Source organism: Marmota flaviventris, chromosome X, assembly GCF_047511675.1.
Source record: "Marmota flaviventris isolate mMarFla1 chromosome X, mMarFla1.hap1, whole genome shotgun sequence".
Classification (NCBI taxonomy): Eukaryota; Metazoa; Chordata; class Mammalia; order Rodentia; family Sciuridae; genus Marmota; species Marmota flaviventris.
Genome location: NC_092518.1, coordinates 115149152 through 115437509, shown reverse-complemented (window position 1 = coordinate 115437509; position 288358 = coordinate 115149152). Strand labels below are relative to the sequence as shown.

Here is a 288358-nt window from a genome sequence, read left to right as displayed (position 1 = left end):
TGGAGATTTCACCTGTAAAAAGTTATAAGGCCTTTACTATAATGTTATGTGTTGTATGTATTATATTATGTGTGCACACTTGTGTTTTGTGTTATATGTTTGAATGTATGTATGTCCATATATCATATATGATGAGCGCTCATGATAAAATGGATCCAAATATTTTTTTTTCACATGATTTATATGGTTTAATTTAAATTGGGTAAACAACTGTTGAGGATTGTTTTAATATGTAAACAAAAAAGAAGGTTAACAGATCTGTTTGTTTACTTTCACCTTTCCTTTTCATTATATTTAATAATTCTCTTAAAGATAATGTAAATTGTTAAGAAAATTGTTTTCTTTTAGTGCCTTCTGTAATGTTACATAATTTTTTCTTTAGCCATTATTGCCAGAATTCCTATCTTCATCCCAGTGCCGGTGAAGACAATGTAAATTGTTAAGAAAATTGTTACATAATTTTTTCTTTAGCCATTATTGCTAGAATTCCTATCTTCATCCCAGTGCTGGTGAAGTCAAAGATAAAACCAATCTACAGCTTCTACAATAGCCATCACTGAACTGCTTGCAGAACTTGCCTGGACACATTGTGAGCTCACCTGTATGCATTGTGAACTATCTGTTGGTGCAGCGACTTGTGGTAGTGTTGGGGTATTTTTGCTGATGATGTCACCGGTGGTACAATTTTTCAAAGGAGCCCTCAATTGGCTTAATGTCATGGCATTTTGCATCCTCCTCTACTAGTGATGGTCTAAAATTTGGGGGCCAACAGAGGTGAGGCAAAGAACCTCACCCCCCCACTGGTGCAAAGGCCTATCCACAAGTATAGCTGTATGCTGGACCGGTAGTCAGTGACGGGTATGATCCAATTGCAGTGGTACCAACCTAAGACAGGAGGCTGACGCCTAGAGGTCAGTTCATCCGATGACGGGTAAGGACCATATGTTGAATTGGACTGCCTAACAGACACGGTCCCTAAGCCACATGCTTGTTGTTTAAACAGAGAGGGGGAGATGTTGAGAGCCACAGCTGAAGGGGCCCCAGCAAACTTCCAGCTGCCAGCACCAGCTGCTGGCTGATGATTGGCTCACAGCAGCCCCAGCAACATCTAGCTGATTGGCTCCTCGGCACCAGCAACATCTAGCTGATTGGCTCCTCTGCGGTGATGCTCATTGGACTGTTTCCCTGCCCTTTCAGACCACGGAGCTGCTCATTGGGGGACTTTTTTGGCTCCGCCCACGTGACCCAGCCAATCGGCCTCAAGAGCAGGAGGATTGTGGGAGGTGAGAAGAAGCTTGTGTGGGAGAGGCAGGCTTGTGGAAAGCCGGTGGTGGCAGTTGAGGCTCTGAGGGTTTTTCCTGAGAGGCTGTTTTGTTTGGCGTGTTTGGTTCTAAAAATAAAGTTAGTTTCTTTTGACAAGTGGCTCCTGATTGTGCCCAGCCAGACTGCGGCAAGAAACCAAGTCCAAGGCCCAGTTCTCCCCATCTGATCCATCATGAGCTCTACAAAAAGCCAAGGACCATTTTTGAATGCCAATGGAATGTCAGAGAACAAAACCTCTAAGATGACCCATGTGAAAATAAACTCTACTCCAATAGACCCACTTTAGATCCCCATGCCCCTCCTAACCACTTCTAATTCCAGCCACTCCAAATAAACACCAGCCTAGTCAGCCCTATTGCCAGTCCTATGCTAAGCAGCCAGGACCCCTAGCAGGCTCAGAAAAAAATGAGCTTAGGATTCTTTTCTTTTTTCCTCATGAATATCTCCAGTTAGAGGTCAGCATCTCAAATCTGACTGTTGAATAAGTCTATTTCTTTCCACTGTCCCTGCCATCTTGTTCTGCCCCAGTGAATGGCATTACCATCCTCACTTCAGCCAAAGCATTTTTCTTTATTTGGTAACAGCTTTACTGAGGTAGAATTCATATGTAACACAATTAAACTTTTTATAGTATAGATTTTAATTGTGTTTAATATATAGGCCAAATTTTATAACCATCACCATTATCTAAGTTCAGAATACTTCATCTACTCAAAAGGAAACTCTGTATCCCTTAGTAGTTATTCCCCATTGGCCTCTGCCTCCATCATTTCACAACCACTCATGTGCTTTCTATCTCTATGGATTTGGCTATTCTGAATACTTCATGTAAATGGTGTTATACAACACATGGCCTTTTGTGTGTGGCTTCTGTGACTTAGGCATAACATTTTTAGAGCTCATCCATGTTGTAACATGCATTCAATACTTCATTACTTTTTAAAAATATTTTTAGTTGAAGATGGACACAATACCTTTATTTATGTTTATGTGGTGATGACGATTGAACCCAGAACCTCACACATGCTGGTCGAGCACTCTACTACTGATCCAGAACCCCAGCTTAATACTTCTTCACTCTTTATGGGTGTATAATATTCCATTGTATGAATATAAATTTTGTTTACTCATTTGTCAGTTGATGGACATTTGGATTGTTTCTGCCTTTGACTATTGTGAACAATACACTATGGACATTTGTCCACATGTTTATGTTTGAACATGATTAAATTATCTTGAGTACATGCCTAAGGGAAGAATTTCAAGGTCATTTGGTAATTCTTTTTAACTTATTGAGGACCCACCAAACTGTTTTCTAAGGTGGCTACTCCACTTTACAACTCCACCCACAATATATGAGGGTTCCAGTTTCTCCACATCCCAGCCAACACTTGACTTTCCATTTTTTAATTACATTCACCCTAGTGGGCGTGAAGTAGTACCTCATTGTGGTTTTTATTTGCATTTCCCTAATTACCTACGATGTTGAACATCTTTTCATGTGCTTGTTGGCCATTTGCATATCTTCATTGGAGTTGACTAATTCTTCATGAATCTCCTTTCTTGTTTTCTGGATTTTCTCCTACCACCCTCCTGTTCTCCTACTTTGTTCTCTCCTTCTCCTTGGTTCCTTCATGGGCTCTTTTTGCTCTGCTCACCTCTCAAATTTTATCTTCCTTAGAGTTCTGTTCGCAGTACTGTTTGGTTCTCACTGTACACACTGTCTTCAGGTGATCTCATCTACCACATGGCTTTCTCTCTGTCTCCAAAGTTGGCAACTCCCAGATCATCATCTTCAACCCAGATCTCTTTCCTGGGCTCCAGGCCCATATATCCAGTTGCCTCCCAGATGGTTCCACTTGGGTGTCTCCCAGCACCTCACATACCCAACATGCTCAGGCAGCACTTACCCTATCCCCACAAGTCCAGACCTACTCAGTCACAGAGGCCCCAAACCCTAGAGCCTTCTTCCATTTTTCTAATCAGTCACAACAGACTGTAGATTCTGTTTTGGATGTTTCTGTGTAGAAAATAAGGTCAACAGAAAATTAAAACATTGAATTGTTTTCTGGCCTTATTATTCTAGATAATAAAATACTCAAATGGAGCATGCTTATAAAATATTTTTGATTTTCCTAAGTACTTACCTGCCTGAAATCCACCTCCTAGGTCAGGCATGGAAGTTAGGGACCCAGTTTCTGGGTTCAATTTCACTTCTCCATGCCTACTACCTCTTCCTTGATCCATGCCTTCATTGTCTCTAACCTAGACTACTTTGAGAGCCTCCTAATTGGTCTTCCTGTCTCCAGTCTCCCCTAGTCCTAAAATCTATTCCTTACACCAACAACAAGGTAACCTTCCAGAAGCATGGTACATTATGTTATTTTTATTTTGTGTGTGTGTGTGGTTCTGGGGATTGACTCCAGGGCCTTACATATGCTAGGCAAGCATGAGCTACATCTCCAGCCTATGTTGTACCCACTTTTCAAACTCCTCAATGATTTCTCTTCAATTATACCTATAGGCTACAATCAAAAGTCCCAGGTAAGTACTAAAGACACTTTGTGATCTGGCCTGTACCTACTCTTTCAGACTCATTTCCTGTCCCTCCAGCAGCACTAAACTACTTGCCATGCTGAGAACATGCTAGAGTTTATTACCCTCTGACCCTTTGCTCAAACTCTTGTTCTGTCTGGAATAAGCCAGCCTTCCCTTCTCTTCCTGTCCCATTCCCATAACAACTGACAACTTTTCTTCTATAAGGTCCCATATAAATATCACCTTTGTGAACTTTCATTGAATTTTCCTGAACAGAGGTAGTCATTCAGTTCCATTCAGTTCAGCTAGCATGTGTTCAGCTCCTGTTATATGTCATGCAATGTGGGACACAAGGTTACACTAGTGATCAGGCACACAAGTCCTACTGTGAAACAGCTCACAGTACACTGGGGGGAGGCCAAATTAAGAAAAAATGACAAGATAATATAGTAAATACTGTGATGGGGATTTGTATAAAGGGTAATGGAGACACCTAGGAGGGAATCAATAAACCTGCCTGGAAGAATCAGAAAAAGGTATGTTGAAGAGATGAAATGTGATTTGTATCTCAAAAGAAATTGTGAAATGAGATAGAAGATGCAAAAGAAGGAGAGACCTCCCATACCTGTAATCCCAGCAACTTGGGAAGCCAAGGCAGGAAGATGGCAAGTTTCAGGCTGGCCTCAGCAACTTACAAAGACTCTGTCTCAAAATAAAAGGGAGGGTTGCTGGGGATGTAGCTCAGTGGCAGAGAACCCCTGAGTTCAATCCCCAGTGCAGGGAGCGGGGTGGAGGCGTGCTTCAGAAGGAAAATCCTGAGTCGCATTTGGGACAGGTTCATTTTGAGGGAGCTGGGGACCAGGCAGGAGATGTTGAGGAGGCATTTGGCAACACTAGATGCTATGGTTCAGGAAGGAGTTGTGAGTTGGCAAATTAGGTTTAGATGTGTGCAGGTAACTGGGAGTGGAAGCCCAGGAGTAGGTAGAAGGGAAAGGCGAGAGAGATGACGCCAGCTGACTGCACTGGGTGGTTGTAACCCAGGCTATTCCAGTCTCACCTCACCCTCTCCTGTGTAGCCCAACTACTAGGTTCAGTGCCACTCAATGGCAGGGATTGAAGCTTGTGTCGGCATTTTTCCATCTCCTGCAGCCCCTTGTTTACTGTCTGGCATAGAGTAATCACCCAATATCCACTTGTTCGATAACTGAATAATTATCACTGAGGTGAACTGACCTGGGGTGGGGGTGTGTCAAGTGACTACAACTGTAGGAGAAGAATGCTGGGAACTAATAAGGTGATGATATTAGTGGTTGTTTTTGAAGATGCCATTAAATATCTCTGGTCCTTTGAAATGGGACAGAGAATAGGTTTGAGGGAAAGGGCTCAGTGGAGAGAAGAGGCATCAAGAAGCTGAAGTAAAATTCCCCTCAAAAAGTTTTGCATATGGCTGGGGATGTGGCTCAAGCAGTAACACGCTGGCCTGGCATGCACAGGGCACTGGGTTCAATCCTCAGCACCACATACAAATAAAATAAAGATGTGTGTCCATCGAAAAATGAAAAATAAATATTTAAAAATTCTCTCTCTCTCTCTCTCTAAAAAGTTTTGCATAACCAGGTGTTGTGGTACATGCCTCTTATTCTAGTGACTAAAGAGGTTGAAGCAGGAGGATGGCAAGTTCAAGGCCAGCCTCAGCAACATAGTGAGGCCCTAAGCAACTGAGCAAGACTCTGTCTCAAAATTAAATAAATAAATAAGGGCTGGGGATGTGGCTCAATGGTTGAGCACCCCTGGGTTCAACCCTCAGTACAAAAAAATGTTTTACAAACAACAAGGCCAGCTTTATTACCAAACTCATGTTGGAATCAGTTCTGGTGGCAATCCGTGGGCACTAGAATACAACATGGTTCTGGAAAAGTGTAACAAAATGGGGCTGGGGAATAGCATGCTTATTTCACTGCTAGCCATTAGTGTGCTGATGGAACGAGGCCCAGAGGCCCAGAGGAGCCTCCAGTGCTTTTGTGGTTGACATTTGGTGATTTGGGTCAGAAGATTAAACGAAGATATATTGACTTTGCCCAAGAGTCTCTCAACTTATGTCCAAGCCAATGGACCCCTGGCTTTCATCACAAATGCAGACTTTTGGGGGGGGTGCTGTTTTTTGTGTTTTTTTAAATGTATTTCAAACTAAGCTGTAGACCTGAGTACATGTTTCCCCCAAACACATTAACAGTCATATCATTAGACTGCAATATATTTGTTTATTGTTCTTTCTTTGAGGCAAAATTTACACCCTGGAAATGCACAAATCTTCTATGTACCAGTCAGTGAGCTTAACATGTGCTGAGTATACACACCTGTTAACACAAACTCCTTAGAAAGTGTGGAACTTAAGTTCCTTCTGCTCCCCTTGGCAGACTCATCTGTTGACTGTATTCATAGGTCACCTGATTGAGGAGCTCATACACTTCTGGTTGATGCTGTGGTGCCATTTGGAAATGTAGCAGTCATGACAGTGGGAAAGAGCTAGCGAGAATCTTTGAGCAGAAGCAAATTTGAAATGCTAAAGAGAGCACAATTTCCTTTGTGATGGAAGGAAAGAATGCCAGCTGTCAGAAACTTCAGAGTACAGCAAATATTAGAGGTTGGGGAATAGAAGGAGAGAAAGGGATCTGGGTAATCAGGTTGAAATTCAAGTTATATGGATTCAAGCTTCACTCATTTCCACTTCACTAAACCTAGAATTGGAATAGTTTCAACCAGCTGGGTAAAAGTTGACCTTTGGACTCTCTGTGGGAAAAGCAGGGATGGGCCACCAAGGCTAAGCCTAGGGTGGCACATCTGCAGCCAAGGGTTTCCCAGGACCTTGAGATGTCCTTTCCACCCATCCTCCCACTACTCATTGCTCAAACTAACTGTTGTGATTTGGATGGGAGGTGTCCCCCAAAAGCTGATGTGTGAGACAATGCAAGAAGGTTTAGAGGAGAAATGATTGGATTGTGAGAGCCTTAACTCAATTAGTGCTTTAATCCCCTGATAGGGATTAACTAAGTGGTAACTGAAGACAGGTGAGGTGTGTCTAGAGGAGTTGGGAATTGGGGGTGTGGCTTTGGGGTACATATTTGTATCTGAGAAGTGGAATATTTCTCTCTCGCTCTCTCTCTTTCTCTCTCTCTCTCTCTCTCTTTCTCTCTTTGTCTTTCTCTCTCTCCTTCCTGATTATCATGTGAGCTGCTTTCCATCTACCATACTCTTCCACCATGATGTTCTTCCCTGAGGAATGGAGCCTGCTTTCTATGACTGACACCTCTGAAACCATGAGCCCTGAAATAAACTTTTCCTTCTCTACAATTGTTCTGGTCAGGTCTTTTGGTCACAGTGGCAAAAAACGCTGACTAAAACACTCACCACCTAAGTAACACCTTTACTGGTGAGGCTCTTTAAAAACATATATCAAATCATGAGTTGCAAGCCAGCCTCAGCAACAGCAAGGCACTAAGCAACTCAGTGAGAGCCTGTCTCCAAATAAAATACAAAATAGGGCTGGGGATGTGGCTCAGTGGTCAAGTACCCCTGAGTTCAATCCTGGTACAAAAAAAAAAAAAAGAAAACAAGAAAAAGCCATATATTCAAAATGTGGAGTTTTCACAAAGTCCAAATGTCCTTCCCACCTTGTCTCAGGGATTCAAGGAGGTCTAATGCCAAAAGTGTTACACAGGGCTTCTGTCTTAGAAAAAAACTGCTAGCTGAAATGTGTCTAAGGTCAGTGCTTTATATAGCAAGTAAAGCACTCCCTTCTTTCCTCAGACTCATCCAGTCCCAAACTACACATAAGATGTCCCCACCCAAGCCAACTATTTTAGCAATGCCCTGCTTACAGCGTGAGCTAACCAAGTGGGTCAGATGACACTGTGAAGGGCAGAAGACCGCTCCTTCATGGTGGCTACTGACCCACAAACCAAATGTCAACTATAGGTCACACACAATTATCAAAAGCAACTTCTGTTGGCAATAACTGCTTCTTAAGGAAGGGGAAGGTGTTGGGGCCCTGTTGGTATCTGAAAATAAGCCACATTAGATAATTTTAAAAGTGGACCATAACAAGTTGGATCAACAAATAAGTTTGCTGGCTATTTAAGACAGAGAGAGACAGAGAGAGGTCATGTGAGGCAATAGGAATGGGGATACAGGAAGGAAGGAAAAGGAAAACAGGAGGCAATTGAAAAAGATGGAAAGGAGCCAGGTGTGATGGTGCAAACTGTAATCCCAACAATTTGGGGGGCTGAGGCAGGAGGACCACAAGTTGGAGGCCAGCCTCAGCAACTTTGCAAGACACTGTCTCAAAATAAAATTCAAAAGGGCTGGGGATGTAGCTCAGTGGTAGAACACCCCTGGGTTCAATCCCTACTACCACTAAATTAAATAAACAAACAAATGATGGAGGGGAAAGAGTGGTTAGGTAGCAAGAAAATAAAATGCCAGAAAGGTAAATGGGTGGCAATAAAAAAAATAGAGATGGGAAATTATGAAAAGAGAAAGAAAAAGAAACAAAATCAGAGCATCATCTAGGCTAACCTTCTAGTTTTATTGAGGGGGAAACTGAGGCCTGGAGTGGTGAACTGACTTGACCAAGGTTTTGCTACCATTTAATGCTTGAACTAAGGCTAGAAGACAGGAGTCCAGTCTCCCAGACCCAGGATACATCCATCATAGCACAGGCAGCCTACATTCCAGACTTTCTGGGCAAGTCTAGACATCATCATTTATTCAGGTCTGAAGTTATGATCTATCTGAATTTAGAGAACAAAGCAGAAAGCCCTAAACCCCACCAGTCCAAGTCCAGGCAATTGAGAATGAGAGAGCATAACGGGAACCAGAAGCTTCAAGTCCATGAGGTGCTTAAGAATGAGGGGTGCCTAGAAGGGGCTAGGCCAGAGCCACCAGATTTATCTACACATCTGAAAATAGTCCATGAAATTGCCAGTGGATTCCCTTAGCTACAATGAGGAACCTCAACCACAGGCTGGAGAGCTGTTCCTCCTGAGAGCACATCTGTACATGCACTAACAGTTCCTAGCACAGAGGCAGAAATCAGAAAATGCCAGAGGTTCCTGGGAAAGGCGGGATAAGTCTCCCCTATTCCAGTTGACCCTTGGTACATTCTGGGCTGGGCTCTCCACTCTCACCACCCTGGACAAAGAGAGATCCAGACTAACTTCAGGTTTGCCTTCTTGTCAGGGTCCTTCAAGCCTGATGACTCCAGAAAGTACTTTGTGATTGCCCTAAAGTATTTGGCAATTAATTAAAAAGCCCAGCCTAACCTGTCCCCCTCCTGCAGATGGAAAATTTTTTGACTGAACTTTGCCAGGACTGGATATAATTAGGCACTGAATCAAAAGTTCCTGAAGTCTGCCATATGCGTCCATGTGTAGAATATGCTTTTGATCCACAAATCTGATATAGAAAAGCTGATTATAGTGAAATCACTTAAAAAGACTTCTTCTTAGGAGCCTTTATCTTCTTCAGGGGCAAATCTGGATTCAATTCTCACAGAGCCTCATCAAATCATATGAGCAAGTTTCCTCAGTCTCTTGTTCTGGTCTAAGAACCCTATGGGTCTTCCCAAAGTGTTCAATCCCAACACCTCGGCTTCAAGTCAGATGATCTTTGAAGGCTGTTGGGAATGTGTGCTAAAAGGTAACCTGACAAAGAGAAGGCACTATCAATAAGTACTGAAATGTTCTAGTTGGTAGAAATATCTGAGCACAAGTCTAGTATGATATTTAGCTCAAAATAAAATATCAATAAATATTTGCTGAGTGAGTTCTTGGGCTTCTTTGATATGTACTAGCCCAACATCATTTTGCTAAAGCCCAAAGAGAGGAGGAAGTCACTTGTTTAGGATCACACAGCTGATCAGTGACAAAGTCTCCACTAAGTTGTGGCCTGTTCATGCAAACAAGGTACTTAAAAGTACTGAAAGAGGGGCTGGGGTTGTTGCTTAGTGGTAGAGCGCTTGCCTAGCACATGTGAGGCACTGGGTTCGATTCTCAGCACCACATAAAAATAAAGAAATAATGGACTAGAGTTGTTGCTGAGTGGTAGAATACTTGCCTGGCATATGTGAGGCCCTGGGTTTGATCCTTAGCACCACATATAAGTAAGTACGTAAGTAAGTAAGTAGATAAATAAATAAATAAATAATCGATCCATTGCCAACTTAAAAAAAAATTTAAAAATAAAGAAATAAAATAAAGGGATTGTGTCCATCTACAATTCTTAAAAAAGTACTATAAGATCCTTCTAAAATCAGTCTCTTAGAAGGGGCTGAGGCTGTAGCTCAGTGGTAAAGTGCTTGCCTCCTATGTGTGAGGCACTGGGTTCAATCCTCAGTACTACATAAAAATAAATAAAGATACTGTGTGTTCATGTACAACCAAATAAACATTTAAAAATAAATAAAATCAGTCTCTTAGAATTGCCAAAGTGATCTGTTTATGGGGCACAGTGGTGCCCTCCTAATCCCAGTTATTCAGGAGACTGAGGCAGGAAGATCAGATTGCTTGAGGCCAGGTTGGGCAACATAGCAAGACCTTGTCTGTAAAATGTAAAAGTAAATAAATAAAAAAAAAGTGATCTAACAGTAGAGGAAGGCAGTCAAGGGGAAGAGAGGAGGGAGGAGAAAGGGGAAGCACTGGGGAACAAAATCAATCAAATTATCCTATGTGCATAGGTTTCATCTTCTGGAATATGTCAATATGAATTCCACTTTGATGTATGATTACAATGCATCAATTTAAAATAAGTAAATAGAAAGGAGACCAATAGGGTAGAGAAAGGGAATGACAAGGAGGGAGGAGCGGAGGGAAAGGGGAAGTAGTGGGAACTGAAATGGAACAAATTATATTTCATGCATGTATGATTATATCAAAATGAGACTCACTATTATGTATGATTATACTACACTAATAAAAATATAATAAAAAAGTGATCTCACAGTACCACATGAACAACAACAACAAATATATATATATATATATATATATATATATATATATATATATATATATATATATATATGATTTCCTTGGACCTGACCTCCAATGATAAATAGAAACCTCGGTGCTGCTGCCCACAGGTTTAAGGCCTATTCTCAGGTATGCCACAGAAGCAGCCAAATCATCCTGGTTCCTTCATCAGTTCTCCATGTGACACCATTTCCGCTCATCTTCGCCATTTCCCTCCTCTGGATTCATTGAACTCCCTCTGACAATACCCAGCATAGGTTTCATCTTCTGGAGGGGACTGAGTCCCTCTGACAGATGACCAGGGTGAGTTCCAATATCTGTAGAGAACTGCCCTTGCCAGTGCAAGGGCACTATGGGCTCCTTCCTCAGCATGTTAATAGAATGTGTTAGCTCTTTTAGCCAGTCACATGGCACTGTCCACCCTTATTTAACTTGTGGTCAGCTCAAACTATCAAGGTCTTTTTCACACAAACTGTCATACCCTGTCTCCCACATCTAGTCTTTGTACAACTGAACATTTGTAAACTATACAGACCACTTTGTGTGAATCTAAGTTCTGGTCACTGAAGTAAAATGTCATCAAATTCTTCTAGGCCAGAAAGCCAAGATCTAAATGTTGACCCTTGAATTAAATATTCTTCCTCATTGACTTTTTTCTTAGATGATATAGTTTTATCCAGACAAAAAAATTTAAGTAGGGATCATTCCCATAAATGGCTGGAGCTTAATGCTTTAAAAGCTAGCCTGTGTGTGTTGGGGAACATTGAATGCCAGGCACTAAGTGTTTTATATATATTAGGTCACTCACTTCAATAGAAGGAGTATTGTGATTCCTTGTTTATGGACTAGGAAATTGAGGCTCAAGAGATTCCAGTGTTATTAAGAGGCAGAACCAGGATTTGAACCTAGTTCTGACTAACCCCAAAGGCCATGTTCTTTGCTTCACACTAGTGTTCTTAACCTTGGCTGCACATTAGAATTACCTGGGGAACTTTAAAGCCTCCAATGCCCAGGCTCCATCTCAGGCCAATCAGAGAAGAATCCCTAGAGGTGAGGTCTGGGTAGGTCGGGTTTTAAAAACTCCTCAGGTGATTGTAATCTATAACAGTAAACTACTCCTTTATACCGAGTTATTTATTATATATTATTTATTATACTGTTATATATTATTTATTATACTGAGTTATTTCCTAGGTACATTCATCTGGCATGGATATATTTATATTAGGCTCTCTATATTTTTAGCACTGGTTGCTTCGAAAAGGGAGGCTGAAGTTATTTAAGGGACTAACATCAGACAAATAGTGACAAAGCGACCTCAACTCCTGTTCCCTGTTCTGATGGGGAACGTGAGGGTACCCACCTCTACTCCATTCCAAATTCCACCCCTGGAAGCTTCCACAAGTCCATTTTCCTGAATCATGTGCTCTCCTCCTGATTATCTTTCCTCCTGATTCCTCCTGATTATCTTCACTTCCAAAAGATAGATCTGGCATATATATATATGTATATGAATACACTCTACAAGTGGGCCCTAAACTTTCTTGTATTCCTTTGATTTATTGTGACAGAATTTTGGAGACTTGGTCCTTCTGAGCAGGCTGGAAATGATGGTATCTGAGTAGCTGGCCTAGAGAATTAAGATTCTGCCTAAGTTCCTTCCTCTGTTCCTCTGGCTGGTCCTTATATGAGGGAGCTTCTTGTAAAATGCTTTAAAAATTAAGAACGGACATGACGCAACTGAAAACATAATTTGTGTATTAGCAGGAGGTGCAAATCCCTGAAGAGCCTATTGAAAAAATAAGAAACTCCGAGTCAATGGGAAGTTGTAAAACCTAGCACTGTGAGAACAAAGAGCCCCAACCATATGGAATAGCTTATCAGAGGCAATGTGACAGAGCCCGCATGAGAACAGCACAGGCTCCAGAGGGAGACACCTTAGATCTATTCAGGGAGAAGTCAGGAAGTGTTGGGGATGGTGAAAGAGCTGAAAGACGTGAATAAAGTCAATCCAGCAAATATGGGAAAGTTAGGCTAAATGGCTTTTTCCTGTTCTTAATATCCTTTCTATTTTTCCTGTAGGCAGGGGGTGGGCACTCTGGGTACTTTGTTGATTGCCCATGACTCCCTATCCTTTCTCCAAGGCTGGAATGGATTCCTTTGTCTACAAATACTAGATGTGTGCTTCCCCTCTTCCAAGCAGGAAAGGCTATGTGAATGAAAAGTATGACACTTAAAACCATCTATGGGTGTGGGGCTGTGGCTCAGTGGTAGAGCGCTTGCCTAGCATGTGTGATGCACTGGGTTGGATCCTCAGCACCACATATAAATAAATGACCATCAACAACTAAAAAAACATATATTATAACAAAGAAATCCTCTATGATCTTAGCATAGAATGATTCTTCTCATAGACTTTTTTTGCAGGGACCTTAATGGTAATAATCACTAAGTAAACAGCTTTGCTGGGGCTTTTCCACATATAAGTCAAGTGCTGAGGAGGGTGAGGGTGGCTGATACCTAATATAGTCTAAATACACATGTTCTCTGGGACTATGGAAGCAAAATGGAAACAAAAGTTTTACTTCCTTTCTTCCTTCCTGTCTCTTTTTGCCTTTGAAGGAGTCAGGTAATCCAATTCCCACAGATCTCTATTCTCATTTTGTGCAGGCACACCCACCTAAGAGTCTTGGAAGATAAAATAATGTGTCACCACACTCAAAATGTTTCCTCACATGGAACTCATCTCACGCTTCTTTCTAGCACTGGAGCTGTGCGGCATTTCCATGGGAAGAAAGTCTCAAAATAGCAAGTAATAAATAGAGCCAGGGAGCCTGGTGCAGCTCTGCCCTGTGCCAGCCCTCAGCCCTGCTCCCCTCACAGGGAAGCTGGTGCTTTCCATGCCCGTGCACTTGAGCCATGCTACAGGGTCAGATAATCAATGGAGGTGTCACACCCTGTAATAAACCTGAAAAAGGAAACAAGAGCATAGAGAAAACTCAGGGTTTCAGCTAGGTTTGAGTGGCACATGCCTGTAATCCCAGCAGCTCAGGAGGCTGAGGCAGGATTGCAAGTTCAAAGCCAACCTCAGCAATTTAGCAAGGCCATGAGCAACTTACTGAGACCCTGTCTCAAAATAAAAAATTAAGGGGCTGGAGTTGTAGCTTAGTAGTAGAATGCTTGCCTCGTACATGTGAGGCACTGGATTTGATTCCCAGCACCACATATAAATAAGCAAATAAAAGAAAAGTCCATCAACAACTAAAAACAAATTTTAAAAAAAGTTAAAAAGGCTGTGGATGTGGCTCAGTGGTTAAGCACCCCTGAGTTCAAGAGAGAGAGAGAGAGAGAGAGAGAGAGAGAGAGAGAGAGAGAGACTGAGACTCAAGCTTTGATTGCTCAAGGGATACTGTTAGCTGGCATTGTACAGAGAAGCCTTTCATGTAGGACAGGATCATTAAAGCCCAAGTGCCCTTGGATGGGCAAGGAAGGTGAGAGGCAGAACAGAAGGGGCCCCAGGAACTGTTAAATTAGGGAGGCTCCATCCAGGAGTGACTGGGCTGAGGCAAATGCAATGTTTATTCAGCTTACAGCTTTCGTTTTTCCTAAGTGATTTAAATGAGTTAAAGAAAAAAAATCATTCTACTGGATTGAGTCCATCACTAAATATTTGGGACACACGCTGAAAGGTTAGAAGCAAACTCCTGCAAAGAAATGATTGCTGGAATGAGGGAGTTGGCTACCAGAGGAGGCCTGGGACAAAGGCCAACAATGACCCGAGAGAGAATGGAGAGCAGTGAAATGGTCCATGAAGTTTCTTGGCATTTTCAAGCACTCCTGGAAAGAGAGAAGCTCATCAGCTTCACTGAAGAATCTCCAAACAAATAACTCAACAGTCTCTGTGTTTCCCAGCCTCAGAACTAGGCTGGAAAATGTGACTGAAAGTTAGAAAATGAACATTTCAGGACTGCTGTCTGGGGCTTTCTACTATACTTTGGGATGTTTTCGACACAATTTGCCCCAATCTTCAAGGTTATACAAGTGCCAGGCATTTCCCAAGGAGTATGGTGTTTCCTGGCTCTTCCTGGACCTACGTTCTGCCTCCACCTACATTATTGTATAGGAATGGATTTGAGTCAGTTAGTATATATGCCCCCCAAATAAAACAAGCTGGATGAGGTGGTGCATGTCTATAATCCCAGATACTTGGAAGGCAGAGACCAGAGGATGGCAAGTTCAAAGGCAGCCTCAGCAACTTAGCAAGGCCCTCCTCAAAATAAAAATTTAAAATGGTTGGGTGAAGAGTACATATTAAAACAGTAGCTATCAAAAAATAAAATAAAATAAAATGGTTGGGGGTGTAGCTCAGTATTGGAGTGTTTAGCGTGTGCAAGGTCCTGGGTTTTATCCCCAGCACAAGAAAGAAGAGAGAGAGAGAGAGAGAGAGAGAGAGAGAGAGAGAGAGAGAGAGAGAGAGAGAGAGAAGAAGAAGAAGAAGAAGAAGAAGAAGAAGGAGGAGGAGGAGGAGGAGGAGGAGGAGGAGGAGGAGGAGGAGGAGGAGGAGGAGGGAGAGAGAAGAAAGAATACAAAAGAAAGAAAGGCAAGGGACAAATACAGTCAGCATCTAAAAAGTTTCAAAATCTTGGGCCACTCCTTCACTTCATTACCAAACACCTATCATTCAACTGGGGCCCCAGAATGGCAGGCCAGAAGCAGAAAGAGGTGAGAAAAGGTTCTGGGAATTCTCCTCCTCTAGTCATCAATCAGGGCCCTGAGTGTTGACCCAGGACCCAGCCCTAGAAACCAGGACCAGGAGCACATGGAATAGGTTGGGGCTAGTACAAAAAGGGGAACCAGGAAGTAGGTCCAGGGTAGATCTTGACCCCCATTGCAAGTCAGAGTAGAGGTTAGAAGGTAAATGGAAAGCGAAGCTGAAGAGACTCCAGATAGACTGGTGCCCCTAGACAAGGCTCAGCTTCCAGAGTCCCTACCCATCTCTGTGGATAAAAGAGTATTGTGCAGATAAAAATCTGGTTAGGATGATGACATCACCAACATATATTATATATCCTAGATACTAAAGGGAATATTCCTGCCCACCAGAAAGAGATCACAACTTACTTTGGTTTGGGAAAGAGCAGAACCCCAAAAACATCTAAAACAAGATTAAGAGTGGAGGGGCAGGCTGGGGTAGTAGCTCAGTGGTAGAACACTTGCCTAGGATGTGTTCAATCCTGGGTTCAATCCTCAGCACCACATAAAAATAAATAAAGATATGGTGTCCATTTAAAAATAAAAAGTGTGGAGGGGCAGGCGCAAAGCCTACCCACTAGCCTTCCATACAGCAAAATGAGACATTACACCAGGGTCATTTTTATGGCAAGAGGCTCATGCCATATCTTTAATCCTGAAGGAGCAAGATGAAACACACTTCAATTTCTGTTCCAAATCCATGCTTAAAATTTACTCTAAATGTTTTATGATAAGGGATACAGAGACTTACTTAGCACACTTTCTAAGGATTTCTTCTACTGAAGCAATTTGTAAATGTTGCACAGCATTAGAAGAATAGGCTTTAGTGAAGAAAATAAATTGTGTTTTTAAGTCCCTAATTGCACCATGCTAGCAGGTACTGCTGGAAATTAGCTGATGGGAAGGGAAAGTTGCTTGAATCTTCCAGTCCCACCAAAAGTTTGCTACTTGGGATGGGGAAACCTTTAGGCACAGGGCTTTGGGGTTTCATCTTCAAACCCCCCTAGGGATTCTGCTGCTTTGGGGTTCTGCTGCGTGTGGGCTGAGAATGACTCAGGAAGCTGAGATAGCATGCACAAGGCACTATGCTCCACTCTCTCTAGATCAGCCTCCTACTATGAAAAAGGAGAGCAATGGACTAGAACAGGGCTCAGCAAAACTTTTTCTGTGAAGGGCCAGATAGTAAATAATGTGGATGATGCAGACCACAGATGGCCTCCAGAATATTTTTCTTCTCACTTTTAATGGCCTTCTTGAGATATAATTTGCATACCATACAATTCACCCATTGGAAAGGTACAATTCATTGTTTTTTCTGTATATTTACCAATTTGAAAAACCTTCTGCACAAGCAATTTGATATTTTTTCATCACCACACACCAAACAAGAAAGCAAACTTGTACCCCTTAGCAGTCACTCCCATTTTCCTCCTGTCACCACCTCCCAGCCCTAAGCAACCACTAATCTACTTCCTTTGTCTATATATTTGCCTAATTTGTTCATTTTATACAAATGAAATCAGAAAATATGTGATGTTTTGTGAATGGCTTATTTCATTTAGCATATGTTTTCAAGGTTTATCCATGTGGTAACATGTATCCATCCTTCATTCCTTTTTATGACTGAATAATACTCTATCCCATGGATATGCTATTTTTATTGCCAATTTATTAGTTGAGGACATTTGAGCTAGCATGAATAATGTTGTTATGAACATTTGTATACAAACTTTCATGTGGACCTATGCACTTAATTCTTTTACGGGCACATCTAAAAATGAAATGGCTCAGTCATATAGTAACTCCATGTTTAAACTTTTGTGCAAATGTCAAAAATGTTTTCCAAAAGTGGCTGCACCATTTTCCAATTCTGAGTGTTCTAATATCTCTACCTTCTCACCAGTGCTTATTATCTATCCTTTCTTTATAGCCACCCCTAGTGAGTGTGAAGTAGTATCTCACTGCATTTTGATTTGCATGCTCCTAATAATTCATGGCATTGAGTATCTTTCCATGTGTTTCATGGCCATTTGTTTTGTTTTCTTTGGAGAAATGTCTCCTCTAATCCTTTTCCCACTTTAAAATTGCATTGTCTTTTTATTGTTGAATTATAAGTGTTTTTCATATACTCTGGATATGAATCCTTCATTAAATGTATGATTTGCCAATAAATGGGCTAATGAACTAAACAGATACTTCTCAAAAAAAGAAATACAGATGACCAACAAATATATGAAGAAATGCTCAGTATCATTAGCAATCAGGGAAATGAAAATCAAAACCAAACTGATCTTTCATCTCACTTCAATTAGAATGGCAATCATCATGAACAAAAATAATAATAAATGCTTCTGAGGATGTGGGGGGAAAAGAAATACTTATACACTGCTGGTGGGTTTGTTGATTAGTATAACCACTATGGAAATCAATATGAAGCTCCTTCAAAAGACTGGGAATGAAACCACTATATGACACAGCTATACCATTCCTTGATATTTATCCAAAAGAATTAAAGTCAGCATACTATAACATATAGTCAGCATGTATAGTCATGCATGTATACCAATATATGCATACCCATACTTCTGGCAGCTCAATTTACAATAGCCAAGTTATAAAACCAGTCTAGATAATGGATAAAGAAAATTGGGTACATATGCATAATGGAATTTTATTTAGTCATAAAGAAGAATGAAATTATGTCATTTGGGGCTGGGGATGTGGCTCAAGCGGTAGTGCGCTCGCCTGGCATGCGTGCGGCCCGGGTTCGATCCTCAGCACCACATACAAACAAAGATGTTGTGAGCCGAAAAATAAAAAATTAAAAAATTCTCTCTCTCTCTCTCTCTCTCTCTCTCTCTCTCTCTCTCTCTCTCTCAAAAAAAGAAAAGAAAGAAATTATGTCATTTGCAGGAAAATGGATGGAACTGAAGAACATTAGTTTAAGCAGACTCAAAAAGTTAAGGGTAGCTGGGCAAGGTGGTGCACTCCTGTGCTTCCAGTGGCTTGGGAGGCTGAGGCAGGAGTTTTGCTAGTTCAAAACCAGCCTCAGCAACTTAGCAAGGCCCTAAGCAACTTGGCGAGACCCTGTCTCAGAAAAAAAATTAAGTTAGGGCTAGGGATGGAATTAAGGGTCATGTGTGTTTTCTCTCATATATAGAAACTGGAGAGGGAAAAAGGAAAAATGTGGGAGAATTTTGTAAAACTAGAAAGGAGACCTGTGGAGTAAAAGAAGTGGAAGGGAGGCTGTGGGGGGCAAAGGGAGGCACTGAGGAATTAAATTGACCAAATTATGTGATGTGCATGGATGAATGTCACAACAAATTCAACTATTATGTAAAATTATAATGCACCAATAAATATAATTTTAAAAACATGACTTGCATATATTTTGTACCATGCACTATGGTGCATGCCTATCATTCCAGCCATTTGGAAGGCTGAGACAAGAGAATTGCTTGAGTGCAGGAGATTGAGGCAAGCCTGAACAACATCTGAGATCCTGTGTCAAAAGAAAAATCAAAAACAAAGAAAGAAAGAAAGAAAAATCCTGTAAAAATGTAAAGACCATTCTTCACTCATAGGCCTATAAGACCTAGCCACTGCCTAGATTTGCCCACAGGGTCCTGATCTGATTCATGGGTTTTAAGCTTTTGTTTTAATGATCCTAATGAACATCTCTTGTTTTACCTCCCTAGGAATCACTTTTTCTGGTATGAAAACCTGGAGTTTCTTTGGGAGGGTATCTCCCCCCATCCCCATTTCTTAATGTTTTGGTGGGACTGTCTGTAAAGATTTCTTATCTTTCTCTAGGCCAGAAGTGAACAGCTGAGCTAAGCCAGTGTCTCTCCAGAAAGGTGCCAAGCAAGTAAAAAGACAAACAAGAGAAGACCAGTTCCAGCTGACTTGTCCCAGAAGAACTGGCCTGGTGAGCCTGTGCCTGAATTCCCACAACTGATATCTCCAGAGTTGCCCTGTTCCTGTTCCTTCTGGAACCTTTTCGGTTAGCTTTTCTTTCATCTACTCCCATTTCCTCCTAACAAACTTTACTGACTGTTATTTTTGCTCGTTATCCAAAGTCAATCTCTATTGCTAGCACCTAATAATATAGCCATCAACCCTTTCTCCAAGCAACATCATGCACACAGCCCTGATTTCTAAAACTAATGAAAATTGTATTGCTTTGCTTGAACAAGGATGGGAGCCCAAATACTTGCCTACTATCTCCCTCCCACTGTGATCCTTGAGGCATCTCTATGCCACTGTGGAACAGTTTAAAATTTCTGGGCAAGATGTCCCTTAAGTTGAATTCCAACTTGGGTATGTTAAGATTGAATGAGTCTAAGGTACAGTGGTATATTGTAATCCCAGCAGCTCTATAGGCTGAGGCAGAGGATTGCGAGTTCAAAGCCAGCCTCAGTAGCTTAGCAAGGCCCTAAGCAACTCAGTGAGACCCTGTCTCTAAATAAAATATAAAAAATGACTGGGGATGTTGCTCAGTGGGTAGAGAAATTGGAAAGGAAAGGAAATGTTTGGATTCATCAGTTGTACTAATGGATCTCACAAGAGAGGATAAAATTAGCAATGCAGAAGAAAATCACAGGGCTTTTAAACAAAACCAAGCTGCTGACAGGGGAAACTGAGTGAGCTGGATTTTAATACGAAAGTAAGTAGGTAAAAGCATAAGCTAAAGTTTTCTCTTTAGAGAGAAATAAAGGGAAGAACAAGTAATCCAAAGAAGTAAGTACTTGTTAGTGGAAGAAACTACTACACTATTGCTCAAGTTTGATTTTCTCTTTACTAATTGTTCTATGGAAGCATAATTCATGGCCAGAAATAAAACCTCACATCTGCAGCTGATTGATTTTTGATAATGGTGCCAAGAATGATCCCTTCAACAAGTGGTGCTGGGAAACTGGATATCCACATGCAAAAGAATGAAGTTGGACCTTATCACATACAAAATTGAACTCTAATGGATCAAGTATCTGAATTTAATAGCTAAAACAAACAAACAAAAAAACTCTTAGAGGAAAACATAGAGGAAATCTGCAAAACAATGAAATTACAATGGTTTCTTGAAAATGACACCCAAAATACAGACAGCAGGAGAAAAAATAGATAAATTGAACTTTATCAAAATTTAAAACTTTTGGTGCTGGGGTTGTGGCTCAGTGGTACAGTGCTTGCCTAGCATGTGTGAGGCACTGGGTTTGATCCTCAGTACCACATAAAATATAAATAAATAAAATTTTAAAAATTAAAAATTTTATGTATCAAAGGAGACTGTCAAGAGAGTGAATAAACAACGAACAGATGGGACGAAATATTTCTCAATTGTATTTCTGATAAGGGTGTAACATTCAGTATATAGAAAGAACTCCAGAAGCTCTATAGCAAACTGCCCAATTAAAATGAGTTCAGGACTTTAATATATATTTCTCTAAAGAAAATATACAAATATCTTATAAGTGCCTGAAAAGATGTTCAACATCACACAAGACATTAGGAAAATGCAAATCCAAACCAAAAGAAGATACCATATCGCACCCACTAGGATGGGTGTAATGTTTAAAAGTAAAAATAATAACTATTGGCAGGCACAGTTGCACACCTGTAATCCCAGTAGCTCGGGAGGCAGAGGCAGGGGTGTCACAAGTTCAAAGCCAGCCTCGGAAACTTAGCGAGGCCCTAAGCAACTTAGAAAGACCCTGTCAAAAAATGAAATATAGTAGAGGCTGGGGATGTGGCTCAGCGGTTAAGCACCCCTGGGTTCACTATAATAATAATAATAATAACAACAACAACAATAACTATTGGCATGGATACAGAGAAATTATAACCTCAACACATTGCTGATGGGAAAGTAAAATGATGCAACTCCTATGAAAAATACTTTGGTGGCTCCTCAAATGTTAAGCATAGAATTCCCATATGATAGAATAGAATTCCCATCAATTTCACTGCCAGGTTTATACTCCAAAGATTTGAAAACAAGGGCTTAAACACATATTGGTATACCAACACTAATGGGAACTTTATTTCAAACAGCCCAAATGTGGGAACAATGCAAATGTTCATCAACAGATGAATGAACAAAGAAAATGTGGGGTATCCATACAACAAAACACTATATGAACTTAATAAGGAATGAAGTTCCTTTTTATTTTTAAAATAATTTTTTTAGTTGTAGATGGACACAATATCTTTATTTTATTTATTTATTTTTATGTGGTGCTGGGGATCGAGCCCAGTGCCTCACACTTGCTAGGCAAGCACTCTGCCACTGAGCCACAACCCCAGCCCCTTTTTTATTTTTATTTTTTTTTATTTGCTTAATTTTTTTTGTACCATGGATTGAACCTGGGGGCATTTCACAACTGAGCCATATATCCCCAGCCCTTTTTAATTTTTTGCTTTGAGACAGGGTCTCACTCAGGGCCCCACTTAACTTGTTCAAGCTGGCCTTGAACTTGTGATCCTACTGCCTCAGCCTCCAGAGTCACTGAAATTACAGGTGTTCACCACCATGCCTGGCAGAAATGAAGTTCTAATACATGTGACAGCATGGATGAGCCTTGAAAATATTATGCTAAGTGTAACAAGCCAGATGGCAAAAGTGAAATATTATATGATTCCATTTATATGAAATATCTAGAATAGGCAAATTCCTAGAGACAAAGTAGGTTGGAGGTTACCAGGAGCCAAAGGGAGCTAGGAATGAAATTATTACTTAATAGGTTTAGAGTTTCGGTTTGGGGTGATGAAATATTTTGGAAATGATAACAGTGATTTTTATATAACATTGTAAATGAATTTAACACCACTAAATTTTACACTTAAAATGACAGCATTTATGTTATGTATTTTACCACAATAAAAACTAAGAGGAGAAAAAAGGGAGAAGGAAGAGGAAGGAGAGGAAGAGGAAGTGGAGAAGGAGACTCATCTTTAATCTACACACAGTGAATGTAATGGTGAAGAGTATTTGGGGGGCTAATGAGCAAGTCACTGGATTAACTAGATTAAGAATTTCTGAACAAAGAAAAGAGGAAGGTGAAGCTAATTATGAGTACACTTCAGGAAAACAAGAATTCTATGCATAGGAGAGAGCTGAAGACTCATGGCCTGTCTGGGACCCCTGCTGACCAGTCTAGAAGAAATACTTCAAGTACAACAAAACCAGCATGGGGTACCTCAAGTGCTCCCTAGCTGTGTCTCTGGAGGCCTTACCCTATATTCTTTTAACAGAGGGCCACTGCAAAGCTTAAAAGGTAAAACCACCATTAAGCTGAAACAAGACTCACGAGGCCAGAGCAGTAAAGGCTACTGAGAGCTCTCAGTAACCCTCTCTTTCCTGATCTCAGGAGCAGCACAGGAAAGCACAGGCAGGAGGTATAGTGAGACCACAGAACCGCTGAAGGAACCAAATTCCATGGGCACTCAGGAGGAATCTGAGGCACTCAAATCCTGTGGGAAAGCCACAAGCCCAGGGGTGGACTTCTAGGTGTAAGATAGAATGAAAAGCCTGACATGGTGGCAGGCATCTGTGACCCCAGCTACTCAGGAGCCTGAGGCAGGAGGATGGCTTGAGCCTAGGAGTTCAAGAATATCCTCAGCAATATACCCAGATTCCCATGTCAAAAAAAAAAGTAGGCCTGAGTGACGCTCAGAGCCACATGCCATATACCCTAAGTATGGATTCAGTCTATATATTGGTTAAGCCAGCACCATTGCAGGAGGTATTTTTATGATCACATTTGATACCTGGTTACCCCTCAGGCCCTGACCAACCCTGTGATCTAAGATGGCCTGAACAAAGAAGAATTATGGTTAAATATTTACTTTAATGATTTAATTTGTTTATCAGTGGAAATGTGCATCTTTACATTTGTCTCATGAAGCTAAGTCCCACTATCAGTCAGAGTTCACCACTTAGCTACTCACACCTGCCTGGGCTGGGCTGTCCACATCCTGTGACTAGTTCTTGTAACAGCAGGAAGTATAACAAACCTGGGGACAAACTAACCACTTGAACTAAATCCTCTAGGCCTTCTAACTGGAGTTGTGTTTGCTGAGCCAAATGAGTGCCTGAGTTACTGATCTTTGACCTTCTTCTTCTTTTTATTTATTTATTTATTTTTTTACTTTTTGTACCAGTAATTGAACCCAGGGGTGCTCAACCAGTGAGACACATTCTCAGCACTTTATATATTTGTAATTTTGAGACAGAGTCTCACTAAGTTGCTTAGGGCCTCACTAAGTTGCTGAGGCTGGCTTTGAAATTTCAATCCTCTTGCCTCAGCTTCCCAAGTTGCTGGGATAACAGGAGTGTGCCACCTTCTACCTTGTCTCATTTTATGGACCCCAAGGAGCTACTTCCCATTTACCTCGACCTTTCCTTTTGAGAGAATGGTTCCCATATGCCCACCTTCTTTCAGCCCACTGCTTGTCCTGACCACCAGGACTTGTATAGAACTTGAATTTGGCTTACTGAGCTTCATTCACTGCCCTATGTACATATAGTATCCATGTCTTTCCTCTAGTCATCCACATGCCTCAGAATTCCACCTTCAATGTGACTGAAAATTTCACCTCTCCCAGTCCATTCCATGACCAAGAGACCGACAGTTACCTACAGATCTAGCCCTGGTCAAAGATGCCTTCTTATTTCTAGTGACAATGAAATCAAATTGTGTAGCATCAGTGCTTTTAAATAGAAACTAGATCTCTTAAGCCTTGTTCTAAAAAGCTTAAATTAGAAAGTGATGAGAAAGATCCTGAGAACACATTTAACTTCCATTTACTTTTGGAGGTAAACATGGTTGCAAAACATTCACTGGCAACAGTGATTACTTATCCAATAGAGAGATTCAACCCAAACTTGGGACTCCTATAAAGAAAAGGCACCCCTAAACAGTAGTTGAAAGCATTTGTGATTTGTTTTTTCAAAAATACAACTAGCATGGCCTGGGGCTATGACTCACTGGTAGAGCGCTTGCCTAGCATGTATAAGGCACTGGGTTTGATCTTCAGCACCATATGAAAAATAAATAAATAAAATAAAGGTATTGTGTCCATTACGACTAAAAATTATTTTTTAAAAATACAACTAAGGCTGAGTGTACCTCAGTGATAGAGCGTGTAGTTAGCATGTGTGAGGCCGTGGGTTCAATCCCAGTATCCCCCCCACCACCAAAAAAAATGCCATTGAAGTAATCATAATGGAAAATACAAAATTTTATTGGGCTTCTCTACACTTCTTTTTTAGTTTAATATTTTTTTTGTTTTCAATTTAATGTTGTCTTTAGAATGTTGTAAAACACTGTCATTTCCTCTTACCTAGGGTCTCTACAGATTTTTATAAATCCTTGGCTGGCCACTTAACTACAGGGTCCTACAGATTCCCCATAGTCCCTCCAAGAGCCACCTAGACAATGGGAACAAGAGAGGGAAAAATGTGAGTTCAGAAGTGCTTGAGGTCCATGTTGGGACATTTACTTCAGGCCTTATCTTGGATGTAGAGGCTGAATGATTTAAATTCAAAACTAAATCCAGGCTAAGACTAACAGACACCCAGATTTAGGTTTCAGCGAGTCACAAGAAGGCAACTTAAGTTCAAAGAACAGGCATTTGGCTGTAATTTTTTCTTTTTATAAAGAGCTCTTATGTAGAGAAAGTTAATTTCTGTGACTCATAAACAGAAGATTTCCAAAGCTCCATAAGGTTTCTATGCAATTATGTCAGAATAACTTGATGAGAAAATAAATAATTCCATGCTTCCTGCAAGTGTATCTGTGTATGTAAATGTGCACTCCATAAGAGCAGGGTTCAGAAATAGGGTTGGTTGACAAAGAAAGTAGAGTCCATTTTGATTAATAACTAGAGCATCTCCATATGCATCAGATCTCACAAACTTGACTTTGCCTATGGTTGGCTGCTGGCCACATGGCAAAAAGTGTTTGTGATATTGCCACACACCTAGGAAATAGCAGTTCATTCTTCAGCCCATAGGCACCAAGTTGGGCTCTATGAAATTATGGAAGTAAGCCATCTATGTTTCTAGATGTAGAAAAAGCAATGGACCCTGTGCATCAGGAATAGTTACGAACAGATAGTACCATCTGGGTCCTTATAGTACCATGACAGAAAATGGAGAATCAGAAAGGAAGGCTCAGGCAAATGTCCAGGAAAGTCTTCAGTATTTATACACTATTTCACTTGACTTCTACATGTTGCTACAGCATCACAGGGAAAAAATCCTTTCTGCAAACATGAGAAATGTGACCTCCAAAGATGTTAATTGTACACATTGGTTCAAAGAACACAGTAATTGCCATATCCCTGGCACTTTATTCTTTAAAATTGTTTCTGAAGATGTTGCCAATAACAGTGACCCTGAGAGCTCTGGGTTGACTGCAACCACCCTCCACCCAGCTTAGGCATCCAGCCTGCTCCTTGCCTCTGCTGAAACTCTCCTAGGGCTCCCTAAAGAAAAAGTGCATATGAGAGGGTCCAAGACTTGGGCAACTCAGAGCAGCCAAAGTAGCACAGAGAGATTGGGGTCTGGGGAAGGCAAGCCCAGGAGACAGCAAGGAAGGCGGAAGCCCAGCTTCATCCACTAAAGATGGAACTATACCCAGGACCAGCTCCATCCCTGAGAAGAGAAGTGAAAATGGAGAGCTTCATGCTTTGTAGGGCCCTGCCTCCATAGGCCCCTACCCTTGGTCAATCAAAGATCCATTCAGGCCTTTCCTATTAATTTCAAGTTCATATATCCAACTGTCTTCTCAGTTTTTTCACTTAGATGTCAGATGAGAACCTCAAATTTAACATACCAAAAGCCTAACTTTTGAATTCTGTCTATCTCCTGCCCCAAACCCACCTACAATCTCCTCAAACCCTCTTAATGCAACTCTATTCTTTCATTTGCATATATTAGCATCATCAAAGCATGGACATTACTCTGGCTTCTCATCTTCTCCCAAACCCTACATTCCTTCCATCAGCAAATACTGTAGATTCCACCTGCAAAGTGTATCCAGATTCTGAGCCCTTCATATATCCTCTACCTCTACCACAATGGCCTGAGCCATCACTTTAGCTAGCCTAAATTGGGGCACTAGCCCCCTTGGCTATGTGCCCATGTGAATATGCCACCATGAAACCCATTATTCTCTATAATTAATATGCACTAATAAAAAGTTAAGCTAGGGCTTAGTGCCATGGTGCACACCTGTAATCCCCGTGGCTTGGGAGGCTGAGGCAGGAGGATCATGAGTTCAAAGCCACCCTCAGCAAAAGTGAGGCACTAAGCAACTCAGTGAGATCCTGTCTCAATAAAATACAAAATAGGGCTGGGGATGTGGCTCAGTGGTCGAGTGCCCCTGGGTTCAATTCCCAGTACCAAAACAACAACAACTATAACAACAAAGGTCTAGGGATGTGGCTCAGTAGTTAAGCACCCATGGGTTCAATCCCTGGTACCAAGAAAAAAAAATAGGGTTGGGGATGGAGCTCATTAGCAAAGCGCTTGCCTAGCATACTTGGGGCCCTGGGTTCACCCTCCAGCACCCTCTCATAGCTCCCCATTTCAGTCAGTCAAAGCCAAAGTCCTTACAATGATCCACAAGGCCCCATGTAATGTAGCCTCCTACTGTGCCCTCTTTTTATTCCAGGGGTTAATTACTTCTTTTATTCTTTTCTTTTTTTATTTGCTCTTTTTTAGATATACCTGACAGTAGAGTGTATTTTGACATATTAGACCTACATGAAATATGTATAACCTCCCATTCTTTTTTTTAAATGAGGGCAAAGATGCCAAACTTTATTCTGCTTTTAAGTCACCCATTGGGCTTCAGCAAGCTCAAGTGAAGAGTCAGTGTATTTTAGCAAAGGCAGCCTCTCTAAGTCCCTGTTTTACTGTCCTATTTGAGGTTTTCCTCAAAACCTTATCATAGATTTGTATTCTTTTTATGCTTCTCTGGAGAAGGCTTTGTCCTATGAAACTGCTTCTGTGTGGTTTTTGCATTCTGTACTCTGTTTGACTTGTTTTCTGCCATCCAGATTCTAAAGCACTAATTTATCTGCTAAAGCAGTGATATCAGCCGTCTACTTAAACAAAAGAATGCTTATTGTTTTGTTTTCTGCTCTGTGTTTATTTACTTATATATTTTATTTTTATTTGTTTTAATTAGTTACACAAGACATTACAATGACCTTAACATATCATACATTTGAATTAGATGGGATTAATATCTAATTTTTCTGAGTATACAGGTTGCAGAATCACATTGGTCATGCAGTCATGTATATACACACAGTAATAATAATGTCTGTTTCATTCTACTGTCCTTCCTATCTCTCCAATCCCTCCCCTCCCCTCCCATCACTTCTCTCTACCTAATCTAGGGTAACACTCTTCATTTTTTTTCTCACATCTTCATACATGTATTTTGTATAACAATGAGGGTCTCCTTCCACCATCCATGCAATTCCATTTCTCCCTCCCCTTCCCTCCCACCCCTCTTCCCTATTAACCTCCCATTCTTGTAATTATTTCTTCTTCCCCTTATTTTTATTGGTGCTTTATAATCGTGCATAATGGTGGGATTTGTCGTTACATATTTGTCATCACTGTGCCCTCTTGTTCTGCTTCCTTTCCACCCCAGCCACAAAAACTTCCATATTGTTCCTCAAAAATGCCAGGCATGGGCTGGGGTTATAGCTCAGTGGTAGAGCACTTGCCTGACATGTGTGAGGCACTGGGTTCAATTCTCAGCACCACATAGAAATAAGTAAATAAAATAAATAAATAAATGTCTATCAACGACTAAAAAAATATTCGAAAAATGCCAGGCCCACCCTTACTAAAGTAAAACTTTTGCTTAGGCTCTTTCCTCTCCCTCTAATGCTCTCTCCAACCCCAAACCTGCTTGGCTTGCACCTTCACCTCCTTCAGGCCTCCACTCAAATGATACCTTATTTAAATAACTCTTTGAGTGGGCTGGGGTTGTGGCTCAGTGGTACAGCACTGCTCTGCCACATGTGAAGTACTGGGTTCAATCCTCAGCATCACATAAAATAAGTAAATAAAGTTATTAAAAAGAACTTATTGGGGCTGGAGATGTGGCTCAAGCGGTAGCGCTCGCCTGGCATGCGTGCGGCCCGGGTTGGATCCTCAGCACCACATACAAAGATGTTGTGCACCGAAAACTAAAAAAATAAATAAATATTAAAATTCTCTCTCTCTCTCTCTCTCTCTCTCTCTTAAAAAAAGAACTTATTAAAATGACTCTTTAATTCCCCTACTTAAGTTTTCAACCCTCTCCCCAAGACTCCCTTTCCCTGCTTTAGTTTTCTCAATCATGATTATCATTTAGTTTATTATCTGCCAGAATGAAAGTTCCATGAGGGTGGTGATTGTTGTCTGTTTACTATGACATCACCTGGTTCATGGCCTGGCACAGAGTACACACTCAGTATTAATTTCATGAGTGATAGAACCTGGCCTCTGTTCCCCTCCTCTTCCTGTTCTGTGTCCAGATACTCTTTGGCAAAGCATTTATTCCTCAAGTCTATTTGGGCCTTGGGATGGAAAATATAGGGTTTTCTTCTTTGCAGATGGCATTTCTTGGCTATAGTAACAAGAAATAGGGGCAGGGGAACCCTCAAGGTTAACTCTGTCAAGAAGTTTGGGTTGGGCCAGGCACAATGGCCATGCCTGTAATATCAGTAGTTTGGGAGTGTTATGGTTTGGATGTGAGGTGTCCCCCAAAACCTCACATGAGAGACAATACAAGAAGGTTTAGAGGACAAATGATTGGGTTGTAAGAGTCTGAACCCAGTCAGTGAATTAATTTCCTGATAGGGATTAACTGAGTGGTATCTGAAGGCAGATGGTGTGTGGCTGGAGGAGGTGGGAATTGGGGCGTGGCTTTGGGGTATTTATTTGTATCTGGCCAGTGGAGTCTCTCTCTGCTATCTGATCACCATGTGAGCTGTCTCCTGCTGTTTCCCATCACTCTTTTGTGGTGATGTTCAGCCCTGAGGAATGGAGCCTGCTGCCTATGAACTGAGACCTCTGAAACCGTGAGGCCCCAAATAAACTTTTCCTCCTTTAAAATTGTTCTGGTCACATCTTTTAGTCCCAGCAGTGAAAAAGCTGACTAAAACAGAGAGCCTGAGGCAGGAGGATCATAGGTTCAAAGCCAACTTAGCTGGACCCTGTCTCAAAATAAAAAGGGTGGGGATGTGGCTCAGTGGTTAAGTCGCATTGGCTTCAATGCCTGGTATCAAAAGAAGCAGCAGTAGCAGCAGCAGCAACAGCAGCAGCTTGGATTGAATGGGGTTGGCCACCTCTATTCAAGACAAATTAAAGAAGGAATGAGCCCCCATTCAGTGGTTTCTGGGGTTTGGACAGGACAGTTCTAGACTCAATACTATTGGCCCACCTCTAAATCTTCATTGCTGCCTATTACCATGAGTCTGTACATTACATTAAAAAGAATCCTTTTCTAATTTTTTTTCACTGTTGTAACCCTAGCACCTAGATTAAGTATTTAGAACACAGTAGATGCACAATAAATATTTGTTGGATGAATGAATGAGTGAATGAATGAATGAATGAACCAATGAAATGATCAAGTATACTGAAGTGAACTGGCTATCTGCCCTGCCCACCCCCTAATCATGGCCCTTCCTCTCCCTTTCTCCCCCATCCAGTTGCTTCTCCCTGTCTTGGTTCCCTGAATTCTCTTCTGTGTTCTGCTTCATAGTACACCATTTCTGAGCCTCCTCCCTATTCCTAGTTTCCAACTCAGGCCCCTCCTGGACTTCAGCAGAGGTGGCAGGGGCCTTAAGATATCATTCTTTACTCCTTCTGTAGATGGGTCATATCTTGATTGCTTGAGTGCATATTATATGTCAGGTGCCATACTAAGTGCACTGTACACATTTTATTTAATCCATGAAAAGCAAATGGATAGATGCCTCTAAACAAAACCAGTTACCCTCTATATGCCAGATGATCTATGCCTGCCCTCAAATTGGGCCTCTTCCCTCAGTCCCAGGTGGGAGCTGCTTTCTCTGCCCTTTGCACACTGAGTGTTGAGCTGGTTAACTGTCCTGCCTTGATTTTGTTCTCCACAGGTCCACTCAGTGCTTTCCTGAGAAAGCCCAGAGGTCAACTCACTCCACTCAGTGGAGGGCCCAAGTTCTGACTTCCCAGAATGCCTTGCACTGCACACCTTAGTGGTTATACCCATGGAAGAACTGAGGCCTGGGATTCAGCTGCCAATTATAACTAATTTTCCCAGAACCCAGCCTCTCATATTTTCCTCTGACAACCAGACCCAAGGGGCCTACATCCCTGTATCATGAACGGTCTGTATATTTTGTCTCAAATCAAACATTTAAAGTCTTTGCCTGGGAATGGAGCGAAAAGCATTTTTGGAAATATTCAAAACATGTATCTCTGCTCCTCAATGAGAACCAAAGCTAAGAATGTGACGTTTATAGGACATGTCAGTGGAAAAGATTACTTTTCTTAAAATACATTTGTTAAATGATAGGTAAAACAGCAAACGGATGGGAACCTACAACTGGGAGACATCACAGGAAGAGGGAAATATGATTTTTATTATAAACATATGCATTTTATTATTTCTCCCAGTGAGGATCAGGATTGGGGATCTGCAGCTGTGAAAGGGCAAAAAGAGAGCAGTATTTTTAGACCTGTCACTTTAAAATATACCTTCTCCTGCTTGGCTACAGCATTTCTCTAAACAAGGCCTCTTGGAGCCTGAGCACAGTGAAGATGAATATACATATGAAACAAATGACTAGGAGGCAGCATTTCTTCTTGCCCTCGAAAACACCATCTAAAATAGAGCTTGGCTTCTTACCAGTCTCACTCAGGCCCAGCTCATATCCCAGGCCCAGACAGCTGGGCCACTGTTTTCTGCAGCTTGAACCATGAAAATGATCAGTGACACCCTCGTCCCCTACAGTTCTAATCCTACCAGGTACTAAATCCTGTTGGTACTTTTTCCAGAAGTTTCTCTGTGATTGAGCAAAAACATGAGAAACCTCCTGTGGGCTTCCCACATATTCCTTTCACCTACACCACTTCCCCATAAGGCGAGCAAGAGGATTGGCCCCAGTTTACAAAGAAGGAAACTGAGGCCTCCTACTCAGAAGAAGGTAGTGAAGAGAGAGAAGTGGATCTCGGTGTGTCTGGCCATAAAGCCCTTGCCCACGTCATAGGTTGTACCATACCTGCATTTTCTCAGCCCCAGCCTTGGCCAAGAACTAACCACTGTGTCAGCATCATGAAACCACCCTCGGCCTTACTCCTCCAGTTCCTCCTGCACACAGAGCCACAGATATTTGCCACAGACCCTTCTTTCTTTACATCCCTGCCCTACAGCATCCCTTTGTGTTACCTGTGCACCATAATCCAAAGTCCTCATCCTGGCATTTAACACCCTCCCTGAGCCCACTCTTTTTTTTAAATATCTTTATCTATTTTGTGTGGTGCTGAGGATTGAACCCAGGGCCTCGCATGTGTGAGGTGAGTGCTCTACCGCTGAGCCACAACCCCAGCCCTGAGCCCATTCTTCCCTCCAATATTTCTCAATTACCTTCCCTTACTTCACCTTCACTGACCTGGCCATACTCTTTGCTCTCCAACATCTTTGCTATGCTGGAATCCTCTGCCTGGAATGTCTTTAACGCTCTTCATTTCCTTCCCAAATCTTTACTGGTAACTCCAGAAAGATGTCAACCTTCTCCCCTTGTACAGTCCAGGGCTCAAATTTCTGCCCTGTTACAACATCTTCCAGTTATTTTGTGTCTCTTCCCTTCCCCAACAAATTAATTTACTACTTCCCCCCATGTATCTAGCATTCTATAAGCAAAGAATGGGTGCCCAGTGGTTTCTAGGCTGTTTTCACTGGATTCTATAAAGTGCCATGCTAACGGGGTTTCCCCAAAGAGGAGGACTTATGGGAAGTGACATGAATCTCTCTCTGAAGGCAATTCCTTTGTTCAGAGCAATGATGGCATTTCAACACTCAGTTGGCTGTTCTGACAGCTGATCGGGACTTTCAATCAAGTAATTTGGTCTGTTTGTCCCCTTAAGTCGAGCAGTTTCATGTGCTTTGTGGCATCCAGAACCAAAGACTGGAGCAAGTGGGAGTGACAGGCACTTTATTACTGACATGTCATCGCCTATATGGGACTGCTCTGCCAACAAGGAGGCGATTTCTCCAGCCACTTCACAAATGACCGAATTATGAGTTTACTGAATCTTTTATGCTGCCAGGCTCAACATTTTCGTTTACTTCTCTTGTTACCCTTGGCATGCTTTCCACACTGGGGAAGAACTCTCCCAGGCTTGCACATCCCTTGGGGCTCTAAAATATACCTTGTCTTAAAATTACAGTCTGTTTTGGTCCCTAGGAATCCCTACTCCTACTCCTGCCTACCCACCCTGTTGTGCACTGTTGGGGTCTCAGGTCAGTGGAGAACACTGATGTTCACATTCACATTTTGGCCTTTGTTTGCAAACCATTTTCTAGTAAAATATTGTCATTTTGGGAAACAATTCTGTCAGGAAGTCATTTCAGGCAAAAATCAAATCTACAGCACTCCATACAAATAACAAACAGCCTGCAAAGCCCTTCGGTGGGACTCCAAGAACTGCCATTTGGAAAGGAGGTCAGGAAGTGGAGCGTAAACATCTGGTATTCTAAAGGGCTGCCCTGGGGGGTTGTGTGCAGATGTGAGAAGCCATGGGCTCTGTGGCCTGGCCCCTGAGTATCTTCTTTTTACTTTTTCTCAGGACTCATTGTTGGCCACCAGGACACTGGAAATGCCATTCAAATGGATAGACTATTTATCAAGACCATTTTACTGACTACTTCTCACCTCTATTTTTTAATTACCCAATGTAGTAATTTGTTTACCATTTTTTGGCATAATTGGTGCTAGGAGGTCTTTGACCCTTTAGGTCTTTTTTGAACTCACTTTCAGGATTCGCTCCAGCTCCTTAGCATTTTCCAAGAATGGATTCACATAGTAAGTTTCACACCTTTCTTTCCTGAAACTAGTGAAAAACAGGAACCTTGGTTCCTGGGGAGTCTCAGAAAGAAGATAATGCTAATAACAATGGCTCTTCTCAAACAACTTTCACTGGGAGGCCTCAGCATGTTTTAACAAAAGTCATCTATTTAAAGTCTCCCAACACACCTGCTTCCTGAATAAGAACCATCAGCTAGCTCTCCCTGGATGAAATGTGGTCCCATCTAGAGTAACATTCCCATGCGGAAGCTATAATTGCTGGAGTTGCAAGTTGATGGACAGTTTTTGGTTAGCATCCAAAATTTTGCTGTAATGAGATCTTCATTGGAGGTCCCACTGGATCACAACCTCCCCTATTTTCCCATCTAATTGAAGACGATGCTTCTAGGCCTGAATTCCTTAAGTGTAATCAATGATCTATATGGTACCTTTGCTTTTCTACTGGCTGGTTTAAAATGCAAGAACGGAATTCTGTGCCAATGGCTGGGTGAGGATCCCAGCCACCACAAAAAGCAAATAGAAAGGCCAGAGCAGCGGTGCATGCCTATAATCCCAGCGATTTAAGAGGCTGAGGCAGGAGGATCACATGTTTGAGGCCTCAGCAATTTAGAGAAAGCCGGTCTCAAAATTTAAAATAAAAAGGGCTAGGACTGTACCTCCTTGGTAAACCTCCTCTGGTTCAATCCCCAACATGCCCCCAGAAAAAAGTTCATAGCGTACTATTCAAGTTCCCAAGCAGAAAAAAAAAAAAAAAAGCAGAAAAGACCCAAATGTCTATTAGTAATAAAATACTCATAGTATTAAGAAGGAAAAAAAAAAACTATTTCTAAGTATTTTTAAATTTTTTGTAGTTGTAAATGGACAACATACCTTTATTTATTTATTTATTTTTATATGGTGTTAAGGATCAAATCCAGTGCCTCACACATACTAGGCAAGCACTCTGCCACTGAGATACAGCCCCAACCCCTCTAGGAATTTTTTAGAAAATACTTGTGGATAGGGCTAGGGTTGTGGCTCAGCAGTAGAGTGCTCGCCTAGCACGTGCGAGTTGCTGGATTGATCCTCAGCACCACATAAAAATAAACAAAGAAATTGTGTCCAATGACAACTAAAAAATGTTTTAAAATATGTATGGATAAATTTTATAAATGTTGTGTTGAGCCAGGCATAATCCTAGCAACTAGGGAGGCTGAGGCTGGAGGATCACAGGTTCAAAACCAGATTCAGCAACATACAGAGTCTCTAAGCAATTAAGCAAGAACCTGTCGCTGGGGTTGTGGCTCAGTGGTAGAGCACTTGCCTAGCATGTGAGAGGCACTGGGTTTGATTGTTAGCACCACATACAAAAATAAACAAAATAAAGGCATGCAGTCCCTTTACAGCTACAAAAATTCTTTTAAAAAATAAATAAATGAAAATATAAAGGGGGATAGGGATGTTGCTCAGTGGTTAAGAGCCCCTGGGTTCAATCCCTGGTACCAAAAAAAAAAAAAAAAAAAAACCCAAAAAAAACATGTTGACATTTTGAGTAAAAGAAGCCGAACACAAAATAACTTACACTATAGGATTCCATTCATATAATTAAAGACAGGCAAAATTAATCTATAGTGTTAAATGTCAGATTAGTGACCACCCTTGGAGGGGAGTAGGTGACAGGGAGGGCAAGTTAAGGGGGCTTCTGGGTGGTCATAATGTTCTGTTTCTTGATCTGGATCATGGCTGCAGAGGTGTGTTCAGGTGTAAAAATTCAGCAAGCTGACAAATGATTAGTGAACTTTTTTTATGTGTGTAATACCTCATTAAATAGTTTATGTTAAAGAAGTGAAATTTACATAACATTAACCATCCTTTCAACTTTTGAGATTCCCTCTAATTTTGAAACATTTTAAGTATTTCATTTATGAGTTGCTCCTTAAAATTCCCTCCTCCATTTCACAATTACTCTTTCATCTCTTGCATGGTCTATTGCCAGTATCCAAACTAATGTCTCTACCTCTCATCTAACTTTGTCCCTCCACACTGCATTTATTTTCATTAAACTCCATATCTGAACACATCTTTTATTAATTTGTTTTTGATTCCAGGGATTGAACCCAGGGGTGCTTTACCACAGAGCCACATCCCCAGCCTTTTTTATTTTTATATTTTTATTTGAGACAGGTTCTCACTGAATTGCTTAGGGCCTTGCTAAATTGCTGAGTCTGGCTTGAACTTGCATGCCTCCTGCCTCAGCCTCCTGAGCCACTGGGATTACAGGCACACACTACTATGCCTGGCATTCTGATAACATCTTACTCTTCTACTCAAAATCCTTTAGTGGAGTCAGGCAAGGTGTCATATGCCTGTAATCCCAGTGGCTCAGGAGGCTGAGACAGGAGGATCTTGAGTTCAAAGCCAGCCTCAGCAAAAGTGAAGTACTCAGCAACTCAGGGAGACCCTGTCACTAAATAAAATACAAAACAGGGCTGGGGATGTGGCTCAGTGGTTGAGTGTCCCTGAATTCAATCTCCAGTACCCCCCCGAAAAAAAAATCCTTTACTGGTTCCTCTTCACAAAATAAAGGTCCTAACTTATCAGAAGATGGAGGCCTGAGAGAGGGAGGAGTCAGTGAGGATGATGTCCTGAATGTAACAGGAAAGGCAAGAAAATGAGTAAGCCCTAGAGGGAAATGATGAGCTCAAACAATCTTGAGTTGGAGGTCAGAGGCTGACAAAATTGAATGGAGGATCCAGGTCTAAATATCTAATCAAAACTTCAACAATTAGAACCAATAGTTAGGAAAGGGTTGTGACCTCAGGTCAAACCTATTCAAGGGGAGAGGGATTCTGAAGAACAGATGAATTCTCAAAAGGTAATTTGACTCTGAAGGATGGTCTCCCTAGCTATGGTTGATAACAGCTGAAAAGTCAAATCAATACACAAATATTAGCTGTACTCCATGACCTCAGTGCTCCTCCTCCCTCCTCCAAGTGCATTTAGCACTAATCAGGGCCTGCAGCTGGAGGGGCTCCCCAGCAATCATGGTGGCTCCCAGCATCCTGCAGAGCTTTCTGTGTGGCCTGCCTAGTCCACCACAGACTCAAGAGCTGGGACTTCCTCCTATTAGAGTTTCCAAAAGCCAGGAGTTAGAAGAAGAAACCACAGCTCCATCCCAAACCCTCAGTTCCTCCCCAAGTAGTTAGAGTTGAAAAAAAGATACTGTTCCCTCTATGCTGCTTTGCTGCAAGGGTAGGGAGGGGCTGGAGACCTTTTGTTGACCTCACCCTCAAAGGTGTGTGTAAGACCTCATTAAAGAGGTATTACATCAAAGGTATCAACTCTCAGTACCATCTGCCTTTAGATCTAAGACCTCAATTTTCAATCCGTCTTCAGTAAACTCTCTAATCCTTTATTCTTAAACCCAGAATAGCTCTTTTTCCTTGTTTATTATATAATGCTAAATTGTGGAGTGAGGAAGAGTGAAGCAGGTTACAATATAAAATCTATAGTGTGCTCCTGTTTTACTGTGAAAATGTTTCTTCTAATGTTAATATATGAAAATTTGATCATTTCCAAAAAAAAAGACAAAAACAAAAACCACCTAGAAGAAAGTATACCAAAATGTTACATATACCTTTTAGAGGGGCTGGGGGTGTATTTGAGTGATATAGTGCTTGCCTAGCTTGTGTGAGGTCCTTGGTTCAATCCTCAGTAGTGCAAAAAGAAATCTTTTAAAAATCAGATTAAGGGTGGTTTTATATTCTTTGTTGTATAATTTCTAAATGGCTATATGTACATTTTGTAATAAGTGGTAAGTTCCCAAAGGTCCTTTTGTATGAAATTCAGTATGGATGAATAAGTGGTTAAGACAGTACCTTCCCTGCAATTAACAACTAAAGACTCTAGGGAACACATACAAAGAAAAGAAAGAAACCTGGAGATTCTGGAGCATGAGAGGAAAGAAACAAGCAAATTTGGGATGAGAACTGAAACTGGAAAGAAAGGACTGGCATGGGATAAGTTTCCATTTTTATGACTTTAGCTTAAAGTGCAGGCTGCCACAAGACAGCTAAAATTGTAATAGAAAACCTGTCATGTTTCTGGCCTAAAGAACCAGATATCAGAGACCAGGTTAACAATAGCCATTTAAACTATATTTGGGGAATTCTAGGAAGGAGAAAGGCAAATCAAGAAAGCCCCACACCCTGTGCATAAAGTCTGCTAAGATGTCTATCTAACGCCTTGGTCCTTGAATCTTGGCCTTTGAACCATGCATAACTGGGGTAGGCTACAATCACTTTAGACTTAAGGCTAAAAAATTTGAAGTAAATATGGAGCTAAAGACCATCATAGGTGACTGAGTTTGCAATCTGAGATTGAGCAAGTTAATTGCATCAGAAACAAAAGAAGACCAACACTTCTTATAAGAATATACCAGAATTCAGAGTCTCCACAAACCAGCAAATTACTGTCTATCATACAATCCCAAATTACTTGACATATAGAGAAAAGACAGCAGTTTATTCAATCCTGGTATGATTCAGATATTAGACTTATCAGACAAGGTTTTTAAGGGTGTTATGCCAGACATGGTGCCCCACATCTGTACTCCCAGTGACTTGGGAGACTGAGGCAGGATAATCACAAGTTTACAGCCAGTTTGAGCAACTTAGTGAGGTCCCAAGAAACTGAGCAAGACCCTATCTTAAATTTTTTTAAAAAAAGGCCAAGGATGTAGCTCAGTAGTAAAGTACCACTGGGTTCAATCCCCAGTACAAAAATAAATAAATAAATAACCTGTCACATGCAGTTACTATAGACTCAATCTGAGGCAGTTAGATTCAATCAAATTTATTTTATTAATGCTCATCACACTTCAGACACACATCCTAATTCTAAGTCCTACTGAGTCTACACCCAAGGGTCCCAAACGCTCACCTGTGATGTGTCTTATGTCTGGATCACTGGAACTTGATCCAGGCAGGAGGAGTCTGATGCAGGGGGAACAGTGGCAGAGTTCTGAGTCTCTCTGTCCAGGTCCTGTTAGTCCTGCTGGGCCCCAGAAGTCTAGGTTTTTAAATCTAAGTTCAGTTGTGCTTGCAGCTGATAACTGGGTGAGCTCTGGGGTGTACCTGGTTACACCTTGGGTATAGACTCTTATATCACTAACTTAAGTGGAAGTTCTACAGTTCACATTACATCATGGACACATTGCTTATAGTCATTCACTATTCAATCAATACTCATTCACTAATTAATACAGTCAACTGTCAATAATCCTATAATATTTCTGGTACTCATATCATAACCAAACTCTAGAATTGAAAAATACAGTAGCTAGAGAAAATAAATAAATCACTGAATGGGCTTAAGAGTGGAAAAGGGAAAAGATAACAGAGTGAATATGAAGATAGATCAATAGAAATTCTTCAATCTGAAGAAGAACAAAGATAGGAAAAATAAAACGAATGGAACCTCAAGATTCTGTGGGACAATATTAAAATATTCAACATATGGCTTATTGTCCTAGAATAAGAAGTTGTAATTGTTTGTTTCTTTTTGCAGTGCTGGGGATTGAACCCAAGGCCTTATGCATGCTAGGCTAGGTGGAATGTTAACTCCACCACTGAGCTACATTGCCAGCCCTAAAATTTAAGCAATGTCCAGAAATTTCCAAAATTTTGTGAATGCTGAATAAGATAAAGATGAAGAAATTCTGGGGTTGTGGCTCAGTGGTAGAGCACTTGCCTCGCATATGTGAGGTATTGGGTTCAATCCTCAATACCACATAAAAATAAATAAACAAAATAAAGTTATAAAAAAAGATAAATAGGGCTGGGGTTGTGGCTCAGAGATAGAGTGCTTGCTTGGCACGCATGAGGCACTGGGTTTGATCCTTAGCACCATATAAAAATGAAATAAAGATATTGTGTCCAGGGCTGTGGTTGTGGTTCAGTGGTAGAGCACTTGCCTAGCACGTGTGAGGCCCTGGGTTTGATCCTCAGCACCACATAAAAATAAATAAATAAATAAAATAAAGCTATTGGGTCCAACTACAACTAAAATATAAATTTTAAAAAAAGATATTGTGTCCACCTACAACTAAAAAACAAATATTAAAAAGATGAAGAAATTATGCCTGATATATCACAATCAAGTGAATGAAAACCAAAGATAAAAAATAAATATTCAGCTGGGGATGTAGCTCAGTGGTAGAATCTTTGTGCAAGCCCCTTGGTTTGATCCCTGATACAAAAAAGTAAATCTTGTGCAAGCCCCTTGTTTTGATCCCTGGTACAAAAAAATTTAAAAAATAAATAGAGTTCAGAGAAACAAAATACTTACAGCGGAATAATAATTCAAATGATGATGAGCTTCTTATCAAAAACCATAAAGACCAAAAGACAATGAAACAACACCTTTAAAGTGTTGAAAGACAAACAATTAACCCAGAGTTCTGAAATTATCTTTCAAGACTGAAGGTAAGCTGAGCATGGTGGTACATGCCTGTAATCCCTGGGAGAACTGGTTTAGTCCAAGGCCACTGGAGAACTGTCCTGTCAAAGACATCTTCAAATAAAAGAAAACTTAGAGAACTCTTATCATTAGCCCTGTACTATAATAAATAGAAGATACTTTAGACAGAAGGGAAATAATATCTGGGGGAAATTTTCATATTCAGGGAGGCATAAAGAACATTAGCAATAGCATCCAAGTATCTCCCCTTCTTTACTATAAATATGCTGAAGTTCAAACCAGTGTGGCTGAAGGAGGAGTCTTAGAGCTGGTGCAAAACAAATCCTTTCATAGGTGCCTCAGAGAGTGTCCCTGCCTCATGATGTCTGGTCTGTGCTGGGATGTCTACATTACTATTTTTTTTTTAATTTTTAGTTGCAGATGGACACAATACCTTTATTTTATCTATTTATTTTTATGTGGTGCTGAGGATAGAACTCAGTGTGTCACCGGAACAAGGCAGGTGCTCTACCACTGAGCTACAGCCCCGCCCTCTATGTCACTCCTTAGAGACATTTTTTTTCTAAATTTTTAGTTGTAATTGGACACAATAACTTTATTTTATTTATTTATTTTTATATGGTTCCGAGGATCAAATCTAGCACCTCACACGTGCTAGGTAAGCACTCTCCTACTGAGCCACAACCCCAGCCCCCCCAAGACATTTTTTTTCCTATGAAATTTTACTCTTGTATTTTTCTATATAGAGTACACATGAACTTCTGGACACCCATGAACCTCTAACTATATCTAGGTTTTTGAGTGTAGATTACATATATGTCCACATTAAATATGTTCATTAAGTCTCATTTAATTTGAATGGAAGGAATAAAAATTATGTGATAATATTTGAAAATAAATACACAAGAATACTTTTTAAGATAGTGCTGGAATTCAAAACCCAAGACTTTGAGCATGTTAAGCAAATAATCGACCACTGAGCCATGCCTCCAGCCAATTGTAAAAATAATTTGAAATTACTATGTTGATAGAATTGTGGTTAAAACATTACATCTGCACAATGGTACTGTAAGTTGATTTAACCTTCTTGAGAAGCAAAACATCACTAATAACTAAAAAAGCATCACTTTTAGCAATTTTTAAAAAAATTTTTTTTGGTATCAGGGACTAAACCTCCTGCCTCAGCTTCCTGAGTCACTTGGATTACAGGCATGTGCCACCATGCCTAGTTACTCTTAGTAATTTCGTTCATTGAAAAAAAAAAAAAAACCTAACAAGAAGACCTGTGTATGATGGTATTTGGTTCAGTATTATTCTCAATAGTGTAAGGCTGAAAACAACCATTTCCAATAAGAGGAAAATGATTAAGGAAATGACTTTCCATTAATGGAAAAAAAACACTTTAAGACACTATTGAAATGTATTAATGTGAAAAAATAAGTAACAGAAGACAAAAACATATGTACCCTGAGACTCAGTAACAGAAGCAAATTATAAAATTACATATTTTTCATTATGATGACTATGCACATGTGTATTAATTCATTCGAGAAAACTTACTGAATACTTACTACTTACCAGGTGTTGTGCTAGGTATAGGAGGTATAAAGGTGAAAATTTATGATCTCCTCCCCTCAAGGATTTTCAGTCTAAGGGCAAGAGACTCACACAAACAAAGTGAAAGATGCAATTCACAAAAAAAGCTTTTGGAGGTCAGAAGGGACATTAAAGCCAGCAGAAGAAGTAAATGCAACTTCCTAAGAGGTAAGACATATATGAACAATAACAAAAGGGAAGATGAAGAAATCAGTTGTATTGGAGCAGTGAGATTATAAGTCATTTATTTTTCGTCTTTCACATTTCTTATGTTAGGTATTTTTATAATTTAAAAAAAATTGAAGATGTAAAAATGAAACATATAGCTGGTGGCTGTGGTAAAGCTTTATGTGAAATAAACTGTAAATATTTTGTAAAAAAAAAAAAAATTAGCCTGGCACAGTGGAGCACACCTATAATCCCAGGAACTCAGGAGGCTAAGAAAGGAAGATGGCAAGTTGGAAGCCAGCCTCAACAAGTTAGTGAGATCCTGTCCTAAAATTAAAAAAAAAAAAAAAAGTGCTGGGGATGTAGTTCAATGCCTCTGGGTTCCATCACCAGTACCAAAAATTAAAACTAAATTAAAAGAAAAATGCCAAATGTTCTCTAGAACCCTCCCCACCCTCTTCTCACTTCACTTGGGGATAGCTAGGATGCTCCCCTGAATGGGGAGCAGTATCTCCATCTCCCCATATGACACCACACCTAAAACCATCCTGCCAGGCAGGAAGTGTTTCCCTAGCTCCCACAGGGAAGAGCAGACTTCTGGCCCCCTTTGTGGCCTGGAGGTAGTGGCCAAAAGCTGCAGAGGGACTGGGAGAAGAGCATATTTCATCCACATTGAGGTTAAAGTGAGTACTGGCATCTTCCCTGGGACAAGGCTGCCATTGCAGTCCTGAGCTGAGCCTCACAATCCCTTGCCCTTTCACAGGGGTGAGGTTCAGTACTGGGCAATTCTTTTTAGTGCAGTTCTGGGCCTTAGGCTCTTCCTTTGACCCACAGAGCGATAAGGAGCATCTCAGCACTTGGCCTAGAGCTGCAGAGAAGATTGAGTTTGGGATCTGGAGTAACTCATCCACTCCTTAGTTCCTGTTACCCAATCCTCAAACTAGAAGCATCCTCATCACCTGAGAGCTTGCAGAATCTCAACTGGTTGAAGTGGCCCACTCCTGTAATCCCAGAGACTCAGGAGACTGAGGCAGTAGGATCTCAAGTTTGAGGCCTGCCTTGACAACTTAGTGAGATCCTGTCTCAAATAAAAATTTAAAAAGTGCTGGGGGTGTAGCTCAGTAGTAGAACTAGCTACCCCTGGGTTCAACCCCCAGTACCAAAAACAACTAAGACAACAAAAAGCAGAATCTCAGCCCCACTCCCACACCTACTCTTTCCCTGAATCTGCATTTTAATGAGATCCCCAGGTGATTCATAAGTATATTCAGGTCTGAGAAGCACTTGTTAAAGGCAGAATGGAATGAATCCTACATTTATATCCAAGGACTTGAAACTGCAGTGGTAAATCCCAGTCTTGGTCAGATCACATAAAACAAGACTATTGTGTCTCAAAGCAAGTTTTCTGCAGCCCAGCCTAGCCTTCTAAAGCACCCAAGAGGTGGAGTTTCCAGCTGGGATACAGGAAAGACTTCTCTCTCTAATGAGTATTCATCAACCAAGGACTGCCTGTATTTGTAACCTCTCTTATCTTTTCTACTTGACTGTAAGGTTAAAAGGCCAGGAATCATATTGCATGTGTATGAGTGTATGTATAATGAGAGAAAATGGCATATAATTAATGAGCACAGGCTCTAAAATAGGCAGATCTGCCTCTGGGCCCAGTATTTCCACTAACTTAATATTTGGACTTAGCCAGGCCACATGATCTCTCAAAGTCTCAGTTTTCTCATGTGTGTTACCACTACAGTGAAAACTGACATCCCAGGTGTTGGAGGATGAATGAGTCAAAGTCCAAACTATATATGGTAAATAATACGCATTTGATATATGATCACTGACCACTTTATTTATTTATTTTTGCAGTGCTGGGGATGGAACCCAAGGCTTCCCACTTTCTAGGTCTTTGTTGTACCTCTGAATCAAATCCTGCCCACCTTTCTCTTTGAATCTCCCTGCCCCCTGCCCCCATTGCCTAGCTCCAGGCCAGCACATTTTACTACAGAACTTAGTGAATGCATGCTAGGTGACTGATCATATTAAGGGTCCTAAATGCAGTGTATTGTGGGGGGCGGGTACTGGGGATTGGTCCCAGGGCCTTGTGCATGCTAGGGCATGCTAGGCACTTGCAATACCAGAGCTCCTCCCCCAGCCCCAATCCAATGGGGCATTTTTTTTTAAAAAAATATTTTTTTAGTTATCAATGGACATTTATTTTATTTATTTACATATGGTGCTGAGAATCGAACCCAGGGCCTCACACATGCTAGGCAAGCACTCTACCACTGAGCTACAACCCCAGCCCAGATGGGGCATTTAAAAAAATTATTTATTTTTTACTTGTAGTTGAACACAATACCTTTATTTTATTTATTTATTGTTACATGGTGCTGAGGATTGAACTCAGGGTCTCGCAAGTGCTAGGCGAGTACTCTACCGCTGAGCCACAACCCTAGCCCATCCAATGGGGCATTTTTAATACATCATTCTTACTATTTTCTTACCATGTTTCCAAATACCAAAGCAAATAATCCTTGTTATGGAAATTTAAGGAAAATACATTAATTCCTAAAAATTGGCCATTTTGATGCTAATGTTTGGAGTATTTCCTTTCAGATTTATGTATACATATACATATATGTAATTATTAACAATTATAACACAAAAACTTGATCTCTTAAGAAAATAAGCCAGCTGGGTTTCCTTCCTTGCTGAGTGTTGAGTGTGGGAGTTCTGGAAATTGAGGCCTTGAAACTAGCCAAACTGAGACATTTTCCTGATTCCATGACTATACTCTGTCACTCAAATTTCCAAATGATGGATGCTATACAAGTATACTTTCAAAGACTATGTAAGGGAAGAAAAAGGGAGTGATCCCTTTTCCTGCCCATGATAAAGGGTCATGGCTGACACCCCTATAACAAAGGACAGATTAACAAGGGAAAAGCATAAAAAATTTATTTTATCATAGTTGTATGTGAACAGAGCCTTCAAAATGAGGATCCAGGGCTGAGACTGCAGCTCAGTGGTAGAGCACTTGACTAGCACATGTGAGGCCCTGGGTTCAATTCTCAGCACCACATATAAATAAATAAATACATACATAAATAAAGGTATTGTGTCCAACTACAACTAAAAACATAAATATTTTTTAAAAATGAGGATCTAAAGACACAGGGTGAACTATCCATTTTTCTGCTTTGGTTTGATGAAGCATGGACAGCCATGTAGAAACATGACTGGACAAAAGACTGTAATCTAATGCTAAAGGATGATGGGGAGGACTGGGGTTGTGACTCAGTGGTAGAGTGCTTGCCTAGCATGCATGGGGCTCTGAGTTGGATCCCCAGGGCTGCACCAAAAAGAGAGAGAGAGAAAGAGAGATTGACTGGGAAACCCAGCAAGGCCTGTCTGTTCAGATTCTTCGAGGCGCCTTTGGGCAGCATTCCTTCCTCCAGGTATAGCACAGGACCCCTTCTGGAATGGGGGTCTTATGATCTACCATCAGACAAGGTCGGGGAATTTCTTTATGACTAGCTAGCTCCAAGACAGAAAGGCAGGGCAAGGATAGAGTAATATTTTTAGGTTTTATGGCTGGCTTTGGGGGAAAGGGGTCTAGTTACTATGACCTTCCTTGGGGAAGAGAAATTCTATTAGTTGCCTTGAGGTGGGGTTAGGGGTAGGTGGGAGGTCAGTGTACAAGAGATGATCAGAAAAAAACCAAAGGCCAAATGTTCTCTCTAATGTGTGGATGCTAACACATAATAATGAAAGGGGAGGGGAAGAATAGAAGTTCACTGGATTCAACAAAGGGTAATGATGGGAAGGGAGGGGGAGGGGAGTAGGAAAGACTATAGAATGAAGTGGACATAACTTTCCTTTGTTCCTATATGAATACTCAACCAGTGTAACTCCACATCATGTACAACCACAAGAATGAGATCCTAATTAGGATAAATTATACTCCATGTACGTATAATATGTCAAAATATACTCTACTGGGGCTGGGGTTGTAGCTCAGTGGTAGAGTGGTCATGTACCACACATGAGGCACTGGGTTTGATCCTCAGCACCATATAAAGATGAAATAAATAAAATAAAGGTATTGTGTTCATCCACAACTAAAAAAAAAATAGTTTTTAAGTACACTCTACTATCATGTACATCTAAAAACAATAACAACAACAAAAAGCAATGATCAGAGAAAAACTTTGCTTCCAAGGCTGCTTCAGAGGTCTTCACTCTGGGGTTTTATTTTTTGAGCCCCAACAATTATACGCAGAATAGAAAGTGGTGAAATCAGAACACATGTGAACTGGTGATCAGCACAACCTATATTTCAAATCTATATTTCAAACTCAATGCATTTTTTTAGAGAAATAATGAGGAGTTGAAAAGAGGGCAAAGAAGGCAAAAGTCTGGCTTTGTCTGCCACAAACCCCCTAAGCCTGGTAGAGTTTCCACTTTAATAGGGAGGGAGAAGAGGCACTTGAAATTGAGCACGGGACACATTCTTTCATTGATCTAGGGGAGAATAAAGCATGTTTAGGCAAACAAAGATCCTCACATTTCCACATTCACTATGCTGGTCCTAAGAGGAAATGGATGCTGGGGGTATAGTTCATTGATAGAAAGTATTCTAAGCAGGCTGGGGTTGTGGTTCAGTGGTAGATCACCCCCCTAGCACATGTGAGGTGCTGGGTTTGATCCCCAGCACTACATAAAAAAAAAATAAGCAAAATAAAGGTATTGTGTCTGTCTACAACTAAAAATATTTTTAAAAAGAAAGAAAGAAAGAAAAAGGAAGGAAGGAAGGAAGAAAGAAAGAAACTCTTAGCATGTGCAAGGCCCTGGGTTCAATCCCTCGCCCTGCTCTACCCCCCAAAAAAGGAGGTGGCCTCCCAAATGAGGCAGTGACAAAGCTATAAGACACCAGGACTTCAAGTTGCTGAGGATTTAGAAATCCAAATCTTTGTTGGATCTTGCTAAGCAGACTTCAAGGGCAATTCATCAGACTGAGGCTAAGATTGTGGCTGCCTCCAGCCCTGTCTCCTAAATTATGATGGGGGCCAATAGCCTCTCTGGTCTTTCTCTGCTGGTGATCTGGATAAATGCTGTTTCTCTTTCTATATCCACATCTTGTTCTTGATCCTGAGGATGCTAGGTTTGAAACAGCAAGGCCTGGTTTTAAATCCTCACTTCTACCACTTGTAATGTATGTGAGATGCTGGCTGTGACACTAAACCTCTCTGATTCTGTTTCTACATCTGTAAAAGACAATAGTAAGACTATTCTCCTGGGTTGTTGTAATGATTCATTAAGATAGTCTCCCAAGGGGCAGGGGTTGTGGCTCAGGGGTACATAGCTTGCCTAGCGTGGATGAGGCACAGGGTTTAATCCTCAGCAACACATAAAAATAAATTAAACAAAGGTATTGTGTGTCAGATCAGGAGGGGGAGGCTTTATTGAGATATCACTCCCGGGCGGAACTTGATCAGACCCACAGAGGGGACAGGGGAAGGGTCTGAGGAGAAACTGCATGGAAGCTCGACCAGACTGGATTTTTATGGGGCTTACAGCATGGAGGGAAGGGCTTGGGACAGGAAAAGGTGTTTCTAGGGTCCCTTGCCCCCTTGGAGTTGGTCAGGGGAGTTGGCTGAACTCCAGGATTGGCCAGGGGGTCCTGCTGATTGACAGGCATTAGTCAGGAGATCTGGCTGATTGACAGGCATTTCCACCAGCATCTGATTGATGTTCTTTTCCCTCTTTTCCGGCGCAGGCTGCTTTGTTCTAAGTTGCCACTAAGTCGCCACCACCGACCTAACATTGTGTCCATCTACAACTAAAAAATAAATATATTTTTTTAAAAAACATAGTCTCCCAAAAGTTCCAGAGACAAGAACAAGGAAGGGGTTTGAAAAATAGCCCACAGGGGCTGGGGATGTAGCTCAGTGGTAGAGCTTGTGATTGGCGTGTATGGGCTCCATTTTCCCAGCACTGCAGGTGGGGGAGGGGAAGAGAGGGAGGGAGAAAGAAACAGCAGGCAAGCAGGAGGCACAATAATCTTTCCCCTCGCCCCTATACCTGATACACACTGTGTCATTTCTTTGCTTTCTTTGTTCCTTCTTTCTTTCCGTACTGGGGTTTGAACCCAGAGGTGCTTTACTAGTGAGCTGCTTCCCCAACCCTTCTTATTTTATTGTGAGATAGGGCCTCACCAAGTGGTTGAGGCTGGTCTCAAATTTACCATCCTCCTCCCCCGGCCTCCCTAGTCGCTGAGATTAAAGCTGTGTACCACCACTCCAGTCCTCTGTTTCTTTAACAAATTCAAACTTTGCTTATCTTTCATCACTCTATGCCAAATCCTTGATGCTGATTTCATGTCTACATGTTGAGAGCCACAGCTCTCTGGCATTGCCAGAAGGAGTGGTTGAGAGGTGACACCAGTGAGCCATTAAGAATGATAATTAAGTAAAGCTGTGTATAATTGCTGTGACTGGATGATGCTGAATTGAAACAGGCTGTGTATTCAGTTGTATATGGACCCCTGCTGTCCAGCAGTAGGGCGGCTCCTGCTGCCTCGGGAGCCTACTACTTTTGAGTTCTCACGGGGCCAGACAGAGAGCTAAGAGAGTTCCCAGGGAATGTGCGTGGAGTGCCGGTGGAGTTCTGGCAATAAAGGAGTTCCTGTTTGAACCTACAAGTGCCTCATGGCGGCTCGGTTATTTTGTGCCCAGCCAGACTGTGGCATCTACACCCCAGTCTCTTGCTTTCAGTTAGTCTAGACACTTATTTCTCACACCTGTAGCTGGAATCACATCAACAGGCTGGGCTTCCAATATTAGCCCCTCCCAAACCCATATCCTATTCTGTCCTTTTCGTGAAGGACTTATACTTTGCCATTTCTCCTTTAACATCATTACTGGAACAACCTTACATTTTTATTCTGAAGGTTTTTATTTGTGTGTTTGGTTTTTGGTTTTTTACATTCAAATCCCATTCATTTCAAAAGGCTTCCTTAAAAAATAATAACAGAAAAAAATGAGTAGTCAAATTCAAAGGGACAAACATTGTTCCTTTCACTGTAAATCAAAATATAGTTACCCTGGCTGGGTGTGGCATGCATGCCTGTAGTCCCAGCTACTCTGAAGGCCAAGGCAGGAGGATCACTTGAGCCCAGCAGTTTGAGACCAGCCTGGGCAATATAGTGAAATCCCATCTCAGAAAACAAAAATTTGGGCTGGGGGTGTAGTTCAGTGATTAAGTATGTGCTTAGCATGTGCAAGGCTTTGAATTCAATCCTTGGCATTGGAAAAAAAACAACGTGTGTGGGGTGTGTGTGTGTGTATATATATGTATGTGTGTGTGTTTACATATATGGTTACCCTGGAAAAAATGAACATCTATTTTTTATTTGATTTAATTTATTTATTTATTTTGCAGTATTGGGGATTGAACCCAGGGGCACTCTATCATTGAGCTACATTCCCAGCTCTTTTTATTTTTTTTATTTCAGACAAAATCTTGCTAAATTGTGGAGACTGGCCTCAAACTTGTGATCCTCCTGCTTCACCCTTTCAAGTTGCTGGGATTATGAGAGTGTGCCACCACTCTAAGCAACAAAAAAATATTTATAAAAGCTTGTGCTGGGAAAGATAGAACTAAAGGACATTTTCACCAGGCTGGGGAGATGTGGCTCAGTGGTAGAGCACATGCAAGATGAGGCCCTGGGTTAATCCCCAGCACTGCAAAAACAAAACATAAAAGGCTACTCTTACCCACTGTAGGTAAGAGGTTCCAACTTTTGGAAAGCAGTTAGACATGATTTAGGGAACCATAAACCTATACATACCTGTTTAATCCCATATCTCAATTTCTAGGAGAGGACTTTTAAAAAAATAGTGAGAAATTTGAGTAAAAAGGCTTTATGGTCATATATATTCATTGCCATTTCACTTTTAACAGAGAATCTTTGGGAACCAACTAAAGGACCAACAAGAAGAATTATAAAATAAGCTATACTAAACTCATTAGGTGTAGTCTGCAGCTACTAAAATAATAACTATGGATTCTCTATATAGAAAAGTTTATAATAAACTGGGCACGTTAGTGCACACCTGTAATCCCAGCTACTTAAAGGCTGAGGCAGGAGGATCACAAGTTCAAGGCCAGCCTCAGCAATTTAGCCAAACCCTGTCTCAAAATAAATATGGCTGGTGATGGAGCTTAGTAGTAGAGTGCCCCAGGGTTCAATCCTCAGACACACACACAGCAAGGTACAAAAAAGTGTGTGTGTGTGTGTGTGTGTGTGTGTGTTTACATACTGAGAAAGAACTGAGAAAAAAGTTACCAAAATCCTACCAGCTTCTGTGTTTAAGAGTTGTGAGCATGAATAGGGAGGGTTTTTTTTCCTTTACTTTTCAAAATTTGTGTAATGTGGTTATATTCCTGTTATAAATATATAAAATTAAATATGTTCCTTTTATAAACATATATCTGAAGTCTCCCTGGAATTCAGGAGTTCTGAACAAGGAGTTCATTTCCCAAAGCAGGGCTACCAACTAGTAGCCCTCTACCCATGCCGCATTAGTTAAGCCACCCAGAAACCTCAACTTCCAAAGTGATCCTAGCTTTTATTTATATTTTTGCTATTTTTTTATTATTTACTTAGTTATTTTGCTGAGCGGAAATGAAACCCAGGGCTTTTCACATGCTGAGCAATTGCTCTACCACTGAGTCACATCCCCAGGCTGGGACTCTTGGTTTTGAATACACTAATCCCCAAGCCAGAGAATGGGAAATGGGCAAAGGCTATGGCTGTCAGACCTAGTAAACATATGCTAAATCTGGGGTTTACAGCAAAACACCTGGAGGGGTGGAAATGGGAAACTCAGAGGAATCCTGTCTCCTGGGTGGTGCCCTTGCCTGTGACAGCCTGCAAAGGGAAAGAACTGGCAGTCCCTTTCGCCCTAAACTTTGCTCAGCTGCGGCTTTGGAGGAGGGAAGTTCAAGTAGAGTTAGGGAAGAAAAAGCCCTGTGGATCAGCTTTTTAAGAGATGATGAACTGGGGCAAATACTTCCCAGGAACAAAGTTTTAGTGGCAATTTGGAAAACTGAAAGAGGTAATTCAGGTGTGTGTGTGTTTTGCAGAGATTGAGAATTGGGGATTTCTCTAAGATGTGGACTGGATTTGGCAGATGAAGAAATTGGATCGGGTCCTTGGTTTTTTTCAGAACTTGAAAGGCTAAAAAGAGAAAGCCAGAAAGAAATCAAAATTTTCCTGAGTGTTGCCTATTCATTGCCAGACACTTTAAAACATTGTTCTTTTTTATTTTTTTATATTTTTCAGTTGTAGATGGACACAAGACCTTTGTTTATTTTAGTTTCTTTATGTGGTGTTGGGGATTGAACCCAGTGCCTCACATGTGCTAGGCAAGTATTCTGCCACTGAGACACAACCCCAGCCCCAAACATTGTTCTTTTTAATCCTCAGGGTAACAGAGGCAGGAAGGTATTACTATTCTTGATTTATAGAGGAGGAAACTGAGGCTCAGAGAATAACTATCTACTCTGGCCAGTGGCAGAACCAGGAGGCAGCTCTCAAATTGCCAGACTCCAGAGCCTGTGCCCATTCTCCTAGTCTAGGCCAACCTCTTTCTCTTGAATTTGAAAGGCTGAGTACAGAAAGAGGGTAGTATGAGAAGCCAAGTCCTCCGATCCTCAGCCTGGTGCTTTTTCTACTACCTCACAGGGCCAATCACCCACCTTTGCCCAGAAACCTCTATCTTACCTGCTCCTTCTGTGCAGTTCTCCTTTCTGGAGTAACTCCTGACTGATTGGAAAGCCTAGATTTATGCTTTTCTGAGTTGTTTGTAATTTGGGACTTATTGTTATTAGCATCACTATTATTTTTATTTCACTTGATTGTTGATTTCTGTATTTCCTCTCAAGCTGAGAGTATTTGTTGAAAAACATTATCTGTGAAATAAAGAACATGTAACTGAATACATAAAAGCTGTTTGCCCTGGGGCTTTATGTTTGAAACTGAAGTAGGCACGACCATTGAGTGTATTGTCTGGATGATATCTAATATCACCACTTCAGAGTGTGAGAATGAACCCTTTTATTTTTTTAATATATTTTTTTTAGTTGTAGATGAACCCAATACCTTTATTTTATTTGTTTATTTTTATATGGTGCCAGGGATCAAACCCAGTGCCTCACACATGCTAGGCAAGAACTCTACCACTGAGCCACAACCCTGGCCTGAACCCTTTTCTTAAAAGAAAAAAATAATCAGAAAAGAATATTGACCTTCCTAATGTTTCCCAGCACAAAGAAATCCGTCTACTGTAGATTCCAAGACACACCAGACCAATATGTTGACATGCTGAGCTCAGATTTCATTCCTGAAAATCTGGAACCTTATGCTGTATAAATAACATGCTCTTTTCCTTCATTGGAAGCAAGGGGAGAAACAATTGCTGGCAGATCTCAGAGTTTGCCCTCCCCTAACTGTCCCCACAAGTCCTAACTCACTACCCACAAGTCATGACTCGCATATTTTCATTTGAAGAGTTTTGAAATGTTCTGGAAATCATAGGGGGAAAGAGAACCAAATCCTCCTGAGAAATAGAGTAAGGGGAAAATTTAAAAAAAAGAGAGAGAGAACATACAGGGAAATGTCTTGCATACGTAAGTGTAAGTTTATATTGAAATGTTTAATGAGATTGGATAGTAAGTTTTCTAGCACAGCCTCCTCAGTATGGAAGCACTGCTAGATCTGTCCCTATATTTTAGAAGAACAAGCTATTGACAGAGAAGGTGTGTTCAAGACCTTAGAGGAAATAGGCCAACTTGAACTTCTTGTAACATTCTCATTTTGTTGGTCCAGTCAGCAGATCTAAGTACCATATTTTAATATTGGTAGAACAAATTTTTACCTAAATTCATATCATTTCCTGGTGAAAGCATTCATAAGACCAAAGTTATTATTAGAAGTCATTATAATTTTAAACATGCATAGATATCTTACAATAGCATTGCTTTTGCTACTATTTAAATTACAGTCAAACCCTCTGATGTTTTCCTAGAATATTCAAAAAGCAGGAGAAATGAGAACAGTGGCTAAAACTTATTCTTCTTTACATTTCTCAAATTGCCTAGCACTGTGCTTTGCACCCAGTGTCATTCATATATTTGGATTAAATTAATGGAAATTAGCTTATTGGCTAATTCCTGGGCCATTACTCTTTTTTTTGGGGGGGGGGTCCTGGGGATTGAACCCAGGGGTGCCTAACCACTGAGCAACATCCACAGCCCTTTTTAATATTTTAGTTAGAGACAGAGTCTCACTGAGTTGCTTAGGGCCTCACTAAATTGCTAAGGCTGGCTTTGAACTCATGATCCTCCTTCCTCAGCCTCCTGAGCCACTGGGATTACAGGAATGTGCCGCTGTGCTTAGCTAGGCCATTGCTTTCTGAGAGACAATGGAATGTAGAACTGGGTTGAAGGCTGAGTAACCATGAAATAAGTGACTTCAAGAAGCTAATTGAGAGAAGCCAGGTCCCTGGCACTCCACTGATTTTTTCCAGTCAGACTTATTCCTCTCTAGTCCACCCTGGCCAGTATAACTTCTAGTTTGCTCCCATTGTCAGGATCAAGTCCAAATCTTCCCAGAGATCTCTGTGATCCTTCCTGCTAACCCCATATTCCAGGTGTCCCCCACTCGTGCCAGCCACCACCCTTTATTATATCCACAGAAAACTGTTTGGGGTCTGGGCTTTTCCCACAAAGGACATGAACCACTACTGCACGGCTCCATGCTTTTTTCTGGAACACCCTACTCCCACTCTTTGGCTGGTGAACTTCTGTTCATCTTTTTATTTAGATTTTATGCCTCCTTCAAGAATCTCCCCTTGTTTCTGCAGCCAGAATGCAGCTTTCGTGTGGTTTTTTCCTATTCTCCCATGACACCCTGTACATGTCTGTGCATAACGCTTCCCACATTGGGTTGAAATAAATTGCTTAGATGATTGGGGGTGTGGCTCAGTGCTACAGCATTTGCCTAGCATGTGAGAGGCCCTGGTTTCCATACCCAGCACTGCAAAACAGTTGAAATTTTAAATTCATTGCATATATGCCTGTGCTCTGCTAAAATGTGAACTTCTTGAGGGCAGGGACTGGACTGGGTATTGCTCATTTCTGAATGCATGGTGCCTAGCACAGGGCCTGGCCAGAGTAGCTTAATCCATTAAATGTTTACATCCCCTCAGGGGGTTTAACAGGTGAGACCACAGCATCATGCCAGTAAGGGTTCTCTCTTTTGGTTGAAAAGTGGTCAAAGAGAAAGACTAGGAGAGCTGTAGACTTCTAATTTTCTTTTATTTTACATTTATTTGTTCTAATCAATTATACATGACAGCAGAATGCTCTTCATTGTACACAAATGGAGCACAGTTTTTCACTTCTCTGGTTGTACACCCAATTTCCTTTTAAGGACTATTGTTTTTCATTTTCCAGAAGCATTAGCATAATCATCAAACAAATGCCACTATTGCCTGGGTTTCTACTGGTTGGCCACCACCTCACTCCACTTCCATTCCACCCCATACCACCACTCCCCACTTATAAGGCCAGATTTTTGTGAATATGGTATGTAAGCAACCACAAACTTTGTGATCCTATCAGGCATTTCAAAATCTACCCACATGTCCCACACAATATGCCAAATAGTGACTTCTCATATGGGTCAGTTTTCTTACAGAGTGATAAGGAAAGCTGGGATTCAGAAAGATGAGCCCAGGTCAGTTGCAGCCTTAGAAGAAGTAGGAGTCAGGCTTTCAAGAAATAAAATTTTATTACTTTCAATCATGCAATCACAGTAACAACTAATACATTATTGTCCAAAGAGGTCGGGTTTACCTCTTTAAATGGATATCAGAAAATAATGTTACTATAAGCAAAGGATTCCAAGAAAGTGTTTTAAAGATATTTGGTCTCTTTAATAAGGATAGTGCACTGTCAGCACACTTTTTTTTAATATTTATTTTTTAGTTTTAGGTGGATACAATATCTTTATTTTACTTTTATGTGGTGCTGTGGATATAACCCAGTGCCTCACACATACCAGATGAGTGTGCTACCACTTGAACCACATCCCCAGCCCGAGCACACATTTAATATAATTTCACCTTTGAAACTATTCTCACAGTTGTTTCAAAGAGATTCTGTCTAGTTGAACTTCGTGAAATAATGGAAATATTCTGTACCTGTGCTGTCCAATATGGTAGCCATTGACCACATGTAGCTGCTAAGCACTTGAAATGCAAATGAAGAACTAAATTTTAATAACTTTTGTTTGATTTTAATTAATTTCAATTGAAAGAGCAACATGGAGTTGGTGGTTAGCCAATTGGACAGACCAATTCTAAAATAAATCTCAGCTCAAACCCTAGTCACCTTGCCACTTAGAAAACTTCCTTTTAGCAAAGCAATTTTTAGAAAAATCAATAGAACTGCTTTCCTAAAAAGTTGGGAACTATGGGGAAAAGGAGGGGGAAAAATCCATCATACTTAATCACAGGATTATAACAACAACTGAAGTATGTTGGTACATTTCCCCCCAATTTACTTAATTTGCTCACTAGGATCTTGGGCCTTTGTCAGTCAAAAGGTCTTTTCAAAGCAACAACATAGACCTGTGCTCTTCATTGGGCTTCAGGGTCCCTCAGAGGCAGATGTTTCCTCACGCAGGCTTCAGGATGGTTAAGCTGTGGGCATTCACCATGGTGTCCCATTTGTGATTCACCAGAGGCAAAGGTCCTCTGTGTGTTCCAGTCTTACATGCTTCTAAATTTCCAGAAGCTCTCCTCAGGAGATAAGTTCTGGAATAAGGGAAATGGAAAGCTCTCCAGCAACTCATTGATTACAGATGAAGATCCAAGGCCAGAGCCTGAAAGAGATTGGCTTCCTGGCTTTTTACTCCCTATTCAGTGTTCCTCCTGCTCCATCAGGGAGCCTTTAGGCAGCCTCCCAGTTCCAGTGACCAATGTCCTCAGTCTCCTTCTACTGGTACTGCCACACCAACACAGCTGAGGAGCTGCAGGAGACAGGTATAATGTAATGTACTATCCTGTAATGTAATGTCCTTATTCTCTCCCAGATGTTCTTCCTGTACCATTTGCTCAGCAAAGTAGGAGCCAGTGCTTCATGGCTATACTCAGCCTACCTTCTTTAGGAAGCCCCAGCCAGGTAGCAAGGCCACCATTGCATTTACTCCCCACTTGCCGCCATTACGAAAGGCCCTGGTTGCCTGTGTCCCATTCCCTTGTTTCTGGGCTTTCTGGGAATATCCAAGTAGCAACCTGAACCCAGTTCTTTCCTACACAGGAAAGAAAGTCTTCCACCATTGGAGGTACACAGTGGGAGGGCCACACTCCTCCAGGAGGCTGGCTCTGGTCCTGGGGCCAGTTTGCCCATACTCTCCTGCCCCTTTGGAGGATCTCTCTAGCTGGGGCACACATACACCACTTTCCTGTCGGTGCCCTCCTGATTTCTCTAAAAGAACTAGTTTCCAGTCATTTGGAAGTTGGGACCCTATTGCTACCTGCCAAATCTCCTAACCCCATTTGCTACCAGTAAATTTCAACAACTGCCTGAGTGGGTCTAAACTCCCCTTTGTGCTATAATTAGGCTGGAACAAGGCTCACCCCAGGACAGAAATACTGTAAGGGGCGGGTTATAGACTGCTGCCGGTCCCCACAGTAGGGAAGTAGCGACCTTTTGAATAGGAGGATTAACACATTAGCACATAGATTCTTGCTTCCGGGGAGGGTTGAATTCTAGGATAAGAGCTCCAGCTTGGATGTGAGGCGGGAGGGAAGGGGCAGCCACACACACTAAAAACTTTGTATATTCCTGGGAGATAAATACTAGAAGACCTGACAGGCACCAATCAGAGGAGCAGGTTAGCTCAAGACCCTCCCAGGCTCAATGTGTGCTTGGCAACAACCAGATCCCAGGAATGAGAAGCATCTCCTGGGGTCTCCTTCCCTGTCAGGCAGTGGTGGGTAAGCCAGAGGACATAGGCATTCAAGTTAGAAAAACAGGAGCACCTGGAGAATCAGCTACATCATCTCAGGCAGTGCTTCCTCTTCACTGGGAGGATTAAATGAGATAGCATAAGAAAGCATCTAAAAACAAGTAACAACAAATGGAAACGCCTCATTCTCAAACCTCTCTCTCTCTCTTTCTGTACTTGGGCTCAAACCCAGATTCTAGTGTGTATGGTAGACAAGTGGTCTACCACTGAGCTACATCCCCAGCCCCTGAAAGTCTTATTTTAATTCATTTTGAGTTTATCAGTTATTAGATGAGACAGAGTAGGAGTGGCTGTGGCAGCCAGGCTTGGTGGCACATGCCTGTAATCCAGGTGACTCAGGAGGTTGAGGCAGGAGGATCGCATATTCAAGGCCAACCTCAGGTACTTAGGATAACCTGCCTCAAAAAATAAAAAGGAGGGGCTGAGGTTGTGGCTTAGTGGTAGAGCGTTCACCTAGCACATGTGGAGTGCTGGGTTTGATCATCAGCACACATAAAAATAAAATAAAGGTATTGTGTCCAACTACAACTAAAAATATTTTTTAAAAAGGAATGGGGATGTAGCTCAGTGGTAGGATGCCCCTGGGTTCAATCCCCAGTACTGAAAGGGTAAAAAAAAAAAAAAGTAAAACTTAAAAACCTCTGGAAACCAAAAAGAACCTGAAAATATTAAAATCTGTCTCAAATTGAACAAAAACAGCAGACTCAAGAAAATCACCTGTTCCTATGCAGCTGATTTGGCAGTGGAAGAAGACATCTATCTCAGACCCCTAGACAGCCATACCTCTGTGACTTAGAGATCAGGCAGGGTGTAAAGCCATATGAAAAAAATTGGGATGAAGCCTCCCTTCCCCCATAACAGAATCTGCCTTACACATTAGCACGCAGAAGAGGTCAGTTCATCTTCATAGCTTTTGCTTTCTCTGTTAAGCTTAAGATTGGCAGATGAATCTGGACATGGTGGCACATGCCTGTAATTCCAACTACTGTGGATGCTACAGTGGGGGTTGGAGGCCAGCCTGGGCAGTTTATGGAGACTCGGTCTCAAAATTAAAAATGACACAGGCTGGGAATGTAGCACAGTGGTAGAGCACCCCTGGGTCAACCTCCACTACTGTGTGCACATGTGTGTGCACAAACACTAACACATACACATACACACACAACCAGAGTGGCAGATGAAGTGAGAGGACTAGACACTGAATGTCAATAGGCCTCAATCTCTTTGTCTGTAAACCAGGAATGGATAATAATACCTGTTTTGCCACAGCCCAGTGGGGCTGTGATATCTGAAATTTCTATTGAAATCTTAACATTTGTTGAACACATGATCCAGGAGTGCATGGAGTCTTTGTGGCTCTAAGCCCAGGTTCTGGAAATTTTGCTTTGGGAATTGTAAATAGATGACCCCTCCTCACTGATGTAAAATATTATTATTGAAAGTAGGATTCAAAAGTCCCAAACACAGCTGGGCATGGTGGCCTATGCCTATAATCCCAGCAGCTCAGGAGGCTGAGGCAGGAGGATGGAGAGTTCAAAGCCAGCCTCAGCAAAAGTGAGACACTTAGCAACTCAGGGAGACCCTGTCACTAAACAAAATACAAAATAGGGCTGGGGATGTGGCTCAGTGGTGGAGTGCCCCTGAGTTCAATCCCCAGTAACAACAACAACAAAAAAAGTCTTAAACACTTTCTTTCTAATGAATGCATATTTGAGGGCCAAGATACATTTAAAGTTTAGACAGAACTCAGGAGGACTCTAAAACTGCTTCTTAAAAATGGTTGTGTCTATCAAGTCAGAATGGCTAAAATCTGCTTTGTGACTAGCCACTCTTTCAGGAGAATGATGATTTGTGTGGGGTCAAAGGTTAAGAATGCTAATTTCATGTCTTTTACTCTTACAGTACCTTTAGGGGACTGGAAAGCTAGTGAAAAATGATTTGAAGTTTGTAAACATCTTGTATTTCCTTGCCAAGCTTGCCTGGTGGAAGCTCTCCCTTGGGGACAGGGGAAGGGATTTGCCTAAGAGAATAGCTGAACAGCTGGGCTGCAGGGTCCTCCTGTCACCCGGAAAGCACCTACAACAGAAGTTGTAGGCCAACACCTGGAGTGACTTCCTGAGGGTCAATGCAGCAGCATCCAGGAAGCACTGGGTCTGGAGCCCTGCCCACACCAACCAGGACACCTGCTTGGGGGCCCCTCCTTTGATTTCTAGGGGAAGAAATTCTCATTGTGCCAACAAGGCTTGGAACCAAGTTTAGGGATCTGGGGTCTCATACCTATTTTGAATTATGGGTAGTTAAGGCTTTGGTTTTGCAAATTTGGGCAGGGAAGCAGGATGTGTGGTTAGGAGGAGTAAATCAGAAACTTAAACACCTCCCTGCAAGGAGAGCTCATTACCTTAGCAGGCAGCTTATTCACACTTTAACAAGCTTTAATGGGTTAGAAAGCTCTTTCTGATATAGAGTTGAAATGTGCCTCCTTGTAACTTCTTCCTTTTGTTCTTAGCTTGACCTTTATGAACCTCCTGGATGAAATCTACTCTCTCTTCCTCCAACAGGCTTCAGCAACATTGTTTCTGAACTCCCAGATTTGTCTGAGCGCTTAATATGGTGATATTTAACTTGATTGCATACCTCTCGGTTTTTATGATATTAGGTGGGAAAGAAACTGATCCTAAGCAAGGATATGACTGCCCACCAAGCCACACAGTATCCCTATCTTTCCATTAGGACTCCCTCCTGTCTCCAGGTAGCTCTCCTCTACCTCCTGCAAATGAGGCCACCCTGAATTTCCATTATCTACCAAAAAGCTCTGCTTTGAAACGAATCCTTAGCATACAGAAGCAAATATCATGTCAAAGCCCACAGAGTTCGTGCCTTTGCTGTGGTGGTAGCAGTTGCATCCAAAAGATGTTTTCAGTATTAAATGCAGCTTCAAAGGTCAGGCTTTTCAAAATAGGGCCCCAACCACCTCACCCCCACTCCCTTTGGCTTCTGTCACTTTTTAACAGGCGGTTTACTGTCAAAGGCTCAATTTCACAGAAGGTAATCTGGGCACATGCTGTAGAGGTAATTACATCCAATCTATTGAGGGAGATGACTAAGCCACCCCCTGTGCCACCTCCCCCACCCCCCATCTGCTCACATCCTGGCTTTTCCTACTGAACTGTCCTTGGCATGCTTGGACTTTGTGGTCCCCTTGGCTCTGTCTGTACCAATCAGACACAGTCATCAGTAAATGCCACTTAACACAACTTAAGCTGGGGCTTCTAACAAGCTTGTTGACCAAGTCCCCAAGGTCACACAGTCAGCAACTTCAATTGAGGCCTTGGGTTGTGCTGAGTACCTTTCTAGTTGCTGTGAGAGGGAGAGCGGAAACAAAAGGAATAAAAGCCAGGGCCCTTGTCCCAGTGGGTTTACAGGCCTAATTAGGATCTCCCTGCAGCTCTCAAGGACACTTAAAATACAACATCCAAGTGGGTCTAATCAGGAGGGGAGTGAGCCCAGGAGAGATTCTAAGTTCGTTGAGGGGAGGGCCCTGCCTTTGTGTCTCCTGAGGAAGGGCCTCTCCATGTTGTCTTTAACTTTTGTTGGCACCAATTAGTAGGAACTTTAGGCTGCCCAGTCTCCTCTTTCTCTCTGGTCTCTGGCTGAAGGACTGGATTGATGAATCTGGAGATGCCAATAACTTCAGATGGGAGAATTTTCAAACCCGACTGAGATAACCAAATAGGTCTTTGATGTTGTGCATATCCATTTGGAGCTCAGCCTTCTGTACAGGGACAGGAATGACAAGGTTCTCATATGAGTGTCTTCCCCCTTTACCTCCTGCTTCTTATTAATGATAGAAGTAATAATAGCAGATAATTATTGAATATTCTCTGTGTCAGGCACTTTACCCATAGTATCTCATTTAACACAGCTTTATATAAGTCATCCAATGGTAATGATTCTTTTTAAGTTAAATGAAGACAATTAGGACTCTCAGTTTTATTAAAAAAATTGTAGTTGTAGATGGACAGCATGCCTTTATTTTATCGGCTTTTTTTTTTTTCAGTTTTCAGTGGACACAACATCTTTATTTTATTTTATGTGCTGCTGAGGATCGAACCCAGCACCCCGCACATGCCAGGTGAGCACAGTACCACTTGAGCCACATCCCCAGCCCCTTATTGGCTTATTTTTGTGTGTGGCCCTAAGGATCCAACCCAGTGCCTTGCATGTGCTAGGCAAGTGCTCTGCTACTGAGCTCCAGTCCCAGCCTATCATTTTTTTATGACTATATTTTTTCAAAAACATTTATCAGCAAAAATAAGAAGTCATTCCTCCACTTGATGTGGTAACGATGAAAACTTACCCAGAGTTGTGGGTCCTACTTGTAGCTCTTCTGCAGGTTGATGCAAATGAATCTAAAGAAGGTCATAAGTAAAATCACTAAAGATATGAAAAGTTCTTAATATACAGGTCAGATCCTGCTATAAGAACTGCCATCACAACTGCATGTCTCTATGGCAGATAGCTGGCACAATGCCTACATAGTGTCACATTTACTTAAAGCATTGTTTAGATCAACAGAAATTGAGACAGACCCACCATGCTTTTTCAAATGCTGTTTGGTTTGGTACTGGGGATCAAACTCAGAAGCACTCTACCACTGAGCTACTTCCCCAGCCCTTTTCCTTTATTATTTTTATTTTGAGTCAGGGTCTCACTAAGTTGCCCAGGCTGGCCTTCAATTTGTGATCCTCCTGCCTCAACCTCCCAAGTTGCTGGAATTACAAGCATGCATCACCATGCACTGGGGAAAAAAAAGATTTTTAAGCTGTATAACACATCCGGACAAAGAAATAAAGGGAGCTAATACTTAAATCATCTCCAGACCATGTTTAAGGTACCTTTATTTATTTTTATGTACTAGGGATAAAACCTAGGGCCTTGAACATCCTAGTCAATGGTTCTACCACTGAGTGACTCATTTTTTAGAAAAATTATTTTGAGACAGAGTCTTGCTAAGTTTCTAAGGTGGCCTCCAACTTGTGATTCCCCTACACTAACCTCCATAGTCACTGTGATTATAGGCATGTGTCACCATGCCCAGCTAGTTTAAGGTACCTTCAGTCTTCACAATCACCCTTTGAGAAGGGTCCTATTTTTATTACCATTTTATACCCAGGGAAACTGAAAACTCAAAAACTTAAGTTATGGGGCTGGGGTTGTGGCTCAGTAGTAGAGCGCTTGCCTAACAGGCGTGATTCTCAGCACCATGTTCAAATAAATAAAGGTCCATCAACAACTAAAAAATATTAAAAAAAAAAAAAAAACTTAAGTTACTTTCCCAAGGCCACATAAGAACAAAATGATAGAGCAATGATTCAAACATGAGTTTGTCCAATGAAAGAGCAAGGGATTGTCCAGACTCAGGTCAGCACTGAAATGGCAGCCCTGTCCCAGGGAAGATGCCCAGGCTCACCTTGGCCTCAATGTGGGCAAAGTGTGCTTTTTCTCCAGTCCTTCTGTAGTTTTTGGCCACTACCCCCAGGCCACAAAGAGGGCCAGGAGTCTGCTCCTTCCATGGGAACTGGGGAAACACTTCCTTCCTGGCAGGCTGGGTCAACCCTGGGCTAGATGCCCAGCACAGTCCGTGGCCTCTCCCTCTCTTGACACCTTTAGCCTTGTCTGGGAGGTCTCCTCCTGGACCTGCCTGGTAGCAGGGGATTGGATCTGGAGACTCTCTGAAGCCCATGCCAGTGCATGGGGTCTCGGCTCCAGAAAGTTCCATGGCTCAGGGGGTAGGCATACCCACTGGGACTGGGACAGGACAGGAAGTTGAGTCTGGAGGCAGCTATGCAAGATGGTGCAGCCAGAACAGAGGACACCGTCTGCATTGCTTCTCCTTATGCATAATGGATCATAATTATAATACTTGGAATGTATATTAGGGCCTGCTTTCCAGAAGCTCAAAGCTCAATAGAGTACTTTAGTTTTTTAGTCTCACACACACAGAGGCGCACACATACACTTTAAAGAGCAGGCCAAAAAGTGTTATAAATAAAATTCTAGAACATGAGTGGGAGGAATAAACAGAAAGAGATGAAAATGCACGAACTCCTTGTGGATGGCTTCACTCTGACAAGCCACAGTTGTGCTATTAATCAGAAATGGGGCCAGATATTTTATTGCTTTGCTTAGGCTTTCTCTTCTTGTCAGTACAAGTAAAAGGGCTGTATAGTAAATAGGGCTGGGGGCATGGCTCAGTGGTAGAGTGCTTGCGGAGCATGTGTGAGGCCCTGGGTTCCATCCCCAGAACCACATATATATGTGAAAAGATGGTATGTTGACACCAAATTCACATTTTCATACATGTATTTTGTATAATGATGAGGGTCTCCTTTCACCATCCACATGTATGAAAATGTGAATTTGGTGTCAACATACCTTATATATAATCAGAGATATGATAAATTATGGTATAATGATGTATTAAGAATTGTAATGCAAAAATAAATAAATAAAAAAGATTACTTACAAAAAATGATGGTATAAATGCTGTTGGTTTTCACAATAAGGCTAATAGTAAGAGAAAGAAGATAGTCTTCATTGGCAGAGCAAGGCCATGACCAGATGGGGTGTAAATTGCTGTAATTGCTGTTTATCCTTTCCTTCCAGCCAGATAGGACTCTATGCTGGTGACCTATAGGTTCAGTGTGTGCGCTTCTGCGTTCTCTCTCTCTCTCTCTCTCTCTCTCTCTCTCTACCAGGGATTGAACCCAGGGGCAGTTAACCACTGAGCTACGTCCCCAGACCTTTTTTTTTTTTTTTTTGTACTGGGGATTGAACCCAAGGGCACTCAACCACTGATCCACATCCCCAGCCCTATTTTGTATTTATTTAAAGACAGGGTCTCACTGAGTTGCTTAGCATCTCGCTTTTGCTGAAGCTGGCTTTGAATTCGAGATTCTCCTGTCTCAGCCTCCCAAGCTGCTGGGATTACAGGCATACACACACACACACACACACACACACACACACAGTTGTAGTTGGACATAATACGTTTATTTGTTTATATGTAATGCTGAGGATTGAACCCAGTGTCTTGCATGTGCTAGGTGAGAGCTCTACCGCTGAGCCACAACCCCAGCCCTCCCTCTTCAGACCTTTTTAAAATATTTTAAAATATATAGACAGGGACTCAACAAGTTGCTGAGGCTGGATTTGAACTTGCCATCCTCCTGCCTCAGCCTCCCAAGCCTCTGGGATTACAGGCACGTGCCACCACACCCTGCAGGCTCAGCTCTCTTGCTTCTCTGTTTCCACTCTTTCTTCAAGCTGAAATGTCTCCACTATTCTCCTTTTGCCCATCTCCAAATATTCCTTATCCTTTATGCCTTGGGTTTGGATTTTGTTGTTGTTTTTGTTTGATGCTGGGGATGAACCCAGGGGTGCTCTACCACTGAGCTACATCTCCAGCCCTTTAATTTAAATTTTAAAACAGGATCTTGCTAAGTAGCTGAAGCTGGACTTGAATTTCTGATCCTCCTGCCTTCAGTTTAGGCCTTTGTGTAAGGCATCTGTTTATGTGGCATGTCCTCAACCCCCCATCCACCCCTTTGAGGCTTCTCGGGTGTGAATACCTGCCCTTGCCTGGACCTACCTACAGCAGTGCCAGTGAACTCAACCCTCCTCTGATCACAAAGACCACTTGCTATCAGTATCTAACTCACAGTGCCTGCCTTGCAAGTTAATGTTCAGGTTCTCACCAACTGTGGATGCTCTTGGAGGAAAGGTCGGGACTGTGGTTTATTTTCTGTTCATAATATATGCTCGACATATGACTTTTTTCAAAACTTCAGTAGCAGGGGAGTTGTCCAGGAGGTAGTGCTAGTTTTGATGACTTTCACTGAAGCATCATTTACTAAGTGTCTGTGAACATGAATCATAACTCCTGTGACAATTCCTGTATCAATTCATTCCACTTTTATTTCTTTCTTCCTTTCCCTGTAGATTTTTGGCTTAGAATTTGTGTTGGGCTAAAAGATATTTTTCAGGCCAAGGTGACATTTTCTCTTCTTACTTTGTGGTACTGGTGATTGAACCCAGGGGTGCTCTACCACTGAGCCACATTTTTTGATGTTTATTTTGAGACAGGGTCTTGGTAAATTTCTGAGGCTGGCATTGACCTTGCCATCCTCCTGCCTCAGCCTCCGAGTAGTTGGGATTACAGGCATGCACCACCATGGCCAGCCAAGGCAACATTTTCTAAAATAATACAAGAGCCAACTCCATAGCTCTAGAACAGCTTTCAGCTTTCAAATTCTAGAAGCCAAGAAAAAACACAGAGATGTTGTTAGGAAGTTGAGAGACTTTTTAGTTGGATGCCCACAAATTAGAAATAAAAGAACCCATGGCAAAAGACTGATTCTGGAAGGTTCTTAGAGAATCTGCTAAATAATATTTTTGTCTGCTGTTTGTAAATGTGACTCGCTTTGAAACCATCTGTCATGCAGCCCTTTGGAGAGAACTGAGAAGTATTTAAATCTGTGAAAATGAGTATATTTTTGTATCTACCAAAGCAATGTTTTAATGGGTCCCTGCTGCATGTTGTCCAGCACATTCTTCCAATTGTCAAGTAATGTTGAAATGGAATTCAAAGAGGGGACGTGGCAGGGCACAGAGAGGCTATGGCACAGGTCGTGGTGGAGTGTGTCTCCATGGAATGAACACAGGGGCTGCAAGGCAGGTGGTCGGGCAGTGTTTCTTCAAGGGGGTATGCTGGGGTCAGATTTGGGGCTGCTGTTCCTTCAGTTTAGGGAAGCAGCCATTCTCCAGATGGGGGAAGACAGCTGCTCTTCATTTCCTAGGAAAGAGCTAACTTTGTGCAGCCAGAATTGGGCATCGCTGACAGCTCAGCAATTCAACCTTTATAACGTTTCTGTTTTCATAGCTGCCCTCAGTCCCTATGGGTAATATCACAGGCTTAGCAGTGCCCAAGATGTCTAAATTACTGGTGGCAGCAGGAGCTGTTACAGTAAGAAATTCGAAAATCATGTAAAAAGGCTTCCTCATGTTGCCTGGAGAAGGCAGACTCAGAAAAAACTTCTTTCTCCCAACACCTGTAAGACTAATTACTGCTGTGGCGGCTGTGGGTCACTAATTGTGTCTTGGGGGACATGTCTTCTCTGCCCAGTAAAATTGTAAGTTTCTTGAAGTCCAGGTTAATTAATGTCTAGTGCAAAAATTGAGTGATGGAGCTGGAAGGAACTCTGGAGCTCAAAAATCTGGAAATGAGAAAATTGGGGACAAGAAAGGCATAAGTGACAGAGTTGAACTCAATCAGAAGCTTTTGAACTCAGAGCCCAGTGATTTCTTAACATGTCATTCTCCAAAGTAAGCCACAGATGGACTACTCAAGTACTGCCCCTCAGATGGAAATGGCAAAGGATTTTGTCTTATATTACCCAGACCCATACAATCCAAGTAAAAGAAAGTCAGTACAGCAAAGAACTGAGAATTGGTGCTCAAATACATGTGCACACATGTTCATTGCACTATTATTTATAATAACCAAAAGATAGAAACAGTCTAAATGTTTATTCCTGGATGGCTGCATAAACATAGTGTAGCATATAATACAATGGAATATTATTCAGCCATAAAGAGGAGCAAAGCTTATATATGTTACCTATGGGAGGATCTTAAAAACATTATGCTAGCTGGGTTGGGATGGAGTTCAGTGGTAGATCACTTGCCTAACATGTGTGAGGCCCAGAGTTCCATCCCCAGCAGCACATACAAAGACATATGAAATGGAAATAATTAATAAGTTTTAAATTAGATATAGTTCTCTTGATTACATGAACACAAGCTCCACAATACTGCAGCCATTGATCTGATAACCTAGACGGCTTCTGAGTGACTGACGGGAAGGTAGCAAATATAGCTGGAATGATGGACAAAGGGATAATTTATGTCCAGGGTGGGATGGAGCAGGACAGTGAGAGATTTTATTATGCTACTCAGAATAGCTTCCTGGAGCTAGATAGAGAAGGTAAACAGTAGCCTAAGGTTACAGCACAATGCCAATCACCTCATTCACCTCACACCACCAAAAGAAGGGTAAGTATAGTACTATTAGGTATTTTGAGAGAGAGAGATTGAGAGTGCATTCACAAGACTTTTATGGCAGTATATTGGTATATTTTTTACTATTTTATTATTAGTTGTTAATCTCTTACTGTGCCTTATGTATCAATTATACTTTTGAATTTATGTATAGGAATCAACAGTAAGGGCTGGGGATGTAGCTCAGTGGTTGAGCACTTACCTAGCATACCCAGACCCTGGGTTCCATCCTCAGCACTGCAAAAACAAAACAAAAGAAAACAACAAAAACGAAAACAATACCACCTAGTATGTGTAGAGTGGGGTACTATCCAGTTACACACATCCACTGGGTGACTTGGAATGTGTCCCCCCAACAGGGTATACAGCAAGTATATTGGTTAGAGATAGGCTTTAGAATCAGAACTGGACACAACTCTTGGCTCTGTCAATGGCCATATGGGTGTGCTTGGGCAAGTGATTTAACCATTTCATCCTCAGTTTCTCATCTATGAAATGTGGATGACTCTAAAACCTACTCATGGATTGAATAAAATGTAAAGAGTGCTCAAAAGGTGATACATAGTAGTTTTAGGGAGGTGCATAGGTGACATAGGGTTGGACAACTACCTTTTCCACCCTCCTGAAAGGAGCACTAAATGAGCCAAACCAGTACGGGGCCTTGAAAATGCAACAGCATGCAGTACTCAGCTCAAAGTAGATGACCATCTCAACTTATTATCTGTAGGCAGTATGATAGCCAGGCACCCAGATTCTCCTGACTAGTAAAGAAGGGATAGGCCCCTCAACAGAGTTTATATGTGTCTTTCACTGACTTTCCTCACTAGTTTCTCACCATGTTTTATACTTATCTGATTTCCACCTGGTTCTCTACTATTGGATCTACAGCTGATTATGTCCTTTAGTAGGCTGCCACGATGTCTGTGTTCTAGTCACTTCTTCTTGATTCTCAGCTCTCCCTTCTTGACTTGAATCCATTCACTTTTCCAGCTCTTCAAGCTCCTTAGCTCACTGAGCAGGCGCTGATAACTAAGCCCTTGATTCTAATCATCTTCCATACTCAAGGCCACCCTAGAGCCCCAAGACCATGGCTTTGGAGAGTAGCTGCTTGGTAAATAAATGAAGATAATGCAAAAAGGAAGAAGGTTTTTTTGAGATGAGATATAAGTAAAAGACAGGAAACATCAGATAGGTAAGAAAAAAGCAAGTAGCTGAGCACAGTGGCATACTTCTATAATCCCAGCTACTCAGGAAGGTGAGGCAGGAGGATCACAAGTTTGAGGCCGGCCTCAGCAACTTAGCAAGACCCCGTCTCAAAATAAAAATAGTTGAGGATGTGGTTCAGTGGTAAGGTACTTGTAGCATGTATGATGTTCTGGGTTTAATCCCTAATACTAGAAAAAAAAAGTGGAAGTAAGAAAAATGAGAACTTTTCTTCAACAGGACAATGATATTAATCTAAATTATATATATATATATATATATATATATATATATATATATATATACATGCATATGCATATGAACACATATATGCATATATAGTTTACATATATACCCATACATGTATATAAATATATCATTTTATTTATTTATTTATATTTTTTGAAATGAAACCTTACTCACTATGCCTAGGCTGGTTTTGAACTCCTGAGATCAAGCAATCCTCCTGCTTCAGCCTCTAAAGTAGCTGTGATTATAATCCTTCACCACTGTGCCTGACTCAAATATATAGTTTCAGATGGTAAAACATATATAATTACCATAGAATGCAGAAAAGTCCCCAAATTATCAAATTATATAATCAATAAATTATGTGTTTATGTGCATGTGTAGATGCCACCTCTTGCCCATCTACTAAAAAAAATCATAATATGGTTTGTTATATTTTACCCAATTTAGAATTCCAGTATACCATATATATAGTAATATGAAGATAATGACTTTTTATATATGTATATACCCATGTAACCACAACCTAGATCAAAGATACAGAACACTTTTAGAACCAACCCCAGAAGGTTTTCTGGAATTTCTTTCTTCAAAGTAACTCAAATATCACCTAATAAAAAAAAATTCATTTCTATATATTTGTTAAAGGCAAGCAGACTTATGAACTCACACTAAAGGAAATAAAGGCGGGAGTCAGAAATCAGACTAGATTATTTAACATTGGAAATTTGAGTATGAAAAGAATTTTTTGTGAACACATTTTTTAGTTACCTCCTTCGCTTGGCTCTGGGAAGTCAAAGGAAGAAAAACAGGGATTCTTTGGAGATGGTAAAAAGAAGCGCCCCTTCCTCATTTCTGCCCATTTTTGTGTTTTCTCCTCTCTTTCCTCAAACATGCTGGAATAAGGAACCACATACTCAGAAATACTAAGAAAATGCTGGTTAGAATTATTATCATCAAATGTCAGCCTGGGTGAGGGAAGCTTGCATATGTTAGCAGAGAGGGACATGGGAAAAGCCACCCACCCCCTGCACTGTATTGTACAGCCTGGATTCAGCCTGGATTCAGAAACTGTCTGTCCAGGTTTCATAGTTTCTGTGCTCATTTGAATGTGTTATTGTTATAGCAGCAGTAACAGCAGCAGTTCCGCAGACATTGCCCATCAGTGGTTAGAAAATGACAAATGTCAAACTATGTCTGACCCGCTCTCCAACTCTTTTTATCTGTGGTATCTCTTTGGAATAAAAATGCCTGCTCCCTGCTGGGTCTTCTTAAAAATGCATATTGTCTCTCCATATAAAGCCTGAGGTTGACGGTGCTATGGAAAAAAATAAGAAGAAAAAGAAGAAGAGAAGAAAAAAAAGAAGGAATTCATTCCAACTTCTCAGGTTTGAAGTTCAAGTCCAAAAACATGTCAGATTAAATAGGCTCTTCAGTAAGAACTTTCTCATGTCCATTAAAAACATCTCTGTTGCTTTCTAACTTGAGCTTTGTTTTTGTAGCTCAGCTTCCTGATCCTCAATGCAGAGGAGCAGGTTTCATAAAGTTCAGGGCCAGAGGTGGGGGGAGGGTGCCGTGCCCTTCAGCTCCTTGGAGGCTTGGGAGAGTGAAGCTGACAGCAAATTACTTGTCTTGGGGCCTGGAGCTGTGGCCTACATCTATAATCCCATTGGCTCAGGAGGCTGAGACAGGATGATTGCAAGTTCAAGGCTAGCTTCAGCAACTTAGTGAGACTCTGCTTCAAAATAAATAAAACAAGTCAATACAAAAATGGCTGAGGATGTAGCTCAGTGGCAGAGCACCCCTGGGTTCAATCTACAGTATCAAAAAAAGTATTACTTGTTTAGGATAGAGAATAAAAATGTAATGTGGGGGAGCTGGGGTTGTGGCTCAGTAGTAGAGCACTTGTCCAGCATGTGTGAGGCACTGGGATGGATTCTCAGCACCACATATAAATAAATAAAATAAAGGTCCATCAACAACTAAAAAATACTTTTTAAAAAATGTAATGTGGGTTGCGGTGGAGCTCAGTGGCAGAACACTTGTCCAGCATAAACAAGGTCATGATTTCCATCACCAACATCATACATACAGGCACAAATGCAATGTGCTGTATCACACGTCACCTGATGTCCTTTGAAATCTTGAGCCAAAATGTATCTGAATCCTGGGAGCTCTTTTTTTCTCAGAAAAAATGGCAAGTAGAAGACACCATGTTGGAAAATGCCATTACTGCCACAACTACTCTTGTCAGCCCCTGAGCATGGCCTCTGACAACCTTTCATAGGCTTGAAATTTTGAACAAAAAAAGCAAAGAAAGGTCAAGATTGAGGGGTAATGACTAGATGAATGCCAAAGTCCCTTGCAGATCTTACATTCCAGTTGCTTCTGCTATTGAGTTCCCTGCCTTTTGCCTGTGCAATTTTCTCATCAGCTGGGTGAGATGTGGAAGAGTAATATAAATATGTTGGAAAAATGAGTGTTCCAGAAGTGCCTTCACAATCTAAGTGCCAAACTCACAGTGCGAGTGTTTTATTTAATCAAAATTGAAGAAACAATTTTCTTTCCATGAATGAACCATTTATGTCCAGTGGGCAAATTAGAAAAAGAATTCTCTTCCAATTACATTGAAATGCACATTTGACTTCTAAAGTTGTAGATCAAATTGTATGCAATAAGCTAGAATAATGAATATCTACGGCAAACATTTTGCCATCATATAGAAGTGTATTCACTGAAAAGTGGATTTTTTGTCAATAATTAGAAATGTTAATAGGGTGCTGTGGCACATGCCTGTAATCCCAGCCACTTGGGAGCTGAGGCAGGAGGATTGTAAGTTCAAAGCCAGCCTCAACAACTTAGTGAGGCCCTAAGCAATATAGTATTCTTTAAATAAAATACAAAAAAGGGCTGGGGATGTGGTTCAGTGGTTAAATGCCCCTGGGTTCAAGCCCCACTACAAAAAAAAAAATTAATTAATTAATTAAAATTAAAATTAAAAGGGCTGGGGATGTGGCTAACTAGTTGAGTATCTTAGGTTCAATCCCCAGTACTTCCCCAAAATGTTTCCTATAATTCAGACTATAAATAAAAACTTAGGTGCTAAGAAGACTAACCAATTCTCTTCCTATAGCACCTTTGGTCTTTGTTCTTCTATGAACATGGACATGATATATGATTTTTATGAAAGAGATGAACTTCATGCAACCTTCACCTCAGTTGTAAAGCATGAGAAAATATTGATAGCAGTAGATATGTGGGTATTATCTAAGGATAGTCATGTTACTCTTTGGGCCTCATTTATGTCATCAAGGAAGTGGAGAAAAAAATACCTTCCTGGTAATGAGAATCATGTTATATGAAAGTAACTCAGTTCAAAGTTAGGCTCACTGGCACACACCTATAATCCCAGGGACTCAGGAGGCTGATGTAGGAGGATAGCAAATTTGAAGACAGCCTCAGCAATTCAGTGAGACCCTAAGTAACTTAGTGTGACCCTGTCTGAAAACAAAAAATTAAAAAGGGCAGGGGACGTGGCTCAGTGTTAAAGTGCCTAGGGTTTAATCCCCAGTACCAAATAAAAAAGTAAATCAGATACCTTTCTGTACTACAACTTATATATCAATACAAATTATGGATCAATAAAGATATAATTTATGTATCCCAGTACCCCAATACAAAATTATTAGACCAATATACTATCATACCAAATAGAATTTTAGTGCTGGCAGAGGTGGATCTGAGTAAATTCTAAAGTAGGTAGAATTTATAATAATCATAATAATGATAATGACAACTTCTGTTTATTGAGCCTACTTTTAGGCCCCCTTGAGAGAAGGGATTTTTTTAATTAAAGCATTATAGTTATACTCAGTACTTGGGTTCATTTTGATGAAATCATACATGCATGAAATTTGATTTACTCCATTTCAGTCCCTGTCCCCCCTTCCCTCCTCTCCTCCCTCTCCCTATTCTCCTTCTTCTACTCCTAGTGAATTTCATTTTGCTCATTTATTTATTTATTTTTTATTGCTGCTTTCTACATACACATAAAGGTGAAATTCCCTATGGTATATTTATATACGTTCATAACATGATTTTGTTATATTCATTCTTTATTTCCTCCCATTTCCTGTCTTTTCTCCCTTCTTCTGGATCTCCTTCTCCTCTACTGATCTGCCCTATATCCTTGTTATCTGATCCAGCCCCCAACACACATCTTTCCCTTATTTTGTTCTAGAAGCCTTTTTAAAGAAATCATAAGGGTATCTCCAAAGATTAAAAGAGTGCTGGCCCTCAATGAACAGTTGCTTGTTTGTTTTTTAAATCTTTTTTTTTTCTCTTTTTTTGGTCCTGGGGATTCAACCCAGGGATTCTCTACATTCCTAGTCCCCCACCCTACCTTTTTCTTTAAAAAAAAATTTGTAGTTGTAGATAGACAGAATGCCTTTATTTTATTTATTTATTTTTATGTGGTGCTGAGGATTGAACCCAGTGCCTCACACATGCTAGGCAAGCGCTCTACCACTGAGCTATAGTCCCAGCCGCACCCCGTTTTTTTTTTTTTTTTTTTTGAGACAGGGTCTCACTAAATTGCCCAGACTGGGCTTGAACTTGTGATCCTCCTGCCTCAGCCTCCTGAGTCACTGGGATTACAGGTGTGTGCTAAGTTGCCCAGCAAGAGACACTTGTTGAATAAAAGAAAGAGTAATGGATAAATAAATGAATGCTTTGTACCCTGTAGTGTGCTAAATGCTTTCCCATTACTTTAAGGTATATGTATATTCTACTCCATTCCTGGTGCCAAGGACACAATAATGATAGACAAGTGCTAGGCCAAGAGGAACACCTTTTTTTTTCCCCTGTGATGCTGGGGGTTGAACTCAGGGCCTGGCATATGCAAGGAAAGGGCTCTACTGCTCAGCTACATCCACAGTCCGGAATGCTTTTCATATGTTTTATTTTTAAATACAGTGTAGGTGTGACACAGGAGAAAAAGTGAGGCTCAGGGAGAATAAGTTACTTATCTAAGGTCACACAGAGAGTAAGTAAGTAGCAGAACCAGGATTTATCTCTCAGTATGCCTAACTCCATAGTCTTTTACTCAGTGTGACACTGCCTTTCTTCTTTCTTTGTTTTAATTGCTTTTATTTTTGCCTTCAGACAGAACCCCTGGATGAAGAAATGTTGGGACTTTATCACTTTGTTGAGAAGATTGCAATTACCTGACTTGTGTCTCTTCACTGCATCCAGTGCCTCCCCAAATCATTCTTTCCAAAACACTACTTCAATCTTCTCACTGTCTGCTTATAAAAAATTTTTTGTTGTTGTTGCTGTTGTTCTGTTTTGTGTTTTGGTGCTGGGGATGGAGCCCAGTGTCTCACAGATGCTAAGCACTCACTCCACCACTGAGTTATACCTCCAGCCCTCACTCTCCACTTATAAATCTTCAGTGTTGATAGGATCATGTGCTTTGTGACCCCAGGTTCATGTGCTCCCATTATCTGGCAACTGATTTCATAATAGTCTCCTGGATGAACCTGTATACAGTCAAGATAATGTCTTCATTGGCCTCTAGTAGCCTCTTGTCCCCACCCTCTCTGTCTACCTATGGGACTCCTTCCCATCTTGTATGATCTAAACGAGGTCCACTGTCTTTACCACCCGCCTCGTACTGCTTTCAAAGTTTATTGGGCAAGTTTTGGGTTTAGGGCATAGAGAAAAGTGATTGTCATTGAACTGGAACTTTGATTGCTTCAGTTTAAATTTTGGAATGCATTTTTCCATCCATAATCTGGGGGAAATAATTGTTAGAGTCTGTAAACAAGTCTGGATGGCGCCTGGCAAAATGCCAGAGGGAGTGGTTTGTGAAGTAATGCCATCGAGCCATTAAGTGTGGAGATTCCTTATTGGTTGACTGCGAGCCATTAAGTGTGGAGATTCCTTATTGGTTGACTGATGTATCTAGTTTATGCTAATTAGATAAGCTGTGTGGAATGTATAAATACTGCTCCTGTCCTGCAATAAACGGCTCCCACTCCTGCTGTATCAACGTACACAAGTTGTTCGTCGCCCCCCGGTAGTTTTGCTGCAGCCGGACTGCGGCAAATAATATTTTGCAGATAACAGTATATGAAAGCAATTCCTAAACTCCATATTACTAAATAAATATCAGTTATTATTGTGTGATACTTAAAAATGATGCTGCAGGAAGATTTTGTGACCATTACTGGATGGTTCCATGAAGAGAGTTTTAGATGCTAAGGGACCTGGTAGGTGGTTAGCTTTGCAGTTCAGAGAAGAGGTAATAGAATAATCTTGAGAAGGGTTAATGACCATAGAAGGAAAAGGAGACATAAAGGACCCAGTGATTAATGAAAATTCAACATATCCTGGTGATTAATGAAGAGAAAACAAATGGGACAATTCTGACATTGGGGGAACAGTGGACAACACTGGAACATATTGGACAAGATAGTGATGGGGATCTGGAACTGGTGGCTAAATCTGTAAACATAGATGAGCTCTCTACAGGGGAAAAAAAGTAGGCAAACTTCAGAAGTACAGAAAGAATACTGGAGGGAGATCATGGAATTTTGCAGATAAAAACAGACTACACACTTTAGTTCTTGGGAGGTGGCTGATCCTTTAATAACTGGTACAGTCAGCCCTCCATATTTGTGCATTCCCCATCCAGGAATTCAACCAACCACAGATCAAAAATATTTTTTAAAAAGTCTGTACTAAACTTGTACAGACTTTTTTCTTGTTATTATTCCCTAAGCAGTGTACTATAATAACTATTTACATAGCATTTACATTGTATTAGGTATTATAAGTAATCTCAAGATGATTGAAAGTTTACAGGAGGGGGCTGGAGATATTATTCAATGATAGGCACTTACCTAGCATGGCTTGCCTAGCATGCATGAGACACTGGGTTCCAATCCCCAGCATGGCCCAGAACAAAAACAGAACACCACAACCAAAGGAGAATGTCTGTAGTTTGTATACAAATATTCTGACATTTTAAATCTGTTGTTTTATAGTACTGGGGATTGAACATAGGGCCTTTCACATGCTAGACAAGTGCTCTATCACTGAGCCACATCCCTAGCCCTAGAACCAACCTTTGTCCAGCGCAAGTAGTCAGAAGATACAGCTTGCTTAGTTGCCTGAAAAAGTGAGGTATGGGCAAAAAAGGAAAGCTAGTGGATGAAATCTGTGCTGAAGACATGCTAAGTTTGTCCAGCACAACTTTAAGCATTCTGAAGTAATTGCTAAATTTTAAAAATCAAGAGATTTCAAATACAAATATAGGTTTTTATTCCCCTGGGAAAACGCCCATCTGGTAAACTGGTACCGTTGCAGGCAATAGTTGTGCAAATAAAAATAGAGCCTAAAGGATCTCTTGGAGGCTTGGGGTGGAGGAAACCTCTAAGAAAGTATGGTTTCTGTTGAGGATCAAGTGTGGTAGTCACTTTGAAGAATGCTTTGAAGGCCTAGAAGCAGGAACCACTAACACTGCTTGTAGGACTCCAGGAAAGCTTTCCGGAAGAGGTGACATCTCAGATGAGTCTTGAAGGATGAATATGAAAGAATTGTCTAAGAAATAGAGGGGTATAAAAGAGCATTCCTAGAAGACATAGGGTAAGGGTGCCAGTAACTGTGCCATGATAGATAAGCACATGTTCTTATGTGGCCAAGCCAACAATTTATCCTAATTAAGGAGGGGATGCCATTATCTACTCCCCATGCTCATATTTGACAATCAGGGATCTTCCCCAGTAGGTCAGCAAAAGTGCCCCAAGAGTTGAGAGAGAGAGAGAGAGAGAGAGAGAGAGAGAGAGAGAGAGAGAGAATCTGACTCTTTTTTCTCTTGGCTTTAAGGACAGCCACATGCAAGTGTAATCTTCTTCTTCTTCTTCTCCTTTTTTTTTGGATTGAACCCAGGGCATTGTGCATGCAAGGCAAGCACTCTACCAACTGAGCTATATCTCCAGCTCCTGCAAGTGTGTTCTTTATTCCCTCTGCCCACCAGCAAATGACCCCCTGACTCCATGCCGCACCAGGAGAAATCCCTCACCTGGGAAAACCGAATCTACCATAAGCACATTTTATCTAAGTGAGCCTTTACATATAGTATATTAAACTGTAAACTCCTTTTTGCTTATACATCCTCCCTCCCTCTAAGACTGAGCACTCTGGCGTGTAGTATGTGCTTAATGGACATTTATTAATATGAAGCAGGGACACTTCTGTAGGATCTGGGAAGTTGCACATTTACTGTTGACCCTAAATGAGAATTAGAGCACTGTGCTTTCTGACCAAAAATAGCATGGGATTTAGTCAGAGACCTTAGATTTCAGTCTTAGTTCAGTCAGTCAAGAGCTCTGGGGCTGTAGATGAGTCACATAACCTTGCTTATCTATTTTTTTAAACTCCAAATTTTATTTTTTGGGGGGATACTGGGGATTGAACCAGAGTATACTAAGCACATGCTCTATCAATGAGCTACACCCCCAGCTCCCCCCCAAATACACAAGTTTTCTGAATTACATGGGTGTACCTGGAAAAACTACAAAAAATGGAACAGTAGTCATTTATAAAAAGGAATGAAGTACTGATATATGCTACCACACTGATGAACTTTGGAAGGCATGATAATAAGTGAAAGAAGCCAGACATATTTATGATTTCACTTGTATGGAATGACCAGAATAGGCAAATCCATAGTCAGAAAGCAGATAGGTAATTTCTAGGGACTGGAGGGTACATGGTTTTGTTTTGGGATAATGAAAATGTTCTGAAGCTAGACATGGTGTATGGCTGTACAACATTGATTATATTAAGTGCCACCTTACAATGGCACTTTAAAATGGTTACAATGGCCTGAGAACTCATTCAATCTTGCATTCTACACACAGCCTCCAATCCAGAGAATCTATAAGGAGTAGGTGCCTTTCCACTGAGAAGCCTCATAGGAAGAGAAGAGTTGAGTAGGCAGAGAGGGGAGGCAGACTAAGCGAAGGACACCTGAACAGCTTCCCTTCTGGATGATAGATATTTGTTTCCTTGATTGCCAGTTGTTCACCCTGTTTGTATTTAAATGAAAGGAGGCTTTGAAGTGGGAGCCACCTCTGAACAAGGCTTGGGGTTTCTGGCTCCGATGGTAAAGTTCAGACTTGTTGAGATCTGTTTGTAGTCACAGGTTACTGTTTCTGGTGGAAAAGCCTCAAGTTTTGGTTAATAATAAATTAGGAGGCATAGAGGGAGTAAATTTGAGGGAGGGGCAAGGAATGAGTTCCTCCTGGACTTGATGTGAGAGGCAGTTTTCTAATTTGGCCTTATGGTTTAGGAGAATCCTTTTTCTCTTATAGTCACTGGGTTTTATTTTATTATTAATGTTGGTTGCATCTCAGATCATATTCTCCTTGGTGAAGAACATCTTTAAATAAGTGCATCAATAAAAGTTAAAAGTGCTGGGCTAAGCCCTAGCAATGCCTTGAGGACCTCATGATTATCAGTTTAAGGAAAACTTGGATTATTTGAAAGTTCCTTGAAGATGGCTGGCGACTCAATGATAGTTTAGTTTGTGTATTCAGAAAAATTGCTCTCTTCAGAGTTACATGTTCTGCCAACCCACAGAAATTGGAAGTCCCAGTTACAGACTTCACAATCTGTTTATGCTGATGATCTCCAAGAGTTAACACAATGCAGAGGAGCCTGCAGCGGGCATTCTAAACAACAGCTAAGCTGATATCTACAGCTCCTCATAGCCAACCATGTCAACGTGGTTTACAAACAACAGTGGAGGACTTCTCAACAAACCCTCTGAGGGCGATAATTGTAATGACGGTTCATATCTTCACCCTATGTAATTTTATGGGAATTGAGAGTCTAGCCAAATAATAAGTTCCAGCCCTTTTTATCTGCCCAGTTCCCAGCACACTCCCGAGGTGTCTGAGGCACTTCTCACCCTAACCTCTTAAAGCAGATTGTAACAATAACAACAGTAATGACAAGTTCCCAATCTGCACAGTTCCCTTCATTAAAGGAGCCCTGGGAGCTTCAAAAACACTCATTAATGGAATCTGTCAAAACTTGGAAGGTACTAGCTCATTCCCAGTTTTCTGGTGGCTAAGTGGTGTGAGGGGGAAGAAGGTTTAGGGGGTCTTCTGCTCCATTAGTCCCTGTGACCCTGCAGTCAAGAGTCTTGGGTTCTGGACTCACCTCCCCTAAGTGCTACTATCAAATTGCTTTCTTTTTCTGGGGTTGCAGTTCCCTTACATACACAAGATGGGGTTGGACCTGAAGGTCTCCAAGTTTTCCAGAATTAACCCTGACTTTGTCCCCTTGGCTTGAGGTTCAGGTGTTGGGTGTTTTTCACGCTTCAGGGTTTGATTAGACTTTTTGCCGAACCAGGAGCGGGGTGAGGGTGACATGGGGTGAGGTGAGAGTGAAGAATGCCTGCCAGAGTCAGGGACATGTCAGAGATTCCTGAGCCCTTTTGATGGGAAGCAGGTCTGAGATGGTAAGGTGAGGCTCTAGGGCCATTTCGGATTTCCAGGACCCTCTGGTGGCGGCAGCGAAACAGAGTAACGTGGACGCCTTCCTCCCCCAGCCCAGGAGTTGGACGGCTGCGGGGTGGCAGCGGGGAGGCAGGTATCCCAGCGGGAGGGCTCCTCGCGGCTTTGGCCTGCGGAAGGCTCGTCAGGTGGCCTCGCAAAGAAGGCCTATGGCTCAGAAGTGGGCTTAGGGACAAATCCCAAGCCTCCCGGTTCCCCAGAACTTGGGCCCGTCATCCGGGAGAAATTGGATTTTCCTCTATGGGTGGGGGGCGGCAAGCAGGCTCCCCGCCTCCGAGGAGGAGGGGAGGAGGGAGGAGTCCGACGGGGCGTGTCGCGCGAAGGAGCGCCGCGCGCCCGGTGCGGCCCCCTAGGAAGTGGATTTGGCTGCTCCGGATCCAACCCCGCTTCCAGGTTTTCTCCCGGCCCGGCCCTGCGTGCTCCCGCCTGTCTCCGGCCCCCCCCCCCCCAACGCCGCCCGCCCCCTCCCCCTTAGTGCCGCCCGCTTGGCCAAGTTTGCCGAGCGTCGCTGAGCAAGCCGGCCAGTCAATCAGCAGCAGAGCTGAGAAGGGCACAGCGGTGCGGCCGAGGGCAGAGTGAGCCGAGCTGACTCGAGCTAGGCGAGCGGACCAGCGCCGGGCAGCCCGAGCCGCGCTCAGGAGCGCCAGCCGACGCTGCCCACACCCTCCGCGGTCCTGCGGCGTCTGCCACCTTCCCTTCCTTCTTCGCGCCCCTGTCCCTGCTCCGCCACCCGGTCAGCTTACCCGGTTCCCTGCCCCGCGGAGCCCTCGAGGTCACTAGCCAGTGCCTCCGCTCCCTTGGGCCGCGCACCGTCTCCACACCCTCCTTCTTCTCCTCCTTCTGATCCCCCAGCCAGGAGCCTGGCACCAGGGACCGTTGCCTGACGCGAGGCCCAGCTCTACTTTTCGCCCCGCGTCTCCTCCTCCTGCTCTCCTCCTCCTCTTCCCCTTCACCAACTCTAATTCCTTTGCTCTTTTGCTCCACTTGGGAGCCACCGACTCCGCGCCTCTCGGCCCGCTCCCGCAGCGCCCTTTCCGGTCCCGTCGCATCCAGTTCCAAAGGTGGGGGAGCGTGCCCGTCCCTGCCCGCATCATGGCACGGCTCGGCTTGCCCGCACTTCTTTGCACCCTGGCGGTGTTTAGCGCCGCGCTGCTGGCTGCTGAGCTCAAGTCGAAAAGTTGCTCGGAAGTGCGACGTCTCTATGTGTCCAAAGGCTTCAACAAGAATGATGCCCCGCTCCACGAGATAAACGGTAAGTGGGAACCCCCCGGGGCGGGTGCAGAGGCAGGCACCCTGAGAAAGGGCTGCGGACGCCCTCCCGCGCTGGTGCCCGCGCGGAACCCAGGACCCAGGTAGTGGAGAGGGAGAAATGGGCAGGCGAGAGAAAGTGAGCGAGCCAGCCCCCGCGAAGAAGAATATGCCTCGCGGGTGCGGCGGCCCCCAGGCAATGCGAGTGTAGGGGCGCCGCCAGTTTGCCCAGTGCCACTCCCGCGCACTGCTTCTAACTCCCCTCGCGGTCTTTCCAGTCTTGGGAAGCCACTCTGGCCCTCAGAGTGCGTGTCACCGGCTCTCTCGCCTTTTCCGGGTTGCAGTCTTTACTGGCTCCCCGCTTTGTTGTGTGGGTGACCAGAGGCCGGGTGGGGGTGGGGGTGGGGGAACCTCCTAGAACTTGCAGATGCCGGGGGGGGGGGCGCAAGACGTGGAACTTGGTGTTTCATTGATGTTCTTTTAAAACCCCCTCCCCGCCTCTCTTCCACCGCTGACAAGGATTAGGAGTTTTAGTAGCTGCAAAGGCTTTAGAAGCCGCTTTTAAAAAGCGAGCGACTTTCCCCCCCCGACTCTCTACCCCTCCAAACCCTGACTTTTCCAAACTCTCCTGCTTTCCGGAAGGTGCTGGACAAGAAGGGTATTCCCCCCCCTTTCTTTTTTTTTCTCACCTCATTTTAAGGGTTAATTGCACATTCAATTACAGACCTTTGAAAGGACTGATTACAGGAAACCTGAATCTCAGTTTGGAGATGGTTATGCAAATGAAGACGGCTTAGCCTCTGAAAAAGTTCACCGGATTTCAGCGCTGGGGGCTGCAAGGGTGTTTGTGAAAGCCCTTTTCCGAGCGCTGGGGAGGCAGCGTTCCGGGGGGCGCCCTCGCCCTTCGTCGTGAGGCTGGCGGCGATGCCGGGGTGGGTCCTCTCCCGGTCGCATTCGCACATTCGCAGCAGCCAACTGTTGCGCTCAGCCCTGCGGGCTGCGCTGGGGCTGGTGACGGCAGCGGCGGCGCAGGTAGCCTGTTCGCCCTGGGGGCTCAGAAAGAGCCACGAATCTAGCTGGCTGGTGGCCAGCACATCCTAACAGAGGAGTGAGCGATTCTTGCCCCAGGGGCCGAGCCTCCATTCCGAACCTTTCATGGAAGTGAGCACAGCCCGCCTTAGCCTCGCCTGCTGGTTGCCCGGGTAGGGCAGGCAGGGGGCCGGCAGCCAGCAAAGGAAATACTGTAATTTTAACCAGGCGCTTCCAAAGGCTTAGGAAGACTTGGGGACCATTTTTTGGAAGGGCTATTAATAACCCTGGAGATTAAGTGCAGTCATCAATTACATATAAATTACAAAGGTAATTGAGGGAAGTTGCTGGGCACTTTCGGAGTGTAACCGGCATATGTCTAGAAATAGAACCGAAGAAATTGTTGGAGTAGCCCAGGCGCCCACTGCACCTTGGCAGTTATCAAATAACTAGCACACTACTGATTAAAGACTGTTTGCCCTTCAGCTGCCTATCTTTTTGGGAGCTCAAGTATGTCCTCAGAGCTGCACGATTTTATTGGTTGTAGAGCCCTGAAAAGCCCTCTTTCTTTCCCCTTTTCCTCCCGCCCAGCCAGAAAAAGTGACGTGAACCAGCAGCCACTGAAGCTTGGGGGCTCTGCAGGTCAGACCTGGGATCTTTGTGCCCTGCACAGTTTGGGCCTGGGTGCAGTGGAGATGATTGGCGTGAAGGTTACAGTTGTCATTCCCACGTTTTGAAGGGACAGATGCAGCTATGAACTTAATGGGAAAGTGACAAGTTTTCATCTTCTGCTCATGCAAACAATATAAGCCTTTGAGATAGACTGGAGGCATTCAGGGAGCGGGCTGTGAAATTCCCCTCCCCAGTTTCTCCAACTTTGCTCTGTGCAGTCTAAAAATGGCAGGGCATCTTTCCTAGTCAGCATCTCAGGAAAAAGGAAGCTTGAAAGGTGCTCAGAGACTCCCATGCTCTAGGTGTTCCCTTTGATTGTTATGGTCCCTGTGACACACCTGAAGAGAATTTTTGCATAAATGTCTATCTGAACCCACCACCCCAGATAGGGGAGTTATTAGTGACCAGCAGCAGGAAATGGAAGCTAATGTGCTCACACCCAAAACATTTTATTCTTTTTGTCTTGTCCTTCATCTCCCTCCCAGGGCTGCTGCTTTTATTTCCCCTTTTGAATGACCTACTGGACTGCATTCTCCTGAGGAACAAAGGAAGTGCCTTTTTAGCTGGAATCCTTGGAAGACCACCAAGGACTTTAGCTCATGCAGTGCAATTTCGCACCACTTTCAACAATAACAAAAATGCATGACTGAATGGCTCAAAAATGTGGAGTGTTAGAAGCATTCGTTTGAGTCTAGGACACTGTCACAACACAGACAGACCCAAGTAAATACCTTTAGAAGGCCAGTATAGAAACAGGGGTAATCTTTACCATTGCCTTGGCCTCTCTAGATGCATATATTAGCCTTATCTCCTTTTATTACTAATCTAATTTGGGTCATTTTTGGGGGGATAGTCAATATAGTGACCTGTATTAGGCCTAGGTGTGATATATATATAATATATATATATATATTTTTTCAATGCAAAACATCCAGGACTGCTTTCTAGGCAGAGGTCACAATGTCTGTGTGCCTGGCTCATTGAGTCCAAGTTTAAGGTTTTATTCTCAGTGGTCTTGCACTTGCCTTCTACAGGTTTGAACAGACTTTAAGAATACTCCATGTTGTGAAGGAGCCTCAGTCATAGATCATAATTAGGGTAATCTGATGTGCTCTCAAGGGTGTCAGGGAGTATATCATGCTGACAGGGCTTCTAACTGAGGTCCTGAATTGCCTATTGACTTGACCCCTGTACTTCTCAAACCATGAGGAGCTCAGATGCCAAGACTAAAAGGGATCATTAACAAAAAAGATGCATTTTTGTTCAGCTTTCAATGGCCATATCTTTTTTAGAGTGCCTACTATGTGTAGTATTCTGTGCTCAGCATCATGGAGGCAGCAAGAAGTGAAGGAGGGGCCTCTGCCACCAGGATCTTGCCTGGTAGTAGGGAGATAAGCCATGCACACGCATCACTGAAAGACACCATGGGGTGTGACAAGTGCTATGAGTGATACAGATGAGAAGTGGGGGCTGGGGGTATGCTCAATGGTAAAGCACATGCTTAGTATGTGCGAGGCCCTTGGTTCAATCCCCAGCGACAAGGGAAAAAGATAAGAGGAGGGGCTAGGGCTGTGGCTCAGTGGTAGAGTGCCTGCCTTGCACATGTGAGGCACTGGGTTCGATCCTAAGCTCCCATAAAAATAAATAAACAAATAAATAAAATTTAAAAAGGGATTTTGGATTAGGGTTATCAGTTAGATGATGCTAGTTCATTTGTAGAAAAAAAAGTTTAAAAATCTAACCATTTTATTGTGACTTCCTTCATAATGACAGAGGATAAAGCATTTTTTTTACTAACCTAACCTTTGTTGAAATTATGTTTTTGAGAGAGGAAATTGGTTAGAAATCTTCTTGAGCTTGCCAAAAGTCACTTTTATATTGGTAGTGATTGATACCAAGTAATATTTTGTGCCATTGTTGTGATTTTGGAGTTTTCACTTCCTGTTCCTATTTATGTTCACGAGCTTGCACCTTTGAGTGTGCGTCCGCATATGCATATGCATACGCATACACACATCTCTATATCCCAGAGAAAGTGAGAATCTGTGTGTATGTATACATGCATATACGCTGAAGGGATAGCAATAATTTCTGATATTGATTTGATTATTGTATGTATGTGTCTTCAAGATTTCTACTCCCCCTTCCCCAATTCAAATAGTTGTATTGGATTTTGCATTGAACTTGTTATATCTAGTTCTTTTGGAATCAGTTTTGCGTCCATGTTTCTCTTGAGGAGAGGGTCTAATTGAGCCATAGGACCCTTCACTTTAGAAATTGTTCCATGTGTTATAGAAACTATCTCAACATGCTCAAAAAAGAACTTAGTCAAAGTTCTGGCTTACGCAGCTCAATCTCTAGTTAGAACATACAAATATAAAATGTTTGATTCAGCATAATTACTATTTTCATTTTTTATTTGATTCACATTGGGTTGCATGCAATTTCAGGATTAGCTGGAGACTAGACTGAGGAATTTGAAAAAGGAAGTTTTTTGTTATCTGTACAAGGGAAACAACATCATTGTTAATCTGAGTCAGTTGGAAGTGTGTCTTTCTGGCTCCCCAGTAACATTAACTGTTTTAGCACTGAGGTTTGTTCCCATGTATGTTTATAAAAAAATGCATTTTGGCCTTATGATACAAGCTAGTAGCTGTTGAGGGCTTTCTCTGGGTCTATGCCCCATACTGAAGACCTTACATGACTGTCTCATTTGAAGGCCACAGCCACCATTTTTTTGTGTGTGTGTCAACCTATAACCTTTATTTTTTTCCCTTTCTTTTTTAAATTTTTTTATTGGTTGTTCAAAACATTACAAAGCTCTTGACATATCATATTTCATACATTAGATTCAAGTGGGTTACCACCATTTGAAGTCAGAATTATCATCATCCCCATTTTACAGAAAGGCAAGGAAACTGAAATTCATAGGGATTAAAAATATATTCATAGTCTTCTAGCTAGTGAGTAGCAGAGGTGGGCTTTGAACCCATGTCTTATTTGACATGGAATATAATCTGTGCTATGGTGTATAAATGGTGAGACAAGAAAGTACCTTTTCTACTTATAGAGGGGTGATACAGATGCAAGTTATGGGATGACCTTCAACTGACTGGTAGAAGATCATAACAGCACCATCCTTACACTGTAGTACAGAGGATCCAGACATATCTTCTGCAGGCAAAAATGCCAAACCCAGACATAGACAATGTAGTGTTAAGAGTAGAAGGAATATGAATTGTATTTCATGGGCCATGGGGAGCCAGAGAGGATTTCTGAGGAGGAAAATGTCATAAGTCATTGTTTTAGGTAGATAACTAGTGGCACTTGAAACTGATGAGGCAAGAAATAAAGACGGGGATCTATTAACAGGCTGTTTTAAGTAGTTTTTAACTGGTCTACCTGCCTCCTGTCTTTTGCGTCCCTGTTCCATTCCTAACATTGCCAGCTTAGTATCCTTATGATGCCTCTTTAAATGGAGCCATTCCCTTGGTTTGAGCTCCAGTGGCTCCAGGTATCTCAAGTGATCCTTCTTTCATTGGCTTACTTAGCTTTCTATACCCTCTTCCTCCAAATTCTCTGCTTGAACCTGCTGCATGTTCTGTCTTCTAGTTAACCATGTATGCAGGCATATGTGTGTCTTCTCTCCTCAACCCAAAGCAACCTAAGGGCAGAGATGGCAACCTCTCTGCCCACCAGTTCTAAGTGTGGTAGCTCAGTGCAGTAGTGTTAAACAAATGAGAGGATGACATAGACAGTTTTCTCAGTTTCTCTGTCAGAACTCCAGTGATGTAATGGGATTATATGGCTTTCATGATAGAGTTTGATCCCATGATCTGTTGATCTCCCAGGAATCTCTGGATCTAAACACTTAGGAAATGAAATAAATTTAGAGTAAATCTCCATGATATGTTGGTATAACTGTGACAGCATTTTTATTTTAAGGGAGTGCTTGTCTTTTTTGCTGCTTCATTAATAACTGAGTGCTATGAGAATTTTTCAGAAAGATTCAGGATTCTGTTTTTCTTCATACTCTGAGATAACCTTTTTTAGCAACAATTGAGATGGTTGTGATTAGGCAATTTATAGCACATTTAGGAGAGTATTTTACCACATTAGATTCAGAGTATGGAGCTTATTCAATGCACATCAGATTCCCCCCCAAAAAAAAAAAGTTCTCAGTTTATCATTTTACCAAGTAGAAGAACACAGGCTTAAGAGTATCAGAATATTTTATATAAATAAGCAGACTCACTAAAATACAGGTAAGAACTAGCATTTTCAGTTCCACTTGGTTAAACATCTGTTGCTTGCTATAGAGACATGAAAGTGCAAAAAATTCATGAAGCGATTCCATCCTGGAGGTAATTTGAAATATTATATTTAAGTTCTGATGCATTTAATTTCGCAATCTGGTGGGAGAGAAAAATCAAAGAGATCCATCAGCCAGGTATTCAACTTTTGAAAAAGAAACTCTAACAAATGTTAGAAATTAGGAAAAAAAATTGAATGGAAGAGTTAAAAAAAAAAAAGTCAATAACCTCCAGGAAGCCTGGAAACGATGTAAAAACATCTTATTGGAAGCCCAGATAAATGTGTGCCAGACATCAAAAAGACCAGCTGCTTGGGGGAAGAAAAAAAGAACCCGGCATGACTAACTGGCAGAGCAAAAGAGGCTGCTTCAGGGAAAAAGACATCTTTTACAAAATGGAAAGAGTTTAGGCTGATAGGGAAGTCCACTAGGTATGGTAAGGAAGGTACAAAGTAGAGATTAAGTGGTCTGAAAGAGAATTGGAAGTGAACCTTGTGAGGGGTCTGAAACAAGCTCAATGAAGGTGATGATGATGATGGTTAAAGGATAGGCTGAGTCCAACCTATCAGAGGAAAAGCAGTATGGCTTTTTTTTTTTTTTTTTTTTTTTGTTGTACTAGGGATTAAACCCAGGAGCACTTTACCACTGAACTACATCCTCAGCCTTTTTTTTTTTTTAGTTTTTGATAGACCTTTATTTTATTCATTTATTTATATGTGGTGCTGAGAATCAAACCCAGTGCCTCACACATGCTAGGCAAGCACTCTACCACTGAGCTACAACCCCAGCCCTTGATTTAGTTTTGAGATGTGGTCTTTCTGAATTGCCCAGGCCTGCCTCCAGCTTGTGATCCTCCTGACTCAGCTTCCTGAGTTGCTGAAATTAACAGGTGTATGCTACTGTTCCTGGCACCATATGGCTTCCTTAAGGGGAAACCATGCATGATTAATCTCCTAGAATTCTTTGCAAGGGTAGCATGTAGCCAGGGCTGGGAGTGTAGCTCATTGGTAGAGTGCATGCTTAGCATCCATGAAGCCCTGAGTTTCATGTACACACACACACACACATATACACACACAAAGGAACAGACATAAATATTTTTTTCAAAAATTATGCAGTGGGATTCCAAGACAAAGAATATTTAGGGCTGGGGTTGTGGCTTAGTGGTGGAGCACTTGCCTAGCATGTGCAGGGCCCTGGGTTTGATCCTCAGCACCACATAAAAATAAATAAATAAAATAAGGGCATTGTGTCCAGCCACAACTAAAAATAAAATATTGAAAAAAAAATATTTAGAGTACATTTACTTTGGGATTGGTAGGGGTGTTGGTGTTTGGAGTTATTGAGGGTAGAAAAGTAATTGAGAGAAAGAAGAGCTCTCTTGCAATGAGTAGTTCTAGCCTAGCTCTGTGACACTTAGTTGTTTGATACCTTTGAAATTCTACCCTCTTTGAAAAATGGGATGGCAGAGTGCTAGAATGCTGAATTGGACCAATGGTTCTCAGCCCTGGTTGTTCATTAGAACTACTTGAGTAGCTTTTAAAATATACTCATGCCTGAATACCACTCCACACCAATTATGTCTTACCTTCTGAGAGTGGAGTTAAGTAATGGTATTTTTAAAAAGTTCCTTGGTTGTTCTAATGATTTTGCACAGTTGATAACCATTGTCCTAGATGATGTCTAAGGGTCTTTTCCTCTCTGAGATTCTGAACTTTGCAATGAAATTCATCATAAAGTGTTGGCTCAGGTGAGAGTTTGAATTTTAGACTCTGTGCATGCTTATTTTAATTTTGGCTTACTTGGATTTAAAAGAAGGTCTGTTAAATTTTGGGATAGATATTTTAAAATCAAGATACAAGTACAAACCATAACCATTGATGCTTTGCTGCAGGTAGAGACCTAAGACAAGGACATTGAGAGTACTTTGGAGAGAATTAGAAAGGAATTCAGCTGTGCTGTCATTTATTGATTAAATGTCAGTATGCTAGGTGATATTTCTTCCCTTTCTCTTTATTGGTAAAATAAAAAAAAATCTCTTTATCCCTTACTTTAATGCCCTCTTTGCCATGTGTTTATTCTCTTCAAGTATCTTATCAAGAAATAGAAGTACAGTAAATCCCTAGGCTTCTGCCCGGCACAACCATCCAGAACACAGCTGGGAATGTGGAAGTAAGTTGAAAAGCTAAATGATGGAAACAGCTGTTATAAAACCCATGCATTCTACTTGGAGAAAAGGCCTTCATAAATGTATCATCAGCAAGAGGTGTAAAACAGGATTTAAGCTTTTGAGGAGTTTACATTCAAATTAGGTAGATAGGGTTTATATGGTAGAAGATAAAGCACTTTGGTTATCTGGTTTCCCAATCCATGGCTGATAAGTAGTAAGTGGTATTGGGGGGATGGAGGAGTTACAGGAAGGGATAATTTTAGAGACAGGTGAGAATTGCTATCTGGGTGAAATAAGGGAGGACAGTGTGAAATGGGGTGAGGTGGTGGTGCCCAGAAGTTGCACACAGTACCCCTGAACTTGCTGATTCATCTTGGCAGTGTGAGACCCTTTAGTATGGAGTGAATTCTCAGAGGCATCTTTGTAACCCTTGAGCACTAGTATATTTCAGGGAAGTAGTAAAGAATTATATTTGGTATATTCTGATTTAAAATTTCAGAAAGTATATTTTAGAAAGAGTTCTGTTGGAAATATTCAAAATATAAAAACTACTCTTAAAAGGGGGAAAGTTCAGTTACTTCACACTTTTATCTATTTAGAGTACGAGTTTCCCAACAGTGCTGAATCAATGAGGAGCCATTCTGTGTGTCACTTTGTCTTTTTATTAAAAATATAGGTTTAGGGCTGGGATTGTGGCTCAGCGGTAGAGTGCTCGTCTTGCACAGGCGGGATCTGGGTTTGATCCTCAGCACCACATAAAAATAAAGGCATTGTGTTGTGTCCATCTTCACCTAAAAAATAAAATAAATATTTAAAAAAAAAAAAAAATATATATATATATATATATAGGTTCAAGGGCTGGGGATGCCACTCAGTGGTAGAGTGCTTGCCTAGCATGGCTAATGCCCTGGGTTCTATCCCTAGTACTGACAAAACAAAAATGAAAAAAGTTAAAGTCTGTATATCATTAATTTGGTGGCTTATCCATTTGAAAGCCTTTGATTTATGATTTTGTTCTTCTTTACCTTTCTTTCAAGCCTTCTGGAACACCTAAGTTAGATGAACTGCCTGCTGTGTTCACCTTGGAAAATTCACATTCTGACCTGAAGTCAAAGAGGCAAGAGAGTTGGTTCTTAGTTAGGGGTGACAGGTTTTAAATATTTGAATATTGGTTTCCTTTTTAAACATTTACCAAACTAAGTAAATGTATAATCATAAGAAAAGGAACAGGAGAAGTTAAGGATACTGTCTGACCAGGTGGCAATTTGAGCATTAAAAAAAAAGAAGCAGCCTCTTTGCCTTGTTATACCTAATCTCAGAGAAATCCTTAATTTCTGTCACACTGCATGACAGGTGGCAGGTCCTTCCTTGAGAAATGTTTTTGTGGTTCAAAAACAAGTTCAAGAATTATTTTCTATTTTTGTATTCTAAGAATATAGATTTGTGTTCATCCCTGTTATAGTGTGGATATTGGTATCCCATGCCCCTCCCCCAAATTCATATGTTGAAGTACTTACTTCTGGGCGCTGATGGTATTAGGAGGTCTACTTTGGAAGCTGATTCCTCATGAATGGCATTAGTGACCTTATAAAAGATCCAAGAGCCTTGACCCTTCCAGCATGTGAAGTTACGGTGAAAAGATGACTATCTCTGAACTATGAAGGAGGCCTTCATCAGACACGGGATCTGCCAGCACCATGATCTTGGACTTCCAGGCTCCAGAACTGTGAGAAATACATTTGTGTCATTTATAAGCCACCCAGTCTGTGCTATAATTTTTTTTTTTAAATAGTAGCCCGGACAGACTAAGACAATGCTTTTTAAAGTTAATGAATTTAAGCTATTTATTTTTGAATTTCTAGTACCCTTTGACCTAGATGCCTAAATAAAAAAGAGAAATGGAAAGTATCATTTTGTTCCCCTTAACCTAGAACACAGTGCTTTTTCTTGGCATGCTTGGAGGAGAGAGCTCAGTGTTTCATGTGGTTTGTTTTAAACTGGGTAGAAGTCTGAAATTGGTTTGTTTCAGCTGTTAGGCTGTGCCTGCCCAGGTATTTTAGAAACTTTGCTCCTGCCTCTTCCCTAGGATCCTTGGTCTCAGGTCCTGGTGTCCACTTCATCTTGGTCATTCTTTCCTTGCCAGTCCTTCTCACAGCTACTTTGTCAGCTTGTCTTTTGCAAGCCTCTTAAAGCCTGGCTTCATTCTTAAACATCCAGCCTCTGTCTACAGGAGCTGGCTGCAAGTGGTTTCTTTTGGACTACAGAACTTTTCTTAGTTCACTGAACCCTTAATGTCTGCATCCCAGCAAGCATTAAGCCCTGGAATATTTTTTTCTCCTTAAGTTATTGTTTTTATTCTACCACACATTTGTCTCCATTGAGTTTTCAGTCTGGTGTTTGGTTAGAGATGAAAACAAAGCACTGTGTCCTTGCAAACTGTAGTGTAAAGCATGTGGTTAGCAGTTACTACTTGCAATGGTCCAGTCTGAGTGGGAGTATCATTTTTCTTGGCAGTCACTTCACAGAAAGTCCTGTTTTTTTGGTGCCAGAATAAGCAGTCATTACATTCCTTCCAATTTATAGTCAAATTATTATCTACTATTGTTAAAATTGCCTTAATTATAGAATATTTCCCCATACTAAGATTTTTTTTTTGGTACTGGGGATTGAACTCAGGGGTGTGGTACCACTGAGCTATACCCCCAGACCCCATTTTAAAAAAATTTTGAGACGGGGCCTTACTAAGTTGCTGAAGCTGGCCTTGAACTTGCCATCTGCCAAGACTGGCCTTGAACTTATAGTCTTTCTGCCTTAGCCTCCTGAATAGCTGGAATTATAGGTTAGCCCCATGCTAAGATTTTTTCTTTTTTTGCTACTGGGGATTGAATGTAGGGGTGCTTTACCATTGAGGTACATCTCCAGCACTTTCCATTCTTTATTTTGAGATGGGGGTCTCACTAAGTTGAGGTTGGCCTTGAACTTGGGATCCTCCTATCTCAGCCTTCTGAGTTGCTGGGATTACAGGTGTGGGCCATTGTGCGTAGTCCAAGCTAAGAGTTTTAAAAAGCCAAATAAGATGACTTTTTACCAGAGTACTTTAAAAAATAGTCCTTAAAAGTCACCCACTCACCAGAAGTCAGAAGCTATGGTTAGGATTACAGTTCTTTGTGTTAATGGGGAGATATTTTTTTTAAGGGAAGAAGGAAATTAGTTCCCTTTAAACTGAATTTGAATGAAATGCCCCCAGCTGGCCTATTGGTTAATATTCTGCTTTGTTGTTTACCCAGTTGGGAACTCTCTACCCCCCAGGTCTGATGGGCCTGGAAGCTCTTCTGATGGGAGGTCAATTGATCATTAAGCAGTGTGGCAATCTTAGACAACATTTTTGTGTTCTTTAGGTTCGAGGGCAAAGGAAGAAATGACAACCTTTCAAAAGAAGGGACTGCATCTGTTTTCTTGTTCTGAGCAAAGATTGAGATAGCTGGATGAGATATGTTTCAGCTTAGATGGCCTTTCATAAACTCATGATTGGTTCATGCTCTTGAGGTGTGTCCAGAATTTGCTGTCTTATTGTCTCAGCAACTAGCATCACAATTTCAGTGTCCATTGTCTCTTGCTGGATGCTCACAGTTGCCTCTACTAGTCTCTCTGCACTGTCTCTTAGTGCAGCAGCCATTGTGATCATCTTCTCTTAAACTTAAATCAGATCATATCACATCACTGCCCTTCTCAAAAGGCTCCAGTAGCTCCCCTTGCCACCAAGAGTTCATTCATGCAGCCTTAAAGAATGTGACCAGCTGCTCTCACTGTAGCCATGTTGGTTTCTTTTCCTCCAAGTGTACCAGGTGCAGTTGGGGTCTTTGCACTTTCCATTCCTTTCCTTTCCTTTCCTTCATGCTGGGCTCCAATTTCAGGCTGTAAAACCAAGTATGTTAGGCAAGGGCTCTACCACTGGGATATATTCTCAGCTTATTCACAACACCTTGGACACCGTGCTTCTAGATAGCAGCATGGCTCCCTCCTTCATATTTCAGGGTTTTGATTACCTATCACCTTGGTAGAGAAGCCTTGTTTGTTCCTCTCCCTCACTGCTTTCTTTTCTGGAGTTATCACCATCTAACTTGGGGTCTGAGACTTTGTCTCCTTTATTCATTGCCCTATACTCCATGTCTAGCACATTGTCTGGCACTCAGAAATATTTGTTGAGTTGCATGAATTGAGTACTCCTTGCAAATAGTATGCTCTTAGGAAAAAGCCTGCAGAAGGCATAGTTGATTCCGCAGGACTTGTATGAAACTATATATCTGAAATCCCATCTGTAGAAAGGGGGTGTCTAGGCTGAAGATTCATTCATTCAGAAAATATTGAATGACTGTTCTTTGGTAGGCACCTGGGGTAAAGCAATGAAAAGGGAAGACTTAAGCCAGGCCTCACACTCATGGAGCTCACAGACTAAATGGTGAGATGGATATTGACTCAATAATTCTACAAATCAGTATTTAGTTAGTTGTGATAACTGCTTCTATGGAGAAGCCCTTGGAATTGAGTATGGGGTTGGTGGAAGGGGATCAGGCCAAAGTATAGTTTTTTTCTCAGTGCTGGGGATGGAATCCAGGGCCTCAAATGTGCCAGGCAAATGCTCTACCACTGAGCTACATTCCCTGCTTTTTTATTTTCTTCTTCTCCTTCTCCTTCTTCTTTTTTGGCACAGGGAATTGGACCCAGGGGAGCTTCACCACTGAGCTACATCCCCATCCCTTTTTAAACATTTTCTTTTGAGTAGAGTCTCCCTTAAGTTGCCAAGACTGACCTCAGATTTGTCATACTTCTGCCTCAGCCTGCTGAGTAGCTGGAATTAAAAGTAGATGTCACCACACTGGGCTAAGAATGAATTCCTTTTCTTTTCTTTTTTTTTTTTTTGGTGGTGGTCCTGGGGATTGAACCCAGGGCCTTGTGCATGTGAGGCAAGCACTCTACCAACTGAGCCAGAATGAATTGTCTTGTGGTAGAACCCTTGCACGTGCCAGGCAAGTGCTGTACCACTGAGGTATGCCCCTAGCAGCATAGGAAGCTCTTCTTTTTTCTAGGAGCAGTGCATTTATAGCATCACAAGCCCCTGCCCCTCTAGTGATTGGTCACAGTTCTTGTTTCTGGCAGTGCATCCTGAGGTAGATTCTAAAGTACATGTTAGAGCAATGCAAGGGAGATAAACCTATTTCAAGGCTTATAAGAAGCAGTTTTTTTCTGGTTTTATACTCTGGCCAGTTTTATAGATGTTGGCTTTGCATGGGAACTGGAAAACACAAAAATTAAGTGTTAGGCCACTTTTTACTTTTCTGTTACGGTCTGCAGAGGAACTAGAATATAAAAACTAGAATATAAATATGTGTGTTTTTTTTTTTTTTGGTGAAAGGGCAGCGTCCACTTTCATTACCATAGAAACCACAGAAATACTGATCATTTGAATGGTGAGGTATTAAAAAAGATGCCCTGTGGCCCAGCAATGATTGTTACAGTAGAACTCTGGCTCATGTAAATATGGATGGAATATTTCTTGTCAACTGGTAATAGGATTTCTTTCCTTCTCAAGCCTTTGTTAATGGTGACCCACTGTGCAGATTGCCTCTAGAAGAGATGGGGACCCTGGCCACCAAGAGCGAGTACAGAGACTGGTCAGAGAGATTAGGCTTGCAAACAAATGCAGCCCAAGTGATAAGCATTCCAGCACTTGCTGTAACAGGATGGGAAGGAGCATTCTTTGCCACATGGTCCTGCCATGAGAATAGGACTTTCCCTATTTCAAGAGAGATTGCTTTTCAGAATTTTATTTGACTTTATTATTAACTCCTTTCTTCTTTTGAAGCTGGGGATTGAATCTAGGGCCTCTAGCACTGAGCTATACCCCCAAGTCTGATTTCCAAAATATTAGATGAATATTGTGGGTAAAATATGTTCCTGATTGTTAGTTTGTCCATAAATTCAGTTGTAATGAGGAATTCTTAATCTGAAGCTTATGTACAAACACCAGCTCACATGCCTGGCCCTTTTACATAGGGGTACATGAATACCCTTGAGATCCCTGTATTCCCAGTGTTTCCTGGCTACAAGCAAGGGTTTTTGGCTTTCTGCTCATCCAGATCTTTCCTCTTTGAAAGGTTGCACTGTGTCACAATGGCACAGGTTAGAGCTCCGAGCCCTCCATTTAATGTCATGATGAGACTGTGTAGTAGTAAATTGGATGCACAAGTTTGTCTGGAAGGACTGTCTTGCTTAACTATGAAGATTGAGGTATGTGCTCTTCTAAATATGCATTTAAATATGATTATAGCATATGCCCTATTTATAATACTATAAGCTTGTACATCCACAAGAATGGGGTTCTAATTAGAATAAGATATATTCTATTTTGATATAATTATATCAAAATGGATTCTACTGTCATATAAGTAAAAAAAGCAACAAAAATAACAAACTAAAAAAAAAGAATAAGTTGCTCAGTTGAGAATAAAAGTGTTTTGTTTCTTTGAATTGAACCACTCAGATGGTCTGTAGATTATGAAGCACTCATGAGATGGACTAAGCTGAATTGAGTTACTGATAGGGAAGGAGATTCATGGTATCTGCTTTATTTTTAAGCATACATTTACCACTTTCATCAGTAATCTCTTAGTGTTTCTTTTGGATCCCTGAGATTTTCTTGGTTGCATCTAAGCTCAGGAATGAGATAAAATACAGTAAGATTCTAGAGAGACAAGCATCTCTGCTAGGTGTGCAGTAAAAGGGTTTACTAAGCAAATGAGTCATGTAAATATGACATTCGAAGACGTTTAACACCTAGACTGAGTAAAAGACTATTCCTGTATACCCCAGGAACCATCATTTGAATCAAAACCATTGTGTTCATTACAACAATATCTCTGTTTATTAAAGCAGGTCTCTAAGTTGCTTTGGTTGCAATACTTCCTGGAGCCACTTTGCATTTCTTTAAAAATACTGTATAATTCAGCCCATGTTCCTTCAAATTAGTCAAATTTATAGACAGCTTTTCTGTAATTGACCATATTAACATGAGAGACTAATGGCAATTCTGCTGTTAGGACAGGATATTTGTTTTCTTTCTTGAAGTCCTAGCAGCTGTTGTACCTCATATTTTGCAGAAAGGAAAAACAACTAAAAAATTGAGATGTGTTTTTAATGTGAGGGGAATGCAAGCTGATCATGAAGAATAAAGGGAAATGATTGCATTTGGCACAGTTATTAATTTCAGAAATGTCTTTGAATCTGTGCTATATGCTTGCGTATTATGCCAGTGCTTTGTGGCTTCCTAGGGTGACATTTAAGAAATGTAGATTTGTATTTGGCAAAATGCAGGATCTAAATTGCCTGAAGTTTAATTATTTTTCTTAATTGAACATAAAGGGATTTTTTTCACCATTTTCAACAGTTACTAGATATGTGATCAGAGAGTTGTGTCAAACCTTGAATTTTAATAATACTGTATGTTTAGTAGTATAAGCTCTTGTTGAAGAAAGTATTATCTGAACTGCAGGCAATTTCCAAGGGGGCATTAATTTGTTATTTAAGTATTTAAATTGTGATAGTCATTTCTTGAAGTGAAAGAATATTTTGATTATTACTTTAATTAAAAAAGAATAGCAGGATGTTTTACTATCAGTAAATGTAAAAATGTTGGAGATTTCTTCAAGTACCACAAAGTTAGGTTTCTTGTACTGGACTTGTTCACTGAAGAAGTTGCCTTTGTGCTCATGTTCCTTTTTAAACATTTTATTGTAACCTTGACCTTGCCCTTCTCATCTGCTATCTCTCTCCCCTTCCTTCCCTAATATTTGTTTTCTTTTAATCAGTCAATATTGATCATTTTTTCCATTAAAATAAAACAAGAAGAGACTAACATGATTTCATCAACCTTCTAATTGCTTTACTAATGGAAATCTGTTAGTTCCTCAAACATCAGGGGTGCAGTTTTAAAAGGAATTGGTAACTGATTCTTGAACCATATGTCTTTAATTTTTAAAAATCTGGCAGGGCCTGAAACTTTTTTTAAAAATCACATCATTTTCTTCCAACGCTTAAAAAATTTTAATTGTAACATAAACTCTATATACTTAAAATTATTTTATCCATGTTCAGAATTCCTATAATCATAGCAGGAACTTACTTTTTTTTTAACAGCAGTGATTTAAATAGCAATAGATAACATTTACTGAGCACTCACTCTGCTCTTATTTTGAACACATTATGCGGATTAACCCATTTAATGTAAGGAGAAAATAAAAAGAGGGAGAATGAAGTAGAGAATTTTAAATGGAATAAAACCTTTTAAAACCAAATTTGTTGTAGCAAATAAGCTGTGGGCTTCCAGGTAGCTGAGGTAAAACAGAACACCCAATTGGTTATGCATTTTTTTCTTATCTGATGGAAAGAAGCATAACGGTTCTCCAGGCAAGATATTTTCTTGGTGTTTCTAAATCTAGAAAGAATTTATTATGGTAGGTTCTTTTTATAAAAGATATTAAAAAGAGTAATCATCAGTGTTGTCAACATGATTTCACGTGGCCATTTCTTTTTCTGATCTTCCAAAAAGCCCAAAGAAGCAACATTTTAGAAATTCAGCCAGGCTGTCAGGTCCATGGTGTTGTCTTGAGTCTTTAGACTAAACAATCAAGTTCTTCATGTCTTTACTGGTAGCTGTGTCCTTTGTGTGTATGAATGCATATCTTTTGGTGTCTGAGTCAGAGTTCTCCTCATAAGTAGCTATGAAACGCTGTGATAACTGCAAATATAGCCACCTGCAATGGCCAGAAACCAGAAAGAGTTGCACTCCCGGGAAAGTGAGCATGTGTGCTAAAGCAACTTGAGAGCTTTCATTGTATTTTATTTTTTAGTGCCGGGGATGGCACTCCTGGCTTTGTATGTGCTAGGAAAACACTCTACCACTGAACTATACTCCAGCAAACCCCTTGAGATCTTGGAAGTGAAGTGATTTGGGAAGTCTAGACAGCATCTCCTTTTTCAGCCGTCCCCCCGCCCCCACCACTCTGATTAATAATTCTGCTCTCAGGACTTTGTACCTGGCACTCAGGAGTTGTCACAGTGACATTTGACCTCTAGAGATTATGGTTTATGGTAGGTGAAATACTTTCCAATTGAAGAAATGATATTATAACTACAGTAAAGAGTCAGTTCTGTATTATTTGCATATCATGGTCCAATCCTTTTCACATGCATATGTTTTTAAATGGTTTAAATTGTAGTACACACGACTTGAAATATCTGCTATTTTTATATAGAATTACAAAATGCTTCTGTGGTTCTATACAGGTAAAAATTTCAAATAGCTCAACAATATTCCCTTAAGTCTGTGTATCATGATTTCTTGTATCAGCCACATATGGATGTTAAGTTATTTCTGGTGTTTTGAATGTATGAATGTTTGTGTCTGTGGTTTTTTTGTTTTTGTTTTTGTGGTGCTGGAGATGGAACCCAGGGCCTCGCACATGCTAGGCAGGCACTCTACCACTGAGCCCCAGCTCTAGTCCAGTGTTTGATTTTCTGTTGAAACATAGCAATGATCATCTTCATTTCCGTATGTTTGGCTTCTGTTGAATAACTTCCTTCAATTCAATTTTACAATAAATTTCTTCCTTTTCTACTTTGAGAAGGTGTCAAGGAGGGAAACTTCCCCTTTGTGCCTAAGGCCTAATCTAACCACAGTACATGCTAAGTGTTCAGGGAAGGAAATTTGAAGTTTAACCTAGGGAATTAGCTCCAAGAGTTCAGCAACCCCCATTCCTGCTGCATTTCCCACATTCTCCCTCCTTGAGCTCTTGCCAGGAACCTACATCTACTTTGATTTCTAAAAACCTAGTTCAACAAAATTCCCAGAAAATTCTAAAGCATTGGCTTGTGGGAGGAGGAATAAATTGGAAGACTGGTATACTTGACCATTTTCTGTCTTTTGATTGGAGGAGGGTTTCCCCACATGTCTGTGTGTCTCACTTGTAAAACAAAACAAAAAGAAAAAACAAACAAACAAACAAACAAAACCCTTCCTAAAACATTTGTCATCTGAACAGAACTTCCTAGAAAGCAGTGTCATTGTTTCTTAAAGGAGGGGCTCATCATCACCCTCCACTCTCCCTCCTCTCCGAGTTTTTTACAATGAAATGATTCTATGACTATTAGTTGTGAAATGGCTTAATTCAGCTTCTTATTCTTTATTGAAAATTACTTTGCTCTGCCTAGTGTCTGTCTCTGGTCAAAGGGCGTTTCCTGTGTCATCGGCTTCCACGGTTTGTCTGCTTTGAGCTTTGTGATCGAAAGGGTACAGTCTCGCCTTTTAAATTGTCTGCTTCATCTTTTATCTTTCAACAGGTCCTGGAAAGCAATCATCCAACGGCTTCTTTGCAGCACCAGTTTTTGAAAGATCCGAGGCTTGCTTTATTTTGACAGGTGGCTGGTGAAAGAGGTGCTTAAAGGGTGGGGTAAAGGAGGAGGGGTGGATAAGTGGAAGGAGAGCAAAGAGGTTAGCTGCTTCTCTGGGGCTCTCTCTGACAAATGGGGAGTGATCTTATGCTCTCCTTTGCCTCAGTGGCACCTTTAAAAAAGCAGAGTTTGCCAAGGACGTCTGGATCAAAAGATAGCTATAACCCTTTTAGGACCATTTCTGTGTCTTTTCCTTATAGGCTGGGCACCCCTAATGTGAACAGAATTAGGATGTTCAAGATGCACCTGTGTAGATTAATTTTCTGTAGTGAGCAAGAATGAGAAATCATTCAAAAGCTAGGTGTCCTTATTAGTAAGAGTGGATAAACCAGAGTCCCAGGAGGTCCCAGGGACCCTGGTGTTCAGGGATATCTCCCAATACCCTGCTTTCCTTTAGCCATGTGATCTTTAGTTTATACCACCTCTGGGGATGGCAAATAACTGTTGACTTCCTACTAGATTATGCAGTGCTTCACTTCATTTTAACTGAACATAACTCCTTAACTCTTTTAACCTTAGATTTTAAACTCTAGATTGTCATTCCTAGGGTTAATGTGCCTTTATGATGCTTAAGAGTTACAACCATGTATATATCCCTTTAAATCTTCTGATCAGACTCCCCACACTTGTCATCCCACCCTATCCCCTGGTCCTCCATAATTTCAGCTGCCCTTTGGTGAGCCCTCCATTCAGTTTATTTCTTACTTGATGTCTATAACCCAGAATTATACAGTAATATTCCAGCTGGTTTGCAGAAAAGTAGGAGAGTTTTGCTTTCATCCCATGCCCCCTCCCCCTGTTCATGAAGCAAATTTTGGTATTGTTGACTCTAGTACATTTAACAGATTAAAGCCTGTTAATAATTAAGAACAATATGTAAGGTTCCAATCGATTTAAAGAATTAACTAACATAAACCACTGAAGCTACAGCAATACAGAACTAAAAGGATTTGGGATCCAGGCAGTTCTTTTTCATACCCTTTTTTTTTCTTGCTCTAACCCACTCCTGGCTTTATAAGTGGCCTCTTGGGAGAAAAGGAAGTGCTCAGTAAGGGTAGACACAGGGAGCAGAGAGCAGTCTACATCGCCTTTTTATACTAGAACTGTTGTAACAAAGACTGCTTGGAAAGAGGGCCATCTGCTGAGGCAGAGAAAGCATTCTGTCAGGAAGGAGTGTTTGTTGCAGGGTGTTTTGGGAATCCACTGTAACTTACAGAGCCCTCATATTAGGGAAGGTGTCTCAAGCTCCTAAGTGAAGACCAATGGTGACAAATACCATAATAATAATAATAAAAACAGGATTGGGGTGAGTTTCTAGAAGCTCGACAATACACCTAGGTTTGAATTCTCTTTATTAGCCTCTTCAAAAGTTCTAAGATTATTTTCTAGTTTGGTGTTATCAAATTTCAATATTTACCTTAGACTTCAGGCCAATTTTTTCCTGTTCTCTAAGTAGATATAAACATATAGCATAAGCACATCAACATATTGCTACCAGGCAGGAGAGAGAGAGCCTTGGACTGGGAGTCCAGAAGCTGGGGTGCTAGTTTATACCCAACCACTGACTGGCTGGAGGATGGGCCTTGTTCCGGGTGTTCATGAAATGAAGGCATTGAACCCAGTGATTATGGAGGTCTTTTCCAGCCCTGATGTTCTTTGTCTCACCACAAGTGTGTTGAGAGCTGAGGAGATGATCTGTAAAGATAGGGGAATATGAGTTAAGTCCTCTCCTCATTGCATATGTATTCTTGAATACAATAAAACCTTGAAATGAGCAGTTCTGGGTAAGTGAGCTTTCTGAATGGTTTTTGTCTCCTTCCCTGCTGTCAGCTGTCATTCTGTACTGCTGTTAGCATGCTCGCTTTTAGCAACTCCTGTCCCTCCTTCTTGGCTGCTTCCCTGTGGTCTTTGGAACCGTAACATTAAGCTCATCAAAACTCTCTGCCAAGTGAGTGTACATAAGTTGTGTGGGGAGGACCTTTCGTACAGCTCCAGCCTGTGGATTTGGGCCGATCAGAACCTTTAGGGGCTTATTTTTAGGTTCCAGATAGGTAATGTGTTACTTTATCCTTGTCACAGCCTAGACATTTATATAGTTAATATGGTAATTCATTAAGAAAGACAAAGGTGGATGAGAGGAGGTGAGGAAATGCTTCGATTGGGGAGGAGGCTGATGCAATAGTGTGTACACACACACACACACACACACACATCAGAAAAGGCCTTATTTTGTAGAAGATCAAACAAGCTGTATGAAGTGAACAGCTAGGCTCTGGAGTTTTTTGAGACAGCTGGAGTCAGATCTGTAGCTTGGATTCTAATGAGCGAGCTGGCTTGGGTGTACCTCTCTGCTTGAAGTTGTACTGCCTCAGCCAGCGTGCCTGTCTGCTTGTCTGGCTGGTTCCTGGAGTGTTGTGTATGAACTTCTGAAAGGCCACAGAGACCCTGTCCGCCTTGTCTCAGTGCCTAGTCATAGAATGTGAATTTGAACCCAGATGTTCTTCCTTCAGAAAGTTCAATGTCAAGGCATTAATATTCAGATATGCTCTCTTATTCCAACTTAGCTTTCTGTTGTTCCTTTATGATATACAACTGATAACAGTCATGTTCAGAACAGTCTTTCAGGCCATCAGGCTAATAGCCTGAATCGAGTTCTAGCCACAAGTGTCATTTTGGTTAGTGACTGTGTGTTATGTTTCCCCATCTTTCTACCTGTCCTGTCTTATGTCCCCTTTCCCAACTTCCTATACTTCACATGTAGTCAAACTAGACTACTTATTCCCCAAAAGCAGTTGGGACTGTCTTCTGCTGGGCCTTCATGCATCTGTTCTTCCTAATGCCTAAATTTGCCCCTCCTTACTTCTGCCAATGAAAATTTCTGCTCATCTCTGATAAATGTTTATATCTGTTTTCTCAGAAACCCATGGTTGAAAAATCTCCTTTTCTGCCTGAAAGCATTTTGTTATGAATGAATAAATGTATCAATGAATAGATGTTAAGAGTAGTGGATTGTTCATTTATTTATTCTGTAAGCATTTATTAAACATCTATGTGCCCAGCTAGGTGTTTATTGCTAGAGATCTAAAAATGAATCAGACACAATGTCAGTCTTCAAGGAAGTAATATTTGCTTATATTAAAATTGGCTATTGGTTTTACTGCTTCTGCAGGGATGTAAGCTACTTAAAGTCAATGGTGTCTTGCTTAGGTTTATAATCCCCCATGATGCCTTGCATATAGTACAGGAACTCAATAAATGTTTATCAACTTGATTTGAAAAACTTCCAGTTTCTTTTCCATTAAAAGAAAGGAATCTGTTTCTGGTACCAAAGCCCCATCTTTGGCATAATGCTTTTATTTAACAACAGTGGAGGTGTCAGGCTTTGAAGCACATTCTTCCCTTCATGTCCAGTGGAGGACAGTTAATACTGGTCACTAGCAGGTACTAACTAGAAGGATCTTTTCTTTATGAAGCCTCAAAAGTAAGGACTCCTACCCATTTGTGCTCCTAGGCAAGTGCACATTCCAGCCTACCACCTGTCTTAGGGCTGGGGTTGCTTCAGCAGCATACCTGCAACTCTATGAAAAACATTTGAGGTTGTCCATACCCTACAACAGCCCAGTAGAAGAGTTGTCCTAGGAAGATTAAGGTTTTTATAGTCCAGACAGAGGGGTCAGGGAAAACTGTTTTGCATCATCTAGTTCTTGGGCTTAGATCTGACGTGAAAATAACATAGCTAAGGATGACTTATATTGGGTGTAAATGGATGCTCCATGTCAGAGGCTGGAGAAGTTACTGGGGAACTTAATTCAAGCATGGGGGCCCTTCTGTATCATTGCTGCACTTGAGTTGAAAAAATAAGCCAGGACCTCACAAGTTTGATGTGGCATGTGATGAATAATCAACAGACATTTTGAAGTATGATTATGAAATTAAATCCAGCTCTCATTTACATGAAACCCTGCTTCTAGTACAAATTATAGACTTATTACGTTTAACTGGCAATGCCTGTCCTTTAAGTGCTACATAATTATCCCTAAACCTTTCAGGAAAGAATTTGAGAATAATATTTTAAACCCATAAGCTGTAATTCACTAACAAGGTGGGAATCTCATTTAGTCTTCTGTGTGTGCATGTGTGCTTGCTTCTTTCCAAAAGTTAACCTTTGCTCACCATCACCAGAATCCTTTCCAGTTCTCTACTATTTGCATTCTGACAGGTAAATAAGAAAGAATTAATGCCACTGCAAAATGCTCTGGGACAACTATTTGTAGCATGTAGTTGAAACCTATCCTCTGTCTTTTCATGTAACAGCACTACCAAAGTACAGCCTCTGAGCCCACCCCAAGGATAATTGTCAGCTTTTGTCCATAAAGCCACTTTATGCTTGTGAACCAAGGCTGATGTGCTATGGCCAAGTAAGATTTAGGGGATATATATGAAAAACAGGATCTTGTCAGAGTAAAGCAGATTATAAATCAGTGCAGATTTAAACAGCCTGTTCCCTAGTGGTGCAGCTATTTCTCCTTTATGTAGTGGAGATTCCAACTTCACTGACACTAACATGCCAGGTGGCATGAAATTCTCTGATTTAACCCTCAGAGAAAGGGGCAGGGGCATTGGATGGTGGTTCCTTCAAGTTTTACAACAGAATCTGGTCTCTAATGGCCATGAAAATTAGCTTGGTGTCCAAAAGCACCAGGTGGATTAACATGTGATTTATTTTTTCTAAAATCTAATTCTGCATAAAATTGGCTCTAGTCTCAAGAACATAAACTGAAACGGACTAGAAACCGAGGGTGGGATGGGAGTGCTTTGTACTCAGAGAATAGGTACTTTTACTTCAAGTGTGTCAGAGTGAATTAGGACTATTAGTGCTTTAACAGCACTGTTAGTTATTGAGCTGGTCCTTAAAACAAGGAGGCGAGTAGGGATCTGAATAGACAGATCTCTGACTTAATAGCCACCTCTCAGGTTGTTCTTTAGTCTCTGAAAATATGCACCTGCCTCCCATTTCCATTAATGTCATTAGGAACTGCATATCGCATGTAATACAGGACCATCAGGGTCTTTATTGCAATTCTTTGAAAGGGAATAAAATCATGTCCCTTTCATTCTCTGAAGACATTATGTGTTAAAATTAAGAGCCCTTGTACTTTGCCCAATTACTTTCCAGATAAAGTTCCCTGATAATGTGCCTAGAATAATTTTAATTTAAACAAGCAAATATGTATTCTTTGTTTAAACATTTTTTTCTATTTCATTTGTGCTCTGCTAGAATCATCTGAAAGAACTGCTCAGAGTTTGAAAAAAAGAGTTAAATGGGCTCCAGTACTGTTACTGCTATTTAAGAGACCCCCTTTACACTAAGTGCCCCCCACCACTGGAAAGCTACCAAAAAAAAAGAAATACCAGTGCCCTCAGCAGCGCCTAAATCCCAGTTCTTTCCCCCCTGCTGAATGGGTATTTCACGAATGTTCTTTCACTTTAACATCAGCCTAGTAATACATACACATATGTAATACACCCACAAATCAAACGTTAGTTTTGGCTGCCTCACTGTTTGGTATGGTGATGTGGGATAGCAGAAAGAGCTCAGCAGTTAGATGACCTGCCTTGTAACTAGACAGGAATTCCTTCTTGCATTAAGCTCAGGGCTAGGAACTTTATTTTGATGAATCTTTTATCAGCTTCCCAAGCATCTTGGGGAGTTTTCTTTTTCCTTTTCAGTTTTTTTTTTCTTTTCAAATGTTGGATATTGAACTTGGGGTCTTGTGCAGTGCAAGGTACCCACTCTACCACTGATCTACACCCCCAGCACATCTTCTTAGGATTAGATCACAAATAAAGCTTCTGTTTCTATAACTGTAAAGTAGGATAACACCTTCAAGGGCTATGGTGATGACAAAAGATGATGACAATCCATTTGAAGATGCTTTGTGTGGCATTGCCATTATTATGATAGTTACTTCTTTTCTGATGATAAATACTTTCAAGTAAAAATCAAAACCAAGTTAGCTTGATTATTCAATGGCTCCTGATATTTTATACCAGAATTCTTTGGTGTTTCTGACATTTCTCCTGAGACCATCTAGATGACAAACACTTTTATACCCCTTCTCCCTGTGTGCCCCCTCCACTGATGCCACATAGCCTCAAATATTGCCTTGAAAAGTTTATGACTTGCAAATATCATGGCAGGTCATCCTGTTTGCAACTCCAGGCAACACTGAGTCCTTGAACTAAATGTTCTACTACAAGTCTACTATTACTGTGAGACAGAGGCACGGCACTACTGCACATAAATACCCTCATTTTATTCACTCGCAGCTGGAAAGGTGCAGGGAAATGGTAAGGAGGTAATTCTAGACTTCTGGAGGCATCCGTTGCCTGTATTAAGATGCTTTTTTTATAGTTTTGTGCAAACAGATGCGTGTTAATTTTGAGTCCTTAGTTTTCTGGCCCTGACTAGAGGCCTGTGAGCGTTCTAGTGGGCTTCTGGGGGGATTCTAAGGAACAGTGCTTCCCAGCTGGTTAAACACTGTGCAAAGAGGGCCTCTCCAGTTTTCCATCTTGACAATTCAGCTACTCTTTCTGTTTTGGTAGGATGCAGTAGTAGGTCAGAAAGGGGAATGATGGCTGAGAAGAAATTTGCAGAGGGTGGGTAGGGATAGGTATGCCTGAGATCCAAAAATCTGTGCTAGTACCTTCCTCTTTTTTATTTAATTTTTTTTTTCCATTTTTTGCTGTGTTGGGGATTGAACCCAGGACCTCATGTGTGCTAGGCAAACACTCTGCCACTGTGCTACATTCCCAGCCCAATTTTATTATTTTATTATAATTTTATTTTTTGCAGTGTTCAGGGTCAACCCCAGATCCTCACACATGCCAGGCAAGCAATTCTTCCACTAAGCTACATACCGAGATACTGAAGAAGGTATCAGCACCTGTATACTCTTGGGCTTTTTGTTTGTTTTTCTTTTTTTGTTTTTGTACTTGGGATTGAACTCAGGGGCACTTTATTATTACTTAACTATATCTGCAGCCCTTTTTTATTTTTTGAGACACAGCCTAGGTAAGTTGCTGAGGCTGGCCTTGAGCTTGAGATTCTTCTGCCTCAGCCTCCCAAATTGCTGAGATTATAGACTACAGATGCGCACCACTGTGCCTGGCCTACTCTTGACATGTTTGATGACAGCCTTAGAGACTGATGTCTGCAATTTCAGGGTTCCCACTTGGACTTGTAGTTCTATTAGCCCAGGGCCTGAAGCCTTCTGGAACCACGTCACAGAAACACTTCACATGTACCAAGGTCAGTGTGTGGAGTCTACTTTTGGCTGGTGCTCTCACTCCTACTCAGGTAATTGTGCATTCTGACATAACCTTTCAAACTGAAGATTGAGACATTTATAGCAACCCTAAAGTTCCTTGCATCTTCTGTCTCTTTCCTCTTTCAATGTTTGAACTTGAAGATCCTCAGGGAAAAACATTTTTTTAAAAAGAAATTAATTTACTGCAGGTTTTAACAGCAGGGTATGGCTCCTGTCCTGTCTTTAGCTGAAGGATAAGGCTTTGTTTGACAGAGATCCTTGAGACTTATTAACTTTTGAAAAATCAATAGCACTATTCCTTCCAGGGGAAAAAGAAAAGATCATATGGTTCCTTTTTACAAAGGAGTCAAAATTGTCAGAATTAGTTAGGCCTTTTACATTTTTATCTTGTGCATGACCATTTGCTCTGGGTAGTAGGGATTGTCTAGTTCATTTAAACACATTAAAGTGCACTTCTCTGTTCCTTTTCAGTTCTCTGAAGAAAATTCTCATGTTTCATTGTTATAATAATAAGCATAAATGATTTTGAAAAGGCTTTTGAACTTTAAGAGTTACTCTTAATATATTTTAATACATTTGAATTTTTAGAGTAGTTTTAAGTTCACAGCAAAACTGACCAAAAAGGACAGAGTTCCCATATATTGCCCCCTTCCACCCATCCCACAGGCACATCCTCCTCTACTGTCAACATCTTTCACCAGAGTGGTACATTTATTACAATTGATGAACCCACATTGTCCTCATTTTTTTTTTTTTTTTTTGGCAATACTGAGGATTGAACCTGGGGTATTGTGCCATTGAGCTACATTTCCAGTCCTTCTTAATTTTATTTTTTAAATTTTGAGACAGGTGCTTGCTTACTTGCCCAGGCTTGCCTGGAACTTGCTATCCTCCTGCCTCTGCCTCCCATATAGCTGGGATTACAGGCCTGCACCAGCTTGCCTGGATGTTGACACATCATTATTACCCAAAGTCCATAGTTTACTTGAAAGTTTTTTCTTGGTGATGTATTTTCTGTGGGTTAGGATACATATATGATATATATCTGCCATTATAATATCATACAAAATATTTTCATTGCCTTAAAGATTTTGTGTATTTTTCCTATTTATTCCTCCTTCTACCCTGGCAGCCACTGATCTTTTCACTGCTTTCATAGTTTTTCCTTTTCCAGAATGCCATATTGTTGGAACTATATAGCATATAGCTTTTTTAGATTGGCTTCTTTCACTTAGTAATATTCATTTAAAGTTCTTCTATATCTTGTCATAGTTTGACAGCTCATTTCTTTTGGGTGCCAAATAATATTTCATTTTCTGGATGTACCAGAGTTTACTCATTCATTTATTGAAAGGAGTCTTGGTTTCATCTAAATTTGTGCAGTTATGAACAAAGCTGCCATAAATATTTCTGTGTGAGTTTGTGTGTAGACAGAATTTTTCAGTTCCTTTGGTCAAATACCAAAGAGCATCATTGTTGTGTCATATGTTAGATGCCTTTCAGTAGATGAATGGATAAAGAAACTGTGGTATATATACACAATGGAATATCACTCAGCATTAAAAGAGAATAAAAATATGTGATTTGCAGGTAAATGGATTGAGTTGGAAAATATCATGCTAAGTGAAGTAAGCCAATCCCCCCAAATCAAAGGCCAAATGTTTTCTCTGATATGTGAATGCTAATCCATAAAGTGGGGGTGTGGGGAGAATGGAGGAATTTTGATTGGGCAAAGGGGAGGGAGAGAAGGAGAGGGGGCATAAGGGTAAGATGGTGGAATGAGATGGACATCATTACCCTACGTACACGTATGACTGCACATGTGGTGCTACTCTACATTGTGTACAACCAGAGAAATGAATAGTTGTGCTCCATTTGTGTACAATGAATCAAAATGCATTCTGCTGTCATGTAGAACTAATTAGAACAAATTAAAAAAAAGAAAAGGAGTATTTTTAGTTTTATAAGAAATTGCCAGACTGTCTTCCAACATGGCTATATCATTTTGCATTTCCACCAGCAATGGGAGTTCCTTTTCCCCTACATCCTTGTCAGCATTTGGTGGTGTCAAATTTTAGATTTTGGCCAATTTAATAGGAATGTAGCAGTATCTCTTTAAATTGTAATTATTTAATGACATGAGATGTAGAACAAGTTGTCATGCTTTTTGCCATTTGTTTATCTTCTTTGGTGAAGGTGTATGTTCAGACCTTTTCCTTGTTTCATAATTGGGTTTTTCATTTTCTTACTGGTTTTAATACTTTTCCATCCTATGACAGATGTTAATTTGGTCTCTTAACTTGTAGCTGGGAATTTTGACTTTGCATACATATTCCACTTAAGTGTACAGGGCTTATGCCACATCACGCTTGGTATATGTTCTCCTAGACATGCTAATGAATTCACTTTAATTAACATGATTCTTGTGAAAGAGCATGTAAAATGTTAGAGCTATCAACTAAGGGAGCACATGCAAGTTAACCTACTGAATGTGGAAAAAAAACTTACAAGAAAGTGCAGTAAGTTCAGTTATAACATGCATATTCATTACTAAAAGCTTGGGGCTGAGGTTCAGCTCACTGGAAGAACATGTGCTTAACATGTGCAGAGCTCTGGGTTCTATCCCCCACAACAAAATAAAACAAAACAAAATCTCAAAATGCTGTGCTATACAGAATTTTGCTTATGGTTTTAGAGCTAGGGCACAACACTAAAAAACTTTGCCATTGACACATGAAAAGTAGGGAATTAAGGAAACACAGGAATACAGTTTAGCACATTCTAAGAAATAACATTTATACTATTATAACTGTGGCACTTTACCCTGAAAACATCTGAAGTTTGCTTGTGGATGTGGGTTTTGGAAGTGTTGCGGCTGCTGAATTGTTGTGAAGTGTGGGAAGAAGGTTTATCTGAAATCAGATGGAAAGATGTAACAATAATGTGGATGGGAGTGGCTCATACCACACATGGAACTGAGGGCTTGAAGCCCACAGTCAGCTGGCAATTGTTTGATGTATGTGTTGTGTGAACTCCTCCATTGCTCAGTATAGCTTGTTATAGTTTTTTTGCATTCACCTCCTATTTTTGCCCAAACAACATTATGCATAAGCAAATGTGAAATTCACATTATGCTCAAATTGTTCTCTAATATATCAATTACATTGGAACAAATTCACATTTGCAAAATAAATGTTATAGCATAATGAACTGTAATTAATGTCCTTTGTTGCATTCTTGAGCATATTTTCTTCTCTTCCTTGTAGTAGCTGCTCATGTGTGACCTTTGCAAGTGCTGCTCAGAAGTGTTGGTATTTAGGGTCCACTGATGAGAGCTTCTTTTATCAACAGTCCATCCCTACAGCCTGGGGCTCTTGTGCTGCTTGGGATGGTTGGTTAGCAAGCAAGGAGTAGACTTATGGTTTTATATTGAGGAAGGATTGCTGGGCTGTTAAGAGCTATTGCCTACTCAGAATTGCTGGTGTGGATAGAACATCGGCCAGTACTGAATTGCAAAAGGCTTTCCTGTAGCTAGGCTAACTGGAGCTGGCTACTTGTTTGAACCCTCAAATGGACTCCCTTCATAAAGTAATTAAAAGTATACTGGAAGTAGGTCTTCGTTCCAGTTTTTTGTATGGGTAGCAGGACTGTATTCAGTTGTCTGCATTTCTGTGCAATATGTCCCTTATGAATTACAGGAACCAGCTCTTGTTGGGGAAGCATTCAGTCATGTCAAAGACATGTTTACTAAAGTAAAACAACACCTTAAAGAAGAATTGATTTTCAGCCGGGCGCAGTGGCGCACGCCTACAATCCCAGTGGCTTGGGAGGCTGAGGCAGGAGGATTGAGAGTTCAAAGCCAGCTTCAGCAATTTAGTGAGGCTCTAAACAACTCATTGAGACCTTGTCTCTAAATAAAATAAAAAAATAGGGCTGGGGATATGCCTCAGTGGTCGAGTGCCCCTGAGTTCAATGCCCAGTATAAAAAAAGAAAGAAAAAGAAAAAGAGGAATTGATTCTCAAAAATAGATGTGGGTTTGTGGCTCAGTGGTAGAGCGTTCGCCTAGCATGTGCCCACCCTGGGTTCGATCCTTGGCACCACATAAAAATAAATAAAGGTATTGTGTCCAACTACAATTAAAAAATAAATATTAAAAACTAGATGTGAAATTCGTATTGCATATAAATATATTAAAATGCTGCCCCTCTGTTCTGGGAAATAAATACTTTATTTTCATTTAAATTTTTTTTCTGAGAGAGGCTGGGATTGTAGCTTAGTGGTAAAGCGCTTGTCTTCCATGTGTGAGGCACTGGGTTCAATTCTCAACACCACATATAAAGAAATAAAATAAAGGTCCATCAACAACTAAAGAAATATTTTTAAAAAATTTTGTAAGATTTTTTTCAGTTTGGAGGGAGAGATTCTCCTCAGTGAAAATGCTCTTTTGTATAAATCATTGCCTATTTCCACCCCTCTAAAGATGCTTTGCACTCAGAGTAGCTCCATTAATCATTCTTGTAAAGGTTTGGACTTTCCTATAGATTGGCTGGGATAGATCCTTAGCATTATAACTTCTTGCCACCCAATAGTTTCATCACATTTATGGAACTGCTGTGATAGAATAGAAATGAGATTTGGGAGTTAGGATCTGATGCTTTGAAAGGTTTTTAGAAAGAAAATTTAGGACTCCCCAAACTTCAGGTCCAGTTTTCATAGATGCCTAGTTTTTTTTTTGGGGGGGGGGGTACTGGAGAGTGAACCCAGGGGTGCTTAACAACTGAGCCACATCTCCAGCCCTTTTTATTTTTTTTATTTACTGCCAGCGCACCCCATGTTAATTGTACCAGTGATGCAATTTTTCCCAAGGAGCCGTCAATTGGCTTGGTGTCGTGGCATTTCTGTATCCTCCTCCCTTCTGCTAGTGATGGTCTAAAATTTGGGGGCCAATGGCTTATGCTGGACCGGTAGTCAGTGACGGGTATGATCCAATTACAGTGGTATCAACCTAAGATAGGAGGCTGACGCCTAAAGGTCAGTTTTCCGATGACGGGTAAGAACCATATGTTGAATTGGACAACCTACCAGGCACGGTCCTTAAGCCACATTAACCTCACTCCCCCACTGGCACCAAGGCCAAATTTGGGGGCCAACAGAGGTGAGGCAAAGAACCTCACCCCCCCACTGGTGCATAGACCTATCCACAAGTATGGCTGTATGCTGGACCGGTAGTCAGTGACGGGTATGATTCAATTGCAGTGGTATCAACCTAAGACAGGAGGCTGACGCCTAAAGGTCAGTTTTCCGATGACGGGTAAGGACCATATGTTGAATTGGACAACCTACCAGGCACGGTCCTTAAGCCACATTGCTTGTTGTTTAATTAATCAGAAGGGGGGAGATGCTGGGAGCCATTAGCCAAGTAGGTATGACAATTTCCTTGCCAGCGTACCCCATGTTGCTGACATGTTGCAGCGACATTGAATGTAGGTGACCTTGCTCAAGGACCAAGGCAGATTAGGGTGTTCCCGGTTTTAAGATAATCCTGTTTAGGGCGTTCCCAGTTTAGGTTCCAGGTTTAAGGTTTAAGATTATTCCTGCTGGGAATAGGGCGTATCCTGCTGCCTGAGTTCCCCTTGAGTTCTCACGGGATTCAGACAGTATATTTTGGAGATAGAAGCCCAGTGGTGGTGGATTTGGGCAGAGAACGTGGATTTCCCCAGAACGTGATCGTAGACGGCTGGTGTGAGTTCAGGAATAAAGAGTTGCTGTTTGGGGCTGGGGATGTGGCTCAAGCGGTAGCGCGCTCGCCTGGCATGCGTGCGGCCCGGGTTCGATCCTCAGCACCACATACAAAGATGTTGTGTCCGCCGAAAACTAAAAAATAAATAAATAAATATTTAAAAAAAAAAAAGAGTTGCTGTTTGAATCTACAAGCTGTGTGGTGGCTCGTGATTTTGTGCCCAGCCAGACTGCGGCAATTTACTTTTTTGGTACTGGGGATTGAACTCAGTGACACTTGACCACTGGACCACATCCTCACCCTTATTTTGCATTTTATTTAGAGACAAAGTCTCACTGAGTTGCTTAGCACCTCACTTTTACTGAGGCTGGTTTTGAACTTGCAATACCCCAGCCTCAGCCTCCTGAGCCACTGGGAGATTACAGGCATGTGCCACTGTGCCCAGCCCCTTTGTATTTTTCATTTTGAGACAGGGTCTTGCTAAGTTGCTTTTGGTCTCATTAAGTTTCTGAGACTGGCTTTGAACTTGCAATCCTTCTGCCTCAGCCTTCTGAACTGCTTGCATTACAGGCGTGCACCACTATGCTTGGCAGATGCCTAGATTTTTGTTGTCTGCTATTTTGGACCACTGAGGTATGCAAAAATGTCACTGGTTTAGGTAGAAAATGGGAGATAGTAATGGTTTAGAGAGCAAGGGCCATAGTTGATTTTTGGCTCATAACTATTCCTTTATCTTGAGTACTTCCTATGTGCCAGCACTGATTTTCATGGGTTATTCCCTTTGCCTCTCACAAGACATTTCAGAATGACTCACTCCCATTTTGTTTTCCACATAAGGGAATTGAGACTTCTGTAAGTCACTTGCACTGGGATAATCAGTATGTGATTTGAATCTAGGTCTTTCTTTTTGAAGCTGTTTTTTTGAAGTAAAATTAATATCACAAAAATTTTATCATTTTAACCTGCTTCAAATGTACGATTCAGTGGCATTTAGTACATTCACAGTGTCATACAACCATCAACATTGTGTAGTTCTATTTCAAAATGTAAAGTCCTTTTACCCATTAAGATACTCCTACTTCTCCTCTCCCTTCAACCCGTGGAAACAATGAATCTGTTTTCTGTGTCTCTGGATTTACCTGACTTGGATGTTTTATACAAATGAAATCAATATAGTATATCATCTTTTGTGTTTGATTTCTTTCACTTATCATAATTTTTGGAGGTTTATCCCATTGTTGCTTCTTGGAGCATTTTATTATTTTCGTGGCTAAGTAATATTCTTTTGTATGGACATATCACAATTTTATCATCCATCCATCATTTGATGGACATTTAGGTTATTTCTGTCATTTGGCTATAGTAAATAATTCTGCTATGAACATTTGCGTACACACTTGTGTTTAAACTTGTGTTCAAACACTTATTTTCATATGTCTTGGCCATTTTCCTAGGTATTGAGTTGTTGGATCTGTGGTAATTTGATGTTCAACCTTTTGAGGAAATGCCAAAGTGTTTTCCATGGTAGCTGCACTATTTTACATTCTCACTGTGTGAGATGAACACAGTTCTTTCTGACTCCAGAGGCTCTGCTCATTTTCTTAGGCTACACCATCTCTTTAGTACTCCCTAAGGGCTCCAGCTATCTCCTGCCAAGCCTTACCTCCAGCCAGTAACAGAATCACCTCTCAGGATATCTTATGTTGCAAGGGGAAGTTGTTGGTAATATGACTTTTTGGCTCGGGGAAAGAACAGCTGTTAGAGATTTGTCAATGGACAATCCTCTTCCTCCGCATCAGGTATTGGTTTATGGTGTGGCTCTGCAACTACATTTTGTAGATTCCAATTCTATAAAATGTCCCAAGTAGGCAAGTCCATAGAGACAGCAAGTAGGATCAGGAGCTGCCTAGGATATAGGGAGTAATGGTTAAGGTGTGGGATTTCTTTTTGGGGCAATGAAAATGCCCTAATATTGGTTTCAGTGGTACTTGAAGGACTCTAAATACACTACAAACTTTTGCATGCTACACTTGAAATGGATGAATTGTATGGCATGTGAATTATATCCCACTAAAGCATAAGAAATTATAGACTCTAGAACTTTGCTGCCATTTACTAGATCTGAACTTAGACAAGTTTCTTAATGAATGTGTTCCAGTGTTCTTATGTATGAGAAATGGGGAGGGTGGTACATCAAAATTTAATTCTTTACCTATCTCGTGGAGTTGTGATTATTAAGCAGCTACTACAGATAATATAGTGCTTGGCATGTTGCCTGGCACATAACAAATGCTCAATGCATGTTGCTGACTATTACTGTTAGCATCATGCATTTATTTTGGGGTACTGGGAGTTGAACCCAGGGCCCTGCACATATAAGGCAGGCACTCTACCACTGAGCTATGTCCTCAGAGCATAAAATACTTTTTGAAGTTTCAATTGATAGATGGTGTTTGTAATAGGGCAACGAAGAAAGAAATAGGTAGAATTTTCCTTGAATTTTAAATTCTACTTCAACCCTGCTGCCAAGGGAAATGAGCAATACAGGATAATGTAATTAGGCAATAATTTGGATAGTAATAAGAGATGAGGTCTTATGGGAGGGGGGTGTTGGGTACACCTAAAAGCTAGAAAAAGAATATCGGGGCTGATGTGGGAAAGGAAATTGTAGTAAAAAGGCTGCTGTGCCCTCACAACAGATGTTGGGAGGTCTTGGGCTCTGGGCTCTAGGGCTTCTGACTCTCTTGAAATTCTCTCTAGTTCCTTTGGAGGTCATGATCCTATAGATGGTAGAACCCTGGTACATATTAACTTCCTTGGGTGTGTTTTTCTCTCTTTTCCATATCCAGGGGCTTGAGGATGGGTGCTTATGCTATGAGCTGGGAGCCTGTGACTTTGAGACTTGGCCCTTTTCGGTTCTATCTGCACCTATCTACAGTTCCTCAAGCCCCTGGAGATGGAAAAGAACAGCTTTCTGTGGGAAATGAAGGAAAGATCTGGGACAGGGTGGAAGATGGATGTCTATGAGATTAATTCATTAGTGAAGGAGAAAGAACAAAACACTGAGCTGCTCAGTTTGTCCAGTTGCTTTTGGGTTGAAGGCCCTTCTAGAAGAACAGCCCCACTGTTGCCTGTGTCTATAGTTACAGACTCTGGACAGTGAATATCTGCCCACTGCCTCCCAGGCAGTGTCCCCTGTGAGGGGAAAACAGAAACAAAACCAACTTCCTCTCTTCAGGTCCTTGAGGAGACCAAATCCAAAACAAACACATGAAGGGACTAAGGGACACTTCCAGAGAACAGGTGCTTGAGTACAAGTGGTTGAGTCTACAAACCAAGCATGAAAAGTACCCAGGCAATGTGGTTCATGGTTGCTTTTCATAGAATGCTTTACTGCTGTTTCCATGCCTTCTTTCAATAACTTGCTGTAGTGCATGGACTGATTCTGTTTAACAGCTGCCCTGAGTTACCAGCATGTTAAGTCATTCATCTTCAAGAGAATCCTCAATATTAATTTCTGCTTCTGCAAGGATGTTTATGTTAGATTCCATCAAGGAGGTGGAAATGCTAATATCAGCTGAAACTCTTGTAAGCATATGGACACATGAACATATGTGGGTCTATGTGGCCTGGACAATCTATGTCAAATAGGAAGATTAATTGCCAGAAGTTCAATGGGTGTGAAATGCCTTTGGAAAGGACTGGGGTACAGACCCTGTGGCCCTAGGGCTTTTTCCTGGGTGGTAGGAAAGAACTTGGGGTGGGTCATATCTCCTTCCCTCCCCCACCCTTCCCCCTGCCCTTGTCAGCCCACTCTCTGTCCATCAGTTGCAGGGCTGCTGGCCTGAGTACACGGGCTCTTCTTGGCTTTGAGCCAGTGGCGAGCTGGGAGCCTGTGACTTTGAGACTTGGCCCTTTTCAGTTCTCTTTGTTCAGAAAAAAGTTTCATCCTGGCTCTCTTCAGTGGCTGCCGAGGATTAGGAGAACCCCGGGGAGATTTGGCTATAGGACAGCTCTCAAAGCTGTGCTGGGAAATTTGAAGAGAGCCCGTTTCTCTCTGTCTGATTTCAAGTTACATTCTTCTCTCTCTTCCTAAATGAGTTTTACTGTTACAAACCCTACGGCACAATCCCTTAGTGTGTTTTTGTGATGCTGCAGCTATGGGGAGGGGGATTAGACTAGTATCTAGAGCAATAAAATATTTTTAAGGACCATTGAAATGAACAATATGAAGGAAAGTTTAAATCTAGATTCTTGCTTTGAATAGTTGCATCAATTTGAGCCACTATTTGCTTTCCTGGGTGCATTTCTCATTCTTAAAAAAAGAAAAAAGGGCCTGGGGTTGTGGCTCAGTGGTAAAAGCACTTGCCTGGCATGTGTGGAGCACTGGTTTAGATTTTCAGCAATACATATAAATAAGTGAATAAATTAAAGGTCTATCAACAACTAAAAATATATATTAAAAAAAGGAAAAAAAAAAGAGCCTGTTTTTCAGTAGCCGGAAAGAAAAGGAAAGAAGGTGGCTTGGCTCTTCTAAGCACAGCCTGAGAACAGAATTACCGAATGACCAAAGGCCATGGTATTCCCAAGTACAAGCAGTTCATTTTAAAAAAATGTGTGACTATTTGTAGTTTTCCATCATTAAGAAATGGAAATTACCTCAGTTGTGAAGTGGTTCTCCATTTAAGGTTTCTTTTTTTTGTTTTTTATGTGTGTGTCAATGTGTTTTTTTCTAAATCTTTAAAAAGTACTCTATTTCATGATTATGAATAAATTGACTTTTACAATTTCACTGCATTACAATAGATGGGCAGATTTTTGAATTTTCCATAAACTACCCTCTGGTATAAATTTGCACAAATACCTTTATCCATCTTGTTACCATGTTTTTTTCTTTTTGTACTTGGGAGAACTTTATTGTGAAGTGCTTCCATTAGAATTATTTCCCGGAGGACACATTAAGAAATCTAAAAGCTGTAAACTACTACATGTACACATACCAGGGTTTGGGGCTTCAGTTTCTATAATCCCACAATACATAAATGTTGGCAAAATTTCAATGATGGTATTAATCCTGTGAGATACTTTGTCATGCATGATAGATGATATTTATAAATTGAGGTCTGAAAATGGTCAAAAGCTTTGAGGATACTTTATTCCATATGTAGAAGTGGAAAAGTTTATATTGCTTGTTTTAGTCTATATTGGCCAACCAGGCAGCAAAAAAAATACAGTCTCATAATAGACTGAAATAATTTCATAACAAACCTGAAGGTTCCTGGGGAGTTTCTCCAGTCTAAACCAACAAGGTTCATCGAAGGTTTGCCAAGGTCTTAAAACCCTATGTATATTTGAAGGTCTCGTATGCAATACTAGTCCATTTAAATGTCATCCACATACCTGCAGAAGAACTGCAGAGTAAATTTCTGTATTGTGGATTCAGAATGGAGTATGATAGCCCACCTAGAAGAAGCTCCTAGTTCTTTAAGGGCTCCATTTAATTAATTAGAGAGGATTTGGGCATAATTGAGAATCATATTGCATCTGAAGACTGGGAAGTGGAAGCCCAAGAAAGGTCACTAATTTGTTCTCAAGGTCATAGAGTCAGATTGATTCACCAGGCCTTGTTTCCTTTCAACATGTGTAACAGGCTGTAGGTTGCTGTTACCCTCCCTTCACCCCCTGTTGAAAACTTGGAAGTTTTTTTTAAAGGTTTCCATAGTGAAACCTTTAAACACAAAGAAGTTCTTGGTTCACCCTGGCCATGTTCTTTGTGATTTTTCACAGTTCCCTTTTCTTACCCCACCTACTTTCCACCTTTAGCCTGTTTCTCTGACTGGGCTTCTCCCTTCTGTTTCTTTTCATTTTTGCTACCTTTCTCTAGAACTTTCCTTCTTAGTGTCTGTGAGCCTTAGAATAGTGTGTGGTATTCTAGGGATAAGCAGATTACTCTTTGGTATAAAGAGTAGGGTTTATTTTGTTCTTCTGGCAGCAATAAGAGGGTTTTGTTTTGTTTTTTTAAAATCCTTCCACACGTTGTCAAATACTCACAGCTATAGCTTTATTGAGATATCATTCATATGCTGTAAAAATTGCCTTGTTAAAGTGTACATTTCAGTGGTTTTAGTATATTCAGAATTGTGCAACCATCACCAAATATATTTTAGAACCTTTTTGTCATTCTAGAAGGCAATCCTGTACCCTTTAGCAGTCACTCCTCATTTCCTTCTCCCTTGCAACCCTTGGCAACAACCACTAATCTTCTTTATCTCCACAGACTGATGTTCTGGGGGCCCAGTCCATCATCACTTTCTCATGATAAAAGGAGTCACACAGCTGCTCATTTTGCTCACCTGACCTATTTGATATATATATTTGCCCATTTTCCTCCATTAGCTTGATGTGTTACTCATTGCATTAGAATCTAATGCAGGACTGAAATGGGGTTACAGTGCACTTTGATTCTTATTCTAGAGATTCCAGAAAAGGATGATGGACAAGCTATAAGTGAACTCCTTTCCAATGTCTGACTTTCCACAACCCCATTTTTGTTAGACAATTGCCCACCCTTTGCCTGTGAGCCCTGGAAAAACCACAGGGCAGGAATTAAGTACACTAAGCACTGAACCCAATGCTTGCCTGTCCTATAGACCGTTAAAGTGTTCACTGAATGGTGAATTTATGCACTAATATTTTTTTTTAAATTTAAACATTTTTTAGTTGTAGGTGGACACATAGATAGATAAAATAAAGCTATCTATCTATCTATCTATCTATCTACATGTGTTGCTGAGGATAGAGCCCAGTGCCTCACATGTACTAGGAAAGTGATCTCCCACTCGGCTACACCCTCAGCCCCTTATGCACTAATATTAATGATGAAATTACCCTGTCCTTTGACACCATTAACTAATTGAGCTTATTTATGCTTGTGTGTGTGTGTGTTTAATGCTCCAAGTGTAGAATCGTTTTAAAAAGACCAAGTAAAGGTGATTCCACAATAAATTCTTGGTGTGTCCCAATTTATATTCTCAGCTGAGATCGATACTTTTCTGCCCACCTTTTGTGTCTTGTCAGGAGATAGCAATGCTAGTTTCTTTAAATTAAAAGAAGAAAAAAATAGAAGGGTTAGAGAACCTTTTTTATTCTTCCTTCCTAATGCTACAGAAAACAGTATTCTGAATTGCTGCTTTGATTTTTTCCCCCTCTTGAATTCTGTGTGTGTGTGTGTGTGTGTGTGTATGTGTGTATGTTTGTGTATGTGTGTGTATACTCATGTGCTAGGGCTGGAACCCAGGTCCTTGAGCATGTTAAGCATGTACTGTACTACTGAGCAGTACCCCCAGCCTTAGCTCTTTAATTTATCAGAAGATGAGCATTTGGTAAGGAGTGCATTTACTTGTAATCCACTACACTCCTATTGTGCAGTCAGAAAATCAGTTCAAGTAAAGAGATGTTATCTCAAATCCTTCCAATTGCCATAACAGTGAGCCTGGTAAAGAAGTTGTGAAAGTGTCATTAAAGTGTTAATGGAGATACTCAAGGAGTTCAGGACATTTTCAGGCACCGAACATGTTTACATCCCTCTGGGATCAGCAAAAATTCAAAAGTGAAACCTGTAGGGTCAGTTGGCTTTAATGTTGCCCAACAATAGGACATTAAAAGCCACACACTAAGGAGCAGAATATTGAAAATTGCTTTGAACTTTCAAAGCTTACTATCTACAATATCCTAGCAATTTTCAAAAAGCAGTAAGCAAGAAGTGCAACAGTTCATAAGACATGTGCTTGCTCTTATGCAAACGCCTAAAATGCTCTTAATTTGTACCAGAGACCTTATCAAAGGGATTTGCAAAACTTCCAGTTTGGCGATTATGAGTATTAGTTGAGCTTAACCTCTGAGTCACAGGGTGGTGAGTGGCGAATTGTCATTTCATTTGACTGCAGCCACCAAGGCAAGTGGACCTTGTATGCAGACAGAGGGGGAAGTGGAAAAAGAATTGATATGAAAAGGGAGGGAGTTTTAGAGGACTCTTCCTTTTGGAGCTGGCATGACTCTCCCTCCACTTACTGTTCCTACTGTAATCAATGCATCAATCCCATCAGTGAAAACTGGCTTCAGCTTAGACTTCGGATTATCACTGCTCCCAACTGCAGGCTCCATTTAGCCATAAAACAATTAGAAATTAGAAATTAGGCCACCCCCTTATTAATGATTTTTAATGGTGCAGAAGACAAAGTCCTTGTTAGGAGAATGAGTAACACATTTCTGAGTGTCCACAACCTTTAAGTTAAAACCCCATTTTTGTAGAAATAGGATCTGTTTCTTGAGAAGAAGCTTTTAAATAGATTGTAAAAAAACATGGTGGCAGCAGTGTTTTAGAAGATGCAATGTATTTATCTTTGTAAACACAACAGTCTGCAACCAGGAATTTAAAAATAATGCCGTCTTCCTCAGGGAAGGTGAAGGGATAGTGTTTTCTTTATCAGAAAATGGAGACCACAGCTTTTTTTTTTTTTCTAAAAGATGTGGCAATAAAGTAAAAATCTCTTACTATATTTTGGCCTATAGGAATTTACTTTTTTTTTTTGAGATGTGAAAGAGAACACATTCCCCTAATGCCATGTGTCTCTTGGTTTTCAATCATTCCCAGAAAACGGAAGACACAGGAAGAGTTCTGAAGGAGTATATGAGTAGTTCTTATTGAACTAGAGACTGCATTTTTTTTGTACCAGGTATTGAACCCAGGAGTGCTCAACCACTGAGCCACATCCCCAGCCACTTTAAAAAAAAAATTAATTGTAGATGGACACAATTCTTATGTGGTGCTGAAGGTCAAACCCAGTGCTCCATGGCAAGCGCTCTACCACTGAGCCACAACCCCAGCCCTCCCCAGCCACTTGTGTGTGTGTGTATTTTTTTAATTTTGAGACAGGGTCTTACTAAGTTGCCTAGAGCCTTGTTAAGTAGCTGAGGCTGGCTTTGAAATTGCAACCCTCCTGCCTCAACCTCCTAAACCACTGGGATTACAGGTGTGTGCCACTGCACCTGGCCAGAGACTGCAGATTTGGTATTTTCTCTGAGTCCTGGCTGTTGGGAGAGTCTTGAAGTTGGTTGGCTTTGGAGGTCCTTGGCCACAAGTAGATACAGATGAATCTAGAGAGTGCATTCCAAGTGTTAAGCTTTAGGGCGTGTCAGAGGATTTATCTTTCTAGAAAGCAAATGCCAGCATGTTGTGATTACCCTTAATTTATACCCTTGGGGACTCCTTACAAAACAAATACTTTTTGAAATTTAAGAGAAACATGCGGGTATCGCATTTTGAAATTTAAGAGAAACATGCGGGTATCACAAAACCTCTTTCAAGCTGCTGACCCAGGATCTGGGTAGGGAGGCTTGCTGTCTGTGCTGAATGTTGAAGGAATGAATATCCTCCTTTACCATCAAAGAATACCCATTTTGTGAAATCACTTGCAGCCCTTGGCTCAATTTTAGAGTGACATTTAGACTGTCCTGGAAAGTCAATGGTTTATCATAGGGTACCCCTTTCTGTTAGATGAGTTCATTGCCTGTTCCTATGAAAAACATCATAACTGGTATAATGGCCTAAGGTTTGTTATATTTATGTTAACTAATTTTGAAAAAGAGGATTGAACTCAAGCATATTTTCTTTTCTCTCAAAGACATGGTATATCCATTAAGGGCAAATTTCACGTATAAAGATGGCTTTATTTATATTTAGAAATGATGTCTGCAGGCTTTTATTTGATGAGTTTGTTTAGATTACAAAACCTGAGCCATATTTTAGCATTGGGATGGGGAGGGGGCCTGCTGATTTCCCCCCAAAGACTCAGTGATTTGAATGAAGCAAAAGAGTTTGTTGTTGTGTATGTATATGTGAGTACTTAGTCCTAAAACTGAAAGTAATTTAAAATAATGAACACCAGGATTCAAAGGACTGCATATTTGTCTTAAGAATATAACAGAATGAATTGCTTCTTAGCAATTTGTAGTTATACCCTGCCTTATTTATTCCATTGGCCATGACAAACTGAGAGAACTATTGAGGCAAATGGTCCTAGGCCTAGAAGTTAAGAATTAAAGTCAGCTTTGAGTCAACATTTTAAACTTTGCCATAGTTTTCAATTACACTTATATTTGAACAGGAAGAAAGCTTGGGATTTTGCTTAATTTCCTAATTGTGCTCATAAAACATACCGAATGGAAATTTGCTTAAAGAATAATTTCATATGTGTGTGTGTATATATGTACATATCCAGAGCTGCAGAGTGGCCAAATTGGGATGCCATAATTTGATGAATTTTTCAAATATTTTAGCAAAGGTTTCAGAGCACTCATAAAACAAAAGCATTAAGGATTGCTTGTCATAGCTAATAAAGTTTGCTTAGATCTCACTTAATTTTTCTGCTTCACTTCACAAAGTAATTGAAACTTCCTTTTGGCTTCAAGCTCACTCCCCCACCCCAAGAGCTACAGTCTTTAAAGGACATCTCTTTTGGTTAGCAGTTCTATGGATTTTTTTCCCGTGAATGTAGAACTAGGCCCTCAAATGGTTATTGAGCTAGTGGTCATTCAATCCTTAGAAGGGAAATTAGTTAAATCTGCAAGTGGCTGCTGGAGGCTGAAGAACATCCAAGGAGGGAGGGAAAAAAGCTTATTGTAACTGGAGCACTTCAAGCATCACTTGTGTAAGCCTGGAAATGTGATCCAAGTTGAAAAGTAGAGATGATGGAACTGTCCTACTGGGTCAGTTGAAGGTATGAAAAAATGAGCTCCAACCTCAAAAAAACAAACACTCAAAACAACTTTGTAGGTATAGGAACTGTAGGTTTGTGAAGATTAGCCAAAACGATGAGGTTTTCCAGTTCTCCGACTCTATTTGTTTGCTTCTTTATTTTAAGTGGTTCACTTGAAAATTGCTTTTCTCCATCAAATAAAATAACCCCGGAACTCTTAACCAACTCTTGCAAAACAGCTCCCACCTCCCTTCCCTCCAGCCATGTTTTGTTTTGGGTTAACAGTAAAAAGACAAAACAGATTGTTGACTTTACCAGACAATTTTGGGGACAGATTTTGCTGCTGTTGCTTCTGACATGAAGGAGAACCTCAGATTGCATATCTTCTATTCTCAGGGCAAAACTTATTTTGGGAGCAATGTGGGTGGGTTTTGAGGAGCTCTTCTGTTTTTGTTTTAAAGCACTTGGTAAGAAGACACTTGACTTTGAAATTTTATTTTCATATGTACCGGCTTGAGAGAGCTGACCTCCCACCTCCACTCAATCTACCTTGTCAACTTTCATTTTTAACTAAGTAATCAACTAGTTGACATAACTTGCTTATTTTAAAAGCAATCATATGGGAGTGATTTGGCCTTCTTTTTTTTTTTTATCAAGTTGAGTGTTAATTATTTTGATCTGCCTCTTGAATGGTGGGTTGTTAATAGTAATATTAGTCACAGCTGGTCTCTGAGTGCTCCACTCCAGATTCTTTGGTTTGATGTTTCATAGGTCACTAAATAATTTTCTGATGAAAATGATTTATTTAAGCCCTAATTCTTGACCTCTTGCTTTGCCAATCCCTTAGGATAATTAAAAGCTTTATATTGTACCCTTAACTAGTTTCTTGATGTTCAGGACTCCTCATTTAAATGATCATATCATATGCAGAAATAATTATTTATCTTGGGAAGAATACTTTGTAAGGACTGTAGTATTTAATTCAATTTAGATTCATTATGAAGAGCAAATACCATGGGTTGAATGGCTGCATTATAATTTACCATTTGAGTGGAGTATTTAAAGTTTCTTTGCTCAGCTCATATTGTCTAATGGGAAAAAGCTCAATATTAGGGGGCTGTGGCTGTGGCTCAGCAGTAGCGCACTTGGCCTGGCATGTGCAAGGTACTGGGTTCGGTTCTCAGCACCCCATATAAATAAATAAAATAAAAGCCCATCAACAACTAAAAAAAAAAAACTTAAAAAACTCAATATTATTTAAGACAGACTAGCTATCTCATGTAAGTGACAATGGTTCTGTGAGAACTGTAACTTAACAGAAATATAAGAAAAACAGGAACTAGGGTCAAAAGCCCCACAGGGTATAAAAGGGTCATAACCTCTCTCAGAGAAGGCAAGTGTAACTGATATGCTATTTATTAAAAGGCACTTGATTGCATGAACAGGATTGCACTAACAGGATTTAAAGCAAACATACAGTACTAACAAGGATTGAATCGTGTGCCTCACTTTGTGGGATAAAGGAATGATTTTATATAAAATTAATGTTAAATAGAATACCATTAATTTCCTGGTTTTGCAGATCATAAGGTACTGAAATTTACATCTACCATATTAAGAAGCCATGCCAATGAATGAAAGTGTCACTCACTATTGAAATTAATTTTTTATGTTTTCTTAGTGAAATTGCCATGCTCTTAGAAATTCTTTGAAGAGTAAAAATGAACCAATAAGATCTTTTAGATGGTATGTCATGACAGTACAAAACATGTGGAAAGGTGGTTAATTTTATTAGCAATGCTTTTTTTGATTAAATGGAACCCAGGACCTGTGCAAGATAGACACAAATTCTACCACTGAGCTACATCCCAGTCCAACAGGGCTTTTATTAATTAATTTAGTTAGGCTTGTTTTACTGGGGGTAACCTAGTGGTGCTCTACTACCGAGCCATATACCCAGCCCTGTTTCATGTTTACTTTGAGACAGGGTTTCTCTAAGTTGCTTATGGCCTCACTAAGTTGTTGAGGTTGGCCTCAAACTTGGCAATCCTCCTTCCTCAGCCTCCCAATTTGCTGACATTATAGGCATGCACCACCATGCCTAGCTCCAACAAGTATTTTATGAACTAAAAACAGCTGTTAGACTTGGAAGTGGATAACAATGAGAGTACAGTCAGCATGGACTGTAGAAAACTGTTGTAGAGCTGTGTAAATATAGAGCTGAGTTGCAGCCTTCAGGGTGTCTTGTTCTGAGAGTCCTGCATCCTTAGTGAAGGGCCTAGATTGGCTATCCAGGTCATCAAGGTTAAATTAAATCTTGATATGCTCCTCAGGGAAAAAAATACATCCAGTCTATTTCCAGTCTTATTTTGGGGTGATTCACAGTTGGAAAGAGAAGGAGTTTAACAGGTATGTATTCTCTTACACTTTTATTGAAAAGAATCTCAGCAAGTAGATGCTTTTCTTAAAAGGTTATAGTTAAGGTAGGGGCTCATTCTTCTGGACTGCCTGGCACACTTGGGGTCCCAGCATCATTGTTAACAACAATAGTGCTTCCTTTCACTTTCCAGTGTATTCTGATTTGTACAGTGTGGTTTAGTTAAGGACTGGAAATGGTATGCTTACAAAAATATTTACAATAATTTAAAACAGTTTTTAACAAGGTTAAGAGAACTTAACATCCTTTGCTAGATATTCCTTAGGTTGAGGAATGAGTTACCACCAAGCTGATCTCCTGGCTTAGCAGGATACACATGCTGTCAGGGAGCAGAGGCAAGAAAGCCATATACAAGTTGAGCATCCCAAACTGAAAATCCAGAATGCTGGAAAATCTTGAAACTTTTTGCATACTGATATGACATTGCTACAAGTGGATAATTCCATACCTGACTTCACTTGACAGGCCACAGTCAAAATGCAGGCCCACTAAAAATACTATATAAAATCACCTTCAGACTGTGGTTATAATGTTTATAAAACAAATGGATTTCATGTTTAGACTAGGGGTTCATTTCCAAGATATCTTATTAGGTAGATGCAAATATTCTAAAATCTGAAATATTCAACCTATATCCCAAAGTCTAAAAGGAATCACAAAGAATAGAATTGAATCTGTTGGCACTTCAGGGCCACATTATGATCACCATTTGTCACTTTTCTAGCTACACAGATGCAGTAAAAGGCAGGGCCCACACCCTAGAAGGAATCCTGTAGATGGACCCCTAGATATCTGCCTCCCTCTAAATACTGCTTCTGCATGAAAGTTGAATGCAGAATACATAACTGCATTCCTCCAGGGCCTGTCGATATTTGTTTTTGATATAACTGATCAAGTGAATCTTTAACTCTTTGTGAAAGAAAGAAGCATTCTTTTTCTGTCTTATCAGTGCATTTTCTTTTTAAACTGATTACAGTGCTGTGAGCTAAGGTATGAAGTATGATTTTGTGTCCAGTGATCAAAGATTGTCAGCCCAGAGAACCACCATAATGCCCATAAATGTAAAAAAAAAAAAAAAAAAGAAAAGAAAAAGAAAAAAAAAAGTCTGGATACTGTAGAATGGGTGTTCTGGAATCAGATTTTATGTTTATGATTATGGCATGTGGTTTAATGGACTTATTAAGACTGATTTCTGGACTATATTGAATCACCTTGGATAAGTCACTTAATCCCCGTGTGCCTTAGGTACCTTTTCTACTTTCTGAGGCTTAACAAGGCCATGTGAAATCCTCTCCTGGGGTTGAAGCAGTGGATTTCTGGTTTCCTGAAGATATATTCACTTGCTTACCCATGTGTCTTACAAGATAAAAAATAGGAGTGCTTATGGAGGACTTTATAAGTACCTTCAGCTCCAACTCTTGCCCTGAGCATAATGAGACTCAGAATGTGCAGAGTGTTCTTTGGCAAAAATGTGCAACCTAAGTCTAGTGGGAGGCAAAAAGGCCTGAACACTTCCCCTGCCTGGACCCCGCCAACTTGCAGAAGTACAAGGGGTATTTTTAGTTCCAGGGGCACTAGGGTGGATCAGCTTCCTTTCCAGGGCAGTGTTTCAAACTGGAGTCTTGAGTGGCAGGGCCCTCTGGGCAAGCTTTGAGTCAGGTCAGGATAGGGTCCCAGACCAGCCCTGAGTATAGTAAAACTTAGCTGTTTGAGCACTAGTGGTTAGGACAGCTAAGTTCCTTACTTACCGGTAGAATATCATAGTCAAGATAAGTGGATTACCTTGTAGCAGTTGGTAAGTGCTTCCTGAGCAGTCTGGTACAGAGTGACAGTGATAGAGAACAGAACAAGTGGTAAGAATGGAACCGTGCATCCTCAGGGTTTAGAAAGTAGTTTTTACAGTCCCTGTTTGGTGCTTAGACGTTTCTGGAATATCTATGCATGCCCTACTAGTTCATGGTCTCAGGGATCCTCAGCACCACATAAAATAAACGTATTGTGTCTGTCTTAACTAAAAAATATATATATTTTTAAAAAGATTACAGTACATTAAGAGGTAGAAACTGGGTGTGGTGGACCTTACCTGTAGTCCCAGCTACTTGGAAGCCTGAAGCAGGAGGATTGCATGTGCCCAAGAGTTGGAGACCCACCTGAGCCAAATAGATCCTGTTTACAAATAAACAAATGTTAGACTTTGAGGTAGTACATAAGATGTAGAAACTGAGACCTGAAGAGTAATGCTTTGCTTGGGTACAGTTTATGAAGTTGGTCCCCTGGGCTTACTTCTATCCTGCTAGTCCTGTGCTGAGGATGAGTTAGTCTGGCAGTAGCCATGGGAAGAATGTTTTGCTTTAATTTATTACTGTTTTTCATTCTTTTACTGTTTGTCAGTTTGAGAATCCTTCTATTTGTCAGTGCTGTAAGATTAAATTGACTTCTGAACCAAAAATCTGCAAAAGGGTGCTTTTTGTTATCTCTAAAATATGTGCCTCCCCCCAATTGGCCTTGGCAGGATTCAGCCTTGAAGACATTATGGACTGAAAATTGGTCAACAGCTTTTACCATCCATAGATTGCAATGTGCAGATTGAACAACCCTACAGAGGTAGTCATACAGTTAATATCATGATCTGTAAAAATATAGGTAACATCTTTGGCCTCCTACTAAACGCATAATACAGGAATCAACAGTGACCTTGGAGAGGCAGAATTAGGAAAGAAAAAAAATACAGCATAGAAGGAATCAGAAAGGATTAGAAATCCTTCCGAAGAACCAGTAAAGACCTCAGTTAACCAAGAAATGAGTCAACATGTGCTTTGCAGGTCCTTGCCAGCCCAGACATTCATCTGACAAGTACTTATTGAGAGCAACTCAACCAGGTGCCCTAGCTTTTAGGATGCTCAGAGTGGGGATGGGGGAGATCAGGCCTTGGCTACTGGAGGAGAACCCAGTCTAGGAGCTCACTTGAACTCATCAGCTTTGCTCTCCCATGAGAGACTCCTGAGTGATCCTGAGGAACAGAATCATGGGAACATAGTATATTGAAGCTGCTGTGGGTGTTAGAACTTAGAAGTCATTTTACAGACTAGGTCGCTGAGACCCAGAGAGGGAAATAGCTCAGCCATTTTTTGGCACTGTCAGGTTTGAGGACCAAAGTTTCTGATCTTCATCATTGTTCTTTAAATGATACGCTCCTTTTGGCTCCAACAGTATATTTAGTTTGGTGTCATCTATGCTGACCATTTGCTGAGTACATGAGAGAGGAGGATTCACCATCCTATCCTAAATCATTTTGATAATTGTTCTTAAGTATACTGGCTCACTGAGCTTTACCTGCCTCTTTTTTCTGCCCACACATTCTCATGAACTGGCCTGTGTGTTTTACTCCCTGAAGATCCCACGCACAGTGGTGGTTAGTGTTGGCTTAAGTGCATCTCAACCTTTTGTAGTTGGAGAAAACTGGCATATTTAATCACTGAGCAATATTCAGGGTGCAGAAAGTACTTGACAGACCTATAAATCCATGTACTTTTTTAAAAATATTTTTTTAATTGTGGATGAATTGAATACCTTTATTTTATTTATTAATTTTGATGTGGTGCTGCTGAAGATCAAACCCAGTGCCTCACATATGCTAGGAAAGTGCTCTACCGCTGAGCCACAACCCCAGCCCCTCCATAGACTTTTGGGAATACCTCTAACTATCCACAGGCTGAGCACCACTGAACTGAACCATTGAAAACATGCATGTTTTCATGTAATGATAACATTTAGAGCATTGGTGTTGAAACTTTATATTATGGTCTGAAATGCTGTGGTGCTTGAATCACTCACTGTGTAACCAATTCATGCCTTCATTATTTATTTTTGACCTTTGAAATCCATGAAGCTGATAAAGACTTGAGAAGGCTGCTCTGAGAGTGTATATACACCTGGATGGTTAGTGAATGTTCTGCTATAGTATTATGGCTTTTCTGTCCCTCCTGAGGGATTGCTTATTAACATTTCATTATCCAGTCATTTGGCATTTCTGATCTACTGACTAAAAAGCATGCCCTCTAACCTAACATCCAGTAGAGGATGGTGTTCCATCTTTTTGCAGAGAAAAGCATGCAAAACAGCTGCAAGTATTTAGGAAAGATGAGTAATTCAGAAAATAGTACATATTTGCAAGTTTTAACAGGCTTATTTCCTTTATTACCCACCCCCCCCCCCCGCCCAAATCCAGTCAGTAGATCTGGAAGATCTTTGAAGATAAACTCATTTTAAGTTCTTGTTTATTTAAGGAGGGTGGAGATTGCTAAGATGTTAGGGAAGTTTCTTTAGAATCCTATCAATGTTTGTATCCAGCATCAAAATAAGTTGAATATGATAGAGTGGTTGAGAATGGACTGTTAGGGGTGGGAGGGTCAGGATGGCCACATCTCAAACTCAGCAGGCTTTTAGACATGAAGTCTTGATTCAGAAGCTGGGTAAGATAATTTCAAAACGAGGGTGGCAATGGAAGTGGGAAGGAATGGATGGGTGGAATGATCTACACTAGACTTTGGGCTTCTTGAGAGTAGAGGGTTTGTTAGTTTTTAACCTCAGCATTTGGCACTTTGCCTGACATATTTTAGTTAAACAATAAATGTTTGTTGAGTGAAGGGAAAAAAAAAGCTGGTAAGGATATAGGAAAAGCACACATGGTCGTGGTGAAAGGTTGATGGAAATGTGATTTAAAAAGATGAAGCTTTAAAAATTAGGTGGAAACCACAGGGTATGTCCACAGGCACCCACCCAAAACTGCAGTTAAAGTAAAATGTTCAGAAAAAGAGAAATTTGGGAAGTTGTTTAAAAAAAAAAAAAAAAAAACAACTTCCTTGGCTTTGGGGCTAAAATTCTGCAGCTGTAATCAGGGAAAATGCTCTGCCCAGCAGCCTGAATAATGAATAAAAAGAATTTTCAGAGTGAAAAGAAATCAACAAGCTCTGTGACTTTCCCCAGAAAGGCCAATTGCTGCATCATCTTTTCCCAAGATGGGTATTTTACCCATCCTTTCCAGGCTTCTAAAATAAGTTGATAATGTTTACACTCATGGTATCAGTAGAATGTCCTGATACAGACTGAGACTGTCTTAAATGTCTTACTTACTAGGGAGCATATTTTTTAGCCGTAGGTATTCTTAGATTTTTAGCAGCATTCACGTCTAGATATCTTTGGTATAATTTGTTGTGTTCTGATCCTGAGAGTTGATTATGTGTTCCCTTGACCATTTCTGAAAGATGTAATTCACATGAAAGTTATTAAAGAAGGGGCGTTATCTGATTCTTATTTACTATTTCATTCTACTTTTACAATTATGTGTGTGTATTGAAGTTCAGAAGGCTCTGTCTAAAATTTTAGATTGAAAACAGGAAGTAGTGACTAAATTTAAGTGTGTTTTCTTATTTGAGAGATTAAAACTCTTGTTTTGGAGTTTGTTTTGTTTTGGTCATCACTCCCAATTTAAATGTCACTGTTGTTTCTGGCGGCCTGAGGAGTAGGAAACGTCAGTTTGTACAGACCAGTAATAATGTGTTGTTAAGGTTCTGTCTGAGGCCAGTCCAGATAGAATCTTTACTCCAAAATTTGTATGGATGATCTCAAAAAGACCAGTTGGCTTATATGATCCAGCAGCCCACTCCTAGCTATATAACCAAAGAAAATTACACTCATTCTGACTTTGGAGACTTAAGATTTGAGTATTCAAAAGAGGTTTCTTTATCAATATTTGTATCCAGCATTAGAATAAAAAATAATAAATATCAACATATTAATAACAGGATTAATCACAGGTGCCAAAAGGTGGGAACAACCTGATCCATCAACTGATGAATAAACAGAACATGGTATGTCTGTGTAGTTGAATAGTATATATCCATAAAGAGGAATAAAGTACTGATACATGCTACAACTTTTGAAAACATTGTTTTATATGAATTTTTTTTTATGCTGGGGATTGAACCCAGGGCCTTGTGCCTGTGAGGCAAGCACTCAACCAACTGAGCTATGTCCCCAGCCCCTGAAAACATTGTTTTATTTTAAAAAATGTTCAGAAGACTACAGTATGCATGATCCCTTTTATATTGAATGTTCAGAATAGGCAAATCCATAGAGACAGAAAATAGTGCTTCCCCATAGCTCTGTGTGTGGTAAGGGATGATGACAGCTAATAGTACAGGATTTATTTTGGGGGTGATAAGAATGTTCCTGTATAGATACCCTAGGAATTTACCAAAACTCACTGAATCGTACATGTTGAATTGGTGCATTGTATGGGATATGGAATTAAACCTTAATTTTAAAAAGTTGGGGGGAAATGCCAAGGGTGGGAGCAAGAACACATCCAGCAACACGTGGCTCTCATAAATTTTGAATTTCTAATATTCTAATGATAAGTGTCAAGATTTGCTGTGGCTGCTAAGACATGGAAAAATTTACAAAGACACAGGTGTGAACACAGGAGACCAAGGTTCTCATCTTAACCAAATGTTTCCACTGTGCAACCTTGGATAACTTCAGCTGTACTTCCAGGGTCTTCATCTTCTTTTCAGTAAACTGAGAAATTTAGATCTAAAGATCTTAAGTTACCTCCATTATTTTATTTCCCCCCTCTGGTGATGGGGATGAAACCAGGGCCTCCCTAGGGCATGGTAGGTAAGTGTTCTACCAGTGAGCTACATCCCAGCCCAAGTTTCTTCAATTTTTTAGTGGTTGGAAACCTTTATAGCAAAGTGCTCATTGACTTGCATACAACATTATTTTCCACATTCAGAAAAGGAGGGGTGATGTTGGGAGGTTAGGACTGGAAAAAAAGTGTATATCCTTTTCATAATAAAAGGTTTGAGGCTATTTAGGGAAGGGTAAGAGAAAAAAAGAGCTATGTCTTTTAAAGCCAATAAAGCATTATAAAATTTCTTATTCAGACTGTTGGATGAGGACACGCATCTGTGGTTAATTCTTGCTACTGATCCAGGCAGGGTATTGACAAGTTAGCCAGGCACCCTAGGCCACTCTGCCTTGGCATTCCCAGCTCTCTTGTCAGAATAGCAAACTGTCGTGGACATTTGTTTTTCAGGAGGAGAACCATTTGCCCCTGTTCTGCCACTAGCCTGGCTTTCCTGATCAAACTTACCTGTTTGTTTTTTTTTTTTTTTTAAGTGGGAGATAGCTGCATGATAATTGGGAACTTGAGGGGGTCCAAAAGGCTGTTCTGAGAGCACAGCAGCACTCATTCATCACTCAGAGAGGAAACAAGGAGTTTACAAGCTTTCATTGAAAAGTCATCATTGTGTAGGTTTTCATGAAATAAATATTGTGTGCCATCAGAGAGGGCTGTGTTCAGGACAGCGCTCTTACAGAGAATGCTTGTTCCTTCCAGAAATGCTGGCAGTATGGTAAGCTTTTCATCCCTTCTTTAGCAAGGCATTACTCAGATTTTTAGTGTCTGATCCTGCTAAGAGGTAGGAAATGTTAAGAGGGCATTGTTTTAAAGAGATGATCTCCAAATATCAGTGGTAAGTGCTATCTATGACCCTACACATATCCATTTATCAAGTGCTTTTTGAGATTGGGAGCACTGATGACTTTATATCAAAGTTTACTCTTCACATTGAGGCCACTTAAAATTGTAAAACTGCTCTTGTTCTTTCAGATGTAGAATATTTGTATTTGGTGTATGTTATATGTAGGGTACCGATATGGGGTGTGACATTTTATACATTGTGGATTTTAGAATGAAATAAGAGTGACCACTGTTTTTTTTTTTCCCCTGCCTCCATCCATATTATTTTAAGTCTTTGTTTCCGTTATGGTATTTCATTTGTTTTGAGGCCTTTTCCTTACTCAGAATCTTGTATTATCCCTTTTTGTGTTTTGTGAAATAACAGCAACTTCGGCTTTGGGGCACTCAAATTTACAGGAAAATGAAATAATTTATGCAGTTTGGTTTTCCAGAAAACTTTTGTGAGTTTGGTTCCAGTGTTACCCAGGTTTTGTCCCATTTTATTTCCCTGCAGTACTTAATACATTTTACAACAATGTCTAGTAATAGTGCTGTTCCGCTATGTGTAGGGACCGGGTCTAAGGTATACAGTTTGAGAGTTGGCTCTACTCGAGCATCGTATTTTGGTTTTCTTCGTGGATGTTTCAGCTTTGTTTCCTTCACTGAAACCAGTTTATCTTGAGAAATAAAGAATGGTGTGAAGGTGTGAAATGTATTTAGCACACTGTCTTCCCAATTGGGAAAGTATGCTTATTTGAAGAAATAAGTAAACCCATTCTACGAAACCTTATTTTCAAGTCTATTTAAATCTTTTCTCAATCTTCTGGGATTAATATTTTTGGTAATATGAACTGGCTGAGCTGATTGATGGCCTTTGAAAGGAATAATAGGCTTGCTAAATGAGTCAGTCTTCTGGTGTTGTGTCTCTGGCAAGGATACCTCTCTGAGGTGGAAGGAAAATGAATGTTCTCTTTTGGAGCACTTCAAAGGTTATACATATATACCAAACAAACCGGTTTTCCCTAATAAATCTCCTCATATGGTTCTCCCTTCAATATATCTAGAACTCTTGTGAGCTCTTAAGTTGCAACCTATACCAAATAACCATTGACTTTATGTGTGTGGCTTTGAAATAATGTCTTAGTTATCCTGAATCATCTGAAAAGGAAACATTTTAAAAAAATATTTTAGTTTTTAGTTGTGGTTGGACACAATACCGTTTACTAATTTATTTTTTTAAATATTTATTTTTTAGTTTAGTTGCACACATATCTTTATTTATTTTTATGTGGTGCTGAGGATCAAACCCAGATCCTTACATGTGCTAGGTGAGCATTCTATCGCTGGGCCACAACCCCAGCCCCTTACTTATTTATTTTTATGTGGTGCTGAGGATCAAACCCAGGGCCCCGAGTGCTAGGTGAGTGCTCTATGCTGAGCCACAACCCCAGCCCATGTTTGAGTACAGGATCTTTCCAGATGATTATCCTTTTATATATCAAACCATCTTTTAAAAACCATTTTAAGCATTTCAATGGAAACATTTCTAAAATATTTATTCCCCTGCCATTAGTAAACAAAGATAAAAACTATAATCAGTTAAAGAAGTCCCAAGGTGATCACTATGAAAATGATTTAATAAATGGCATTTGAATGTGGCAATGGTCTTAGGGTTCTTTGAAGTATGAAGGAAGAACTATTTGCCCCTAAGCTAAATGGCCCCAGACTATTCTGCTGCTGTTGATTTCTGCTTTCCTTTTCAGCTGTCACTTCTACTGTCATTGATTTGGGTTCACTCTTTGTCCCTTTTTAACCCAGGGCAGAACTGAATGTCTAGAAATCAGACAGCAGAGTTGGTTAAATATGCAGCTGGAGTATTTGTGTGCAAAATAAAAAGCTATGTCCCAAAGGTGGCTTCCATCTTCTACAGTAAATTTCACAGGCTGAATGTTTCTTTTCTTTTTTTCTTAAATCTGGTATGGGGAGGTGGCAGTTAGACCAAGGCTTCCCTTGCTTATGAGGTTGTCCCGAAATGTGAAGCAATGCATAAATGAGCCATTGCTGTACTTATAGGGTTGTTTATTGATATATCCAGAGGTGTTGAAAAGAATATTTTAAAAGCCTCCCCATGAGCTTGATTAAAAGAAATAATATTCCCATGCTCAGTCTTAATTTATTTCCATTTGTCTTCCCCACTGTCATTGCTCTGATCCATTTATCCAACTTCTGAATTTTCCTTCTCCTTTGTATCTTTTAAGATTCAGTTACAGAACATAGAAGTATCGGTACATGGCAATGTTTTCTATTGTGTTTTTAGCACCTTTTATAACTTCTACCCTCAGGATCCCTTTTATTCATATATTCTCCTTGCACTATTCACCCCAATGGCTCTGGTTTATTAAATGAGCCTGAATTTTCTCCTTTTCCATAATATTTGATTTCCTCTCTTTCTTACAGGCTTTATTTTTGTAAATATACAGTGATTTTACTTTTATTATAAAATTGGCCAGCCCACTTGATATGGAAATGAGTTGAACTGGTTTCTACTTCCCAGGGTCCCTTATGGAACCCTTCTTATAAATAGGAATCACATTGACAAGCACCAGTCTCTTGGGCACAGTGGTTATTTGTAAAGACGGCCTACACATGTTGGCCAAAACAATTTCACCCTTGAGTTACTTCAGAACTGGCTGGTGGATACCATCTGGTCCCAGTGATTTATCTACTCCAGGCTTGTTGATTAGATGCAGAGCATCATGTTTACCACTATTTGATCTAGTACCTCTGACCTGTGGAGTGCACTGTTCTGGTTTGGGAATGTGAATCTCCTTACAAGACAAAGAATTCATTCAGTCTCTCTCTGCCATCTCCTTTTTAGGCCTGTGACGGTGATTAAGTGGTTTCTCTAAATGGCTTCCTCCCTTTGATACAGTGAGAGAGCCTCTTACTGTTGGCTTTACAGTCTCATAAGTTGCTCCTGTCTAGGTTTTATTCTGTATTCAATCTGCTATACCTTCTGGGGTTTTCTCTATTCCCAGTATGGAGTACCTTTTTATGTTATCAGAGATACCTTAACTGTTTGTTATTCGGCCTATTAACCTCACTGAAGTTTTTTTCTTGGTGTGTGTGTGTGTGTGTGTGTATATGTGTATGTATGTGTATATGTGTACGTGTATATTGCTGGGGATTGAACTCAAGGGCACTTTACCACTGAAATATACCCCTAGCCCTTTTAATTTTTTGTTTTGAGATAGGGTCTGCTAAGTTGTGGAAGCTGGTCTTGAACTTGTGATCCTGAGTGGCTAGGATTACAGGAGTGAACCACCTTGCCCAGTCTAGTCTGCAAGTTCTCTTTCTAGATCCCTCCGTCAAAACCTAAATAGTTAGGAACATTTATTTGGGGATAACAGTGCATACTTTTTTTCCCCATCTTTCTAAACCACTCTCCAGGTATCACCAGTGTTGTTGACTTTTTCGAATTATTTCTTTCTTCCTCCATAATACCCTTGTTTTATCATAGCTTCTTATTCAAAATGTAGGAAAAACCACATAATTGATTTTATATTTTTCTTTTCCTCTCCCATCATGTCACTGAATTTAATAGTACTGTGATCACCATTACATACTTATTTATCCATGGTTTCTTGGTGCTTTTAATCCTGGATCAAGGCCAGGGGTTCTCTTGTATTACCTGTCTTTCCTTCCTCCCCTCTAGCCTTCCTCATCCACTGCATTCTAGAAACACTTGTTCAGGAAGCAGTTTTTTTTTAAACAATTTGTAGTTGTAAATGGACATCATGCCTTTATTTTGTTTATTTTTATGTGGTGCTGAGGATTGAACTCAGTGCCTCACGAATGCTAGGCAAGAGCTCTACCACTGAACTACAACCCTAGCCCGAAGCAGTCATTTTTCATCTCTCCAAATCTGGCCTGCACATTTTGGCAGGTAAGCATTATACTGATCTATTTTTTTTGTTGTTCATGTCTGTGAGTCTTATGCACAAATGTGAAAGGATAATGGAAGGGAATCTGTGGTATCAGTCTAAAACTGAGTAGAGAAACACCTATTTGACAGAAATATTTAAGACATAAAGAGAGTATAAGGAGGTGATCAGGTAATAAACTGACAGACGCTCTGAGGTCGATGTACTCTCATCAGCAACATCAAAAAATCAGCACTTAAATGTATCCCAATTGTGCAGGGAGCTGTCATTTCTTTGTTCTCCCTTCCTTTGATGTGATAGGGAACAAACTCCCTTCATCTCAGGGTGGATTTTCTTTTCTTTTTTTTGGATTTTTTTTTTTTTTTTTAGTTTTTATTTGACATCCATTTATCCGTAGACAGTCTAAATTTCTAAATCATCTGTTCTTTCAACAAAATGATCGGCTATTAGGAAGAAACTGATCATTTGTTGGGACAGTGCAGTAGGCATAGTGCATATTCTGGGCACACAAATTTTAGAAAAGGTCAAATGCATATAGAAGTAAGTAAATGATATTTTATTTCAATCTTGAATTTTGTTCATAAATTCAAGGACACAAATTAATCATATTTTATATGTAGAAATATTTGAATATTGATGCAAACTTGATCCAAAGATATTTGGTTAGATATGTGAAATGACTTGATATTTGACGTAAAATAATGTCAATTTCCTAAGAATCAACATTAATTTTTTTATTCACTTAACTTTTTTTTTTTTTTTACATTTATTTTTATGATGCTGGGGATTGAACCTAGGGCCTAACTCAGGGCCTAACTCATGCCAGGCAAGTGCTCTACTACCAAGCCATACACACCTCCAGCCATAAATCAACCTTTAATATTTTCTCATTTACTTTCCAAATTCTGAGCAGCTGTTTTAAAACTAAAGAAAAGATTATCCAGCCCATAATCCCAGAACACTATTATGGGCAGTAGTCTAAATTTTTATCAAGGGATAATTTGTATGGTCTTTAATATCTAGAAATAAATGCTTCCTAACACTAATAGTAATAGTACTGATAATACCAGCAAGAAGAAACCCAAACACCCTTCCATTGGTTAAATATAGTCAAACCCTGAAGCATAAAAAGGATCCTCTCACTGAGAACTATATATTAAATTCTGATTTCAATATTCATTGTTTATTTATTGCCATGCTGGGAATAGAACCCTGGGCCTTGTACACACTAGGCAAGCACTTTGTCCCACAGAGCCACACTCCAGCCTATAGATGCTATTGACTGAGACTAAGGTAGATTCTGTTCTTGTCCCCATTTTACTGAGGGTGAAGTAGTTTCAGAGAAGGCAAGAGACTGGTCCAAGTTCACCCCGTAAGCAACCAAACAAAGCCCAAACTCGGTCATATTCAAAGCTAAATCCTTTATGCCTTCCATATTACTTGGTGCTTCCCTGGCTCAAAGATGAAGAAAAGAAAGCATCTAATCAGAACATTTATAGCTCTTTTCTTACCTTGTTCTAACATGTATACAATGTATATGAAGTTAGATAGCAAATTATGCTCCAAACAGGTTTTCTGTTCTCTTTCTTGAATCCCCTGCTTGTTAGGACTTTGTTTTGTACTCAGCTGCTCTGATTGAGGATCTGTGGTGGTGCTGAGTGAACCAAAGCTATTGGTTCTTGAAGAGCCTGGCCCTTTCCGAATTGCTATTTACTGGTAGGATAAAAAGAAGTTTGGGTTCTATATGCTATCCCAGAGCTATTAATGGGTCAATGCTATCAGAAGAATTGTAACCAATAAGCCAAATGTATTGTGATTTAGGGAGGTGGAGGTGCCAGAGATCAAATCCAGGCCTCCTGCATGCTAAAATGCCTGTGCAGTACCACTGAGCCATACTCCCAGCACCATCTGGATTATTTTTTAAAACATAGTCTAATTTTATAATAGTCACTAACATCCATTCTGTTATGTTTGCAGACACAAATTATGGAATTTTGAAGGTTCATCTCATAATAATGAAACAATGCCATTTAATAAGATTATACCACTTATTTATACCTGTCAAGTCATTAGGTTACATAGAAGCTTGAACTTGGTGTCACAAGTACCTCTTTCAGTCACTGTAAATTTATGAGACCTGAGATTGAACTGTGGTTCTTTTTTAAGTTTACTTAACACTAGTTTATTCATTCTGTGAGATTGAACATAACCTAATAGTGTGTTTGGGTTACAGTAGTATATTAGTCCATTTTTTGTTACTACAGTGAAATACCTCAGGTAGGTTAACTTTATAAAGAAAAGAGGTTTATTTAGTTCATAGTTCTGAAGACTCATAGGCATGACACTACCATAAGTTCAGCTGTGGTAAGGACCTCATGGCAGATGACATCTAAAAACATGAGAGCATGTATAGGAGGAAGAAATCATATCTCAAAATGGGAAGCCAGAGAGGCTGGGGTCCCATGGTCCCATAGTCCTTTCTGAGGGCACCCCCCCCCCCCCCCCAATAAACTTCCCATTAGGCTCCAGCTCCCAAAGGTGTGACTCACCTCTGCTACTGTGGAGACTAAGCCTTGTGGGACAAATTCAACAATAGAAGCTAGTTGGTCTTTTCATTGGGCTGTGTTTATTGTCATGTGTTAAAAATAGGAACACTCATGAGCAAAAACATAAGCATGTTTTCCAGATAACCTGTTTGAACTCATTCAAACAGTTCATTTGCAAAAAAAATCAGGTCTTTATAATACTGGGTGTTTAGTTTTGCTTCAGCTTTTGGAATGGTCTCTTTCTCTCACATTGAAACTGATTCCAGAATATGATTAAAATTATGTGCTGCTATAACAGCGTATGAAATTTAGGATTATGCCGTTTCGACTGAGACTTAAAACATATGATTAGGTAGATTAAAAAAAATAAAATGTGACCTTGCAGAGTTTATGATCCTGTGAAAGATAAATGGAACAAGTAGGCTATTCTCTGTTCTTTCCTACTTCTAGTCACTGATACTTTTCAGAGTACACTATAGTGTTTACTAATTCAAACAGATAAGTGTAGCACTGCCAACTATTATCTTTAAAACAAGACCGACATTTAATTCGGTTGTCATTTGTTCTCATCCTTGAAGGCAGTATTTTTAAAAATTGCCTCTGTTTGGCTATTGTGGGACCAGGAAAAACTGAGAGCTTGTGTAACCATGCATGTGTCTACAAGGAGAAGGTTACTTTATTTTTTTCATTCTCCTTTGAAGTACCTTAAGTATACTCTTAAAATATATCTTGAAGTACATACCATTATTTGTTTCCCACATAGGATAAAACATCTTCAAGGAGAGAAGCCAAAAATAAGTATATTAAAGTGACTTATTCTTTTCTGGCAGAAAGTCCTGGTACAAAATTGGGTCCTTGAATTTTCCAAATGAGGCTGTATTTATTGCCCTTCTTCTCTAAGAAGGACCATTTTAATAATTTTTGCTATCACATCAAAGACTCTTCATGATAATTATAGTCAATAATTGCAGTAGTAATGCTGTGTGCCATCTGCAGCCTCTGTGTAATGGAAACTAGGGAGAAAAACACATCCTTCTGCTTATTGGGAGTTTCCATGGAACCTGAGACTCTAGTGCCAGATCGCTACTTACATCAGTTGTAGGTGACCTTTCCATTACTGGGGCCTAGGTCATATACCATCTTCCTTTTCTTTCTCCCATCCTTGGCCCATTTCTTTCCATTCTTTCTCACTCTTGCCTCTTGGTGGCTGCAGGCCTGAGATACCTACCCTCCAGGGTTTTTGCTTATCCTAAAGTTGTTGCTGGGCCACATTCAGGAATAGAGGAATAATTGGAACTTAGTGGATACAACAGTTATCCTATGACCCAAATGAGTTATGGAAAGCAAACTGGATATTGAACTAGCAGCACCAACACCCATTCACCCATTTGTTTTAGGCCATAGAAAGCTGATACTTTGAATTTCTAATTATCAGGTCTAACACTTGTCTATTGGCCAGATTTCTGAAGTATCCATGTCTCTCTTAGGTACTATGAAAGACAGTACCATTCTATAGCAATTCCACTGTTAGCCCTCTGAAAGCAACCTTTGGTTCTTATTAGAGGCTCAAAATTGAGTGGTTCCTTTCTTTTCATCCCTGCCCAAAGAAAAATGGCAGTAAGCAGCTCCTTCATTCTTGGTTATCTGATAGTTCTGCTATTGAGAGTGCCAGGCTACTTCCAATGCACTGTTCAGAACATTCATATGATTCTCTCTGGCCCCATAGTAAATAAGAGGCCTTCAGTCTGGCAGGCCTATGTCCAGAGATGGTCATGAATTGAAAAGATTTGTAGGGACTAGAATACATAGTAAATGACAGCTTTCATTCTATTCCTCATCACTTATTGGCAAAGGCAATTACTTTTCCATCTAGGAAGAAGATGGAAAGGGAGACAATTTTTTCATGGCATGAATAAGTAAACACATTAGTAGTTTAATTTAATACCCCAAATCTGTCTTTATTTTTCCTTTCTGTAGCATTTAAGAAACCAGAAGAAAATAATATATGGCTGTCATAGCAGCCCAGCTCATGAATTGATACTTTGACTTGACTTCAGGAAACTTTTATATATGTATGTATATATTTTTTTGTGATACTGGGGATTGAACCCAGGGGCACCCTATCACTGAGCTACTTCCCAGACTAGACTTGAATTTGCCATCCTCCTGCCTCAGCCTCCCCAGTAATTTGGGTTACAGGTATATGCCACCATGCCTGGCAGGGACTTTTTAATCCACAGTTTCCAGAGCCAAGAACAAACAGGGATTATTCCTAGTATGGTGGAGAAAAATCAGGTGGTATTTCCATTGCTTTGTCATTTGATATTTCAGTCACTCTAGGGCATAGAAGCTCCTCTGGTGGGGTGTCAGCTGCAAAAATTGAAGTTAGCCACTCCAGTGATCTGTTGACTATCCAAGTAACAATTTCAGGCAAACTCATCATCAAGTGACCAGATTTAGGGCTCTCAAAAACCAAACTGTTAACATGTCTGATGTTTTTAAAATTAAGTCGAATGTTTAGTCACCTCCAATTGGTCAGGCCAAATGAATGAAATAGCAAGAAGTCTCATTATTAGATTCTGCTCTGAGGCCAAGCTAATGTCTTCTGTAGTTTTTAGATGACTCTAAAATTGGACACAACATACCTGGAAATGTATAGATTACATTCAAGTGTGTGAATCTTTTCCACTTTGTCCAAAGGCACCTCTGATGGCATATCTATTCAAGACCGGGAATGAGAACCATGGGTTGGAGGGATTTACCTGATGTAGTACAATCTCACCTCCTGTCTTTTGGACATGAGTTTTCCCACAATAAGATCAGAGAACCTCAGAAATATATGAGCAGGGATGGTGGCAGAATTCAGATTACAGAGTAAGGACAGAGAAAAGCCTATAGAACAACAATAAAATCCATATCTCTTCATCTTGTGAGTTTCAAGAGGGCAGAAACCAGGCTTTTTGTATTTTTGGCACTGATAGATGGCATCTGGCATATAAGAGGTACTTGATAAATATTGCATTAAGCACCAACAATGTTTTTGTGTTGTCAAATTGGGTCAAAGACTAGTTTGGGAGAAATGAATCAATGCTTTGTAGATTTGGGAAGAATGTTAGGGAAGAGAGTTCTATTCCCAGATAATCTCTTGAGGTGGACTAGTTGAAGGAACTAGGTCAAGAAGTGGTAAATGTACTGGATTTTCTAATCTTAATGAACAAATCAATCAGCAGGTCTGATTGTAAAGGAAAGGTTCTGAAAGTTGGGATTGGGGTATCGAATGAGGTCAAGGAGCTAATAGATAAATCCCAGTCAATCTCCAGCACTGCCAAAAGAAGAAAAACCCCAATCAAATATGGAGTGCCTCAGTAATAAAGGCAAGCTGGTAAAATGTATACTAAATGTTGAGAACATGGAAAACTTTAACTATTTCAGTCTTCTGGGAAAGGCATCCTGATTTCTATGTGGGGAATTTGTGCTTTGTTAATGTCCTTGTGTTTTTCATAGGGCTAATGGATATATAGACAAAGGGAAACTGGTACATGTGATCTGTTTAGGCTTTCAAAAAGCTTTTCACGGGCTTTCACACCAAGTGAAGGAAACAGAATAACTGGCATCCCTACCAAATTCTAAGATTGTCCATCAAATATTATGATTGACTTTGAAGTAGGCAGTAAAGGGGAGGGGATAAGTAGGTAATTCTCTGGACAGCAAAATCAGCAGTGGTGTTGTCTCCGAAATTAGTACCGAGACAAGTTTTTCTTAAAGCTCCTGGCAACTACCCAGAAGAGACAGTGCATTAAAACCTTTATGTGTGTCAAGAAAACCTTGATTTCAAGTTGTAAAAAGCCCATTTAATGGGCATAATTCAAGGTGTGCACCCCAGAGGTGGGAGGGGGTGGCAGGCCTAGGTGCTAGGGTGGTAGATAGTGGTGAGGAGAAGGGCTTTTAAAAAAACTGGAAATGGCATGATTCATATTGGGTAATAAGCTACTTAAGAACTTTTCGTGGCCAACTGGGAAGGTTGGGGAAACCCAGCCTTGCAAAACCAAGGGGGAGTTTGAGGAAGGCTCTGCCTCTTCTCATCTGCTCTTGCTAAGGTTCAGAAGACCTTTTTTCCCCCCCCTCTGTTACAAAATTCAGCCCTGTTCAACTGCTCATGTCCACATTCATGGGAACTGGGATTAATTAAGAGTCCCTCAGAACAGATCTGTACTAGAGAGAGCTATAACTTTGCCTTTGAACAAGAATTTTGTGAAGGTGGGTTTTAAGGGATGTAATTAAGCATAAACATTGAAAACAAAAATGTTTTTCCCCCTTCACCATTTCATTGATGCCTGGCTAGAATTCTAAAGAATTGTTTGTGGGGCTTGAAATTTGATGTTACGGAATTGTTTTGCTTTACATGGGCAAGCTAATTTTGCTATCACTGTGTGTAAAACTTGCTATTTGAAGAAATATCTTGTAGAGAATTCATGATAGATGAATATGTTATTCTTTTGGTGTATTTTTTCTAGGCAGAATACTGAAACTCTCTTCTCATACTATATTGAGGGGGCAGAATTTTAGGTATATAATGAAAGCAAGGATTAAGAGAAGTCAGGGGCTGGGAATATATCAGTGGTACAGTACTTGTCTAGCATGCACAAGATCCCGAGTTCCATCCCCAGCATCCAAAAGGGGAAAGAGAGAATTTAAAGGCAGTTTTTTAGCTTCCCTTTTTCCCAAGCTGAAACCAATTACTAAAAAAGAGAAATGAATTCGATGTTAAAAATTTTCATGCTCTCACAACCCTTGAAAATGTGTATAAAATGAAATGCATTAATGATTGCATTGGAGCAAGTGTCTGACATCTGTGCACCATCTCACATGCTCACTACATTTTCTTCTACACTTGATACAGTAAACTCAGCTGCTGACCTTTTCCGATCTTGCTGTGAAACTTAAATGGCGATGGCAGGCTATCTGAGAATGGGGATCCTGGGGCTTCTTTAGAGACTATTTGGAAATAATAAGGAAAATCACTCCCTGTTGGAAGTCAGTCAGACCCCTGCAGGGAGGAGGGAAGGAGTGTCTCCAATGTTTTTCCTGAGAATACTTTCTTCCTTTCCCTTTCTCTGAAGTCTTCTGGGATTGCACTGGAGACCGCCCACAGTGGCAATCACAGGGGATGCAGAGGAAGGGCAAGTTGCTGATGACCAGCCTCCCACCCCACCCCCTTGACCCTCTGAGACTAGTCTGATCAGCTGTCTTAAAAATGGCCCTGCACAATCCTCCATCTACCAGGCATTATGATGTATGGGTTGGGGACACTGATTTAAGGGATACTGTTGGGCACCAAAGGAACACATGTCCTAGCCAACAGTGTTTTCTCTCTAGGCTGTTTATTTGTAGTTGCTATAGCAGATGTGATCAATCTTGGGAATTTCAGTCTCTCTGTGGTCTCTCATCTCTATAGAAAGGAAGTCTCAGAGATGGGGGGGTGAGGAACATGAAAACAGTGGAGAAAATAAGAAAGATGTTGAGGAGAGTTGTGGAAATCTTAATTTCACAAGCACCATATAACACATATTCTCAGTCTTTGTATTTTCTTTTCCCCTTAAAGGACTTGAAATTCACATGTGGCTCTTTCAAATCATTTGTATGATTTTGAAGTACATTGAGGCATTTGGAATCATTTATTTATCCCCAGGCATTCTGTTAAATTATGAACTCAGTGAAAACTATAAATTAGTATTTGAATGAAATTCTCAATTGATGCCACCAAGGTGTGTGTGCTTGAATTATTGACAGAAAAGATCTTTCCTGCCTGCCCCTGGCCATATCCCAAAGGAAGGTCCTCTATGCATTTCTCTGGGCCTTTTATTAGCACTGACTGTTTAGGAATTATCAGAGTCTGAGAATTGTTGAGGAGTTTGGGGTTAATAGCTAGAATTATTCTTTTTCTTCAGTCCTGGAGGAGGTAGTGGTTCATATACATACACACACACAGAGATATAATTTTTTGCAGATGGACACAATACCTTTATATTTTATTTATTTATTTTTATGTGGTGCTGAGGATTGAACCCAGTGCCTCACATATGCTAGGCAAGTGCTCTACTACTGAGCCACAACCCCAGCCATGGAGGTAGTGGTTTTAAGTGTGCAAAATAGATGCAGTTGCTCTAGCTGCACAGAGGTTTTGGAAACAAGGTGCCTGAAACACAGAAGTGTGCATTTCAGGCCACTCACTTTCTTTGGTTTACTCATTCAGTAAACCGTAGATGCAGTTAAAATGGAGATCTTAGATCAACAGATAATAACCAGCTTATAATTCTCTTATCATTTAAGAAGCAGTAAGAAGCCCTGCTTGATTTCTAACTGGAATGTGATTTAAAGCTATTGTAAGCTTGCTGAAATGAAGTGTGGAGTTTTAAAGTAATAGCCTTACCTTCCAACTATGCTTATACAAAGTTATTCTTAGAAAAACATAATAAAACCTATTTTTGAAATGTATGTGTTTTGGATTGGCCTTCCTTAGCCTACCTTGCAGGATTAGTGGACCTAAAATAATTGGCAGTCTTAAGCCCTCCAGAGCTATATTTTGGCAAGGTTTTGCAAAATGCTAACTAGCTGCATTTCTCCTACTGATTGGTAGGTGATCTCAAATCATACATCTGCATAATGACTGTAATTTATGCACTTTATTATTAAGGTTTAAGTCAGATGACTTCAGGCTTTCGATGTGCATAGCATATTATACGCAGTAATTTCACTCCTTTTTGGAAGTGGGGAGGATGGATTAATGTATACGTTCCCCCACCCCCTGGGATTATTCAAAACCTTCAGAGATTTTCTTTCTTTGTTCCCATGAAGCAGAGCATTGTATGTTCTTCATGGGGTTCTTAGGTAGCTTAGAGGGGCTGGAGTTATATAGCAACCTGCACTTTAGCTCGCTTTGTAGCTATGTGAATTTAGTTCTAAGAAGTGAACAGAAACTATTTTGGTAATGCTTTAGACCCAACAACAAGGAATTGTTTTACTTTCAAAACAAATAAAAAATTAGGAAAAGGGTAAAGCAGCAATTGATGGATTAGGAAAATTGCCTCAGCAAATAATAGTTTGATGTAGCTCCCCAATATTAGAATTATGTCAAGTATTTTTATTTTTTTTGAAAGAAGGATGAAAGTTTTTCCACCCCCCCGGCCACATGGATTTATCCTCTTTAACTTTGAAAGCCAACGCTTGCTTTTTATTTTTAAAATAAACTTTTTATATTAGTTGAAAAGGTTTATATTTAGAGAGGTAGGAAAAATAGCATAGAAAGTTTTCTATATTCACCCCTTAAAATTAATCCCCATTACTAACACTTCACATTTGTGCAGTGCTTGGTCACAATTGAAGAATCAGCATAGATGCATTATAATCCGTACTTTCTTCTAATTTTCTTAAGTTTTTTGATTTGTTAACAATTTTACTGAGATATAATTCATAAACAAATAATTCACCCATTTATATAGTATGCGGTGGTTTTTGATGCACTTCTAAGATGATGTTCTAAAATTTGATTTTACTTCCATCACCAAAATCAAATTTTAAAACATCATCTCAGAAGCAAACTCCACACCTTTTAGCTATCACCCCCACTTTTCTCCCATCCCTCCTCCCAGCCCTAGGCAACCATTTTTTTTTTAAAATTTTTATTTATTTATTTTTAGTCATACATGACAGTAGAATGTATTTTGACATATAATACATACATGGAATGTACATACATCAATCATATTGTCTATTCTATTCTGCTGTCCTTCCTATCCTCCCTACTCCTCCCTTCCTCTCCCCTCCTTTCTCTCTATCCAATCTAATGTGACACACTTTTTTTTTCTTTTTCTCATTACAACATCATATATGTATTCCGTATAACAATGAGGGTTCTCCTTGCATCTTCCTGAGCACAGCTGTCTTTAGCTTTCAAAATTCTTATTCTTGGACACCAAATAAGACTTGGACACCCACTTCCAAAAAAAAAAAAATCACCTCATCTCACTAGATTAGCTAAATTATTTTGCTAGAATATTATCACATGCAGTAAACTTACCATGCAAGTTAGTCACTGAGCTTATAAAAACAGATTATATATCTGTTACTATGCCAGTTCACTATCTATTTTTTTTTGTTTTTTTTTTTTTAATTTTTTATTGTTGGCTGTTCAAAACATTACATAGTTCTTGATATATCATATTTCACACTTTGATTCAAGTGGGTTATGAGCTCCCATTTTTACCCCATATACAGATTGCAGAATTACATCAGTTACACATCCATTGATTTACATATTGCCATACTAGTGTCTGTTGTGTTCTGCTGCCTTTCCTATCCTCTACTACCCCCCCTCCCCTCCCCTCCCCTCCCCTCTTCTCTCTCTGCCCCCTCTACTGACATTCGTTTGTCCCCCTTGTATTATTTTTCCCCTTCCCCTCACTTCCTCTTGTATGTACTTTTGTATAACTCTGAGGGTCTCCTTCCACTTCCATGCAATTTCCCTTCTCTCTCCCTTTCCCTCCCACCTCTCATCCCTGTTTAATATTAATCTTCTTCTCATGCTCTTCGACCCTACTCTGTTCTTAGTTACTCTCCTTATATCAAAGAAGACATTTGGCATTTGTTTTTTAGGGATTGGCTAGCTTCACTTAGCATAATCTGCTCTAATGTCTAGGCAACCATTAATTGACCTTCTCTTTTTACATTTGCTTATGCTGGACATTTTTATGCAAATGGAATTATACAATATAGATTTTGGTGACTGGCTGCTTAGCTGTGTGTTTGAGGTTCAGCCATGTTGTAACATATTAGAACTTCATTAATTCTACACTGAATAATATTCTATTATAAATGTCATATTTTGTTTATCCATTCATCTGTTGATGGAAATTTGGCTATTATGAATAGTGTTCCTAGGAACATTCACATACAAGTTTTTGTGTGATTTCCTTAGATTTTTCCCTGATGTCATTCTGTTCCAGAATCTCATCCAGGACACCACATTATATTTCATTGTCATGTCTCCTTAGGTGCCCGGGACTTTGTTCTTTTTATTTTATTTCATTTTAACTTTTTTGTTGTTGCTAGAAATGGAATCCAGGACCTTGTGTAAACGCTCTACTACTGAGCCATACCCCAAGCCCCAGACACTTTGCTTTTAATGATCATTTAAATATTATGTTTGGTTGCCATCCATTCACCATCACATACGCATACTATTCAGTTCCTGCTTGGTATGCTCAGATTCTTTGGATTCTCATCTTCAATCAGAAATCATCCTGAACCAGCTGCAAGAAAGAGGTACTTTACTTCTGCCCCCCTCTGACACTTAGTATTTTTTCAGAAATGTGTTTTTGTTCAGAACTTTAGGAGCTGATCAGTGTATAAAAGATGCTTTTTCTTTGTCTCATAAAGAGCCGGATTTTTCTTCATAACCCAAGTAAAGCTTGGGTTACTTCAAGAAAAGCCAATGCAAAAATCACAGCCTCTTACATTTGCAGTTTACAAATGTTTCCAGACTGTTCTCAAATGTGCCTCACTGTAGCCTCTTCCCCTTAGGGTACAGTTTGCATCTCTTGTGTTTCTCAACGGCATTTGGTTGCCTTATTTGTGAAATTGATTTGGGTAAAGAGAATGTCTGCCCTACAAATCACAGTGGTGCGAGCAAGGCTGAATTCTCTGCTAGTGTCTTGGAAGGATTTCTGACTATCCTTTTCTTCATGTAAGACACTGGAGGAATAATCCCTAGAGATTTACTTTGTCTCCTACAGGTACAGAAAGCTAACACCTTAGTGGCAAATCTAAGTATTCTTCTATTACTGCCTTCCCTTATACCACAAACAGTGTGGGGATTGGAGAGCTATTTTCGTGGCATTGAGCTAGATTTGAAAATGAATGTTCTGGAAAAGATGTAGAAAATGGCGTGTTCAATAGAGTTGAAAGAAGTCACATTAGTAGTCAATAAGCTGAAGGCCGACTTGAGAACCTAACCACCATTTACAACATTTTCTAAGGAAAGCTGGGTTATGAGCAACTGAAAATAAACAGACATTAGACGCACCCCATTTGTATATCAGAACCAGCCTTTGGTGTGAAGAGCAAATGAGATAAAGTGAGAAAGCACATTTGCACAGATTGTTCACCCCAGAGCATTGTTAAAGGAATAGATTCCTCATATTCAATGCCTTCTTCTTTAACCATTGATTTGAAGTCCTTCACAAAAAAAAAAAAAGAACCAATACACACTCAGCAGGATCGAATAGTAATTTATTGTGATTGTCTTTGTTCAGCTTTGAAAACTAAGGCATTGATATTAAGACTAAAGAGAAATTACATAGAGCTGGTGCAATTGAAAAAAGTTTGGCTCTTTCCAGTGATTTTTTTTTTTTTAAATGCCATAGAGTTAAGCTTTAAAAGCATGCTTCATTGAATCCCATCCAAGCCTCCTAGGACAGGGCCGGGGGACCTTTTTTCTATTGAGGGGTACTGACCCACAAAGTAAAAAACTAATCAAGGGCCATGTACAAAAAGCAACTTAATTTAGGTGCTTCCTTAGAAAACCATAAAGCATTCAATTCACCTGCTTTTAAAATTAAGAACAAGGAACTCTCAGCAAGTACAACAAATAAAAAAAAAAAAAAACCTTCAGTTTCATATTATGTGTAGTTAAAGAGGTGGGGTGGAGTAAAAAAAAAAGAACAATGTGAGTAAAGAAAGAGTGGGAAGCAGACAGGCGAATTAGAAGGGACTAGAAGAGCTACATGGAGAATAAACTATGTATATCCAGCAGGAGACTGAATTAGGGAAACGGGAGACAAATGACAGTTATAGATCATAACCAACTGTTCACTGGGTTACTGGATTCAGTGGTGAGCTGCTGTTCCCAGCTCTTCTGTGGTTCAATTCCTGAAGCTTCCCAACTCTCTATGTGTGTGGTGTGTGTGTGTATGTGTGTGGCTTTTTTTTTTTTTTGTTACTAGTGATTGAACCTAGGGGACTTAACCACGAAACCACATCCCCACCCTTTTAATATTTTATTTAGAGACAGGGTCCTGCTGAATTGCTTAGGGCCTTGCTGAGTTGCTGAGGCTGGCTTTGAACTTATGATCCTCCTGCCTCAGCCTTCTGAGTCACTGGGATTACAGATATGTGCCACCATGCCCAGCTCAGCTATAATTCTTTTTTTTTAATTAAAAAAATTTAAATTGTAGATGGACACAATATTTATGTAAATTTTTAAGTGGTGCTGAGGATCAAACCCAGTGCCTCACATGTATGAGGCAAGTGCTCTACCACTGAGCCACAACCCCAGCCCCTCAGCTAAAATTCTTAATGAAAGGTGTATGTCAGGGTCACCTAGGTCCCTTCTAAAAAGTGCACATGGACTGAGAATACTCATTGGGAGGGCACTTACCTAGCATGGACAAGGCTGTAGGTTTTATTCCCCCCCCCCACCAAGTAACTAACTAATTAAGTAACTAACTAAATAAATAAACAAATAAATAAATGTGCAAGCCCTGTCTGACTGTGCCATATTGATTCCCTTGTCCTGGTGTTCAGCTCTTGGCCTAAAGGAAAAGTGGTGTCATTTTTCTTAAATACATCCATAGGATCACTGGGTTTAGAAAGGAGATCTCCAGAAAGATAAAAACATTTTTCATTCAGACACTGCCTTCAAAAGCAGTCTCAAACACATAGAATGTCTTTCAAAAAATATGTGCATTTTGGTTCTCAAAATAAACCCTTTTGGGTGCTTAAAGTAGAAATACTCAAGGTTTTTTATTTTTATTTTTATCTTTGCAGTGCTGGGGTTGAATCCAGGGCTTCATGCAGACTAGGCAAATGCTCTGCTGCTGAACTACACCCCCAGCCCTGAAATATTCAAGTTTTAAAATAACTCAGGTTACTCCAGTTCTCAGAGATTCTTACCAGAACACAGAGCTGTAATTCCGTTTTCAAATGAACTATAACTCTTCCCCTTTTCCTTCTTGTATATCTCATCAGCAGTAACTGGTTGTGGCACTGAATCCCCAGTAGCCTAAGTATGTCTTGGGATTTAATTCACAAGTGTGTCTTGAACTGCATATGTCTCAGGGCTTTTGGCAAAAATGGCAAATTACATTTTCAGGTAATGCTTCCAATAAATGCAGACAGAATAAGTGGTGCGCTTGAGGCTGTGTGGCCAAAAGTAGCAAGTTGGAGTGAGAATTTTGTACTGAGAGGAAGATGACTTTGCAAGCTGAAGCAGCCAAGTACCTACCCTGTTGTCATTCTTTACATGGGACAAGCCTTTCACCACTACACTAAGTCTTCCTGGGAAGATCTCTTAGATGAAAGTGCACTGTTTTCTGTTAGGTATTGCCAAAACACAGATGCTCTCCAGTGTTAAAGTATAAGCAGGTCTCCATAAAGTCCTCCTGAAGGCTTTGGTGGATATGAGATGGGTGGAGTGCCCTGGGCCATGCTGGGGCCTTTTATGTGTGCCAGTGTAAACGGTGCTGTCTGCTTTCAGCAGGTTACCAGTAAAACTTTTATTGCTTTTGCCCATTTTTGAAGGGTGTATCCTCAGTGTAAAATTCCTGTGGGTAGGCTTAAACCTCTCAATGTCTTAACAACTAAACTGAAGAAAATGATTCTTTCCTGATGTCGTTTAATATTTTCTGACTTCAGGTTGTGTACACGCCCTCATGTACGTGCATATTAGGAGGGGAGATCTTTTTCCTTGAACTTAGAAGCCTATTTTCATAGTTTCAAATAAATGATCCTTTATTATATGTGTGAACTCTGTTAAGATTTGGTGAACATAGATGACTTTCTAAACTCATGAATTGTTTTGCTTTGGAAATTTAATACATTTCAGAATGTAAACTTTGCAAGGAATAGAAAACCAACCTGTACTAGAATGAATTTTGGCCTGTGACAATCATTTTTTAAAAATATTTTTGTAGTTGTCAATGGACCTTTATTTTATTTATTTTTATGTGGTGCTGAGAATCGAATCCAGTGCCTCACACATGCTAGGCAAGTGCTCTGCCAGTGAGCCACAACCCCAGCCAGTTGCCTGTAACAATCTTATGAAAGTATCTGCTCCCTTTTGTGAAGTAATTTACTTTAATTGCTAAGTTCTCATTCTGAGCATTCTGTTTAACTTTCTATGTGGGATATGAGTGTGATATTTATTATTTAATACAGCTACAGCACTATATGCTTGGAGTCCTTGATATTGTTTTATGTGTTAAGACTAACTAATGGTGGAAATTCTTAACCCTGAAACCAAGAGACAACTGGGTATTTCCCTGTTAATTATGTGGCCTGGGCTAAAGTCCTACTGCAAAGTTGTTAAGCCAGAGAGGAGGGACTTTTGTTTTGGTTGTAACAAAGGTGTGTCCATAAAACCGAGCTTTAGTAACCGAGCTTTAGTAACCGGTCTTTTACCAAGGAGTTCTGAGATATTCTGTAACTTCATAGCTCTAAACAGTACCTTTTTCATATATATAATTTTTTGCGGGGGTGGAGAGTTAGTTGAATTAGCTGTTGATCAAGGTTTTCAGAAATGCCAAAAGAAACTTAGAAGTTTCTGGATAGGGAACTTATTCATATATTAACCTTTAATATTGAATACTCATTGTTTCTAGAAGTAATATTTTCCCTACTTAAAAAATTAAATTTATTCATTCTTTTTAGTTATACATGACAGCAGAGTCCATTTTGATATAATTATCCAAGCATGGAATATATTTTATTCTAGTTAGGACCCCATTATTATGGATGTACAGGATTCATTGTGTTTTCATATATGTACATGGGGAAACTGTTGGATTCATTCCACTATCTTTCCTTTTCCTGTCCTCCTCTGTTCCTCATTCCCTATTATCTAATTTATTGCACTTCTGTTCTCCTCCTGCCCTTATTGTGTTAGAAATAAGAATGATGTGGAACACATATGATTTTATAATTATTTGCATATGTGCTGTTGGTAATCTGCTTATAATAAGTTGCCAAATTAATCTTTCCTGATATACCCTCACCCAGACGCAGAGCTCCTTTGGCATCTATGTTAGGTGAAGGCCCAATTCCTGTAAGTACACACAGCCAAGTGGCAGTAATGGGCATTTTTTGTCCCATTTTGTTCCACATGGTCAGTGTTGTTTGAAAGATATGCTCTTCATTCTGTAACCCTTTATTTATTAAGCACACTTACCATTGACAGGTTTATATGTCTTCAGTAAACTCATTATTGAGATTTTCTTTAGGTGGAGTCTTGCTACATTTCCTAGGCTGGCCACAAAGTCCTGGGCTCAAGTGACCCTTCTGCCTTTGTCTCCAAGTAGTTGGGACGACAGACATGCAATACTGTACCTGGCTTAACATTTCTAAGATCTTGGTTCTTTTCAAAACGCTTTTGTCTTACATGGAATATGGGTAGCAATAGCAGAAGGCATGGTCAAAGTGAATCTTTGTAAACATGTACAAAATTATACTATGCCAATTAGTGTTGTTTATTTTATTTTAATTTTGTGGTACTGGAGATTGAACCTGGGGAACTCTACCACTGAGCCACACCCCAACCCTCTTTATTTATTTATTTTTAAGTTTTGAGACAGGGTCTTTCCAAGTTGCTGAGGCTAGCCTCAAACTTGTGATCCTCCTACCTTAGCCTCCAAGTATCCAGGACTACAGGCATGCACTACCACACCACGTCCAGCTGTTGGGGCTGATTTTTGATTAGTACTGTATCTTTTAGTTACTGTGAGGAGAGACTCATTGTCTCTTCAAAACACAATTTTTGTTTTGTGACAGAGGAGGATCAGTGAGGGAACTCTGGGGCATATAGAAAGAACCTGTCCAAACCTTTAGCTACAAACTACAAGCATAATGCAGCTGATGTAAAGGAGGGAGGTACTTCATGGCTTGGGCTGCTGTGAGGTGATGTGTCTTTGACATTTTCCTTGACTTTTAGGGCTGCATCAGTATAGAAAGATTTACATTTATTAGAACCTACTAGTCTATATTGGGATGGGTGGCTACACCATACAGAATTGTAAGATAGTCTTTAATATTTGTACAGATGCTGGGCAGAAGATCTTAAAATCAAGGGCCATTTACTATCACCTCTTTGTGATTTATCATAGACTCAGATTATCCTGCTCAAACTCCCATAGTTTCCTCTGTGCTGACAACTCCTTGAAATGTACAAATCCCTTTGCTTCCCCATTTTAACTTGTGCTCATATATTTGCTCAGTCTTTGGCTATTATCACATATTGTCTCTTTTGGAACATAAACTCCAAAATCCAGAAAAACCGTGTCTCATTTTTGTATTTATACAGTATTTTTCATAAAATCTCAGCAAATACATAAAAGAGACTTTGATTGATAATGAATGCTGTTCCTTTTATTGGTCACACTGAGTGGTCTGTGGTTTATCTGTCTCCCTGATTGGAAGGCTCTTGTGTCTTTTGGAGTGAGTTTTATTATATTGTTTTCAAGAAGGAAATAAATGCTTTTAGGCATCATGAGATTTTTTCAATACACATGATGTCTAGGCTTCTGCAGAAACCTCACAGACTGAAAAGCAGCAGTGTGAATGCACCTAAATCAAACCCTTCCCTCTTGGACTTGATGGATGATGATAGAGACTTGACTGTCCTACTTTTGATCTTCCAGGTGATCATTTGAAGATCTGTCCCCAGGGTTATACCTGCTGCTCTCAAGAGATGGAGGAGAAGTACAGCCTGCAAAGTAAAGATGATTTCAAAAGTGTGGTCAGCGAACAGTGCAATCATTTGCAAGCCGTCTTTGCTTCCCGTTACAAGAAGTTTGATGGTATGTTATTCAAGTCACACTTAAGAGCTGACAGTTCAATTTGTATGATTGCTTTTTCAGAGCTCCTCTGTTCCCTTGGTGCTTAAGTTTTATCTCAAGATGTTCTTTTTGTTGGCTTCCAGGTGCAAGTAAGCCCTGCAGCTTTATTGCTAGAATCATTTTGGATGCACATGAATCTGTATAGTAGTCATTGTGGAAATACAGTCACAAGAAACCAAAAAATAGATTTCTTTAATTTAAATGCTTTATTTTCTTGGGTAAACACAGCATAGTGTTGACGCAAGTCACTTATTAAAAAAAGAACTTCCTAATAAAAAGCAGGCATCTGAAAACTGTCAGAGTGGGCATAGAGAGTCTACAGATGCTGGTCTTCAAATTAAATGGATCCTCAAAGACAGGTAGGATTCTAGAAGTTCTGCAGAACACAGGATTAAAGCTCAGCTCCTGAGTGTCCATGCAGTAGCAACCAAGAGGTGGTTACCATACTATGGTCTTCATTAAGCTAGGCTTCCTCCCCAGCTTCATTATTAGCAGGGATCTGGCACACTCTTTCCATGGAAAGCCACAACAGAGCCCGTTCTAATCCCTTGTGCCAGACGTGGCTTCTCACAGGCACACTTTCCTTTAATAGTGAAAAAATATCCAATATGAGCCAAATGAGAGGTACTTCAATCTGATCTGAAGCAACGTTATAGAAAACAGACTTTTAAAAATAGAATATGAGGTCCAAAACACCTCAGGATTCTTTTCTTTGGTGCTGCTCACTCAGTATGAAGATTGTTGTGAAGTAGATTTAATTTTAATAGGAATGATTTCCTTTGTGCCTGTTTTAAAGGCCATTCTAATTACATAGTACCTTTGAAGCATGCTTTTCTTGACATTATGTGTGGTGAAGAAGTACAAGGCAAATTTTCTGGATGTGAAATGTCTTTGAGTATTTCTGCAAAGGGCTCGTTACCATGGTGAGAAGTTAGACTAAATTAGATTTGATATAGCTGATAAGACAGTCCCCAGCTATAGAACAGGTTGTATTTCAAATGTTGGCTTTGAGATTCGTTATTTGAAACTTATAACTGATTTAATAAGTGTTAGTTAAATTTCCAGGCTAGACCACAATAGCACATTTAATCTATAATGTAGTTGAACTAAAATACTGTCTGTGTATTTTAGTATGTACCAGTGACCCTACTCATTTTCTCAAGCATACAAAAGTGTGCTTTTTATTAGTTCTATTTCCTTTCCCTGTGTGGATGGTAGTAAATTTATATATCCTCCTTATCACTCCAGCCTCCCTACACATAGGCTGTGTGGAAATATCTTAATAACACCCATTTGAAAATGGGTGTTATTGACAGAATACACTATTAGACCACTTCTGTCTCTCAATCATGAAACTATTGTTAAATTATGTTGGGGAAAATGGTATGTACTTGCATTTCTCATTCAAGCTAATAACCTAAACGTTCCCTTTTATTCTGGGGAGCAAACTTAGATAATTAGATGGTCATCTTTGAAAAACTTGAGATTTAAAAATTACCAGTTGGAGGCTTCATAATGGAATTCAGAAGGAAACAAAAATCGTGCTCTTTAGAAATGGCTCTCCTCTTGGCAGCATGGTTCAATAGAGATAAAGTTGTTTCTAAGTTCCAAGGACACCTTCTCCAAGTCACTCCATTTCTTGTTAGACATGTCTCTGGAGCCCTAGCCTATGGGCCTGCTGGCTTAGCTATTCTTCCCCCATCTCCATAGTTTTATAGCACTACTCCTATGATTCCAATGTGTAGGGTTTTTTTTTTGGAAAGCCATACAGAGAAACTTTATCAGTAAGCGTTAGCATATGTTTTTAAAAAGGACAGAAAAACGGTTTCTCTTGCCCTTTCTTACCATGCTTCACAGTTAACAAATATGTTAAAATTGTGCCTTTATCAGTTTTAGAACTTTTTAAGAGAAATTATTATGAAACTTCAGTTTGTTTTTTTCTGATTTCTAGTTAAAATATGGCATATCCAATAAATTTAATGAGCATTGTTTAAATTTTTTGACAGGGTCGTTGCAGAAATGTGTTTGGTTTGGAGATCAGAACAGAGCTAGAATACTTCACACATTTTCTGGAAGTTAGATTTTTTGAGATGATAAAATAATTTTAAATGGTAAAACCTGACTGGCACCCAGCAAACCAAAATCCTCTCATGGGTGCTACGTGGATTGACTGACTGATTTTTTAAGACTGGCTGTTAGGACTTGCCAACACTTCTCAAGGGTAAAGTTCTAAGGATGTTGAGTTCAGTGCTATAGGTATGTCTTGACGGTCAGAAATCCAAGAGTGGGTGCTTTTGGTCAAAGAATTGTCTGAACTATTATAAAAGCCAAACCCTGGGTCTGTAATGTGAATGGGAGAGGAAGTTGGGCAGATTAACAAGATGGCAGATGGGGAACCAACATAGGGCAAAAGTTGCACAAAGCTGTAATGAGGAAATAGCCAAAGGACACACAGAAACATATTAGATGAGACAACTTCAATGGAGAATCTGTAGTGATGTTTAACCTATGGTGTAATTCCAAGTGGTAACCCTGAGCTAAGACAACTTCCTATATCATCAAAATCTATCTATGTCTATAAGATAATCCTCCTTTCTAAGGCAAGAAAAATTATTTTTTTAAAAAATAATATATGTTTCAATAAAAATAAGGCTTATAGGTAATTAACCTTCTGTTTCTAGAAATCATCCCATTGCCCTAGTTTTCCATCATTCTACCTTCATTGACACCATGCCAGTGTTCTGGTGTCAGCTCCTGGCATGTTTGATAGTCATTGGATTTGAGAAATATCTCTGAGTTTATTTTTTGGTTTTATACTTTAAATTTTCTATTATTTGCAAATTATCAGGCTACTATACAGTCTATAAACCAGGTTTTAAATTATAAACCATGTATGTGTGTATATGTGTTTAGACCTGGGTGAAGTACAAGGAAATGCTTCCTTTGGTAGGCCTCCTATCCCCGCAACCCAACAGAATTCTCAGGTTTCTTATGTTCTAAATATGAACCTCTGAGTTTAAGGACTTGCTTAAATGTTTTTCTATATTATAAACTTTTTTTGTACACTGTTTACCTTAGCATGTTCATAAGCTGTAGACATACAGCCAGAACATGATAGTGACAGAGCTAACTGCTCCCCCTGTTGGCCAGTTCTGGGAATTTGTTTTTGATAGTAGAGTTTCTAATTAGCATAGCTGAGTCAGTTGTCTCATGAATATGTTAATCAAATACTTAGTTCAGGAGGGTTAGGAAGAATTGCTTTGTAAAAGGAATAGAAATAGTAGAAGTGAGGCATAATCCATGTTTTGAACCACAGAAAAAGGACTCACCCCAAAATATCTGGGATATTGTAAGAGTAATTATTTTTTAAAAGCAGTATAATTAAATAAAAAACCTAAATAAGTTATGGTGATTAAAGTTGCTATATTAGAAATGTCTGAAATTTATAATAAAATGATATAACAACTATGAAGAAGTATTATTACTAAATATCTCCCTGAATCAAACTGTTTCCTAGATATTTTGCATGATAAAACAAGAAAATAGAGATGTTGTCGGATACTAGTCTACTGGAGAAACTCTTTTAATTTGTCATCAGAGCAAATTTAGCACCTTTGGATGGGTGGCAGAACACAATGGATTGTCAGGCTGGTTCTGCAGTGAACCTTCTGCAACCTGGGGCAATTAACTGGGTCTCAGTTTTTCCATCCATAAAATGAGGGGGTTGAGCTAGATGCTCTCTAAAAACCCTTTCAATTCTAAAAATTCTCTCAATCTTTTAAACATGTAACTAGACCAGCTGCTTTAGTGAAAGGTCTTACAAGATGTTAATTAGCCATCTGTATGGTACCCTCTCTTTTCGCTCTATCGTTTCTTAACCCTCAGCTACTCTCACCAGGTCTTTGAAACCCTCCCATGAGCCTGCAGCTTGTTAACTTGAATAATAGTAGAAATTTTCTGAATTAGCTTAAAACACACATAAAAGAAATAATTGTCCATCCCATCTATCTACATGGGCTCTGTAAACCAGAGTGGTTATCCTTCTCTTAAGCCCTCAAGCCCGCCCCCATTGCCTATCATTTCACAGAGGCAGGGAATGAAGCACTCTTCAGACTTTTAGCTGAATCGTATTTTAATCACTGATTGAATTTTTTTTCTATAGTTCATATTGGCCATTACTTCATTAAGCCAGTAGGAAACCCAGTGTGGGGGCTCAGTGAGTTGAAGGCATTTGAATTCATAGTCCTGTAAAAGTAAGGACCTCAGTGGAAATGAGGTGTCCGCTCACCTTAAAAGACAAAACATGTCCACTTAAATAAGCTTCATGATCATCAGCCAAACTAAAATTTCTGGAATTTTCCAGACCCCTGAACTTAAATATGTATTTTTAAGATGTATTACTATCCTTTGCACAGCTATAATTACTGAAGACCATCTAGGAGGTTTTTAGGTTGAAAAATGTCTAAGATGTCCTCAAAATAAGTGTGTCATAGAAATGTATAGCATAACATGGTTGTTAATCTGTGCTTCAGATTTTGTTTATTAAGACTTTTTTGACTTGTTGCTTTTTTAAACGTCTGCTTTAGTGTACTGAGCAGCATTTCACAGGCTGAGTAGTCACCAAAATACAGAGAAAGACATGAGGTTGCCTGGCCTCTCTGCAGATGCAGTGTTCCTTCCAGATCATGCTAATTCTCTTTAATTTAGTTGGAAAGTGCTGCTACTCTTTCCTTTACAATTCTGTTTTCATTTCCTTCCATGTGAAAGAGACTAAAAAACAGTATTTTTGCTAATTCTTTTCTTTCTGTGAAACTTGATGAGAATGAGCCACTGCCAGCTTACTTTAATCAAATCAAGAGCTCAGACAACACGCACACATTTCTCTATTGACAAAGGTTTTCTGCCTTTTGAGTTGTTATCTGAAGTGTGACCAATTGTGGCTTTAACATTGGCTGTCTCAGATTGAAAGTCCTTGAGCAGCTTCTCTGGAGCCCAAAGTACTTTTACTCTATGGGTCTCTGCAATTAGCTTGGACTTTTTCAGAAGTCGTGACATCAGCAAGAAACTGCCGATCTGTTTGCAGGAGAGTAAATACATAGTAGAGTTTCCTCTGAACTGCTTTTATTGACTCTGTGGGTTTGTTGTGCTTTAGACTGGGAGTTTGGGATGTTGTTGTTCATCTCTTCCCACCCCTTTCTATGCATTTTGTCTGTCCTGAAAAACAAAAGGCTTATTTAATCCACCACTGACTTGAACTGTTTGACCTAGAGAATTTTCCCAAGCCAGTTGCACTTCATTTCCTTTTTGTTTATTATCCCCACCCATATCTCCATCCTCTTAGCAGAACAGTTAGAACGCTTATAATAAATATGACTCAAACATATAATTTCAGGCAGCGAATTTGGCTATATGTCTGAATGATTTAGTAATTCTACATCTGGGTATGTATCCCAAGGAAAGAAATATCTGCATAGAGATGAGTGTTAACAGCACAGCTATCCCAGCATTATTTATGATAGTGAAAAATTGAAATTAAGCATAAACACCCTGCAGGTATTATACTTTGACCTGCCCTTAAGATGTCATAGAATGTAGTCATTGCAAATAACATTTCTGAAGAATTTTTAATCAATGTTAGCAATGTTACATGAGAACAGGGTATAAATAATATAGCATGATGTCACCCATGTGACAAGATGTTTTTATAGGAAAAAAACAGGAAGGAAATCTGATAAGCTATTGCTGTTCTCTTTCAATATGGGATTATGGGTAATTTATATCTTCATACTTTTCAGTTTTATTACAAGGAGGGGTATTTTAAAAACTATATTATATTCTGTTTTTTAAAAAAATATTTGGCACCATAATTTATTTTAATTTTTTACTCATTAATTGTACAAATTAATGGGTGTCAAGTAACATTTACATACTTGCATGTGTTGCACCCTAATTGTGTCTAACCTCCTTTTGCCTTCTTTTTCTCTCCCCTCTCACCCAGTCTCAATGTCCTTCTCCCTTCTTTCAGGTCATCTTTTTTTTTGTTGTTTTATTTTATTTTGTTTCCACAAATGAGTGAAAACATGTAATACTTGACTTTCTGTTTGGCTTGTTTCACTTAATATGATGTCCTTCAGCTCCATCCATTTTTTTCTACAAATGACAGTGTGTTGTTCTTCTTTATGGCTAAATAATACTCTATTGTGCATATATTCCATATTCTCTTTATCCATTTATTTTGACAGATATCTAGGCTGATGCCACATCTTGGTTACTGTGAATAGTGCTGCAGTACACATAGATGTGCAGGTATCTCTTTTGTATGCTGATTTTATTGCAATTGGGTAGACCCAGGAATAGGATAGCTGGATCATATAGTAGTTTGCTTTTAGTCTCTTGAGGAACCTCCATGCTTTTTTCCTTAGTGGCTATACTAATTTACATTCCCACCAGTAATTTATAAGACTTCCTTTTTTTTCTACATGTTCATCAACATTTGTTGTTGTTGTTATTTATAGTAGCCATTATGACTGGGCTAAGAAGAAGCCACATTGTACCTTTCTCCAATTTTGTACCTTTTCCCTTATTGTGCATTTCTCCAATATTAAAGATATTGAGCATTTTTTCATATATTTATTGGCCATTTTTACTTCTGTTGAGAAGTGTCTGTTCAGATAATTTGCCCATTTATTGACTGACTGACTTGTTGTTTTGTTATTTTTTTAGTTCTTTATATGCTCAGGCTATTTCATCCTCTACCAGATGAATAGCTAAGATTTTTCTCCCTTTCTGGATGAGCTCAGTGGCACACATATGTAATCCAGGTGACTCAGGAGCCTGAGGCAGGAGGATTGCAAGTTCAAGGCCAGCAATTTAGTGAGACCCTGTCTCAAAAAGTGAAAAGGGCTCTGGCTGTATCTCAGTGGTTGAGCAATCCCCCATACTAGGGGGGAAAAGGACTTTCTCCCATTCCTGAGGCTGTCTCTGCATTCTGGTGATTGTTTCCTTTGCTAGGCAGAAGCTTTAATTTCATGTCATCTCATTTGTTAATTCCTGCTTTATTTTTCTGAGCTATTGGGGTCCTATTTAGGAAATTTTTGCCTGTACCAATATCTTGGGATGTTTCCCCTATATTTTTTTCTAGATGTTTCACTGTTTCAGGTCTTACATTAAGACTTTTTATAATTTATTATTTCTCCCTTTATTAGGTTTATTTCTGCATTTTTGAGGCTATTGTGAATGGGATTGGTTCCCTGATTTTTTTTTCTTAGTGAGATCATTATTGGTTATATAGAAAAGCTGTTTATTTGGGGGAACTTTCTACTTCGATGAATTGGCTTATCTGATCAAGAGTCCTGTGGTGCAGTCTTTGGGGTTTTCTAAGAATAGAATTTCATCAGCAGCAAAAAGGAATAATTTGACTTCCTCTTTTCCTATTTGTAGCCCTTTTTTTTTTCTCTTGCTTAAGTAATCTGGCTAAAATTTCTGTACAATAAAGCATAAGAGTCATGAGCGTGGCCACCTTGACTTTTTCCTGTTTTACAGAAAATCATTTTTCCCCATTCAGAATGATATTGGCTATAGGTTTGTCATATGTGGGCTTCATTATGTTGATGTATGATCCTTCTGCACTTAATTTATTCAGGGCTTCAAAATGAAGTGATGTTGAACTTCATCCATCAAAGGTGGTTTCTGCATCGATTAAGATGACTATGTGATTGTTTTCTCTTGACTCTGTTTATATGCTGTATTATATTTATTGATTTATGTATGTCAAATCATCCTTGTATCCATGTAATAAAACTACCTTGGTCATGATACATGTTCTTTTTAATATGCTGTTGAATTCAATTTGCAAATATTTTGTTGATTTTTGCATCTATGTTCATCAGGGATATTGGTCTATAATTTTCTTTTATATTGTGCCATTGTCAGGTTTTAGTGGGTAATATTAACTTTGTAGAATGAGTTTACAAGGGTTCCTTCTCTATTTTGTGGAATAGTATCAAAAGCATTGGTATCACTTCTCCTTTAAAGTAGTAAAGTTCAGCACTGAATCCCTTCAATCCTAGGCTTTTCTTTTTTTGGGAGACTTCTTTTACTGCTTCAATTTCATTACCTGTTATTGACCTATTTTGTTTTTTATTTACTCTTGACTCTATTTGGGTATGTCATGTTTCCAGAAATTTTTCCATTTCTTCTAGATTTTCCAATTTCATGGCATATAAATGTTCAAAATATTCCCTAATGATTCTTTGAATTTGAGTAATTATCCATTGTAATTTACATTCAGTGTTGGCCTGTATATTATCAGCAGAACACTAGCCTAGCATGCACAAGGTCTTGGATTGGATTCCAGCACCAAATACACATAATATGCATATACACGCACATGTTCAAGGTTATTTTGAAAGATATATAGTTGTTCTCATCACTTTGTTGATTTTTCTTCTGGTTCTTTTGAGTACTCTGTTCATTTCTTCCAGTTTTATGCTATATTGATAATGTGTGATTCTTTACTGTTTCTCATTTGTGTTTCTGCTCTTCTTATATGATTTATTTCTCTTCTGTGCTCTTTTTTATGTTAATCTTATTTCTTCTTCTGTATTAAGGATTGAGGATTCCCTTAAGTATCTTCTGTAATGGTGACCTAATTGTCATGCATTTGTTTAGTTGATGCTTATCTTGGAAGGTTTTTTCCCCCCTTTGGTACTAGGGATTGAACCCAGTGAGCCACATCTCCAACTCTTTTTATATTTTTTATTTTGAGACATGGTCTCACTAAGTTGCTTAGGGCCTTGCTAAATTGCTGAGGCTGGCTTTGAGCTTATGATCCTCCTGCCTCAGCCTCTTCAACCATTGGAATTACAGGCATGTGCCACCACACCCAGTGGAAGTTCTTTATTTATTTTTCTTGTTCTCTCTCTCTCTCTCTCTCTCTCTCTCTCTCTCTCTCTCTCTCTCTCTCTCTTTGATCCTGAAGAATAGTCTTACTGGGTATATTGGTTCCATTTGCTTTCTTTCAGGCCTTGAAGTTCACAATTCCATGCTCTCCTAACCTTTAGAGTTTCTGGTGAGAAATCTGCTGTTATTCTTGTGTGTTTACTTACAAATATGACTTGGTGCTTCTCTTTTGTAGCTTTTAATATTTTTGCTCTATATTATAATTTTAGCAATCTATAATATAATCATAAATTATAGAGGTTCTTTTATGGTTATTTCTACTTGGGGTTCTGTGTATGTGTACCAGCTATTGAGCCCAGGGCCTCATGCATGCTAGGCAAGCACTCTAGCACTGAACTATATCCCCAGCACCTATTTCCCAAGATTTGGGATATTTTCTGCCATTACTTCACTTCATAGATTTTCTGTATCCTCATCATGTAGTTCTTTTGCCAAATATTTGGACACTTGATCTTTTAATGATGTTTCAGAGATTTTCTGTGTTCTGTTTATTCATTCTTATTTTTTCTTTGTTGTGTTCTGAATGTGGTGATTCATCAACCTTATTTTCAAGCCTGATTCTTTCTTCTACTTGATCTAGTATATTGTGAGGCTTTCAACTGAGTTTTTAATCTGATTTACTGAGCTTTTCATTTCTAAGACTTTTTTCTCCCCCAAATCTCTCTTTACTAAAGTGCTCATTCATATCTTGCATTATCTTCCTGAATTCATTTAGTAGTTTATATGTATTTTATTATATTTTATCATGCTTTATAAAAATCATTATTTTGTTTTTTTTCCTAGCATTTCTTCCTTTTAATATCTTTGTCATCCATTTATTAGAGACTTAGAGACTTTAGGAGATGTTGGAGTACCTGGGTTTTTATTTTTTCATACTTCTTGTGTGTCTGTGTTGCAATTTGCATGTGTTAGGATGTATGTCTCTTCCACTTTTATGTGAATACCTTCTTAGTAAAGTTTTTTTTTTTTATGTGTCCTGGGGTATCAGTTTGTTGTGTTGACTTTATCATAAACTTCTTTGGCTGTGATTGGTGAGTTTTGACATACTGTGTTAGAACTTGAGGGACTCTCTTTCTCTGTAGTTCTTGCGAGAATGGGCTCCCTCTGGTAGTTTAGGCAGGAATGGTATAGATAGTAGGGTACATGGGGTTACACACTCTGTGATTACTGCTACAATGGGAATGGAAGCCCCTATCATATGTTGGGGGTTTCCTTGGGCTCTGTTGTTATTGGTTCTATTACTTGAAAGCAAGTCTGCTACTAGCTGGTTCAATTGTGGTGATGGGTATGTCCAAAGGAATTGAAATCAACATATTTAAAAGACACTTACCTTCTAGTGTTTATTGCTGTATTGTTCACAGTAGCCAGAATATGGAATCAAACTAAATGTCTGTCAACAGAGGAATGGATAAAGACAGCGTTTGTGTGTGTGTGTGTGTGTGTGTGTGTGTGTGTGTGTGTGTATGAGTGATTTACATATATACATCACAGCTATGGAAGTCCTTAAGTAAATTGCTTAGTTGGTGACGGAAGTGACCTTCATAAAATGGAATGATGCCCAGCAGAAGTACTGAGTACACACTACTAAGCCTGTGTCCCTGGCCATGTTAGCCAAAGATAGGAGCTGGGAGATACAAACATTGTACTTTCCCCTTAGAGCTGAGGCACTCAAAATGCTTTCAAGGAATAAAATTAAACTTGGAAAAAAAGGGTGATCCTACTTTTGCAAGATCTCCTAGTATTCTTGATATGCGAACAATCCCTAATGAGGGCCACAGCTGGCAATTGGCCTGTCAACCTAGGAGCAACCTATTAATTTTCTCTCCACTGATAAACATTAGTTGACTGTGTGACCTTTTGGCACACCACACGCTATCAGGCACTCTTGAGGAGTGAGATTATGCCATGATAGAGGAAAGTGCTTGTTAAAAGCTTTCACACACTCCCAAAAATGCAAGTCAGAAGAGGAGATAATATATAAACCAAAGTTTCAGTTTCTTAGTAAAATGCTTTCTGATTCTTCTTTCCCCTTTACTTTTGTAGATGCCTGTATTAGCTGTTGTTCTTCATTAGATATTTGATATTGGGTGAAAGAATAGCTGAGTATAACTCCCTTTTTTTTAACGGTTTGAAAAGTATGATTTGTAGCATTTACAAAGAGGCTTCTTTTCTTAGGAATTTTGTTGATATGGTGACTTAATGTTTACATGCCACTCCAGGGCTATGAAAAACAGCATTTATAGTAAAGGGGAAATTAATCCTTGTATGTAAAAGGCAACTTCCTAATAATGTAAATACAAGGTGGTAGTTAATAGCACCAAGCAAATGGATTGAATAGAAAAGGTTTCCAATCTCTAAGGTCACAGGTTGATTCTAGAATACATTCTAGCTCGTTAATCAATGGCTAGCCAATTGTTTATAAAAAAAAAAAAGTAACTAATGGCATTTAATAGCAGAACTGGAGGTCCTTTGACCTTTTTGAAGAATTTTGAATGTTTATTTGATGCAAGACAAGTGGCTGCCGATGGAAGTTCCAGAAGTACACGATGTTCTTCTTCTTTTTTAAAAGACAGGATATTTACATAGAAAAAATTTGTATGGAAAAGTTTTGTCTTTTCACTCTAGTTTTTCCCATGTTAAATCAGTACTGCTTCTACTAAGAATAATTACATTTTAAAGCTAGAAAATACTTAACAGTCCCCTAACTCAGTCTTTGTATCTAGCAGTCTTTTGACAAACAAGGTAATATGCAAATGTAATACATTGAAGGAGGGGTGAGAATTGATCTGATGGCTACTTCTTGATTTTTACATGTGTATACTGTGTATGGCATTCTTTCTTTTAATGTAATGTAAGCTGTCTTTCCAGAATTGAGGTTTCTCCATTCCTTATTTTTCACTCAGTAGTTGTTCCCACCCTCTTAGATGTCTGGGACACTTCACAGCCTTGGAAGGTAGAGCCATTAAACATTTCCTTTGGGATAAACAGCTCTCAGTTTTATAAGGCCTTGGGTCTTCTCAACAGACCTCCAGCAGCTTTGAGCTTCATTTATTTCCCCTGATGGATTATGTTTGACTCTACTAGGAAAGATAAAAACCAGTCTTAAAAGATTATTTTTAAAAATGATTGTTCCTATAAAGAAATTCAAAGGGTTGCAACACATTATTTCCTATACTTCTAGCAGTGTTTACATATTGAACATCTACTTCATGCCAGGCATTAGTTAATATCCCTATTTTGTGGATGGGGCAGTAGAGACTCAGAGAAGTTTGGCCTTTTACCCAACTGTGGTCACACAGCTCCAAGTAAGAATCTTGTGCTCTCCCCACTGTGTAATGCTGCTTCAGATTCACAGCATGTTATTGTGCTTATTTCCTTTCTGGTGTTAAGTGACCATTCATGAGCTCAAGGAATGGCAGCTGCTTGATCTTCAGAACATATATACTTATGCCTCCAAACTGAAAATTGAAGAGTGAATAAACTCTGATCACAGACACCATCTCTCAAATGCTCGTTAAACACCTCCTTCTTGACTTACTTTCACTTAAATCAGACTCTTTGAGCAGCATTTTTTTTCATGAATACACTCAACAGCTGCAAGGGAGATCTAACTTCCAATTAGCTTGGCTTCTGAAAGGTGTGTTACTCTGGTTTACACTATTCTTGGCTGGTTCTCTTATCCACCATATACATTATAATTGGTTTCAGGCATAATGATTATGAAGGAATATTGCTAGGTGTCTTGGACTAGGCAGCTTTTATTTAGCAGTTAGAATGTAATGCAGGGTGGGAATGGAGATGAGCAACACTGCGGTCGAGGAAGTGGCAATTGATGGCTGTGCACCAGGACCTGAACATCTAATTCGTGGTCCATTCTTCACTGTAGAAGGAAATGTCATGGAAAGAAAAGGGGTGAGGGAGCAAGGATGTGAAAATATTATGCAAGAACATATGGGAACTGCTAATTTAATTGAAAGGAAAGATACATTTTTTTCTTTTCTCTAATAAGAAATTATTAAACTCTGACTGACATTGTACCTAATCAGTATGGATTTTAAAATTTAAATTATGTGTGCCATCCATGTGAGGTATCCTTTCAGACAGAAAGTATAGGCCAAAAAGTCCCATTTAACAGTGCTAATGAAAATAAGTCTAAGGAAAAATGAGTTTGAGTCTTTTGGATCCCATCATTTTTGTTCTGTTGACTCTCATAGGCAAAAGAGGTGGATATTTAAGAACTTTCTACATGAAATAAAGGATTAAGAAAAAAAATTTTTTTGGGATGCTGGGAATTGAACCTAGTGCCTTGTACATGTAAGAAAAGCATTCTACCAGCTGAGCTATATCCCTAGCCCCAAGGATTAAGAATTTTATAGATGTTTTTAAAATCTCTGGTGTACTCATAAACCATATGTGGAAAGTGCTGGTATAGTAAAGGTGAATTGGATGGGGGAAATTTGTCTTTCTAGAAACTTTCATTATAGTCTGATTGGGCAGAAGGAAGGTTGAGATGCATGGTTAAACTGTATGCTTTGATTTGAGCCCATAATATCCACTCAGTACATACTTGTCAAATTGCATAGCCATTTAGAGAGATTAAATTGTGAGGTTTTAGTTTGTTATATCAGTTTTATAGAATTTCTCAAGCATTTATTAACCACATGTCCATTCAAATGGTTTTTATATTTGTAACTTATGTGTCCACATTAAAGACTCTTTTAAAATGTGAAGGAAAGGAAATAAAATTTCAGAATGATGAAATGAATTAGGGTTTAGTATGCAGATAGCACCAAGCTGCTTTTTAAAGTACAAACTAACTTAAATACACACACTCTTAAGATTTTCCCAGATAGACTGTGAGTTGTGAGAACCAGTGTAAATTCCATGGTGGTGTGCATATTAGCTTCAAATCAGTCTCCTCTACATAGGATCATTTCTCTTATACTGTGAGTAGCTATATTTTATGTAGCTATATCAACTGCTAAACTCCTGACCTGTACAAGGAACTGTAAGAATGTTTTACTTTTTCCATAGAACGTTCAGTGTCTTCATGCTTGTTTGGCCTGCAGCATTTTGAAACCTAAAGGGGATGAACTTTGACATTTTTAGAAGTTTTAAATTAAAACTAAGCTAGATGTGCCATTCTGTATGTTTCTCCCTCAATTAAAAAAAAAAAAAAGCCATGACTGTAGGTGCCATTCATTAAAAATGTAAGAAAGTATTAAGAAAGATTTATTAAATGAATTGAAGGGAGAAGCCAAAAAATTCTTAACACCCAGTTTTTCTGATGTGTACCAATTTTATGAGCAATATAATGAAAACGTAATACAGGGAAAAACCTGTGGTTGCTGTTGGAACTCGCTCTTTTAGGTCATGCAGCATTAATAGTGTGGCGTTAACACAAGGCTTGCATATTATTCTCAATGACCAGGCTTTATTTTTCCAATATGTGAGTGCTATATATGCAGCACACTGGATGTGTCACAACACAACCCACATGCTCCGTTAGTTTCCTGATTGGCAAACAACACTTAGCATTGAAGCTGGTGATTCAAGCACAGTATGAGACATAGATCAGATGACATTTAAGGTTCCTTCTCATCCACAGACTGCCCAACTTTGAATTGTAGAAAAGTGCTGCATGCATTTAATCATTCACATTAATACTTAGTTAAGAGGGTCCCATATAAGAAAATTTGTCCCCAAGACACCATAAAAATAACATCTAAGGCTGTAGCAATTTTTTTAGGTGCAATTTATTCGAAAGACTTTTCCCCTTGATTAAAACAGTACTGCTTGTCCCAAATCTCTACAGTCAACACAGTAGTTGCTGAGCAGCTGGTGATTGCTAGTGAGAAATGAAATGGGAGAAGTTTTATCAGGTAGAACAGTTGTTCTCCAACCTCAGGCTACAGCAGAATCACACAAGGCTAGATCCAACCCCGGGGTTTCTGATGCAGTAAGACTGGGGTGGGACCAAGAACCTGTATTTTTAACAAGTATCTAGCTGATTCTGATGCAGTGCTGGTCCCTGGCTTGTGCTTTGAAAACTCTGCAGGATTTTGGAGAGAATAAAAGGATAGTTGACTACTTACATGGTTCCTGCAATGGTTAGTTTTGGTTGTCAAGTGAATTGAGGGATGCCTAGAGAATTGATAAAGCACACATCAGGGTGTGTCTGTGAAAGTGTTTCCAGTGAAGATTGGTATTTGGGTCAGTGAGCTGAGAGGAGGAAGCCATGTTCTGAATGCCAGCAGCACCAACAAATAGTCTAGGCCCAGATGAAACAAAAAACATGGAAGAAGCAGGGAAGCCAGCTCTTGGTACTGCTTACACTTGTCCCTACTTGTGCTGCTGTGGCATCAGACTCTAGGTTCTTTAGCTTTTGAATTCAGACATGCACCAGCGACACTCTAGGGGACTTTCAGGCCTTTGTCCCAGGACTGGGGCAGTATCATTGACCCCTCTCTCATTCTGAGGCTTCTGGCCCTTTGGACTTAGCAGTTATCAGATTCTGAGGCTCACCAGCCCATATGTGGCCATCATGGGGCTTCTTATCCTCTGTGATTGTGTGAGCCAATCTAATTTATATATATATATATAAAATATATATATATATATATATAAAATATATTATATATTATATATAATATATATAACATATTATATATATATATATATATATATATATATATATATATATATATATATATTCCTATTGGTTATTTTCCTTAGGAGAACCCTGACTCATGTAGTTCCTCTAGCTCTTTTTTTCTTTTTCACTTTCTGCCCTCTCACTTGAAGGGAGAGAGCTTTGGTAAAAATGCCAATGGGGATGGGTTGACCTGCCTGTTTGTTTACTCTGCAGAGAGAATCCAAGCCTAGGAAATAAAAGACCAGCAATAGTAGAAAGAAAAATTAGATGAAAGGAGGAGAGAGCTCCCCCCAAAGCCAAACAAACAAGCATATTCAAAATTTGAAAATCTGGCACTAGAAAGAACTATGGACTTTATCCCTAAGTCTCAAAGAAACATGAAGTGATGAGTTAGGGGCTTGAGAGACATAGGTAGAGAATCTCTTGGCACAAAAGGGTTAGTCACACACACTTCTATCTTTTTCCAAAAGGCTTTAGGTTACTCAGTTCAGGTTTTGTAAAAATCTATTTGGAGTTAGTTGTCAGTCTCTGGTTTGTCCACCCAGTGTGAGAAGAGAATGGTTTTGTAGCTCTACTGTATTTTGATAAGCTTGCCAATGTTCTTGCTTTGAAGTATGTGGCATATTTTCTTTCTGCTCCATGTTCACTTAGAGACACTTTCTTATTTGATGTGGTCCTTATATTTTGCTCTGGTATTTATTATATTTCCTGCTTATAAACTTGATATCATGAGGTGTTTATTTTTATACCAGGCAAGAGATTCTTTAAGAATGATTAATGTTACAGATACTCTGTTAGCTCCTCTTTTTCATTGAACTTCCTGAGAAAAGCTCCAAGAGGAGAAAACCAATTCATCATTTGTACTTGAGAGATTAAAATCTTTAACACTTAGTCCATGGCTGTGTGGTGGCCAAAATATAAATCTGAAATAACTAGGTATAAATAAAAATAGGTATTCCCGTTTGTATTTTTTCGGTTATTTTTCCATGTCCTCTTACAAAAGCTATGCTTAAAGTCCATTATGTATTTATATTATTTTTTTAGTAGATGGATATACACCTTTATTTTACTTATTTATTTTTTATGTGGTGCTGAGGATAAAGCCCATTGCCTCTCATGTGCTAGGCAAGTGCTCTACTGCTGAGCTACAACTCCAGCCTTGCATTTATATTCTTATTGTCTATGTCTCTCTTTTTTTTTTCTTTCACATACAAAGGACACTGTACAAATCTTTTAGGAGCCCAAGATTAATTTATATTAATATCACAGAGGACCCAAGAACTTACTTTCAGAACCCTTCTGTGCTTGCTTCTAGGGCTATTTCATAATGTTTCTTAGCCTCAAGAATTTCTTACTACATAGATATGTAAGGAGGAGAAATGAAAAACCTCACACCCAAGTAAAACAACTTTTGAGAATGCCCATCCAGCTCTTAGGTTACAATTAGGGTTTAGATTCATGCAGTTGAAAGTTCCTCAAAACCTGATATTTTACACATTTGTTAATTTTTGTTCAGTTTTTCATTCAGAAAGAGAATGTGTGTATATTATACTGACTCCTGAGTAGTTGTTGCTTTAAAATTTCATATTTTTAATTAAATTTCATATTTTCCATCTCTTAAAGGTAGACACATGTGTAAGTGACTTTGTGACATAGGTTTTTTTTTCACTGACAAGTGATTGGAATTGATAAATTCCCCAGAAAGCATTCACTCTGTATACAAACATGTTTTCCAATTTAATTTCTTGATGCTTTTCAGTTTTCAAATTTATCTGCAAAGCATTTCGTTATTTAATTACTAAAAAAAAAAAACCCTTCTTCCCTTCTTTCATTTTTTGTTTTGTTTTTAGAATTCTTCAAAGAACTACTTGAAAATGCAGAGAAATCCCTGAATGATATGTTTGTGAAGACATATGGCCGCTTATACATGCAAAATTCAGAAGTATTTAAAGAGCTCTTCAAGGAGTTGAAGCACTACTATGTGGTAGGAAATGTGAACCTGGAAGAAATGCTTAATGACTTCTGGTCTCGCCTCCTTGAACGGATGTTCCGCCTGGTGAACTCCCAGTACCACTTCACAGATGAGTATCTGGAATGTGTGAGCAAGTATACTGAGCAGCTCAAGCCCTTTGGAGATGTCCCTCGGAAATTGAAGCTACAAGTTACTCGTGCATTTGTGGCAGCCCGTACTTTTGCTCAAGGCTTAGCAGTTGCAAGAGATGTAGTGGGCAAAGTCTCCGTGGTAAGTGCTGTTTGCATTCTATGTGTGTGTGTTTTTGTTTTGTTTCATTTTAAAAGCAAGTTTGGGAAAGGTACAGAAATGAATCACTAGAATTCCATTGGCTCAAAAAGTCTTCTCTCTTTGTCTCTTGCCTCCTCTTCTCTCACACTTTGTCCTCGTACTTGTGCTTTTTAGAGTTGCTAAACAAAACCATGATGAACATCTTCATATATCATCATTATTCTTTTCTGTGGTTTCCTTAGCAACCATTCTTAGAAGCAGGATATGTGTTTGCTCTGGAATCTTAATTTCAAAAATGAGCTTAATAACCTCCATACTCTTCAGTTCTTTTTATTCCACTCCCCATCTTGGAAAAGAAACTTATACACACAGGTTCCACATTTGGTTGTTTTGAGTGACTATGTTGGAGCCTACTAGTTATAGTCTATAAAGTCATTTATAACCAACCCATGAGCCCATGCTCTCTTATTATAAGTTATACTCAGAGCCTTTTAGAAGACAGAGCTTTTCATGATAATTAATATGGGCCCCATTGCTCTTGACCATGACATTATTTATAGGATTACCATTACAGGAAATAAAATTGTAGTGTGTAAGCAGGATGATGAAGTGAACCTAATTCCTCAATTGTACATTAAGCAAATTGGACTAGATCAGTGTTTTTTTGTTTTTTTTTTTTTTCCAGATTATGGTCCTCGGGGCCAGCTTGGAAGGTGCTTCTAGGCTTCCACAAAGATGAAGGGATCTGCTGTTTTTTAGTGGGTGGGACTGTGCATTTGTGCCTTTACCTCCCTAGTTTCACCGGAGAAGCTTCGCTTTTTTTGCTTTTATGCAATAGGGTTTTGAGCAAGATTTCAAAGGGGAAAAGGTTCTATTGCTATTTCCCCATTCCTTCCTCAATGAAGGTTGTTGTTGTTGTTGTTATTGCTGCTGTTTTGTTTGTGGTGCTGGCAATGGATCCCAAGATCTTGCATATGCTAGGCAAGCACTCTACCACTGAGCTATATTCCCATCCCCTGAAAAATTTTTGCAAGGCCATTCCACCACTCCCCTTCCATGACCCCAATACCGGGGAAGAAACAGATATACTGGAGCAAAGTTATGTTTGCAAGACTGATGTTAGTGTTACCTTTAGGCCCTCAAAGGAAAAGCCAAAGTGTAGGTCATTGCTAAAGAGCCTATATACACAGGATAGCAGCCTCCAATTAGGCCATTTGGTTGTTTTAAGGACTGGTCAACAGAAACACTGGACAGGACTACAAACACTGAAATAGTCACCTGACTCCCTATCAGAGAGTTCATCTATAGTTAATGTGACCATATAATGTATTGTCCAAACTTGGACATGTATTGTCTAAACCAGGAGGTGCTTATTGCTAATAACTATATACAGGCAACAGGTGTCACTATTAATAAGCAATGAGGACTGCCCAGGATGTACAGTCATCCCAGTTAAAGAGGAAGATTTTATTTAGCAGAATGAAGAAAATGATTCTAAAGGATAATGTGTTATGAAAAACAGTTGCTTATAGGATTTTTCACATTAGAATTGGATAATAATAAGGATTAGTTGATTGATTGCATTACATTATTGTTTTTTTCTATATCATCTCCAGCCCATCAGCTATCAGAAAATAATTCTTTGCACTGTTTTTGTTCATTCTTCTTCCTTATGATATTTTTATTGTACATTCCAAGTATCTGTGGGGGTATATGAGGCTGTGGTTGGGGTGAGGGGATGATTGTTATAATTAAAGGAATAATTTGGTTCCTCAATTTCTGCCAACCCCAACAACCATTATTAATTTTGGAGACACTTATGTCAGAGTCCCTAAAACAGTGCATGGTTAATCCAGATCAAAGTTATTTACATTTGATATTTTTCAACGGTTCCTTGTGTTTACCCTAAGCTGAAAAGGCAGTAAGGTTGGAAATAATGTTTTACAGCTACTTTAAGTATTGTATTTGTAATCAGAAACTTTATAGAAAAATACTGTTTTGGCTTCACCATTGAGCTGCTTCTAGACTTAAGGATTGACTTGAAATCAAACCCTTCAACCAGGTTGTTTTATGTTATCTAAATTGCACAATAAGAAGACACATAGGCATCATATCAGTTTCTAAAGGTACATAAGCAAGAATTGTATCCAAATATATCATCTGTGGAATGTTTGTAAAAGCATGCCAAACATACTTGCACACTTGAGAAAATATTACATGAACTGTTGGAATATGACTACCAGTTAAATAAAATTTAAGATACAGTGACATGAGGAAGACAATTAATGACCTGGCTTTCAAAACCTATTTGAAATTAAAAATGTTGAAAAAAATCCATGTGACTAATTTATAATTAAAATCTTCTACCAGTTTGGGCCCTGAAGCAATTTTTTTTTCAGATACAGGGACTCTCACCCCTTCTAACACCTGCCGGCCAGCAATTTCCATGTGGAACTAGAACAACCCAAAAAATAAGCATACCTTCTTTTGGTGCCCAATAAAATTAATTGCCTTGAGCTTTAAAAAGACATTTTAGAGTAGGAAATGTGTTTCCTAATTGAAGAGACCCACCTTTCCCACTTATCTACAAAGAGATCCTTAAAATCAAATGTGACAAGCATCCTATTCTTGGGGCTACTGATTACATACTTAACTCAGAGATGTTCCTACTTTCTCTTTACGAGTGGATGCCCTACTTTTACAGTTTACTTCTGCAACAAAATGGTCGCAGTTTTAAGCTGAGCAATGATTTGATCACAACCAAATCTTTGAAAGGCCATTAGCACAATCAAGTTTAAGTTACTTCAAGATAAAGGCACTGCTTCGCTGAAGTAAATGTGCCTTGCTTCAGTTTTCTGGGCCCAAACATCCAGTGATTTCAATGCACTCCATTGAGCTTTCTACTCAAACTTCAGAAAAGTCCTCTTAATTAGTAGCAGATGGTTCAAGAATACCCTAGTGCTGCACGTCTTTGTATTACTTATTCCATCTTTATTTGCCATGGTTCATGATGCATTTCTTATATACCTGCTTGTAGCAGCAGTTTTGCCTGAAAGGGTAAAGTCTGTTGTGGTCTTTTGCACAAGTGGTTACATGCACCATGAAAATTAATAGCTCCTACGCCAAAGAGAGTTGCATTCTCATGGTTTCAATTAACACTGACATAATGGGACTATGTCTACACCCCACCCCAAACTACAGGGGCTATAATTAGAAATCATGTGTCTTACCATTGAGATGTCTAAATGACTGTCCTGCCTAGAAAACAGTGCATCACTCTCCTATCATTTCTTTCTATTCGCAATGCCCTGGCACCTACAAGAATACTAAAAAATATTTTGCCATTTCTCAAAATCATTATATATAAACTTAAAAGGCAATCAATATAAAAAAAATTTTTAGTTGTCAGTGGGCTTTATTTATTTATATGTGGTGCTGAGATTCAAACCCAGTGCCTCACACATGCTACACAAGCACTCTACCACTGAGCCACAATTTTTGGAATGTAGACTCACTCCAAAAATGTGAGATTCTGGGGATGGGGCTATAGCTCAGTGGTGGAGTGCCTGCCTTGCAGGTGTGAGGCACTGGGTTTAAGATACCAAGTGCAGACATATATTCAACCCTTAATATTACTTTTGCTTATGGTCTTAAAGACTAGGTAGGGTTAGGAATGGTAGGTGTGCAAGAGGTGCCAGAGCTGAATAAATTGAGATTGCACATGCTCAAAACAAAAATAGAGCCCTCTTCAAGGGGGGCAATATGATGATATTTCAACACACAATTCATAACTGCATCCAGTCATTTCAGACAAAAATTAGACACACTTTCAAATATTAATGCAGCTTCAATTCCGTCTACAATGTGCCCACAAATGTTCCTGAATGAATCCTAGTTTGTTCCATATATTTTGTTACATTCTCAACATTCTATTATCATGTAAATAGGAACTTCTCATCCTCCTTTCTGTGCATTGAATTCAAAACTAGCTAGGAAATTGCTGAATAAACTCATCACATCCCACAACAAGTGTGGGTTCCCTAGCTCTTTCTCTTACCATAATTTTGGGAAATATTTCCTGTTATTTTTATTGAGTACTTATGTTACCAGGCAACAGATAAAATCTAGACCTTTTTTGTTTGTTTGGTACTATTGGCTGTGCAAAAAATAAGATTACTGCAACAAATGTATGTTAGGAACTGGAATAAACTAAAAGGAAATGTGTTTCTAACTTGAGTGCAGCATGTTGACTGCCATCACTGTGTAATGTGGCTTAAGGCTCGTTCTGAATTACTGAAATGAAATCCAGGCTGTGTGAACAGTTCTGCTCCAGCATTTTTCTTTTTGCATGCTGCTTGCAGTAGTTTTTAATGTGATGTTTGGGAAATGCAGGTTATTTGGTTAAAAAGCTCAATCTATGTTAAAAGTCTTCACAGAGAAGGAAACTTTTCTGCAAATGTTTTTTATAGCAGATATGGCATGCAGATGTCATGTTAAATGTATATCATTGGGAAGGCAAAAAGGAGGTGTAGTTTGTTGTGTTATGTTTTGAGATACTGGGAATGGAACACAGGGCTTCATGCATGATAGCCAAGTACTCTACCACTGAGCTGTATCCCTAGCCCACAGTGATTATTTTAAAAAGAAAATGATAATTCTTCCCACACTGACTTTTACCATGGAACATAGACTCACTCCAAAAATGTGAAATTCTGGGGCTGGGGCTATAGCTCAGTGGTAGAGCACCTGCCTCACAGGTGTGAGTCACTGGGTTCAATCCTCAAGACCACATAGAATTAAATAAATAAATATTTTTAAAAATCTGAGATTCTAAGTCACCTCCTAGAATTACCTTAACATTTAGAAAGGCCTTGGTCAGACTCAAAGGGATTTATAACACTTGGAATTGAGTATCAGCATATTGTCATTATGGGTCAATAACTCAAATTCAGTCCAAATGACATTCTCTTTCTATCATACCTGCCTCCAAAGGTAAATATATTTCTCATTTTTTACATAAATAATCTGAGACCTTTTTTCTTATGTATATCAGGCCCTATTTTTAGTAGAAATTGATAATCTCTGCTATAGTTAGCTGCAGTTCATTCAAAACTTTAGAACTTTGGTAAAATATGAATTGTTTTCCAAGAGAACTCTTTTTCTCTCCAAGTCCTGCAGTGTTTTCTTGAGCCTTTGAATTCTTTATGAGCAGGGGCTAGTGAGTAATGCACCATAATTGTATATTTTTCCTTACTCTATAACACACTGAGCAGCTCTAAAGATATAGGTCTGGTACTTAGTAAGTCATTATTATTTTATTACACAATGTGTCCTCTCATTCAAATGTTAGTATTGCTCCATGTAGAACAGGTATGTCCTAAATTGCCCTCTAACATAAAAACTGATTCATTTGGTCAGTAAACTTTGAAAGCTACAAATTATCACTAGAAGGCATCCAGCTTCATAGCTAAGAGGTGGAAATACTATACTAGGTCTGGGAGCTGTGGAGAGGGACCAGACCCAGTTGTTACCCCCAAGCTTCCTACAGTCTACAACTCAAAAGAAGCCATTTAGATACACATCAAGGTGGCTGAGGGTGTGTAACTCAGTAATAGAGCTCTTGCCTGGCACATGTGAGATCCTCATTTTAGTCCCCAGCACTGCAGAAATAAAAAAAACCAAACAAATAAAACTAGACACACCTCACGAAGGTACACATGCTCTGAAAACAAATTCCTTGGTTTAAATCTTGGCTCTGCCATTTACTGGAAGACCTTGTGTGAGTCCTTTAATTTCTTTAAGCCTCCCTCTAATTCATTGTAAAATGAGAGGATAAATGCCTCATGTTATTATTTAGAGACTTAGATATATTAATAATTTGCAGTCCTAATAACAGAACCTGACACATACTAAGTACTCTATAATGGTATCCCATAAATCAGTAAAATCCAATAAAATCTATCAATAGTAACTGTCAGAAAAACAATATTTTTCTCTTGCGCCTTGGCATCAAGAGCCTCATAGCCACAAAACTATGAAAGCTAAATAAGCATTTTTCTCTCTCAGAGCATTAGGCCTTTTTTTTGTTGAAAGTGGGCAGTGGAGGAGTATAAAGTTTTCCTTTTCTGGTTCTTTCTTTGTATGATTTTTGAGAAATAACTATGAAATCTCTAAGATACATCCAAAAAACATGGCTTTTGTAAAAGGCAGTCATAACCCCCAGCCTTAATGATTCTGAATGTCACTGACATGTGGACTCAATAGGCCCTTCTAAATAAAAGAAAAGCATATCAAATGTTAGTCAAGAGCCATGCCCCAAAGTAACAACCAAATTGCATGTTTTAAGTGGCAGGCCATGCCATCCAGAATAAATGCCAAATTTTGGATTAAAGGAATACCTTGGAGTATAGTTACCATTTTTGCTAATCCCCCTGTGTGGCATCATCTACTACTTGGCCTTTGGTCTTCCAAAGTAAATCTACTTCAGTTAATAAGTTTTGAGGGACTCAAAGGAAGTAATTGATTTTGATAGTTACCAGGGAATAGAATTTGAATGAACTTGAATTTCTATTCAAAATGAATAAAGCCCTAGAACAAAGTATGACTTGGTCTACTGTTAAATTTGCTTACGGGTGAAAGATTTGTCCCTGGGAGTGTAGAGAGACCACTGGGAACTTATATAGGAATACCCAGCAATGTGTAGTGTATCAACATGTGATAGCAAGAGCCACCACTAGAACAAGGAACCATGGACATTTGCCAGAAATTCCAAAGTAATTTAAATTACAGTACCATATACCATTGTTTGGCTCTTTCTTCCCTATGGTAGTTGGCACATCTTTGGTTCTTTTATAACCTACATTGCTTCTTACAAAAAAGCCCTTGAAGATTCCAAAAGAGAGGCAGCCATTTGGTTTACTCACTGGGGAGTCACACAGTCAGAAGGTAGAAACTAATCCTTGGCATTCTGCATTGACCATCCTGAACATGGTCAGGTCGGTGAGGGTGGGGCCCCAAGTCCTGGAATGCTGTCATTATTGGCCCCTTCTTCTGAGGGGCCTTGCAGGACTCTTCTTTCTTTTGGTCTTGGTCTTGTGACTTTTTTTTTTTTTTTGGTTTGATTTGGTACTGGGAATTGAACTGAGGGTTCCTCCACCACTGAGCCATATTCCCAGTACTTTTTATTTTTTTATTTTGAGATAGGGCCTCGCTAAGTTGCTGAGACTGGTTTTGAATTTGAGATCCTTCTTCTTCAGCCTCCTGAGGTCACTGGGATTACAGGCATACACCACTGCACCTGACTTCTTGACTGTTTTAAAATCCTTATCTTTAATGAAATGGAGAAAATTATGTGGATGTATGAATATGTCACAGTGAATTCTACTGTTAGGCATAATTAGAATACACCAATAAAAAGTAAAAATTTATAACTCTTCTCTTTGGCCAGGAGGCTGAGGCATGGTGAGGATGACAAGTTTGAGGCCTTAGCAACTTAGCGAGACCCTGTCTCCAAATTAAAAAAAATAAAAAGGTCTGGGAATGTGGCTTAGTGGTTAAGCACCCCTGGGTCCATTTCCCAGTGCTAGGGAGAAGGGCATTCCCTATATATTCAGACTTCATTCCACACATGGGATTTAATTCTCAGGTTCTGAATTCCCTTCATGCATGGTGGTCTGATTTGTGGTTGTGAGACACAAGATCAATTTTCTCTAACATTGGTATTTTATATGTCCTTTCTCACCTGAGTTTTCTTATAACTTCATCTCTCTTTTCAGTTCTGATATTATTTGGTGTTCCCATAGCATTTTATAGCCAAGTTCCTTGTAATCATTTTTAGTAGTTGTACAACAAATTATGAGCAAAGCATGAGTCAGTACAAAACCAAAGAATGAAATGGAGCCAGGTGGAGTAGCATTCGTGTGTAATCCCAGTGGCTCAGGAGGCTGAGGCAGGAGGATCATGAGTTCAAAGCCAGTCTCAGCAACTTAGTGAAGCCCTTTCTCTAAATAAAAAATAAAAAGGACCGGGGATGTAGCTCAGTGGCTAAGTGCCCCGGGTTTTATCACCATTACCTGCCGCCCAATGAATGAAATAGAAAAATCCCACCAAACCCAGCTTCATAATCTTCCTTTAATAAAATTCTACTGTATCATTTCATTTGGTCTCTGATTTCCAAACTTAAGCCTTCATTATCCTGTTTTAGTGGGGGATAGTGCAATATCTACTGCACATATGATTTAACTTGCAACTAAACTATGAATACACTGTGTTATTCTCTACAGTTGCATACCTCTGACTCCCCATGCCAAAAAAGAAGAGGAATGGGAAAAGGGCTTGTTTGGAAACAAAATGTTTCTCAAATATGACTAACTTGAATTTAAAAATTTTGCTATTTCCCAAATGCCCATGCTACTTTGTGTTTTGTAAAACAGGTTTCATATCTCAATGCAGAAATTCTTACTTGCCTTGCTACCTAACACAAATACCTTGCAGAATAATCCTTGGCACAGAGTAGTGCTCTGTAACTATTTGTTGGCACTTAGATTTTTACATTTCTTCTTATCAGGGCATTGTCTGCTCTTAAGCATAACAGTCAACAATGCCAAGTGCTATTGTGTGATTTTTCATAGTCATCTATATAACTCTTTACCTCTCTTAAGATTCAGCCATTTAACAGATTCACCAATGTGGAACACAGCTAAAATAGGAAAATAACTAATGCCTAAGAATAGAGTTTCCTATCTTCTGTTTAAGAAGGCAGGGAAATGTGATACATCTGGGAAATCTTTTTGTCACAAAAGTTTGATAAGATGCAGTACTGGAATCAAATGTAGCAGGGTGACTGTCAGCAAGTCTTTGGCTTCAGTTTTCTTATCTCTTAAATGTGAGCACAGCTTACAGTGATCTTTAAGGCCCCTTCCTATGATCCCATGATTCTCTGGCTACCTCCCTTCTTGAGGCCTGTTTGCTCATCTGTAAAATGAGAGGTGGACGAATATCAAAGTCCTAACAATCTGTGACTTTAAAGAATAAACTTTTAGCTATCCAGAAAATCTGGTTATCCAGAGGGCCATTCCTCGAGGGTATTGGTTAGCCAAGATTTTACTGTACATTAATACATAGTTAAAAGGACTAATTTAATTCCTAGGAGAACATTTGGGACTGATTAAAACTATGGAAAAGTTCTAATTCTTTATAGGGAATGTTGACTTTAGTGTATACAATTACCATCTTGTTGTTTTGTTTTACCGTCTTTTAGGCTAGAGTTCTGTTTGGGATGAGGGTGTGTGTGTGTGTGTGTGTATGCACATGTATATACCAGATAAGAACCTGACAATGTTAAGTTTTTCTCCTGACAGTACTAATCCCCTGTTCCTGTTCCTAAGGGCACTGTTGATAAGAAGTATTCACAGTAACACAGCAGAGCAGGTGAAGTACATTGCCAGCTACACTGCATCCCAGCATCTGTTTCCTGAAGCAGTATCTGCTTCTGAAAGTCTGTTTGTAGAACTGGTTGATATGGATAGGGAAGAATGCAGTAACCTCTGATAGACAGGAACTTTCAGTCAGCTGCCAACCAGGGATACCTAGCCATGATCCTTTCTAAGCGTTGATGGAAACAAGGGGCAGAATAGAATGGAATCTTCTATGCCCAAGACAATTTCACCTTATACAACAAGAATGTTGGGACCAAGTCCCTTTTCTCTGCAGAGAGTGGCTAGGCTAGTCTGACTTCAGAACTGTTTTCATCCAGGATGCTTCCTTCCCTCAAAACTTTGAGTAGCCCTGTGTGGTGCCATACTGTGTCTCAGTTTCTGCCTGGTGTTCAGGCCCCTCTAAATTCAGGCCACATATACTATGTATTCAACATAATTTCCCCAAATTTCTCAACTCTGTTCTGAAATTTCATGATATGCCCGGTATACTCTCTAATGGCTTTTGTTTATTTCATTGTCTCTACCTGAAAGATCTCCCTTTACTTCTTCTCCACCTAAATCCAATCCCTTTTTCAAATTTAACAGAAGCCTCTCCTCATCCGTCAGCTGTTCCCTGAGCACCTTGTGCTCTACTGCTCCCAACCCTGGAAGGCCTTCACATGCTCCCAAGTTTAAAGTTACTCATATTCTGCCTTGTAGAATACATTACTTGTCTTCTTTGCAGCTTTTGGCATAAAACGGTACACACATTGTACCCTTCTCAATCCATCTTGTTTCAGGGGTTAAGGTTTAAAAGGTGGTCTTAGAGTCAATGTGTTTGTAAAGAACATGTGCCTGTGTTTCAATCTGGTGAAGTCCAGTAATTGTAGTGGCCATAGCAGGTCACCTCCATTACTGTGTCTCATAGCTGATCCTGGAAGGTTATTTATAAAAGAACTTTGAAGTAATTGAGCTATTGAAAATGAGTATGGAGAGTGTGTGTGTATGAGAGATTGGGAAACAGGAAGGTGGAGATTAGGGGAGGAATGGTCATTTCTAGAGTGGGAGATAACATGCAGCTTGGTTGTTGAAGGTCCTGAGATATTAATTCCCACCTCCATCTTCCTCTTTTCAGCACAGATCTTCCATTTATCTGACCTCAATTTCATTTATTTCATTGGAGGCAGGCCAGGCCTGCTAATTGTGATCAGTTTTAACTTATCCATAAATGAAATTCATGGCCAAGCTTTCAATGTCACTTTAGTAGATTTGCAATTTCTTTGACTATTTTAACCCCTCCTCTACTAATTTTCTTTTTGTACATTAGGTAAACCCCACAGCCCAGTGTACCCACGCCCTGTTGAAGATGATCTACTGCTCCCATTGCCAGGGTCTCGTGACTGTGAAGCCATGTTACAACTACTGCTCAAACATCATGAGAGGCTGTTTGGCTAACCAAGGGGATCTTGATATCGAGTGGAACAATTTCATAGGTGAGCAAGCGATTAGCATATTTGTGTTGTTGGAAATGGCTCCACTTCTGGCCACAAAGAATGTTGTAATTGCCAGCTGTGAAATTTCTATTCATTTTAGTATTAGCTATTTAAGGGTTTGCCAGAGCACTGACCATGCTGACCATTCTTCAAATAAAAGTTCCCTTGAGCTAAAGGTGGCATATCTCGTTGCATTTGATATAGTGACTACCAATTTTTAATAATAAGAAAGTGTTTTTTTTGATATTTTCTGCCTAAAGGTCAGTTTTAGTTGTATATCATAGGTTTGTATCCATGTAAATGCTGGCATACAGCCCTCTCAGAGCTATGAAAGTGGCTTTTCAAATGGTCTGTCACACTGCAACCAGGTCTCCTATACTTTGCCCAATATCCATTTGTTCTTTGGATTAAGAGAAATATAATTATGAAAATGTAAGGGTTTTGTTTCTATAGCAAATTTAGCAATAGTAGACTGCTCTGGTGAGCATGGAAGCACCTTTGCCCTGACAATTTAAGGAATGAGTGCTCCTTCATAGGTCTTCCACTTGGGAAACCATTACTAGAACCCGGAGCACACCCAACCATGGTCAGTTTCTGAGATGGCTAATTATGATTTTGTGGGAAAGACAAAATAAGCATAATTTAAATAGCCATCCATCAACTACCTTGATACCTACTTATTGCATATTAGCCCTAAAACATCAGTGACAGTGCTGAAACTCCTAATGCTGCGTGTTAGTGGGACCTTTCACACATACTAACACCTCACAAAAACAAATTCATTTTTCCACTCCCAAGTCACATTTGCATAATTGCAGAATTTGAGTGTCTTATAGGCACCTATTTTTCAGTTATTTGTCCTCATGGGAACATGTGTGCAGTTTACTGCCCTTTTTTTTTTTTTTTTGGTGGGGAGGGTTGTGGTTGGGGAATGCTTTTTAGTCTGCATGAGAGCTAATTACCATATTAACTCTGTTTGAAAGTGCATCAATAAATTGGCTCCAACAGATTCTTGAGAACACTGACACAGGAAAAAAAAAAGATGTGAATATTAAGCACTTCAGCACAATTGTAGCCTAAATAGCTCAAAGCTGGAAGACCTGAAAAAAAAAATCTTCTACACACAGAAAAGCAGAATCCCATGAAAGGGAAAGCATAAGACCAGCAAATACACACAGGAACAAATGGCACATCATGCCCAGAATGAAGCTACAGGAGAAATTGTTGCTTCCAAATATTTTTCATGGAAATAATAGCTCATGGCATTTCCAGATGTAAAGTTGATGCCCCCCACAAACACCACCCATCCCACCCTTATCCCCACATCAAAATGTCAGGTTTTCAGTTCACTTTTGCTAAGTTGGGTTTATAGAGAAAGATGGTAAGCCTTTCCACGTTCCCTATAATCAACTGTTTCTCTGGGCCAAAGAATAGAATTCACCATACAGTACAAACTGTTGTATGTCAATAGCAACCCAGCTTTGCTAATTTCCTACATATACATTTGGTATGGAGAACAGAAGGGAATTTCCCTCATACTGTTCCGTTATTCTGACATGTCCAGCCACAGTTGCCACAAAAGTCCTCATGTCCTTGTATTAAAATACAAATTCTTCTGTGTGTTTTTCCAAGAGTTCACAAATCCATATCAAATCAGAACCATATTCTGGCTTTGTAATTAATGTTTTCAGCCAGTTACTCTTAAACAAGAAGGCCTTAGTTGCTGATGTTGTTCCTGTAGTGTATTTTAAAAATCACATGTGTTATTTTGAAGAAGTGCAATTAAACCCAAGTGGAAAATGATGGGATTTCTGAATTGATTTTTCCCCATTTTCAGTGATACCTTTTGGAGGAATGAGGTATGTAATTGTATCTAAACTTCATTTTTTGTGAGTACACTAGTCTTTATTTCTAATAAGCTGATATAAAAGGCCAGGAGTAATAGCCATTGTTAATCTCTAGTGCTTTTTCATGAATTTTTCACAAGGGTTTAATTAATCTGCTCTGTGGTTGTAGAATTCAGTCCCAATTTACATGCCTCTGCTGTAAATTCTTTCTTCCTTGTCGTCTTCTTCTCCCCTCTCTGCAAGGAAGTTTTCTTTCCCCTTTAAATGACTGCAGTTAATGAATGGTCAAGGGCTTTTTTTTTTTTTTTTGCCCCTTCTTTAAATCAGATCTTGGAGTTAAGTCGGGGAAACTGCCTTTTGTTCTTCCAGTCAGGTCGGGAGGCTGAAGATGTGGGTTTCTGATTATTGGCAGCACAATGCAAAAGGAATTGCTTTCCCTAGTGAGAAGGGGATGCTTTGTTGCACGGCAGAGAGTGGGGGTGGTGGCAGCAACTCAATGCCAGTATCCTGAGCACTGCAACTGTGCAGTTGGACTAGACCCATTAAAAGACTAAGGGAGGATTTTCTAAGGCTGCCTTCTTGCTGCCATGCCCACTCTGTCCTCCCAATTGCATCTGCATATTGCCATGAATGGTGACCCTTTAGTAAACGTGAACATCTTGTCCATCTTTATCAGGATTGATCCAAATAGTTGAAATACCTTGGAACTCACCTGAAACCTTCAGTTTGAAAAATAAACCAAATTCCTGCCCCCTCACTCATAAGACTCACCCAAAAAAATCATTTCTAGAGAATCACAAATTATTCTTAGGTGCAACTTGTTCTCCATCAGGTGCTGAAGCTGTGTTACATTCATTTGACTCAGAGCCAACCCTATTAACGTCACATGTTGCTGCCAGTGGGTATTTAGTATTGGGGTTTCTGGCAGGGACACCAGCCAGTTCCTGGCAGGAGGCAGGAGCCAGTCAGAGATCCCACAAATAAGAGACCTGTGGTTTATATCAACCAGAAGAAAACCAAAACACCAAGCTAACCATCTTTGAATTTCTCTTGGGGCTTCTTATAAGGGCTGGTTGCTGTTACAGGATAGCCAATCGTGACTTCCTGCAGGGGTTAGCAGCAGCTTTGGCTCCCAGGCTGTGGGGTGCAGGCAGAATGCATCCTCAGTCGCATTCTTCAGCTGCGCAACACACAACGCCATGGCACCGGCCCCAACAAAGGCCCGGCTTCACTTTCCATTCCCAGGCCCTTGTGTATGGCCGGCAGGCTCAGAGTTTACAAAGACACCAAACAGCCAGAAGAATTGGGGTTTATGTTTCCTTTCAGTCTTTCACAAACACATCAGTGATCTGGCCTTTTCTTGCCACTAGGGGAACAAGTAGTTACCAAATGCACTGTTTTTTCTTGTTTAAACCTCTGCATTTTGGATGTTTATTATCTGTCTATTCATAATATTTTTATTTGGAGCCAGCGATTTCTTCTTGGCTTACGAAAGAATGTGCTTTCTGTACATGGCAGCCCTGATGTTTGACAATGATGAACACATTTAAGTTGTGCTCCACTTGTTTACAAAAGTCTCCTTTTGCTCATACATCAAAAGCATTTTTCTCTCTTCTAGCACAATGGTATATTCATGCTGTCAGCCTTTACTTCAAGGTTAGAAGCGTCACTTTATTGGCGCTTACCACAATGCCATCTGAAACTTCATTTGTTATTATTTTTTTAAAAATGCATTTCATGGAAATCTATTTGTTGTTTCTGACATCAGAATTGTAGTTCAGAGAAATGAGCTTACACTTTAAAATGCTGTGTAGCATTTGATCTAGGTGGAGGGTAAAAGGTTGATGACCAAATTCTGTTTCATCCGTGTGCTAAGCTTAAACTCCTTTCCATTAGAAAGCTCAAGTAGAAGCCCAGCTGGGGGCTGCAGTTGAGAAGGAAACACAATCTTCTGGAAAGTAGCCCTTCTTTCTATTAATTGACCTTGGACTACCTGAAGACAGGGGATCATGGGGGTCTACACTGTTTTTCTTGCCATGCATTAAGCACTAGAGTGTCAATGAGGAAAATGTAGTAAAAGTTCACTGCTTGTCATTAATAAAATGTCCTTTTTCTCTTTTGGGGGTTTCATTTCCACGTTCTTCTAATTTTGCACAAACAGGTATCAGGCAATAATACTAACCCTCCTAATCCCAGCAATCATGAATGGTAAGGAAACAAGTACAGTATAATTTGTTTAAGGGATTTGAATATTTACCAGAACATGCTAGGCTCCTTCAAAGCCTAAAAGTGACTTGCAGGTAATTGGAGGTATACATTATGAGCACACAATCTTTATGTACTCTCTTACGTTGTCTTTTCACTTGAATAAAAAAGAGGTACATGTTTTACTTTAAAATAAATTGAGGCTTTTATATTTCAAATGGGAAGTTTATCTTAACACCAAAATTGCTTTATTTGAAGTTTCATTATTTGGAAACTTACTAAAATGCCTAGAACACTTTCATTTGTATTTTTCGACTATGCACTTGAGGATCTGAAAGTTTTTATTAAAAAAAAATGAAAGCAAAGAATTGGTATGCCACGATTTTAACTGATTTGTATTTTCAACATTTGTAAATGGAACCTGAAATGAAAAGATCCTAGGGAAGTCTCTGGGAGAACTGACATGTTATTCTCCCTCGCACCTTAGGTTTATCAGCTGGGTGCTAGCTCAGAGCCTTATAGTGATAGCTGTTGACACATGAAGGAATAAATAATCAGTATAAAGAAAGGTTCCTGATTGCGTTACCTTGCTGTAGAACAAAGCATTCATCTGTCCATTTCATACTTTAAGGAGCTACTGATACTTAATGACTCAATACAGTTTGGTGTAATGGAAATAGATAGAAAAGTAAGAATTTATTATGATGAGTGCCTTCTCCCACCAACCCCATGCAAGAAACAAAGGCAAGAAAATTATCAGATGTATCACCTAAGGCTGAACTAATGATTTACTTTTTATCCTGTGCTGTTCCCCAAATCTCTTATTAGATGCCATGCTAATGGTTGCAGAGAGGCTGGAGGGTCCTTTCAACATTGAATCGGTCATGGATCCCATTGATGTGAAGATTTCTGATGCTATAATGAACATGCAGGAGAATAGTGTGCAGGTGTCTCAGAAGGTAATGAAGGCAGGATACTGAAGAGGAGAGCTGGAAGTCCCCCTGTACTCGCCATATGACTTCCCTAATATGACCACGCTTATTCCAATGCAGGTTTTCCAGGGATGTGGACCCCCCAAGCCACTCCCAGCTGGACGAATTTCTCGTTCCATCTCTGAAAGTGCCTTCAGTGCTCGCTTCAGACCATATCATCCTGAGGAACGCCCAACCACAGCAGCTGGCACTAGTTTGGACCGATTGGTGAGTGCTTTGCAGGGATGGACATGTTTAATGACAAAGAACTGAAAACATTTGCTCAAAATGAATTTTTAGTTGGAAGGCTTACAAACGGTTTTTTCAGGTATAACTTTTCAAGAAAATTGTATGAAGATGGCATTTTCTAGCTCAGAAAGTTCCTATATAGTCAATAAAATAGGATGCAGTAAGTCTCATCTCAAAACTTCCCTTCAGTTTGGCTGTATTTATTTACTGAGCATCTACTATGTGCCTATCACTAGGCTACACACAGGGAGGCTCAGAGGAATAGGTCCTTTTTTCAAGAAGCCCCAACAAAGGGGAAGAGGCAGATGGACCAGGCTTTCTAACATAAGGTGATATATGGTAAATGCTATGATAGGAAAAGAGTAGTAGAATATAGGCAGATTGCTTTATACAAAGCAATGTGCTATAAAAATATAAGAAAGTGTTAACATAGTTGAAGGAGGGAACACACAGTAGAGAGCCTGGGGAGATATTAGTGGGTGGAGAGGAAGAGCATTAACGGCAAGTTTCCCAGAGTGGATAATACGCAAGCTTGATCATGACTGTACAATCTGTGGGTGAAGAGACTGTGTATTATCATTGTATCTACAGGGCACAGGGCATGGTGGGCCTGTAGTTAGGAGGTAGAGTGGGCAGTGGCTGTAGGCAACTCTTTCAGAGTTTACATTTCAAATATTCATTCCTTTGTGTGATTCTGTACTTCAAGCTACAAATTTGATCTGCATATTTTTCTTCTGACTACAGTTGAAATTGAAGTGCATAGCACTCTGGAGATAGTTAGGAAAATCAGAAGGCTCATCCGTAGGGAGATTTGTGTGGTTTTACAGAAGTCTTTTTTAAATGTTCCTAATTAGGTTACTGATGTCAAGGAGAAACTGAAGCAGGCCAAGAAGTTCTGGTCCTCCCTCCCTAGCAATGTTTGCAATGATGAGAGGATGGCTGCAGGAAACGGAAATGAGGATGACTGCTGGAATGGGAAAGGCAAAAGCAGGTGAGCTACCATTGAGTACATGGTAGGCCCCCCTCTTCCTAGGAGACTGGGTGACCTTCAGAAAAGGGTCTCCCAGTTTATAGTGGAAGCATCAGGAAGCAGTTCACAGTAGGAAGCAATAACATGGAAGGTTTCTAGATGTTCTTAGAAATGGGCTTTGCAGGGGCTGGGGATGTGGCTCAGCAGTAGAGCGCTCATCTAGCACATGCGAGACCCTGGGTTCAATCCTCTGTACCACATTAAAAAAAAGGTATTGTGTGCAACTACAACTAAAAAATAAAATATTTTTAAAAAGGGCTTTGCAGTAGAAGTGTTGGAAAGGTGATCAGCTACTTACAAAGAGTACTGGGTCAAAAGTTTGACAGTGGTTATATTCTAGCTTTAGGCTGTTCCAATTAGTGTTATTATTTTTTAAAAAAAACAAAACAAAACATGTAATCCTCAATGGCCTGGTCTCATAAAGTTCCAATTCTCAAAAGGTCTCCTCCTCTTTCTTGGTGATGGCCTATGTGCCCTTTTCCCCACTGCACCACACACCCACACACTCTGTAACTTAGATAAGTACCCATTCTGAAGGCACTTTACTCTGACCCACCAACCTCCACGAAGAAGACAACTTTGAAAAAGGCCATGGTCAAATTAGAAAAAGAAGATACACACACAAGATAAGGAAAAATTAAAGTTCATTATGAAGAACTTCCACTTAATCGTACTCTGTGTAGATACTAGTATCTGGCAGAAATCTTGGCTGATCTCTTATCTTTTGCTTTACTGATCATCTTAATGGGGTCATTTCTCATTTTAGGTACCTGTTTGCAGTGACAGGAAATGGATTAGCCAACCAGGGCAATAACCCCGAGGTCCAGGTTAACACCAGCAAACAAGACACCCTGATTCTTCGTCAAATTATGGCTCTTCGGGTTATGACTAGTAAAATGAAGAATGCTTACAATGGGAATGATGTGGACTTCTTTGATATCAGTAAGCCTTTGCAGTTTGAAAACATGAGTTGTTCTCACATGCCTTGTGATGAGAATAAGTGGAATGAAATCTCTTATTTATTTACTTTTTTTATACACAGGTGATGAAAATAGTGGAGAAGGAAGCGGAAGTGGATGTGAATATCAGCAGTGCCCTTCGGAGTTTGAGTACAATGCCACTGACCATGCTGGGAAGAGTGGCAGTGATAAAGCTGACAGTGCTGGTGCCCGTGCAGGGCCACAGCCCTACCTCCTCATCATCTTCTGTGTCTTGTTCCTGTTTATGCAGAGAGAGTGGAGATAATTCTCCAACTCTCAAAAAAAAAGTGTTCCTCATCAGAAAGTTAAAAGGCACCAATTATCACTTTTATACCATCCTAGTGACTTTGCTTTATAAATGAATGGACAACAATGTACAGTTTTTACTATGTGGCCACTGGTTTAAAAAAATGCTGATTTGTTTTGTCATTCAGTTTTGGGGGCAGAAGGGACTTGTACGTTAAGCTGGTCCCTGTTCCTCCAAAATCATGTTAAACGTGGCTAACAGTGTAGGTACAGAACTGTAGTTAGTTGTGCATTTCTGATTTATCGCTCTATTGTTTGTTTGTTTGTTTGTTTTTTCCTCATTTTGTTTGTGGGTTTTTTTTCCAATTACAATCTCACCTTGTTTCTTACAAGAAAACCAGGGTCATTTCTTGGCATGTAACATGTACGTATTTCTGAAATATTAAATAGCTGTACAGAAGCAGGTTTTATTTATCATGTTATCTTATTAAAAGAAAAAGCCCAACAAGCAGTAAAATTTCCATTTATCCCTGTTATTTTAGCTGCCTTATCTGGAGAGAAGCAGAGGTGATTTGGGGATTTTTGTTATTATTAAGTTAGGACAGAATGTGAAGGCACAAGTCTGGGCCACTTGTCAGATTGTATTCAAGCATCTGTACAAGAAGAAGGTTATACTTCATTTATAGCTGGTGATTGGAAGAGACTGCAGACTATCCATTTTGGTTGAGTTGATTTGCCTAAGTTAAGACCACATGTCACTCTGTTTCATGAATCTTATGCGTAGAGTGTAGCCTATCTAAAAAAGATTCTTGCTGTAGTCTCCCTTGAAAGATAAAAGGCATTCATGGAGTCACAGTTATCACATGTTCACACTTGGGTTTGTGGGGAAGTCTATTTTTCTTTCAATCAGGCAAGTTAGAAAACCACCCTGTACAAGTTTTCATGTCCACACTGACCATCTTTAATTTTTTATCCCAGGGGCAGCAATAATGACCCACATTCTCATTTGGTGCCCCCTTGTCAGAATGATGCAAGTTTCAAACCCAGCTATATAAGGAAGTTTTCTGGGAGCTAGCTAGAATTGGGGTACAGCCTGGGCTCAGGGAATACCTGTAAACACTCGAGCAAAGATTTTTGTCTGTGCGTGTGTATTTGCATTTATTTTTGGATTCCATTTTTTAAGTAAGGGTGTCTGATTTGAGCCTTTTTTCTTGCCCAGCCCCCTCTGATCAGTAAAGCAAGGACTTGCTATGGTTTGCAGCTATATGCTCACCATACCAGCCATGGAGCCCCCTCAAGGGGGGTGTCCGGATTTTTTTTCATGTTTTTTTGGGGAGGCGGGGAGGGATGGGAATAGGTAGAGCTAAGAAGACCACATCTTAGGTGTGACTCTTAGCCATGTGGGTGAACTGGCAAAGGCCATATCTGTCGTCCCAGGCCAAAGACTGACAACTGCCTTGCCCCCTTAGGACCCCTTTCCTTGTGTTTTACCAAATGACAGCTCATAAAACTATGAGAATGTAACAAATCACTTTAAAGGGGTGCCCTTTCAGAAAGACTGAAATTCTGCAAGTCTCTTCCTGCTCTACACAGCCATTAAGATCCCAAGTGATTCTACAGAACCGAAAACCCACAGAGAAGTCGTTTGTGTTATTGTTCAATCTTCAGTTGTAAGAGTAATTCTCTATTTTTATATTGAAACATAATTACTTGATAGCTCAGGGTCTACATTTCATTCAACTTTTTACACCAAATTCTGCAGAATGGTCAATAAAATATTGGGGGCTGTTGTAAACAGAGGCTTAATTTTATTAGAAGTAGCCAGTTATTTATTAAAGCATGATGTTAATAAAATAGGCATATTCTGGCTGGTGTGTATAAGTGTTTTTTTTTTTAACAAATCACAGAGGACATAAAATTGAAAAGGCACTCCATTTATGTATGAGGAAAAATAGATTGTAAATAGCTAAGCTGCCTTGAGAGAACTTGGAAAATGTGCTGATACTTAGTAACTACCTCAGTTGTGAGGAATTTCCTTTTTAGCTTAGACTGCTATTACTTTTACTTGGTAGAAATGAATCTGGTCTCCAAAATATGGCTCAAAGAGTTATCCCCATAGACCTTGTTAGATTGTTTTTAATTTAAAACCTTGAACTTTGTCCAGCTGTTTTCTTTCAGTCAAGTTCTCTAAACCAATAACATTTTCCGAATTAAATATTCTTGAAGGTTCTTTTGGACTCTTACTGATTTGTTTTCTTTCTGTGCATTTTCCCCTGTTATCCTTTTATTATTTAAATTGTCTCTTGCTTTTGAACTTGAACTATGAAATAAACAAATCATAGACTTTTCCATTCAGGTCTGACTGGATAACTCTTGGCTTCTAACCAGCTGGCAGGCATACCCTCACCCATCCCACCCCACCCACCCCCCCAAAAAAAGAATAAAGGCAAGTTGAATGTTTTAAAGCCTTAAGAGTTTAGAGTATGAGGTAGAATAAAAGCCTTGTTAGGAGAGGACCTAACTTCCAAAGTTAATAGCATGTGAATGGGTTGTGTTTTACAAAGTAATTTATAAATTATTTTTCTTTCAAACACTTCACCCACTCTGTACCTTCAGAAAAAGCATTTTATGACTCTTAGGTTTATGTTTTATTTTAAAAATAGTAATTAACACCTTTTTTTGTGGTACTGGGGATGGAACCCAGAGCCTGTGCACGCTAGGCGAATGCTCTACCACTGAGCTATAGCCCTAGCCCTAACACCTATTATTTTTTAATAAAAGAAAAAGAACTGTAAGTATTTGATTGGCACTTTTAAACTTTAGAGTGTTAGAAACCTAACAACAGTTTACATGAGTAAAAATTGTCATTTGTGATCACAGAAGCAAAATTAAAATGGGAGTATAACGCCGCTACTCAAAATTGTACTTCCTCTTTTGTGTTAGCAGAATATGTCTACTTACATAACTATTAAAGAGTAATAATAACAGCAGTATCAGCTAGAGGTGGTTTTGTGTGTGTGTGTGTGTGTGTGTGTGTGTGTGTGTTATCTCACTATTAAGCAAATATGAAAATACAACTTCCTACCTTTTTCAAAATGAGACAAAAACTCCAACTTCAAATTTAGTGAAGAAAATGTAAATCTGTTTTCCATGATATACTTTAGGAACACAGGTTTTTCTACATTTAAACTTCAAATTCTTCTAAAAATCCTTTTGAAGAAAATCCTTTGAAAAATATCTGAAAGATAACATGGCAATAGGATTCAAGTCCATCACTGAGACAAAGGGCATAAAATATTTACTTGTCTACTTAAGTTTTTAGTCAAGTAATATATTGATAGGGTTTTAAAGCCAAAACACATGTAGCCACTGGCCCAGTTTCCCCACATTCCAAGTCAGTGTTTTAATTGCCTGTGTATGTCATCTCTCAAAGTTTCTTTATGCATTTGCAAACAAATCAATATTGATTTTTCTTTTTTTATACAAAAGGTAGTCTTTTATGCACTGTAATGTCCTATTTCTTTGGGTTAGTTAAAAAGGAATATTGGAAGTGGGAACCCCTAAAGATACAGATGTATAGTTCAGAATGTAGAATTTAGTTTAGAATTCTATTCTAAAGCTTACCTGCTTGAAGGATCACAATTTGATTTTTACTGTATGTTATCCCAGATTAATCTAGGTAGTTTTTCAAGAAACATTGACCAGAATAAGGAGAAGTTTGGAATTATGGTGCCATAATGCCAGACTGCAAGTTGGAAAGCCCTCCGTTTTTGTTAGTTCAGTCTTTGTAATTAATTTTCCTATTGTTCCTGGGGAAGAAGACATTGACCAAAGCCATTGGGAAGATCCTCTTAAAGCAGCACATTAGTATCACTAGGAATACTTGGAAATGGATTAGAGGAGCTGTTCTGACTAGGAGTGTATGGCATATTCTTTTAACCCAAAGTACTATTTGTGTGTGTGTGTGTGGGGGGGGGGGGTTCTGGGGATTGAATCCAGCGGCACTCCACCACTGAGCTACATCCCCAACCCTTTTTGGTCTTTTGAGACAGGCTTAATTAGTTGCTGAAGCTGGTCTTGAACTTGTGATCCTTTTGCCTCAGCCTCCCAAGTGCACCACCACCCCTGGCAAGCATCAAGTACCCTTCATGGTTTCTCTATCCTGGAGGCCTCAAAGCAGCATCAGTCACCACACAAAATGGAGATGAGACTATTAGGAAGCTGTGTAACTAGATCTTGGTGACTGTGAATTTTCTGTGCAGTGGGAAGGAGTTATCAGAATATGCAAGTAATTTTTCCAAGTTCAGTTTTTTAGCTGGTTGCAGTGGTGCATGCCTATATTCCCGGTAGCTTGGGAAGCTGAGGGAAGAGGATCACAAGTTTGAGACCAGCCTAAGCAACTTAGTGAGACCCTGTCTCAAAAAATAAAAGGCTGGGGAAATGGTGAAGTGCATCTGGGTTCAGTCCCTAGTATCCAAAAAAAAAAAAAAAAAATACAAGTTTGGTTTTCAGGTTTGACTTTGAAGGATCAATGTTTGAAGAGACTTCTGGGTTCACCACTAATCCATGAAATCTGTACAAGTCCATTTCTTATCATGGGGATCTACCTGTGCCACTAAATGCACATTTCACTGTACTGTTGGCATTTTTTTTTTTTTTTTTTTTTGAGATGCAGGTCTCTATGTTGCCCAGGGTAGCCTTGAATCCTGGTCTCAAGTTATCCTCTTGCCTCAGCCTCCCAAAATAGCTGGGACTGTAGGTGGGTACCACTGCACCTGGCTTCTTTTGACATTTTTAACTGGTAGAAATTTTGAAAATAAGAAAAAAAAGCACAGCGTTGTTGGAAAGAAAGAGATCTTTATGCATCAATCCTACCAAGTAAAATCTGATAAAAGATAACTAGTATGGTTCCAGAGTAAAGATAAAGGCACATGTGTGATCATCCAAGAGGGTCCATATTATTCTGAATCCTTGGTTTTTTGCATGTTAGTGTTAAAAGGCATCTATGGATACACAGGCACCTTCAGTACATACATGTATTTATTTATTGTGTATTTTCCAACACTTAATCCCAGGTAGGCCTTACCCTGTCACTTATGGGCTGCCTTTCCCTAGCTGTCAATGGTGTATGCTTAGGGAATGTAGACTAATTTTAATAGTAGCCTAAGGGAAACATAATTAGGAAGGTAAGTCTGCCAGGAAAAAAAATATATACACATATAAAATGCATTCCAGAGCCCAAATAGAATTTCTTAGACTTACCACTGCTTAGGATTTGCTGACTATAACCTACTGTTGATGGTGACTCATGGTACAGGGCATTTTGGTGCCAGGTTGTCCACAAAGACATAATCATGGTCAGTGGCTGATTTTCACAACCTTCTTTCAGTGCATTTGTGTTTAAAAACCTTTTGTGCCATTGTTCTTACTTCTTTTAAAATGGAATGAAAATGGTTTTTACTCTGCTGTTTCCGTGCTGAATACTTTGCAACAAGCTCTGGTAGCAGCAATAAACAGTCATTTAGACACATTTTATTGTGAAAAGAAAACAATAACAACAAAACACCCTGAGTTATTTGTTGTTTATTCACCTGTAAGATCCTGAATGAGAAGTGAGTTGAAAAGAACTGTGTGCCTGGCACTAGGGCCAGGTCACATTGATTATCTCATACAACCCTGCAGAGTAGGAATTGCTCCATTTTATAGATGAGAAAAAGGTTGCAATGATATTCCATGTTGTCTGAATCATTTGGAAGTGACAAGGCCAGCTGCCCTGGCCCTAAAGAAGGGTCAGATGAGTGGCCATGAAAGGCCCAGGTTGACTGGGCTGACCTGAGTCTAGGCGAAGGAGTCAAAGGCCACCAGGAGACAGCTTGATGATGGAAAGGGTTTCCTTGCTCTGTCAACTTCAGAGCTGAAGGAGCTGATCATGTATGGGGCCTAACTGCTAAGTCGCATCTATGTGTCAATTCTTGAAGAAATGATGTTAACTCAAGTGATCCTGTCCACTCTCTGTAGGACAACATCATTTGACTCTGTGAAAGGTCCCAGGGGTGCTCTGGCAGCTGCAGTTCTGGGAAAGGCTCAAGTCACTTAGCATTTAAGCAATTGCCATCTGCTGAGAAAAATACCATTGCTTATATAGGGAAAATGCATACCTGCTTAATCAGCTGGGGCTTTGTGGAGAGGTAAATACATCTCGGTATAAGTGGGACCCAGGAAACATGATCTGGGCTTCTTAAAGGGCCCTTGACAAGATCCCACCTTAAAAGCTACACCTAGATCAGAGAGTGAACAAAAAAAGAGAAAAACAGGCACTACTCTAGCGAGGAGTCTAACAACAGACTTCTGCTGGGCTGGCTTTAGTGAGCAGTAGAAGAGACAACACTTAAAGATCAACCTTGTGCTTTAGGGAGAAGAGATTTTGACTTGTCATTTCCTACCCAGAGAAGAAACTAGGCACTTTTGTTGATTTTCTAAACACATGTACCAGCATTGCCATCAGACAGGTGCTGAACAAAATGGCCAAGATCCTGATCTCAGGAGACTCTGGACTCTAGTGTTAGACTTCTACCTTCTACCAGGTCCAGGGAGGAGCAGTAAGATCAGTGGGGACTTGAGGGCTCCACCTCACCAGTCTGCAATGAGAAACAGAGGCAATGCATCTCCAACTTTTAGAATCAGGGACTGTGTGCCCCTTAGAATGAGTAAATGATCCATTTTGAATAAAGAGGAGTTCTGCCTTATTCAGTGAGTGATGGCTTAGGTGATTGGGCAAAAGGAAGATCCTGTAGGTAGATGAGGATCAGCTGATGGTGAATAGAATCCCTGGCAAGTATGAGTGGTGTGGGGTGGGAGGCAGCATCTGAAATGGCAGTCAAGAGATTAGGATTAATGACTGCCTCACCCTGTTCCTTGAGCCATCAGCCTACATGTAAACCAGAGCTGATGGATCCTTGTATGACATGCATTGCATAGTTTGTCCACCAAGTTTCCTTTTGGAGAATTGTAATTAATTTCCTATCAAAGAATTTGAAGGCCCTAGATCCTTGGCATACTAAAACACAAGATGAAGTGTCCAGAGAGCCCAGTCTTTGGTTCACACTGTGGATGTATGGGCTTCCAAAACCATATGGAATTTGAGGCTCTATTAAAATTTCTGACTTACCCTGGTTTCTGTGTGGGAGGGCAGGAGGGAAGACACAAGTAAGATGGAGTCTCTGCTCCTAGGAAGCCCATCATCTTGGACACAGCTCCCCAGGAGACCTGCTAGTGAATGCACATGCTCTTAGCTGGCCTGCAGGTCAAGGGCAAGCAGTGTACACTGGAATGATCACCATAACTTCCTGAGGGAGGCAAGGCTTCTCAAGCTAGGAGGGGAGGATTTCAATGAGCATGGAAAAGGGGAAAGGGGATTGTCTCTGGAGCTGCTTGTAGGCAGGACCCATCATTAGTTCTTCCTGTTCCTTGGGTGTTACCAGTTGCCTTACAGTCAACAAAGCACTGGCTGCTTTGGGATTGTGGGAAGAAAGGGAGGGAGATGGGACTAAATGCCTGGGTTTGGTTAGTGGGATGGGTGTGGATTGTGAGGGGCAGAAAGGATATGTGTCTAAAAAGCAGAAGTGATGGTTTTCTAGTACAGACATGGTGAACCATGGGATCAGAATTTGATGCCCTCACATGCCAAGCTAGGCCATTAAAATTTCAAGTGGGCAGGCTCTAATGCTAATTCTTGAGCAGAATCTGTCATGATACACAGGGTGCATTAAGAGTTGTCCTTGGGTTTGGCAATTTGCTCAGTGTTATACATTGCAACCTGAGGGGGTTCAGCTCCCTTTACACCACACACTCGAGCATCCCCAGAATGATCTTAATTTTGTGCTTTCTGGTGAAGACAGTCCATTTCAACACAAGGAGTGTTTTTCAGACATTCAGGTTTGGAATGCAGTGAGACATGTTTAAAATGATCCTTCCAATCTCTTGCCCCATCATACCTTTGAATTCTGGGCCAGCCACATGCACATTCTTCCCCAAATCTTCAAACATTGCTTCCAGTTCCCCATCACTGTCTCTGCCCTGAGAGACATTCCAGAGATCCTAGACCCTATTGTGCTCTGACCTCCTGTCTCTTGAGAGAAACTCAGAAGGACTCGTGGAGTCGGCTTCCTCTGATATCACCCTGCAGGGACCTGGCCATTGTACAGGAGTTGGGAAACCTCTTGTGGCATTAGTTAGCCAGCTAGGGGGATGAGTGGGCCTAGTTTAAATCAAGAAGGAACCACTCTGATGAGGAGGTAGGAGGGGTAGAGTCCTGCCTGCTTGCTTTCTCTTTCTCTGCCCCAATTGGCTTATGGCAGGTTTCTACCCTAGATTATAGTTGTAAACTACAAAGCAACAGTTTGACATCTTTCCTGGAATTTTCTCTTAAATGGGGTCATTCTGGCCCTGTCTGCTATACAGTTGTTATGAGAATATTTGGGGAAGGTTTATAGAACAGTACCCTTGGGACCTGGAAGGATAATGGCACTTGAAGGTAAGGTGTACCCTTCATGGGTGACACAAGGTGCTCTAACATAGGGCTTCATCCAGAGCAGTGGCTATTTTATGGTACCTTGCTCACCAGGTGTAATGGCCATGTAGGCCCTTGGATGGGGGACAACTGTATTTCTGAGACCCAGCCTCTGATCCCCAGCTTCTGCAGTGGGCCCAGGTTGGAATCTAGGAAGAAAGGAATTCCCTGCTTTAGGGACTCTGAGACAGACTATGACCCCATCTGTATTCTTGGCACCCTTTCTCTGGGCTCTGGACTATTAACACTTCGAAAGCAACCTGCCTGCAAAGGCTGTCTGTGTACACCTGCCATTGCCAAGTGATACCAGGAGGGCTGCCTTCAGATCAAACCTTTATGTCTGAGGTTTTCGAGAAAATGAACAGATGGGAGTGTGGAGCCTGGTTCTTCCTAGCAAGAAAAGAGTCTAAATCTCTAATATTGATGTCTTCTGATTTAGGCCTTCTAAACATGAAAAACTTCTAATATTCCTTTTTTTTTTTTGTCTGTTCACCTTCCTCTATCCCTAACACATACCTCTTTCTACTCTTTTTCTTTTGGTGGGGAGTACTAGGAGAATAAACCCAGGGGTGCTTGACACTGAGCCACATCCACAACACTTTTTAATATTTTATCTAGAGACAGAGTCTTGCTAAGTTGCTTGGAGCCTCACTAAGTTGCTAAGACTGGCTTTGAATTTGTGATTCTCCAGCCTCAACCTCCCATTTCTGCTCTTTTCTATCAATGCATCTAGGGTAAAAGAATTCTACATGCTAAGCCTCTTCCCTAGGAGGCAGGCAGGAAAATCAGGTAAATGTCCCTCAGTTGCTTATTGTCCTACCCCATCCTTCCCACCAATTTCCTGCCAGACTCTGAGTTCCTGGGGAGGTGTCATCCTCTTTGTAAGTTAAAGTCCTTCTCTCCTGGTTGCATAGAAAAGTTATTGCCAGTTTCTCTGGTTTCAGGGTTGAAAGGAAGAAGGCAGAAAACTATGCACAAGTGTTACTCAGTATCTGATTCCCATCTGTTTTTCCCTAGAAAGCACAGAATGAGTAGAAGTGAGTTGGTGTCATCAAAAGGGCCTCTTGATCCTTTTAGAGAATTTACACTTTTCCTCTTAGACTGAGTCTTTAGTGTTTTACACAGTCAAGGGTTTGAGGAAAACAATAAAAGTGTCCTTTAGGATGCATTGATCCAGGACTTCTTAGCATAACAGTTGTCTGACGGTGATTACCTTCTGGAATAAGCTGAAGTTGTCTTGGTTGCTGAGTTCACGTTGGGAAAATCTGAAAGCCAATCTATCAGTTGTACCCAGTCTAGAGAGAAAATATTGTACAATTTAAAGATCTTAATGAGATAATTACCTTAGGAATTTGCTGAATTTAGTATGGAGCAAAATATGGTACCCAGCAATTTATATGGCTAATGAGAGCCCTTCCTCACCCAGTTCACAAGCTGGTGGAGCTAATACTGTGTGCCAAGCATTGTGCTAGGCACTGGGATGCAGTAATGAAGGAAATAGAATTGGTATCTATTCAGGTGGAGCTCACCACTAGTGAGAGAGATGAGATCATCAATCATAGTAATCAAAGTTTAATTGTAGACGCAGATGAGAACCTTGCAGTGCAGAAGAATCCAGCTTCAGCCCTAGGCACTGCATCCCTAGTTAGCCATCATGACAGCATCCAAAGTCTAAGTGAGCCATTCTCTGACTTGAGCTTGTATCAGAATGCACCGGAGGCCTTGAGAAGCTGCAGATTACTAGGTCCCATCCCCAGTTTCTGACTCAGTAGTTCTGGGACAGGGCCCAAGAATTTGCATATCTACCAACTTTCCACGTGATTCTACTGGTTGGGAGACTAAGAATTATTGGCCTAACCAATGGGATTTGGAGCTTGACCTTTGATACAGGAGCAGCATCCCTGTTGTGCAGTCAGTTGGAGAACCTCCAAAGAAATACCCAAAAGAAAGGAGGAGTCTGCTAAGTTGCTTTGACTGCAAGCATCTTTGCACATTTCAGGAGTACTTCTAAATAGAACTTAAGTTCTTCTACCATACCCTAGGATCCAGAAAAGGCCAAGCATGTGTGGAGAGTCTCTTTCTATAAAAGATCATGAAATCACCTGAAAAATATTGCCCCACAAGGGAAACTCAAGCGAGGAGCAGGTTATGTGGCTGCTTGCAGATCAGTGTTGGAAAGGGTGCTTCCCCATACTTCCATTGTCTATCCTCTCTAATCTCCCTTATACCCCATGGATTAAAAGAGTGGTATTAGGGCTGGGGCTGTAGCTCAGTGGCAAAGTGCTTGCTTAGCATGCATGAGGTGCTGGGTTCGATCCTCAACACCACATAAAAATTAACAAATAAAATAAAGGCATTCTGTCCATCTACAACTACAAAAAAATTAAAAATAAAAAAGAGTGGTGTTAGCATGAGATCACTTCAAAGACCTGTCACGTTATAGAAGATTCTCCTGGCTGCACGTGATGATGAATCAAACTCAAAATGACTTAAACAAAAAAGGATTTATTATCTTATATGATAAGAAGCCATGATGTAAAGACACTCCAGGGATGGTTAATTTTCAATGCTAGGAGGAAGGATCAAGGTTTGCCATCTTTTGGTTCTGCCAACAACATTAGGTTGGATTGCTTCCTTCGTGGTTGCAAGATGACTGGTCACAGTCCTGGCAATAGGGGATTGAACACAGAGATATCTTTACCACTGAGCTACATCTCCAGCCCCTTTCATTTTTTATTTTGAGACAGGGCCTGACTAAATTGCTGAGACTGACCTCAAACTTGTGGTTCTCCTGCCTTAACTACCCAAGTCGCTGGGATTACAGGCATGAGCCACCATGCTCAGCCCCTCAGGTCTCTTTTGAAGAGCTAAGAAACATTTCTCAGAAGGAACTCTCTTCCAGCAGACATCTCTCACTTCTTGGTGTCTAGAATTGTGCCCAAACCTGTAGAGTATAAAGGCTAATCAAGATTAACATCCTGGAGTGAGGCCATTCCTACCTAAAAGACATGGCTACAGGTAGGAGGATGGACAGTGAACAAATTAGGAAATGATTGACAAGGAAGAATGGCTATCACTAAGGCAGGCAACTGAATTGGCTACCCCTCATACTACCTGAGGGTAACACTTGTAGAAATACAGAGCACTCTTCCTAAATCTGGGACGATGTGAAGTACTTTTAGCACAGTAGCCATCAGCAATTCTGGCAAGGATAGGAAACTTTATTGAGCTTCATGGATTTTGACAGATTATAGAACTCACAATGGTATTATGTCCAGATGAACTCATAGTAAGTTGAAAATACTGTTAGGTTGAAAGTGCATTTAATCCACCTAAGCTACTGAACATCAGAGCTTAGCAACACAGTACACTGTGGCGTGTCAGTTGCTTCCCCTTGGGATCTTTTTTTTTTTTTTTTAACTAGTTGCTCTAGACAATACAATGATCTTGACATATCATACCTTTGATTCAAATGGGGTATGAATTCTTATTTTTCCATGTGTACAGATTGTGATCATGAGGCCAAGCGGGAACTGCCCAGCATTCCAAAAATGGATCACACCACATATCAACTAGCCTGGGAAAAGATTTAAATTAAAAATTCAAATAAAAATAATTTTTGCACCATCATGAAATTGAGAAGTCATAAATCAAACTATTTTAAGTTGAGGACTGCCTGTCTAGAGTCATGTGGAAATCAACCTTCTAGACAAACCATCTCAACTAACTAACCTGGCTCCTTAAAAGTCATCCAGGGCAATCTTGAATTCTTGATGATTGATTGTTGTCGCAACCAGCATGGCCCTTAATTCAGAAACCAGAGGTGTGATGAAGGGATGAAGAAATGACAAACAGACACAGAGAAAAAGCTGAGACCATGTGGGAAAGCCAAGCCCAGATGGGACTTGACTGCCACCAGAGCTAGCTCAGCATGTTTATTATATAAGTTTTGTATCAGAAGGTTATTTGTGAGAATGTTTTAGCAAAGCAGGCAGTTTGAAGGATGCAGCGAAACTTACAAGACTTTGAGGTCATCTTGTTATGCCCAGAATTCTCTACCCCGGGGAGGGGCTGGTGCCTGAGCTCAAGGTTCCAACTGATACACCTTTGCACATAGCCTGCTCTGGCTGGGTGTTACCATAGCAACTGAGTCATCTTGACCTGCACCTTCTTGCAGGCAATTCCCAGGCAAACACAGCCATGAGGGGATCAGAAACCATGGCTCAGGTCACTGCTCTCCACAGATTGTCCTCTAATAGTACTGCCAAGTGGTTGCCCAACCAGTGCTTGAACACTTCGAGAGACAGGGATCTCATTTCTTATGATGCCATTCTGTCTTTAGACTCCTCTAGATAGTAGAAAGGATTTCTGCAAACTCCAAAATGTACATACATGTACTGTTTGCTCAATCATTCTGTGGCAGAGCCTTTGAAATTGCCATCAGTATTTCCACTGCTAATGGAAGTTTTCAGACGTTTCTAACAAAAATTTCCTTGCAAATTCATATGTGTTGCCAAGAGATAATTTTAAAAAATAAACAACCAAATTATTCTGGGAAAGAAATGGCTTGTCTTCATTAAGATCTTTAGACAGTTTTCAAAATTCAAACCCAGTTTTTGTTTAATGTTTTAATTTTGCTTTTTTGGGAGGGAATACTGGAGATGGAACCCAGGGCCTCAAGCATGCCACACAAGTGCTCTGTTACTGAGCTACATTTGCAGTCCCTGAATGCTTTAAATTTTAACAAGAGACTATAGCATAACCTAATAAGTAACATTTTTGGAGGGGGGGAGATTTTAAGGAAATGCTTTGCATTAGCTTTAAAAGTAGTCATTATAGGTGAGTGCCATATTATTTCCTACCCGGTTACATTGGCTGAACTTGTGGTTGTCACTGTGGGAGGAGTGGACTAATTCCATTGGTGGCACCACACAGCAAGACATGGATGGTGTGTTCACATGAATCCAAATGAATGGAGAATAACAATGGCTCCCACCTTGGTCAATACTGTTCAAGACCTTCACAGCATTGACTGCTATGTCTTGCAGTGGGTAGAGTTTGAAGGTGGTAGCACAGGGAGGGCTTAGGGTACAGATCAGAGGACTATTTGTGCCCTGGTGGCTGTGTTCTCTGACAACATGGATCACCACTGTCTGACCAGACCTAAGGGAGAAGCTCACATTCACCAGAGCCCTGATTTAAGTCAATTATTTTCTATCCTAGGATGTTGCTGTGGAATTTCCCCCCGCCACATTTTCATCTGGGAAGAATGCCCATAAATATGCCTACATTTCCAGAGCATTTTTTTGTCTTTTGGAGGAGATGAAATTACTTTTGATTTCAAGCTTCATTTTATCCACATAGATATCAGTATAACACCACATCAATGTATCATACAGCAATGATCATTTTATCATTCTGTCATATCACCTTTCTCTACCACCCATGCAAAAGTCACTGTCCTTGAAGCATCCCTCCTCTTCCTCCCCACCTCCCTTCTTTGGGCCCGACTGCCCCATGTTCATTGTGGCCTTTGAATTTGATTTTGGTTTGGTCAAAATATGGCTAATGCAGATTCATACCTTTCCAGCAGTGACCAAGAAGTTGACATAGCTATCTAATCTCCCTTCAGACAGTTGTTCCCATTTCCTCCCAGGCATGCTTAGCATTTCTTCTCCTTTCACAGATATACGCTCACTTTTCCAGTTTAAGATCATCTTCTCATGAGGTTAGCCAATGCCCCTGTGACTTAGTGAGGAGTGCCTCCCTGCTCTGCAGCACACTTGGATTCACCTCCACCTTGAGGCATATCTCTAGCCTGTGATCATGGAAATACTTTTTTTTTAACATTCAGAAGTTAGTAAAGGCCAAATGTAGAGCACGATCAAAGGTTCTGCCATTGACCTGATCCTTTTGTGTATAATCTAGGTGCCAGCAAAGACAAGTCCTCACAGGACTCCTTTGCCCTTGAGGTAGGCAGTTTTGTTGAGGAATGAGATGTGATTGTGAAAGGAGGAATTTTCTTATGTGTCTCAGAACTGGGTTCCTAAGGCATATGTCAAAGCAATGCTTCAAGTCACATGAGTGTGCCAACATGGCTGGAGCCAGTCAATGACCTCCCAAGAAATCTCTGTACTTAGGAGGAGCTACCACTTCTTGGAGGTGCCAGTTCTGCTCTCTTGTCAAAAGCCATCAGCCTCCTGACTATATGGACATAGGAGTCAAGGTGCTGATGCAAGGCTGTGACAAGAAGCCCTATTAGCTTGGCAGTAAGCCACATCATTAGCTCTTATCCAGCTTCCTTAAAGGTCAGGCTCTGTCATATTGTCACTCATGACATATTTCTCTGGCAGTCAGTACTGTCATGATCACATTAATCATACCAAAATTTGCACGATCTCCAACCTACAGATTTTGAAACTTAGATTTTAAAAAAAAAAGTTAAACCCTCTTTCTAGTTAGCACAGAGCAAAAAGGATGAGACGTGTGCTTTGAATTGATAGTTGAGCCTAAGTATACATTTTCCATTAAGGACTTAGGTCTGTTTTGTAGGTGGACACTTTGTAGACATGTGTGAGAGAGAAATCTGGGGCTCACATGCTAATATAAGATATGATATGCATTTTTTTGGTGGTGCTGGAGATTGCTGGTGCTGCCATTTTAGTCCTGAGAAGAAAAGGAAGAGAATACGATTATACACCCACTATTGAGCACCAGATGCACAACCACGAATGTATTAAGCACTACATCTTAGATCATACTTACCACGTGGGGGCCACTCTAATAAATGCTATCACTTAATGCTTACAACAACCACATAAGACAGGAAATATCCGCCCTGTTTTCCAAATGGGGATACTGAAGCCTATAGAATTTAATGAGTTTTCCAAGATCACAGACTAAGTAGTAGATCCATGGAAGGTTTTTGTTTGTTTTGGTACTGGGATTGAACCCAGGGGTGCTCAGTCATGGAGCTACATCCACATCCCCTTTTTAGTTTTTGAGACAGGGCCTCACTAAGTTGCCAAAGCTGGCTTTGAACTTGTGATCCTCCTGCCTCAGCCTCTGTAGCAGCTGGGATTTCAGTATGTGCCACTGTGTCCAGCTCCATGGTGGGTTTTTTTGTTTTGTTTTTTATGGTGCTGGGGATGGACCTCAGGGCCTTGTGCATTCTAAGCACACACTCTATCACTGAGCCACACTCTAAGCCTCTAGATATAGCATTTGAACTCAGGCCTCTGAATTCATTATAGCAACAAATCTCAAATTTTAACATACATGTCAATTGTCTAGGAATGTTTTTAAACTGCAGATCTGGTTCAGTAGGTTTGGGAAAGAGCCTGAGATTTCATTTCTCAAAAGCACCCAGAGGGTGCTGATGCTGCTGGTCAGGAAACTCTGCTTTGAGTAGCAATGATGTCTGCCACATTCTAATTGGGTCACCAACTAAAGTTTCACTTTATCCAGAATTTTGTGAATAAATAAATCCACTGTTAGTTCTAGAAAAACACATGAGGAAAGCCAGGTTTGTTCCAGGCCCCCTCCACCCCCTACTTACCTCCCACCCCACACACTAGAGGCTCTGATGATCTGCTTTCCCTCTGGGAGGACCCTGCAATTTGACAGGAAGCAAAGTTCTAAGTTGAAGCAATTGTCATTGCGGATTTGAGCATGGGTGGAGAGGAAGGGAAGGATGGTTGGAGGCTACTTCCATGTTGTCCAAATCACTTATTAGCTCTGAAAAACACCAGAAACTGGATTGTTTTGCGTCCTCAAGAGAACGTGTTACCAAGATGGTCTCCAGAACCTCGCCCAAACTTGCTAAAACCAAGATGGTTTCCATTTAGTCTATACTTTCAGTTCTTCCCTGAGGGAAGAATGGCTCCTCCCATTCACTTTGTTAATAACAGGCAAGAGCCTGTCTGGTGATGTGGCCTGACTTGTTGGGTGGCTATTTGGAGAGCAGATAAGCTGAGTGAGCACTCAGGATTGAGGGTACTCTGAGTGGATGCCAGCCAGACCACCATGGCCCAGGCAAACTGATTATATAGGCGGATCCTACTCTGGAAAGGGCTGGGCTGGTAGGAGAACTAACTGGAGGCGGGTTTAGCATCGGACCTAATTTGAGGCCTAAGTAAAAATGTGTGTTTGGGAATGGAGACACTCATATTGAAAACAGGTGCTGTGTGGGCTTTGGCCTGCTCTCTAAAATGGACCGTCTGAGGCCCACAGTGCTTTTCTGGCTCCAAAGTCTCAGTCCTGCTGTGGGTTTGGCTCTCTGCTAAGGATGAGGCCTGCTTGAGCCCCTGTTTTGGAGGGGACTCCCTGAAGGTCACCATGGACATGGGGTTGGTATGAAGTTACAGACCTCACTTAGTGGGAAAGAGCAGGAAAAGGAGCTCAACTTCTGTCCTTTCTGTCAACATATGTACCCTGAGCACTATGGGAGCAAGTTACTAAGCAGCTTTGAAAATCACTGTGAACCCTAACTATATTTGAGACACTTTGTAGACATGTGTGAGAGAGAAAGCTGGGTGTCATATGCTAATGTAAGATATGATATGCATTTTTTTTATGGTGCTGGGGATTGAATCCAGAGCCTTGTGCATGCTAAGCAGGCACTCCACCAACTGAGCTATATCCCCAGCCTACATGCTAATTTAAAAGATATGAAATGCACCAAAGAATGATAAGAGTAGGAGGTAAGGCAACTACCAATCAAGTGGTACAGAGTGTGGTTTTCCAGACTGTTCTGTATAAGCTTGCTGTAGTTTTTATAATTAGAATTAATTCACTTGTTCACTTCTTAATGCATTTATTCATCCCTTCCATAAACTCTTCTTCCAAGGACAGAGGGCAATCAGGAAAGAGTGGGTTTGATTTTCAAGTGAGGGCTACTTATTACTTGAAAATGAAACAAAACAAAAGCATTTCCTTTCTTTTTATTTCTGCAAACTATGCTCTCATTTTTACCTTGTAGTTGATTTTCAAGTGCAGTCAAAAATTAACCCAGAAAGTGATCTGTTCAAGGGTTGCTACTACAATTTTTTTTCTACTCATATGTCCAAGAAATCATATGTCCTTTACTAGCCTAAGTGACATAATTTTTAATATGTTATCATTCTTGTTATATATAAAAAAAGATCACCACTCACCACTGCACATTAGTTACAACTGGTCAATGCAGGGATTTACTGAAGTTTTGTGGTTTGGAGCAGTTGCTGTGCTGGCTCTGTAGATGTGGGGCAGGGCTCAGAGAGGTTGGAAGTGGGAGTGATGGTACTCTCTGCACCATGAGCCACTGCATCCCACTCCAGAAGCTTCATTTGGAGCAAAAGTACTGCTATGTTTAGATAATGTTTGGGTGTTTGAATATGATTTCTAAAAGCACGACCAACTCTAAATTTCAATTATTTTAAGAATACTTAATGGGTTATATTAACTCTACACAATTAGGGGCTAACTAGAAAGCTAAAGAATAGATCCTATCAATAGCATCACTTTTTTTTTTTTTTTTGAGATAAAGTCTATGTTACCCAGAATGGCCTGAAAACCCCGTGTTCAAGACACCCTCCTGCCTCAGCCTGCTGAGTACCTGGGATTATAGGCATGTGCCACCACACCCAGCTTTGTTAGGTGTCACTTTTAATATGGCTTATTTTAAAGGGATATAAATAAAATGAAGAGAATAAATTTACCATAAGATTTTCTAGTGTATTGGGCCACATCTGGCTGTCTGTTGGTATTAATGGAAAGGCTAGGAAAATTACCTGCAAGATTTTATATAGTTATTTGGTCTCAAATGCTTACTGGAATGCAGTGAATACATTGCATGTGGGTATCTGCAGGGTGTCCTGTAGCAAGCTGGACAATTCTTTGTGTTCAGTACCAAAACCAGGCAGTTCCACCCTAGCACTTTGTTCATGTAAAAATCAGGACCAAGCCAGAGTGGACTTCTCATTCCTGTCATCTGCAGTCCTTCTGCCTCTCTGCAGTCTGATCCTGGAGTTGGATGCCATAGCCATGTAGCCAAAGGGGATATGAGATTGGAGGCCATTTAGTTTATGACCATTTTGGGGTCTTAAATGCTCATGAAACTGAATGGGACTTTTTAATTTTGTTGCTGAATTGGGTAATTGCCTTAAATTCCATTTTGCTGTGGCTGGGGACTCATGCTTTTGTTTCTGTTTCTTGACGCCTGCACTTGATTTTCCCACTTGGATCTTCTAAAGGTGCTTTCCACAATGGCCCCTGGGGGACCATTCATTGGCTATGTTCTTGGATATTCTGGTAAACAACTGGAAAGTCCTGCTTCTCATCAGTGATTGCAGAATGGGGCCCTTTCAATCACTGTCATGTGAATCTTTCAGTTGATTCTCCTGTGGAGCCAACCTGTGTTAGTTACCTTTTCACTGCTGTGATTAAAATACCTTACATAAACCACTTAAAGGAGGAAAAATTCATTTTGGTTCACAGTTTCAGTGTTCTCAGTCCATGATTGGCTGACTCAATTGCTTTAGGCCTGAGGTGAGGCAGAACATCATGGCAGAAAGGCATGGTAGGGGAAAGCTGCTCAGCTCATGACAGCTAGGAAGCAGAGAGAAAGGGAAAGGAAGGGGCCAAGGTTGGCTATAGTCCAAGGTCATGACTCCTATGACCTACTTCCTCCAGCCATGCCCCACCTGCCTACAGAAATGCCCAGTACTCCATTCATCTGTCAATGTATTATTTCAACAAATGGATTAATCCACTGATGAGGTCAGAGCCCTAATCATTCCCTACAAGTCCCACCTCCTTTTGAGCTTGCTGCATTGGGGATCATGCTTTCAACACACAAGGTTTTGGGGGGGGCACATTCCAGATCCAAGCCATATACAAACACAATAGTTCCTAGAGAACATATCTGTGCTAGGGGAAGACCAGAGGTTTGAGAACAGTCTATATTATATGTGTCCAGAGGGAGGAAAAACAAGGCAGGAGGTGCTTCATATGCCTTTAGAGAAGATTTCCTTCTGCCAATGTATGTGGGTAAAACATACATTGTGCACTTGCCTTCTCTAGTCTGAACTCACCTAAGTAAGCTAAGTTATAAACTAAATAGAGATCATTTGAGACTTTCATGGTATCTTCATGAAATTTCCATATGATTCGTTTTTTTTTTTTTTTTTTTTCCACTGCTGGGGATGGAACCCAGGGCCTTCTGCATGCTAAGAAAGTTTTCTGCCACTAAGCTACACTCCCAGCCCTTAGCCATTCATTTTTAAATTCAGGAGAAATTATTCATATGTGTAGATGAAACTTTTGAAAAAATAAAGACTAAAAGGAAAGGGTAGTAAAATATTAGGTACAGGCACAGTACATGTGTTTCAAATTTTTTCCCCGAGACTTTGAAAAGAGAAATGAAGTTTTGCATTAACCAAGTTTATTAGGTTTTCTGATTCCAGAACAGGATAAACTGAGTTTTTCCTTCCCAACTGTAACTTAGAAATTAAACAGAGGCCAAGCTCGTCTTCTTGGACCTAAAAAGTATTTTCCAGGCAGAGTATTTTAAGGCACAGCTTTCCTTGTAACTGATCGGTATATACAAAAATGTTGTAACAAATGCCTTCCTCATGCCATGGCAAATAAGTTGCTGATAAGATACAGAAATAAAAATATAACCACCTGTTCAATAAGGAGTTCCAGGAAAGGGGGGGGGTGCATCCATGTGTCCTCCACCCAAGGACATTTCCAGACCCAGTGACCTAAGCTACTAAAAGAGTGTGGGTCCCATTCAACCAAGCAGATTACAAGGTTGCGACTGAGCAGGGGGCAAGGCTCCTTGGTTTGTATGGTCATTGTTCAAACACAATTTTACAAAAGCAATGTCTGAATGAGTTGCTTGAATACTCTTTAATAAAGTACTGAGTAGGCCAAAGCATCAAGGGGATTAATCAAAGTCATTGAAGTATCTTGTAGAACAAAGGAAGGATGTTACACTCCAATTTTATAAACCTAGGGCATTGGGGGCTGGAAAGCGGCTGACAGTAAGGTCATTTAAAAGAAGCCAGTATTTTGCATTCACTGTTTCTTTGTCCTCCTTTGCCTCCCTCCTCAGTTATGGATTTCTCAATGCCAGAATTGACCTCCAGAGTCTCCTGAGAGCAGTGCCCTGTTACTGAACAAATAATTATGTTAGGAATGTTAAGATTTGTGTTCAAGTTGTATTTTGTTACACTAACTTCCTTCAGACTTAAAGTGAATCTGGTATGTACAGCTTTAACATGAAATGGGCTCTCTGAAGAATTTCATTTTCCCAGGATCTTTGAATGAAATGGATACGTCTACGGTATTGTTTTCTCCCAGGGCTTACTTGGAGTGAGAACAGAGGGGCTATAGAAGTGTGTACTCCTCTCTTTCTTTGGAGTGGAGATCAAGCAGATAAGAGCCAGGGATCTTCAACTAGCCAGGACTTCCCTTTAGAGTGGGACTGTGAGCAGGTCAATTCTTTGGGCCCTTGATTTGCCAGTGTCTCAGGTTGAGGGCCTGGATGAGGGGTTGGTGTGTATTTACATATATAGAATTGGACAAGCTAGCCCTCTTGGCTTGGATCATGAGCAGATTGGGTCAAGAGACTCTTTGCTGGCATCTAGCCTTGAAAAATAGTGTTCATCAGCCCAGTTCTGGAATGTCCCACTCCTTGCTCTAGCCTGATGCTACCATTAATCAATTCTCCAGGAGAAGGGTGCAGCTTGGCAAGCATGTGTATGTGTAGGGATTGTCCCAAGCCACAGGGCAACAGGACTAATTTTAGTCCCCACCTGCTGGTGGAAATTGGGCTCCATGCACACCTCCTTAAGGTTCCCATTCAGCCCAAGTTCTATCATTCTTTTGATGCGAATACCATGAAAAGACAGCATAGTTTTAAATACATAGAAGATCAGGGGAAAAAATGTACTTCTTGGACCAGAAAATCTGGACAAGGGAGTGTCACTGCTTTGTAAATGAGGAAGGAATTCGAGATATTAAAAAAAAAAAAAAAGTAAACTGAGCCAGGCATGGTGGTGCTTGCCTGTAATCCCAGCAGCTCAGGAGGCTGAGACAGGAGGATCATGAGTTCAAAGCCAGCCTCAGCAACTTAGGGAGGCCCTAAGCAACTCAGTGAGACCCTGTCTCTAAATAAAACATAAAAAGGGCTGGGGATGGGGCTCAGTGGTAAAGTACCCCTGGGTTCAAACTCCAGTACCCACAAAAGTAAACTGGGGCACCCTCACATTTTGAAGAGTTTATCTGAGCAAACAAGGATTTGTGAATCGGGCAGCTCCAAATCAGAAGTGGCTCTAGAGCTCCACCAAGGAAACTCAAGGGGAAAGCATTATAGGGCAGCACAGAAGTAAACCCAAAGGAAAGATCTGAATGACTATAGTTATACAGTGGTTCTTGTTTTAGTCAGCTTTTACACTGCTGTGACTAAAATGATCTAACGAGAACAATTATGGAGGAGGAAAAGCTTATTTGAGGGTTCATGGTTTCAAAGGTTCATAGACAGCAGACTCCATTCCTTGGGATTCAAGTTGAGGCTGAACATCATGGTGGGAGAGGGTGGCAGAGGAAAGTAGCTTACATCACGGTGACCAGGAAGCAGAGAGAGAGAGACTCTATTCTCCAGACACAAAATGTATACCCATGGCTACACTCCCAATTAACCACTTCCTCTAGCCATACCCTACCTGCCTCCAGCTACCACTCAGTTAATCCCATTAGGGATTAATTTGCTGATTGGGTTAAGACTCTCACAACCCAATCATTTGTCCTCTAAACCTTCTTGCACTGTCTCACTCATGAACTTTTGGGGAACACCTCACATCCAAACCATAACATCTTTATTTGGCCTATTCCACTAGAAAGTCCCCAATTCTATAAGTTTGTTAACTACTTTCTTTCTTTTCTTTTTTTTGTACTGGAAATTAAACCCAGGAGGGCTTAACCAGTGAGCCACATCCCCAACCTTTTTAAATATTTTATTTAGACACAGGGTCTTACTAAATTGCTGAGGCTGGATTTGAGCTTGTGATCCTCCTACCTCAGCCTCCTAAGCAGCTGGGATTACAGGCTTGTGCTACCATGCCTGGCTCTGTGTTTCTTTAATATAGGAATTTGCAAGAAAGTTCCAGTTAAATTTCACTTATGTTTGTGATTTTAATGAGGTTAAGGTCACTGATGAGGCCTAACAGGTTTTGTCTGCTCAAGGTTACTTCTGGCCTAGTCTCCACTTTATTTTAGCAGAGATCAGTATTAGCAACCCACTCTAAACTGTCCTAGGCTGTCATTTGCATTTTTGTTGAAGATGACTGTGGCAGAATACAATACAGCCTGTAAATTCAGTCTTTCTCAGGGCTTTTCATTGTTTTCGTGATGTCCTCAATTTCAAACCTTATGTAGGTGCTGTTACACAAGCAAGGACACTGTAACCCTTCCTGCTTCCTATTGTCAAATGTCTCTCCTTGACAGGGGTTGCTCAGAGTTTTCCTCTTTAACCTTTTCAAGTCCAATAGCAAGTGGGCTCCACATTCATTTCTAAATATGCAAAAGCCACCTGTTTGATAACATGGTCCAGAATTTTGCTGGAGCTCAGTGTTAGGCTCACTGCTTTGCAGTTTCCGGAATCCACCCATATTCAGTTTATATTTAGTTACCACCATCAATGATTTCCATCTCTTACATGCTTAGCCAACTTTTGTGTGGGCTGTTGCTTTGACCTTGCAGTGAAGTTCTAAGCGTGCATGGAACCCAAAATGAGGAATGAAAAGATCAATTGTACACACCATCAGCAATCTCTTCCATTTATTTCATTTCCACTATGGTTGGGACCCAAGTTAAGCACAGTAGCAAGAGGGATAACTCCTCTCCTACTATCTGATGGGCTATAGTTGGTTCATAGCTTTTGGGTGTGCCAAGGGTTTTGTTATCTGCAGCTCGGGATTTTGTACCTCAGGAGAACTGCTCTCTTACAGACATGCAGTGGGATCCCATTCTTTCTGGGAGCCATGCAGACTGTGGGACTGGGGACTGGTCATAAATGGCTGGTCCATAGCATTTAAGAAAAAGCCCAACCCTCTAGGTTTTTGAGTGCCACAGAGATGTAACAGGGTGTATCCCCCCTCCTTAAAAGAAAGAAGAAATTGCACTGCACAAGTTTTTCTTGATAATAATTCCTTCCATAAGATATACTTAAAATGAACATCCAGGGCAAATCAGCAGAGAGAGGGGATCTTATAATAGTCAAGAGAAGGAAAGTGTGGTGAGAGAGGCCTAAAGAAAAGTCCAGGACAATGGAATTCTGGGATTATGTACTGAGTTCTGCGCATGAACACTCATATATTTTTGCATTCACTTTAACACCTCCTATTTAAGAGGCAAAGTAAGAGATACCGTTGTAGCTCTGTGGGAGGGGTCCTGGTTTCCATCCACAGCACCACAAAAGAGAAAAGGGAGAGAGACAGGATTGGAGAGTGTGGAGTGGAGTGAGCCATGGATTGGAAACCCCACGAAGGAGGGGCCCGTGTCTGTATTGTTCTCACTTGTTAACTCCAGTGCCTAGAACAATATCAGAGAAGGAGCTCAAGAAGTATTTGTTGATTTATGAATGGCGGGAAGTTGAAGGAGAAGGGTACAGCTTGACAAGCGTGCATGTACTCAGGGACTGGCCCAAGCCACAGGGCAGCAGGACTAATTTTAGTCCCCACCTGCTGGTGGAAATTGGCCTCCAAATATTCTTCCAGGCTTGAATAGAATTAGGGTATGCTCCATTTCAAAGCTGCAAAAAATAGAGGGAGCAGAGGCCATGTCTTCCTCATTCACTGTTGTATCCCCAGTGCCTAGGAACAGCATGAAGCACATCGTAAGTGTTCTTAAATAGTTGCTGAGCTGGGAGAGCTGGATTCCCACTCAGCTGTGTCACTAATTTGCTGGGAGATAGACAAACGTCTGTTCCTTCTCTGGGCTGCTGTTTCTTCACACGTGCAATGAACAGGCTGGGCCTGCTGCTAGCAAAACCCCCTTCCACTTCACCTATTTTGTGATTAGAAAAGAAGCACTCCATTTCCCAGAAAGCCGAGCAAGCTGAACCCAGCTGGCTCCATAGGATTATTGAAGTATCATGAACACCATGACACTTCCTGTGTCCAATCAGCATGCTGTGAGGCCACTTGGGTTTTCCTGTCAATTTCAAGTTTGCTTTTGGTAAACCCGAAAGGAACAAGCATTTCAGATTTTTGCTCCCCACAAGGGAGCCAGCTGAGTGTGTGTTCAAATTTCACTTGTGCCTCCTATCGGCAGCAATCCCAAGGAAGCGGGAGGGCCACAAAGACCTGGTTCTTCCATTGGTGGAAACAACTCCAAGTCTCTGACCCCACCCCATCAGCTGGATGCCAGTCCCTTGCTTCTGATCACTCTCCTGGTGGGCCGGAGCTGGAGGAGAAGGGCAGAGTGATCTGATCCTATTCCTCGAGGGAGCGAGGCTACACTTTGGAGATGGTGGTTGTACTGCACCCCATGTGGAGGCTCATCCAAGGTCAGTCACTATATCACCCAGAAAAAAAATTGTATTTTCTAAGGGGTCTGTTCCCTGAGATTTCCCCAGGCCAAGCCAAGCAAGGGGAGGCTTCAGCCTGGCTAGTGACCCAGAGCTGGATGCTATTTGCTATTGGCCTCTTTGAGAGTCAGGGTGGTTAGAATTATTTGTCTAAAAAGGAATGTAAAAGTGGGACAGGTGTTAATGTGAAGTGGCCAAGTTGACTTGGGGAGACAGAAAATGTAACATTTGCCCAGCAAGCAAGCAATCCCGACTGACCCTCTGATTGGTGTGTAACTTCAATGAGGTTTACCTTCTAGTTTGGTGATGGAGAGTGTCAAATTACTTTCTGAATTGTGCTGGTTCCAAATTGAATTCTTACCTCATTTGCTTATCCTTTGGTTTCGACCCTGTCCATCAGCTCCCCCCAAAAGATCGGAAGCGGCTTTTTTCCCTCGTTAATTTTCAAAGCAGGACCATTTTGAAAGACCTTTTCACACTGCTAGCAGCAGCGGGAGGCAGCCTGACTGCAGGAGGAGGGCTGGGCCCCCAGTTCTGGTTACTGAACTATTCAATAGGACAAGTATTTATGGGGCACCTGTGTGCATAGCTCTGTGGGGCCACAAAAGAAAGAGAAAGCCTGTCTCAGTCCTTTTTGCTAGGCCCAGTCCACTCCCAGGGCCTTGGGAACTTTAAGGGGTAGGAGGGAGCAAAGGTGAGAACCTCAGAACAAAAGGGGACATGTGGCAATTAGGAATTCAGGAGCCTCCTATAGAAATTGCAAGATGGAAAGGTCCTTTTACTGATCACTGCTTGTTCTTCCTGATGTCCATAGACCCCCAGGACTCCAGCACTGGGCTGGGGATAGAGTGAGGATTGAAATCACGGGAGAAACATTATGTCTTTTTACTTAAAGATTTTGGTTAGAGAAGGGCAGGGAGAAACTTGTGTTGTTTTTTTTTTTTTAAACCTATTACTTTTATATTTAAACAAGTACATATGTATTTTAAAGCCCAAAACACAAGGGCTGGGGATGCAGCTCAGTGGTAGAGTATTTGCCTAGCATATGTGTGGCCCTGGGTTCAATCCTCACCATCCCCCCATAAACAAAATTAAAACTGAAGATGTGCCAGGTGAGGTGGTGCTTACCTGTAACCCTGTAATCCCAGCTACTTGGGAGGCTGAGGCAGGAGGATCACAAGTTCAAAGCCAGCCTCAGCAAAAGTGAGGCGCAAAGCAACTCACAGAGACCCTGTCTCAAAATGCAAAAAGGGCTGGGGATGGCACTCAGTGGTTAAGCACCTCTGGGTTCAATTCCTGGTACCAAAAAGAAAGAAAAAAGAAAAAAAAAATCTGAAAACATGAAATTTTACAGAAACCTTATTCATGGCAGGGTGCTTCTGATTATGCTCTGAACTCACCTCCCCTACCTGCTTCCATGGTATTTGTATAAGTTTTTAGTGATATTTCACTGGGGAAATTTAAAAAGCTAAGATATTGTTCAGTCCAGTGCTGTCCAATAGAAATGTAATGCATGTCACATGTAATTTAAATTGTCTAGTAGCCACAATAAAAAGGAGGAAAAAAAAAAAGAAACATGTGAACTTAATTTTGCTAATATATTTTCTTTAACCCAATACATCCCAAATGTTTTCGCATGGAATCAATATTTAATAATTATTCCAAGGTATTTTAAGGGCTTCAGTTGTAGCTCAGTGGTAGAGCACTTGCCTAGCATGTGTGAGGCACTGGGTTCAATCCCCAGCACCACATAAATAAATAAAATAAAGGTATCTACAACTAAAAAAAAATTAAAAAGCTACATTTTTTTTTTTTTGCTACATCTCCAAATTCCAGTGTGTATTTTACAGTTATCATACATCTCAGTTCAGGCTCACCATATTTTAATGGCTTGATGGCGATATGTGGCCAATGGCCACTATGTTGGACAGTGCTGACCTCACCTGCTCATTATACTAATTAGGATGTAAAGCCATGCCCTGAGGTTACAATGTGAATCATCTGCCTTTCCTAAACTTCCAAACTTTGGGTTCTTACCCCAGCTGTTTTACTCTTTCCTTCCTTCACGGTGTGAACACTCTGCTGTTTGAAAAGCAGGCAGGTAGACAAGACAGGCAGACAGACAGACTTGTGCACATGCACCCAAAATATTTGCTCATTTGTTTTGCCATTTATATCCCACATCGTCTCCAGAGCCAGTTTCCTAGCCCCACACAGACCAAAATGCTCTCTCCTATGACCTGTCACCCCAGGGCCTAGCCTCCCTGACTTACAAACTAGAAAAAAGAATCCCTATTCAGAAATGAATGTGTGTGAATCGGTTCATGTGTGACATCTACCTGTTGCTTCTCATCTGCACCCCAGTTGACTCCACATACATTTGTGCATTTTCAAAGAAGATTTTGGAGATTGAAGCCTTATCCAAACTCTCTCTTTTTTTGTTCTTTTTAGATATACATGACAGTACAGTGTGTCTTGATATATTATACATACATGAATTATAACTTATTCTAATTAAGATGCCATTGTTGGGGTTACATGATGTGGAGTTTCACTGGCCATGTATTCACATATGAGCATAGGAAAGATAGGTCCAATTCATTTTATCCCAACTCTTGACCGTGGGAAAATTTCACCCAGACCTTGGCAATGGGAGCAGCCTTTAAGGGTGGGGTAGTTAAATGCTATTACATGAGCAATGCATAGTCATTGTTAATATAAATGTGAAAATGCGGGAGTATAAAGAAAGGAGGAAAGTCACCCATAATCTCTTTACCCAAACCTAGGCACCGTTTGTACTGTTTCCTTCCTGCTGGAAGCATTCTGACAGCCATCATACAGGTTCAGCTGTGATCAGGACCCCAGGGCAGTGCCGCCCACTGCCTGGCGCACAGCCCCGGCAGCCTGCAAGAGCTTCTCAAGGAAAGGTCACCCTCCCAGTTCCTTCCCGCAGGGTCCCCCTCCCTTACAACAGGCTCTGTCCCAGAGTCTGCTTCCTTCTTGGTGCCTCCAGTGCAGCCTGAGCTGTCCCCTCCTCCGCAGGCCAGGCCTGGAGCCCCTCTCACTGGGTAGCTGCACACACACAAGTCAGGGCTGCTGAAGCAGGAAGTACTGTGGTGGGGGCTGGCATTGTCCTCCTCGGAGGCTGGGGCAGCCTGTGGAGGTTCCTTGACCCCAGCGGCCCCAGGCTGACCCCCTGCCAGAAGAGAGGAGCCGGGCTGCCAAGAATGCAGTGGAGTCCCGCTGAGGCTGGAGCCTCGGTGGAGAAAATGTGTGGAATGCCATTTGTTAGACACACTGGCCTTTGCACAGAAAAGCTCTTTGGGCTTCAACAAAGGTAGGACCCATTGTTTCAGGACTAAGGGTCTGATCCAAGTTCACTTCACTCTGGCTCAAAAGGAGGACACCGGCTCATTAAAAACAAGGCAAAGCAGCGGTGCCGCAGAGATGACTTGAACTTGACAAAGTTTCCACCCTGCCTCAAATTTGAGCCTGATGTCAAATCGGATGGAAAGCCACAATAACAACAACAAAAACCCTTGGGCTCACAAAGTGGGTATTTTTATGTGGATAGGTCCACTGTGAGCACAGTGTAAGAGAAGGCTTTAGAAAGGATCGCTATTTAGAAAATGGAGTATTTTTATTTGAAAATGTTCATCATTATTATTCATTTTCATTCATTGCAGGAGATATCATTTTGGTGATGGGGACGGTGGGTGTTGATAGGCATCTAATAACGTAAAATCAAGAGAGGATTGGGAAAGCCTAACGTGGCTAATACTTGATACACATTTTAAATAAAAATAAAAACTCATTTTTTCACATTTTAAAATAAAATGTTTGACTCTAGAGATAATCTTGAGAGGTAAGGGCTATTATGGTGAGATGAGGAAACCAAGGCCACAGAGGTAAAGGGACTAGCCCATGTAGGTAAGGCTTATATATTAAAAATAAAAGTTAATAAAAATAATAACTTATGTATATAATGTTTAATTTGTGCCCATGCCTGTTCAAAGGGCTTTGAACACATAATCTCATTACACTAATTAGTCCTGAGAGAGGTGTTATTATTCTTCCATATTACAAATTAGTAATCTATAGCACAGAGATGGACAGTACCTTGCCTAAAGCCACATGTATTAGAGCACATATCTGAACCTATACCTCTCCACCCCGTAATCCTGGATCCCATCATATTTTCTCCTTAGCAGAGTAAAAAGACCATTTATGACATGTGGATATTGGTATCCATGAAGCTCTGTCATGTTTGACCTCAATGAACTCTTTTAGTATTTGAGTGACTACTATGTGCATGGCGCTCTGTCTCTCTCTCTCTCTCTCTCCCTCTCTCTCTCTCTCTCTCTCTCTCTCTCTCTCTCCCTCTCTCTCTCTCTCTCTCTCTCTGTGTGTGTGTGTGTGTGTGTGTGTGTGTGTGTGTGTGTGAGTTATTAGGAGCGATGGTGGTTCTGCAAGGCAAAAGGGATCTTTCAGAAATTCATAATATTTTCCCTGCCCTTGTTGTGTTTATGTTCTGGGGTGCTACAGGAATGTGTGAACACTTAATGAGGGAAAGTGTAAAAAGGGCTCATGGGAGGAACTAGCAAGCCACTTAAGGATCCAGGATCTCAGCTTAATGCAGCAATGGGGAGAAGGAAGTAGGCCATTGCCAAGAGGAAGGCCAGCCTGAGAAACAAGGGCAGCACACAAACACACAGAGCAGGATCAGGCCAGAGGGTGAAACCCCTCCCAAGTACACAGAACATAAAATGTAGGGAGGCTTAACAAAGTAAGCCAATCCCAAAAAACCAAAGGTGGAATATTCTCTCTGATAAGTGGATGCTGATCCATAATGGGTGCAGGGGGGCACATGGGAAAAACGGAGGAACTGTGGTTGGGCAAAGTCGGTGAGGAGTGGGAACCGGACATAGGGGCAGGAAAGATGGTGGAATGAGATGGACATCATTACCCTAGGTACATGTCTGACTGCACATATGGTGTGACACTACATCGTGTACAGTCAGAGAAATGAAATGCTCTGTGCAATTGTGTATAATGAATCAAAATGCATTCCACTATCATATATATCTAATTAAAATAAATTAATTAATTTAAAATTTATAACTCAACAAAGCTGTTAGAAAAACTAAAAAAAATATTGTAGGGGGACTTGAAAGAGTGAAAGGTGAGTCTAGAAGGCAATTGGGGCCACATGTTTGAATGGAACCTAGTGTTTCATTTTTGGCCTGTAGGTGATGGGGAGCCATTGGATGATTTTGAGGGGAAGCATTAGAGAATTGATCTGATGTGCCATGATTTCAAAGAACATGTACAGGTGGGATTGGGGTAAAAGAGCTTCAGCTGGAATGGTAACACATGGTCTTGAGTTCCCAACTGAATAAGAGATATTGGCTATTTCCTGTCAACAACATTATGTGCCTGTAAGCCACCACCCATCAGATTCAAATGTTGGGGAGGAAAGTCATGGAAATGATCTATTAACAGTTTTTAGAAAGGAGTGAATACTTCCTGATAGAGAGTATTTCTACCCACTCTTGAGGAATACCTATTTTATTAATTTCCTATTTTTACTGCAACACATTATCATAATGTTGTTGCTTAAAACAACACTGAGGTACTTGGGAGGCTGAGGCAAGTGGATCACAAGTTCAAGGCCAGCCTACAAAACTTAATGAAACTCTGTCTCAGCATAAATTAAAAGGCTAGGGATGTAGCACAGTAGGAGAGCACTTACCTAGCATCTATGAGGCCCTGGGTTCAATCCCTGGTATTACAAAAACAAGCAAAAAACACACAACACTGATTTGTGATCTTACAATTGTAGAGGTGAGAATTGCTAAAATTAAAGGGTTGCACCCCATAAAAATAAATAGAAACAAAGATATTTTTAAAAGCTTCTTTTGCTGTAGCTCTGAAAAAAATGGTTTGCTGAGCAAATTAACAATGTAAACTGGAAGAATTAAAGAGAATGTCTCAACTGAAAACACAGTAGATATATATGCTGACATAAAAAATATGTTGATTGAAAATCATTCTTCCTGGGCTGGTGTTGTAGCTCAGTGGTGGAGTGCTTGCCTTGCATGTGTGAGGCACTGGGTTTGATTCTTAGCACCACATATAAATAAATAAATGAATAAAATAAAGGCCCATAAACAACTAAAATGAAATTTAAAATAAAAGAAAATCATTCTTGCTCATTCAGTAGATCCCCTAAGAAGTTCTGTGCAGTCATTGTGTTAGCTGTTTTAGATCATTTTGTATATACATATGATAAGCTTTAGGGCTTTTGCATCCCTAGACATTTAGTTATTTTATCAACTGTTTTCAAAAAGTCTTTAAGTAACTTCTTCCCCCTTCATATTTCATGGTATTATTTGAACTAAGTGTGTTTTGAATGTATTGCAGCTGAGACTCTGGAAATAAAGTAGAAGGTTTTGACTGGTTGGTTCCAGGGCCTAGACTAATATCTACCTGACTCTACACTCTGCTGCCCAATGGCCACCCCTCCTGTGGGTTCTTTCCTGGTGGCCCAGAAGGAACAGGCCACCTCTCCCCTATGCCCTCTGCACGTGGGGCAGACATCTCTCTTGGAATCTGTAGGCTCAGTATGACTTCTGCCTCTGACTAGACTCCTAACACCTCCAGGGAACGGGCCCTTCTTGATTTGTTTTTTAAAGCTTTTAAAAATGATTTCCATTACACAAGTAGTACCTGAGAATGGTTTCATTGTCACAAAAGAAGGGAAAGAAAAAATATTTCTTATTTGACTTCCCTGCTCCAGTTTACCTCCATATCTTTCCAAATTGTTTTTTTTTTTTTTAGTTTTAATTATAGTTACAAACACATGATGTTAAATTTACAATCTTACCTTTTTTTTACACAATAACTTTATTTGTTTATTTATTTATTTATATGTGGTGGTGAGGATTGAACCCAGGGCCTTGCACATGCAAGGGGAGTGCTCTACCACTGAGCCATAACCCCAGCTTCCCATCTTACCATTTTTAAATGTACAGTTCAGTAAAGTTAAATATTCATTACTATTATGCAATTGGTCTCTACAAGTTTTTCATCTTGCAAAATGCAAACTCTATGCCCTTTAAATATCAATTTCCCACATTCCTCAACTCAACCTTTGGTAACTGTTATGGTTTAGATGTGGTGTTCACCAAAAGCTCATGTGCGAGAGAATGTTAGAAGGCTCAAAGGAGAAATGATTGAGTTATGAGAGCCTTAACCTAATCCATGAATTAATCCCTGATGGGGTTAACTGAATGATGACTGGAGGCAGGTGGGGTGTGGCTGGAAGAAGTGATTCATTGGGAGCATGCCTATAGGGTATATATTTTGTATCTGGAGAGTGGAGTCCCTCTTTCTGTTTTTGGATCACTATGTGAGCTGTTCCCTCTGCCACACTCTTCTGCTGTGATGTTCAGCCTCATCTTGAATCCTGAGGAATGAAGCCTGCTATCTGTGGACTGAGACCTCTGAAACCATAAGCCTTCAAATAAACTTTGCCTCCTCTATAGTTGTTTGGGTTGGGTCCCACAATTATACTTTCCTTTTGTTGTGTGATTTTGACAATTTTAGATAACTCATATAAGTGGTATTACACATTATTTGTCTTTTTTGTGACTGATTTGTTTTTCTTAGCATGATGTTGCTGTATATGGCAAGATTTGCTTCTTTTTTTAAAGCTGAATAATATTCCATTGTATGTATATATCACCCCCCCCCCCCCCCGTTTTTTGTTTTGTACCAGGGATTGAACCACTGAGCCACATCCCCAGCCTTTTTATATTTCACTTAGAGACAGGGTCTTGTTGAGTTGCTTAGGGCCCTGCTAAGTTGCTGAGGCTGGCTTTGAACTTGAGATCCTCCTGTCTCAGCCTCCCAAACTGCTGAGAATACAAGTGTGCACCACCATGCCTGGCATATATCATCTTTTTAAAATCCATTCATCTATCAATGAATATTTGGGTTGTTTTCACCTCTTGGCTATTGTGAATAATGTTGCAATAAGCATGGATATGCAGGTATCTCTTTGAGATCCTATTTTGAATTCTTTTGGATATTTACCCAGTAGTAGGATCACTGGTTCATATAGTTCTATTTTTATTTATTTATTTTTTTGAGGAAACTTCATGCTGTTTTTCATAATAGCTGCACCATTTTGCATTCCCACCAACAGTGTACAAGGATTCTCATTTCACCACATCCTTGCCAAGACTTGCTATCTTTTGGTCTTTTGATAACAGACCTCCTAGCATGTATAAGGTGAGAGCTCATTTTGGTTTTGATTTGCATTTCTCTGGTATTTAGTGATGTTGAGCATCTTTTCCTATTCCTGTTGACCGTTTGTATGCATGTGTTGTTTAGAGAAATGTCTATTTAAGTTCTTTGCTCATTTTTAATTGGGTTATTTATTATAATTATTATTTTTTGCTATTGAGTTGTAGGAGTTCCTTGTGCATTTTGGAAATTAACCCTTTATTAGATTCATGGTTTAAAAATATTTTCTCCTATTCCATAAGCTATCTCTTCACCCTTGTTTCTTTTGCTGTGCAGCAGCTTTTTAGTTTTAGAGTTCATATAGTATCACTTGTCAACTTTTGCATTTGTTACCACTGCTACAAAAGAAACAACTGATTTTTGAATGTGGAATGAGTTTATTAATTTAGCAGATATTTGGTGAATCTTTAGGGTTTTCTACATGTGAGATTATGTCATCTGCAAACAGATAATTTTACTTCTTGCTTTCCAATTTGTACGCATTTCCATTTCTTTTTCTTGCCTAATTACTCTGGCTAGGACTTCCCGTACTATGCTGAATAGCAGTGGGCATCCTTGTCTTACTCCTGGTCTTAGACAAAAAGTCTTCCTCTTTAACTATTGAGTATGACATTAGTTGTGGGCTTTTTATATATGACCTTTATTATATTGAGGCAGTTTCCTTCTGTTCCTAGTTTGTTGGGCATTATTAGCATGAAAGAGTGTTGCATTTTGTCAAATGTTTTTTCTGCATCAATTGAGGTAATCATGTGGTTTCTGTTCTTCATTATGTTAATATTTTGTATTTGCATTGATTAATTTTCATCTACTGAGACATCTTTGCATTCCTGGTATACTTCCAACTTGGTTGTGGCATATACAATAGTCTGACCTTGTCCACAGTGGATATGCCTCAAGATCCTCAGTAATTCCTGAAACTGTGGATAGTATCAAACTCTATGATTTAATGGCTCTTTTATTTTAATTAGACACATACCATGCACTGTGGCTGTAACTTATGCATTTTGAAAAACAACAGCAAAACCTGCATGAATCTCTTTTTCCTTCTACACAATTTCATAGATATAAGATTGATTCTTATTTACTTATTTATTTGTTCACTTATTTATTGGCACTGGGTATTGAACCCATGGGCACATTACCACTGAGTTACATCCTCAGTCCTTCTTTAAATGTTTAAATTTTGAGACAAGCTCTTGCTAAGCTGCTGAGAGTCTCACTAAGTTGTCCAGGCTGGCCTTGAACTTGTGATGCCCCTGGCTCAGCCTCCCAAGTTTCTGGGATTAGAGGCATGTGCCACTGTACCCCTGGCTCATTCTTATTTTAGGTCTTAGCAACCTCAGCATTTGATTTTTTTCTTTCTTTACTAAGATGATAGGTAACCTTCATCTTTCCACTTAAAGGAAGCACTCTCTGAGTTCTCTTTGGCATATCTGTATTACTACACTTATATTTGGGGGTCATTATTAAATAAAGTACAAGTTACTTGAACACAAGCATTATGAGACCATGACAGTTGGTAACTGAGATGGCTACTAAGTGACTAACAGACACCTGGTAGCTTATACAATGGATACACTGGGCAAAAGAATGGTTCATGTCCTGAGTGGTATGGAGCAGAATGACATGAAATTGCATCACATTACTTAGAACAGTATACAATTTAATACTTATGAATTATTGATTTCTGGAATTTTTAAATATATATTTTCAGGCTACATTTAATGGGACTACAACTATAGAATATGAAATTGAAGATAAAGGGGGATTTACTGTAATCCTTTTAATGTGCTATTGAATTGAGTTTGCTAGTATTTTAAAAAACTTTTTTAGTTGTAGATGGACACAATACATTTATTTTGTTTATTTATTTATTTTTATGTGGTGCTGAGGATTGAACCCAGTGCCTTGCATGTACTAGGTAAGTGCTCTATCACCCAGCCACAACCCCAGCCCAGAACACTCCTTATTTTTTTAAAGCTGGTCCACAGCCTTTAATCAATATTGCTTGTTCCCTATATCCCAATCTCTAGGAATCATGAGGGAATTCATAGGTACTGGGATACAGCCTCGGGTAAGACAGGCAAGGCTTCTGTTCCCATGGAGCTTACAACCTAGTTGGAGGGGAAAGCTACTAACTTGATTATAAGGTAGTTTTTGATTATGATAAATGTTATGAAGGAAACAGAAGGGTCATGTAATGGTAGGGCCTAATGGTTGATGGATTCTTTAGGGAGTCAGGAAAGACCTCTCTGAAGCAGTAGTACCTTTTGAACTGAGTCTTCAAGGATCTATCTATGTGACATGAACATGTGTGCTGAATGAATGCAAGAGTGAATAAGAAAATACTGACAGAGTGCATACATTACAACACTTTGGTTTCTGGTATGAATATATGTTTATGATTCCATGGTTTATATAGCACTGTATGGCAACTGCTGTCTCTAGGGGGTTAACCGTCCATTGTGGATTGGTCATGGTGAGTAAGATCAGATGCCCCAAAGTTAGATGCTGCTATAACTCAAGAAGGAGATCGCGGGGGCGGGGGGGCTGGGGTTGTGGCTCAGAGGTAGAGCACTCGCCTAGCACATGGAAGGCCCTGGGTTTTATCCTCAGCACTACATAAAAATAAATAAATAAATAAATAAAGGTATTACAAAAAAAGAGAAAGGGATCACGTGAGTCAACTTTGATGAACAGGATTTTTGCTAGTAGGTAACTTAAGACTCTGAATGATCCTCTCTTAAGGGAAGGACTTGAGAATTGAGGTACCATGTGCTTAGTGCTGATAAAATCACCTGTACCTCACTGTTCGTAATAGGCAATTACAGGATATGTACTTGCAGGGAAGGTTGGACTGAGAAGGAGGGAGGACTTGAAGAATACAGGAAAAAGTAAAGGATAGCTGGGCTGACATAAGATTGTCCCAGAACAAAGGCCAGACCCAAGACTGTGTGTGAGCTCCCTCTATCTTAGGCTGACAGTGAGTGAGATATGTGGGGGATCTGGGGGAGATAGCAGAGAGAGAGAGAGTTGATATCAGATAAAAACATTACCACCATTTGTGGTGGTAATGTTGCCTTTCTGGTGGGCAGCCCAGATAACAACAGCTATGGGCTTTGGGTGGCCTGTCCAGAGAATATCCTGTGTCTTTATCCCCAAAGTGTGTCAGCAATAGCTTTTGGACAGAGATGATACTTCTCTCTTGCCAAAGTCTCATGTAAGTAAGTCACAATGCCCATGGGGTTTGGCTGGGTATTCATAAGTCACTAATCTATGCAGAGTTCTGATGTCTTCTCTTTGGATCCTGTAATGGTTTGGATGTGAGGTGCCCCCCCAAATCTGTGTTAATAAAGAAATGTTCAGAGGTAAAATGACTGGATTGTGTGCTTTAAACTTATCAGTCCATCCTAGTTTAATTGTAGGTAGGTGGAGTATGGCTGGAGGAGATGGGTCACTGGGGGCATACCCTGGAAGGATGCATCTGCACTGCAACCCCTTTCCCTTCTCTCTGTGCTTCCTGGATGTCCTGAGATGGTTTCCTCCTCCACGTCCTCCCACTATGATGTGCTGCCTCACTCTGGGCTCAGAGCAATAGAGTTGGCCAACTATGAACTGAGACCTCTGAAACTGGGAGCCCGAAATAAATGTTTCCTCCTCTAAGTTGTTCTTGTTTGGTATTTTTGTCACACTGCAAATCTAATACAGATTCTAAGTGGAGGTTACATATCCATGGACATGTGTACACGTACACATGCACCCCTAAAAGCCCACTTCATGACAGTGGCCCATTAAATACACTTCAGCCATAATCAGACATGGATTTCAACCTGTTAACCTTGGAGTTAGTGCCATCAAATAAGCTGGATTGGGAGTTAGGAGGTTTGGGGTCTCAGCCTGTGACATTTCCCATGCCTCCCATCCTCTCTGGGTAGTGGTTTCCTCATCTATAAAATGATGAGGCTAAATTAGATTATCTCAACAGCCTCTTTCAGCGTAAGTCAATGATTATATGACTTTTACACATGTAGCTATTCCTCTGGGGCCAATTTTTGCAAACCGCAGAGGCCAAATGGGCCCAAGCTTTTTGGGTTTGGAAGAGTAAACACAGTATGTTATTTACAGGATTCTCTAGATTTAGAAGTAGTTGGGTTTGTCAAATATGCAATGAAGAAGGAAACTAGAAACACAAGATTAAATATGAAGGGACAAGAAGAAAAGATCAAAGCCCTGAAGCTTTATTCCCTAGTTGCAAAGTGCAGCTGTCAGGGACTTCCCCCACCCCTGTGAGCTGGAGACGGGCTGAATGGGGACTGCTGAATAAGGGCTGCAGATCTGGGCCCTATTCAATGGCCCCTGCCTACCCTTTTAGCTTTACAAGCACAGTCAGCCGAATCCTTATGCCCAAGCAAGCCTCCCATCTAATTGCTCTCTTTCCTTTGTTCCTGACTTTAGAGGACAGAATGTCATAGAATAGGACAGTGATTCTGGTGGTCAACATTTGGAATATTTCAAGTATTTCTATTTTGGACTTACTTGCTCCCAATGGTGTGAAAATCTACTTTCAACATATTTTTCCTTAAATGTTCTGTGCTAATAAGAGATAGCTGCAGAGTTGGATATACTCCTTTCCTCAGATAAATTGAAGGCAACATTAGGTAAAACCATTTTGTCAATGTAATAGAGCAGAGAAACTAAAGGGATCTATCTTTCCATCCCTGCCACTGAAGTTAGGAGCAGGAAGGAGAAATTTAAGGGGTTTTTAATCTTCACAGTATTTTTAAAACAATAGTAGTTTAGAATATTCTGATTTTTATTTTGATGCCACTTGATCCAGAGCAGGCAGCCAATAACAGGGTCCCTCAGCAAGACCTCCATTCCACATAGGCCATGGAGCCTACACAGTTAATCAAGAAGGTGCCAAAAACCCTGGCTTAGGGATCTGTGAGACTTGCTCCTGCTAAAGTGGGAGGCCTGAACCCCTACCTGCCTGATTCTCCCATGACTCAGAAGACTGGGCCCTGCTAAAGCTACATGTACTCAACAGAATGAGCTATCTTTAGGTAAGGCATGCTGTCTAAGGTAGGTATGGTGACCTCAGGAAAGGGGAAGTCAAGAAGAGGCAGCAGTCAGGGCCCCTGGCACACTTGATCCCAGGGCAATAAGGGAGTGGCTACTGGATACTTCATGGGACAGAAAATGTGGAGTTGCCAAATGAAAGACAGAAAAAGAGGTGAATAGGTATAAGGAGGGGACATGCTAATGGATGATAAGGAAGAAATAAGGGCAACAACAAGATTCATAAAGGAGAGAAAGAGGGAGAGTGAGGCAGAGGATGATGGTGATGTGGCTCAAAGAAATCAGAGTATTTAACATAAGAGCAACTCATTTTTTGTCTTAGATTGTGTTAGGGAAACTTGTGTCAGGGTGTGACTTGAAGGCCTGGGAGGCCCCGCAGATACTTACCTCTTGCCCCATCTTGCTTCCATCTGCCCTGTGTCTGAGGCTTCCATTAGAAGTTTCTCTAATATTGACTTGGTGCTCTAGTACCCAACATGCCTTTCCTCTGCCCCATTTTACTTCTGGCTCCTTCCTCCAGTCCTTTCTCTTTCCTTGTCTTTTCCCCATCATTGCCAGCACCATCTCCCCTCCAGCTGGCCTGTGCTCCCCCATCTCTAGCACCTCTAACAAAACTGAGAGGTAGCTAGTATCTGAGGGCTCCATATTATGGTGATACTTCCAGTTAAGACATTGAATATGTCATGTGGTCAATAGGAATGGTGGCCTTTCTCTGCAGAATTGACAAGCCATCCAGTGCCTGTCAAATGTTGCTCCCATCCCCTGGCAATATCCTGGAGGACCTTGCATGGAGACACTTCTGATGACTGGCTTCCTGTGTCGCCACAAATGGATCTCAATAAGATCATGCTGATGGTATTTTGTCTGTTGCATTAAGATTTGTGGATTTCCCAGATCATCAGACACAGAAAAAAACAAAATTAAGATCCAAAGTGAATGTACTTTATAGATCCCAAATGTGTACATCAAGGTTGCCAACTCTTCTTGCCTCCAGCTGAATTCCAAAATCCTGACCCTACCAGCAACCCATGGCCCTGTAGGCCCTGTAACAAGTGACAACAATAAGTGTGTAATTTTGCCAAAGGGTGACAGAAACAGAACTGCACCTTATGAAACCTTGGCCCTAACAAAATGGTGAGCATATTTTCCAAACACCCTGCTCAAAAAAGAAAAAAAAAAATCATAACTCAGGATGTGACCAGGCTGTGTGCTTACATGAATGACAAAGGAAACTATTTGAAATTGAGACTGTTGTATAAAATACAAGGCATGTGTTTGCCAGAATTATGACAAGCATTATTTTCCGTAAACCCAAAGAAAGGGCCACTGCAGGATTGCCAGGGTCCTTTTGGAAACCTGGACTTAGTTCCTACACCCTGTTCCCCACCCCCATACCCTCTCCAGTCCTCACTTGGCTTTTGGGAGCATTTAGAAGGCCTTGTAATTACTGAAGGCAAATGATAGAAGACAGAGTTTTCAAAGAACGACTTTGTTGTTGCACATATAATGGGTATTGTTTATTAGGGTTTGTTGTTTTTGGAGGCAGATAGGAAAGAGGAGGAGGAATTCAATCAAGCCTTTCCAGCTAGATCTCTGTTTCAGGACCTGGATTCTGCTGCTGGGCCAGCATCTGTCTGAGCTAAAGTAAGTCCTTTCTTTTTTGGGTTTCCTCTGCCTACTGCTTCCTGATATATGCTGCAGCTGCACAAGGTAAACAGAAAGATTTCAGGCCTCTTCTGGCAATCTAGCCATGTATTTTAGATACTTCAGATGAATAAATGAATGAACAAATAAATAAATAAAACCAAAGATGAAGGCCCAGGGTTTCCTGGCACAACAGTGGTTTGGGGTGTGGCCTAATAATCTGGAAAGTCCTTTTTCCATGACCATTCTAAAATTCTTTGATGCCAGTATATCCTGGAGAAGAAAAAAGCCAAAGTTTTCTTTTGGGAGAAGAATTTAGTCATATGTGTTGATGTTTAATTTTGAAATTATGAAAATCATTGCAAACTTTTTATTTAATTAGGGTGTCCCATGGAACATGTCTGAATTTCCATATGAATTTGAAGTCCTGCACAGGATTGGGTGACTTCCTAAGAAACTGGTATTTCTTCAGATAAACACTAGGTGGCATGGAGAACTTAATAAATAGAAAACACTAATGTCACAAATTGGAAAATAGAGGACGACCCTCTCCTCTGATTTGTAGAAATTGTAAAATCTCCCCATCAAAGTTTAGCAAGGAACAGCCACAATATGACTAAGGTCACTTACTGAGGCATTCACAAAGGGAACTGAGCGAGAGGAATTAGTTCACAAAATCTCCCCTTAGAATCTTTTCTGGAGTATCGTTTTATAAACATGATGATAAATTCAAAAATATAATTGTTACCATAACCAGATTCCTTAATAGAAAACAGTCTATTTCTGTCAGTGTGGATGTGTTTTTCATTTGAGAAATCCTGACAGACTTTTCCTCCTCCCTCTTTTCCTTTATGAAATCAGCCAAGAGAGTGGAGGCTGGGGGGAAACAAAACAGACTCTGATCACTCATCTCCAAACATCCCTTTGGATTAAAAGGCAGAATTTTCCCTGCCATTGTGACATTCCCAACATGTTTGCATCCCTGTGTTTGAAGCTAGAAAGAGAGGTATCTTTCTCATGATGCTAAGTATGAAAACTTAGGGAACAGGTGTCCTTGCTACAGTTTGATGACTAGATCACTCTAAAGATACCACATCTGTCCTTTGCTTACCAAATCCAGTAGGGAAAAGTAAAGCTCTATCTCACAAAGACACTCTGGGCCTACCAGGTACTGATGATTAGAGCAAGGCCTCTTTAGCAATCCTCTGTCTGCCTTGGAATAGCTGAAAGTCCTAATACACACAAACTTTCCAGTCTTATAGCAACCCCATGGCTCTGCCCTGCCACACTGGCAGCAGGCCAGGAAAAGCAGAAATAAAGGTTATTGCTACTTAGAGCAAGTGTAAATATACCCTCCAAGAGCAATTTCTAAGAATAAAAGTCAGGCACCAAAGTTCATACTCAAAGGCACCAGCTATGTTGAGGAATATTGAATCCAATGCCTGAATAGCTACAAACCTCACGCCTTATCAGAGGACCGCCTCATCAGAGGATTGGAAGTAATCACCAGCACAATTCAGGTCCTGTCTCCATAGAGACCGTGATTACATGCCAGACAATGCAAGTGTGTGGCTTCGGCCATTTACTCTCTGTCTCTCCTTGAGCCTCTGCATCCACATCTGTGAAATGGGAATTATAACAGCTAAGCAACCCCTCAGAATTGAAATGGGGAGCAAAACAAAGAGAAAGGCACTTTGCTGGCCATGATGGATCACTATGTAGTTATTCCAAGCAAGAGAGGGTGAACCAAGACTATACTTCTCTTGTCTCTGATATTCATCAAAAGCAGCAGAAACTGTGGAATGAAAGTGACCAATTGCCAGTGGTGATGGTGCACACCTGTAATCCCAGCAACTTGGGAGGCTGAGGCAGGAGGATCACAAGTTCATAGCCAGCCTCAGCAACTTAGTGAGACCCTAAGCAACTAAGCAAGACCCCATCTCAAAATAAAACATAAAAAAGGGCTGAGGATGTCACTCAGTGGTTGAGTACTCCTGGGTTCAATCCCCGGTACCAAAAAAAAAAAAAAAAAAAGAAAATAACCCAATTATACTATATACATATATGAATATGCCACAGTGAATTCTACTTTCATGTATAGCTATAAAGCATCAATTAAGGGTTGGGATTGTGGTTCAGTGGTAGAGCATGTGTGAGACACTGGGTTCGATCCTCAGCACCACATATAAAAAAATAAAGGTGTTGTGTCCTTCTACAATTAAAAAATATTTAAAAAATAAAAAAGCAACAATTAAAAAATAATAACTAAATAGAAGGAGGATCAGTAGAGTAGAGGAAGGGGAACAGGGAAAAGGAGAGAGGGAGGGAAAGGGGAAGTCCTGGGAACTGAAAGAAAACAAATTATATTCCATAAATATATGATTATGTCAAAATGAACCCCACTGTTATGTACAATGATAATACACTAATAAAACATTTTAAGAAGCAGCAGGAAGGGGGCAATTCAATTCTACATACCGATCCCAGAATTGTGAAGCTAAATGACCACCCTCTCACCCCATACTTAAGAGAGGTCTCCTCACCTATTTTTTTTTTTTTTTTTTTTGGTATTAGGAACTGAACCCATGGGTGCTTAACCACTGAGCCACATCCCAGTCCTTTTTGTATTTTATTTAGAGACAAGGTCTCAATAAGAAGTTGCTGAGGCCCTCACTAAGTTGCTGAGGCTGGCTTTAAACTTGTCATTCTCCTGCTTCAGTCTCCCAAGTCACTGGGATTATAGGTGAGCACCACCATGTCCGGCATGTGGGTTTGCTTTTGATCATTCACTCTTCTTCCCTCATAAAGGGATCTATACGCATGATCTCTTTTTGATCCACTTTAACTCAAATTTGTAGCAGTCCATTTTTTGTTGAACAAATCATGTTAACTGAACAGAATTTAACACACACATTTAAGCAGAATTTAATAAGCATTTTAAATGGAGAGAAAAATTTCTCTCTTGAGATTATTTTGGAAATTGTAATTACAAATCATTATAACCTGGCTGCATTTTCAATGAAATTTTGAACATGTCTACTTTTTTTATGTTCCCTGGAAATATGCACTTAAAATTGACAGACTTCTTTCAAAATTCATCAACAAAATCCTTTTTCTGTAAAAAATTACCAAATGATCAGTTTTGCAAATATGGATATTTTCTGAGGGAGACTCTTCCACCAATATTGTATTATAAAACATGTAAACAGTAACCTTGAAATCTTTTTTACAGTGAACAGCCATACATTTATTACTAAGATTTTGCCACAAATATTTGACTACGCTTGTTTTATCCCACATCTGTAGGTCCATCTACACCTCGACTACCCACTACTCCATCTATTTTTTTATGTACAAATATGAATTTTGCCTATGAAATTTGCTCTAAAGGATATTCATCTGTTGGGGCTCCTGCAAAACTCTCATTCTTTAAGGAAAAATCTGTATTCACCTTAGAGACTTCATTTGCCCTGGTGAGCTTGTGCTGTCTCGGTCAAAGGATGAAGCATTGCTCTGCTGATGGACAGTTAGCCATGGCTCAGTGAACTCAAGCCAGACTGACCTAATCCTGTGCTGTGCCTGTAGCTCAAGCTAAATGAAGGGTGTTTTGAAACCTTTACGGCTTAGTTTGTCATGAGTGACTCGGTGCCATCATGTGCATGGCATCTATTCCTCCCTTTCCACTCCATTTTCCTTGAAGTCAAACTAATCTTCAGTCTCACTACCATCTCCCTAGATTAGGCATGGGCTATCCTCAGCTTGCATACTAGAGGTTTGGGCTTTTATTATTTGAACTGGCCTGCAAGGACAGCCGACAACCTATCATATGTTTTTAAGTTTCCTTCATCCTTGATTTTTGTACTTTGATTCTTCTTCCTGGTGGCCCTTCTTTATCTCATCCATGGGAAATATATGATGCCCCTCTGATTATCCATTTGGAGGATAATTAGATATCCATTTGGAGTGTACACTTGTGTTCCCAAAGTCCACTAAACTCAAAAGGTTTAACTCAATCTAAATCTAAAGGTAAATTCAATTAAAAAATTTATTTGCACATTGTAATAGATCCCAGCTAAGAGAACACAATTCAGGATTAACTGAAGACATTCATATTAAGGTGGAAGTAGTTGATAGGACACCATCCTCCCAAAGATTGATTGTATTTTACAGGAAAGATGTATTTATTAGTTCACTTGGATCTTCAAATGGTAGTATATTTGAGATATTTTCATGAGGCCCATCCCAGTGACCCTCGTCAACTTTCAGACCTGTGTGCTTCCTGCTCCTTTCACTACCACATACACAGAACAGGGATTTGTTGTTTGACTCTCCAATTTTCAAACCCTACTCTAGACCTCCAGCCCCAAAAGCATCCTTCTCCCTTTGATTTGAGCTTGTTTCCTCTGCCACTGCTGTAAATAACCTCTTAAAGTGTCTCAGGTAGTTTCTGAAAAGTGTAGGGGTTTTCTAAACATGGAACAGATGTACAGAACATCTGGGTGGTAGGCCCTTGGCAATGCTTCAAGGGTCCCATTGTCACTCACAGCTGGGGCCCATCTGCCAGGTTGGGTATTCAGAAGCTCTTAAAGTACAAAGTCTCCTGTTTTATTGGTTTACCTCAAATGAGCTATTGGGAACAAAGATCACCAGAGTAGATGCTAGCCCAAGCTAGCTGCCCAAATTTCTAAATGTTCACAGTGCTCCAAATTAGCTTGGTTCCATTTTTACAAAAATATTTTTGTATTAGAAATTTATTATTTAGGATTCACTGACAAACCCATAACATCCCTAATAAAGAAAGCAATCATAATAATCTCTTACACTTTTATAAAATATGGTTTCCAAAATACTTTGATGTGTATGATCTTATTTGATTCTCATAGCAGTACTGTCAGATAGGCAGGGCAGATATGTAGATTCTCACTATGGAGATGAGAAAATGGAAATTTAGAAAATTGGAACAACTAGCTCAGCTGGGGTCAAACTGCTATTGAGGGTTGAAACTCAATTTCAGATCTTCTAACTCCTAGATTATAGAATCACCTACTCAAGTTGATAAGAAAAGTCAAGTTCTTAGAGCATTGCTTGTATGAAATGGAAAGATTTGTGTCAAGGGCAGTTGGTGTATGATCCCTAAGACTGATCTCAAGATAGAGACACTTCTGTTCTTCCTCAACAACTGATTTTAAAAATTATCTGAACTTGGTAGAATGTTCTGTAGCTAAGAATTATTACAGGAAGACAGACCATGCTGAGCTCCAGAGCTAGCGTGTTATGTGAGATCTGGGTGGAGTCTCTGTGCTGTCCATTTCTACAAAACAGGATTAATCTTAATCCAGCAGATGACTCACTATTGCACATCTGAAGACAGTGAGGATTAATTGCAGGCAATGCCATTTGGCCAAAGTAATCCTCAGTGTGGGCTGGGTCACCTTGTGAATCTCTCAAACCAATCCTTCCATCTTCTTAGAGAGCCCAAGGGTTCACATTCTTTCTCTCTTCCCCTTTATTAATAAGTGCCAACTCTGATCAGTAACAGCTAATGGCAACTGGAGAAGTGCCAGTTTTCAAAGTCTTCAAAGAAGAGCCTCTCACCTTCATCCAAGTCAAACAATACAGACTGGGCCTCACATAACTAATGCTGTGTTTGCTGTAGTTTCAAAAGAAAACTATAAAATTAAAGCCAACCTCTTATTCATGACTTTTGAACCATTCACCACTGTTGGGTAGTTGAAATGGAACAAATACAAGTATTATTGCTTATCTTCAAGCTAGATCTACTTGCAGTCAAAACAATTGGTTGAAAGAAAAAAAAAACAGAAACCAAAAGACTCCCCCCAACACCCAATATAAGGGGAAAAAAAAAACAACTTCAGCCAAAGCAGGTTTTTTTTGTGCATGTGTCATCTAGACAAAAATGCATGGAAACAGACTCTACCTGCACAAAAATTTCAGGAAACTGGTTTTTATCCAAACAGCATGTTTAAAAGACAGTTACTTTTTGAAGGCTGGGTCAGACATGAATGATAAATGGAACTAGGGAGGAAGTCTGCTTAAAAGAGACAGCGTTATCAAATAATCAGAAGCAAAGATTTAAGAATCATGCTCAACTATGAAACACAACTTTTGTCTTTGATGTCGAAAATCCATGTGATTGGAGATGATTTTAATCTCAGCATTTACTGGCTACCATCAAGTAAACTTGTGATCCAAGCTATGGAGATACCGTGCGAGGAACTAGTCATGGAAAACAATTTTTTCATCAAAATGTCTCAACCTCATTTGGACAGAAATGGAAAATGGCATTTTAAACTTTAATCCCTTAATATGTAGTCTGGTTCTTTCCAAAGGTTGCAAGGTTTCCAAGTTCTGGAATTCATAACTAACTAACCATATGGAAACAGAATGTTCTACATATCTTGGCTTCTCAAGTATTGTCAGAATATCAGTGACTCTCATTGACATTGTACAGGATCATACACGCAAGCAGCCATCCCCATTCAGCCACACTCTGTGCCAGGGCAAACCCCTTCCGTTTCAAAAAACTAATCTCCTTAGTAGGCCCATTCAATGTTAAATTTCCTCCACCAATCCTTTGTCCTTGCTGGTCTCCTGTCCCATACAGAGTGCCTTCCTTGCTTATCTTTCAAGATCTATCTCTGATTCCACCTTCCCATGAAGTTTTCTGTGACTACTCCAGCCAATAGGGATCCTTCCAATTTTTCACAGCTCACGGGACTTATTATTTATATCACACAAGTTGAAATTCTTTGCTGTTCTTGTGGTCCCCACCCACTTTGTTCCAGCCCATTCTCTAATCTGCTGCAGCTCAACTCCCAGACTGTTCTCTCAGAGACAAGAGTGTTTTTGAAATTTAGGCAGATGTATCTGCAACTTGGAGCCCCTCCACTTTCCAGCCATGAGGATGGTTTGAATACCTCTCTAAGCCTGCCGCTCAGTTTCTTCATCTAACTGAAAGAACAGCACCTATTACAGGGTTGTCATGAGAGAACATTTGCAATACACCAATGGCGCAATGCCTGATATATAATTGGCAGATTTAATAAATAGTAGATAAGAAGTATGTACTTCCCCAGGGTACACAAATGTCTAATGGATCATGACTGGATTCATGAATGTATTTTTAATACAGTAGCTTTGAGAACTGGATATAAAATAATAATTCTAGAATTATAAGGATGGGAAAGTTCATAAGAAATCATCTCAGTATGATGTATTGATTGATATGGAAATAAGTTGACAATGTATCATTAAGGCAAAAAGGCAGTTTCTTAAATAGGATATTTGGGGACTGTATGTATTTTATATGTATGTGCATACATAAAATGTCTTTCTATCTATATATTATTTGATTGGGAAATACACACCTTTTGGTTTCCAGTGGTTATCTCTGATTAATACAATTGTAAACTGTTTTAATATTTTGTTTTGCTTATTCTTATTCATTTTTCTATTATGAACATGAACTACTCATGTAGTTAAGATGATAAATATATATTTTTAAAATACAATATTGCCAGGTGTTGTGGTGAATGCCTGTAATCCCAGTGACTCAGGAGGCTGAGGCAGGAGGATCATAAGTGCAAAGCCAGCCTCAGCAACCTAGAGAGGCCTTAAGCAATTTAGCAAGAGCCCGTCTCAAAATGAAAAATAAAAAGGGCTGGGGATGTGGCACTCCTAGTTTCAATACCTAGTTTAAAAAAACACCAAAAAAAGAAACCTAACAATATTTATATGTAATAAAACTATAGTTACAGATAGGGTTGATAGGTAGAGAAGATTTTTTTTAAAAAAAACAACTTTTTAGAGTCATGGAATTATGGCAGCCTTCTCAGTCCCCAAATTTGCTCTTTTGTTATCGGTTTGCCATCTTTAAAGTTTTTAGGTTATAGAAATCATTTTCTAAATCATTCCTATGTTTTTATGCTGGTCAAATTCATTTCTGGTTAATAAATGGCTAGGTTGTTCTTGACAGGCAGTGCTCTCAGCAGAAATCTTCTTTACCATCTAGAATCATCTAAATAAATGAAATGGACTGACAGTGTCTTCACCCAATATATTAACTGGCTTCTTTCTGGTAGATTACAATTATTTGGGCTCTGGTGCTCAGTTTCATGTGGATCCTGCCTAGAGTGGGAGCTGAGAAACTCTTGTTCTGGTGGCCAGGGAAGGGGTTAGAAGCATGGTGCCTATCAGGGCTGTGAGTTCTCCTGGGGTGCAGACTGTCGTTCCACTCCATCTGCTCTCTCAGTAACTGTTGTACCTAAACCATGTCTCCCACTCTATGCTATCTCATCATGGTGGCCAGTTTAGGACTTATATACAAAGTTCTAACACACAACCTATCTGACCACACAACCTGAATTTATAGCAGAAGTAGACAAGAAAGTGGGACAAGACCAGAGGACCCAGAATAGGGTTGGAGGAGTCATCTACCCTTTCTCTGTTGGCATTAGGAATAAATGAGCAGATGCTAAAGCAGTCAACTGCCGTTAGAACTGAGATTGCTTTCCAGTTAATAAGAACAGAACATATTTATCGAACACTTACTATATGTCAGACACTTGTCTATAAAATGGAGATACACCAATGAACACAATAGATAAAACTCCCTTCTGTCATGGATTTCACATATTGTTGTGAAATCTCTCTGAAACTGATGACAACTTTCCCATTCTGATCAAATAGGAGAATAAGGCAAGGCAGCTGAACTCTGGATTTAGAACTATTGAACACATTCCATATTTCTCAGTGGTGTTGCATATTTCTGGGGCCTTAACTCCCTGTTTCATTCAGAGTATTTTTCTACTGCCAGGAAATATGCATTTTCATTATGAACGATTGCTTTGATTTACTCTGCATGAACTTTGACATCTTCTGTCATTTTGGGAAACAGCTCCAGTGGTCCAGCTTTTAGCTTTTTAGATAAGGTATTCAACTTTCATGATGAAATGGTTGAAAGCATAGTCTATCTTACTACATAGAAGATATACTGTCTGCTAAAGAAGAATTATTTCACATAAAAGGTAACTATGTTAAAACATGATTTGTACACAATGTACTGATTATATTTATATCTTAAGACTGTCCTAAAGAGTGGGAGTTTTTTCCAAAAATTTAACCAAGGTGTCCCATACTTAGCCAAGATCTTTCCTAAGTTGGCTTACAAAATGATAAATCAGAGGTATAAGTTCATCCATTTGGCAGTTTGCTTTGATTAGGGTGTGTGTGGGCAAGGGGGTTGCAGAGAGTAAGAGAGAAAATTGAGGACATAGAGGAGTTGTTTTGTTTAGAGAACTCGGCCTGAAGCTTATGACAATCCTTTAAAGAATCCCCTGGCAGTGGAATCCAAGCATCAAATTTATTAAGCTTTGGAGACTTTGCAATTCTCACTGAACTGAGGTCAAAAGTGGCGGTGCGCTCCCCAGCTGCATGCCATGATAACCACAGCTTCTTGGTATATTATCTTAATGGCCAGTGGCTCCTCCCCCTCCTCCTCCCTACCGTGACTTCCATTGCTTCAGAAATGCCCCAAAATGGCACTAAACGATGTGCAAACACACCAGATGGATTGCTAATCTCTTTTCAAGGCTTTCTTAATGGTGCATTCATAGCCCCTTGGAGCAAACTCAATTTCTCTCTGTGCACTCTATTTCCACTTTTACAATTTTTGAAGAAATCATTTTGGCAAACATTTTGTGACTTGGATGAGAGGTAATTTATACAATTGCTTACCTACTATGACAACAAGCAGCAACCCTGGTCACAGGAGGATGGGTGGTTATTCATCAATCACAACAGAGGCACGCAAATGGATCTGAAGCTCTTTTATGTAGCTGAAGCCATCAACTTGGGGCCTACTTTGGGAAAATCTTGTTTCTTTGGGGGAAGGGAAGTGAATAGAAAAATAAAAGTCAGCTCTTTGGATCTTCAGTTTTAATATCAACCACCAAATCTTAAGAGAGCTTCAGTGAGCCCAACCGAGAGGATCAAACTTGAAGGGGACAAATGCCACAGGGCTAAGGATGGCCACTGCCAGGTTAGCTGTGCCCGGGATGTAGCTGGGGCCATCTATGAGGGTGATCAGGCAACTGAGTAACTTGATGTCACCATTTTCCCCATTGGACTAGTCAGCCCACCCCACCCCCAGTAGAGTCCCACATCTGCCTAGAAGATGTTGCTTTACATTCAGGTCTGGTAGACATTTTTCATAATTTAAATTTATATATAGATATAGGTATGTAAAACAACCTTAGATGGAGAAATTCCTATCTAGGGCACGGGGAACACTTGCTCCAAGCGAGTGGTTCACAACTACGGCTGCATATTAAAATCACCTGGAAAATTGAAAATTCTCAAATGCCCCGGCTTACTCCAAACCAAGTGAATCACAACCACCAGGTGTGGGACCCAGGATTCAATATTATTTTCTGAGTTTCCCCTAGTGATTCAGATGTGCCCTGGCTTTAAGCAGTTGGGGTTGATAAAGACAGTGGGTCTCTAATTTTAATGCATTTAATCATGTGGGGAGCTTGTTAAAATGCAGATTCAGTAGGTCTGGGCTTGGGGCCTGAGGCTCTTTTTTCTTTTGTTCTTTGTTTTTTTGGTTCTAGGAGATTGAACCAAGGGGTGCTCTAACACTGAGCTACATTCCAGGCCCTTTTCATTTTTTATTTTGAGATAGGGTCTCACTAAGTTGCTGAAGCTGGCCTCAAACTTGGAGTCCTCCTATCTCAGCCTCCCCAATCACTAGCGTTATAGGCATCTGCTACCATGCCCAGCTAGATTCTCTATTTTTAACAAATTACCTGTGCAATTCTGACACTGAAGGCCATGAAGCACATGCTGAGAACCCTGACTAAAGATTACCCTAGAGATTACATGTTTCCCAAGCCTCTTTTTTCTCCATGTTTTTTGTTTGTTTTTGTCACTATGGATTGAACTCACGGGTGTTTAACCACTGAGCCACATGTCCAGCCCTTTTATTTTTTATTTTTTAAAAAATACATTTATTTTGTTTTTATGTGGTGCTGAGAATCGAACCCAGTGCCTCATGCATGCTAGGCAAGCACTCTATCTCTGAGCCACAACCCCAAGCCCAGCCCTTTTATTTTTATTTAGAGACAGGGTCTCTTTAAGTTGCTGAGGGCCTCGCGAAGTTGCTGAGGCTGGCTTTGAGCATGCAATCCTCCTGCCTCAGCCTCCTGAATTGCTGTGATTTCAGGCATGCACACCCAGCTTCCAAGCCTCTTTTATTAAATTCATAACAATCCTCTCCTCTTATACAGTTCCCTCTTCTGCCAGTGCACACTTGGGAAGTTATGGCCCCTGGAGGGGTGCCAGATGTGGCACTTGGCCTTGTAGCCACCAGAAGAATCAAAACAATAATAAATCAAATAGGTGCTGAGGCAGGCCATGGGAGTTAGAGATGGACAGAGTATTAGAAAAAGAAAGAAGCTGGGGTTATTCTAGTAGATTCTGGAGAAGAAGTCTAGATTTAGAGTCCAGAAGTCACTTTCCTGGATAGTAACAGTGGGAAAGATCAGCCCTGCAGCACACCAATCAAAAGGTAATATTCAACTTCACCAGGGCCAGTCATTTGTCCTGAGGACACCTCCAGAATTGGCCACACTGCATCTAGAACTGCACCAAGGACCTCCTACCTGTACAGCATCCCCTTCTTTCCCAGTCTTCTTTTTTTGCTGACCCTCAGGAGAAAATTCCAAGTATTGCTGCTGCTGAGTTACTGTAAGACAAAGGGGAAGGAATGGAGAGCAGAAGAGCTATGGCTAGAAGAAAGAATGATCGACCCTTCCTTGGTCTGCTTTACTGTCTACTCCAGAGACTTGCTGGTGATGTATAATTAAATTGTTACATGGAAAAGAGCATGGATTTTGCATTTAGACTGGGGCTTCAATCTTACGCCACTAAAGAATGGTTTTGCCTTTGTGGTCCCCTGTACTGGCCATCTCTGTTAAGGGTGAGGGAGCATGAAATCAAAAAAGGCTTCAGAGAAGAGGTTAAATATGCTTGGGCCTTGAAGAAAGCAATGGTACACAAAATGACTGAGAAGAGTGTGTTGTTTGGATTCACTCCTGGAACCAGTCTAGGGGATTGCTTTGTTGTTGTTAACCAAACTTGTTTTCCACTTCTTTAATGGTTATCCACTCTCTTTCCCCCACCCCCGGTATGGCTTATGTCAAAACAGTCAGATCATGACTTAGTAGCTGTAAGTTTCGGTAAGTTGCTTAACTTCTAGAACATTCAGTTTCCTTACTTGTAAAATGGGGATTTAAAAAGTACTCCCTTATAGAATTTGTTTAGAGATTAAATAAAATGCCCTCTGTAAAACTCTTAAAATACAGCCAGGCGTGGTGACATATGCCTGTAATCCCAGAGGCTCAGGAGGCTAAGGCAAGAGGATTGTGAGTTCAAAGCCAGCCTCAGCAAGGCCCTGTGACAAAATAAAAAATAAAAAGGACTAAGGATTTGGTTCGATAGTAAATTGCCCCTGCATTTGATCTCTGGTACTAAAAAAAAAAAAAAAAAAAAAATCTAAAAATCCCTGGAACATAATAAATTCTCAGCATTATAGCACTATATCATAGTATTTCCTTTTAAATTTTTACTAATGAGATGAATAAATGAATAAAGGTGAACATTACTCTGTGAAAAAGAAAAAGAATTTGAAATGTTTTAAATGTGGTTATAAGAGCAGTATTGAAGACTCCAAAGATAAATCCTGTTACAACTAAATTCTCCTCCCATTCATTCATTCTACAAATATTTATTGAACACCTATTACATGCCAGGGGTTGTGGTAAGTACTGGGAACATAATGAACAAGACAGAAAATATCATTCTATGTCATATAGAGTTTACATTCTGAACAAGGGACAGAATCAAAAAACAAATGATCAAGTCAAGTTGCAAAGAGTTTTAAGGAAAAACTCAAACAGGGTGGATGGATAGGGAGATTTGGGAGCAGTGTGGTCAGGGAAGGCCTCATACAGGACTTATCAGTTGAAAATAGACCTGAGAGCTCAAAAAGTTGAGAGTGGGCAGGCACGATAGTGTATGTGTGTAATCCTAGTGACTTGGGAGGCTGAGGCAGGGGGATCCCAGGTTCAAAGCCAGCCTTGGCAACTTAGTGAAGTCCCAAGCAATTAAGCAAGACCCTGTCTCAAAATAAAAACCACTGAGGATGTTGCTCAGTGGTTGAACACCTTTGAGTTCAATCCCTGGTGAGAGAGGGAGAGGGAGAGGGAGAGGGAGAGGGAAAATCAAAGAAAGAAAATGAAATTGAGAGTGAGTGTGAGTCATGGGACTATTCAAACAAAGAGCATTCCAGCAGAGGGAAGATTAAGTGCAAAGACCCTGAGGCAGGAGAGCCCTTAATGTGTTTGAGGAATAACAAGGAGGTTTTACTAATTGTGTAAACCCAGGTGTTTGTTTAAAGGGTGATGTAGATGTTGATATTTATATTTTTTTTGAAAGTCCTAAATAATATAAGTCATGGAGAAGGTGGTTACCTCCAAAGTCTGATGATTCTTCTTGGATTCTCCAATCTCTTTGAATGCACTTCCTGTCCTGTGCTGGGGACTCTGGGGTCATACCTGCCTGTGCTGTGTATGTTTAGCCTAGAGTACCCAGGGAAGGGCAGAACCCTTCCTTTAGCTTGCAGTATAAACTAAGGACTCAGGTCCATATATTGGATTTTTATGGATCAGTGGTTGATTCCCTGATTCAGTCCTACATTCAAAAAGAATTTATGACTTTATTTTGGTGTAACAATGTGAAATTCTTTGAAGAACACAAATAATTATAAGACAAAGTACCCAGACATCTTGAAGCATGTTTGAAAACATTAGGGATAAATCATAATTTTTTAGAACTACACAATTACAGACTTTAAGAACTAAATAGGATCAGAAGACATGAATTTATGCAGAGCTAAGAAGATAGTGACTAGTGTCAATATTAGCTTTAGAAAACTGGAGCAGAAACAGCATGATGTAGTGAATGATGAGCTGTTCAAATAAGGAAACTACAGCAGGAGGACGGGGGAGGGAGCTTCCAGAAAGTAGAGAGAGTCAGGTTAGACCCTGAAATAGATACAGATGCAGAGAGAAAGAAGGAAGGAAGAAATGAGCAAATTGCCATCATTTTGAGAAGATTGCTCCTGAGAAAAACATATGCTAACTCATTCCTGCTAGCCAGCCTTACCTCTCTGCCATTATGATCCACCATCCATGGTCTGGAATTGTCATAAATGATGTGATACTCACCTTTTGTTATGTTTTGTTATAGATTTGTTATGGTTTGTTATAGATTTGTTATGGATTGTTATGGTTTGTATGCTAATGCAGGAATATTCAGAGGTAAAATGATTGGATTGTAAGAGCTGAAACCTAATTAATCCATCCTAGTTTGAATGGACTAAGTGGGAACTATAGGTAAATGGGTGTGGCTGGAGGTGGTGGGTCACTGAGATGGCATGCCCTGGAAGGGTTCGTCTTCCTTGTGACCCCTTCCCCCTCCCTCTCTCTCCGCTTCCTGGCTGCCATGAATTTGCTCCTTCGTGCCCTTCCACCATGATGTTCAGCCTTAACTCAGGCCCAGAGCAATAGGGCTAGCTGACCATGGACTGAATCTCTGAAACCATGAGCCTAAAATAAACTTTTCCTCCTCTAATTTGTTCTTGTCAGGTAAATTTGTTCACAATGATGCAAATATGATAACCACATTTCTCTAAGTCATACCTATTCATGAATTTCTTGTAATAAGCAGATACTAATTCACAAAACAATAGTGTTCCCGATTTCCTGAGAACCTGAGCATAAGGTAGTAATTGGTCTCAAGCACAAAGTGTTTCTAGTTTATGAAAATTATTCCAAATTGACATAGGAAGATAGATGACCTTTTCTACTTGGGTACAATTTGCAGGCAGATGGTAGTAGGTCATCTTGTTTCCAGTTCAGACAGAAAAATACCCCCATCGGCCCAAACACCTAGGCCTAATGGCTATAGTGGGCTTGATGAAATTGTTTGCCTTGTGGTCTTCCAAGTTTGTTGGGTGTGGTGAGCTCAGCTCTAGCTATTTGTCCACACAGAACTGGACTGAGCTGGATCTTTGCTTTTCATTACAACAATGTATGGAGAATGGACAGAATTCTGACTCTGGCTCTTATGTCATCTCCAACCATTCCTTTAGTTTCTTTCTTGTTCTTTCTTGCTTGTTTGTCTTTATCTTGAAAATTCTTTTGGAAATCCAAGTTCTCAGGATATTCCCCAGGATTTAAAAATCCAGAGAGTAGATATAGTTTTATCTGCATTAGCACTGTTAGTGTTTGTGACTGTTGCTTTGTAACCATCCAACCTGAGTGACGGATCCAGTTTCTATCCGTGGCTCCTAACAGTGGAACCCAGAAGGCCTAGTCTAGTGGCAAAGAGTTTGGACAATGGATGAATGGACAAAAATATTCGTGTGTGTGCGCGCACGTGCACACGCACGCACAAGCATGCATGTATAATATTACTCAGCCTTTAAAAAGGACATTCTGCCATTTGTGCCAACATGGAAGAACCTGGTAGACATTATGCTAAGTGAAATAAATCAGACACAGAAAGTACTGTATGATCTCACTTATATATGGAGATTAAAATAGTCAAACTCCTATAGGCAGATAGTATAATAATGGTTACCATGGGCTGGGGTAGGGGAAATGAGGAGCTGTTGGTCATTGGACAATATTGGGTGTAAAGTTTAGGTTATGCTAAATGAAAAAAACTATAGGATTTGGTGTGTGACATAGTGCCTATATGTAACAATACTATATTACATACTTGATATTTGCTAAGAGGATTCATTTTAAGTATTTAGACCACAAAAAGAAAATAGCAACTATATAAGATGATGAATATCTTAATTAGCTAATTGTGGTGCTGATTTAACCATGTATATGTATATCAAGGTCTTTAGTTGTACACCTTAATACATATAATTTTTTGGGGGGGAGGGTTACCACGGATTGAACCCAGAGGTGCTTAATCACTGAGCCACATCCACAGCCCTGTTTTTATATTGAGACAGAGTTTAGCTGAGTTGCTTAAGGCCTTGCTGAGTTGCTGAGGCTGGCTTTGAACTTGTGATCCTCCTGTCTCCATCTCCCAACATATAATTTTTAACAGTCAAATGTATCTCAAGAAAGCCAAAAATGACTGCTACCACTTAGTAAATGCTTAAATGAGGGCTGGGGTGGTGGCTCAGTGGTGGAGCACCTGCCTAGCTTGTGTGAGGCACTGGGTTTGATTCTTGGCACTGCATAAAAATAAATAAAATAAAGGTCCATTGACAACTAAAAAATATTTTTTTAAAAAAAATGCTTAAATGATGGGGAAATAGCATAAGTGATCTTCTGAAGTTCTTATAGTTAGTAAGACGCAGTCCCTCCAGTAACTAGTGTGATTTGGGGTCATTTCACTGGTTCTAGTCTTTCTATTTATCACCTTTGCTGCTTTTTCGGCAAAATTAGATGGCAAAACCCCGACTTCACAGGGTGACTATGAAGGGGGATTTAGATAACATGTACGAAGTGCCCCATGGGGTCTGGCCTATAGGAAGTAAATGGTAGATGCTCTTATTATTAATTTGGTCTCTGGGCTAGGAGACCTAAAGCCACTCAATATCTGCTCTGGACCATGGACAACTTTCACTGAACTGCCAGAAAATACATCTGTTTGTATCTCCTTCTTTTGGTTGAGCACTGTGTGTGCTCCAGTGCAAATACTAGAACATGTGCCAATTCTATTAGCTGGGTAAATTGGGCAGGAGCTCTTAACAATTTGAGACATTCATGGAATATTCCTGTTGGAATTGTGCATTTGCAGATCGGTCCTGGGGGAAGGTTGCATCTTCAGCATCCAGTGTTTGATACAAAAGATTTGGCTCTGAAGTGAATTTGGAGATTCAGATTGCAAGGGAGAAGAGGCCCCTGACAACGGGACATAAACACCTTTCTGTATGATAGGTCTCATTCCTCCAGTGGACAGTGCCTGGCCACCACAGCATTAAGGCCTGTGACTCCCTCAATCATGCAAACCTCTTATGTGGCAAATGGAACTTGTCCACAGATCCAGGCCTTCCAATGAGGAACTAACGAAAATTCAAATATGTGGAAAACTGAATGACCACTGTTAACCACTTCTTTTCCTCCAGCTTTAAGATCTCATTTGATTAAACAAACAAACAAACAAACAAAAAACCATGGGAGTGGTACATGACACTGGGGACAGCAGAGTGAATAAGTAGAGTCTTCTATTGTTGACTTCCTTATCTATAATAGCTCTTTTATGTCAGATACACTTTCCTAAAACACTTCACTTAGCAAGTCACTCTTGTGCTCAAGAACTTTCAATGGCTCTCTATTATCTCTAGCACTGAGTCCAAATACCTCAACTCATCTCTCTCTCTCTTTTTTTACAACTGCATTCCCTACCTTAGTGATTCATTTAATAATTTTTAATTCAATTCATTGTTTATTGTGTATCTATTATGTAACCCACTGGGCTATGTTCTGGGGACATGTCTGTGAACCGAACTGATCCCTTTGCACAATCCTCTGCTTTAATCAAGCTCTTCTCCTTCTTGTCATTTCCCCAATCATTTCACTTTTTCATTCCCAGTCATTTCATTCTGCCTCTGCATCTGTGCACATTCTGGGTCGTCTACTGCAAATATTTTCCTTTCTCCTCTCTGCCACCATCTGTCTATCATCACCTCAAAGATTGCTATTAAAATGCATGCTTTGCACATGCGCCCACACCTAGAAGTAGCCATCAAGGGCCCAGGAGAGCCTGCCTTGCTTAGAGGTTAGAGGATCTGTAGCCAAAAACCATCCGTTTAAAGCCTTTGAATGCAAGTAAAAGAAAAAAAAATTCTTTATATGACCTGTTAGACTTCATAGAAGATCACAAAGTGTGGATAGGGGGGGCTGGAGATGGGGCTTAGTGACAGAGCACTTATCTAGCATGTACAAGACCCTAGGTTCAATTCTCAGCTCTGGAAAAAACAGTGGGGGGCTGGAAACCCAGTTCCAGGCTAGAACAATTCCTGAAGGTGATTGACAGAAATTCCAGTAGAACTTTAGTCATCATATGTGTTTGTGTGCATCTGGAAGGCGATTGGGAGGATATGAAGGTTAGGTAGATTGAGCCAGATGCAGGGGTGTACACCTGTAGTTCCAGTGACATAGGAGGCTGAGACAGGAGGATATAAGTTAGAGGCCAGCCTGGGCTACTTAGCAACATCATGTCTCAAAATAAAAAAAGAAAAAGTGCTGGGATGTAGCTGGGTGGCAAAGCACCTCTGGGCTCCATCCCAAGTACAAAAGAATTGAGCCATATCAGGGAGATGAATTGTTTGGGGATAAGTAGATAGGATTTCTTAATGTGGAAATAGTTAGACTTAGAGATGCAAATCTGAAATGAGAGAAGCAGCCTATGAGATTCATTAAGTTAACTACATATTGAGTAGCTACTCTGTGGCAGACAAACCTGCCCCTGTGTGGGACATAAACACCTTTCTGGCAGGACATGCTCCTTTGGTCTAGTGGATTCTTGGACAAATGTACAAAGGGGTCCAAACTACCATATGTCTAAAGATTGGCAAATGATAAATTAAACTAACACTGTTCAATAAAGTGTGTTCTGTCCTCCTATTTTGGAAAAAATAAATCATATCTTCATAATGATCTGGAAGCCCAGGTTCAAGTTTAAAATTCTTTGATTCCTCAGTTTCATATGGAAACATTATAGCATAGATGGATCAGTTCTTGGCCCCCAGGCAGCATCCTGACTCCATGGCCTCCTTCTCTTGGATCCCAATTCCATCCTAGACCATGAGGGTCTTTACACACATGCAGGTAGATGACCTGACCCCCTGTCAAAGGGGTTTTCTCATTGGTGGTGCATTCTCCACCTCAGGAGGATGGACTGGGGAAAGAAGCCTGCAGGGACTTCCTAGGCCCTAAGTAGACAGATTATGGACTAGAAAGAGTATAAGGGCTCTGGCAGGACATGCTCCTTTGTTCTAGTGGATTCTTGCTTCTGGGAGGGATAGAGCTAGGGAAGGGCTGAAGTGAGGTTTCCAAAGTGTGAGACCAGGCATGTGCCATGTACTAGAAATGAGATGCTTACTGTATGCCCCCTGTCCTCTTGGAGCTTGCTACCTCTGAAACAGACACACCAGGACACATTCCACTCATCTATATGGGGATAAATACCTGCTCTCTTTGTTGGAACCCAAAACACAAAAAAGAATAAGATATGAAGCAGCAGACCCAAGGAATTGCAAAATAGGGGAAGAAGAGCAAATGTTTTGTTCCTTTTATTTTAATTTTTGAAATTCAAATTTTTGTTTATTGAGGTATGATTTATATCCATTCAAGGGCTCAAATGCTTCCCTATATAGTTCCATGAATTTTTATGATTCTAGAAATTCCCCCACCCCAGTCTACACCCCAGCCTCAAGGAAACCTCTGTTCTTCCCTTCATCATCATAGAATTAGTTCTGCCTTTTTCTCAACTTTATTTAAATGGAATCACACATTATATATATTTTTTGTTTTTCTTCTTTCACTCAACAGCATGTCTGAAATTTATCCAGGTTGTTGTGTGTAGCCGTACTTTATTCTTTTTCATTGCTTTATAGTATCCCATGCAATTGAAATATGAAACTTTATTTTTCCATTTTTATCTCTCATGGATATATGAACTGCTTTCAGTTTGGGACTATTACAAGTAGTGCTTCTTGGAACTTTGTTCTTTTTTTTTTTAAAGAGAGAGAGAGAGAGAGAGAGAGAGAGAGAGAGAGAGAATTTTAACATTTATTTTTTAGTTTTCGGCAGACACAACATCTTTGTTTGTATGTGGTGCTGAGGATTGAACCCGGCCGCACGCATGCCAGGTGAGTGCGCTACCGCTTGAGCCTCATCCCCAGCCTGGAACTTTATTCTTAATATATGTTGGTGAACATTTATATTGTCCTTCAAAAAACATATTTTGAAATAACTTCAAACTTAGATGCAAAAATATTTCAAAGAATTTCTGTATATTGTTCATTCAGGTGTCATTATTTAAAAATAGCTATATAATGTTCCATTATACTTAAAAATACCTTTCATTTGATCAAAACACTTAAAGCTTCCTAATTTGTTTCCAGTTATAGAAAAAAATGTAGCAAAATATATTCTTAGCCAGCAATCTATATTTATTCTTTGACTTAAAAGACACAGTTGTACTTACTTTGGATTTTCCATTTTACCAGGTTTTCAAAGTTTGTGCTCGTGCTTTGCAATTGCATGATTGTTTTTCCAAAATAACTATAGCTCCTTATGCTTCTAGTTGAAACTTCCTGTTGAAATTCTTTTCAGTTCTCCTGCATTCTTGAAACCAATCTGCTTTCTGCCCCCTTTGAAGGGTGGGAGAAAGTATTTCATTTTCCCCAAACCTGCTTCTATTCAGCAAGGGCTACAAGGGGCAGCCTGGATTTTAGTCTTTGTAAGCTTCTTTCCATGTGAGCTGACACTACTGTGGTAGAACAAAATGGGAACCTTAGCAGTTTAAGAGCTGCCAGGCTGTGGTTTTTCAGGCTGACACAGGGCAGCTCTGCTTACTGACATTTCACCACAGAGGCTTGCAGTGGGTAACAACAGGTACCTGGAAAAGATCCACAGTAGCAGAAGCAGGAAACAAACAACGGGGACAGAAAAAAATCCCCCTTAGGCTTAGTGTAGTAAAAGGCCCTAGGCTATCTGAGCTAAAAGTCCCTAGGTTGTTGACAAACTTATACCCATATAAGGAATGAAGAATGCAACCTCCAATAGAATTGCACCAACTCCCTTGCCTTGGTGTACCCCAAACTTGCTTATATATAAAAGTAAAAGCCCCACTGTGCTTGTTCTCAGGCTTTGGGAATCATCCCTCTGGGCTGTGGTGCCACTAATAAAGTGTTGCTTCCAGATTCGGTGTCCTGACCCTCATTTCCAGCTACAGTACCACTGATGGTCTGGCTGTCAGACCGACAGCATATGGTCAGTAAAAGGCTGTTTAATAAACTTCTATTGATGAGAAATCATCACACATACATATGCACACACACATACACAAGCTGAGAGAAATTGAACAGACATTTCTAGGGACTTTGATAAAGGGATGTTTTGTTTCAGATAGGTTTAATGAATGCAAAATGGATTACCCACAAAACACTAATCAGAAGACTCCATTAACAGCAAGATATTTATGTGACGGATTCCTGTCCATATGCATTGTGTACCTCCCCTGCCCTTCCCACCCCAATCCCATATTACGATATTCAGTGTGCATAATGGTTGCTCTATTTCCCAGAAGACAATGAGGTTTGAGGCAAATTGACGTAGCCCCCTTGATTTTCCCCATAGTTGAATTGTCACCAAACCAGGGTTATTTTGTTCTTCAAGATAGTATGACTATCTTGCTGAAACTCTACTTATTCCTGGCTGTCTTGAGTTAACCGCCACCCAACACAACAGGTGCTGACACTTTTCTTGCTTGATGGAGGCAAAATAGTCAGGCAAAGGGGATGGCAGATTAGACCACCAACCTTTCAAAAATCCCTTCTACCCTATTTTTCTAAGATTCCTTCATTGTACACCAATCCAATAGCATTCCCAGGTTTTTGTACATTCAATCCATATGCTTCTAAAGCATGCATGTTTCAATTATCGAAAGGCAGATTTAGAAAAGCAATTCATTGTCAAAGATCCCTTAGGATCCATCTTATTTAACTATGAACCAGATGTCTTATTTTCCCCACTAGGAAATAGACTTTGAACTTAGAAAGTTCACATTCTGTTTTCTAGTCATCTAACACAGTAAGAGGATTTCCAAATTGGTCAAGTGAGCCTCTCCCCTCCCAGAGCAATGGAGCATGTTCTTTATTGTGTGGGCCATCACTGGAGTTGGGCTAGCAGACAGGAAACCTGTGCTCTGCTTCAAATCTTCTCCCTGCCTCCCACCGAATTCAGCATGACCTTTGGGAAGTCACACTTTCTGGGAATCTTTGTTTCAGTGTAAAATCATGCCTTGCCTACCAGGTGAGATGAGAGAAAAGAGATGTAAAAATGTTTTGAGCATGCCAAAAAAAAAAAAAAAAAGACAATCACATAATCCCAAAGAGACCAGCATCACAGTAATCAGATTTTTAAATTTTGTAGAGACCCTGTGCAATTCAGCCCACTTAAATTGAATAATGTCCTCATGTGTTTGTAGAGATTTCTAAGGTGTAAAAAGGATCTTCGGGGCTTGGGGCAGTGGCTCAGTGGTAGAGTGCTTGCCTAGCACGTGTGAGGCACTGGGTTTGATTCTCAGCACCACATATAAATAAATGAATAAAATAAAAAGCCTGGGGTTGAGGCTGTAGCTCAGTGGTAAAGTGCTTGCCTCGAATGTGTGAAGTATTGGGTTCAATCCTCAGCACCACATAAAAATGAATAAAGATCCTGTGTGTTCATCTACAACTACATAAATTTAAAAAATGAAATGAAATAAAAAGTCCATCAACATCTAAAAAAATTTTTTTTAAAAGGATCTTTGGGAAAACCACCTATTCAAGTTGTGCATCTGGCCAATAAAAGTTTTGGTAGCTTCCTGGCAGAGGGCCTCTGCTTGAATCCTACCTGCTCACTCCTGCCTGAACAGTTCCTTTCTTTATTGAACCACTTTTGTCACTAGTAAGGCCTTTCTTAAATTGAGGGACAATCAGTGGCTGCGTGACTTCTACCTGCTGCTCCTCATTTTCTCCTCTACAATCACAAAGCTCACATATGTGCTTTCTTTCCCAGAGTGGCTCTGCAGATAGCTGAAGACAGCTCTCTTGTCCTTCTTTCTCCAAAGAAGAGTTATTTTCTTTAGCATCAAATTCTATGCACCCTCCCCCACTGTCAATCCCAGAAAGTCCTGGGCCTTGGGCATGTTCTCTGATATTCCCCAAGAGGAGCTCAGGAATCTCATCCAAACAATTCCACATATAAGGGCTTGCCCTGAGGTCCAGAAGAGAAAGCACCCAGCAGCCCCTCCTTCAGCCCTCTTTCAAGTACCCTGAAGGGCCAGAGGGGTTATATTTTCCAAACTTGCATTCTCTTTGAGCCCTGTGGATTCTTGGAAGGTCTTGGAATTTCTGAAGGGAAATTGTGATAATAGCATGTATTGAAAAAAAAATCTGAATTGAAAACCAAATCATCCTCAAATCGTTGGGTGCAAACTAAGGGGTAGGTCTTTACTGAACACTTCCGAAGGCTCCACATTTATTTTCTTGGTGAAGACACAAAGGCACGGTGATAGGGATGTAGCTCAGTGGCAGACTGTTGCCTAGTGTGTGTGAGGCCCTGGATTTAATCCCCACTACTGCAAAAAGAAAAAAAAAATACCGAGGCACAGAGAGATGTAGCAACTCTCTCCAAGTCACACAACAATGATTTTGAATTATCTCTTTGCTAGGCCCTTCTCTGTTCCACTAGGCAAAGGGGTTTCTTTTATTTGGCTGAGGTGTATATAACTCCTCTGTAATGAAAAGTTAGGAAAATCTCTTCTAAAATGTGTCCTCCCATATTCTTCTAGGTACTGAGGGGTGGCTTTGTTCTGTAAAGGACTCATCACTTTCCTGAGCCCTGGGGCAAACTCCTGGATCTTTCAGTATCCCCTGCCCATCGCCTCCTCAATGTTCTGCAACATAGGAGCCAGGATCTCTTGGGAGGGCTCATGTATCAACTACTACTTCAAAAAGCATTGCTGAGACCCAAGGCTGGTTTTAGGAGAATGGAACCCAGGCAGTCACTAAGGTCCTCACCCTCAGAAGGGCCCAGTAGTTAATGTTACACTATAACTACCTTAAATTATCTCTATTTTTGAACAAGGGGCTCCAGATTTTTATTTTGTATCCATTCTCATGAATTATGTAGCCAGTCCTGATTAGGTGAACTGCTGTTCCTACACTCCAACAAGAAGGGCCTATTCATTACCATTAAAAGGACCCCCCCCCCCCCATCCACTGGTGTGATGGTAAATGTTTAACATATGGCTCTCTAAGGGGAAAAATGACTTTGATTTTCAGCATTTGCTGAATTCCACTGCAGCCAGATTTCAACCTACCAATGTGATGACACTAAACCCACAGTTGGGAAGAAAGCCTGTATGAGCCAGTTCTAATACACAGTTGTTATAACTCAAAAACTGAAGAGATGAATGAAGAAATGAATAAACACAAATGAGCTTCTCTCACTCAGGACTGTAATTCTAAATATCTAGTTTTATTTTTTATTTTCTTGATACCAGGGGTTGAACCCAGGGGTGCTTAACCACTGAGCCACATCCCCAGCCCTTTTCACATTTTATTTAGAAACAGGGTCTCACCAAGATGCTGAGGGCCTCACTAAGTTGCTAAGGTTGGCTTTGAAGTTGGGATCCTCCGGCCTCAGCCTCCCAAGCCACTAGGATTACAGGCGTGTGCCACTATATCTGGAACTAAATATCTATTCTTATGAGGAACTCTAGTCACATTCCAGGGATGGGTATCTGTGGGAACATCAAGGGCTTCCAGAGACCTTTGTCTTTCCTGCCCTGCAGGGAATTGTTACAGCTGAGGGGATCCCTCTTGGTACTGAGTTGTACCAGGCTGGCAGTTGGAGTGACACAGGTAAAATACTGTCATCCTCAGTATTATTTTGCTTCTCTTAGTCACTGCAAGTTTTAAATTATACTCCAGAGCACTCCTGGAACTATTTTCATTGGTGGGTAGTGGTTAAATCATTGTCTTGAGGGGCAACAAGGACTGGATTTTCCTAGTCTACTATCTTGCTGATGTTCTACATTTATTTTTTTAATATCTTGATTTATTTATTTATTTTCTTATGTGGTGCTGAGGATTGAACCCAAAGCTTCACGTGTGCAAGGCAAGCACTCTGCCACTGAGCTACAACCCCAGCCCCTACATTTATTTTTTTAATCCTTCAGTCAGGGGTTGGCAAATTATGGCCCACAAGTGGGCTGCCTGATGTTTTAAATAAACTTTTATTGGAATACAGCCATACCAATTTGTTTACATATTATCACAGATTTTGTGCTACAATAGCAGAGTTGAGTAAAGATAGAGACCATAATAGCTGCAAAGCAGCCAGGTGCTGAAGCTAACCCCTGTAATCCCAGCTTCAGCAACTTAGTGAGACCCTGTCTACAAATAAATATACAAAAGGGTTAAGCTCCCCTGAGTTCAATCCTTGGCACTAAAAAAAACCCCAAAACAAACAAACAAGCAAAAAACTGCAAAGCCTCAAATTTTTGCTATCTGGCCCTTAACAGAGACAGTTCACTGATCTTTGCTTTAGGTCATAATTGACAATTCCAAATGTTATGTGAAATATATTGATTATAGCAACATAAAACACAAACTGATTTTGCTGAAAAGAAGGCAACAAGAATAAATTTTATTGAATAAATATGAAATAATTCTTGAATTATGTATGTCTTTAGTTATTACTCATCCAAATATTGCTGTCCCATCAAAAGATCACCCAGATATGCACAATCATAATTAAATTCAGTCATCTTTGATATTGTGCTGACTTTCAATAGTATTAAACCATCACTTTACACATATTTATTGGCTTTGCTTTTATAAAAGTTTACTTGTCAAATAGGAGATAAAACATTTTATATGGCAGTTGATTGCCTTCACTTATAATTTTTAATTATTAGGCCTATGGTATACAGACCTGTTTGTATTCTTTTTTGGGGTCCCTCAATTGTTAGCTGGAGGAGATGAGGCTTAGTATGCATGGCAATGCTTAGATGTCAGGAACCATTTTTTTGGTCTATTGAGATCTTGTGATCCAAGGAAAGTCTCAGATGTCCTGCCAATGTTTAAAGAGCCTACCTGCCTATAGCCACTTCAAGCCATAGAAGGAGAAACCAACAGAACACCCCCTGAGGATTGAATTACAGCCTCTCAAAATTCACAGGCTGAAGCCATAACTCTTGAAGTTACTATCTGGAGATTAAATGAGGTCATTAGGGTAGAGCCCTAATATTGTAGGCTTATGGACTTATATGAACAGGAAAAGGGGCTAGAGTTGTGGCTCGGTGGTAGAGTGCTCACCTAGCATGTGTGAAGCCCTGGGTTTGATCCTCAGCACCACATTAAAATAAATAATAAAAAAGTATTTTGTCCAACTACAGCTAAAAATAAATATTAAAAAAGAGAGGAAGACCTCTCTCCTTCCCATCTCTTTCTTGTGTGTGTGTGTGTGTGTGTGTGTGTGTGTGTGTGAGAGAGAGAGAGAGAGAGAGAGAGAGAGAGAGAGAGAGAGAGAGAAAGAGAGAGAGAGAGAAACAGTAAAGTGATGGTCATCTGTAAAACAGGAAAAGAAATTTCACCAGAGATCAAATCTTGCTAAAACTGAGGCAAGAGTTTAATGATGACATGATGGTAGAGGCAGGGTATAAGAAAAATGCCAACTAGAGTATAAGACAGGCAGATGAGTCCCATTACCATGGCAACTCCTGCCACAAGTTCTGTATTCTAATAAGGTAAAAGTTAAGTAACCAATGGGAACAAATAGGACAAGGTCTTCAATAAAGTCCATGGGGAGGAGAACAAGACACAGCTCAGCATGTGAGACAAGACTCACCCAGACATCAGGACCTTGAGATACTCTCTCTTACTAAGAAGGTACTTTCAGTGAGTTTCCATTCTGCCTGTTACTTCTAGATGTCTTGCTCAATTCTTTGTTCAGGGTGCCAATAACCCTGCTGGTATCAGAACCTTGGTCTGGTATATTCTAGCCCCCCCAAACTGTAAGAAAATAAAGTCTGCCACCAGTCTATGGTGTTTTGATATGATCGGTAGCCAAGAAGACTGATAGATTTTGGTACTAGGTGGAGTGCTGTGGTTAAAACAAAACAAAACAAAACCCTTAAAATTCAGAAATGGCTTTGGCTTTAGAAGTGGTAATGGGTAGAGGCTGGAGTTTTGAGGTACATGCTAGAAATATGGACAAAATATGGGCAAAAACAGAAATGAGAAACGTGTTATTACAAACTGGAAAAAAGGCAATCTTTGTTATCAGGAAAACAGTGAATTTGGCTGAACTGCATTCTAGAGTTTTGTTGAAGGTAGAACTTGGAAGTGATAAAAATAGAAATTGAGCTGAGCAGATTTCTAGGCAAAATATTGAAGGATTGGCTTGGTTTCGCCTGACTACTTATAATAAAATGCAAGAAGAGAGAAATGAATTAAAGGAGGAATTGTTATGCAAAAATAAATTTTAAATATCAGAAAATAAACATTTGGAAAATTCAGTCTGTCTATAACACACACACAAAAAGGGAACCTTTTTCTGAAGAGAATACTGAAGCTGTAGCTGAACAACCATTTGATAAGAAGATTGTGGGTGGGACTCATGGTTTAATCAGCCATCTCAGTAGAAGCCAGAAATAGAAATGGGATTATATGGGGGCTGGGGATGTGGCTCAAGCGGTAGCGCGCTCGCCTGGCATGCGTGGGGTGCTGGGTTCGATCCTCAGCACCACATAAAATAAAATAAAGATGTTGTGTCTGCCGAAAACTGAAAAATAAATATTAAAAAATTCTCTCTTTCTCTCTCTTCTCTCTCTCTCTCTCTTTTAAAAAAAAGAAGTGGGATTTTATGTCTGGGGCTAGGACTCTGTGATACAGTGCTTGCCTAGCACGTGTGAGGCATTAGGTTTGATCTTTAGCACAACATAAAAACAAATAAACAAAATACTGTTATTGTGTCCATCTACAACTACAAAACTATTTTCAAAAAACGAACTGGGATTATACCAATAAAGATTCTGTCACTTTGGATTGAAGGGAACAGAGAAAGCTGGAAGGAATGAAGACAGGCCTTTGGAGTTCTTAGAATTTTTTAAGGACCTGACCACAGAATGATTTGGCTGCAAAAAAACACCAGTCTTTAAGAAAGTCCGTTCAGAGACAGGCTGACCCTCCTACTACAGGCCCAGAGGAAAGACTGATTCCTCCTTGGTTTCAAAGAGCAGGTCTGCCTCTCCAGTTTCAGGGCCTGGTGACCCTACTCAGTGCTTTAAGGGCAAGGCAGTCCTCACAGAGTTGTGTGGGCAGGACTTTTGCAGAGAGCTAAAGGGACATGGAATGACGCTGCCACCCAAGTGCACCTGAAGGACAGAATATTGAACCAAAGATGATTATTCTTGAGGTCTAATGGAGGGCTGCAGTTGTGATTCAGTGGTGGAATGCTTGCTAACATGTGTGAGGCACTAGATTTGGTCCTTGGTACCACATAAAAATAAATAAAATAAAGGTATGGTGTCCATCTACAACTAAAATATTAAGAAAAAAAAACCCATCTAATGGAATTTGACTTCTGAGATTTAGACTTTCTTCGTACCCATTACCCAGTTTATTTCTTTTGAGTTTTCTTTTTGGAATTGGAATTTCTATCCTTGTCCTATACCTGTATTTTGAAAGCATATAACTCATCTGGTTTCACAGGTTCACAGCTAAAGAGGAATTTAGCCTCAGGATGAATCACAACTAGAGTTTCTTCCATACCTGATTTAGATAATATTTAGATGATATTTTAGACTTCAGAGCTGATGCTGGAATGTATTTTGCATATGGAAAGGACATGAATTTGGTGGGCAGTTCCAAGAGGTTAAGACTCTTTCCTTTAGTACACTTCAGACAGGATTCAGAACCTTCTTTTTTAGGCACTAAGGATTGAACTCATGAATGGTTTACCACTCAGTTATATCTTCAGCACTTTTCATTTTAAAGTTTGAGATAGGGTGTCATTAGGCTGTCAAAACTGGCCTCAACTTGTGATCCTCCTGCCTCAGCCTCTGAGTTGCTGGGATTGCAGGTATGCATCCAGCTGATCATTCTTTTTGATTAGTCCTCATTCCCATTCCTATCCTTGCTGAATTCAGTTTTAGCAGAATCCGGCTAAGTCAGTTTAGCAAGGATCTCCCACCCTTGACATGTGATCATCCTGACCTGCTTTTAGCAAGAATACTGCTAAGGACTGTGGGTGTACCTCAGTGGTAGAGCACTTGCCTTCTATGTGTGAGGCCCTGGATTCAATTTCCAATATCATAAAAAAAAAAAATCAAAGAATCCTGTTAAGTTGCTATAGCAGGAATTTCCTACCCTTGATGTCTCTTCTTAGTAATTTTCCATCCACTGACCATTCCATTCTGTTGTTTAGCTATAAATTCCCATGTGTTTACTACATTCAGAAGTGAGACCAACTCTATCTATACTGAGATCTCTTTTTCTCTATTGCAAGAGTTTCAAAATAAAATCTATTTTTTACTTCTTTAGCTACTATTTGGCTCTGGGTGTCTAACAAATGTTATGGAATAAATTATGTCTTCCCTGCCCCTGCAAAATCCATATGTTGAAGCTCTAACCCCAATATGACTGTATCTGGACATAGGGTCATTAAGAGGTAATTAAGGTTAAAAGAGGTCTTAAGTGTGGGTCTCAAATACAATAGGATATGTCCTTAAAAAAAGATGTAAAAAAAAAAAACATTTTTCAAGAGAAACCCATCGCTACCCAGCCACATTAGGACACAGCAAGAAGGCAGCCATCTGGAAGCCAAGAAGCAAGCCCTCCCCGGAATCCAACCCTGCTGGCAACTTGCTCTTGAGTTTTCCATCCTCCAAAACTGTGAGAAAATAAATATCTACCATTTATGTCACCCATTCTGTGATATTTTGTTATGGTAGCCTGGGCTGACTAAAATAACACCTCCATGTGTTCAAAGCTGAGGTACATGCATGTGTGTGCATACATGCCCATTTGCCAGAAGAAGTTGGTATAGAGTGGAAAAGGAAGCCTGAATAAGGAGAACCTGTATAACATGGTTATTAGCACCCTTGGTGAGAGTCACAGGGGTGAGGGGTAGGAGGAAGAGTGACTGACCACTGGGGCCTCTGCTACTGCTGGGCTTTGTCCTGTTCTCTCTCCAGATTTTCCTCACTGGCAGTGTGTATAGCCTGCAAAGTGAACAATAGACGGGCCTTAGTCTATTGATCGTCCCACAACCCAAGAAATAAACAATACTGTATATTGTTGCCTCCTTTTCCCCATCTCCCCAGGAAGCCTTTGTGCAACTGGTTGGGTAGAAGGATAAAAACTAGATTCCTCCAGAGGAAGTTTCTTGATCAGCAGATGAAGAATCCTTTCAGGAGACCAGATTCAAGTTCTTGTGGAACAATATCTGGGAAGAAGTGAAGTTTCTTATCTATCTCCTTAAGATCTCTAGAGGCTCTCAGTTGGCAATCAGGGCATGTAACAATTTTTCAAGCTGGAAGCAAGGTCGATAGATTTAGTTCTCCTTAATTAGTAGGAAAAAAAAACCACTTGTGGGACCTATAGGGATGTCCTGGTGTGGTGAGCAGAAACTGAGTCAGATTCTAGGTGGGGACATCTTGGTTCATTAACATAAATAGGTTGTATCAAAAGTGTGACTAGGGATGGTAGAGGGAAACATTGGTTTCTTCAAACACTATTTTTTTTCATTTTTAAAAAATTTGTTCTAATTAGTTATACATGACAACAGAATGCATTTCAAATCCTTATACACAAATAGAGCACAACTTCTCATTTCTCTGGCTGTACACGATGCAGAGTCACACTGGTCATGTAATCATACATGTACATAGGGTAATGATGTTTGTCTCATTCCACCATCCTTCCCACTCTCACACCCTCTCCCCTTCCCTCACTCCCCTCTGCCCAATCCAAACTTCCTCCATTCTTCCCTAGCCACCCCTCCATATGGATTAGCATTCCCATATCTGAAAAAAACATCTGGCCTTTGTTTTATGGGGACTGGCTTATTTCACTTAGGATGATATCCTCCAGCTTCACCCATATACCTGCAAATGCCATAATTTCCTTCTTATTTAAGGCTGAATAATATTCCATTATGTGTATATATATATATATATATATACCACAGTTTATTTATCCATTCATTGGATACATTGATGTGGCTGTGTCACTGTAGTATGCTGATTTTAAATCCTTTGGGTGTAAACTGAGGAGCAAGGTCAAATGGTGGTTCCATTTCTTCAAGCACAATTTCATAAGGGTCATCTTTTCAACCACATGTTGACTTGTCTAGAGATAAATGTAAGAGAAAAAGATACTAGGGTAGTGTGAAAGCAAGACTATGAGAACTGTAAGAGAAGGTATATAGTTAATCACATGAGATGTCACTTCATTTCCATCAGGATGGCTATGATCAAGCAAATAAACAGAAAATAAAAAGTGCCAGCAAGGATGTGGAAAAGTTGGAAAACTTGTGCAATAATGGTAGGAACGTAAACTGGTGCAGCCACTCTGAAATACAGTCCATGGTTCTTCAAAATATCTAAAATAATGGCCATATGATTTGACAATTCTACTTCCAGGTATGCACCCAAAATAATTGAAAATAGAGACTGAAATAGGTATCTGTTCACCCATGTTCAGAGCAGCATTATTTACAATAGCCTAAATGTGGAAGCAATAGTGAATGGATGAAAAAATATGGTATATAAAACAATGAAATATTATCCAGCCTTAAAAAGAAATAAAACTCTGACACATGCTACAACGTGGGTGGACCTGGAAGGTACGTGAAGTAATATAAGCCAGTCACAAAAGGACAGAAACTGTATGATTCCACTCATTGAAGTACCAAAAATAGTCAAATTCACAGACACAAAAATCAGAATGGTAGTTCTCAGGGGCTGAGGATGGTGGGAAATAGGGGATTATGGTCTAATGAGTTCAGAGTTTCTGTTGTGCATGATGAAAAATGTTCTGTAGATGGACGGTCATAATGATTGCCTAGCAATATGTTATGTACTCGAAGTCATTGAACTATACACATTAAATAGTTAAAACTGGTAATTTTATGACACACACACACACACACAGGCATACTTCCACAATTTTTTTAAATTAAAGGAAAAGAAAGAGATGGAAAGCAGAGGAAGGTGTCTTTTCATATCCCACTATATCCCTAGGCTGGCATCTCTTAATGTTATAATTTGGCTGAGAATCTGAGTTGGACTCTGACTACAATCACCTGCAAGTCTTTAAAACTAATAATGATTTTGTGTACTATGAACTGAAATGCATTCTGCTGTCATGTACAACAAATTAGAACAAACAAATAAATAAATTTTTAAAAGTGCATAAAAAACTAATAATGATTTTCAATTCAGAATTTCTGTCCTGCCCCCACCCAAAAGCTGCCTAGGTGATTCTACTGAGAAGCCAGGATGCAGAACCACTACCTACAGAGATGTTCTTTATAGACCCATGCTGCTCAAATTTTTAGGAGATAAGCTTGAGGGAGTTTTGCAGGAGTGGCAAAACATATATAAAATTTATCATTTAAGACATTTTAAAGTATACTATTCAACAATGCTAAATACATTTGCAATGTGTATAGTCATTACCATTATGTCATGCCAGAAATTTTTCATCATTCCAAAAGGAGACTTTGTACCCAGTGGTAGTTATTTGCCATTTCCCAGGCCCCCAGCTCCTGGCAACTACTAATCTGCTTTTTGTGTCTATGGATTTGCCAATTTTGGGTATTTCGTGTACATGGCATCATACAACATGTGGTCATTTGTGACTGACTTCTTTTACTTAGCATGATATGATGTCTCTAAGAAGCATTTATTAGTACTTTATTCTTTGAATAACATTCCATTGTATGGATATACCATTTATTGTTTATCCATTCATCGAATGATGGACAGTTGTATTTTTTCCAACTTTTGTGCATTTTAACTAATACTCCAGTAGATACAAGTGTGCAAATATCTGTTCAACTCTCTGCTTTAAAATTTCTCAGATATTCACCTAAGAATATAATTGATGGGTCACATGGTAACTCTATGTAGTCCTTTTGAGGAGATGTCATGTTGTTTCCCCGACAGCCACATTTTTTTTTTACAATGTACCAGCAATGTGCCAAGGGCCTAAGAGATGATTTTAAGTAGTCCTGGAAGGAGAAGAGACCCTACGAAGGTCATCTATGTGAAGGGAATGCACTCACTGGTCCTTGTTTTAAAGCCAGTTCCCTTTATGTCTGTTTTAAATACATTTTCAAATTATGCTGAAAACATAAGCCCTGTTTTTCATCAAATTTTGCCAGTCACCTCACTTTGGAAGACTTTGAATCCCTAAAAGATTTCCGAGGAACTTCATGACACTGAAAGGGCAGCTTCTCACTTCTCAGGAGTACGTCACATAATTCTACTTGCCCTGCTTGTCACATTTGGACTCCAGGAAGGGGTGAGAGCTACCATAGCTAGCGTTCAGCCTTTTGCCTGGCTTCCCTTGGCACTGGCACCTGAAACAGCTGAATGAGCAGTCTCCCAAGGCCTGAAGCAAAGCCTTCCCAGCCAACTGCAGCCTGAGTTGACACTTCCTTCTGCCTTCTGGCCTAATGTGCTTTGCATTAAAATACCCATTTTGGCTTGGCCTTTGAGTATATTCTCAGAGGAGCAATAAAAGATGAGTCATTAACATGTGGCCCATGGAGATGGAGTGGATTGAGAAATGATGACAATTCATGCAGTTCAGGCCCCTTTGGGCACTTTCCCCACACACCAACAATGCCTGTAATGCTATGTGTCCTAGTCCCAATTCTGCCACTATCTGAAGGTGCAATCTCAGCAAATCCCTTACCTTCTTGGTCTCAGTTTCTCCATCTACTAAACAAGCAAGGGTTTCCAAGGGGCATTTTCAACTCCTAATAGTCTATGAATAATATTCAAGCACACTGGGCATCCATTCTGCAATAGAATGAGAGGCGATGTTTTGGAAGAGATTGTTTCTTAGCTGAAATGGTATGAAAAAAAAATCTTTTATAATGATACCCATCTCAAACCCTCTAAAACTAAGAGCTCCACCCTTGAGGTGTTATAGGATAAGTTTTTATTCGCAGATTTTTTGTGTGAACTTTTCTCAGGCACAACATTGTGTTGTGGGGAGGGGGAGAGGTAGATGAGAGTGGGAAATACTGGATTGTGATTAACCAGATAATGAACCCCGTCTGCTTTTAATCAGCCCCTTCCTGTTCTCCCAGACCTCTAAACTTTTAATATTAATGGAAACAGATTTGAATTCTGGAAAGAGCTATTCTGGAAAATAATTGGATATTTACTAGGTGAAAAGTGAAGTTGCGCAGGCATTTCATAGGGTTTGGTATTTGACAGGTGCCATTTTTCTTTCCAATGTGTTGCATACCTCTGTTTTATAAACCAATATGGATAGTGGCATTAAAGATTACAGGTTTACATGGTGGCAAGTCCTGGGAATACATCTGAGGGGGTTGGTGGACAGAAAGAGAAAACTCCAACTGGGGACAAGTCTGAAATTCTTGAGTTAGTAGGGTACAGTTATTTGAAGGCAAAACATATGTCTTTAAAAAATATAGCCACCGTCATAAATGGAGATTGGGTGGGGGAGAGAGAGAGACAGAGAGACAGAGAGAGAATGTTGGCTTACCTATGGAAGTCTCACTCCATACCGGAGGATTACTCCTCCCTTGGCTTCACAAAGGACTCTGTATTTTATGAAGGCAGGAAGGCACTGGGAGAGAGCAGGGAGATTTTATTAAAACACAGCACAGAGCCCTCCAGCGTTGAAGGCAAGCAGAACAGGCTGAAAGCAGATTTGTGAGGAAGCAAAGGGCTACCCCAGAGGGTTGAGTCAGTCTTCTTGGGTTCTTTCCCTTGATGGTCTCCTAATTGTGACTGCTGTGTTTATCAGGACTCACACATGTTCCTTTTTTAATATTCCAGCCCTAGTGTGGACAGAACACTCCTCTGGGGGATACCTCTGGATATGGTTGAAACAGACTAGTGTGTGTGTTTCTTTACATGAAGAAAGGACAAAAAGAAAATGCTTTACAAAAACTACAACAACACTCAAAACAGCTCTCCATAGTAGATATTTCTCTGAGCTGCCATAATTTATGGGTAGTTCTATAGAACTGGTCTAGTTTTACCAGAATTGTACTTGCTTTTTGGCCCTAGTAGCTCATTTCCAGTCTCCATATGGTAGCCACCATCTTATTTCCCATCAGTAGAAAGTGAATACCCAGTCATATTTTCCTTTCTTGCCAAAGAGTGGAAGAGTTCATTCTCATGTTCCTTGTTTTTTCTCCTTCCAATTGGTGGTTCTAGTTTTAAGCTGAAGGATGCTCATTGGCAGCTTACTGTGTGTCTTTCATCTGTGAGGGTCATATTGGTTACAGGTCAGGCTGAGCAGGAACGTCTGAACTGTCAGTGCCAGTTGAGCCACTGTGCTTGGAGAACAATTGAGCCCCCTCCACCTATTGATGAAGTAACATTTTTTAAAATTCTTTTTTAAATTTTTTTTTAGTTGTTGATAGTCCTTTATTTATTTTACGTGGTGCTGAGAATCGAACCCAGTGCCTCACACATGCCAGGCAAGTGCGCTACCACTGAGCCCCAGCCCCAGCCCAATGAAGTAACATTTTATATCTCAAGGACTAGACAGAATTGCTTTGCAGGAATATATATATATATATATATATATATATATATATATATATATATATATATATATTCCTTAGGGAAGAAACTATAAGAGTATTAAGAAAGTAGCTCAATCATATAAAATGCTTTCTTCTGAGAAGGGGTCTTGGATGGTTGTATATGTCATTCTGCCTTTTCAATTTTTTAGGTAGTTACTTGGAAGAAAAGATGAAATGATTTAGCTTCCACAGATTCCTTAAAAACATGTTGTGTTTATCCTGAAAACTGACTTATCTTAAAAGCCAGATGCTGTTCCTGATAATCTGTTAATCTTGAAAACTAGGCCTTTTGAAGTAATGCTCTTGCAGATGAGGGAAACGAAGCCAATTTAGGGAAAAGGGCTTGTGAAAGTCACTCAGGTCTATCAGAGCCAGAAGTAGCCTTTAAGCTGTTGAGTGCCACGGCAGTGCACTGCCAGGAACAGAGATCAAGCCCAGGACCAAGGGCATCTAAATACTGACCCAAGGTTCTAAAGGTGGCCCAGAAGCAGGGACCCAAACAAGAAAAGCTCCCTGTATTCCCATCAAGTGTGTTCCATCATCTCAACTCCTTGATTATAGCTAAAAGCTGGTCCTTAGCAGAAAATTCCTGTTATTTCCACTCCCAAACATTGCCTCCACTCTACTAAACTTATACTGGACAACATGTTCAGGCCAGAGAACTCACAGGAGTTTTGCCTGGAGTGAATCCAGTAGGAGAAGAAGTAGAGAGTGGACAGAGGGAGGAACAAGATTCCTTTATTCCATGTGCAAAGCTCAGTCCAACGATGGGCCATATTTCCTGGGGTGTGCCATCTCCAGCAGACCCTCCCAGGAGCCCCGCTATTGACCAGATGCCCTCCAAGGACCAACTCCCATAGTTTGCAACTTTTCCACTCTGAAAAACCACCACCCATTTTATAGTTTGAATAATAGTGATACATTTTATCTGTATGCTGGGTAATCACTTGGTGGGACATCTATGGAAATTCTTTTCTATTGAGGTGAAATTCACATGGCAAAATTAACCACTTCAAAGTGAATACTTTGCTGGCATTTAGTACATTCCTGATGTTGTGCAAACACCAGTTCTGTCTAGTTCCAAAATAATTTCACTACCCCAAAAACAAATCCTATACCCGAAAAGCAGTAACTTCCATTCCCTCATCTCCCAGCCCCTGATAACCACCAATCTTCTCTATGGATTTACCTATTCAGAAGATTTTATGTAAATGGAATCATACAGTAGGAACTTTATTGTCTGCTTTATTTAATTTAGCATGTTTTTAAGGTTCATCCAAGTTGTAGCATATGTTAGTACTTCATTCCTTTTTATAGCTAAAATTTTCCACTGTGTGCATGTACCACAATTTTGTTTATGTATTCATCCAGTGATGGGCATTTGGGCCATTTCTACCTTCTGGCTCTTTTGAATAATGCTGCTTATGAATATGTGTGTACATGCATTTGCTTAAGGAGCTTTTTTATAATTTTAGGGGTATATACTGGGGAGCAAAATTGCTGGGTCACATGTAATTCTATGTTTAAGTTCTTGATGAACTATATGGCAGTTTAATATCATTTTGATTTCTCTTGACCATCTCTCAAGGTCTATGACCATACTTCCCACTCCATAGCTTCTACATGCACAGGTGATAGTAATTGGTTTTAAGTTAGTCTAAATCAAATGCAACTTTTCAAATAAGTTTTACTGCGAATTAATCATGAATCACTTTTCAAAACCAAACAAAATTATTTTGTCATTATAGAGTAGCATTATCTAGTAGAACATTTCGCATTTTCTAATATGGCAGCCACTAGGTACATGGGATTATCAAGCACTTGAACTGTGGCCTGTAAGTCTGAGGAAGTGAATTTCAAGTTTAATTGAATTTTATTAATTGTCACTAAAAGAGAAATTTAAACAACAAATGTGCCTAGTGGCTACTGCAGTTGTAGACTGCATTCCCAATCTTTTCCACAGAGTATCAATTTTTCCCCAAGTACTATTTATTTTCCACATTAGTGGGGAGAGAGAGCCTTGGGTGTGCTGAAAAATAAATATGCTTTTCTTTATAAATATCAAGCATAAATATTCAATAATGCTAAGGGTTGTTCAAAAATAATGTTTTCAAACAGTGCTGGTGACAGTGTAAATTTTTTTCAACTAAATTCACTTCATTCATCTATCCTCTATTCGATATATGTTTTAGCTGAATGCCTATTGTGTCACTGTGCTATGTGCTGGGGGTACAAAGATGACCAAAATATGATCCATCCCCTCAAAAGCTCACAGTCACATAGCCAGATAAACACATGATTGCAATATATTGTGATAATAATGGTTTACATTTTTTACTATATTCCAGGCACCAGCCTAAGAACTTTATATTCATTATCTCATTTAATCCTTGCAATGACCCTGTGAGTTAGATGTGATTATCCCATCCCCTTTTACAAACAGGAAATCTATGGCTTAACTTAGCTGCGTGGACTAATGTTACATCATGACTGCTATAAATGAGGTATAAATAAGGTAGAATTCTTCTGCAAATAAGGGATTGATTTACCATGCTGGGAGTGCAAATTGAAGTAGAGAAACTTTGAGCCAAATCTTGAAGGATAAGTGAAAAATATACCCCATGACTATCCTTTTAACTAGAAACTTTAGTTACAGCAACTTTAAAAAACTTTCAGCCATGTCAGGGAATTTATCACAAGGAAATATCCAAAAGTAGAAGGGAAAAAAAACTTACATGAATGAGGTGCTTATTTCTCTACTGTTTCTGATACTGTGCAACTAACATGCTTAACAGCAAGGGAATGGTTAAATAAAATATGGTTCTTGCTCTATGGACTATTAATGTAAGCATTAGAAATTTCTAAATGATAAGACTACATAACAACATCAAAATTACTTATGATATGATAAGTGAGAAAAATAAAATTCTCATTGCATATTCACTTTGAATGAAATTATAGAGAATATGATTGATTATATATGGATGGGTTAAAAGACACACATGCAAAGGGTTACATTCAAGCTGTGGGATCAGAGGTAAGAGTTTATTTTTTTAAATGCACTTTAATGTTATTGTATCTTTTTATTATCATTTTTATTTGTAGTTGGACATAATACCTTTATTTTATTTATTTATTTTTATGTGGTGGTGAAGATCAAACCCAGTACCTCACATGTGCTAGGCGAGTGCTCTACTGCTGAGCTACAGCCCCAGCCCTATTCTATCTTTTACCATAGAATAAAAGGAACTTTAAGAAAGAGATATATAACTTTTTTTCTGGTTTTAATGTGACTTTGACTTGTTCCAAATAGTTATTTTCATTGGAAAATTTGAGATCCCTTTTAAAGTGGATTGAATATGGAAAACCATGTGGTTCATTCTGTCTTAGCCAACTCAGAATCAGTCTCTGGGTAATTAAAGTAAGTTGAGAATTGTTTTCTTTGCACATGTTTCAGTGGTCTTGATTTCACTGTGATATACAACAGAAATCCCATTTCTGTCAAATATTTGTTGGTGTTTATGGAACTATAGATTTGGAATAAGAGAACTAATGAGCAACACTCATTCCACTTTTGGAGGGCCTGTCTCCTGGGACCAAACTTGGGTTCTGAGTGTATTTTTTAAAAAATTTATGTGATGACATTCACATAAATCCAAGCCTAGATTTTTATAATGGGCTGCGGTTGATAGACAAATGTGAACACAAGAGGGAGGGATTGATTTTTCTTAAATTGTTGGGATGATATAGCTCAACAGATATAACCTCAATAATTCTGTCACCTTGCTTCAATGTGGGCTAACCCTGGCAGGTATAATCCCCATTTACTAATGGGACATTCTCCAGTCTGCAATAAGCAATATAGAGGTACCAGTTTTGTTCAGAGTTATTTCTCATCTAGTGCATAAGGTGGACTATTACACTCAGCATGACATGGTGACATAGTCACACAGACCAGTCCTCAAAACTTGGCATCTTCATTTGCTTTCTGTGTGACCTTGAGCAAGTTACTTCAGCTTTTTATGCCTTAGTCTTCTCCAGAAACAGAGAACAGTGACAGAGCCCATCTCATAGGATTTTTTTTAGTATTATATGAGATACTACTTATTACTTAGCCCAGTATCTGGTACACACAAATAGCTCAATAAATGGCAAACACTATTATTAACATATACAAGACACCATGATAAGTAGCTAGGTTTTTTCTCGACATTTTACTCTATTACATTGTAAGTTACTTGAAGGCAGGGTTATGTGTGACTTGTTCACACATCATCCAAGACACAGTAGCTACCAAAGAAATATTTATGCAATGAATATCAGGAATGCCTGCTGATTTGCAAAATACTAAAAAGCATCAGATGTAATCCCTGCCCTTCAAAAGCTTATGGACACGATGAACTAATAAAAGTGAGTTCTTGTATTTCAAATCCATGCCTCCATAAACAATGGCAAATATTTATGGGGGAAGATATGCAGAGGCATCTGGGTGTTTGCAGGAACAGTTATTCAACTTAAAATCTTTAAAAAAAACATGTTTTCACTTTGCTGTTCAGCTTGTTAACTGTATGGCTTTTGGAATACCAGTCACTCTTCTGAGCCTCACTTCCTCAGCTCTAAAATGGGAATCATCATCTTCACAAAAGTGTTATGTATTTATGTGAGAAATGTTCATGATCATGCTCTGTTAACTGAAAAGCAGTAGATAGAACATCATTATTTTAAATAATATCATTGCTATGCTGGAAATGGTAAGTTCCAGATGTGTGGGCTTTATTCTAAAAGTTATAGGAGCTCCAAAATGAGAAAGACTCCAGACTGAGAGTGAGATTACTATTATTATATTGGGCTTTCTGTTAAAAATTATATTATTTTTCACTTTTTAGAGAGAGAAGATAAGGCCTACGCAATAGTCTGCATTTTATCATTTTATCTAATCTTTGCTTAAATTGTTTCTAAGATTGAAACTGTTGCTTGGGAACTCTTTTGAGTGTGCCAAATTTTCCTTCTGCTGAGATCATAAATGATGTTGAAACAATTTGGAAGTGTGGTAGTGAAATTAAAATTTGGAGTTTTGCTATCTACATTTCAAGTGTCTCTCCTGCCCTCATCCTCCCAAATGCCTCCTCAAATTGTCTTAACCAGAATGTTCTGGTAGAAATCCTAAAATGACTTACTCATAAAATGGGTGATAGGCGCAATTGTTTTTGTTACTGGGGATTGAATCCAGGTATGCTTAGCCACTGAACCACATCCCCAGCCCTTTTTATTTTCAGACAGGGTCTCACTTAATTGCTTAGGGCCTTGATAAGTTGCTGAGGCTGGTTTTGAACTTATGATCCTTCTGCCTCAGCCTCCCAAGTTGCTGGGATTACAGGCATGTGCTACCACACTTGGCATACAAATGGATTAGTTCTAGTATTGATTTAATTACTGGGCAAGGGGAAGACATAGATGTATTTGAACATATATACAAACATTTCATTTGTCTTATTTTTCTTCCTTAAGTAGATGATTGAGATTTCTAAGAATCTACTTGGTGATCTGCTCTTGCTGTTGGAAATGCCAGGTTCGATCCTTGTGTTTGGCCTGAAAGGAGTGGACCTAATTGTTCCCCAGGTCCTGGCACCACAAAATCCATAAACAATGGCAAAAACCATTTCCTCATTTGTTCAGAACAGACTTTCATAAAATTGTGATTCATGCCCATCAATCTTTGAACATAACAACATACTGTGCTTGATTCAGTTAACTTTGAGTGCCCCTTACTCCTTTGATTCACTGGTGTCTAAGTTATTGTTATCTAGTAAGATGAACACAGACTGAGATCACACATTTTAAAGTTTAAATCCCAGTTCTGCCTCTTACTAGGTGGAGTTATCTCCACTGGTTCCACCTCCAGTGAAGGCCTAGCAGCAGTTGGCTCCATGACAGGAATATGTGTGGGAAAAACAAGAAGCCAGAACTAAGGGGAGGGGCCAGGTTTGTTTCTTTTGTAACAACCCTCTTGGGAGAATAAACCAATGGGGTCTCCCAAGAATTACCTTAATCCCTCTGAGGGCAGGTGCCACCAGTGATCACCTAATAGTCTCTACCTCTTAAAGTTCCCATCAATTCAACATTGCCACCCTGAGGACCAAGCCTCCAACACATGAGGACATGCCCATGGAGGACATGCCACACCCAAACCATACCAGTGTGGTATGGGCCACTCAACCACTGAACCACATCCCCAGCCCTATTTTGTATTTTATTTAGAGACAGGGTCTCACTGAGTTGCTTAGTGCCTTGTCATTGCTGAGGCTGGCTTTGAACTCACAATCCTCCTGCCTCAGCTTAAAAAGGGTTCTTTTACTGTGGAAGAAGGGTTTGGAAAGCCACTTCTGTAGTCAGTGCTACTGCCAACTGAACTATCAATATTATGTTATCCCTTCTGCCTAGAGTGTTCCTTTCTCCCCCATGTCCATCCGCATCTCTACCTGCAAAGATCCTACTCAGACTTCAAGGCCAGGTTCAATTTTTACCTCCACCCAATGTTCCTTCCCTCTGTTCTTGCACACACAGTGACAATCTCTTCTAATCCTGTATTTTCTTGGTTTGGTTTGTCCCCTACTTATAGGAATGCTGAGTTGTTCTGGTTGTCCCTGGCATAAAGGTACCAGAATGAGAAGACAAATAGGGGCTCTCTTTTGTCTAGACTTTTCTTTCTGCCTGGATTTTTTTCCTCCCAGCTCCTACCTTTATCTGGCTAATTCCTATTCGTTTTTTCAGCTCCCAGCTTGAATGTCACACTCTCTAGTATCCAAGATGAAGACCAAGTTCAGGCTAGATGCCCATGTACACACATACTGTATTTCCACTATTATACAGTATTATAATTTATGTCTCTATTTCTTCCACTAGAGTGTTAACTCTCTGAAGGCAGAAAGCACACCTGTCTTATTCAAGCTTGTTTCTCTCTCCCTTCCCTCTCACACCTTTCTGATATACAGTAGAGTCCATTAATTGTTTATTGAATGAGTACTTGAATTCCAGAGATTCATTAACTCTCATTCAAGGAGAGCCCTTTTACATGGAAATGCAGGTACTTCCAGGGGTAAATTTAACTTTATAATAAAGAAAAATATATTTTTAAAGGATTGTCTGTTTCATCAGCAGGGCACAGAATGATATACACCTAGTATTATGGTTTAGATTTGAGGTGTCCCCCAAAAGCTCATGTGTGAGACAATGCAAGAAAGTTTAGAGATGAAATGATTGGATTATGAGAAGCTTAACCTAATCAGTGCATTAATCTACTAATATGGATTAACTGGGTGGCACCTGTAGGCAGGTAGGGGATGACTGGAAGAAGTAAGTCACTGGGGGCATACCTTTGGGGTTAATATTCTGTCCCCGGTGAGTGAGCAGAGCTTTCTCTGCTTCCTGGTTGCCATGTCCTAAGCTGCTTTCCTCTGCCATGCTCTTCTGCCATAATGTCCTATATTACCTGGGGCCCAGAGCTATAGAGTTGGTCATCAATGGACTGAGACCTCTGAAACCATGAGCCAAATAAACATTCCCTCCTCTATGTTGTTTTTTTCAGGTCTTATGGTCACAGTGATGAAATTTGACTAAAACATCTAGCTACACCAATCCAGACATATAGATCAAAAGGAAGAGTATGTATTTCAGGGGAAATTTTTGCTGCATTGTTTTAATTTAGACAGGGCATCTAGGCACACCCCCCTCATTTCAGCATTCCTTTAACTGTTGTTTACTCAGAGGCTATGGTTTGCTTCTTGATTTAGTGGTTGTTTCTTTTCCCCCGAGGATTAGAATGTTTTCAGCCCAAGTAGCATTTATGAAACTCCCAACCAGATGTGTTCTCCATAATCTGAACTCTTCCTTAAGCCCCTTTCATGGTTCTCATCATGATACCTAGTGTTGCAACTATAAGTTTACATATCTTACTTACCCTCCTACTCTTTCAGCTTTTTGAGGGCAGGGACTGTCTTCCTTCATTTTTACAGCCCAAATTCCTGGCAAAATGCTTAGAATGTAGTAAAAATCAGGGAACATTTGTTGAATGAATGGGCAAAATAAATATCTGTCTTGAGACCAGAAACTCTCACTTGTGCCTCTGGCAAGGTCTAAACAACCTATAATATAACATATAAGCTTCAGTCTCTAGTCTTCTATTCCCTGTCTCCATCAGTAGACATTCCCTTCTAAATGTTTTGCATATCCTATATTTATTTAACTAAAACAAACAACTACATTGAAAAAGATTAATGTAGATAAAATGAACGTCATCAAAACTTCATTCTTCAAATAACACACTTAAGAAAGTGATAAGACAAATCCACAAGATTGGAGAAAATATTTGAAAGACATATTTCTGATAAGGATCCAGCATTTGGAGGATATAAGTTACACAATGCAATAATAAAAAGATAACTAAACCAATTAATACCTAGGCAAAGGATCTGAATACACATATCTCCAAAGAAAATATGTAAATGGTCAACATGTACCAGAAAAATGATCAGTGTCATTAGGTGTAAGAGAAATCCAAGTCAAAACAAAATGATATACCACTCTACACCTACTAAGATGGCAACAACAAAAATAGTAGTGAAATGGAATAAGTGTCTTTGAGAATGTGGAAAAACTGAAAACCTGTTACAATTCCGTGGGAGAGTAAAATGGTGTAGCCACTTTAGAAAATAGTCTCATAGTTCTTCATATGGTTAAATCAAGTTATCATAAAATCCAGCAGTTCCACTCCAAGGTATGTAACTCAAAGAAGTGAAAACATGCATTGACACAAAAACTCACATGTGAAAGACAGAAACACTATTTATGATTATTGCAAAGGAAAACAACCCAAATGTTCATCAACTGGATAAATAAAATGTGGCATATCCTTACAATGGAATATTTTAAGTCATAAAAATGAATGAAGTACTAATACATATTATAGCATGGATGAACTTGGAAACATTATACTATATGAAAAATCCTGTAAAAAAAAAAGACTATGTAATATATTATTAAAATTGGATGACATGTCCAGAGTAGGCAAAACCACAGAGACAGAAAATAGATGAGTGGTTGCTAAGGCCTTTTTGAAGAGAGTGACTGCTTAATAGATATGGGGGCTCTTTGGGGGGGTGATGAAAATATTCTAAAAGTGGTGGTGATGGGTGTACAAACATGTATATGTAATAAAAGCCTTTTGAATTATATGCTTTATTGAGTTTTGTGATAGTAAATGATATGTATCCAAAAAAGCTGGTATCAAAAAAGAAATGAAGCACTGAGGTTGTGGCTCAGTGGTGAAGCACTTGCCTAGCACATGTGAGGCACTGGGTTCAATCCTCAGCACCACATAAAAATAAATAAAATAAAGGTATTGTGTCCATCTACAAATATATATATATGAATGAACTGGGGGCAGTAGTGCATGCCTGTAATCCCAGTGGCTCAAGAGGCTGAGGCAAGTGGATCACAAGTTCAAAGCCAGCCTCAGCAACTCAGCAAGGTCCTAAACAACTCAGTGAGACCCTGTTTCTAAATAAAATATAAAAAGTGCTGGTGATGAGGCTCAGTGGTTGAGTGACCCTGGGTTTAATCTCTAGTACCAAAAATAAATAAATAAATGAATATAAATGTTTTATCACCACATGCCCAATCCATCAGTGCATATACATAATACTTATTTTTATGCTTGTAATCAGTGAGTGCTTTACTATTTTGTGTGAAACTTTTTCATTTTATATTTCATACATGTTTCATGTATGGTGTTAACTTTGTTTATATGTCATTTTAAACAATAATTTTTATCTAACTCTAACATGTATGATATGTAGAATATCATGCAAATTATGTGAATTTTCCCAATGTGCATAAACACATCCACTTATCATTTTGAATAGCACAAATGAAATGCATCGTGTTTTTACATCATACTTTGATCAGCTATTTCTCTATTTTGGGGGGATATTTTAGGTTGTTTCTGATTTTTCAAACTATAAAGAACAGAGCTATATTCATATTTATTATTTCTCTCCCAAGTTATTTCTAAAGCAAATGTTCTCCAAAGCAAGAATAATGGATTAAAAGTGTGTCTAATACTGGTAGACACCTTTTTCTGAAAACACAAATTAACTTATAGTTCCACTAGCAATGCATCAGTGTATGAAATTCACCATGGTTTCACAAACATCAGGTTTTACCATTTTAACTTCTCCCTAAATTTATGAGGCATTCACATAACCCTTTCAGGTTGCTAAAACAAATTTCATTTGTGTGGGTAATTAAAAAATAGAAACTAATTGCTTAAATAGTTTTGGAGGCTAAAGAGTCCAAGGTCAAGATAATATTTGCAGATCTGCTATCTAGTGAGGGCCTGTTCTCTGCTTCAAAGATGGCACCTCCTTCTGTGTTCTCACGTGGCAGAAAGAGGCAAGGCAGGTCCCTTAAACCTCTTTCTTAATTTAATTTTTCTCTTTTTCCTAGCACCGGGGACTGAAGCCAGGGATGCTCTACCACTGAGCTACATCCCCAGCCCTTTCTATTTTTTTATTTTGAGAATGGGGGGTCTCTCTAAATTACTGAGGCTGGCCTTGAACTTGTGACTCTCCGGAGTTGCTGGATTACAGGTGTGTACCACTGAATCTAGCTCTTCAATCTCTTTCATAAAGGCACTAAACCCATTCATGAAGATAGATTCCCCATGACATAATCACTTCCTAAATGGCTCTACCTCCAAATACTATCACATCAGGTATTAAATTGCAACATATGAATTTGGAAAGCATCAACTTTCAGACCATAGCAGGTGTGTAATGACACTTTACATCTGTTTTGATTTCTACTTTTTTAAAAAAAATATTTATTTTTAGTTGTAGTTGGATACAATACCTGTATTTTATTTATTTATTTTTATGTGGTGCTGAGGATCAAACCCAGGGCCTCACACATGCTAGGCATGCACTCTACTGCTGAGCCACAACCCCAGCCCTAATTCTACTTTTTAATTGCTAAAGATGGCTGTTCATTTTTCTATAGTTTATTGTTTATAGTTCTTAAGTATATGCTGCCATCTACCCTGACTACTTTCTTAATGGTGGGCAGATGCTGATTTCACATCTTTCTGAATTCTAAATACAACATTTAATCTTACTAATCATGTTTTCACATTTGCTTTTCCATCTTGTAGCTTTAAAAATATTTCCTTTATGTCATTGTAAATATATTTATTAAAACATGATAAATGATAACCTCAATTTATATGATAACAGAATATTTCCCCCCTTCCGAGGGTGGGATAAAAATGTTAGTGCTCCCTACCCCATACTGGCGATTGAAACCAGGGGCGATTTACCACTGAGCTACATCCCCAGCCCTTTTTGAAAATTAATTAATTTATTTTAATTAGATATATATGATGGCAGAATGCATTTTGATTCATTGTACACAATTGCAGCACAACTTTCATTTCTCTGGTTGTACATGATGTAGCATTGCACCATATGTGTAGTCATACATGTACCTAGGGTAATGATGTCCATCTCATTCCACCATCTTTCTTGCCCTAGCCCTTTCTAATTTTATTTTGAGACAGGATCTCACTCAGTTGCTGAGGCTGGCTTTGAACTTGTGATCCTCCTGCCTCAGCCTCCAGAGGTGCTAGGATTACAGGTGTGTACCACCATTCCAGGCAGTGATATTCTTTTTGATATTTATGCTTATATTTAAGTCTTTGAATCACATGGAATTTACTGTACTCTATAGCTCAAACTATAGATCCCAGTTAACTTTACCCATATTTAGAAATCTATTAATTAAGTAGTGATTTCTTTTTCTATTACTCCATTGTTTCTGGCTTGCTATATGTTGAATTATTAAGTAGCAAATGTATTTTGTAATACTAATATGTCCTTGAGCATTTAAAAACCAAACATCAAAGAGTTTTGATATTTTTCACTTTTAATGTGTTTGAAAATCTTAAAGGATAAATTTATAATTATTGTATACTTTCAGAAGAATTTTCTTAATAACTTGTCAGATTCTGTACAACTTTTCTCAGTGGCTTTCATTTGCACTGCATTAAATTTATATGCAAACCTAGCTATTTTTATGATACATGATCTCTCCTGTATTATTTTTTCTTGGTAAATAGCATCATTTATTCATGTGTTCCTTTACTTCTCCCATTGGTATTTTATAATTTTCTTTTAATATATCTTTATTCTCTCAAATTAAGTGAATAACCAAGTACTTAATATTTTGTCATTACTGCAAACCTCCTTTTTCATTATATTGTCTAGCTTTGTGTCACTCTTATTAGAAATGCAACAGACTTTTGTCATTTATCTTATATTATGCTACTTTGCTGAACATATTTATTATTTTTAATGAATTTTGTGTTGATGTCCTAGACATCTTCCTTATATAATCCTGTCATTTGGGAGAGTGATATTTTTATTTCTTCCTTTCACATATTTATAACTCATTTATTTTCTTCAATCTCATTTTATTACAAAGTTAATTAAGACTGACGAAAGAGACATCTTTGTCATATTTATGTTTTTAATAGAGCTTCTCCAGTGCCTCTGGCTCTTGATTTTAGGCTTGTATAATGCTCCTGTTAAGAAAGAAAACCTCTCATGTTTTTTTAAATTTTGTTTAATCAATAAAGTTTTGAATTTTAAGAAATGTCCTCTTGCTAACTTTTGAAATATCAAACTTCAGTTCAAATGTCCTCAGAGAGGGCTTCCTTGGTAGCCTTATCTAATGTGACTCCCTCACCTCTGGTTATAATTCATCATATCATCCTGTCTTATTTTCATCAACATGTGAAATTATTTTCATTAATGGCTTATTTATGTTCTGCCCCCATGCCCCCTACCCAGCTACTCTCCTGCCATAAAAATGGAAGTTTCAAAGAGAACTGGGCTGTTTGCCCATCTTGTTCATGATTGTATCCTCAGGGCCCTGATATATACTATATCATCAATAAATAATTTATTGAAGGCATAAAATGGATATGAGTTTTACATTCTTTCCATTAATGTGATCTCTTATGTTCACAATGTTTCTAGGATTATTACTTATTTTATATGTAGGAAGGCCAGGTCACAGCAATTAGGTTATATCTTCTGTATTCATTTTGTTATAGTGTTTTAGAGTTGTTGGTGTCTGTGTTCATAAAATTAACCTATAATTTTCTTTGTATTCTTTCTTCATATTTAAATAAAAACTGTATGAACCTCATAAAACAAGTTTGGTAGGATACCCTTTTCTATATTTTTGAAATAATTGTTTAATGGAAGGATTGTTTTTTGGAAAATTTCCCCAGTGAATGGATCAGAGTCCAGTGAGTGATTTTATAGCACTTGATTATTCATTTTCTTTGGTTTCCTCTATGAGTAGTCCATTCATGCTTATTTTCCTGTGTCACAGTTGGTATTTTACACACACATACACACACACGTATACATACAGATATATTTATATATATATTATATATATATATATATATATATATATATATATATATATATGATATATATATTTTGTAGGTCTTCATTCATACCTACTCAGTTATCACTTTCATTGGCCAAGTGACAATAAGTCATTCCATTCAATCATTCATTCATTCAACAGTTATTTAGTCACTATCCCTTGGTGCTGGTTGCATGGAGATAAATAAGACACAGTCTCTGTTCTCATGTGCTCTATTTTTTCATTGTAGAGTTTACTGGGTAGTCTCTATGTCCTTCTTAACTCCACCCTAGCCCATTCTGTCCCTTGCTCTGTGCCCTGGGAGACTGACCTCTATGGACTCAGTTCCCCAAAATCCCCTGACTTCTGACTTCAGGCAAGATTCCATCTTTGGAATGGCAGGAAATGAGAGGTAGGGAGTAAAGAGGTGTGCATATTTATTCCCCTGTCACCCTGCCTTCCATGCTCTGAATTGATGGTGGCGTCATCCTTCCACCTATTGCCATTGCCCTGGTATGGATCCCCTCTCTCTCTGGTGCAGTTCTTGCCATGTTCCCCTGGTATCGTTCCTGTTCCATGTCCCATTGGGCTAGGGGCAGTATTGACTTGCTGATATTGCTAGCATCAGGGTGCTCCAGCATCCCTTCTTGGTTCCTGCAACCCTAAGTATATTATTGCAATGATCTCTTTATTAGATTCTCTTCAGTAAAGTCTTTTGGAGTATGCCATCTGTTTCCTGCCAGAAGCCTGGCTAATACAAGGAAACAGATGAATAAACATATAATTAAAGTATTGCACAATAAATGTTTTAATAGAGATATATGAAAAATGCTATAGAAACAGAGAAGAGGGACATCAAACCCCTAGTGTTTTGGATTTCTCTCCTATTTGTTGCTAAATCTCTTTTCTTGTCTCTAATTTATTATGTTGTGTTTTTTTTCCTCTTTTGTAAATCATTTGGCAGGGGTTGTTAGTTCTGCCAGTTTTTCAAAGAAATAACTATTGGCTTGTTTACCAAATGATTCTTTTTATCTTTTCCATTTTGCTTTCTTTTGGGGAGGGCATGGTATTGCTAAGTTGCTGAGGCTGGCCTCAAATTTCCAATCTTCCTGCCTCAGCCGCCAGTGTTGCTGGTATTATAGGCATGCTCCACCACACCTGGCTCCTTTTAAATTTTTTTTCTATTTCTATATTTTGTGGGGTTGCTTTCTTTCCTTTTAAAGGGATTTAAATATTTAAATTCTCTTGTTCTCTCTTACTTATTACAGCAGCATTCCATGTATTATGAAATGCTATATTTTTATTTTAATTTTTAAAAAATATTTTTAGTTATACATGGACACAATATTTTTATTTTGTTTATTCATTTTTATGTGGTGCTGAGGATCAAACCCAGTGTGTCACATATGCAAGGTAAGCACTCTGCCACTGAGCCACAACCCCAGCCCTATATTTTAATTTTTAAAATATTCATTTTGTTCTGCATTTCTTCCTTTACCTGACATAAGAGTAACCTAAGAGAGTTTTTTTTTTTTTTTAATTCTACATTGTTGTTTACTCTTTAATTCCATTTTTGGTACACACACACACACACATACATATATATACACATTATACATGCATATTTATTTATATTTGTGTGTGTGTGTGTGTGTGTGTGTGTGTGTGTGTAGTGCTTGGGATGGAGCCCTGTGCATGCTAAGCAAGTCATTTTCTTGACATTCCTATATTATCCAAAAGTAAACTTTCTTCCATTGCCTGAACATGAAGTTTTCCTCATGGGATAATGCCATGCACCCCAGTTAGGAGCCTTTACAAAGTCATCCCAACCCCTGCTTTCCTCACCAGGTGCCACCACTTAAAGGGAGTCTCCTTAGGCATACATTCCTTTTGTAAAACCAAAACCTGAACAAGTTATCTGATTCAAACCTCATGGCCAGTCCTTTTGGGGGGGGTGGTGTTTGTTTGTTTGTTTGCTTGTTTTTAGGGGTGACATGGAGGTAGTTGTTACTAGTTTGTTTGTTTTTACTCTCCTTGCCACTGAATTCATTTTTTCTTTCCTCTATTACTTTGAATCACCCTTTGAATGAATGAATAAACAAATCCTTTTTTCCCCTTTGACAACTTTGGTTGCTCCTTTATTGACTATCACAATTGTAGGCCACCACACATAATGCATCTCCTGTACTTCAGCCTAGCAATGAACTCAGGGACAAATGCTACCCTACTTTATGTAATGGTTGACTCTGTTTAATTGTCTGTCATTTGCCTCTCTGTGACCAGGGCAGCACTCTGGCCCATCAAAAATAATTCTGCTCCCTATTGAATAGTGGGAAGTGGCTGAAAAACCTTGGACTACATTTCCCAGCCTCCTCTGCATGCAGGTGTGATCATGTTCTCTCGGATGGAATGAGAGCCGAAATGGTCTGTGTCACTTCTAGGCTGGTACCTTTAAGAAGTGGTGGCGCCTCTCCAATTTTTCTTTCCCTTTCTGATGGTTGGCAGCAGAGGACTCCAGGATACTAGGAGAATGGCGGAAACAGAATGGAATGAGCCTGGTTTCTTAATTATTAGAGAATTGAAAGCTACCCACCAAATCAGGAACACCTACATTCTACTATTAAGTCAATGAGAAATTTCTACTCTATTAAGCTACTGAAATATTGGAATTCATTTTTATTGCTACAGCTAGCATCACCCAAACTAATGTACTCTCCCAAGTGTCTTATCTCAAATATTAAGATCTCTAATTAAATTTGAATCACATTTCTAACATTTCTGTCACCTTCATTTTTAGATGTATGCTGTTACTTTGAGACTTGAGACATACTTGTTTGGATTATTAGGTTTTGTTACCTTGACCATAGTCTTTTGTTTTAATCTTCTATTATTTTTCTGTGAAATCTATTTTGTCTTATAGGATTAGGAATAGTTTTTATTTCTTAGCCTGCATGTGAATGAACTATAATAGATCTTAAACCAGGTCTAAACTTTGTATCAATTTATGTCTTTTTCAAAAGCAACTCTGGTGTGCAATTAGGCATTATAGTTTTTAAAACTCATTCTTCCACTCTCCTTTTTAGAATGAATTCTACCATGTACTTTTCCTATAGCAGATTTATTGCCAGCATGATTTAGTGAAAGGAATCCTCCATTTAGAGTCCAGATCCATTTAAGTTTGAGTTCTACCATTTACTAGGTATGTGACCTTATGACCTTGGCCAAGTACTCTGTATCCTTTAAGCCTTAGTTGTCTTATCTATTAAATGTGAACCACATACTTGAGAATTGTGAGAATTAAAGTAAAATGTGAAAAGTCCCCATGGGCTTTGTTGACAATTTGCTTCAGTTTTTCTGGAACCTAAAATACATTGCTTTCCAAAAGAAACCTCAATTTGATTGGATCCTTTGGTAATAGCTCCAATTCACTTAGTGTTGCATCAATTTTCCCTCATAACTTTTTTTCCTTCTCCAGAGCATGAGGGGCAAGTTTTGGAAGTATCCTTTAAATTTAATTTTTTCCCCTTGGGCAAGTCAATAATATCCTTCATCTTAAAGTACATTTGCTACGTAGGTGGCAGGATTCATAGGCAGATTTTATATTAAACCCCACACTCTTTCTAGTGCAATCACTTCCCTCATCATCTCTCACTACCACTACCATTAAAGCAAAGCCACAAAACCAATGACCCTTTACATAACTGAAAACTCACGAAAGGTGTGGCATATAGTTTAGGGCCATAGAGGTTTTATTGAATTCTGGGAGTTTTTTCCCCCTTGTCAATTAACTTGGTAATCTGTAGATATAAAAGCTTTCTGAATGATTAAGAGATTTGGAAACAGTGATGCAACATAAGTCATATGAGAGACAACCTTATAATGGTGCTTATTCATTGTATAATTGACCTAAGCCTGAATGCTGGTGATGCCAAACAATGCTTTGTTGTTCTCAGAAACTCTGAGAGAGCAACTCTAGCATAACATCTTTCACTTCCCAGAGAAAATACAGCTTTCAATGAGCAATCCAACTGTGGGTTTAGGCAGAACGTTTTCTGGGGACAGAGAATGAGCATCCAGTGTTGTGGTTTTGCAGTGAGATCCGTAATTTTGTGTTCCCAAGGGAAGAGGTTCAAGAAGGGCATCTCAGAGAGAAATTTCAGCCCTTCTCTGTGGCTTAAGTATGACCATGGGAGCCAAAAAGTGGACATATAAAAAAGGTAGAGCCAGGTCTGGTCTTCCAAAAAGACAGAGCTCACCTGGTGTACTTTGATGGGCATCAGCAAAACCTCACTTCATCTTGCCCCGACTCACCATTGATGCCAACAATATCACCTGTGCATTCTTGTGTTAAGCATTGCCATTTTTAAAAGTATGTCACAATAGTACCAATTCTTCCATATGAACGTTTTCTCAGATCTCTTTGTTTTCCTTTCTGACCACAGAAGTGAGGCTTTGGTTGCTTTGGGAAGAAGGGTGGTCTGGGAATGCAGAAAGGGCTGATACCTGCCCAATTCACATGTTCTCCAACCATTTTGGACTCACCTGGCATTAGTAGCAAGCCCTTCTGCACATCAACTGTGCTCCACTTAAAGCTTCAGGTTCCCAGAGCCTTGCCTCTCAGCAGGAGCCCCAGAGGGGTTTGCAGGAGTTGTTCTCTGTGGCAAGGTAGTGTTGAGGTTCTCAGGGAGCCCTGTGTCTAGGAGTGCCTGCCATGATGCTGGCAGAGGTAGATAGGAGGTGGCCCTCTGCCTGGGGAAAAGAGCTGGAACTGCTCCTCCTCAAGTTGGATGATGTGCTTGAGTTCAAGACCACAGTTGCCTTCTAGCCCACCTGCCACTCATCCATGAAGGAGACCCTCACTCATGGGAACAGGAGGCTCTTCTGGACTTCCTTGACAGTGCTTGCTAAGGATATGGGGAAATGACACAGATAATGGAAGACAATGTTGAAATTCCAAAGGGGAAGGGTGGCGTTCTGAAGAAGGGAACCACTGATATACATATGTTAACTCCTGTATAAAAGGAAAAATAAGATATCTGACTCTCAGCTCGTGGAGGAAAGAAAGGAAATGGGGATAGTGGTGAGGAAGGAGACATGGTCTCCTGTTCTGGCTCCCAAAAACCTAAGTCAGCCGGCCTGTGTGGGTTCCCTCCAGGTTCATAAGGCTGGGAACTTTCAGGGCCATTAGCTTTGTTAGAAATATCAGGGTGCTGCAAGAAATCAGGCATGTGCTCAAAAGTTACTTGGCAAGGCAAACTTTCCTTCTGCAGAAGGGCGTGTTGGAGAACAAAGCCTGGCAAGCAAGCACACCTGGACAGGCAGGCCTCCTGTTTTTATCCCTAACATAGCACTGCCCCTTGATCTGATAGGAGGAGCTCAAAGCTAAAATCTATGTGATTGGCTAACTTTAAAATTGGGGTGGATAAAGGGAAGGGCAATAGTTAAACTGGCTCTAATTGTATATGGGGTTGGGAAGCTTAAAGTGGCTATGATTGGATCTTATATCCTAATTTCACATTGAAGGCTAAATACTATATTCTGAAAATGGACAACTGAACTTTCTATTTCTCACAGCCTGGCAGTGAGGACCTAAGGCCAAATCTTGAGGCAGGTACAGTTGAGCCTTGCTGTTCCCCTCCTCACTTGTGCCTTCAGATCCCAATCCTAGGTCCACTTCCCCTCTTTACAGTCACTTCTCCTTTTAATATTCTGAGTTAGGTGCTTCTGTGTTCTCTCTCCTCCTTTAGGAGAATGAACCTAAGGCCTCATTCAAAATTTAGAAAGTGACATCTTCAAGTGGCATCCTCCCCACTGGAATTACCTTTTTACAAATACAGTGAAGACAGAAATGACAGTCTCACTTCTAGGCTTGAGTCTCTAATGGGGGACTTTGGGGTAGGGGGGATAGAAGTCAGTGTCCCTAGAAAGGAGGGTCCTGATGTTGGAAACATCAAAGGACAGCCCAAGAATTGCCACCTCTGGAAAGGGAATTCTCCAACCAGTGACTGTCCTGGGCTCTGTGCTGCCCCCCAGAATGCCCTTTTCAAGCATTTTGGCAAAAGCAGAGCCACCCTTTCTTTCTGCCTACTCTCTTCAGTGTACACAATGATACTTTAGGCTGAAGTTGTGTTTGAATGAAATCCAAACAGTCTGCCCTGCCTTAGATCATAATTCAGACAAGCAGGAAAATTCTCAAAACCTCACCTGTTTGTGGTTAATCTCCACCAATCACAGCTCTGCACTATAAATGCAGTTACAGAGAATTAGACTATATAAACCGAGGGGAGAATCTACTAATCCCCCTTTCCCAGGGCCAGAACCAAAGAGAACTGGGCAGAAAAGATGGCTTTTAATGGAGTCCGAGAGCCTTCTAAACAAATGTCAAGTTTAACATTAATGTGTTTAGAAAAGTCACCCAAGATCACTCTTTTTAAATCTACTTTGTAAACTGCCAACCAGCAGGCCTCCCAGGATCATTTTTAATTTATTGGATCTCGCATATGAAAACTGTCCCTCAGAGACCCCAGGCAGCTGAAAACATCCTCCTATTGATAAGTGAAAAAGAATTTTAGAGCAAGAGCCGAATGGATTCTAAGGCAAATTCAAATTAGGACTCTGCCTGAAGAAACATGACTGGAAAATGACCATTCCAGCCTCCATGAGGGAGTTTTCCATTCTCTGCGCCAGCTCCTTAACTGCATCCCTGTGGAACGCAACAGGAGTTCCCAGGCTCGGTCTGAAGGCAGTTGTGTGAATCAATTGCCTTCTTGTTTGGTGAAGAGAGTAAGCCATTATTTACAATTGTCTCTCAGGAGCCTCGGGAGATGCAAAAATAATTGTAGTTCCCAACAATGTGATTAAATTGTGCTTAAGAGATGCCCCGCAGCAAAAAAGAGAAAAGTGAGGAAGTACTTTGTTCCAATGGGTGTTTAAATTGGAAAAGCTCACACAAGACATTCCAACCAAACAAAGGAAGAAACTTGAAGGACATCTTTCAAATGCATTTTTAAAGCTTGTTGGGGCAAAAGTCTTTCTTGGATTTAAGGAATCACTTCAGATTGGTGTCCCCAGAGCTGATTGGAGCCAGGGGAAGCCCAAGCCATGTGAATTACTGGCCTGGCCCGTGCCTGCTTAAAGCCTAGTGTTAGAATGGGCCCTTCTGGACTCTCTGAACACAAAGGGGCTTAGGAAAGAGTCTCAGGACTTTGTGGCCAAGAGAAATCCCAGGGAGTGGGGAGCTAAAGAGGGGGAAATGGAGAAAGGGGAGAGAGTTATGGGAAAAACAAAAGGATAAACATTCCAAAAGGTGAAAGGGAAGCCCCCAGAGAATTCCTCTTTCCTAAAGCTGCGACTTGACATTTTAGTGTGTACACATTTTTTCCCTT

At 40.0% G+C, this 288358-nt stretch overlaps 1 protein-coding gene across 1 annotated transcript; it reads left to right on the top strand.

The window, feature by feature from the left end:
- The first annotated feature begins 79739 nt into the window (after nucleotides 1-79739).
- Gpc4 (glypican 4) lies at nucleotides 79740-194561 on the top strand. The gene is made up of 9 exons (XM_027946993.2): nucleotides 79740-80463; nucleotides 155116-155274; nucleotides 172780-173171; nucleotides 183915-184080; nucleotides 188961-189091; nucleotides 189185-189331; nucleotides 190207-190343; nucleotides 191149-191324; nucleotides 191425-194561. Exons 1-9 carry the CDS (start codon nucleotides 80304-80306, stop codon nucleotides 191625-191627), a joined length of 1671 nt encoding a protein of 556 aa, XP_027802794.2. The 5' UTR covers nucleotides 79740-80303; the 3' UTR covers nucleotides 191628-194561.
- The last annotated feature ends 93797 nt before the right edge of the window (nucleotides 194562-288358 follow it).

Coding starts and splice junctions, on each gene's coding strand:
- Gpc4 (XM_027946993.2), top strand. CDS start 80,304: ATGGCACGGCTCGGCTTGCCCGCACTTCTTTGCACCCTGGCGGTGTTT. Junction 80,464..155,115: donor CCCGCTCCACGAGATAAACG/GTAAGTGGGAAC, acceptor TTGATCTTCCAG/GTGATCATTTGAAGATCTGT. Junction 155,275..172,779: donor CCGTTACAAGAAGTTTGATG/GTATGTTATTCA, acceptor TTTTGTTTTTAG/AATTCTTCAAAGAACTACTT.